The sequence below is a fragment of the Notolepis coatsorum genome (genome assembly GCF_963971535.1).
Source record: "Notolepis coatsorum genome assembly, chromosome: 4".
In the NCBI taxonomy this organism is placed as follows: domain Eukaryota; kingdom Metazoa; phylum Chordata; class Actinopteri; order Aulopiformes; family Paralepididae; genus Notolepis; species Notolepis coatsorum.
Genome location: NC_140168.1, coordinates 181,730,931 through 182,019,288, shown reverse-complemented (window position 1 = coordinate 182,019,288; position 288,358 = coordinate 181,730,931). Strand labels below are relative to the sequence as shown.

The 288,358-nt window shown below is 44.1% G+C and overlaps 3 protein-coding genes across 3 annotated transcripts in view; 1 reads left to right on the top strand and 2 right to left on the bottom strand.

Annotated features, from left to right (window-relative positions):
- Window positions 1-32,375, top strand: part of slc7a7 (solute carrier family 7 member 7) — a 36,776-nt gene extending 4,401 nt beyond the window's left edge. Inside the window, exons 3-10 of the mRNA XM_084312395.1 lie at window positions 6,293-6,418; window positions 8,594-8,738; window positions 13,849-13,972; window positions 18,519-18,622; window positions 20,829-20,925; window positions 24,207-24,356; window positions 30,358-30,541; window positions 31,154-32,375. Coding sequence (XP_084168521.1) covers window positions 6,293-6,418; window positions 8,594-8,738; window positions 13,849-13,972; window positions 18,519-18,622; window positions 20,829-20,925; window positions 24,207-24,356; window positions 30,358-30,541; window positions 31,154-31,239 — 1,016 coding nt within the window. The 3' untranslated portion in view covers window positions 31,240-32,375. The remainder of the gene's footprint in view (window positions 1-6,292; window positions 6,419-8,593; window positions 8,739-13,848; window positions 13,973-18,518; window positions 18,623-20,828; window positions 20,926-24,206; window positions 24,357-30,357; window positions 30,542-31,153) is intronic.
- A 727-nt stretch (window positions 32,376-33,102) lies between these two features.
- On the bottom strand, window positions 33,103-66,904 carry oxa1l (OXA1L mitochondrial inner membrane protein). Its single transcript, XM_084312973.1, has 10 exons — window positions 66,775-66,904; window positions 66,007-66,144; window positions 65,293-65,530; window positions 51,622-51,765; window positions 50,030-50,115; window positions 47,968-48,132; window positions 42,577-42,681; window positions 38,094-38,256; window positions 37,898-37,978; window positions 33,103-33,392 (listed from the first exon to the last, which is right to left on the bottom strand). The coding sequence occupies exons 1-10, from the start codon at window positions 66,886-66,888 to the stop codon at window positions 33,253-33,255; spliced, it is 1,374 nt and encodes a 457-aa protein (XP_084169099.1). The 5' UTR covers window positions 66,889-66,904; the 3' UTR covers window positions 33,103-33,252.
- A 25,283-nt stretch (window positions 66,905-92,187) lies between these two features.
- On the bottom strand, window positions 92,188-195,179 carry LOC311226771 (ubiquitin carboxyl-terminal hydrolase 48-like; the record flags this gene model as incomplete). Its single annotated transcript, XM_084312179.1, has 14 exons — window positions 195,064-195,179; window positions 131,726-131,848; window positions 129,865-129,961; window positions 128,790-128,908; window positions 128,634-128,704; window positions 123,673-123,798; window positions 123,457-123,552; window positions 123,036-123,161; window positions 122,781-122,909; window positions 120,024-120,061; window positions 112,482-112,522; window positions 107,238-107,405; window positions 93,124-93,634; window positions 92,188-92,221 (listed from the first exon to the last, which is right to left on the bottom strand). The coding sequence occupies exons 2-14, from the start codon at window positions 131,838-131,840 to the stop codon at window positions 92,188-92,190; spliced, it is 1,671 nt and encodes a 556-aa protein (XP_084168305.1). The 5' UTR covers window positions 131,841-131,848; window positions 195,064-195,179.
- Between the last annotated feature and the right edge of the window lie 93,179 nt (window positions 195,180-288,358).

Genomic DNA, 288,358 nt, shown 5'->3' with positions numbered 1-288,358 from the left:
AGAGTCTCTGTCTGTCTGTCTCTGTCTCAGGAACCGTTCATCCCATCAACCTCACACTCAGCGGGTGTATTGCTGAGGACCCAAGGGAGAGCAGTGTTGAATTAGGTGCCATTCGGCCAGATGGTGGCACTATAACAAACAAACGTAAATTTTTGGACTGTAACTTTTTAACAGTTTTCTTTCCTTAGTAGAAAGCTAGCCTAGATTAGCACAAATGAATGGAAGCGGATATGGACCACTAGCCTAGCTGTTGTCCAAAAACACCTCTCCTGGAGATTTAAGCTAGGCTAGTGGTCCGTATCCGCTTCCATTAATTTGTGCTAAGCTAGGCTAGCTTTCTACTGAACGCCCAAAAAGGACATTGGTATCTATCTTCTTGTCTGTTCCTTTAAACTCCCAGTCAGCGACATCAAACCAAAAGGAAGGGAATAAGGAAGTGACATTCTGGAACGCAACTCAACCCACAGAGATTCACGAGACAAAACGGTCTCACATCACATCTGGTCCATATTTTAAATCTAGTCAGTCGGTCAGTCAGTCTGCGAAAACCTCCCATACCCGAGCTCAAGATCCAGAGCCTCCCACCGGTCTAGCCTTCCACTGTCAACATGCCACGCCCGGCCTTCTGTGCGGGCAAGGCCCGACTCTCCGTCGCTTATCCCCCCCGCTCGCCTCCGTCCGGACCGCTCCCGACGTGTTGTTGTTCGAAACGGACTTCCCGCGGAGAGCGGACTTGTTATGATCCGCCCTGAGAGCAGAGGGCGCCTGGATGTTATGGTTCCTTACTGAACAGAGGTGTCCTCTGTGTGAGAGGTGATGTTGTGGTGGTCAACGCAGAGGACAGTGATATCATCACTGTTTTGATCCCGCCCCCTAGACGCGTGGCGTCCCACAGAGCAGCGACCATTTAAAAAAAAAAATTGTATTATCTTTTTTCCCCCTCCTTTTTTCCGATTTTTCTCCCATCCCACTGTTAGTCGTTATGCCAATTCCCAACCCCCTTCCTGGTTGTTGCGCACCCCCCCTACTGTTGGTCCGGGAGGCCGGAGACTGTCGCATGCTTTCCTCCGACACATGTGCAGCCAGCCGGCAGCCAGCCTGACAGCGCAGATTCTCACCGGGAGAGTGTAACGTGTGGGAGGCCGCACTACCTCCCTCCAGATCCTACCCTCGCTGTGCAGGCGCCCCGACCGAACTGTAGGGGTCGCTGTCCACAACGCCCAGGACCCACCCACGGCTTCCCTCCCCCTAACTCAGCCAAACGAGTTAGTATAGCGATCAGCCCAAGCCAAGGCAATGCTGACTCTCCGGGAGTCGAGGCCGAACCATTTAAAAAGAAATTGAAACACAATAGGCTGTGGAAACTCCCATTTGATGAGACCTTTGTCTCAGGGATCCCCCATCTGAGAAGATTGTTGTCGTTATGTATGATTCCAGAGTTCAGAGTTCCATAACTGTCTATAGACCAGTTTGCTGTCTACAAACATACTGTGTTCGAGCCAATCAGCAACACCAACTGAGTCATGTGACCAAGTTGCTCCCTTACCTGCGCAAAAAAAATTACTACGGGGCTCTATGGAGAAACCATGGCACTCCCCTGACTAAAAGTTGTTTCAAACTAAAACGTCTGGATGTCATTTAGCCTAATCAGCATGGCTGTGAGTGTGAGTCTTTCACCTTTTACATATCTAGCTTTGGCATGGGTTGATTGTTTAGATCGCTAGCATGGCTAAAAATGCAAATATATATATATTTGTTTATCAACTTTTTCTCCTCCTTTTTCTGTGATTTTTCTCCCCATCCCAATTTACCTCTCGTGCCAATTCTCCCTCCCCTGTCCTGATCGTTGCTCGCATGTGCCCCCCACTGGCCGGTTGTAGGGAGGATAGAAGCCTTGCATCACATGTCCCCTCCGATACATGTGGAGGCCCAAGGACCTCTGGGCATCCCCAGACGCCTCGCTGAGAACCATTGACGTGGAGGTGGGGGGAGGTGACAGTGTCTTTTGCGTAGGGAGGTAATAGCAGTATCTTACCTCAAGTGTGTTTTCAAGTGTGTTTTTTTGGCATAGGAGCACGTACTTGAGGCAGTGATATCATATATAGAGTGTTGATATGGATATATGGAGTGTTGATATGAGGTTAACACTATTCACATACTATCTGCATGTTTGCAGGGGATTTCTTTTAAGTCTGTGTTAGCATGACTGATGGTTAGCATGACTGATGGTTAGCATGACTGATGGTTAGCATGACTGATGAATGATTAGCATGACTGATGGTTAGCATGACTGATGGTTAGCATGACTGATGGTTAGCATGACTGATGGTTAGCTTTTATTTATATATTTTATTTTACCTTTATTTAACCAGGCAGGTCAATTAAGAACAAAATATTATTTACAAGGAGGTTTGGCGAGAGGACAAAAGGACAAAAGTCATGGTTAGCATGACTGATGGTGTAATGGGAAAATATTTATTTTTGTATTTGCCCTTTAATCCTGCTCAGAAAATGTCTACGGTGCATGATAGGTCTACTTTTTTCGTGGATAGTAGTATACATTTCCGTCTTCATATTTGAAAAATAATAATAATTGTGCATTGATTGATTGATTGATTGATTGATTGATTGATTGAAAATGAACAGATTGCAGAATGGGTACAATACAGTACGGCTCAATACACACAATTGTTAAAGGGATGCAGACCAGAGAAAGACTTTCATCTTGTTTACATCAGGGTCCCCCATTTTCAATTCATCATTCATCAATTCATCATATTCATTCATTCAATTCACCAATTCATCATAATTCATCACCATTTGATGCTTATCTTCATTTTTTAATATTGGAATGACCTTTGCCGACTTCATATTATTAGGAAAAACACCTCTTTGAAAAGACTGATTGCATCAAATCCCCATTTCCTCAAATCAATCTAATATGCGTTCCGATGCTGGGATCATCCCTATGTTCCCCGGGTCCTATGTTCCCCGGGTTCTATGTTCCCCGCTTTGATTGATTAATAGATTGAACATTTTATTAATTTTTATTATTTTATTAATTATTAATGTCCGCCTTGTTTCGAACGGTTAAGCTTAGGCCCTCTTTCGAACTGGTTAAGGTTAGAGTTTGGAATCAGGGCTGGTGGTCTAAAATTTTCAATCAATCAATCAATCAAAGTGGGGAACATAGAACCCGGGGAACATAGGACCCGGGAAAACATAGACATGCTCCCCCAATGCTTTGCTAACACATAGCCTAGTAGTTCTTCACTAGTTCAGAAGTACAGGTACTTATAGTTACTTAGTGCTGCTGTAACATGTAACCTGGCCTTGCTCACTTTGATCACCAGTAATATAGAATAGAATAGAAGTACCTTACACACGCCAGTCACACCCATGAAATCTTTGACTGTGTGTGTGTGTGTGTGTGTGTGTGTATTAGCCTACTATCTCCACGTTAATGGACACGGAGGGAACAAACAAGCTGATAAGAGCCCAAAGAGAGATAAGTTGTAGAGTAGAGGGGTCAGCATGAAAACATGATTTCTTAAGACCTCAGATGCAGCTTACAGTATGAAGGACAACAGGGAACCATTGACCGCATTCACCCGGCGGCCATTTTGAGGGTGGAACGGAATCCCAACCTGAGCGTGACACAAGAGCAAAATGGCCACTGTGAATAACATGGTCAACTGGATGGATCAGCGATCTGACTCGTTCAGTCGGTGTGTCGGCGCCACAAACAGGGGTGTAGCTCCAGATTCTGGGCCCCATGAAAGAATGTATTTGTAGGACCCCAGTGAATGCTTGCGCGAGCAGAATTTTTTTGGCAATTTTTTTATTGATGAAAACGCATAATATGGTTTTTACCTATACATTCGGATCAGCAGTTCAGCACCTGCACTGTTGGTGGGTGAGCCTAGTAAAGGATGTCGCATTGCGTTCATCTTCAATGAATGGACCAATGCAATAGTCTACCAAAGCCCCCCCTCTCTCTCTATATATCTCACACACACACACACACACACACACACACACACACATACACACACACACACACACACACACACACACACACACACACACACACACACACACACACACACACACACACACACACTTCAGAAACAAACATAGTATCAATGAGAGCATCAATAATACACCTGAGTGATGTCTAGTAAAAAAAAAGAAAAAAAGAAAAAAAAATGTTGGGGCCCCCCCTCAGTGCTGGGCCCTTGGAATCATCCTAAGCTACCCCCCCCCAGCTACGCCCCTGGCGCCACACTACCGCGTCTGTTCAGTTGTAACCATGAGATTCAGACAAGGGATTTCCTCTAACCTTGATTGAATGAACAAATGAAAGCAACGTGTGAATTTTGGTTTGTATTTCACTAGTCGAATAGGTGGTGGTGATGAAGCAGGTTTACTCATCATAGGCGTAGATTTAGGGAGGGTTGCTTCTCAATATTGAGAAGAGGTACATTTGTGTTCCCCCAAAAAGAAAAAATCTAATATCAAAGACAAAACATTTGAAAACAATACAGAATGCCTGAGAGCCTTACTACATTATATTCTATAATATGAATGTTGTCACTTCCTAAGTAAATAAATAAAGACATTTCCACCATAGATTAGAGAGAGAGATATAGTATACGGCATCTGTCACTCCATATATGGAAAGTTTGATTGATTGATGCCCCGCCTCCTAAACCGGAAGCCCACCTCCTAAACCGGAAGTCCCGCCTCCCCTGAAAGGGGCGGTGCTTAGGGTCATAAAGCATCTCAAAAGGGGCGGGGCATCAATCAATCAAACTTTCCATATATGGAGTGACAGATGCCGTATACTATATCTCTCTCTTGGATTGATGCAGAAAAGGCACAAATCGGTGCATAAAAGTACACCAGAATGCAGGAAATAAAGTGTTTGACGCTCAAAATGTTCAGGGGGAGGAGCCTCAGACCCCCCCCCCCCACGTTGAAACCAAACCTACGTCATACAGATCATAGAAACAGTGCAACCTTGTGTGACCTTGTGTAAACTTGAGTAAGTATGTGGGGCTAGTCTTGTTAATTGAGCAGTGGTGGAAAGTAATTACTCGAGTGTTTTTACTCAAGTGCTGCACTTGTGCCTTACTTGAGTATTTCCATTTCAAAGGAAATATTGTACTCTTCCACGCCGCTACATTTATCCAAACCCATCAGTTACTAGTTACTTTTAAGGAAATTATTTTGTGTACAAAACATGGCGCACATTGATGAGAATGATGTACTTTCATATTTCAAACCGGCCAACTTCAAGAGGACGTGATCAGAGCCAGAATAACTAGACCACATGCCACCTTTATCATAAACATTAGAGGTCAGTGGATCAAGCAATGCTCCCGAGCAATGAACCACAAGAATGTCATATAAAATATGTACTTCTACTTTTGATACTTAAGTACATGAAATCCTTATCTACTTTACTTTCTGTGTGCTGCACCTCTCCTCCTTTTCTCTGACTTCCACACCGTGTGTGTGTGTGTGTGTGTGTGTGTGTGTGTGTGTGTGTGTGTGTGTGTGTGTGTGTGTTTGTGGACTTGTATGCTGCACACTCAGCTGTTTCCCAGTTTGAAAAACAACAGGCCGGTCTGCTTGAGTCAGCAGCACCGTTTCCTTAAACCAGGCAGTCTCACACATGGAAACATGTTGGCACACACATGCACACACACACAACACACACACAATGTACAATAAATTTGGCCTCGCAAGCCACACCAATCACATTGTGAAATCTGAGATTTGTCTGGCTTGCGAGTCTAGTATAAATTTACTGACAAAACAACTGTTCAAGGGAGATATTAGGCTTACTAGGCTTCAGGTCAAGGGAGATATTAGGCTTACTATTCTTCAGGTCAAGGGAGATATTAGGCTTACTAGGCTTCAGGTCAAGTGTGATATTAGGCTTACTAGGCTTTAGGTAAAAGGAGATATTAGGCTTACTAGGCTTCAGGTCAAAGGCGATATTAGGCTTACTAGGCTTCAGGCTGAAGGAGATATTAGGCTTACTAGGCTTCAGGTCAAGCGTGATATTAGGCTTACTAGGCTTCAGGTCAAGCGTGATATTAGGCATACTAGGCTTCAGGCTGAAGGAGATATTAGGCTTCAGGCCAAGCGTGATATTAGGCTTACTAGGTTTCGCCTTCAAGTCAAGTGAGATATTAGGCTTACTAGGCTTCAGGCAGGGGACGACTCCGCTATGTGAATGTGTTTGAGTATGTCTAAGTGTATCCGTCTGTTCCTCTTGTAGGTTTGCTGACCTTCGTGAACTGTGCCTATGTGAAGTGGGGCACCAGAGTCCAGGACTTCTTCACGTACGTCAAGGTCATCGCTCTCATCGCTGTCATCATCACTGGCCTGGTGAAAATCGGACAAGGTACCGGTGCCGCCACGTCCAACACGACACTCGTTTCATCCAATGCTGCTCACAGATAAACTCCCCCTCCCCCCCGAAGATTTTCGATCGCTTGGAGCCAGGGCCAAGTGGGCTTGAACCACACAAACAATTCTGTTGGAATATGCACGTAATTTAGCAGTTGAGTCTACATGGTTTGACACGGCGGTGAGGACCTTGTAGACTCATCCACTAAGTGACATGCTTTATTCCAACAGTGTGAGTTATACATGGTTGACTCTACGCGGTCCACATTTCAAATTACTTAAAATCTCATACGAATTTAATTGTGAGAATTTAACATTCAAATGATTAATTATGATGGCCGCTTATGACGACTAAATGACGTACTTATCCCAACGTAGTTGTGTGTGTGTGTTCTTACACAACGCATCTTTGATTGACATGCCATCTTTGACACTTCGGGTTGGAGGCTCACTGAAAAATAGGGCGGGGTTTGAGATAAGGTCAACTTTGACCCTGATGTGTATGTGTGTAGTTGTGGAACCGGACTCATCGATTATATCGTAGATGGATCTTCTGATCAAATAGGTTTAATAGTCAAAACAATTAATACAAATGACATGTAGGTTAAATGAGCTTTGGCTGAGAGGAGTGCTCTCCTCTGGCCAGCTAGGAGACACTGAAGAAGAGGAGTGCTCTCCTCTGGCCAGCTAGGAGACACTGAAGAAGAGGACTGCTCTCCTCTGGCCAGCTAGGAGACACTAAAGAAGAGGAGTGCTCTCCTCTGGCCAGCTAGGAGACACTAAAGAAGAGGAGTGCTCTCCTCTGGCCAGCTAGGAGACACTGAAAAAGAGGAGTGCTCTCCTCTGGCCAGCTAGGAGACACTGAAGAAGAGGAGTGCTCTCCTCTGGCCAGCTAGGAGACACTGAAGAAGAGGAGTGCTCTCCTCTGGCCAGCTAGGAGACACTGAAGAAGAGGAGTGCTCTCCTCTGGCCAGCTAGGAGACACTGAAGAAGAGGAGTGCTCTCCTCTGGCCAGCTAGGAGACACTGAAGAAGAGGAGTGCTCTCCTCTGGCCAGCTAGGAGACACTGAGGAAGAGGAGTGCTCTCCTCTGGCCAGCTAGGAGACACTGAAGAAGAGGAGTGCTCTCCTCTGGCCAGCTAGGAGACACTGAAGAAGAGGAGTGCTCTCCTCTGGCCAGCTAGGAGACACTGAAGAAGAGGAGTGCTCTCCTCTGGCCAGCTAGGAGACACTGAAGAAGAGGAGTGCTCTCCTCTGGCCAGCTAGGAGACACTGAAGAAGAGGAGTGCTCTCCTCTGGCCAGCTAGGAGACACTGAGGAAGAGGAGTGCTCTCCTCTGGCCAGCTAGGAGACACTGAAGAAGAGGCGTGCTCTCCTCTGGCCAGCTAGGAGACACTGAAGAAGAGGAGTGCTCTCCTCTGGCCAGCTAGGAGACACTGAAGAAGAGGAGTGCTCTCCTCTGGCCAGCTAGGAGACACTGAAGAAGAGGAGTGCTCTCCTCTGGCCAGCTAGGAGACACTGAAGAAGAGGCGGAGACACTTGATCTTAAGTATAGAGAGGGAGTGGCGGTCGGATGGCGTAGCAGAGATTGCGCTCGTCACCAATGCAAGAGGCTGCGGTCTCGACTCCCGGAGTCAGCATTGCCTGCGGCTTGGGCCGGTCGTCATACTAACTCGTTTGGTTGAGTTAGCGGGAGGGAAGTCGAGGGTGGTAATCTGGCGTTGTGGACAGCGACGCCTACAGGTCAGGTCTGGGCGCCTGCTCAGCGAAAGGCAGGAAATGGTGAAGGCAGCGTGACCTCCCATGCGTTGCGCTTCACCAATGAGAGTCCTCACTGCCAGGTGAAAAAATAGCCACTGGCTGTCTCCACATGTGTCGGAGGAAGCGTGTGGTAGGCTTCAGGGTTCCCTTGTACCGACCAGTAGGAGGAACATGCGCACAACAACCAGGTAGGGGAGGGGGGGAATTGGCATAACAACTAAAATTGGGATGGGGAGAAAAATAGAAAAATCAGGCGGAGAAAAAGAGGATAAAAAAAAAAGTATAGAGAGGGGTGGGGGCTGTAGCCTTTGGCCTCTCAGCTAGGTGTGAACTAAGCTATTTGGGATATAAACCAAAAGGGACTCCTCAACAATGTATTAATGTCTCTTCCTCCCCTTGCATGTACTTAGGTTACACCCAAAACTTCGAGGACATGTTCGAGGGCTCGTCCCGGGACCCCGGACACATCGCCCTGGCCCTGTACTCTGCTCTGTTCTCCTACTCCGGGTGGGACACCCTCAACTTCGTCACGGAGGAGATCAAGAACCCAGAGAGGTGAGGAAGAGGAGGCTGTGGATGTCGTGAGAGATCAGGCGATGGGACAGATTCACTCTCAACTCAAATCAATTCTCTTGCAAGCCAAATCATGACTGAACAAGAGAAGACCCGCCTAACAGTGGTGGGGAGCTCCCCATATTATGAGCTGTTCTGGTCGGTCACAACTAGTGCCGTGAACCCCATAACAGGCTACAGTCTCATGTAGGGCTGGGAGGTCTACTGACTATGAAGGTAAATCGTTATGGATCCATGCAAATGTATGGATTTTCACTATACCATCGTCCACAATATATATATTATTGATAACCCCTGGTGATATGCTGGCTCTCGCTGCCTATCTATCTATACGTTTGGGTTGTGGTGGCCATTGGGGGCCATGTGGTAGGGTATGTAGCAATGGCATTGTCAATACCTGGAGCTCACATTTGAACCATTTCCTCCTGCACCCACACCCCTTACCCTAAACCGGGTTCATATCCTACTCCCTACCCCTACACCCCTTACCCTAAACTGGGTTCATATCTTATTCCCTACCCCTACACCCCTTACCCTAAACTGGGTTCATATCCTATTCCCTACCGCTACACCCCTTACCCTAAACCGGGTTCATATCTTATTCCCTACCGCTACACCCCTTACCCTAAACCGGGTTCATATCTTATTCCCTACCGCTACACCCCTTACCCTAAACCGGGTTCATATCCTATTCCCTACCGCTACGCCCCTTACCCTAAACCGGGTTCATATCTTATTCCCTACCGCTACACCCCTTACCCTAAACCGGGTTCATATCTTATTCCCTACCGCTACACCCCTTACCCTAAACCGGGTTCATATCCTATCCCCTACCCCTACACCCCTTACCCTAAACCAGGTTCATATCCTATCCCCTACCCCTACACCCCTACCCCTAAACCAGGTTCATATCCTATCCCCTACCCCTACACCCCTTACCCTAAACCAGGTTCATATCCTATCCCCTACCCCTACACCAGGTTCATATCCTATCCCCTACCCCTACACCAGGTTCATATCCTATCCCCTACCCCTACACCAGGTTCATATCCTATCCCCTACCCCCTAAACCAGGTTCATATCCTACTCCCTACCCCTACACCAGGTTCATATCCTATCCCCTACCCCTACACCAGGTTCATATCCTATCCCCTACCCCTACACCAGGTTCATATCCTATCCCCTACCCCTACACCAGGTTCATATCCTATCCCCTACCCCTACACCAGGTTCATATCCTATCCCCTACCCCTACACCAGGTTCATATCCTATCCCCTACCCCTACACCAGGTTCATATCCTATCCCCTACCCCTACACCAGGTTCATATCCTATCCCCTACCCCTACACCAGGTTCATATCCTATCCCCTACCCCCTACACCAGGTTCATATCCTATCCCCTACCCCTACACCAGGTTCATATCCTATCCCCTACCCCTACACCAGGTTCATATCCTACTCCCTACCCCTACACCCCTTACCCTAAACCTGGTTCATATCCTACTCCCTACCCCTACACCCCTTACCCTAAACCTGGTTCATATCCTACTCCCTACCCCTACACCCCTTACCCTAAACTGGGTTTGTATCCTACTAAAGTTACCCAACGTTAGCTTCTAGAAATGGATTTTCTTTTGTCACCATTTCCTCTCATCTGCCATGTTTACAAAAGGTGCAGTTACCTCTCACAGCCACAGGGTGCCAATCTTCCATAGTGCAGCTCTAAGCACAAAATTGCTGTTTACTTACTGATGATAGAACACCCAGTCTAATTTATTTGTCAATATATATTATAGGTTGGATAGAATAACATTTTCATGGCAATTCTTTTTCTTTGAGTTTGAAAGAAAATCCACTTCCTGAATTGATTAAAGTGAAATTGACCGCGGTGAGAATGGGGTCAATTGAATAGAGTTAAGTTGCCAGCCAGGGCGCTGATATGGGGTCAGTTTCTCCCTCTAATGGATGATTGCTAATAGGATTTTCAAAAGGCTGATCCAAAGCCAACTCCATTCTTGAACTTCCGGGGGTTCATACTGGACAAACAATGAAAAGTATTGGGTAAATATTGAATTGAACCTGGCATCCATTTTCTAGCCTTCCCAAACTATAGTATTAACAGTAGTATCTATGTACTGTAAAAGTGTACTTTAAAAGTGTACTTAAAATGACCACGGGAAGAACCACCCTAAAATAGAATTCATTATTATGTTATTTCTATAATACTATGTACATGAACATAAGTCTCTTCATAAGAGGTAGTGTGTGGTGTCTGCCTGGATTCACACAGCCAAACACTGATCATATGAAGCAAGACTAGACATGTGATTGGATCACAAGCCTCTCCCACAGTTCTCAGGCAGATTATGTGACAAACAACCCCCCCCCCCCCTTTAATTGTGGCGGCACGGTGGTGTAGTGGTTAACACTGTCGCCTCACAGCAAGAAGGTCCAGGGTTCGATTCCCGCTTGGGGACCAGGTTTCCATGATGCCAGGTACCCAGGTGGGTGATCTCCCAGGCCTTTCTGTGTGGAGTTTGCATGTTCTCCCCGTGTTCGCAAGGGTTTCCCCCCCGATAAGATAAACCCAATGGAAAAACATGCACAACAACAGATCGCTAACGCTGTGGCGTCCTTGACGAAGACGGGCAGGAGCAGTTGGATTGGTCCCCGGGGCGCGGCTCACATTGACGCCCTATCTGCTCCCGGCTGCCCATGGGGAGAAGGACGACGGGATGGGTCAAGTGCAGAGACTCAATCGCATCTGCGACTGAGAAAAAGACAATGCATGTGTGTGTGTGTGTGTATATCCCGGTGTGTGTGCCGCTCCAATTGCATGTCCAGTTCGTTGCATGCCGAATAAAGACCCCCTAAAGAGGTCCTGCATTATTATTATTATTATAATTGTGAGAATTTAACATTCAAATGATTCATTATGATGGCCGCTTATGACGACTAAATGACGTACTTATCCCAACGTAGTTGTGTGTGTGTGTTTTTACACAACGCATCTTTGATTGACACGCCATCTTTGACACTCTTCGGGTTGGAGGCTCACTGAAAAATAGGGCGGGTTTGAGATAAGGTCAACTTTGACCCTGATGTGTATGTGTGTAGTTGTGGAACCGGACTCATCGATTATATCGTAGATGGATCTTCTGATCAAATAGGTTTAATAGTCAAAACAATTAATACAATTGACATGTGGGTTAAATGAGCTTTGGCTGAGAGGAGTGCTCTTCTCTGGCCAGCTAGGAGACACTGAAGAAGAGGAGTGCTCTCCTCTGGCCAGCTAGGAGACACTAAAGAAGAGGAGTGCTCTCCTCTGGCCAGCTAGGAGACACTAAAGAAGAGGAGTGCTCTCCTCTGGCCAGCTAGGAGACACTAAAGAAGAGGAGTGCTCTCCTCTGGCCAGCTAGGAGACACTAAAGAAGAGGAGTGCTCTCCTCTGGCCAGCTAGGAGACACTGAAGAAGAGGAGTGCTCTCCTCTGGCCAGCTAGGAGACACTAAAGAAGAGGAGTGCTCTCCTCTGGCCAGCTAGGAGACACTGAAGAAGAGGAGTGCTCTCCTCTGGCCAGCTAGGAGACACTGAAGAAGAGGAGTGCTCTCCTCTGGCCAGCTAGGAGACACTAAAGAAGAGGAGTGCTCTCCTCTGGCCAGCTAGGAGACACTAAAGAAGAGGAGTGCTCTCCTCTGGCCAGCTAGGAGACACTGAAGAAGAGGAGTGCTCTCCTCTGGCCAGCTAGGAGACACTGAAGAAGAGGAGTGCTCTCCTCTGGCCAGCTAGGAGACACTGAAGAAGAGGAGTGCTCTCCTCTGGCCAGCTAGGAGACACTAAAGAAGAGGAGTGCTCTCCTCTGGCCAGCTAGGAGACACTGAAGAAGAGGAGTGCTCTCCTCTGGCCAGCTAGGAGACACTAAAGAAGAGGAGTGCTCTCCTCTGGCCAGCTAGGAGACACTAAAGAAGAGGAGTGCTCTCCTCTGGCCAGCTAGGAGACACTAAAGAAGAGGAGTGCTCTCCTCTGGCCAGCTAGGAGACACTGAAGAAGAGGAGTGCTCTCCTCTGGCCAGCTAGGAGACACTGAAGAAGAGGAGTGCTCTCCTCTGGCCAGCTAGGAGACACTAAAGAAGAGGCGGAGACACTTGATCTTAAGTATAGAGAGGGAGTGGCGGTCGGATGGCGTAGCAGAGATTCCGCTCGTCACCAATGCAAGAGGCTGCGGTCTCGACTCCCGGAGTCAGCATTGCCTGCGGCTTGGGCCGATCGTCATACTAACTCGTTTGGTTGAGTTAGCGGGAGGGAAGTCGAGGGAAATTCGGCACTACAGATCGCTCACAGTAAACAGTTAACATTTAGGTAGTCTAAGAATAAGAATAAGAATAAAATACGGTCCGGGATACACATTTTCTATGTTATGTATATACATTCTAAAATATAAAATATACAGTCAAAATATACAGAAATATACAGTAAGTGTACAGTAAAAAGTGTAAAATTCTACAGTGTCGGTTTAACACTAAAGTAAAAGTCCAGGAAGATTTTATAGTACTGTCACCCTGTGCTCAGTGAGGCAGTGAGGCACAGTGATGCGTTATAGAGTCTGATGGCTGTCGGAATGAAGGACTTCCTGTGCCGTTCAGTGTTACATCTTGGGAGTAACCGAAAGTAACAGAATGTGTAAGAATTACCGTTATTAATCATTAGGTTTGCACTCATTCCACTGTCATCTCACCATCGACACGTCTAATAACAGAAATGTGATACATGCAACAGGGCTCTAGGGCCTAACATGTGGGGCCCCTGGATCTGTGAACCACTGCGGGGCCCCTGGACACATCTGATTCTTACACAGTACTATATATTTGTCTTGTATGTCATAAATGTCTTGATGAGTTGAAAATGGAGGACCCTGATGTAAACAAGACGAAAGTCATTTTCTGGTCTGCATCCTCTTATCAGTTGTTTGTATTGAGCCGTACTGTATTGTACCCATTCTGCAATCTGTTAATAAAGTTTTCAATCAATCAATCAATGCTCTTAAATTAATATCCGTTTTGTCTCCCCCTCCTGTTGGATTGTGTGAACTGCAGGAATCTGCCGCTGGCCATTGCTATTTCCATGCCCGTAGTGACAGTGATCTACATCCTGACCAACGTGGCTTATTACGCCGTCCTGCCCATTCGGGCCATCCTAGAGAGCGACGCCGTGGCCGTGGTGAGTGATTCTCATCTCCTCCTCCTTCTGTACTTATCCCCATAGATTACCCCTTACTTGTTACTTATGCGTAACACAACTCCAGTGGTGGAAAGTAACTAAGTATTTTTTACTCAAGTACATTTACATTTACATTTAGTCATTTAGCTGACGCTTTTATCCAAAGCGACTTACAAGTTCTGTACGACAAGCCATCAGGAAGGTCACAACTCTATCAGCTGAGCAACAATGTTCATCAAAGTGTTGAGTGCTACAGTGTAGGTTAGTTTATTAGGACAAGTGCATGACAGTACGGTTAGTTAGGGTTAGATTTTTTTTTTTATTGTTTTTATTTTTTAAATTCAGATAATGGTTGAAGAAGTGCGTCTTTAGTCGACGGCGAAAGATTGGACGTGATTCGGCTGTCCTAACTGGGGTGGGTAGTTCATTCCACCATTGTGGGGCAAGGACTGAGAATAGGCGACTTCTCTTTGATGACCCTCGCGGAGCTTGGATAGGAGTAGGTCTGAGGCGGCCAGAAGATGCAGAGCGTAGGGGTCTTGAGGGTGTGTAGTTAGAGACCATTGACCGGAGGTAGGCGGGAGCGGTTCCCTTTGCCGCACGGTATGCTAGGTCGAGGGCCTTGAAGCGGATTCGTGCAGCAATGGGGAGCCAGTGCAGGTCCCTAAGAAGTGGGGTGACATGGGCCGACTTCGGTAGGTTTGAGATCAGGCGGGCCGCTGCGTTCTGAATGAGTTGAAGAGGCTTAGTGGCAGTGGCCGGGAGGCCAGCCTCCTCCTGATGAATTGAAAATGGGGGACCCTGATGTAAACAAGACGAAAGTCTTTCTCTGGTCTGCATCCCCTTAACACTTTGGTTGCCTTGGGTTAAATTAATGATATACCATAGATTGCCAGCGCTATTTGTCTATGGAGAAAGTCCCCTTCTTTGCAGGGCTATAACTTTTTAAATTCTATTGCTACATTGCCATTATTAGGGCCCATTCAAAGTCCTATATGTATTGTTCATTGTGTAGCAACGTTAAACTTTTTCATTCACATATTCATAGTAAAGTATGGTCTAATGTATAAGTATGTTTTCATCTCTTTCTGCAACTTTCTCCAGAACGTGATATATAGCCCCAAATGCATTATATTGATGATGAAATACAGTTTGATGGCAATCAGCGCGATATAAAAAATTCCAACTAGACGTACTTCTAGAAGTTACTACACGTCATCTGATGTTGACCGGATGGGCGAGGGGGCGTTTATAATTCCGTGGGCAGCGTTATACCAATCATCTAATGTGGGTCAAATGTTGATAAAAGCAGTTAGTATCGAAGATGGTAACGTTACACGCTGAAACTCACCCCAGTCTCCGCGCGCCGTTGGGCGATCATCGTCGAGTAGAAATTTTATCATTATGGGATATATTATTACCCGGTCCATCTCCAGCTTGTATAATGGTATATACGTCCAAATCATGTTGTTTATCGAGTTATTGGCAATCGATCGCTATGTAGAGTGACGAGCTAGAGTGCCGGAACCTATACCGAGTGGCCGGAAGTAATAGGGCCGACCAGCAAAACCTCTACTGCGCTTCCTGTTAAGCGGTTGCGCCGATCGGCCACCAGATGGCGCTCCTGAACCGCCAGAGAGCTCAGTGGGTCCTGCTGGTGGATATCAGGCCAGCGGAGGGGGAATATGAATCCGATTCCAGATTTTTGAAATATTGATATAAGGACGCTGTACAGCGTCCCCCGGCAACTTTAGCATGGCCAGCAATGACGCTGTAAAGCGTTTTTAGGCAGTCAAAGTGTTAACAATTGTGTGTATTGAGCTGTACTGTATTGTACCCATTCTGCAATCTGTTAATAAAGTTTTCAATCAATCAATCAATCAGTGCATTGCAGTAGTCGAGGCGGGAGATGACTGTACTTAAGTACATTTTGGAGCTACTTGTACTTTATGTGAGTGTTTTAAGTTTTAAGTCAAGAGGACGTAATCAGAGCAGCATAACTGGACCACATACCACTTTAACATAACCTTTAATCAGAGCAGCATAACTGGACCACATACCACTTTAACATAACCTTTAATCAGAGCAGCATAACTGGACCACATACCACTTTAACATCACCTTTAACCAGAGCAGCATAACTGGACCACATACCACTTTAACATAACCTTTAATCAGATCAGCATAACTGGACCACATACCACTTTAACATTACCTTTAATCAGAGCAGCATAACTGGACCACATACCACTTTAACATAACCTTTAATCAGAGCAGCATAACTGGACCACATACCACTTTAACATAACCTTTAAATCAGAGCAGCATAACTGGACCACATACCACTTTAACATAACCTTTAACCAGAGCAGCATAACTGGACCACATACCACTTTAACATAACCTTTAAATCAGAGCAGCATAACTGGACCACATACCACTTTACCATAACCTTTAAATCAGAGCAGCATAACTGGACCACATACCACTTTAACATAACCTTTAAATCAGAGCAGCATAACTGGACCACATACCACTTTAACATAACCTTTAATCAGAGCAGCATAACTGGACCACATACCACTTTAACATAACCTTTAATCAGAGCAGCATAACTGGACCACATACCACTTTAACATAACCTTTAATCAGAGCAGCATAACTGGACCACATACCACTTTAACATAACCTTTAATCAGAGCAGCATGACTGGACCACATACCACTTTAACATAACCTTTAAATCAGAGCAGCATGACTGGACCACATACCACTTTAACATAACCTTTAACCAGAGCAGCATAACTGGACCACATACAACTTTAACATAACCTTTAAATCAGAGCAGCATAACTGGACCACATACCACTTTAACATAACCTTTAACCAGAGCAGCATGACTGGACCACATACCACTTTAACATAACCTTTAAATCAGAGCAGCATGACTGGACCGCATACCACTTTAACATAACCTTTAACCAGAGCAGCATGACTGGACCACATACCACTTTAACATGACCTTTAATCAGAGCAGCATAACTGGACCACATACCACTTTAACATAACCTTTAATCAGAGCAGTATAACTGGACCACATACCACTTTAACATGACCTTTAATCAGAGCAGCATAACTGGACCACATACCACTTTAACATGACCTTTAATCAGAGCAGCATAACTGGACCACATACCACTTTAAAATAACCTTTAATCAGAGCAGCATAACTGGACCACATACCACTTTAACATAACCTTTAATCAGAGCAGCATAACTGGACCACATACCACTTTAACATAACCTTTAATCAGAGCAGCTGGACCACATACTACTTTAACATAACCTATAGAGGTCAATGGATACACAAACGTCATGTAGAATGTGTACTTTTACTTTAGTTACTTTAAGTAAAAGTAGAGAAGTATTTGCTATTGAATGTACTTAACTAGAATTTGAATGGAGGACTTTTACTTTGACCAGAGTACTTGTTTATCTGAGTATTTCTACTTTTACTTAAGTAATGGAACTGTGTACTTCTTCCACCAATGCACAACTCAATGTAACGTAACAGCTTTCATCTAAAAGGCCTTATAGTACCATGAGTGCGTTTCTTTTTATGGGTGGTGCTAGTGGGAATCAAACATTTACATTTAGTCATTTAGTCTACGCTTTTACCGAAAGCGACTTACAAGTTCTGTACAACAAGTCAGCAGGAAGGGTACAATTCAGGCAGCTAAGGAGGCAGCTGTTGCATCTTTTCACCTGAACAGCGCAATCTCTGTGGCGAGGAGTAACGCGTGGGAGGCTCGTGCTGCCCCCGACACCCCCTGATTCTGCTGTACAGGCGCACCAACCGACCTGTAGGAGTCGCTGTCCACAACGTCCAATTCCCACCCACCGGCTTTCCCACCCCTAACACTGCCAATTGTGTTAGTATGAACGACCAGCCAAGCCGGTAGCAACGCAGAGAGCTGGGCTCGAACCCAGCATATCCTGCGTTAGTGGCGAGCGCCTTGCCCACTGCGCCGCCCAGGGCCACAATTCTTACCATCATGTACACGTATTTCACCGGAACTTCATGTACTTCCTGTATTTGACCTATCTCAAACCCCGCCCTCTTGATCCTCCAATCACAACTGTTGCTTGCTGGGTTTGAGATAGGTCAATTACTGGAAGCTGCGACAACCTGGCAAAACTGTCCCAATATATGGAGAAAATAATATAAACTTTATTTGTACAGCACCTTTCCTACAATTGCAGCCCACAGTTCTTCACAGCAGTAAAATAGACCATTAATGGACATAAAATTTGCGCAAAATAGACAGAATAACAGCAATACAGAGTGTAAGAAAAGGGTAAAAGCAATGCAGTAATAACAATACATATCAATGATTTAACAGAATATAATTTCACCTGTGGACTAGATTAGCTTCTTCTTCACACCCAAGCCTGATGTGGAAGAATGAAATACCCGTCTATTTCAGCACAAGATTTGGTAGTTAAGATTATTCATGAGAGATACCCGCCATGTCCTTCCCTACCAGACGTTCGCGGACCAGGTGTTTGGCGTGATGAACTGGACCATCCCTCTGGCCGTGGCCCTGTCCTGCTTCGGGGGCCTCAACTCCTCCATCCTCGCTGCTTCCAGGTCAGTAATACATACAGTACAACACACTTCCAGGTCAGTAATACATACAGTACAACACACTTCCAGGTCAGTAATACATACAGTACAACACACTTCCAGGTCAGTAATACAGTACAACACACTTCCAGGTCAGTAATACATACAGTACCACACACTTCCAGGTCAGTAATACAGTACAACACACTTCCAGGTCAGTAATACAGTACAACACACTTCCAGGTCAGTAATACAGTACAACACACTTCCAGGTCAGTATACAGTACAACACACTTCCAGGTCAGTAATACAGTACAACACACTTCCAGGTCAGTATACAGTACAACACACTTCCAGGTCAGTAATACAGTACAACACACTTCCAGGTCAGTATACAGTACAACACACTTCCAGGTCAGTAATACAGTACAACACACTTCCAGGTCAGTATACAGTACAACACACTTCCAGGTCAGTATACAGTACAACACACTTCCAGGTCAGTAATACAGTACAACACACTTCCAGGTCAGTAATTACCTAATTATTAAAACCTTCGTTTTTAATAATAATAATAATAATAAAAAAAAAAAATTAAATAAATATCCTCAAACTAAATCCTCAATTTGAATAAAGTCATTAATCTGATTAAATGAGTATTTAAAAAAAAAATTAAATCAACTTTCAGTAACACATTCAGTGCCACGCCCCTTTGACCATATTAGGGCTACCGTGCCAATAAGGAAGTCAATGGGAGGTCGGGGAAATTTGCGAAGGCTTAAACTATATCTTAAATTATGGCTATGGGTCTAAAACACCCCTCGCTTATCAATGACTTGCTTGCAGTCAACATGTATGAAACGGATTGTTTTTTCATTGGTACATTTCCGTTTTATACCGTTTTGAATACGAGTATAGTTTTGGAGATTTCTAGTAATTCCAGAGAAATTCCACGATAATAGCTCTTTAGTGGAATACACAAAACACGTAATTTTTCGGCTGATTTATGAATAGTTTTCAAATAAACGCTAGATTATCGATAGTATATGTGTACTTATGCACGCTAGAGAAGCAGGCTGAAAAATCGATTATCCATGCCATGCTTAGCGCTACCGTTACACACACACACACACACACACACACACACACACACACACACACACACACACACACACACACACACACACACACACACACACACACACACACACACACACACACACACACACACACACACACACACACACACACACACACACACACACACACACACACACACACACACACACACACAGACACACACACACCACACACACGTTGTGATCGCTGTGAAAAAAACATCTGATTAACCCAAAACTGGTAACATAGAGTCCTTACCTCACATCAGATGTCCTGCAAAAAGATTAATCCAATTCCTGATCGCCATTCCAAATATTGATCGCGTTTATTGATCCAACGTTATAGTCCAAAACACATAATCGAAAGCTGCTCCGAGCCTCCCCAGTGAATGTGGTAACAGACACTGCTTGCCAGAGAAGGGAAAACCCCGGATCAGACTTTTTTTCTGATGCACAGCCCCACCCAATCCAATCCAATGATGTGCCATACAATCCGGGAGACGATAGGCGGCGGTATTTGCCCGTTTCGAGCTCAGACCCATTCCCAATAATAACGTCAGGCTGGATGGATGAAAAATGAATGGATATTGCTAATAAAAGAAATAACGATTAAAACCTGAGTTTTCTCTGGGTTTCTCTGGCCTTGGCACTCAACGCATGGCGAGTTAACCCGACTAATCTTGTGGTCGGCACTCAATGTGTTAATGAATATAACTCATCAGTTTTAATACTATAATATTAGTGTAGCCTAATCTTTATCTGCAACTGTGAAGAAAAACCCCATTGGTTTAAACAGAATGAATAGACACATAAAAAGTATTTTTTTTATTATTAAAAATAAAAAATTCAAATGTTGATTTAGAATTCGAATGCCAACGTAACGAACGAAGGTCCGAACGTTCGAACGTTTGGGCTCAGCCCTATCAGTAATACAGTACAACCACCTTTTCTTTTTTTACCATCATGTCAGTTAATACTTAATACTTTTTTTGAATTAACATAATTCCACCATCATCACAAATGATACAGATGACTGTGTATTGACGCAGCTGATCTCCTCCATGCGATGGTCATCATGCCATATGAATTCCATATTTCTGTGTCTCCAAAAGGCTGTTCTTCGTGGGGTCCAGAGAGGGCCACCTGCCAGACTACCTGTGCATGATCCACGTGACGCGCTACACCCCCATCCCCGCTCTGCTCTTCAATGTGAGTCCACAGAAAAACCACTGCTTCTCCCCGACAACCGTTTGCCCAAATCAATATGTAGCGAGCCCCCATTTGTGAAAGGAACATGGCAACCTTTGGGGAAATTAGCTTATTTGCCATCTACCCCGGAGTTAGACAAGCAGATACATACCCTTTTCTTCTCTGTGCATGTAGTTGGAGTAGGAAGACCCGTACCGTTAGCCTAGCTTAGCGTCATTAACTGGAAGTAGGTTAGTCCAGCTACAGTAGCCTAGTTCCCAACAGTCACAAAATACACTCCAAATACAACTCCAAAAGTTTCCTTTAAACATGTTGTGACCTGTGTATTTACCACGTGGAGAAATAAATTAGACATTTTCGTTTTCTAAGCAGACACATACTCAGATATCTTTTTTGCCGAACCACTGCTGCCTGGACGCAGTGATTTCACGCATCACCTGAAAAGCTCAGTTTACCAGGAAACATGCTTTCATTGAGTGAAGTGGATACAACAGGGCTTTTCAGGTGATGCGTGAAATCACTGTAAGAAAACGAAAATGTCTAATACATTTTCTTTTCTCCATGTGGTAAATACACAGGTCACAACATGTTTACAGGAAAGTTTTGGAGTTGTATTTGGAGTGTATTTCGTAATACAAATACATTTTGCCACCTTTGTATTTAGGCTTCTGAATGTGCTCTGTATAAAGAATAACACATGACAGTCAGTACATTTTTGTTGACATTGGCGTTTATCAGTTTTGGTAGGCTAAATTAATATATATATATATATATATATATATATATATATATATATATATATTTTTTTTTTGCACCCCAGTACCTGAAGTACCTCCCACACTTTGGGAACCACTGTCCCATAGTGACATGTATAGCACTGTCTGTATAGCACTGTCTCGTAGTTTACATGTATAGCACTGTCTGTATAGCACTGTCTCGTAGTTTACATGTATAGCACTGTCTGTATAGCACTGTCTCGTAGTTTACATGTATAGCACTGTATAGCACTGTCTCGTAGTTTATATAACACTGTCTCATAGTTTACATGTATAGCATTGTCTCATAGTTTACATGTATAGCACTGTCTCGTAGTTTACATGTATAGCACTGTCTCATAGTTTACATGTATAGCACTGTCTCATAGTTTACATGTATAGCACTGTCTCATAGTTTACATGTATAGCACTGTCTCATAGTTTACATGTATAGCACTGTCTCATAGTTTACATGTATAGCACTGTCCCATAGTTACATGTATAGCACTGTCTGTATAGCACTGTCTCGTAGTTTACATGTATAGCACTGTCTGTATAGCACTGTCTCGTAGTTTACATGTATAGCACTGTCTGTATAGCACTGTCTCGTAGTTTACATGTATAGCACTGTATAGCACTGTCTCGTAGTTTATATAACACTGTCTCATAGTTTACATGTATAGCATTGTCTCATAGTTTACATGTATAGCACTGTCTCGTAGTTTACATGTATAGCACTGTCTCATAGTTTACATGTATAGCACTGTCTCATAGTTTACATGTATAGCACTGTCTCATAGTTTACATGTATAGCACTGTCTCATAGTTTACATGTATAGCACTGTCTCATAGTTTACATGTATAGCACTGTCTCATAGTTTACATGTATAGCACTGTCTCATAGTTTACATGTATAGCACTGTCTCATAGTTTACATGTATAGCACTGTCTCATAGTTTACATGTATAGCACTGTCTCATAGTTTACATGTATAGCACTGTCTCATAGTTCACATGTATAGCACTGTCTCATAGTTTACATGTATAGCATTGTCTCATAGTTCACATGTATAGCACTGTCTCATAGTTTACATGTATATCACTGTCTCATAGTTCACATGTATAGCACTGTCTCATAGTTTACATGTATAGCACTGTCTCATAGTTTACATGTATAGCACTGTCTCATAGTTTACATGTATAGCATTGTCTCATAGTTCACATGTATAGCACTGTCTCATAGTTTACATGTATATCACTGTCTCATAGTTCACATGTATAGCACTGTCTCATAGTTCACATGTATATCACTGTCTCATAGTTCACATGTATATCACTGTCTCATAGTTCACATGTATATCACTGTCTCATAGTTTACATGTATATCATTGTCTCATAGTTCACATGTATAGCACTGTCTCATAGTTCACATGTATATCACTGTCTCATAGTTCACATGTATAGCATTGTCTCATAGTTCACATGTATAGCACTGTCTCATAGTTCACATGTATATCACTGTCTCATAGTTCACATGTATATCACTGTCTCATAGTTCACATGTATAGCACTGTCTCATAGTTTACATGTATAGCACTGTCTCATAGTTTACATGTATAGCACTGTCTCATAGTTTACATGTATAGCACTGTCTCATAGTTTACATGTATAGCACTGTCTCATAGTTTACATGTATAGCACTGTCTCATAGTTTACATGTATAGCATTGTCTCATAGTTTACATGTATAGCACTGTCTCATAGTTTACATGTATAGCACAGTCTCATAGTTTACATGTATAGCACTGTCTCATAGTTTACATGTATAGCACTGTCTCATAGTTTACATGTATAGCACTGTCTCATAGTTTACATGTATAGCACTGTCTCATAGTTTACATGTATAGCACTGTCTCATAGTTTACATGTATAGCACTGTCTCATAGTTTACATGTATAGCACTGTCTCATAGTTTACATGTATAGCACTGTCTCATAGTTTACATGTATAGCACTGTCTCATAGTTTACATGTATAGCATTGTCTCATAGTTTACATGTATAGCACTGTCTCATAGTTTACATGTATAGCATTGTCTCATAGTTTACATGTATAGCACTGTCTCATAGTTTACATGTATAGCATTGTCTCATAGTTTACATGTATAGCACTGTCTCATAGTTTACATGTATATCACTGTCTCATAGTTTACATGTATAGCATTGTCTCATAGTTTACATGTATAGCATTGTCTCATAGTTTACATGTATAGCATTGTCTCATAGTTCACATGTATAGCATTGTCTCATAGTTTACATGTATAGCACTGTCTCATAGTTTACATGTATAGCACTGTCTCATAGTTTACATGTATAGCACTGTCTCGTAGTTTACATGTATAGCACTGTCTCATAGTTTACATGTATAGCACTGTCTCATAGTTTACATGTATAGCATTGTCTCATAGTTTACATGTATAGCACTGTCTCGTAGTTTAAACAACACTCCGTGTGCTGCCTCTCCCTGCAGGGCGCCATGGCGCTGGTCTACCTGTGTGTGGAGGACATATTCAGGCTGATCAACTACTACAGCTTCAGCTACTGGTTCTTCGTGGGCCTCTCCATCCTGGGGCAACTGTATCTCCGCTGGAAGGAGCCGGACAGACCGAGGCCGCTGAAGGTAAAGGACCTCCGCCTGTCGTCAGGAAAATGAGAGCGTTAAATTACCCCTTTCACTGCCACACTACCAAAGGGTTAACCCTTTCACTGTGACAATGCAGAAGGTTAACCATTTCACTGCCACACTACCAAATGGTTAACCCTTTCACTGCAGCAAGAGATCGTTAACCCTTTCACTGCCACACAACATTCCATTACATCCGGCTTCGACATGGGTGGTCGCATTTTACCCAGCTCCCGGCTTAACAAACACAACAGAACAACAACAAAGTATTTTGCACATTTTCTACTTTCCCTCCTGTGGATTATGGACTTGTACCTGAATTCACCACTCAAACAACAACTCCAGACAGAAGTTGAGGGTAGCGAAAACGTAAAACAGCAGTCCCATTGTGACTTCTATTGGTGGGAGCATGTCTATGTTCCCCGGGTCCTATGTTCCCCGGGTTCTATGTTCCCCGCTTTGATTGATTGATTGATTGAACATTTTAGACCACCAGCCCTGATTCCAAACTCTAACCTTAACCAGTTCGAAAGAGGGCCTAAGCTTAACCGTTCGAAACAACGCGGACATTAATAATTAATAAAATAATAAAATGTTATAACATTTTCAATCTATTAATCAATCAAAGCGGGGAACATAGAACCCCGGGAACATAGGACCCGGGGAACATAGGGATGATCTCCTATTGGTTAACGGGCACGGAGAGGAAGCATCCAGCCTTCGGAACTGCGGCTATCCACACAGTACTCACAGCGAATCCGGAACGCAAGAAATTACCCCCGACAGGCAAGTTTGATAGGAAATCAATGTTTCTATTATATTTGCTCATGTCGGGTGACATACACCAGAACCCTGGACCCGTAATGACATGGAACCAGAGACGACAGTTAGGTCTGCTGACCCAGGAAGCGCCAGCTAGCACCGCTAGCATCGCTAGCACAACAAGACAACGGCTACCTACACAGACGGCGGCGGCGGCTGGCGACACGATCAACGGCAACATTCCTCCACTACCACCTCTACAAAAGAACCCAGGAGAGGCCACAGCGAGAAGGAATGAACCGGGGTTCACAATCGAGGCGTAAACCAAATAACGAACCCAAATGGACTTCATATATTTCACCTAAACACAAACAGCCTGAGACCTAAACTGGCTGAAATCAGACAATTGTTTTTAAACGGTAAGGCAAACATATTGTGTTTCACAGAAACAAAGCTAGACTCATCTGTACAGGATCCAGAGATTGAAATCGAAAACTATTCAGTAGTCAGGAGGGATAGGAATCAATATGGAGGTGTCTGTGTGTATATTCACAAAGATACCAAATTCATCAACCGTACTGACCTTAATCATGACGAAATTGAAACTGTTTGGATTGAAATCTTATTCGATAGGGCAAAATCAGTACTAGTAGGCACAATCTATAGACCGCCAGAACAGAGTGGCTTCTATGACACACTTGATGGGTGTTTAGCCGGGGTGGAGGGTGTAGAAAAAATTTGTATTGGGGACTGGAACACGGATATCCTGCGTAAAGCAGCACCCGTCTTCAAGGCCTTCAGTAGGTTTTCTGATCTGCACGGTTTCAGCCAGCTAATCACCCTACCCACAAGGGTATGTGATTCAACACAAACCACCATTGACCTCATTTTGACCTCTGACAAGTCCATGATCTCCAATAAAGGGGTGATAGCATGCGGGTTAAGTGATCATTATATGATTTTCTGTACCCGCAAAAAGCTAAAACAGAAGGCCGGCTGTCACAAAACAGTCACATCTAGAGACCTCAAAACCTACTCTAGAGAGGCCTTTAACCAAGAACTGGAGAGCATGGACTGGTCAGATGAACTCAGTGGTACACAGGTTGAAGAAACATGGCTTGGATTCAAAACCAAATTCACAACAATACTCAACAACATGGCACCCCTAAGAACCACCAGGGTTAAAAATCGCGCTGAGCCATGGATGCACACTGAAATACTGGCCGCTATGAAAACCAGAGACAAAAAATGCTCTGAACTTCATAAAAGTCAGACAAAGCTTTCCAAAAGCTCAAACAGTGAACTCCAAGCCCACGTGGTTGAACTAAAAATTCAAAGAAACAGACTAAGAAATGACGTAAACACCATGATCAAAACCGCAAAAAATTACTCATCAATGACAAAACTGAGGAAAACAAAAACAAACCATGTGAACTTTGGAAATTACTCAATAATCAACTAGGCTGCAGTAAAAAACTTAAAACCAGATTCTCAAACATAAACATAAAGACGGACAACACGCTCATCACAGACAAGCTGGATGTAGCCAATTACTTATACATCTTCTTCACAAACATAGCCACAACACTGGTAAACAAACTACCCTCCCACTCAGGGCATTATGGGGTAGAACACATAGTAGCATACTACAAAAACCTAGGGGTCCGCAAAGACGACTTCAAACTAGAAATGGTAACAACCGATGAGGTACTCAAAAAACTGAGCGCCCTCCAACCTAACAAGGCCACTGGCCATGACAACATCCCCTCCAAATTCCTCAGAGACTCAGCAGCCGCCATCACCCCAGTCATCACACACATAATAAACCTCTCCATAAAACAGGGACACGTCCCCAAGGACTTTAAAATTGCAAGAGTGACCCCTCTGCACAAAAAGGGCAGCAAATTAGACCCAGGCAACTACCGCCCTGTTTCTATTCTTACCTCCATCTCGAAAGTCATGGAGAAAATAGTCTACGAACAGGTCGAAAAGTACCTGGCGGAAAAAAATCTAATCTACGAATTCCAATCTGGCTTCAGAACATCCCACTCCACTGACACATGCCTTCTCTATTTGAATGACCACATCAAACAAGAGGTGGACGCGGGCAAATACTGCTGCATGGTCATGCTGGACCTACAAAAGGCCTTTGACACTGTCAATCACTCCATTCTGATTGACAAGCTAAAAGCAATTGGTTTTGATAGTTTATCAGTGAGCTGGATGCAATCCTACCTGGAGGGGAGAGAACAGATGGTGGAGGTAAACGGTACTCTACCCCCCCCCCCCCACACAGTGAGCTGTGGTGTTCCACAAGGAAGCATACTAGGACCGCTACTGTTCCTAATTTATGCAAATGACATGTCGTCAGCTTGTGACTGCAACTTGTTCCTGTTTGCGGACGACTCAGCCCTGCTGGTCTCTGACAAGAACAAGTTGCAGGTTGAAAAAACTCTCAGCTCGGAACTAGGCAAAATCTGCATATGGCTCGCTGATAATTACAAACTATCATTACACATGGGCAAAACAGAGTCCATTCTCTTCGGTTCAAATAACAAACTCAGCAAGACCGACGGCTTCTCAGTTACAGTGGGTGACAATATTGTCACAAGGAAAGATGAAATTACCTACCTGGGTTCCATCCTAGAGGCAAATCTTTCCTGTGACAAAATGGCATCCAATGTAATAAAAAAAGTCAACCAACGAACTAGATTCTTGTACCGGATCTCCTCCCTGGTAAACAAGAATACCCTGAAGACTCTGGCAGGAGCACTCATTCAAGGGTACTACGACTATGCTTGCACCTCATGGTACCAAAGCACCTCAAAGGCGCTAAAAACAAGATTACAAACATCACAAAACAAACTGGTCAGACTTCTACTTGACCTTACCCCTAGAACCCACCTCACCCCTGCCCACTTTGACAACCTAGGATGGCTTAGAGTAGACGACAGAGTACAGCAACTTGCAATGGGCATGGTCTACAAGATACACTATACGACTAAGTTACCCATGTACATGTCAAAATACTTCCCAAAGGTCAGTGAATACCACGATTACAACACCAGAGGAAGCTCCACAAATCATGTTAAACCCAGATTCGGCTCAAACAAGGGACTAAACACGTTTCGCAATTATGCCACATCAGTGGAACGCCCTACCCAAAGCTGTAAAGGAATGTGAATCCCTACCCACATTCAAAACCGCTCTTAAAGAGCACCTACTGCAATTCGAAACTGGCCACCGTAAATGTCCAAACCCCCCACCCCCTCCTAATAGACAGTCTCCTCCCCACCGCATGTATATATTCTCTCCCCGCCGTATGTATATTTCTCTCCCACCCACCCACCCCCTCCAAATGTACAGTTTCCTCCCCACCGTATGTATATTTCTCTCCCACCCACCCACCCCCTCCGAATGTACAGTCCCCTCCCCATCATATGTATATACTCTGTCAGGATCTATGGGTAACAGTACTGTATATTTGAATATCGTATATGTCACAAATGTAACAGTACTAAATACCTGTATGTCCCTATGCCATAAATGTCATGTATGTTGTGTATGTCATAAATGTCAATATGAATTGAAAATGGGATCCCTGATGTAAACAAGACAAACGTCTTTCTCTGGTCTGCATCCCCTTAACAATTGTGTGTATTGAGCCGTACTGTATTGTACCAATTCTGCAATCTGTTAAATAAAGTTTTCATTCATTCATTCAACAAGGGATTAACCATTTCACTACCACACTACAGGTTAACCCTTTCACTACAACACTAGACGGTTAACCATCTGTAGTGTGGTAGTGAAAGGTTAACCTTCTGTAGTGTGGTAGTGAAAGGGGTTAAGTTAAGTTGAACCTTTATTAATCCCTTTGGGGAAATTCGTCCTAACTATTTAGGAGCAATGGGCAGCCACACATACAGTGGTGGAAAGTATTTTTACTCATTTTAGAGAACTTTATACTTTTACTCCACTACATTTCAAGGGAAATGTTGTACTTTTTACTCCACTACATTTATCTGAACCCATCAGTTACTAGTTAGAAAAGGATTTTGCATAGAAAGCTAAATAGAAAAAGTATGAAGATTATATACTTTCACATTTGAAGCCTGTCAACTTCAAGAGGACGTAATCAGAGCAGCATAACTGGACCACATACCACTTTAACATAACTTTTAATCAGAGCAGCATAACTGGACCACATACCACTTTAACATAACCTATAGAGGTCAATGGATACACAAATGTCATGTAGAATGTGTACTTTTACTTTAGATACTTAAGTACATTCAATAGCAAATACTTCTCTACTTTTACTTATGTAGCATTTGAATGGAGGACTTTTACTTTTACCAGAGTACTCATTTATCTGGGTATTTCTACTTTTACTTAAGTAAAGGAACTGTGTACTTCTTCCACCACTGCACATGCATGTACTCCAGTTGCAATGCCAATCAAAGGCAATGGCAGGAAAAGCTAACATGTCCTTTGGTGTGGGAGGAAACTGGAGTACCCGGAGGAAACCTGCACAAACACAGGGAGAACATGCCCACACAGAAAGGCCCCCTGCTGGGGTTTGAACCCAGGACCTTCTCGCTGTGAGGCAACAGTGCTGACATTGTTATCTCCTGGGTATAAACGGCATTACGTGCCAATGGGAACATAAAAAGGAAAAAGATAGATGATTGAAAATATAATATAATAAAATAAAGAAGTTTAGGAATGTTGGTATGGCTGAATTGACACAAAGCAGTCAACTCACAATCCAACACATACCTTTATCTGGGCAATTACCACTAAGGCTGTGGCTACATTGATCCGCTGTGTCTGTCCATCTACGTATGTTTTTAATTCATCGAAGCAAAGCAGGCTATTCTCGGTCCTCGCTCCACAATGGTGGAACGCACTTCCCACCAGTCAGGACAGCTGAAACCCGACCAAATCAACTAAAAACACACTTCAATCAATATTTTTTTTTAAATCTAAAAAACATACACTTTTACTAGTATGCACCTTGCTACTACCGGTAATCTAATCTCGCCTATATTACTACATACTATGCTAATATGTCTATACTACTATGCACTCAAGACTGTAGCACTCAAGTTCAACACTGTTGGACGAACACTCTTACTTACCCTTAGCTGCCAGAGTTGTACCCTTCCTGCTGACTTGTTGTACAGAGCTTCTAAGATACAAGCATCGACTAAATTCTCTCTCTCTCTCTCAGCTCAGTCTGTTCTTCCCCATCGTCTTCTGCATCCTCACCGTCTTCCTGGTGGTGGTGCCTCTCTACAGTGACACCGTCAACTCCCTGATTGGCATCGGCATCGCCCTATCGGGGGTGCCCGTCTACTTCCTCTGCTGCTACACACCAGCCCACAAGAGGCCCATGTGGATACGCAGCTTCCTCGGTAAGGAGAAAGGGCGCAGAGCAGTGCTCACATGTTGGATGGAATTGACAAGTGTTGGGGAAACTAGTTTAGCAAACGACTAGCTACTTCTCAATGGAAAAGTAGTTAAACTACATCTTAACTACATCACAGGAAAAGTGTGCGTTTGATTTAGGAACCGGCAGGCCGGTCCTAATTTCTACTGAGATTTGAATGTAGTTAAACTACCATCAACTACTGCAAATTGTAGTTAAATAATTGAACTACATGTAGTTAGCTACTCCCAAACACTGGTAATTGAGGTATATTTTTGGATATACATTGACATATATGTTATCAGCTGTTTTGACAAAATTAAGTTATATATGGTACAGTTATGTATGTCTGTAGAAATCCCAAACATCAAGAAATAGTTGCATGTTTTTCAATGTTATTTGGCTATCTTGCTAATTGATGCTATCAATGTGATAGTATAGTATATCTCAGCTCCATCCACCTAGATATTGTACAAGTTATTTGACTTGATGGAGCCAATTGGTGAATAAAACATATATATATATTTTTAATCTTTGAATCTGGTCAATGTACAGAACGGCACCGCTTGGCCTAACGTCTCTCTCCTCTCTCTCGCAGCCAAATTCGGCCTACTCATCCAGAAGGTGTGTTTCTCCGTTTTAACCGAGATGGATAACGATGACGACGACGACAAGGCGAAGTAGAGAGGGTTTCGAACCCACACCCTTCCGGAAAAGACCGACGACGCACAAACCGAGAGGCCCAACGACAACAACAACGACCCATAACGATACCCTCCCGCTGGGCCTCGCGACCGGGCTCGGGTTTGGGCTTTACCCCGGGTGGTACCCCGGCCCCTCTGACCGCACAGTCATCACCTGTGATGTTTTTTTTTTAATCTACCTTTTTCTCCCCATTTTCTATTTTTCTCCCTTCCCCAATTTCGTATTGTCCAATTCTACCCTCCCCTGTCTCGAACGTTGTTAGGCCATGCCTCCCACAAGCCGGCTGCAATGTGGACGAAGCCTTGCATCACGTGTCCCCTCCGGTACACGAGGAGGCAGCCGTCGCATCTTTTCACCTGCACAGTGCGATCTCTCAGCGGCGAGGGTCTGCGTGGGAGGGACACGCCTCCCCCGTCGCTTCCTGATTCTACTGCGCAGGCGCACCAACCGACCTGTAGGAGTCGCTGTCCACAACGTCCGATCCCCACCCACCAGCTTCCCACCCCCTAATACTGCCAATTGTATTAGTATGAACGACCAGCCAAGCTGGTAGCAACGCCGAGAGCTGGGCTCGAACCCAGCATCTCCTGCGTTTGTGGCGAGCGCCTTGCCCACTGCGCCACCTAGCCACCCACCTGTGATGTTGATGAACGTACAATGGTGCCAGTCCGGTCCAGGAGGGAAGTCCACATGACTGTGACACCAGAACATTTCACACCGAGAATCAACTTCAACCCACTTCTGTTATACAACCGTGTCTATGAATAGAAGATCATCTAATTTATATACTAGATCAAGACCTGGTTGTCGATGTTTTCAAATTAAATTCCTTTTATAGTATCATAATGAGGGCTGGAAATTATACTTTATAATGTATCCTGAACGGACAGATAATTATTAGGATTCTATTGTTTTCACGAGGAAAAGTAGGACATCTTTGAAAGCACTGGTAACCGTAGAAACGCTCCTTGGCATTGTTTGTAGTCGTAGAAAAAAAAAATACTAGAATATGTGTAATTCGTTCCACGTTTGCTCGTGTGGAAGGGATTGTTCCTTTATATCTGTCCCGTTGCGTGTTTGTACACAGTCGCAAGGTCTAGAGACACAAAGGGCTATTTTTGACACAAATCAACAGAAATTTTATAGTAAAGTAAATAGTAAAAGACTTATGTATTTATAATAAAAAGAAATTACTTGTGGACAATGTGAATGGGTATTTTCTTTCAATACAACTCGATGATTAACGGAACGTAGACCAAATGCATCCACATTTTTATAGGATTCTATTACATTTTCACAACAATAGCGAATATGACCATTTTCATTGAGGTTTCTTACAAATTAACGATGCTTTGTGTTGTCCTTTATATGCCGATTATCATTAAAATCTTAAATTGTACCATATGTCCCCATTTAGACAACACATGTAACGCTACCAGCGCACTTTTGTTAAGATAATTAGTTTACCATTCGCGGTCGCTATACTGCGGTCGCATACCGCTGTTTAGATCACGTCGAAGAATAGACACATCCCAGTGACATGTGACCTGTACTAACGCTCTTGGGAAATGTATTCATGTAGTTTTCAACATTTTCAACTTTTAATTTTAAACCAATGCTGCCATCTACTGACAACAGAAAGTGTTGTCTAATCGTCACCTTGAGAGCCACTTCCGTATACAGCGTAGCCCGAAACCCATTCTAGAGATTCCCACTTTTTGCTGGGAATGGGGCGTGGCCGTATTTGGTCCCAGACAATAAGAGTGGCTGCGATTGGTCACTGTGACGTTACTTTGAAATACAGTGCTTGAAATAACCACATACCACTCGCACACCAGAACAGTCCTTATAAGGCAAATGGGTATTTGCCCTTTAATTAGAATAACATAATACATAATGACAACCCCTCCCACCTCCACCAATCACTTCTCCCTCCAAAAATATGTACACATGATTCATTGGGCGTTCGAGCCGTCCGTCAGTCGTTCTCTCCTATCCGATCGTCTCCTCCCAGGGCCTCTTGCCGCCGGCTGGCTGGGCCGCCGGCTTGCCTTTGGCTGACGACGAGGCGGCGATGGGCGGGTGGGCGGCCTGCTGCAGGGGATTGTGGCTAAATGTCTGCCTCAGGGGACCTGGAGAGATAAGATAAGATGTTCCTTTATTGATCCCCTTGGAGAACTTTGGGCATCATAGCAGCATGGGGGAGGGGGGGGGCGGGTACGGGTATGATAATAGTAGAAGACATAAATATATGCAATAAAACTATAGTAAAGATAAAAATAACCAGTGTAAACTATCATTTGAGGGGAGAGAACACACGGCCCAGCGATGAGCTTTGTGAAAGCAAAGTCCTACTGTATTCCTACTGAATCTGTTCACCGTAGGTAGATTAGAAAGCAAAGTCTTACTGTATTCGTACTGAATCTGTTCACTGTAGGTAAATTAGAAAGCAAAGTCCTACTGTATTCGTACTGAATCTGTTCACTGTAGGTAAATTAGAAAGCAGTAGAACTTTGCTTCCTAATCTACCTACGCTGAATAGATTCAGTAGGAATACAGTAGGATTTTGCTTTCTAATCTACCTATGGTGAATAGATTCAGTAGGAATACAGTAGGACTTTGCTGTATTCATACTGTATTCCTATTTTTATTTTTTTTAAAGATATGTTTTTTTAGGGCATTTGCGCTTTATTGTGGATAGGACAGTTTGGAAATTTGGGAGAGAGAGAGAGATGGGAGAAGACATGCAGCGCAGCGTCCTGGGCCGGATTCGAACCCAGGACACTGCGGTTTACGCTGACCGTATGTACGCCCCATTCATACTGTATTCCTACTGAATCTATTCACCGTAGGTAGATTAGAAAGCAAAGTTCTACTGTATTCATACTGTATTCCTACTGATCAGATCTGTTCAGTAGATAGAGCAGTCAGGGGGGGGGGGGAGAGAGAACAAGCTGGTAGAGAACGGGCAACCCCCTGCTGGAGAGCGAGAGCAGGGGGAGGGATGGCGCACATGGCAGAGGATAGCGAGACTGATGGATGGATAATTTCTTAGCTTTCCTTAGACCTCTAAAGACTTTCAATTCGTTTTGCATTCTGTGTGAGACCTTTGTTTATGGTGAATAAACATCCTTCTGATATGAAATGATTGTCCGAATGCAACCGTGGGAGGAGATAGTGGCGTCTCAGCCAGTAAGCCGTGGGAGGACAGAATTCCACCGAACGATTACCTCTGTGAACTAAATCAACACAAAGCAGACATGGCCAGGAGAGGCGATGAAGGCTGATAACGATCAACGACAGGCTGAAAACACCGTTTTCTAACAGATCCTAGACCAGATCTATTTTCACTCCAGTGTTTACAAACAAAACACCACAAATACAATTAAAAACGAACATGTATCTGTGGTCTAGAGCCCAGTCAATCAACCAGAGAAAATAAAAACATGTCTCCGTTCCTAGATTATATTTTTGGTGGTGGAGCCGCCCATTTGTTGATTGATTGTATCATGGATAGGGCCTTTAACTCGATCAGCGCCAGACCCGAGGATAGTCGGGTTTTCATCTTTTATTCGATATTTCTATTCATTACAGGCACACGGACGTCGGGGTTAACATGGGGAATCATCCTGAGATCGCCAAAGTGCAATACCGGCCGCATCCTCCCAGGTGGTGGTATCGAGCACCCTTTGAAACCTTTTATCTTGGCCTGTGCGTCGATCAAATGTCTCTGGGTAGGCTTTTTTTTTTTGCAGGTGGAGCGGTTGTCCCGATCGGATTGAGAAGCGTCAGATGCTCCCGATGCATGATGTGTGGCGGATTATGTTGGCGACACCAATACTGGGACTCGCGATCAGATAATTGGAATTCTTTTTGGGGTACATCCTAGTGATATCAATCCTGCTGTGATCCAACCATGTCTTCACCTTGATCGCAACATGCGTGTGTAACGTTACTCCACAACGTATGCCGTTGGCGACGATCAAAGCATAAACCCCCCCCCCCCCCCCCCCCCCCCCATGCATTCATGATGAAACATAATATAGATTTGATTTGAAAATGGTAAAGTGTCCAGGCGAGAAACGGCAATGCTTTTAGTGAAATGCATGTATTGCTGCATAGCGTCGTTTTCTGGGATCAGACAGGATCACTCCAAAACTACTCATATTCACTACGGTATACATTTTTTTTTCTTTTTCACATATTGAACGATAGATACCGTACTTTTCGGACTATAAGCCGCGGCTTTTTCCCCCATTTTTCGACCCTGCGGCTTATATAACGGTGCGGCTTATATGTGACTCGACGTGACCAAACCCGAAAATGTAAAAATAAATATTGCTTTTTTGACTGCATTGAAATGTTATTTATCTGTTCCCTTATTTGCTAAACTTAATACAACTTGTAAATGAGTTAATTTTTGTTATTTGTCCAACAGTATTGTGTCCCAATGCTAATTACATAGGTAATTAAACATTAAAACACCTGCGGCTTATAGTCCAGTGCGGCTTATATATGTACACATCGTTCAATTTAGCTGCTGCGGCTTATAGTCAGGTGTGGCTTATAGTGCGAAAAGTACGGTAGTTGATGTCAAATGGGCCATAGTATTGTATCCATAACTATAATATAGAATATAATATAGCCCTGCAAACACCGCCACTTATTCCTATCTCTTAGAGCGTTGGCGTGGTAGGAACCAAAGATGCTCAAGTCCCCGGCGTCCGAAGAGTTAAAGGGTCAAATTAGACTTGGGAAACAAATCTATTGCAATCGCAGTATCTGGTAGAATAACTTCTATCAAAAGCATGCAACCTGACTATTTACTGACGTTTGCATGCATGTGTGTGTGGGGGGGGCAGGAGTTATATCCACATAGCAATAGCTCCACCTAGCCCTCGGAATGTGTAAGCGCGAGGAAATCACATCTCAAGTCCAAAAGGACAAGTCTAGCGACATACAATGGCAGGGCTGTACGCTAAGCTTTTTCACTAGGGGCACACTTGCCCCTAAATGAAAAATTTAGGGGCAAAGAATATTTTTTAGGGGCACATTTTTAAATAACTATTTTACCATTATAGTAGGGCTGGGCGATATGGCCTCTAAATGATATCGCGATATTTTGACATTTCCTCTAAAGCACTTAAAAATGCTTGATTGAACCCTTTGATGCATACAGTCACGCCAATATGATGATTATAATAAGTCCCTGCAACATATGTTTGCATTATTAAACCATGAAGATGCTTTAAAAAATAATTTAATGAAAATGTACTAAGAGTAGTCTACTGACACACTAATAAAAAAAAATTATTTACATCTAAGACAATTTATATAAAAACTCTTGGGTGCCTTTTACACAGTACTGTGTTTTCTATCCACTTTAGCCAAACACACACACACACATATATACACACACACATATATATATATACACACACACACACTACTGTGAGAAAATAATAATCACACAGACTTAATGATTTTAGAATATTTCAGATAATGAAATTAAATGTTTATATCATCAACTATCCAGTTAGTATTTATACTGTGTGTAACATTTGGCTACTTTAAATCATTGAATGTAGAGAGAGAGAGAGAGAGAGAGAGAGAGAGAGAGAGAGAGAGAGAGAGAGAGAGAGAGAGAGAGAGAGAGTCTCTGAGAGAGAGAGAGAGAGAGACCCTTCGGGTTTTGATCGTCTAAGCTGCAGTAGGTGATGACGTCACACTCGAATGTAAACAGGAAGAGATGGAGACACACGGAGATGGGAATTGAATGATATACAGAAACGAATAACCAATAAATATGAAGTTATGTTTAAACTTCTGTTGTCAAGCGTTGTCAATATAACCCACCCCCTTTCCTCACGAATGGAACTAGTCTTGTGGAGTCCGCTTTGACCGTTTTCCAGGGTTAGCAGAGATCGCTAGTTAGCTTAGCATAATCCTAATGGAGACCTTGGTTAGAAGCTACCGTTAGCTCATTGCTCGTGTCAATTAAATTGCATGTTATTAAAGGTCCGCGCTGGTCTGTCTAATGAAATTACAACCGCAACATTATATTGCACTGTACAGCCCTGGTTGTAGGCTAATGTTTTACTACAATTTGTATGGATTAATTTAGGAGTGAAATGCGAATGAAGGGCACCACTCGCAAGCTTGCCCCCAGATATTATTTTAAACTCGCACGGACCAAATTAGGGGGCAATTTGCGATCATATCATCGCAGTGTACAGGCCTGAATGGGTTTGTCTATTAAATTAAATGTCTATTTTCCAAGTATTTTTTATTCAAACTATTCCAGAAATAGAAAAGAAGGGTCTTGTATTCCTCCCAGTACAGACGTTTCTCTCTTGAGGCTGACATTTAGCAGTAGAGTAGATCAGTGGAATGTTGGCACCTTTCCTACTCTTGTTTTCATATCACGGTTCCGTCCCGGCTGAATGATGCTTAATTGACCCATCTCAGCCCCCTCCCTCTTTTCTTGATCCTCCAATCACAACCTGAGGGAAGCAACAGTTGTGATTGGAGGATCAAGACAAGAAAGTGGGGTTTGAGGTCAAGTGGATATACAAAAGAAAACATTAAATATATATACATATATATATACTGTATATATATAACCCTTGTGACTGACCTTTTGCAGCGATGTCCAGGTGGTTTTTGATCCTTCTCTCCCTCTCTTCCAACTGCTGACCCAGCTGAGCGTTCTTCCATCCTACGAAGAGACAGAAAGACATGTTAGAGAGAGAGAGATAGATAGAGACAGAGGAGAGAGAGAAAGAGAGAGACAGAGGAGAGAGAGACAGAGGGCATAGTTCCACAACACCCACCCTTCTTGATGCTCTCGATGAAGCCCTCGCTGGGGGGCATGGCGGAGGCTGGGTGGATGATCCTCTCAGGGATCCTCAGCTTCTGTCTGACCCAGGGGTGTTTGAGCAGGGCCACCTGGCCCAGGGAGATGCAGTTGGACGTCATCCAGTAGGTGAACACCGCCTGCCAGGGGGCGAGAGGCGAGAGAGAGTCTCTTTTATTTATTTATTATTATATTATTTCTTTTTGTATTTTATTTTTTTATTATTTTTTAAACAAACACATAAACAAACATGACAACACAAGATAAGATATACAAGCATTAATTAACAGTGCACATCCAATGAAATCACCATTTAGTTAAATGTCTTATACAAGATATACCCCTAATACCTGCTATCTAATAGCCTACACACATATGCTCTAGCTCGCACCCCCCCCCCCCCCCCCCCCCGGACCCCCCATTGGATAATCCATCCATTATCACTCGCTCCTAACCAGACACTACCATTATATGCTAGCTTTTATTCTCTCCACCACTTCTAACCACATTGTCAGTTTGGATTCATTGAGACCCAAAATTCTTGCTGTAGATATTTCTTGATAAATCACATCGAGATATGTAAGAATCCAGACCTTCCGGCACATTTTTTCCGGTTGAAACCATCGTGATGCTATCAGCTTTTTAGCCACTGTGATACCAGATAAAACCAATCTCTTTAGCTGTATAGATACTGCACACTCAAAAACATCATTCAGCAGTAATACAGAGGGGTGTACAGGTATATTAAGAGTTAAGAGATTTGATAATTGCTGGGTCACTTCTTTCCAGAATATCTTAACTGGTGGGCAGTCCCAGTACATGTGCATAAATGTCCCCTCGTCCCCATTTGTACATAAGGAGTATTTGGAGTCTTGTTTAAGACCCATTCTGTTCAGTCTTATAGGAGTCAAGTATGTCCTGTGAATATAGTTAAGATTGATTTGTTGATGGTCCGGGTTCCTTGATGCAAGTCGAACATTTGCCCAGGCTTCTTGCCAATCAAAATCTTTTTCCAGGTCTGGTATAACCTCCTCCAGACTGAGTCTAGGTGGAGGGTTTCATACGAGGACGTTAGTAATTGATGATAAAAATCTGAAACAAAACCTCTCGATGTCTCTCTTTCATAGAAGAATTTGTGGTATCTGTGGTGTACAATTGGTATCCTTAATGGAACACCGTGAGCCTTCAAACATAACAATAACTGTGCGTAAAAATAATATGTGGAATCGGTGAGATAAAATTTTGTGTGTATTTCATCATAACTACAAAAACCCTGTTTGTTGAAAATATCTCCTAATGTGTGTATGCCTTGCTTTTCCCATCTAGGGAATCTTATAGGTCGTTTTCCAGGAGTGCATTGTTATTGAATAAGGGAGTATGATTATGCCATTTATGTGGGTTAGAAAGAATATTTTTTGTGTTTCACGCCATATCCGGATCGCATGAGTAATTATGGGGCAAAATTTCCGTTCGCATTGCTTAATTGATAATTTGGTGTATACTATGTCCTTCAGTCTATGTGGAGCTACTATATTTTCTTCTAAATTTCTCCAGGATACTGATGCTTGGGGATCAAACCATGTCGTCAGTGGTCTTAAAGTGTACGCCTTAAAATAGTGGAAAAAATCTGGAAATGCCATACCACCATCTGCTTTGTTTCTCTGTGCGGTGGATCTTCTTATACGTGGTGGTTTGTTATTCCAAATAAATTTGTATGCGGAGGAGTGTAATTCTTTCCAGTAACCCTCTGGAGGGGGTAACGGTAGCATTGAGCTGAAGAAGTTGATTCTAGGTAGGACGTCCATCTTGACTATTGATACCCGTGCCTGTACTGAGTTTTTAAGTTTTGACCACCTGTCAAGGTCGTATTTTATTTTATTTTGGATTTTTATGTAATTGTGCTTCACCGTTTGGCTTATGGTAGGGAATACTTCAACTCCCAAACATCTAAAGTGTTTAACCATCGGTATCTCTTCTGGGAGGGTTATATTTTTTTTTGCAGGGGCGTTAAGTGGAAGGAAAGCCGACTTCGGCCAATTTATCTTAAATCCCGATAAATCGCCAAAGTCCTCAATCAACTTGAGAAGATGAGGCAATGCGGTGTTGGGGTTTTGCATGAACAGTATTACGTCGTCCGCATATAAACTAATTTTATGTTGTGTGCCCTTGATTACGATTGGTTCTATGGATTGGGATTGTCTTATATATTGTGCTAAAGGCTCTAATGATAAATCGAATAGTCCGGGACTAAGAGGGCAACCCTGTCTAGAAGAGCGTGATACCGGAAAGATTTCGGAGGTGATTATACCTGTTGTAATCATGGTCTTTGTATAATACTTTAATCATATCAATGAATCCTTTTCCTAACCCCATCCTTTCTAATACTGCCCATAGATACGATCATTCCAACCTGTCAAAAGCTTTCATTGCATCCAGGGTCAGCATCGCCTTAGGTGTGGTGTCGTCCTTGTTAGCATCTAGTACGTGTAGTAATCGTCTTATGTTATCAGTGATCAAGCGGCCTCTTATGAAGCCAGTTTGGTCCGGATGAACTAAAGACGTCATATGCTTTTGAAGTCTGATGGCTAATACCTTAGAGTACAGTTTGATATCGGTTCCGAGGAGGCTTAAGGGTCTATAACTACCGCACTCTGTGGGGTCTTTGTCTTTTTTAAGGAGGACTGTTATGAGTGCAATATTGTCGTTCTTATGGAAGTTCCCCTCCTTGACCGAGTATAAAATCATATTAAGTAATAGGGGTCCAATTATGTCCCAACAAGAGAGGTACATTTCTGGTGGGATACCGTCTCTTCCAGGAGCCTTACCACTTTGCATTTCGGATATGGCCTTCCTGAGTTCCTCTAGTGTGATCGGTGTTTCTAACTGTTTGGCGTCATCCTCTGAAAGTTTAGGGAGGTTAATTTGATTAAGATATGTGTCCATTTTGTTTTGATCGGAGGTCGTTTCTGATTTATACAAGTTGGAGTAGAATTCTTTGAATGTCGCGTTTATTTTTTTAGGGTCTGTAACAAGTCCTTGTTGTGCTTTAATGGTAGTTATATCTGCAAATTTTGCGTTAACTCTTAATCACATAGCTAATAAGTGACTTGGTTTAGAACCTTGAGAGTACTGCTGTTGTCTTGTGCTACGTATTTGTATTTCAGATTGTTGTCTGTATATGGCGTTAATCTCTTTTTTTAATACATTAACTTGAGTTTCCAGTCGAACCGAGTCGTTGTATTGTAAAGAAGTAAATAACGTTGAGTAAAGCGTTTCCAGTTCAGCCAGTTTTGAGCATCGATCCTTGCGTATTTTGGAGGAAAAGCTATCAGTGAAATCCTTGATCATTCCCTTTACCGACATCCATAATATTCTGGGGTCCTGCACCGAATTCGCATTCACCAGTAGGAATACTGAAAGAGCTTCTTTGAATTGTGTAATGAATTCCTTGTTATTAAGCAGCATCGAGTTAAATCGCCATCTTGGGGCTCGGGATGATAGTATACCAAATGTTCCTTTTAGGAGTAAATAACAGTGATCTGATAATGCATTGGGTATCATTTCCACATCATAGTTATCAAATAGTCTCGGGGATGCACCAATTATAAATGAGTATTCGGGATTTTCGCTTAGCAGAGCCACGTCAACCTGTCCGTTTTTCATCAGTGTGAGCACGCTTTTGCGTTTGTGTGGATTATTTATTCCCCCAGTATTCCAAATCATTATATTCAAACTAGCCATAATCTATACATGTTGTTGTGTAGCTGTTGGTAATGCTTCTGAAGTGCGAAGCTACAATAGATATACATCCAACTATTGAGGTCCCGTTGAGAGCCGAGTTTAAAAACATACATACAAATAATAATCCCCTAATTCCCCCTCCCTCCGAGAGTCGTACAGGACTGTGTTCCATAGACACATCCTACGCGTATGACTCCCTCCCTTAAGCCACCGGGTTGCCCAAAATGAGCTTTCTAACCCTAATCTTCCTATGCTAATTGCCATAGGATCTAAAACTTTTATTCTAATTCAATAGAATGTCACTTTTGGTCTTGCGCCTTCCCATTAATGTAATAACAATAGTGTGAAAAATGAAAAATATACCTCCATTGATATATTCATTTGAACCTTCTACTAACTTATGTTGGAACCATCAGAAAAAAGAAAAGAGTGAAGAAAAAAAGAAAAAAAAAGTAAGAATTAAAATAAAACTCAACAGAAAGAGATTTTTAGAGCTTTTTTTTATGTGGTAACAATTTAATTTTTATGTTCCGTTTTATTGTTTTGGTTATTTCCGTTGTCGTTATTGTGGTTGTTGTTACTATGTCCTGCGAAGTCCTGTTTATTGTTATTATTACTGTTTTTGTGTAGTCTTAATTGTTTCATGTAAAACATTTTTTTTTTTTAATAAAGACAATTTTAATCACAAAAAATATTTCTACAAGGAGAAAGATACTGACGGTGGGGAAGTTGATGGTGAGCGGGAGGATGACCAGAGGCATGATTCTGAACACGGTCTTCATGGCTTTCAGGTTGGGGTTGTCCACGCCGGACTCTGCTCCCAACTGAAACAGAGGGAGGGAGAACGAGGTCACTTTTTAAGAAATATAACCTTTATTTAACCAGGCAGGTCAATTAAGAACAAATTCTTATTTTCAGCGACGGCCTGGCGAGAGGACAAAAGGTCCACTCGAAAGGGTAACAGGGAAAGGGAGAAAATAAATGTAATGAAATTAAATAGAAGAGACAGATGGTACAAACATCACAAAGTACTGGAAATAGTTAAAACACACATCAAACAAACAACCAAATTAAATTACATACATGATACATGAAGCAGAACAGTCAAAACACAGTTACGGTAAAAGGCTGGGTGACAGTTGCAGGTGTGTGATATATAGAGAGGGGAAGGGGAATCAACATGTGCAACAGTCAGCTATAGGGACTGTTGCAGTTTCTGCTTAAACACATGAAATGACAGAAGTGATGAAAGTTTAAGGGAGTTTGAGAGCGTTCCAGTCATTTGCTGCAGCAAAATTAAAGGAATTCTGGCCAAAGACAGTGTCACGTTAAGAGTACAATGACATTCTGCAGTTACGGGACACCGGAATCAGGATGGTTTATAGTCACGTCACACAGCACAGCTTTGTAGCATAAGAGAGTGAAATTCTTTTAGTTTCTTTCCTCTCTCTACCTCACAGAAGCGACGATGACAACAGGATAGGATACTGTTCATACTTTTTGCACAATACTGCTCAATTGCACAGCTACATATTATTTCCCACTGTATTTTTATTCTAATTTAGTGTATATACTTATACTCTACTACAGGGCTATTCAACTGGCGGCCCGCGTTCTGACCGGCCCGCCAAAGATTACATGATAATAAAAAAATATATATATATATATTTTTTTTTACTTTTTTCTTTTCATGTCAACGTTAACACGCACAATTGAGCCAAAAGTCACTCAATTAATGACAGATTTCATTGATAAATTGAGGGAAAACTTTGCAAGTCGATTTGATGAATTTGACATGTCCAGAGAATTGATGCATTTTGTGAGCAACCCATTTGCCAATGTAGCTGCTATTTCCACAAAAGGACAAGAGTTCCTTGCATCACTTCACATTGATGAAGGTCTCCTGCAACTTGAAATAATTGACATGCAAGCATCATCTGCTCTGAAGCAGGCACTTGAGAATGAATCCACCACAACATTTTGGATAAAGTGTATTCATGTCAAGACATTCCCCAAAATAAAAACGCTGGCAATATCTGTGCTAACAATGTTTGGCTCAACATACACCTGTGAATCCAGTTTCTCTCACATGAATGCCATTAAAACAAGCAACCGTGCCTCCTTGACAAATGAGCATTTGCATCACTGTTTGCGGGTAGCCCTCACTTCCTATGAACCCTCTTTCTCTGCCATTGCCCAGTCAAAGAAGTGCAATCGCTCTCATTAGATGTGTGTATGTAGGCTAGGCCTGTCTGCCCCCCACCCCCCTGATGTTTGAGAGTTAAGAGTGGACAATAAGTGCTAATAAGATGCTGTGATTTGCTGTTGTTGCACAGACATGAAGCACTTTTTCATAAGCTCAGCTGCACTATAATGTGTTTTTTTGTTCAAGTGTTGATGTTAGAATGTTCAGATGCACATCATGCACTTGTTTCTTTTTTTATTTTATTTTTATATTGAAATGTTGAAGAGGAGATGTTGCAGTTGTTGCACAGTCATAAATGAAGCACTTTTTGAAAACTAGTAAACTTCTGCAATGTAGTTAAATAAAAGTTGTGAAAATGTGGTTGCGTGTTGTGTCAAGTGTACATATATTCATAGCACGGGGAGGCGCCGTGGCAGTCCGGCCCCTGGCCCCTTGGGTTTCTGACAATGTGGCCCCCTGAACAATTTAGTTGAATAGCCCTGCTCTACTACATCCTGCACTATTGTACAGCCCTATCCTATATTCTATTGTACTTTTATTTTGATTTAGTTTATATATTCCATACCTTAATTGTCTGTTAATGTTGCACCAAACGACCAAAACAAATTCCTTGTATGTGCAAACTTACTTGGCAATAAAGACCTTTCTGATTCTGATAAAGTGGATAAAATAGAATAAAGATGAATAAGATAGAATACAAATAGAAAATATAATGGCATGGAATAGCAGCTGGGCACAACGTGTGCATGTAGGCCTAGCCTTGTTGCAGTGTACATGTAGATTGCTTGCATTGTTATGTCAGTGTGGGTGTGTGTGTTTGGGTCACGGCAGACAGGGGACAAGCCGCACATGTTCACGAGTCAGACTGCCTGGTGGAAAACTGTCTGCTGGTCTGGGCCCTGAGGCTACCGTACCGTTTGCCGGACGGCATCAGCTGAAACAGTTTGTGATTGGGATAGATGCATCAAAAGGATCATTCCTGCTATTTCTAAGCTAGACCCTATTTATCATTTATCATCCAAAATCTCATCATATCAGCATTGATATAGTACAGGGGTTCTCAAACTTTTTTATACCACGACCCCACTTTATTTAGGATTTTTTTGGGGACCCCACACTTTTTTTTATCCACTTTTTCTCCCCATTTTCTCCCATCCCAATTTCGTATTTCCAATTCTTCCCTCCCCTGTCTTGAACGTTGCTAGACTGATTGATTGATTGATTGAAAACTTTATTAACAGATTGCAGAATGGGTACAGTACAGTACAGCTCAATACATACAATTGTATGTACAGTTCAATACTCCCACTGGTCGGCTGTAGTAAGGATAGAATCCTTGCATCACGTGTCCCCTCCGGTACACGAGGAGGCAGCCTGTCGCATCTTTTCACCGCAGCAGCTCAAACTCTGTAGCAAGGAGTAACGTGTGGGAGGCTCACGCTGCCCCCGATACTTCCTGTTTCCGCCGCACCGGCGTCACCCAACCGACCTGTAGGAGTCGCTGTCCACAACGTCCAATGCCCACCCACCGGCTTTCCCACCCTCTAACACTGCCAATTGTGTTAGTATGACGGCCGGCCAAGCTGGTAGCAATGCCGAGAGCTGAGCTCGATACCAGCATCTCCTGCATTAGTGGCGAGCGCCTTGCCCACTTGCGCCACTCAGCCGCCTTGGGGATCCCACACTTAACTCATTCTGCACCGGGCCTATATGACCAAATTAGGGCTAGCACGCAGGCGCTTTAATCAATGGGAGGACGGGGAAATTTGCGAGTGCTTAAAATATATCTTAAATTATGGCTATGGGTCTAATACACCCGTCGCTTATCAATGACTTGCTTGCAGTCAACATGTACGAAACGGATTGTTTTCATCGGTACATTTCCGTTTTATACCGTTTTGAATACGAGTATAGTTTGAGATTTCTAGTAATTCTAGAGAAATACGCGATAATAGCCCTTTAGTGGAATACACAAAACACGTTGTCATTTTTCGGCTGATTTATGAATAGTTTTCAAATAAACGCTAGATTATCGATAGTATGTGTCCTTATGCACGATACAAAAGCGGGCTGAAAAACTGCTTATCCGTGCCTTGCTCAGCGCCAACGGCACGCACACACACAGACACGTTGTGATCGCTATGAATAAAACATCTGATTAACCCAAGACTGGTAACATAGAGTCCTTACCTCACATCAGATGTTCTGCAAAAAGATTAATCCAATTCCTGATCGCCATTCCAAATATCGATCGCGTCCATTGATCCAACGTTATAGTCCAAAACACATAATCCACGCTGCTCCCAGTCAACATGGTACAACGATACTGCATGCCCGAGAAGCAAAACCCGGACCGGACTTCTTTTTTTTTTATGCACATCCCCAGCCAATCCAATCCAATGATGTGCAATACCATCCGGGAGACGATAGGCGGCGGTATTTGCCCTTTTGCGAGCTCAGACCCATTCCCAATGATAACATCAGGTTGGATGGATGAAAATTTGTGGATATCGCTAATAAAAGAAATAACGATTAAAACGCGACTATACTCGTGATTGCCGCTCAAGCGATGGCAAGTTAACCCGACTATACTCGTGGTTGGCGTCCAATGAGTTAATGTATCGCGTAATTTCAACGTGGAATTAAGGAATATTAGTAGTAGTAGTTTATTCAGTCATCATCTCACACAATACAATATACACCATCATTTAACAATATTTGATTTTACAGTGACTGAAAAGGTACAGACTGAAGCATAATGCTTATTGTAACGGCAATTTTTCATTTCCAATGTCCTGTTTTCTCTTGCCCGTTACTTCACAGGTATGGTAGGGAGTGATCTTACGCAGTAGACACAGCAATGATGGATGTCCAGTCGTGATTCCAGGTTTAGGGGTGTTTATTGCTGAAGTTGCAGTTGTACATTCAATTTATTGCCAGTGTGGGTTCTGTAGGAATTATATGGTATTCTATATTTATTTGGTATTTCTTTATGCTTCTGGCTGCTGAGCTGCTGAGCTTCTGAGCTTTTGTTACTGAGCTACTGGTAAGAACGGTGTGCTCCTCACTACCTGTGTCCTAGTTGATTACTGCACCTGTGACCCTCTAAATACCTAACCAGTGCTGTCAAACCTAAAACCCGCCACCAGGTGTCCAATAATAATATTACAAATAATATGCCACCATCATAATGGCTCCTACACTTATGCCTGTCCTATCAAAATAAAATCACACGTTGTTGAACTTGATCATGCATATTTATTAGAAAATGTTATTACAGCACTATGTTATCAATACACATTTAAAAACGAGGCACATTTAGCCAAAATATGTTGCCAGAACATAATATATTTCTTTAAATTACTGTCACCTACCCGGCCGTGACCTCACTTTGGGTCGCGACCCGTAGTTTTGAGAACCGCTGATATAGTATAATATACTCATATTATTCAAATTACACTTTAGTTAAGTTGATATAGTATATTCTAATGAAGTTCAATTGATATAGTATATTCTAATGACACTTAAATTAAACTGATAGTATATTCTAATGACACTTAAATTAAACTGATATAGTATATTCTAATGACACTTCAATTCAACTGATTAAATTCAACAAAATTGGGGTGACAGTGGCTCAGGAGGTAGAGCGGTCGTCTGGTAATCAGAAGGTTCCCGGTTGAATTCCGGCTCCTCCCGGGCAGCGGTTGGAAGTGTCTTTGAGCAAGACACTTAACCCCCAACAGCTCCCGTTGTCTGTGTGTGAATGTGTGAGTGAATGGGTGAATGTGAGGCATAAATTGTTAAGCGCTTTGGATAAAAGCGTTATATAAATCAAGCCGATTTACAAAAAAACTGGACTCTTGATCGTCCAGTGTGGTCTGGGCTTTTGACATTCTCTTACCTCCAGGATGAAGAACATGGTGACCGTCACAGCCACCGGAAGTATGTAGTAGGGGTCAGCGGCTGTCAAGTCTAGGAACCAGAGGGCGCCCCCTGTCTGCATACTGGGCACTGGAAGATATGCCATCTTCCTCAGTGCGACGAAGAAGGAGAGGAACACTGGTGCCTGGGGAAAGACGAGAGACTGGTTTTGAAAAACGTCTTTGAGCTGAAAAGAGGGGCGACAGTGGCTCAGGAGGGTAGAGCGGTTGTCTGGTAATCGGAAGGTTCCCGGTTCGATTCCCACTCCTCCCGGGCAGCGTGTCAAAGTGTCCTTGAGCAAGACACTTAACCCCTAATTGCTCCTGTGCATGGTTGCCTCCGACGTCGGTGTGTGAATGTGAGGAACAAAATTGTAAAGCGCTTTGGATAAAGGCTGCTATATAAATGCACCATAGAGAGAATGGCCATAGAGAGAATGGCCTATATGTTAGAGATTTTTACAACAAAAACGTAATGGAACACAGGTCAAGCCTAGGGCTGGATCATGGTAAGGACTGCTCGATTATGGCAAAAATCATGATCACGATTATTTTGATTGATATTGAAATCACGAGTATTAAGCACGATTATTCCTTGATCTGAAAAGATCATATGCATTTATTGAACTTCAACACTGGTGTTTCTTTTTAACGCGGTGACTTTGAACTTTAAATATAATTGAACTAAAAAACAAGAAACGAATAACAAATAAATAAGTGAAAGAAAACAAATAATAATGTATAAAAAAGTATAAATAGAAATAAATATCACCAACTACGCACTCACTGCCACAACCTACTGCAAACCACTAAATAATCATGGGTTTACGGTCCATGATTTTTATAGCCTGTTTGTATATTATAGTTATGGGTTTTAGTATTTAGTCATTATTCCAATTCCCTTCCTGGTCGTTGTGCGCATTGCCCCACTGTCGGCCTGGGGAGGGTGTAGAACTACCACATGCCTCCTCCGATACATGTGGAGTCGCCAGCCGCTTCTTTTCACCTGACAGAGAGGAGTTTCAATGGGGGAATGTAATGCGTGCAGAAGTTCACGCTATTTCCCCCAGATCCCCTCCCTGCTGAACAGGCAGTACGACCAGGATGGGTACCGAATTCGGTACTTTTAAAAGGTACTTACCGAAACACGTCGGTACTACAGAGTATCGATTCACGTGAGATACCGTTTAAAAATATATATATATATATATATTTTTTTTTGTAATTTTATTTTTTCATGTCAACGTTCACACGCACAATATACGCTTACCTAGGATTTGACTTGATTCAACAACAAAGCAGTCGGGGCAATGGCAAGCCGAAAACGGTCGAAAATGTGGTTATTTGAAGTTTGAATTTTTTTCTTTTCACAACTGAGGTAGGTAGATTACATTTTTAGAGACTAAAGTACAGAAAAAAGGTACCGTTGGGTACCGGTATCGATTCACAGGTACCGGTACCGTATCGGTTCAAATGTGAATGGTACCCATCGCGGAGTCACAGTTTACAATGACCAGGACACATACCCCGCCGGCTTCCGCATTTCATTGTATACCTGTATGCCGTGACAATTAAAACTCTTGACTTGACTTGACTTCCCACCCGCTAACACTGCCAATTGTGTTAGTAGGGATGACTGACCAAGCCAGAGGTACAGACCGCCGACAGCTGGATTGGATACCAGAGTCTCTGCGGTGGCACCAGAGGGACCAGGAAGCAGTACTGAGCAGCACCAGAGGGACCAGGAAGCAGTACTACCTGCACCAGAGGGACCAGGAAGCAGTACTGAGCAGCACCAGAGGGACCAGGAAGCAGTACTGAGCAGCACCAGAGGGACCAGGAAGCAGTACTACCTGCACCAGAGGGACCAGGAAGCAGTACTGAGCAGCACCAGAGGGACCAGGAAGCAGTACTGAGCAGCACCAGAGGGACCAGGAAGCAGTACTACCTGCACCAGAGGGACCAGGAAGCAGTACTGAGCAGCACCAGAGGGACCAGGAAGCAGTACTACCTGCACCAGAGGGACCAGGAAGCAGTACTGACCTGCACCAGAGGGACCAGGAAGCCACGCAGAGGGTTCACATCATACTTCTTCTGGAACAGCGACAGGTCGGAGTAGGCCTTGGCAACTAGAGACATAGAAACACCTCATCACAAACCAGTGACAGATCAGAGTAGGCCTTGGTAACTATGAACAATGAAACAACACCTCATCACAAACCAGCAACAGGTCAGAGTAGGCCTTGGCAACTAGAGACATAGAAACACCTCATCACAAACCTACACTGGACACACACCTAGACTGCTTAGGAGACCACTCTAGATTACTGAGATGATCTATCCTCATGGTCCTACAAGGTGGTCCATAGAGGGCGCCGCCCCCCCTGGTGGAGAGAGAAGAAGAAAGAAGAAATAGTGGTTTTGGATTTTAGATTTCGACCCCTAAAAATATAATAAAATGTTTTTAAATAAATAATAATTACTCAGTTTAAGTATGTTTGTGTTTAAAATGCACAATAACGTGTAATATATCAAATATAAATCATTGTTTGTGCGTCCTATTCATCGCCCCTCTCTCTTCTCGGGCACTAGAAATCAGCCAGCGTCAGTGCGCAACTCAGCCAATTGAAACATTCACAGGGCAACATAAATGAACCTAGCAACTAAATTGAATCCAATCAGCGTCTTCAAATATGATGCCTGTGGGCGCTTTTCTCTAGCACCCGAAGTAGAGTCATTATCGAATTGTCTATTCACTATATTGGCTGAGCGTGGCACGTCCACCAGGAAAATCCCATACGCTCCGTTCAGCTACTAGTTGTTGTCATAGATATATGTCTATGGTTGTTGTAACTTGTTGTTGTCGGAAATTGATAATAATCACAAGATACTGTACATTCAGACAGTGTTGGACTTGGATCTAACTAAATGGATTTATATGGACACGTTTATGGAAAGTTCAAGCCGCGACACGGCTTTAAAAAAAAAAAGAAAAGGGGATTAAGGCTTGTGGAAGGCCCCATACACAGCTGAATGTGGACAAGTTGGACAACATCAACAACAAGGCTGTATGCTCGAAGGTAAGCAAGTGATAAATATGCTTCAGTATGCTTCAACATTTGAGTTAAACAGAAGTCATCCCTTGTTATCTTATAGATAGATGGCAACAACTGAGCTAACGTTAGCTAGCTATCTGTTCTGTCCGAAATCCGAATTTCATGGATATATATACATTTACTTTGTAGTGCACTTTACATTTGGAACCAAATCTCAAAGTGCTAAGGTTTGACATCAATACAACGTCAAAACTGTCTGCTTGCTAATGGTAGCTAACTGGAACTGATTTGCAGACAGGAAAACAACCAACAATATTGTCCGTGCGGAAGCCCCATCCCCAACACATAGTTCCGCCCCACCTAGAATCATTTTCACCAGCCGCCAATGGTCTCTCACCGCTAGAACCAAAAGCTGACAGGCGCTGCCCTTAGACTTATTATCTTAGTATCCACCTGACAAGCACTTTGTTACTCACATGTATTGAAAAAAATATTGAAAAGATTCAGTATATTTGTTCATTTCCAATGGATTTTACTACATAAACAAATTGAAAGAGAGAGAGAGAAATGAGAACTTGCAATCGAATTTGTTTCCACTCTGTTTGGCCTCGTTCATCTTGTTGGTGAGTTTTGTCATCTCAGGCATCACGTTGTTCAACTTGGCCGCCTCCCTCTGGCCCTTCACTATTACTGGGAACACCGTCATACGAGCTATTACTGTTCCTGTTGAGGAGAGGGAGGGAGAGGGAGAGAAAGAGAGCATGAGATACAGAGAATAGTGTGTTGCCCTGGTAACTGACCTCTCACCCCAGCCATCCCAACAACAGCTTGTTCTAACTGTTGCCTTTCCGGGAGGCGTTGCCGCAGCCTCAGAGCCAGGTCCAGCAGGCTCAAGGACTCATGCTACCATCAAGCCAACAGATGCATGAACACTATCTAATAATTCCGATTTGATTGTATGTATTTATATTTTAAGTACTTTACGTTGATTTTATTCTACTGTTGCACTTTTTATATTAACCACTCTCAGCACTGTCACTTTTTCATACATCATTATTATGATGTATGAGGTAGTGGAGGAGTTTAATAATTTTTTTGTAAATGTTGGCCCAGATCTTGCCAGGGAGATCAAGCCTCCACAAGGGGGAGCTATTGCAGAACAATACATTGCTAGGCATCCATCCACAATCCTTTTGTATGACGTATCTAGTATGGAAATAATTGATATTGTAAACAATCTCAAGAATAAAACATCTACAGACGTGAATGGGATAGACATGTCTCTTATTAAAAAACGAATCAAAGAAATTGTAGATCCCATTACTTTTATATGTAATCTATCTTTTAAGATGGAGACCTTTCCAACTGAAATGAAAACAGCCAAAGTAATTCCAATACATAAAGCAGGAGAAAGAATTGTATTTACAAATTATAGGCCTGTTTCTTTACTTCCTCAATTTTATAAATTCTGGAAAACTTTTGTTGCACGTCTGGACAGTTTTATTGATAAGAATGAGATATTGATTGATAGCCAGTATGGATTCAGAACTAACAGATCCACATCAATGGCTCTCATGCAGGTAGCAGAAGAGTTAACAAATTCAATCGATAATAAACAGTATGCAGTTGGAGTTTTTATTGATCTGAAAAAAGCTTTCGATACCATTGATCATGACATCTTACTCAGGAAACTTGAAAAGTATGTAATTAGAGGGGTAGGGCTCAGTTGGATAAAAAGTTACAAAATAGGAAACAATGTGTGCAGATGGGGGAGACCAGATCATCATGCAAAGAGATAACATGTGGGGTACCGCAAGGATCCATTTTAGGCCCAAAATTATTCATATTGTATATCAATGATATCAATCAATCAATCAATCAAATTTATTTATATAGCACGTTTAAACATGACGCTAGTCAACCAAAGTGCTTCACATAGCTAAGCTAAGTACAAAGATAAATAAACTGAAAAATAAAATAAAATCAACGGATAGACAAAGGAAAAACAGAACAACACGTCAACAAGTACGGCAAGAGTCAAAGTGAGTCAGGGAAGGCCAGGCGATATAGGTGGGTTTTGAGTTTTGATTTAAAAGACTCAATGGAGGGGGCAGATTTAATGGACATGGGGATGCGGTTCCAGAGGTCAGGGGCTGCGACCGCAAAAGCACGTCCCCCCCTAGACTTGAAGTTAGACCTAGGGGTGGTTAGGAGACCCTTATCAGCCGATCTGAGGGCCCTGGCGTTGGTATAGGGGGCGAGGAGGTCTGCTAGGTAAGCAGGGGCCTTACCATTTAGGGCTTTGTAAACCAATAAAAGGACCTTGAAATCTATTTTAAAGCGCACCGGGAGCCAGTGGAGGGAGGCAAGTACAGGGGTGATGTGAGCTCTCTTCCGGGTACCTGTGAGCAGTCTAGCGGCAGCGTTTTGGGGGAGTTGTAGACGGGCTATGGTGGATTTATTTAGCTCCAGGTACAGGGAGTTACAGTAGTCTAAGCGTGAGGATATGAAGGTGTGAATTACTCTTTCCAGGTCTGAGGGGGAGAGAATGGCCTTGATCTTGGCTATGGACCGGAGCTGGAAAAAGCACCCCTTCACCACAGAGTTTACTGAAGTCTATTGAAGGAAAACTCTGGGTCAAAGAGCACGCCCAGGTTTTTTAACAAAGGGCTTGACTAGGGAAGACAGGTTACCCAGGCTGCTGGCAATGACACTGGTTTGGTTCGGCGGGCCGAAAAGGAGGATTTCACACTTTGACTGATTGAGCTGTAGAAAATTGTGTGCTATCCAGCATTTGATGTCGTCTAGGCAGGAACAAAGACTGTCAAGATTGTTTATATTGTTGGGTTTCATGGGGAGATAGACCCGAGTGTCGTCAGCATAAAAATGGAAAGAGATGTTGTGTTTTTTAATGATCAGACCAAGGGGCAACATGTATAGGGAGAATGGGATAGGGCCATGGATGGAGCCTTGTGGAACCCCGCAAGAGAGAGAGGCAGAGGGGGAGGAGCAGTTTCCGATATTAACGGAGAAGCTTCTATCACTGAGGTAGGAGGTGAACCATGATAGGGCTGTGCCACTGACACCAACTGCCTGGTGAAGACGGTCAATGAGAATAGCATGGTCTATTGCAGTGTTTCTCAATTGGTGGGTTGCAACCCAAAAGTGGGCCGCGGGGCCATTTTGAGTGGGTCGCGGATGTGTGTAAAAAAAATTAAATAAATAAAAATAAGTAAACATTTTATATATATATATATATATATATATATATATATATATATATATATATATATATATATAAACTAAAAGATGAATACCTTCAAGGGAAAGAAGGGACCGCACACTCAACAGTCTATGGATGTATATCTATGCATCAGTCTATGGGTGTATGTCTATGTATCAGTCTATGGAGTTCAATGAATATGAACATCTGATGTCCTCATGGCTCTTCCGCTTCCTGATGAAGTTCAATTTCTGACGTTCTCACGGCTCTCTTTTCTTTTCACCTCTCTTTCCTGTTGAAGGCAAACCTTTTGTCTTTGAGCCGGCACCGCTTCCTCTTCCTTGGACATCTCTTCGTTTTAATTTGGCCCTTATAGCCACGGGGCATTTCAGAAGTAGTGTCATCGTTTGCTTTGTCCCTAGAGTTAGTTGTGTATGAATCTTCAACTGGCCATTTCGATTTTGGACTCGCCAGTGCTTCCTTCTTTGATTCTCTTTTAGCTCTGAATTTCTTTCCTGTATCAATGTTGTCCTTCGATTTTTCCTGGGACACAGGCTTGAAATCCATGTGATGGTCCTCAGAATTGTTGCTTTCAAACTTAATGTTATTGTCTACGTTTCTGTCACGCCGCCTCGCTCTCTTGGAAGCAACAGAATCGTCTGTTCGCTCTTCTTTCTTTTCCAATTTTCGGTTAAAATCCTCTTGTAGCTCTTTCTCTGAAGTGGCAGCTTGTCTGTCCTCTGCTGTGTTTGATTTGTCTCTTGCCAAACTCCCGTTCTTTGGACGATTCTGGTTGTCCAATTTTCTTCCGAGAGGTCCGTTCACAGTCCAACCAAACACAGTTTTGACTCCGTATGGACCCTCGTCCACACTCCGTATAACTCGCCATGGCTCCAATGCCTTGGGAACGTTGGCTCCTATCAACAGGTCAATCCCAGAGTCAATCTCAGAAATGTAAACATGTTCCAAGTGAGGCCATCTTTGAAGGTCTTTCTGTCTCGGAATGTTGCCTCTGTGGACTGGCATGCTTTCCTGTGTGTAAATGTCAGGGAGTTCATAAAACCAGTCACCATCTAACGCAGCCACTTCCAAGTCTGAAATAATGTGGCTTTCAACCACTTTCTCCTGACCCATAGTCCTAAGAAGAATGCTTGTTCTTCTTCCGGTGACGTTCAGCTTGCTCATCAGCCGCTCAGTGCAGAAAGATGCTGAGCTACCGGGATCAAGGAAGACATAGGTAGTCATTGTAACATGTCCTTTTTTAGATTTGACCTGTACTGGTACTATAGAGAGTGTACAGTCCTGCTCACCGGCCCCTGTAAGACCACTGGATTGTACAGAGATCGGAGCACTGCCCACTGCTGTCTCCGATTCTCTTTTGGCTGGCCTTTGATCTGTTCCCTCCTCCTTGTGGTACATGTGAAGTATGCTAGGGTGCCTGAGATTGCATATTTTGCAATAGAGGCGTTGCCTACATTCTTTACTCAAGTGCCCAATGCACAAACAGCCAAAACACTCATTATGATTCTTCAAGAAGCCAATCTTCTCGCTATACACCCTCCTTTCCAATAGAGAGCACGTATCCAATGTGTGTCCACCTCCGCAAAACCAACAAGTCGTTGTACTAGATGAGCTTCTCTCCATCTTTGTTGGTGCTGAATCCGTGGCTGTGCTTGAGTGCACTGTAACGTCCTTTGTCCCTTGACCCCTGTGTGTCTTGACAATTCGGGTTGTGGTTGTAGATTCTGTGGTTGTAGCGGTTTGTGCTTCAGTACTGAGTGTTTGAACATTCCTTTGTCCTCTTCGGAAATAAGAGCTCATGCCATCAGATTCAACAGACATATTAGTTGAAATACGAGATCCTCCAGAGCCTCTTAGCACATTGACTTTAGCTGCTGCTGAAGCTATTTCCATTTCAAGTTCAAGTTGCTCCTTCTTCTTTCTTAGTTCCTCCTTTTTCTTTCTTAGCTGTTCCTCTTGCTCTTCTTCCTTTTTCCTTCTTTGCTCCTTTTGCTTTCTTAGCTGTTCCTAGGACGGTTACGGCGCTGTCCGTGATACGCCTGCTCGGTATGATGGCATCTGCTCATTCCGTGGTCCCTCTTGGCCTCTTCTTCACCCCAGGAGGAGGTTACGGAGGTGGTTTTTTTCCAGTATGGAAATAGACCCGGTGAGAGGGAAGTGGAAGCGGCTAAGGTTCCCGTGTCAGTACTGGGGGACCTCGCCCACTGGGGAGGGCCTGGGGTCCTCACCAGGGGGGTCCCTATGGCTGTCACATGTCATGTTTTTCACCGATGCGGTCCTTTTGGTCCTCAAACGGTGTTTGATCAGGACGGACAATACCGGGCGGCTGACTATGGGCGTTCTCCATCTGCGCAGCCTGAGGGCTCTCCGCATCCCCGGCAGGGTGAATGTGGGTACAGGTGCGATGTCGCGGGGCGGTCCTCACCCTGACGAGTGGGGATTACGTCCGGACATAGTCAGGCAGGTCTGGGACCGATGCTGTGGCCGCCTGGGATTCTTTTCCCCCATACATCTGTTAGGTCAGTTGTTGGGGCGGGTACGTTGAGGAGCGCAGGACCTTGATCCTGATTGCGCCGGACCGGGACGCAGCTGTGTGGTTCCCGGTCCTGATCCAGCTCTTGGTAGCCCATCGTGACCTGTTCCTTGGTCATCGCGGGCCCTCTCTCAAGCGCACGGGTCTCTGTGTTAGTTCCCTGTGCTGGGCCAGCCGCTGATGGTTTGGCTGGTGAGAGGGTGAGTCTGGAGAGGATGGATCCTTCTGTGGTTGACACCATCCGGAACGTGCATGCTCCCTCCACTATCGCGGTTTACGCGGGTAGGTGGCGTATTTTCCAAGAGTGGTGTAAGGTGGGGGGCCGGGACCCGGTGTCCTGCCCTCTGGACGCTGTCCTTTCCTTCCTTCAGTCTATCCTTGATAGACTGTCGGCTTCGACGGTGAGGGTATATGCTGCGGCTATATCCTCTTGTCATGAGGGGTTTGAGGGCGTTGCGTTGTTCAGCCACCCTCTTGTGAAGCGTTTCCTGCTTGGCGCTCGGCGCCTTACCTCATGGACATGACCGGGGGTTCTGTCTCCCAGGCGGTTCTGAGGTCTGGAACCTCTCCTGCTTTCCGCCTTTCGGTGGGGTAGCAGGGGTGTGTGGGTGTGGACCACAAGGTGTTGTGTCACACGTGGTCCCGCCTGTGCTGTGCGTTTGGAGGTTTCTAGTTCCCTCTTTTTCGCACTTGGGTGGAGTTGACTGCCGCCCCCTCTTCACTAGGAAGGAGGGGTGACGGGACTCCCCTCCCCCCTGATGTGGGCTTTCGGGTCCTCAGGGGGTGCATTTGTCGGTCCTCGCGTCTGCTCTGTCCCCATATCTCGATGGTGAAGAGCAAGACGCTCAGCCAGTACGACTATATAACGATAGGTTATGTATATAGAGGGTGAGTCTGGAGAGGATGGATCCTTCTGTGGTTGACACCATCCGGAACGTGCATGCTCCCTCCACTATCGCGGTTTACGCGGGTAGGTGGCGTATTTTCCAAGAGTGGTGTAAGGTGGGGGGCCGGGACCCGGTGTCCTGCCCTCTGGACGCTGTCCTTTCCTTCCTTCAGTCTATCCTTGATAGACTGTCGGCTTCGACGGTGAGGGTATATGCTGCGGCTATATCCTCTTGTCATGAGGGGTTTGAGGGCGTTGCGTTGTTCAGCCACCCTCTTGTGAAGCGTTTCCTGCTTGGCGCTCGGCGCCTTAAGCCAGTGAAACGTTCTCTGGCTCCGAGTTGGGATCTTCAATTGGTCCTCATCGGTTGTCCGAGGCCCCGTTTGAGCCTCTTGAGCAAGCGCTGTTGGAACAGCTGTCGTTCAAGACTGCGTTCTTGCTGGCCATCACCTCCGCTAAACGCGTGGGTGAGCTCTGTGCTCTCTCGGTGCGGCCTGAGTGTCTGTCTATTCGTTTCGATAGCGGTGCCACTCTGAGGCCTAACCCAGTCTTCATGCAAAAAAAAAAAAAAGATATCCGAAGCTCTTTCGCTCCAGGGATATTATGGTTCAGGCGTTTCATCCGCCTCCTCACGCTAGTGAGTTAGAGGCGAGCCTTCACCTGTCATGTCCGGTCCGGGCTTGGGGATTTACCTCAGCCGTACTCAGGGCCTCAGGGCTACCGATCAACTTTTTGTCTGTTGCGGTGGCTCTCGCGCTGGTAAGGCACTGTCGGAACAGCGCCTGTCCCATTGGTTGTGCGAGGGCATTGCCCTTTGCTACACGTTGGCTGGGCTGGCCCCCCTGGGGGTGTCAGGGCGCACTCCACTCGTGGGGTGGCGGCCTCTGCCGCCCTGTTAGGAGGGGCCTCGGTGGAGGACATCTGTGCTGCGGCTTCATGGTCCTCCCCGGGTCCCTTCGTAAGGTTTTACCTCATGGACATGACCGGGGGTTCTGTCTCCCAGGCGGTTCTGAGGTCTGGAACCTCTCCTGCTTTCCGCCTTTCGGTGGGGTAGCAGGGGTGTGTGGGTGTGGACCACAAGGTGTTGTGTCACACGTGGTCCCGCCTGTGCTGTGCGTTTGGAGGTTTCTAGTTCCCTCTTTTTCGCACTTGGGTGGAGTTGACTGCCGCCCCCTCTTCACTAGGAAGGAGGGGTGACGGGACTCCCCTCCCCCCTGATGTGGGCTTTCGGGTCCTCAGGGGGTGCATTTGTCGGTCCTCGCGTCTGCTCTGTCCCCATATCTCGATGGTGAAGAGCAAGACGCTCAGCCAGTACGACTATATAACGATAGGTTATGTATATAACCTAGTTATATGAGTACTGGCTGAGCGTCTTGCTCTTAGCGTGCCCTGAGGTCCCTTGGGAGGGGTTTTCTGATGGAAACTTTTTTCCGAGGAAGGGCGAGTGGTGACCACGCCTGGTGCCTTATAGTACGGCACTGGGGCGGGGCCTGGTCAGATGCTGGGTGCATTTGTTTTCGTTAATGAAGTACAGTAGGTACTGGAGATGAGGTACATCTCGATGGCGAAGAGCAAGACGCTCAGCCAGTACTCATATAACTAGGTTATATACATAACCTATCGTTATCTCCATCCTACAAACACACTGTTTTTTTTAACTAAGGGCATTAAAGTTCCTTGACTTAGTTGACCTTAAAACAGCAGATCGTTTTTAAAGCTAGAAGTTATCAACTGCCAAGTAACTTACAAATTTTGTTTAAAGAACGAGAGGTGAGGTATAATTTAAGAAGAGCACTCAATTTCAAACAACCTAGAGCTCGAACCACACTTAAAAGTATGTCTGTGACAGGACAAAGGAGTGAAACTCTGGAACAATCTACCGGATGAAATAAAAAACAGCAGGAGTATTTTTAAGTTTAAAAAGATGTTTAAAAACAGGGTTCTAGAATCTATAGTCAAATTTGATTTTTTGTTTGTTTTATTTTGCAAACTTACATTTTTTTTAATCCACTTTTTCTCCTCCATTTTTCTCCCATCCCAATTTTTTGCCGTGCCAATTCTCCCCTCCCCTGTCTTGATCGTTGCTCACATGTGCCCCCCACTGGCCGCTCGTAGGGAGGATAGAAGCCCATCACATGTCCCCTCCGATACATGTGGAGGCAGCCAGTCACTTCTTTTCACCTGCCAGCGCGGACTCATTGGCGAGGAGTAACGTGTAGGAGGCTCACACTGCCCCCGCAATTTTCCTGTCTTTGCTGTGCAGGCGCCCTGACCAACCTGTAGGAGTCGCTGTTTACAACGTCCAGATTACCACCCATCGACTCCCCTAACGCTAACTCTGCCAATTGAGTCAGTATGACGGCCGGCTTCGATACCGGTGTCTCTTGCGTTGGTGACAAGCGCAATGTCCGCTGCGCCACCCAGCCGCCCTAAACTTTAACTTTTTTTTGTTCTTTTCAGGATAGTTTAGTTGATTGTTGATTTTTTTGTTTGTTTGTTTTATTTAGCAAACTTAAACTTTTTTTTGTATTTGTTTTTGAATTAGGGGTAGGTTGTTCTATAAGCCTTTTGGCTTCAAACTACGGAAGCCCTAAGAGGCCATACATTCATACATTTAATTTACTCCGTTTTCCCGTGATAACAAGTTAATTTAATTTGTTTTCTCGTGATAACGGGACAATTTTCTTGAGATCGCGAGAAAACGAAACGATAGTCTAGTACAGGGGTTCCCAAACTTTTCAGGCTAGGGCCCAGAAAATAAGGCGTCAGAGAGCCGCGGCCCAGTGCACATCGTCTGGCTTTTTTTTTTTTTGCCAGGTGACCGATTTTTTAAGCCAAATATCACTTCAATCCTATTAAGTTAGTTCAAGTTAGTTATTCATTTATATGTGCTATTTATGAGAGGGCTAACTTGTTGCAAAATAATAATGATAATAATAATAGCCTCATTAAAATACTATTGTTGCTTCGGTTGTTTTCAGCGTTTTATGTGCATAATCTGTTATTTAGTTTGAAATGTTCGTTGAAATAAGTAGATTTTTCGTTTTTGTTTATTTATTAAGTTAATATAAAACCATATAGTCACATTTTAGAATACAATAGAATAGAATTTTAGAATACAACTAGAAACACTGTCCTGGCCTGCTTCTAAGTTCAGTGGCCTGACAAAAAAAATTATAATTTTTTTTTTTTTTTTTTTTTTTTTTTATCATCTCGCGGCCCACCTTTGGGTCGCGACCCCGACTTTGGGAACCACTGGTCTAGTACAGTGGTTCTCAAACTGTGGTACGCGTACCACTAGTGGTACTTGAAAACAATTTAAAAAAATGTATTTTTATTTTTTTAATATTTGTGCAGTCAGGCCACTGAACTTAGAAGCAGTCCAGGCCAGTGTTTCTAGTTGCAGATAGTTAGATAACCTAAGTGGGGAACAACCAGGAGATCACTGTGACAGAGAGTAATGCAGTCTAAACAGTCATAAATATTTTATTCAACTTCAGCCCTGATCATAACTAGGGATGGGTACCGAATTCGGTACTTTTGAGGTACCGAACCGAAACACGTCGGTACTACCGAGTATCGAATCAAGTGAGAAACCGAAAAAAAATAAAAAAATATATATATTTTTTTTAAACTTTTTTCTTTTCATGTCAACGTTCACACGCACAATATATGCTTACCTAGGATTTGACTTGATTCAACAACAAAGCAGTCGGAGCAATGACAAGCCGAAAACTGTCGAAATTGTAGTTATTTGAAGTTTGGATTTTTTTTTTACGACTGAGGTAGGTCAATTAAATTTCTTGAGACTAAAGTACCGAAAAAAGGTACCGTTGGGTACCGGTATCGATTCAAATGTGAAAGGTACCCATCCCTTATTCATAACAATTTTAATTTTTTGATTTTTTGTAATGAAATACTCCCACTTTTCTGAAGAGTTGTTTGGCTTGTTCGAGATGGGATAGGCGGACGCAGATCTGCGCAGGTTTCACTACTGCCTCGCCAAGCGCGTTGCATGACGGTTAGAATGTTGTCCGACTTGCTCTGAAAATCTGACGAGGCGAGGCGTGGAACTCCCGCGGGAGCGAGCCACAAGCAGCCTTCAGAGCGAGGCGCCACAGTACCTCTCACTCGGCTGCTCCCGGCTGGGAAGCGACTTGCTATGGTCGGGCAAAGCGCCTATTGGCTCAGAAAAGTTGTCAGTCACCAGCCACGTGACAGCCAGGGAGTTATGAGACGTTTGATTGATTGATTGAAAACTTTATTATGTTATGCGTTATCATCATGATAAACTTCAAGCTGTCAGACACACACACACACATAAACACATGCGTCGTCTGTTTTGCCTCAATACTGTATATATAATTCTGTTTTGCCTCAATATACACAGTATACATATATATATTGATGCAAAACAGAATTATTCAGCAGTGTGTTGTGTGTGCGTGCGGCCAGGAGCGCGCAACAAGATGGTATACATTATGGTATATGAATAGTATATTCCACTATAGCAGTATATGGTGTGCTGTACATTTGAATCTGATCTAATTCTGCACACGGCCATCGCATTATAATGAGCTGGACAGGTGTGTAATGTGTGTGTGGTGACGTGAAAGCGTATCTGCCATGCGAGACTAGGCGAGAGGCTCTTGTGAAATCGGCAGTGTCCGCCTTTTTAACTCCTCCCCCGGCTTCACTCGGCTACTCTCGTCTACTAGTCGAGGCAAACCGAAATCCATCTCGAACAAGCCTATTGTTACATCTGACATTACAAAAAAATAAATATCCATCAAAATCTGTGTTGTTGCTAATCATTGACACATGCCTAGCCTGTAATAATCCCCCCCAGAAAAATGTACTTTGCATTTTACTTGTGTTTTTTCGAAAATACATTCGAAAATGTATTGAATGTGTTATTTTTTTTTATTTAATTTTTTTACAATAATTTGTGATGCCCATCACAAACACTGGCATTTAAAGGGTAAACATTTTAAAGTTCCTGCACCAGAATGCAGGAAATTAAGTCTTTGTAACAAAATAATTCCTGGTGGGGGACCCCCACTTAGTAAGTGGCCTGACTGGGGCTATATTTCACACTATATTTCCCAGCCTGAATTATTTCCCCAGTCCGGCCCTGCTTATGCGAGTTGTCAATGGACAACAACATGCTGTGTGTCTGTGTGTGTGTGTGTGTGTGTGTGTGTGTGTGTGTGTTAGGGCTGAGCCCAAACGTTCGAACCTTCGTTCGTTAGGCTAGCATTCGAATTCTAAATCAACATTTGAATTTTTAATTTTTAATAAAAAAAAAGACAAATTTAATCAGATTAATCACTTTATTCAAATTGAGGATTTAGTTTGAGGATAGTAAAAAAAGAAAAAAGTATATATATACATTTTTTATTTATTTTTCTTTTTTTAACGAAGGTTCGAACGTTCGTTCGAAAAACCCTGACGAAGTTCGAAAATCCCAAAAACAGGGTTCTGGGACAGCCTTAGTGTGTGTGTGTGTGTGTGTGTGTGTGTGTGTGTGTGTGTGTGTGTGTGTGTGTGTGTGTGTGTGTGTGTGTGTGTGTGTGTGTGTGTGTGTGTGTGTGTGTCTGTGTGTGTGTGTGTGTGTGTGTGTGAGAGAGAGAATGAAGGAAAATTGCTTGCTGTGTGTGTGAGAGAGAGAATTAAGTACATTTGCTGAAATACAGTTGTTCTTAATTTTCTGAGAATGTTAGTTATTATGTTCTCAATGCCCCTTGCATTGTATGAATTGTGTGGAAGAGTTTGCTAGTTCTACCCCTTTGTACATTGTGGCTGTGTCTGACAAAAGTTAACAATAAATAATGGTATTAGGAATACATTTGCCTCCTGCGTGAACTGTGCATAGCTGAATAGACTGTATTTTAACGTCTGTCATATGGTGGTACTTGGAGAGCCAGCTACGTTCTCAGGTGGTACTTGGTGTAAAAAGTTTGAGAACCACTGGTCTAGTATATAAATCACTGCAGGAAACATCATTCAGTGTCGCAATGTCAAGAGGAGCAGGTAGCCCCTTTCGTGACTGTGATGCATCACAGGGCCTAACAAAAATAATAGTTGGTTTCAGGTTGGTTGTCAGTTTGGCCATGGGTAGGTAGGGAATTTATTTTATTTTTTATTTTTTTTTATTCTTTCCCACGGCGACTATGGATAGGGAATTTCTTTATTTAATTAACCCTTTCACTGCCACACGACAGAAGGTTAGCCCTTTACTATCACACAACCGACGGCGATGCTCCATCATTAGCATCATTAGCTCCGCGGATGCGGAGCTAATGATGCTAATGATGGAGCATCGCCGTCGGTTGTGTGATAGTAAAGGGCTAACCTTCTGTATTGTCACAGTGAAAGGGTTAACCGGCTGTCGTGTGGCAGTGAAAGGGTTAAAATGTTCACAACAACATGGATGCATGTACTCTGCCAGCATGTTTAATATCCATAATACTAAATGTTTGACTAAGATTTCTATGAAACTTTATTCTAAAAAAAAAAATAAAAAAAAAAATGATTTTTTTTTTTTAATATATAATTTTTTTTTAAACTCATAAAATATATTGGGTCGCACCTAAATCGGCAGGGTCGGTCGGCAACCTGAAACCAACCATTATTTTTGTTAGGCCCAGTCACGAAAGGGGCACCGCGTCACATATCTCTTCAATCAAGGCCTGACACAGGCTGAAATAGCTTTATGCCTTGCTGTTACAGATAATATACACATTAGTAGTGTGCGTCATCTAAGAAGACGGTTAGCAAAGGCTCTAGCACCTACGGGAGGCTGCAACTCGAAACTGGCCCTGTATGTCCAAACCCCTCCCACCCCCTCCAAATATAGTTTGCTCCCCCTCGTATGTATATATTTTCTGTTAAGATCTCTGTTTAACAGTACTGTATGAAATGAAAAGGTTGTACATTTGTTTGTGAAGCTACCCATCTTCCAACATTTGGATTATAGATTGGACCTTTAACCCTTGTGTGGAGTTCGGGTCTGTTTTAAATTCTTATTAAAAAATTAATTATACAATGAATTATTTGTTTCAACCCATGACTCATTGGCCTTCGCTTACTTTCTGTGAAGGACATATAAAATAACAGGTTTTCAATGAGTGCACACTGTGCACCCCCCCCCCCCATGTATATGGCATAGTGGTGTTCCCCAAAGTGTGGAAATTGTAGGTGATGACAAGCAAACATGGTAAAAATGTGGAACAAAAAAGTTCAAAACCTTGTTTCATTTATATTTGTTGGAGATAAACGTGATTTATTCCATTCATGTCTTGATTATAGTGTCTTTCTTTACAGACATCACATTTGATCACAAGAAATGAACAGCACTTTTAGTGATAAAGATGATCTAGCAGAGGTAAATGGCAAATATTAACCATGTATACCGTCTATTGTTTGTAAATTAAGATAAAGTTGACATCAGTTATCTATTTTTTTACATAAATTGATATGGCTGTATCTTTATAATCCCAATAATGTTGGTCAAACACTGGGTGAATAACAAAAACACGAACAACCACACAAGGGTTAAATGTAACTGAACTGAGCTGTGCTTACCTATGACTATAGCGCCCCACCAGGGAAGGCCTAAATCCACATGCATGAACTCCAGCAGGTTCTGGATCAGCCCTACTGGAGTGTGGCAGCCCAACCCCAGCTCTGCTAGGCTCTGCTCTGCGCCCGCCCCCTGCAGAACCTCCAGAGCGGTGGGCGGAGCCTCAGTCGCCTGCATGATCACAGGGGCGGGGTCGTCGGTAGCTATGGGCATTGCCATGGAAACCGTATCAACCGGGATCTGGGAATAGTGACGAAACATTAGGGCATCGATGATCAATTCAGTCCAAAGTGAATTTCGTGGCCTGACAAGACTGGTTTCTATAAAGCAAAAGCATGTAGGACACTATACCTTTATGAGCAATGTTTTGGATTAAAAAAAAACGTTAAACTTTGTTTACGAGTTCTAACAAAGTATCGCCCTCCTCTAAGGAAGAGGACCTGGATCTACTATGACCTTCAAACTTCAGAGATTCGACACGAGTGGTAACATCAAGAAAATGTGTTCATTAAAAAGTCGTAGCATGGCCTTGCCTTATAACCGTTTTGTGAATAAAACGTAAAGCATAAAGCTTCATAAAGCAAGGCCATGCAAAGATGTTGTCTATGCCCAAATGTCTACATTTGGGCATAAACTACACTACTACACTAAGTTTGGAGCCATAGATGCAATGTAGTAACTCCTGTAGGCACATATTTTGTCATGAACTGACTCACCTGTGAGCTGTTGTGTCTGACTGCCACAGCGCTGACCAACATGAACCTTCCATTGTGTCGTCGGTCCAAGAGAAACTGGGTGGCCGCAGGACTCCTACACTCTACTCCTGTGTGGAGATGCGACCTCTGGAGAAAACACTGTTGATCAAAGAAACATGTGTCAGCCAGGACAGAAAACTCTGGACTCCACGAACGATTATGAATCAACCGGCCACAGTGGATTCATAAATAAAATAACATTAAAACTACCAGCCAAATTAAATCCAAAATAGCACTCGTCCTCTCTACCTACCAACGTGTCTAGCTGAGCAGAATAGACTAACGTGCCAGCCACATACAAAATGAACCACTTTTCGTGTCGGGGCAAAAGTAACGTTTGAGTGATTGATTGATTGAAAACTTTATTAACAGATTGCAGAATGGGTACAATACAGTACAGCTCAATACACACAATTGTTAAGGGGATGCAGACCAGAGAAAGACTTTCGTCTTGTTTACATCAGGGTCCCCCATATATTGTTCGCTAGGAATAAAGTAACATTACATTTCCCTTTCCCCTGTTTTCCCAAAGAAAACAGAAGCTATTGGTTCGGATACATGTGTGTGAACAGCTTGACAGCTTGTGCTGTCAAAGTCACAGAAGGCATGCACACACACATGAATGCTAACGTTAGCCAGTTATCAAGTTAGCTCATGAAAATCGCTGTTTTACTGTTTACTACCAGAAGCACAGATAAAATCGCACACAAACATATTAAATAACCCAACCTGGTTCCACGCATCTGAAAGTGACGAGTTGCCCGTTCTTGATTTCCCAGCCTGTCTCAAGAAGAAACATCTTGCTAGGCGAGCCGGAGTCACCCCGCTCCTGATGGCGGCCATATTGAATGGGCAGGGGGACATACTGTTACGGAAAGCACCAGGGGACAAACGCGTTATTCTTTTCCGTAGCCGCATTTTGCGGAGACGCTCTCTGATTGGCCACTAACGTTTCTGGTGCGCCCAATCGTGTGACGCCTGTTTCTACACCGGTTAAGTTTAGGCACTCTTTCGAAGTTGGTTAAGGAGGTTAGAGTTAAAGGGGAACTCCAGCATTTTGGGAAATTAGCTTATTTAACATCTTCCCTGGAGTTAGACAAGAAGATACATACCTTTTTTGTCTCTGTGCGTGCATTTTAGCTTTGGGAATAGACACTCCGTTAATAATAATAATAATAATAATAGATTGGATTTGTAATGCACTTTTTGTTCGCTGGGATCCCAAAGTGCTAACATGGTTAAAACAGTTAAAAAAAAATAGAATAAAATAGTTATTAGTAAAACAAATAAAATAAAATACAGAATAAAAATAGAACATAGTTAATTAAAAACATAGTATAAACAGACAATTTAAAAACAAAGCGCAATAAAATTTAAATAAAAAGCTAACAGTCAAAGGCCTTTTTAAACAGATAGGTTTTCAGGCCTGCTTTAAAAGAGTCCAGGCTCTGTGGTGCCCTCAGCTGGATGGGGAGGCTGTTCCACAGGCGTGGTGCAGCCGTGCAGAAGGCTCGGTCACCCATGGTGCAGAGCCGGGTATTGGGGACCTGAAGGAGCAGGCTACCTGCGGATCTGAGGGTGCGGGTGAAGGATTGTGGAGTGATGAGTTCCTGAAGGTAGAGGGGTGCGTGTCCGTTTATGCAGTTATGGGTAATCGTAAGGATTTTGTAGTTGATCCGGGATGAGACGGGGAGCCAGTGTAGTGAGTGAAGGATGGGGGTTATGTGATCGTGTTTACGGACTCTCATCAGGATCCTGGCAGCGCTGTTCTGGATGTATTGCAGCTTTTGGATGCTCTTGCCAGGAATCCCGATGAAGAGTCCGTTACAGAGTCCGTAGCTTAGCTTCATCACTGGAAGTGAGGCAGGACAGTAGCCTTACAGTGCCTTACAGTGTATTGCAAGGTCTGACATTGACCAAATTTGATATGCATGACCTTGGTGGGCTCTAGGTCAACTCCTGAAAAGGGGGTCAATGTCAGACCTTGCAATCAAAAGTTAGGGGGCGCACTGAAATTATGGCAAGGGTTATTAGCCCCCTAACTTTTGATTGCAAAGTCTGACATTGACCCCCTTTTCAGGAGTTGACCTAGAGCCCACCAATGTCATGCATATCAAGTTTGGTCAATGTCAGACCTTGCAATACACTGTAAGGCACTGTAAGGCTACTGTCCTGCCTCACTTCCAGTGATGATCAGCTAAGCTATGCTAACGGAGCGTCTATTCCCAAAGCTAAAATGCACGCACAGAGACAAAAAAGGTATGTATCTTCTTGTCTAACTCCAGGGAAGATGTTAAATAAGCTAATTTCCCAAAATGTTGGAGTTCCCCTTTAAGGCCTCTGCATGCTACAGAAACTTCAAAGCAACTGCAACACAACATCGACAAAGCAACGGTGTTTTAGACACTCTGCCTTTATGCTTCTGCAACATCGACGCGCAAAGTTAGTTTAACTAAAGTTAGTTTAGGTTCGTGTTAACGTTAGATAATGTACAAAATAAACGTATTTCCGGTGATTTTAGACGTCGCTCTTTTATTTTGAAATCCCCCGACCGGAAGTGTTATAGTGTCTGTTGCTAGCAGCTTAACTTTCTGTGCTTTTCGAGCTAACGTTACCGTAACATCATTAGTTTCCAATGGAGAGGACATCGGCTCACATGCAGCTCAAACTACCTATTGGAATAAATTAATTGATTGATGTTTAACTTGTCCCTGTGTGTGTCCATTCATTTTTCGACTAGCAAACGTTGTATTTAACGTTAAAGTTACCTCAGGATACCATTGTATTTAGTTGGTTAGCTATGTAGCTAATGTGGATAGCATTTTGTATAGCACCAATGCTAGCTGGCTACAGCTTTATTTACTAAATTATGGAGGCTTTTTAATCGTCAAGGTAAGAGAGGATTTGTCATGATCAACTGAAGGCGTATGCTATGGAACAATATGTGCTTGGGTTTTCAGAAAAAGGCCAGCTATGTGACGCTAATTATTTAGCATCAACGCTGGCTGGCTACAACAATGGCGGATGGTATTCTCTGCGAGACCAATATTATTCTATGACAGCCCCGCCCCCATTCGCTAACCAACCAATCACTGCTACGCAATATCAACGCAACGGTTGTTTAGGTTAGATTTGGGGGACAGTACACAACGTCCAAGCAACACAGTCTACAAGACCCTAAACAACAACTGCGCTGATGTTGTGTTGAAGTTGCTTTGAAGTTGCTGTAGCATGTAGAGGCCTTAACCCTAACCAACTTCGAAAGAGTCGCCTAAGCTTAAAGCCCAACCTCCAGGTTAAACCCTACTGATCAATTATGGGTAGTTTACATCATTGGTATATAATTTCATTATTTATTTTTTTCCATTTGACACCGGAAATGCCACTCTGAAAGAGTTAAAAAGGTCCATGCACGAATAACATGCACGCGCGAATCAAAAAAGCTTATCAAACGCCGACGTCACAACAGGACAACAGGTGCATATTAATGAGCCGAATCTAAAAGCTTATCAGACGCTAGCACCTAGCACGGCCGTGACGTCACTTCAGGAAACGTATGCCTTATGTCCGTCCGGGTCATAGTACTAGATCAATGGTGGCTCACTCGGTGCATCACAGTTAGCCTATATCTCCGCCGTCCCTGCTACACGCAGTCGGGACCACTACACTCACTGACGTTAGCCTATAGCCCGCCGTCCCTGCGGGTGGTTCTCTCCTCTTTGTGTGCCCCCGTCCCCGCGGAGGAGCTTGTGGACTCGACGGCGGCGGGGCGCCGGAGCCCGCAGCGCTAGTTAGCTCATAGCTATCGTGTAACACTAGCCTTTGCGGGCTCGGGCGCCCTGCGGCTGCCGCCGCCGTCGCGTCCATGGGCCCCCCGGCAGGGCACCCGTGGGGACGGGGTGTACAGAGAGGAGAGAACCATTTTGGGTCGGCCGTTCATGCCGGCCAGCGAGCCGGATGTCGGGATATGTTGTTAGCACAATAGCTACCAAGCTAAGCTATGTTATCTACTAACGTTATAAACACAATATGTGTACAACGACACAATGATTTACATTATTACAAATATGGTAACGTGGTTGTGGCTTTTACAAATAGTGGTTAGCTTTAGAGATGGATGGATGGCTATAATCACGGAGCAATAGTGAGGTGAAACAGATACATTTCCATTCGGCTAGTAGTAGCAAGCATATATCTATGGTAGCAAGGCTCTCTGCCTGCCACTAGCTGTGTGACTCTCAGCGCCCCCTGGTGAGCCCCCTGTTGTCCTGCACCTGTTGTGACGATCATTTCGATTACACACGCACGTTATGAACCATTGATTAAAATATGCACGTGCGTGGTGATTGTGTTGGGCAGACAAAATGTTTGATAAAAACACTAAAACTGGGTCAATTTCAATACTTTTTTTTCCCTTCTTCATGAAAGCCACTGTTGGCCTAGTCCACATTGTTTATTGAACAAAAATACAACGTGGAGGTTGACCTTTAACCAGTGATAAACTAGGCGTTAGGTAGTTTTCTGCTGTTCGACGCGGAAATGGGCAAATACAGCTCGTCACGCGATTGGGCGCACATGTCAGTGGCCAATCAGAGAGCGTCTCCGCAAAATGTGGCTACGGAATATCATATCCCCTGTACATTATGCATTTCATCAGGTCAGAGCACTGGGTCACCCACAGCACAGTGTCACTGGAGCAATTTGGGGGTTCAGTGCCTTGCTCAAGTGTGCACCATGTAACACCTGCCACACCTCAGACATCGGCTCACAGCTGGAATACACCCTCCTGTCAGTGCCAGAGATTGAACCAGCAACATTTGAATTTAGCTTTTTGAAGTTATCACCACCTAACAGTATAACACCTATACATTGTCAGGAGGATGGATTAATTGTTTAGATCGCTAGTATGGCTAACAAATACAAATATTGTTGTCTGCCAGGACCAGGATTTACGTTCCTTTTTGCCCCCTTGATGCGCGCCCACACTGAGTCTGACGTGGACGAGAAATACATCTATAAGCCAATTTATGCCCGAGGCCATGAACCATAGGCGGAGTTTGAACTTGACGTCAGGTGGTGCGACTGCTTCGATTTTTTTGACCTTTATTTTATTATTTTAGCGTTTTTACAATGCCCTAACCCCTAATTTTTTATTTTATTTAGGTAGTGCAGCAGCACACACACACACTCACACACAGCACTACGGGGGATCATTTTTAACTGACTTACTCTTAATCATTGACAAAGTGACAAAGATAAAGAAGGAAATACTAAAATAAAAAGACCACAACAAGTATATTGCTGCTCCACTAGACCACTTTACTGTACCAAACATGACATACAAAAATAACAAAATACTGTGCAACACTCTGCCAAGCGCACAGCCGCGCACACGTATGCATACAGTAGGTTGTCAAAGGCTGTACAAACAAAAGTTCACATTTTCTAATAACAGCATTATTAGACATGCCAATCCAACGAAAGATGTGCTGGTCGCGCTGGAGAAAAGAAAAGAAAAAGATGTTGCGTTTGTCTTTTATGTGTTATTTGTTATTCTAAGATGCTAATTCATCTGTATCTGGATAACCAATGAACGGATTCTGTCGGGGCAGGTAGCATTATTTCGGGGAAATTGATATCTATAGTCTGGTATATTTTTCGTCCATGAAAAATGGAGGCTCTAATTATTATTATTCATAGAGACTCTAGAGCAATAATAATTATTACAGCCTCCATTTTTCGTGGACGAAAAATATACCAGACTATAGATATCAATTTTCCCGAAATAACGCTACCTGCCTCGACAAAATCCGTGCATTGGTTATCCAGATACATTAATTATCATCTCAGAATAAGTGGCTTTGTACAAGCGTTACAATGTACTATCGCGGGGGCATTCTGCTGCTGCGAATGGTGGTGCTTGGCCGCGCGTTAACCCTTTCACTGCCACACTACAGAAGGTTCGCCTTATAATGTGACATGATTACTACTATAAAATGAATGTATTGTAAAACAAAACATAATAGAATTCAGATTTGTTTCTCACAATTATTATAATTTTATTAAAATAAAAATAATCATGATAAAAAAAAAAAAAAAAAAAAAAAAGCAATTTCACCCCCGGCCACCAGCACCCCCATAAACTCCGCCCATGCCATGAACCAAGCGAGACAGAACAAAGTTTAGCAATTGGCTAAAATGATTCTAAGTGATTTCCAACCATTCTCAATCGTGGATGACAAGGGGTCAGCTGGTCCAGAGTCAGCACCTCCTGCTCCTTCTTCTTCTTTAGAATTTCCGGCAGTGTAGACACAACATGGCGTATTACTGCCCTCCTCAGTTCTTATACTACACTAGTAGTGATTGATTGATTGAAAAGTTTATTAACAGATTGCAGAATGGGTACAGTACAGCATCGGCGTATTTAGACCACTATCACTAGGGCACGTGCCCTAGTGATGATCATCTGTGCCCCAGTGATGAAAAAAAAAAAAAAAATTTTTTTTTTTTTTTAACAAATGCTTTTTTATTTTCCCTTTTTTAACATGATCAAATGATCATTTAACATGATCAAATAATTATTATAATATTTTTTACTTCGCTTTGAAATATTATAGTGAAATATTTTGCACTGCATTTATCTTGTTGAAATCCTCCAACAGGCTCTTTTTTGTAAGTTGACTGGTTTGCACACCAATAATACAGTGCAATAATAGAATAGTAGAATAGATAGTAAAATTATGCAATAGAATGGCCAGAGTAAAATAGTGCTACAGTACAATCAACAGCGGGGTGTATTAGAAGGCTATGGTGAAGAGGTACGTTTTTAGCTTATTTCTGAAAATATTAAGAGATCTAGCTTCCCTAATGTCCATAGGTAGTGTGTTCCATAACTTTGGTGCATAGTTAGCAAAGGCTGCATCCCTGATTTTCTTTAGACTGTGGCTTGGAACCTTCAATAGACCAGTAGTAGATGATCACAATGTTTATACTTTGTATATAAGGAGGAGGACCTTGAAATCAATTCTAAATGTTACCAGAAGCCAGTGTAGGTTACTTACTTGTAACTTCGGGTTTGATCCAAGGAGTAAGTTGCCCCATATTGCTCTGTAACATTTCTTTTTTTGTTATAGGACCGACTAGTAGGATTTCAGTTTTGCCCTCATTTAATTTTAGGAAGTTGTTCGTCATCCATTTGTTTATTACTAAGAGACAGGCGGAAATGGAGTTTATAGCTGTGTGATCATTTGGTTCAGCGGAGATGTACAATTGTGTGTCATCTGCGTAACTATGGAAACATACATTGTGCTTTCTAATGATGTCTCCTCAATGTTCAATGTTCAATGCAATGTTCAATGCAAGTAAAGCACTTTAAACTTTAAGTATGACTAAATGCTTTATTGACTATATATATAGTAACTGTTCCAAAATGCATAGATTTCTATGTATTTTAGGGGTTTGGGTGGCTAGCTCTTTTTAATATAAATGTCAGATTGTTTTATTTATTTCATAGATTTCTATGCATTTCAGGAGTTTGGGGGGCTGGCTCCCCAAAATAATTAAATAACATAACCCTAAAACCGAAATAAAGTACATTTTACACTGTACATTGGAATACTGACAAAGCCTTACTTGGTCATTTACTGTACAACTAGGTTAGGACATTTGTAGGGGCCAGTTTCGAATTGCAGTCTCACGTAGGTGTTTTTTGAGAGTGTTTTTGAAAGTGGGTAGTGATTCACATTCCTTTACAGCTTTAGGTAGGGCGTTCCACATTGATGTGGCATAATTGCGAAACGTGTTTAGTCCCTTGTTTGAGCCGAATCTGGGTTTTACATGATTTGTGGAGCTCCCTCTGGTGTTGTGATCGTGGTATTCACTGACCTTTGGGAAGTATTTTGACATGTACATGGGTACATTGGTCGCGTAGTGTATCTTGTAGACCAGGCCCATTGCAAGTTGCTGTACTCTGTCGTCTACTCTAAGCCATCCTAGGTTGTCAAAGTGGGCAGGGGTGAGGTGGGTTCTAGGAGTCAGGTCAAGCAGTAGTCTGACTAGCTTGTTTTGAGATGTTTGTAATTTGTTTTTTAGTGCCTTTGAGGTGCTTTGGTACCATGAGGGGCAAGCATAGTCGTAGTACCCTTGAATGAGTGCTCCTGCTAGAGTCTTCAGGGTATTCTTGTTTACCAGAGAGGAGATCCGGTACAAGAATCGCGTTCGTTGGTTGACTTTTTTTATTACATTGGATGCCATTTTGTCACTGGAAAGATTAGCCTCTAGGATGGAACCCAGGTAGGTAATTTCATCTTTCCTTGTGATAATATTATCACCCACTGTAACCGAGAAGCCGTCGGTCTTGCTGAGTTTGTTATTTGAACCGAAGAGAATGGACTCTGTTTTGCCCATGTGTAATGATAGTTTGTTGTCGGCGAGCCATATGCAGATTTTGCCTAGTTCCGAGCTGAGGGCTTTTTCAACCTGTAACTTGTTCTTGTCAGAGACCAGCAGGGCTGAGTCGTCCGCAAACAGGAACAAGTTGCAGTCACAAGCTGACGACATGTCATTTGCATAAATTAGGAATAGTAGCGGTCCTAGTATGCTTCCTTGTGGAACACCACAGCTCACTGTGAGGGGGGGGGATAGGGTACCGTTTACCTCCACCATCTGTTCCCTCCCCTCCAGTAGTATGTAGTATGATTGCAAGTTCTCTTCTTCTTCTTTACCGCCATCTTCTGGAATCCTTTATCCCCTACAGCAGTGGTCACCAACCATTTTAAACCAAAGATCACTTTTTTTTTGGTGAAGGCAAGATCTACCTATTGAAGCGTTGAGAGAAAAAGACAGCCAAGATTGTACTTTAAACTAAATTACTTTTATTTGCCTGTATTCTAATTACATGCAATGCTTTGGTCCAACATTAAAACGTCAAAGTAGAACTGTAATATGTACTTTCTCAAACAGTGCCAAGTGCAGTCATCTTATGCAGCATCACTTTTCACATCAAAACAAAAGTAGAACTGTAATGTGGACTCTCATATTATTAACATTGACAAACATATTTACAATTAGCATTTTATAAAGTAGAACTGTAATGTATACTTTCTCAGTCAGTGCTAAGTGCAGTCATCTTATGCAGCATCACTTTTCACATCAAAACAAAAGTAGAACTGTAATGTGGACTTTCTCATATTATTAACATTGACAAACATATTTACAATTAGCATTTTATAAAGTAGAACTGTAATGTGTACTTTCTCAGTCAGTGCTAAGTACAGTCATCTTATGCAGCATCACTTTTCACATCAAAACAAAAGTAGAACTGTAATGTGGACCTTCTCCTATTAATTAACATTGCCAAACATATTTACAATTAGCATTTTATAAAGTAGAACTGTAATGTGTACTTTCTCAGTCAGTGCTAAGTACAGTCATCTTATGCAGCATCACTTTTCACATCAAAACAAAAGTAGAACTGTAATGTGGACCTTCTCCTATTAATTAACATTGCCAAACATATTTACAATTAGCATTTTATAAAGTAGAACTGTAATATGTACTTTCTCAGTCAGTGCTAAGTGCAGTCCTCTTATGCAGCATCACTTCACATCAAAACAAAAGTAGAACTATAATGTGGACTCTCATATTATTAACATTAGAAAATGCTAATTGTAAATATGTTTGTCAAAGTAGAACTGTAATATGTACTTTCTCAGTCAGTGCTAAGTGCAGTAATCTTATGCAGCATCACTTTTCACATCAAAACAAAAGTAGAACTGTAATGTGGACTTTAAGGGAAAGATAAAAAAAAAATATATATATATATTTTAAAAAAATATCAGGGAAAGATCTACAGGGAAGGTCTCAACGATCGACCAGTCGATCAAGATCGATGGGTTGGTGACCACTGCCTACAGTGTCCATTTCCCCCCTTCCCCACCCTGAAGTGCAGCTACTGCTGCTCCTCCCTGACTGAGCCCCCCTCTGTGAGACTCTCCTTGCCTCCTACAAGCTGACTCTGGACATCTTGGATACTCACAATCCCCTTCTCTAATTCCCTAACCACTTCCTGCCATGTCAGACCCTCCATGCCCAAATGTTGAACTGCCACTCTAACAATGACCTTAATCCTCTCCGTCTTGCCCTTAACCAATGGCGTAGCATTAAAGGCCAACTTGCAGGTTGTATTTTTGTTCAATAAACAATGTGACTAGGGCAACGGTGACTTTCATGAAGAGGGGGGGGGGGGGGGGGGGGGGGAATCGAAATTGACACAGTTTTAGCGTTTTTATCAAACATTTTGTCAACCAAACCACAACCTCCACGCACATGCATATTTTAATCCATGGTTCATAACGTGCGTGTCATCTTAATGATGACGTCACATCAGGTGCAGGGCAGCGAGGGGCTCTGAGAGTCACCGCAGGGGGATCATCCCTATGTTCCCCGGGTCCTATGTTCCCCGGGTTCTATGTTCCCCGCTTTGATTGATTAATAGATTGAACATTTTATACATTTCTATTATTTGATTAATTATTAATGTCTGCCTTGTTTCGAACGGTTAAGCTTAGGCCCTCTTTCGAACTGGTTAAGGTTAGAGTTTGGAATCAGGGCTGGTGGTCTAAAATTTTCAATCAACCAATCAATCAAAGCGGGGAACATAGAACCCGGGGAACATAGGACCCGGGGAACATAGACATGCTCCCACAGCAGGTAGTGGCAGGAAGCAGAGCCTTCTTGTTACTACTAGCCGAGGATCTAGTCTCTGTTTCACCTAACACTATTGCTCCGTGATCATAGCCATTCATCTCTAAAGCTAACCACTATTTGTAAAAGCCACAACCACGTTATCATATTTGTAATAATGTAAATCATTGTGTCGTTGTACATATCGTGTTTATAACGTTAGTAGCTAAGTTAGCTAGCTTGGTAGCCAGCATTCTCAAAACTCCTAACATCACCCGATTTAAAATGGTTCTCTCCTCTTTGTATACCTTTGTCCTCACAAGTATTCTGCCAGGGAACTTATGGACACGACAATAGTAGTAGTTATAAGGTGTTTGAGCTTGTAACGTTAACGTTAGCTAATAGCTATTGTGGTAGCCCCTTTCGTGACTGATGCACCGAGTGCTATCCGAGGGGCTGCTATCGTATCAACATGCCGCAACGTGTAGCTTGCTAGCCGGCATGATGCGTGCAGTGCTTTGCCCCACAGGTCTGAGAAGAGGACCTGCACATTTTACTCGTTCCCCAAACTCTTTTACATGCCCGATTTTAAATGGTTCACGACAGTAGACATAATGCTAATGTTAGCGGGGTAACGTTAGCCAGAGCCATATAGCCAGTAGTACTATGACCCGGACGGGCATAAGGCATAAGTTGCCTGAAGTGACGTCACGGCCCTGCTAGCGTCTGATAAGCTTTTAGATTTGCTCCGTGCATGTTATTCGTGCATGGACCTTTTTAACCCTTTCTGAGTGGCATTTCCGGCGTCAAAAATAAAAAATGAAATTAGATACCAATGATGTAAACTACCCATAATTGCAGAGTAGGGTTTAACCTGCAAGTTGGCCTTTAACAACCCCTGCCACAAAGGCCACAATATTCAATTTATCCTCCCACACCCTCCTTTTAACCTCCTGCACTACCCTCTCTGCCAAATGCCCTTCCCCAACCCCCTGTCCCTTACCTTGATCTCCCTGACCTACCACCCTAGCTGCCTCTGCATACAACATCTTACCTTCCCTTCTCACTCTCTGAACCACTACCTCCCTTTTCATCACTTGACAACCCCTAAACGCTACACTATGCTCCCCACCACAGCTACAACACATCGGCCCCACTCCCTCTCCACACTTCCCATATTCATGTTCCCCGCCACATCTCGCACACCTCAGCTTCCTCCTACACGTAATGGCTATATGGCCAAACTCCTGGCACATATAGCATCTCAGCGGATTCTGAACAAACTCCCTAACCCTGATCGCCATATACCCTACAAACACCTCTTTAGGAACAACCTCACCCTCAAACTGAATAACTACCGTCTCCGACTCTATCCTATCTGCTCCTCTCTTCATCCTTTCTGCACTCTTAACTTTCCCATTACGCCTGTTACTCTTCAAATCCCCTACCAGCTGCTCTATACTAACCTTGATTGGAATCCCAGTAATTACCTCCTTGCAACCACCATCCCTTTTCTCCCCTACTCTCACTACTCTATAGATATTAACTTTGCCAATGCTCCTCATTTCCCTTGCCTTCTCTACCTGCTCTAAACTTACACACCCTATAAACAAGTTCCCATCCCCCAACACCTTTCCGTACCTTACCTCTCCTAACTGCGCTTTAATGAGTTTTGACAGCTGACCCGGCTCTATATTCCTAACTCCCTCTTCTCCCTCAAATCGCACCACTATATTCAACCCTTCTGTAAAACCCTTTCCTCTACCCTCATCCTCAGGCTCTGACGCACTCAAGCTATCTCCCCTCTCTTTCTTCCTCTTACTCCCCTTCCCCTCACTTTCCCTACTCTTCTTCTCCACCTTTTTCCACCCTTCTCCCCCACTCTCCTCCCCACTACACTCCATACTGTCCCCACCCGTCCCCTTCCCTTTGTCATGGCCACTCATCCCTATCGCTGTCATTCTCGCTTAACTCACACCATTTACTTCCATCATGATCCTCCCAATACCCTGGACAACCGCTCACAGGCCGGGGCCACCAATCGCGAGGTCTCCACTGTTCCCAATCTTCCATAACTACACCGGTCGCATCCCACCACTGCTTACTACTCCCCAACCTGTCTTCGATGCACAGTTCCGACGGAGGCAGACGTCGCCACATGGCGCACCTCTTCAAATCCTCCCTCCCACATGAACATGCCATACTTTCCAAACATTCAACCCATAGAAGTCTCGGCTCCTCGAACCTGATCATCTACTGTCTCAAACCGTCCACCCACGACTTGTTCCAGATTCGCCTTCTCTCGTGTCGTCCTCCTCACAGAGTCCTAAGCTTCCCAGTCCTACGTTTTTCAGCACCTCCTTCATGTCTGTTATAGATCGTATAGCTTTACGCTCTGCTCTATTGGAACTATCCCTTTATCCATTCTAACAATGAAAAACCTTCTCCACATGTACACACCTATTTACCTCCGCCTGGCCACACCCACATCCGCTCCTATAAGTGGGGTCGTGGCCACACAATCAGCTCCTTCCCTACATTCACCACCGAAAGTGTCTGTATACACCACTTTAAGTTTAGTGCCAAAGTAGTTTGTTGGAAAAGGAAAAGAAGAGAAAAGGAGCTGCGTTGACATTGTATCTTTGTTTTCTCTCTCACTATTTTTCGAGAAAGTAAAGCGATAATGTCTTCACCACCGGAGAGTCTAGAAGATGATGATCATTCTGACCCCCACCAGTGCTTCGCATTGGGGCGCGCGTCGCTGAGCAATCCCCGCCGGCATTGTCTCCGGCTCTGCAGCTGGATACTATGCCTCGGGAGGCGGTCGGCTGTGTGAGAGCTGACGGTCTCCCTGGGCGGGTAATGTTTTTGCGACGCGGGCCTCAGGTGTGTCAGTTGTGAGGGGACAACTGTGCAGCTTGCGTAAGGTCGGCTCCAGGCTAGAATCCCTTCGTTGCCCCTCATAGCGGCGTGGAGGGGGTTCTAGTTTGATGCCCCACGATAACACAGTGCTCCTCCTCAGTGAAGTCGTAGCTTTGTTTTCCTGGGGCCGTGATTCCGAGTCTGCGGTTCAATTCCCCGGGTCTCTGGGAAACGGATACCCTCTGCCACCGCGCTGGCCCCGTTTTTCAGGACGAAAACACCCGGCACGAGGATGCGAGCTTGGTGTTTCATTATGAGAATATCTCCGAGCTCAAGTCGGCTGCAGCCCGCGTACAACGGGGCTTACTGCCGATGCCGCTGTGTCTGGTAAACACCGTTCTGTGAGAGGGACGTGTGTTGCCTTTTTTCCCTTTTTCTTTTGGATAAAAAGAGGAAAAGACAGCGGCTGTCAGAAGTGTTGGCCTGTATCGCTATTTCTCACGTTATACAGCTTCAGTAGTAGCCGCTTAGCTTGCTACTGCGTTAGCAGGTGTCTAGATAGTCGGTAGAAGCTAACTGTTAGGCTAAGTCGTTAGCAGGCGGCTACGCTCGGCTAGAAACGTTAGCTTAATGTTATCAGTTAGCCTGGAGTTAGTTGTTAGCTTGTGCTACAGCCATTGGCGCTAGCCGTGAGGAGGTAGCGGGCCCTGGCACTCTGACTACGGCGCCATCTCTGGCAGAAGATGTCGTCGGGCCTGCGCCATGACCGGCTGCAGGAGGGGGGCGTCGCGCCGGGGTTGGTGACGAACGCAATCTCCGCTACGCCACCTAACCGCCCTTATACACGGTTATATTATCATACTGGCCAATCGTGTCTCGCTCTTCGCCATTATGAGATATCTCTTATCTCCTAGCACATAATGTGCTCACGAACAAACAAATGCACTCACCAGGCACGTGACCAGGCCCAGGCCACGCCCCCGCGTCCTACTATATGACACCAGACATGGTCACACTCTACCTTCCTCTTTTTTGTTTCCAACACGGAAGTAGCAGTGCACTCCGTGAACTAGCTGTTATGAAACGCAGGGAGAAATTACACAATGTTGGGTTTTTGCCGGAGGTTCACCAGCCCCTGGAATCTTCTCGGCACATCCTAACAGCGCATCGGGCCTGTCCTGGGGTTTCCTCATCTCGTGACAGCGGATCGAGGGATGTCGCGCGACGGTTAGCAGTCGAGCTACGTCGTGCACAGGTAGGGCCTGCGCTAACAGGCATTGATACTAGCATGAGTGATACTGCTCGTTGTCCCGTGAGACAGCCGAGTTATGTATTGGCGCGAGGGGCAGGATATTTGGGTAAACATGGTCATCATGGCTCTGAATTGGATGTTTTCCCAGCTATCCTGGAGCGCGCAGCTAATGCTAATGCTACGATGCTGGGACACTGTTCCTTTGTTCCCCGCCGTGGGCTGTCGCCACTCTTCCCTCCTCTTAACCGTTTCATTGCTGAAGGTCAATCGGTGTCTAATGTGGGGGGTTTTGCTGAGGCTTATTTACCCTTTATACGGGTGGATGGGCTGACAACAGGGCGCAAGGCAGGTGTGCCGTGGCTTGAGGGCCAGGTAGCATCGGTCCTTTGCCCTGGCATGGTTGAACGGTGTCCCACCCGGAAGCCAACGCCAGAGGGCGACCAGTGTCAATGCTCAGTTGACTGCTTTTCTGTCCACAATGGTGTCGGGTAGTGGGGCCTTAGGGCCAGCCGACGTCAAAAACATGTGTTTTTGGGGTTATACAGCTTTTAACTCAGTCGCAAGCTATAACCGCAGGGAGGACTAGGATGCTGTCAACGCTTGTTCACAGACATCTTTGGTTGGAGCAGTCTTCCTTTGAGGAGGAGAAAAGGCTTCTCCTCCTCAGGGCTCCCCTCTCCGCAGAGGGACTCTTTGGTCTTTCCGCAGGAGCGCGGGCAGTATTTGACCTAGGCCCCACACCGCCTCGCACCACGCAGCCAGAGGTGAGGGCGCAGCCTAGCCAGCTACTGTGGCGAGGCCCCCGACCAGCAGCCATGTTTCCCCCGCCTGAGGTACCCTGGACACAAAGAAAACAGGTGATCGCAAGGCTACGGCTACATTAGATGAGCACACCCTAAAAAAACGTCGCCGTCTAGCTGTGTCTAGCTCGCTCTCCGGTCACTCCCGCCCCCCCAACACCAGCGGGATATGGGCTCTGATTTGTCTCCTTTGGCTGCGGGCCGCATGCCTTCAACGAGGCGCAAGCGGCCCCACGTTTCGCTTCTCATGGGGACAGGGGCTGACACCCAGTTGCTGGCTAGGCCTGGGTCTGCCTATGAGAATGCTGTGGTGTCAAGCGGCTCCCACGCCACACGTTCTGCGTCTGTGTTTGGTGAGCCTGGTGTTGTGCCTGTCAACGGTGGTCAGTCAGGCACGCGTGATTTGGGTGGTAGTAATATCACTGCAGGGCTACGGTGTGTAGGAACCCACCCTATCGGGCAGTGTGGGGACCACACGCCTTGCATGTCCAGCTGTAGAACAGTTCCTCAGCAATCCATGCCGGGGAGGTGTTCAGTGGGGGAGCTTTTGTAACCCAAGAAATCGGGAGGTGTCAGACCTATTCTGGATCTGTCTGCGTTCAATCGGCTGATTGTGGCGAGGCGGTTCAGGATGTTGACCGTCAAACACCTGATAAGCTCTGTCAGAGTGGGAGACTGGTTCACCTCCATAGACATGAAGGATGCATACTTTCACAACCCAATCTTCCCTCCTAACAGGAAATTCATTCGCTTCCTTTTTCAGGGTGTAGCGTACGAATACCAGAGGCTGCCGTTCGGCTATTCTCTGGCCCCTCGCACATTCACCAAATGCGTAGAGACCGCGCTGGAGCCTCTACGTCGTCAGGGGATACGAGTTATTTTCTATCTCGACGACATTCTGCTCCTCAGCCGGTCGGAGGTCGCCAGGTCTCATACCAGGCTGGTGGTGGAATTCCTCACCAGTCTGGGTTTAGCTGTGAACTGGAAGAAGAGTACTCCTCTTCCCAGTCAACAGGTGGAGTACTTGGGCTTGGTTCTAAGCTCAAGGCCCATGAGGGCAACCCTCTCAGAGCGACGGCGAGTGGATATTCTCGGCACGCTCAGGGGGCTCCGTCCTGGCAGGACGGTTACAGCGCTGTCCGTGATGCGCCTGCTCGGTATGATGGCATCTGCTCACTATGTGGTCCCTCTTGCCCTCCTATTTATGAGGAGGGTTCAGAGGTGGTTTTCCAGTATGAAAATAGACCTGGTGAGAGGCAAGTGGAAACGACTGAAGGTTCCCGTGTCAATACTGGGGGATCTCGACCACTGGGGGAGGACTGGTAGCCTCACCAGCGGGATCTCCATGGGCTGCAGGCTGTCACACGTCACGGTCTTCACCGACGCCTCCCTCACGGGATGGGGAGGGACGTGTCGGACCAACGCAGTAGGGGGCAGCTGGACGTGCCATGCTACCCGGTCTGCACTGCATATCAATGTGTTGGAATTGAAGGTGGTCATTCTGGTCCTCAAGCAGTTCGGCTACCTGGTGGTGGGCGAGCACGTGTTGATCAGGACGGACAACACGACGACAGCATCGTATATCAACAGACAGGGAGGAGTACGCTCCATCCGTCTGCACCGGGCGGCGGTGGAGCTCTGGCTATGGGCATCTCTCAATCTGCGCAGCCTGAGGGCGCTCCACATCCCTGGCAAGGAGAATGTGGGCGCGGATGTGATGTCGCGGGGCGGTCCTCATCCCGACGAGTGGGGACTACGTCCAGGCATAGTCAGACAGGTCTGGGACCGATTCGGGGAGGCCACGTGGATCTGTTTGCGAGCAGACAGTCTCACCAGTGCCCCTTATGGTTCTCGGTCAGTCGGGGGGACAATCCTCCCCTGGGGGTGGATGCCTTCTCGATGTATCCATGGCCGCCCGGGATTCTGTACGCGTTCCCCCCCATACACCTGATAGCTCAGCTGTTGGGAGCGGATATGACGGGAGCGCAGGACTTTGATCCTGATCGTGCCGGACCGGGGCATGGCTGTGTGGTTCCCGGTCCTGATCCAGCTCTTGGTAGCCCCGCCGTGGCCTGTTCCTTGGTTGCCGCGGGCCCTCTCTCAGGCACACGGATCTCTGTGTCTGTTCCCTGTTCTGGGGCAGCCACTGAAGGTTTGGCTGCTGAGAAGGTGAGTCTGGACGGGATGGGTCTTGACCCTACTGTGGTCGACACCATCCGGAACGCGCTCGCTCCGTCCACTATCGTGGTGGCGTGCTTTTCAAGAGTGGTGTAAGGTTGGGGGCTTGGATCCGGTGTCCTGCCCCCTGGACGCTGTTCTTTCCTTCCTCCAGTCTATCCTGGGTAGACTGTCGGCCTCGACGGTGAGGGTATACGCCGCAGCTATATCCTCGTCATGTGGGTTTTGGGGGTGGTACGTTGTTCAGCCACACTCTTGTGAAACGTTTCCTGCTTGGCGCTCAGCGTCTCAAGCCTGTGGGACGTTCTCTGTCTCCGAGTTGGGACCTCCAACTGGTCCTGGACCGGTTGTCGGAGGCCCCGTTTGAGCCTCTTGAGCAAGCACCATTGGAGCAGCTGTCTTTTAAGACTCCGTTCCTTCTGGCCATCACCTCCGCTAAGCGCGTGGGTGAGCTGTGTGCTCTCTCGGTGCGGCCTGAGTGCCTGTCTATTTGGGCCAATAGCGGTGCGACTCTGAGGCCTAATCCAGTCTTCGTGCCAAAGAATATCCGGAGCTCTTTTCGCTCCAGGGATATTGTGGTTCAGGCGTTTCATCCGCCTCCTCACGCTAGTGGGTTAGAGGCGAGCCTTCATCTGTCGTGTCCTGTCCGTGCACTGGGGGTTTACCTCAGTTGGACGCAGGGTCTCAGGGCTTCCGATCAACTGTTTGTTTGTTACGGTGGCCCTCACGCTGGTAAGGCGTTGTCCAAGCAGCGCCTGTCACATTGGTTGTGCAAGGGCATTGCCCTTTGCTACACGTTGGCTGGACAGGTCCCCCCTGGGGGCGTCAGGGCGCACTCCACTCGTGGAGTGGTGGCCTCTGCCGCCTTGTTAGGGGGGGCCTCGGTGGAGGACATCTGTGTTGCGGCCTCCTGGTCCTCCCCGGGTCCCTTCGTTAAGTTTTACCTTGTGGACATGACTGGGGGTTCTATCTCCCAGGCTGTTCTGAGGTCTGGGACCTCTCCTGCGTCCTGCCATTTGGTGGGCTAGCAGGGGTGTGTGGGTGTGTGCCACAGGGTGCTGTGTCACACGTGGTCCCGCCTGTGCTGTGCGTTTTTCAGGGGTGTCTGGTTCCCCCTTTTTCGCACTTTGGTGGAGTTGACTGCCTCCCCCCCTTCGTTAGGACGGGCGGGTGCACGGGACTCCCCTCCTCCCTGGTTGGGGCTTACGGGCCCTCAGGGGGTACACTTGTCGGGCCACGCGTCTGCTCTGCCCCATATCTCATAATGGCGAAGAGCGAGACGCGATTGGCCAGTATGATAATATAACGAAAGGTTATCCTATAACCTAGTTATATGAATACTGGCTGAGCGTCTCGCTCTTAGCGCCCTGAGGTCCCTTGGTTGGGTTTTCACTGTTGGAAATCTTTCTGAGGAAGGTAGAGTGTGACCATGTCCGGCGTCATATAGTAGGATGCGGGGGCGTGGCCTGGTCACGTGTATGTGAGTGCATTTGTTTGTTCGTGAGCACATTATGTGCTAGGAGATAAGAGATATCTCATAATGGCGAAGAAGAGCGAGACGCTCAGCCAGTATTCATATAACTAGGTTATAGGATAACCTTTCGTTATGTTTCTGAGTTTTCTTTGTGGGTTAAGGGAACAACCGCCTCCTGTTAAACTAAATATAGGGGGGTGGTTGGTTCTCCGGTGTGTTGGTAGCAGAGTCGACTCTCGGGTTGAGGCCGGGTTTGACCCCGTCTGCCCGAGTATGCCCCCGCATCTTTCATGACGTCTGCCAATTGTGTCAGCCTCTTCTTTGAACCTCGACGCCGCTGGATTGGGGGGTCGGGTTTGTGGAGGTTATGACATGGTGCACAGCATACCGAACACCCCTTCCGCCAGGATACTGTTCTTGCAGTAGACCCTTTAGGCACCTGTCTAGTCCGCAGTGCTCCAGGCACAGGTTGAGTAATGCTCTTGGGGCCTGTTGCCTGGATTGAGGGATCAACCTCCTTGGGGGTTGTCTCCCCGGCACGCCGACTGGCCCCACAGTGTTGTGGGGGGGTAGCCTCTTGAGGTGAGTGCTTCAGAGCGGCGTGCCAAGGGGGGAAGGGCCTGCTCTTGATTTGGTCCCTGTCTGATACGCTGGCGATGTGGGGGGCATAGCTGTCAACATTTGGATTTGAGAAAACGTGCACGTTTTAGCCCCGCCCCCTCAGCCCGCCCCCTCCCACCCGGCCCCGCCCCCTCCCAATGGAGCTGCCTCGTCGCTGCCATCTCCTGGTCAAAACCTGTATGTACCCAGCCATTCGTTGTAGGGTAAACTTTTCCTACTTAGTGTAAATGCTATGTAAATTATGGTTTTGTTGAACATTTGTATTTCACAGGAGAGAAACTGTATTCAAAGAAAGCTATTAAAATAGTCTTTGAATCTAAATATACTTTCTTTGTGTTGATTTTACATTAATTCCATGATTTTACTCAAGTAAATATCTATTACAAGCTTCGGTTTTATGTAGAAAAATGCTGTTTTTAATCTAGATTAATCTAGATTGATTACAGAAAATTGTGAGATTGATTAGTTAATTTTTTTTATCTATTGGCGGCGCTGGTGTATATATTATATATATATATATATATATATATATATATATATAGATATGTGTATGTGTATATATGTAATGTGTGTATATATGTCAGAGAATCAGCCCCTTGCGTCCTTAGTGTAAAGCATATGACATGGTGTATGTTTGTTCATTGATGTGACAGTGTCTGGCAACATACTATTGTTCTTTTTATTTCTTTGTGTTTGTGATTTGTCTTGATGTGTTTGTGAAACTATAAAAGCAATCAATCAATGTATTACCATAGTGTCTTTATACCTTCATCACTGTAGGCTACATATTAATACTACAACTCGTTAAAGCTATAAAAAAATACCTATGGTAATTAATTTAGCAGTGGGAATATCATTTTGGAACAGTGTGTGTCTACCAGTAGCGGCCGCTGCTGCTGGTGCCTTGTAGGTCGCAGTTCTCGTTAATAGGTCGAGTTGAAAATGTAATGCTCTGAGATGCTCTGGAGCAATCTCTCTCTGTCTCTCGGATCAATCAAATCAAATAATTAACACATGTATGTTGTCATTTTAAACAACTCACCATTCATTCATTATGCATCAGCAGCAACACAAACACGCACAGCTCTCTCTCTCTCTCGCTCTCTCTCTCTCTCGCTCTCTCACTCTCTCTCAGATGATGTCAGATCCATTCAATAATAAACACATTTGTAAAGCTCGTTATTTTAAACAAGTTACCATTCATTGTCTGAGTGGTTATGTCCCACATGCAGCGAAATTAGAGAGAGAGAGAGCGAGAGAGAGAGAGAGAGCGAGAGAGAGAGCGAGAGAGAGCATTTTACTAGTAAAGTTACATTTTCAACAAGATTGCTGCTATTTAAACACTTGATGGAAACGGGGTAACGTTAACCTTATGTCGACTGTAGTATTGTATGACCTCGACATAACGTTTAAACGTTAACGTTACTCCGTTTCCATGCAGTAATTATAAAAGTGGCCGGCTAACGGAGCTAACAGCTAGCAGTAGCTGTAACGTTATGCGGCATCAGTAGACAATGTATTAAACTAGAGTTAAGATCGCTAATCTACCTTGTTGTTGGCTTGTTGTTGTTGATAAAGTATATCCACTCCATGGCATTGTCCATCCAGCCTGTGTTGATGTCCATCCATTGTCCATACATGTCCCTCCACACTGCATCCATAGCTTGCAAGCTGTGTGAGTGAAGAGCTGTGTCTTTGTCCATTTCCGCCTCGAACAGCCTGCAAACTACCTGGCGTTCTATCGCCATGCTCTAAGACAAACTCTAACCTTAACCAACTTTGAAAGAGTGCCTAAGCTCAGTGTAGTTGCTGTTGTTGTTGACGAGTCGACTGAACTGCTGTTAAGCCAACCCGAGAAATGCGGCTATGGAAAAAAACTGGCATCGCGTCGGCCAATCAGAGAGCGTCTCCACGAAATGCGGCTATGGAAAATTCTTCACGGAAGTTCACTCGGCTGCCTAGACCGCTTCAAATCGCGCTCGGATTCCAACATAATAGTCATATTTCAACGCACAACGCCGTATGCACTGATTGGCTGTGACGGAGACAGCGATCAAACTGTGACGCGCACGCAGAGCGCTATCGCTTCTTGCCCGGGCGAGAAATACGAAAAAATAAATAAAAACGTCACTTCCTGCCCATGAAAACGATGTTTTTTTTATTTAGATAATAACGTTATATTGTGCATTGGAAATACAAACACTTAAAATGAGTAAATATTATTAATTTTAAACATGTTTATATTATTTATAGGGCTATAAAACAAAAAAACTAAAAACTTATTTGTCTTGTTCTCTCATATAACCAGGGTAGGAGCTGAGGGGGGGCGGCAACCAACTGGTGTCTACAGAGAAATGTGAGATAGAAAAAAAGCCAATGCGATTTTGTGTTTTTCCTCTATCTCTGCAATGCCTGCGAGTTACCAGTAACTGTATTTGTCATACCATGACAATTCACGACAACTTTTAAAACGGATCAATTATTATTTATAAATCGCATTCAGGTAATTGGGCGTCAGAGTGAAGGAGGGGGACGCGTGAACCTTACAGGGGAGGCGCAGAGCAAACGGCTGTTCACCAAGACATTTACACATTCCTGCATCACATACACAGTAACTTTGTATTGTTTTATCCACAGAAGATTTGCAAACCCTTTGTTCCGGAGACAAAAGCCACAGAGTGGGCAATCAAGAGACACTGGCTAAGTTGATTTGACACCCTCGGTGCCGCATCAGTCTCTCCCCTGAGCTCTGAGCAAATCCGCTCGCTGTTCTGTTCTTATTCTTCTTCGGCTCGCAACCGTCTCCCGGTCTGACTTCCTGTGATAACGTTCTAATCTACACTGCTGCCACCTGTCGTCACGGAGGAGAATTGCACCCATTTTGTAAAAAAAATAAAATAATAATAAGCACAAAATACGTACCAATCCGTGCGCCGTAAAGAGGCCGTGCAGAGGGTCGAAATACAGGAGAATCCCGGTAAAACCGTGAGTGTTGACAGCTATGGTGTGGGGTGGTGTCACCAGTAGTGTTGTCAAAAATATCGAAGTATCGATACATATCAATACTGAATATTTAAAATGGTTTCGATACTAATTTCCCGAAATACCGATACTTTCTGCAGTATCGGTACCAGCTGGCGAGTGTTCTACCGCAAGTTGTTGACGCGCTGTTCAGAGCACGCTTGCCCCTCCGCCTCCTCTGAGTCCAGCCCTCCCCCTCACAGAGCCGTCTTCAGTTTGTAAACAAACATTTTAGCTGAAGATGGCAAATGCAGAGCCTCCGCAACTTGTGCTTGTGGATAAAGAAAACAGCAGAAGTGCTGTTTGGAGGTACTTCGGGTTTAAAGTAAACAACGAAGGACAAGCTAAAGATGTCCCAATGCTATTTGCAAGCGGTGTTACAGAGCAGTGCCAACGCGGATCTCCATAAAGAAATGAAAGAGGTTCGTGACAGCTGCTCTTTCAACGTCAGTGACTGAAGCATTAAACCATTAACTCTAGTTTAATACATGATACGTTGTCTACTGATGGCGCATAATATCAACAGCTGATTCGTTGTTAGTAACGTTACAGATATCAACTAACGTTAGCTACTGCTAGCTGTTAGCTCCCTTAGCTTAGCTGGCCACCGTTATAATTACTGCATGGAAACGGAGTAACGTTAACGTTTAAACGTTATGTCGAGGTCATACAATACTACAGTCGACATAAGGTTAACGTTACCCCGTTTCCATGAAGTGTTTAAATAGCAGCAATCTTGTTGAAAATGTAACGTTACTAAATGCTCCGAGCATAGCCTCTCTCTCTCTCGTTATCTTTAAATAAAAATCGAAACTGTTACTAACTGTAATACAAACAGTTGTTTGTCAGGTACATGCAACACAGATTACAGTGTTTACATCTGTCTGCTTGAGAAAATACCATGTTCTGCAATAAAAATTATTGAAGTGAGATGAACAGTTATTTTTAAATGTGTGATCTAAAGATAAACAAAGGGTTTTAAAAGTGTTATATTTATCTTCTCGTATAGTACCAGAGAGAAGCTGAGGAGAATCAACCAGCAACAAAAGCTAAATTTGTTTAAAAAAAATATATATATATATATATTATTATTTATTTATTTTTGGTATCGAAATGGTATCGAAGTATCGATACTTTTCAAGGTATCGTATCGAAGTTGAAATTCCAGTATCGTGACAACACTAGTCACCAGTGACCGTCTGGTGGGGTCTTGATGCCGCGGCCTTGTTGGCCTCACCAGGCCCCCTTTTTTCGGGGGGTCCTAGTCCTCAGGTTGTCCTAGGGCTGGGACCTCCTCCGCGCTCCGCTGCTGCAGCCTTGCCACAGGGTTGGGTTCTTGACCTTCGACCCACTGATGTTGGGGGCTGAGTGGTCGCGGGTCCTTCTGAACGAAGGTAAGTCCCACGGTCTGCTCACCCTGTGCGTTTGAGGTGCTAAACCCTCTTCGCACAGTCGGATCCGATCTCCCTCCCGTCCTCCACCGGTTCTGATTAGTGGTCTGCAAGGGCCTTGAAATAAAGCCCGAGCCCTGCCCGAGCCCTTGAACTTCAGGCCCTGCCCGAAAATAAGCCCGACTGTAAATAATATTTTAAGCCCTAGCCCGCATGAAAACCCGAAAAAAATTTATTATTATTAAAATATAATTTTTTTTGTATTTGTTTTAAATATTCGAAACACGGTTTTATATGAACGTAATAAATAAACAAAACGAAGAAGCATTTCGCAATGCCGTCTCTCCCAGTGCTCGCTTATATAGACTGACTCACACATCAGCCTCAAAACGTATTGAAGGCTATAGAATCTTCTTTGACACACACACACGACACACAATAGCCTACTCAGTCAAACAAACAAACAGAAAACAGAAATCAGATTTCAAGCAGAGCAACAAAACAGGTAGCGAGTCGCGACCCAGCAAATAATAAACATATCACTCACCACGACGTCAGCAACGCGTTGAACACCGTTAACAAAACCGGCTACATACAGTACATCCCAAGAACAAATTAAAACGTTCGCCAACTATTCCAATATATATTCCAACACAACCAATCGAGTTGAACTTGTCCCCTGAGTTCTTCTCCCTGCGCGCTGCAGTAATTACATCCAAATGTTTCTCTGGCGCAAAAGAGAAAGCGAATCTTTTTTTTTTTTTTATCCACTTTTTCTCCCATTTTCTATATTTCCCCTGTCACGGACGCTGTTTCTTGCCTCCCACAAGCCGGCTGCAATGTGGACTAAGTCATACATAGCACAAGTCCCCTCCGGTACTTGAGGTAACAGCAGTCGCATCTTTTCACCTGCGCAGCTCGATCTCTCAGTGGCGAGGAGTAACGCGTGGGAGGCTCACGCTGCCCCCGACACTTCCTGATTCTACTGCGCAGGCGCACCAACCGACCTGTAGAAGTCGCTGTCCACAACGCCCGATCCCCACCCATCAGTTTCCCACCCCCTAATACGGCCAATGTGTATTAGTACGGACGACCAGCTAAACTGAAAGCAAATGTGGAGCGCTGGGCTCGAACTGACGAGCCCAGCGTCTCCAGCATTTCATGGCGAGTGCCTTGCCCACTACACCACGTAGCCGCCCTAAGAGAAAGCGAATCTTAAAACGAAGGTTATCATATAACCCTAGTTATATGAAAAGAAAAAAAACGAAAAAAAAAACGAAAAAAAAAAAAAAAAACGGCGGTGCCCGGGCCCGGCCGAGCCTGAATTATTTATTAAAAAAAAAGCCCTACCCAGCCCGAACCCGCCGGGCCCCGTCGGGCCTGGGCAAGGTTGCAGTGCACTAGTTCTGATGGTTGTAGGGGGCCTCAGTGGGTACATCTGTCGAGCTTTTCGCTCTGCTCAGCTCCTGTGTTCCAATAGAGCAGAGCGTAAAGCTATACGATCTATAACGTAAGGTTATCCTATAACCCTAGTTATATGAGTATAGCGAGCGATCTGCTCTGACTCACTGAGGACCCCATGGTCTTTGCCTTCGGTGGTGAAAGACTTGGGAAGGAGCTGATTGTGTGGCCACGACCCCGCTTATATAGGAGCTGATGTGGGTGTGGCCAGGCGGAGGTAAATAGGTGTGTACATGTGGAGAACGTTTTTCATTGTTAGAATGGATAAAGGGATAGTTCCAATAGAGCAGAGCGCACGCTATACTCATATAACTAGGGTTATAGGATAACCTTATGTTACTGTTACATGTCATTGAAAATGATCAAGTTTACCATATTCACACGGTGGCCATTTTGTTCTTATGTCATGCTCAGGGTTGGTTTCCTTTCCAACCTGTTCCAAAGAGCAAAATGGTCACTCTCATTAAAATATAAATATGTTATTTCATTAGCTCAGAAATTCTTTACATTGTCACTTCCCCCAAAACCTGGCAGTAATTCTCAAACATGTGATCTACAATTGATGATTTTCGAGTATTTATTTTCAATATCACACATTCATTACAAGAACACCCCACATTCAGAGGAACACAAAAAGTATAGTCTATGTGATTGAAATTTTTTAATTCGATAATTTTTTTTTAAATTAATTTGATTCATTATAGCACAAGTACAGTACAACAAAAATAAGTTGTCATCTAAGTGCAAGGTAACAGTAAAATGCATAGCAATATACAGTGTAACAAGTGATTAAATGGAATATATAACAAGGCTACTGAGTAAATATGCTAATCTGATGTATGTACACTGTACAGTATTACTATGTACAGTGATACAAGTATAAATAAATACACTAAAGTAGTAAGCCATACTGGCCAGTGGTATAACTAATATCACTGGCCATGGCCAGTATGGCTACCATAGTGTATTTATACTTGTAATATATAAAGCTAATGTTATCCAGTTGCCATTACAGATCATAATAGCTATGATAACATTAACAAAGTGAGAGTAGGGATTAGGGAAACGCTAATGTAGTCATGAGTGTAGCGGGGACGGTAGAGAGAGGCAGCACTTCATTTGCGTGTAACGTTAATCAATAACATTAATAGAGAGCTGCAAATGGAAATTAATGCCCAGTCCTTGAGACACCAAGGTTCCTCGTCTCGTCTCCCCCTACAGCTGCCCCAAGGTTCCTCGTCTCCCCTCCCCCTACAGCTCCAGCAAGGTTCCTCATCTCGTCTCCCCCAGCAGCTGCACCAAGGTTTCTCGTCTCCCCTCCCCCTACAGCTGCACCAAGGTTCCTCGTCTCCTCCTACAGCTCCACCAAGGTTCCTCGTCTCCCCTCCCCCAGTGCCGCCTCCCCCTACAGCTCCACCAAGGTTCCTCGTCTCCCCTCCCCCAGTGCCGCCTCCCCCTACAGCTCCAACAAGGTTCATCATCTCCTCTCCTTCCAGATCATCGCAACGTTCTCCCTCGTATTGACCGGCACAGAGTCGGAGGACATCTTCTCGCCGTTCTGTCTGTGAGGCCTGGTTCCTCTCGTCATCGCGCCGCTCTTCCTCCTCTCTCCGCCTATCATCACCACCGCCATCGACCTCTCTCTGCCCTTTGTCACTCTTCACCACTGCCTCCTCATCACACTCCTCTTCATCACACTCCTTTCCCTCGGGTCCTTCGCTCAAGTTCTCTGTGTCAACATCCGTCATTTCCACTCCATCTTCTCCTTCTAGATCGGCTCCGACCGGATCAGTCTGGGAAGAGGCACCAGCCAGGCCGGGTTCTGGGTGTTCCATCGTCTGAGGATCTGGAGGTGAAGTCACAGAGGTGAAGTCACAGATTCAAATAACCTTTTCATTCAAACCTTTATTTATTCTCGAAAAGGACAATGAGGTCACCCTCATTTTCAATGTCGTCAAGACTTACAGACATTTCAATGCATAGTGCCCCACAGCAAATAGTATAAAATTAACATAGGCATAAAATCCGCATACAGTTGACAGAATAAAAACAATGCACAGAGTGCAGACATAAGAATAGGTATAAAAGACAATAAAAGTAGTGCAACATAAACGTGCAGACATAAGAATAGGTATACAATACGTACAATAAGTACAGTGTTGTTCGAAGGCATGTGAACCCCCACGGAACAGCCACTCCCCCAAACACCCCACACATCAATCCCCACCACATCCCCACCCAAGACACACCCCCTGATAAAGCACGTCATGACCGAAGAAAAACACAAACAGCCCGTGTGCCACTCACACTGCCATGCACAGCGACGGGAATGCCACCCCGCAGGCCTCACCATCTCCCCAACTTAAACTTGCTGAAACCCTTCTATTGATACCCATAACTTCACATTCTACTGCAATTCTTGCCGCCTGTCCTGATTATGTAGCCCCTGCAGAGGTAATATTTTGTGAAATGAAAGCATGTGAGCGGGGAGTGGAGCACCATTAAATTCACCTGAAGGCAGTGTTGTAGGACTCGAGTCCTGGACTTATTTTCAGGACTCGTGACTCGACTTGGACTTGAGCACTGCTGCTTGAGAAATGCGTGTGTTCCAGCTCTGCATCTTTCCATCGTTATTACAATATTAAGATCACGATATAGCCTACATTTGTTAGCTTTTGAAGTTGATAATAAGGCGGCACATTTACATTTACATTAAGTCATTTAGCTGACGCTTTTATCCAAAGCGACTTACAAGTTCTGTACGACAAGTCATCAGGAAGGGCACAACTCTTATCAGCTGACAGCTAACAATGTTCATCAAAGTGTTGAGTGCTACAGTGTAGGTTAGTTTATTAGGACAAGTGCATGACAGTAAGGTTAGTTAGGGTTAGATTATTTTTTAATTAAAATGTTTAAATTTTTTATTTCAGATAATGGTTGAAGAAGTGCGCCTTTAGTCAACGGTGAAAGATTGGACATGTTTCGGCTGTCCTAACTAGGGTGGGTAGTTCATTCCACCATTGTGGGGCAAGGACTGAGAAAAGGCAGGTTCTCCTTGATGACCATCTCGGAGCTCGGATAGGAGTGGGTCTGAGATGGCCAGAAGATGCAGAGCATAGGGGTCTTGAGGGTGTGTAGTTAGAGACCATTGACCGGAGGTAGGCGGGAGCGGTTCCCTTTGCTGCACGGTATGCCAGGTCAAGGGCCTTGAAGCGGATTCGTGCAGCAATGGGGAGCCAGTGCAGGTCCCTAAGAAGTGGGGTGACATGGGCCGACTTCGGTAGGTTTGAGATCAGGTGGGCCACTGCGTTCTGAATGAGTTGAAGAGGCTTGGTGGCAGTGGCCGGGAAACCAGCAAGCAGTGCGTTGCAGTAGTCGAGGCGGGACATGACTGTTGATTGGACGAGGAGTTGGGCGGCTTCTTTTGTCAGGAAGGGGCGGATCCTTCTGATGTTGCTCAGGAGGAATCTGCAGGTTCTGGTAGTCGCTGCGATGTGAGCGTAGAAGTTCAACTGGTCGTCGAGGACAACACCAAGGTTTTTGGCGGTTGGGGACCCGGTCACAGCTGCATTCTCGACTGTGATGGAAAGGTCGGTCAGGGGGGGGGATTTGGCCGGCAGGTGGAGCAATTCTGTTTTGCTTAGGTTCAGTTTGAGGTGGTTGGTCGTCATCCAGGCGGAAATGTCAGACAGACAGGCCGAGATCCGCTCAGAGACGTGGATATCTGAGGGAGGGAAGGAGAGGAAGAGTTGAGTATCATCGGCATAACAATGATACGAGAAGGCATGAGACGTGATGTTACCCAGAGATTTAGTGTAGAGGGAGAAGAGAAGGGGTCCTATGACCGAGCCCTGGGGGACACCCGTCCGCAGGGGGCGGGTGGCCGACAGGGTCCCTCTCCATGACACTTGGTAGGAGCGGTCATTGAGGTATGATGTCAGCCATGTCAGCGCAGAGCCAGCCACTCCCATTCCTGCGAGGGACGAGGTTGACTGTGTCAGTGGTGTAGTGGTTAACACTGTCGCCTAGAACACGCCCTCTTTTTGACAGGTCGGTTTGAGTTTGACAGCGCACGGTAGCTTTGAGTTTGATAGTGAGATAGTTGTTTAAGTAAGTATAGGTGTAAGTATAGAGTAAGTAGTAGAGTGTGATTTTGTTTTTTTGTATAGTGTAGTTTCCCCCAACGGCTTCTAGCTGTTTGGGGGAAATTAACGTACGGTTATATCTACAGTATAACCATAGTTATATGAGTATAGCGGACGCTCTGCGTCTACTGGAATATATCCCTATATCAGTCTAAGCACTGAATAAATCTCCACATACACCTTTACACACCTATTCGCCTGGCCACACCCCCATCCGCTCCTCTACATAAGCAGGGGTGTGGCCATACTAACAGCTCCTTCCCAAGTCTTTCACCACCAAGGCGAAGACCACGGGGTCCTCAGTGAGTCCGACGCAGAGCGTCTGCTATACTCATATAACTATGGTTATAGATATAACCGTACGTTATAGTATCGTATAGCTACCGCTCTGCGTCTACTGGAATACAGGAGCTGAGCAGAGTGGAAGCTCGACAAATGTACCCGCTGAGGCCCCCCTACAACCATCAGAACCGGGGAGGACCCGAGCCCCCGGACCCCCCTAGTGGAGGACGGGAGGGAATCGGATCCGACTGTGCGAAGAGGGGTTTAGCAACTCAAACGCACAGGGTGAGCAGACCGTGGGACTTACCTTCCCACAGAAGAACCCACGACTACACAAACGCGCAACCCACATGCCACTAGGGAACGAACGGGAAGAAATAAAACCCCCGTTACAACCCCTAACATCACAGGGTCAAGGGCAAAAACCCAACCCCGTGGCAAGGCCGTAGCAGCGGAGCGCGAAGGAGGACCCAGCCCCAGGAAGGGACTGGACCCCCCGGAAAAGGGGGCCTGGTGAGGCCAATGACGCCGCAGCATCGAGACCCCACCAGGCGGTCACTAGTGACACCACCCCCCACATCGCCAGCGTATTCGGACAGGGCCCATCCATGAGCAGGCCCTCCCCCTCTACAGCACGCCGCCCTGAAGCACTCAAGAGGCTACAACCACAGCGGGACCGCAGCGCACCGGGGAGACAAACCCCAAAAAGAGGTCGATCCCTCAATCCAGGCAACAGGTCACTCGACCTGAGCCTGGAGCACTGCGGACTAGACAGGCGCCAAAGGGGTCTGCTGAAAACAGCACCCCGGCGGAAGGGGCGTACGGTATGCTGTGCACCATGTCGCAGCCTCCACAAAAAACCTGACCCTCTAGAGGGGCCGAGGCAGAGAAGGCAGACACGATTGGCAGACGTCATGAAAGGTGCGGGGGCACACTCACAGGCAGACAGGGTAAAAACCCGGCCTAACCCGAGAGTCGACTCCGCTACCAACACACCTGGAAACCAACCACCACCTAGGTTCTAACAGGAGGCGGTTGTTCCTATAACCCCCCAAGAAAAAACTCCAAAACACAACTGTGGGTATACACTGGCTATACAGCAGTACAAGTGTTTCAGTTTTCAAGAAGGGGTTAACCCAGGCCAACAGGTCGACGAGAACAAGTTCGGACCTGGGCCCGGCGGACCGGGACATACACAGGGATGCCAGAGGGGTACAAGAAACACCTCGACAGCCCCCTCCCAGCCCCGCCAAGCAGGAGAAGAGAGGGGCGAAAAAATAATGGAGAAGGACCAGGCTCCTTAGCACAGCGCAAGGTATAACACAATATGGACCAAGCAACAGTGAGGGATAACACGCAGTAACATAACCACGAACACCTCCATAACATCAAACCCTGCAACGCCCGGGCCGACCCGGCATTTTCCCCCCGAAAAAGCACAAGTCCCTCAGGGTACCAGAACAGCAGATCTGCGCCCCGGCTTAACGGGTTAACTGACCTGGTCCGGCGCGACCAGAACCAGTCCTGTGTCCTAATCACGCCGCCATCCCCAGTCCCAGGAGGGGGGTAGGTACGCGTGTCGATCCAAAACATCACAGAGGGCGCCACCCAGACGGTCAGAACACAAAGCACCACGCCCGGTGGCCCACCCCAAGGGCGTGAGACCCCTCTACCAATGCTTCGATCTATTCCGTTATCATTAGGGATGGGTACCGAATTCGGTACTTTTGAGGTACCGAACCGAAACACGTCGGTACTACCGTACCGAGTATCGATTCAAGTGAGATAACGATTAAATTTTTTCTTTTTAACTTTTTCTTTTTTTTCTACTTTTTTCTTTTCATGTCAACGTTCACACGCACAATATATGCTTACCTAGGATTTGACTTGATTCAACAACAAAGCAGTCGGAGCAATGGCAAGCCGAAAACGGTCGAAATTGTAGTTATTTGAAGTTTGGATTATTTTTTTCACAACTGACGTAGGTAAATAAAAAATGTTGAGACTAAAGTACAGAAAAAAGGTACCGTTGGGTACCGGTATCAATTCACAGGTACCGTATTGGTTCAAATGTGAAAGGTACCCATCCCTAGTTATCATCCCCCAGAGATGAACGAGAATTCGTTGAGACAAGCCTAGTACACTGGCACTCAGAAGAGACAAACTCCATCCCAGTTGCCCCATAAAAAACGCTGTTTCAATGATGAGCAACCAAGGCGCGCAAGCCTATGCGTGGTTCCGAATCCTATCAGAAGCACCCAGGGCCAGCACTATGTACACGTCGAGACCCAAAACATATCAATGGTAATTCTAACAAGAACCCAGATATCGTTCCTCCAAGCCGCCTGGCAGAACGGCAAGAAGCCGCTTTTCTTACAAAAAATACGGACATGGGTCCCATATGACGCGGCAGAGGGAAAACAACACCCCGTCAACCCGCTCCATAATAGAGGGGACGGGGAACCCCCAGAGAGACTTCCCACGTGAGCAACAAATTGAAACGTTTATGTAACATTGAGCCATGTGACCAAAAGCTCAAGACACATATATACAGAGCGCAGCAGAACTCTTGAGTTCCCATGCACCGCAACACCAACTTGACAACAACAGAGGTCCACATATGGAGCCTGAAAAGAAATCACGGAAGTCGCCAACCAATAGAAACGCGCCCAGTGACGTACTCTATGGCGGGGGGAATCCCATGACTCAACAGACCAAAAGGCGAGGAATCAGGGAACTCCCTACCCCCCCCCTCCCCCGTGCCGCGCTGACCAATCAGTGCGGCAGGGAACCTGAAGGACAGAAGGACCAGGATAAGCTAAACCAATGCACACCAGTCACAGACGACAACTCGTCTGTGAACAGGGTTTATAAACAAGGCCGTAGGCTTATGTGCGAACACGACACCCGTGCTTCATGTTTTAAGAAAAAAACACAGAAGGTTGAGAGAGGGTCTAAGACCTTGGTACAAGCTATACCCACAAGCACTTCTGTAGGCTAACACTCCAAAGTTGTGGACTCAATGCCATCGTTTCCAATGTAACAGAATACACACAACCCCCTCAGACAACGGTAAAAATGTACCACTATAAAAAGAAACATATTTCTTCAGGATGAGGAAAGAAAAGTCTTTCGCCCGAGTGCTAGCCACAGGCCTTGCTAAGCACACATATATATGTAGCGATCAGAACGACTAAAAGTCCTGCTCTCCTAAACAACCCCACAGCTAGGCGAGGGTTCACACATCGTATCCCCAACATATACAGTGAATAAACACACAGTTTGTAACAAAAAATAGTCCCTCACCAGGAGGGACCCTTTATTTAATTTGCAACAAAATCATATGGTTGGGGCGGGGAAGGGAACAGGGGTAAACATGGGAAAAGTCACTAGCGGCGCCTGCTGCGTGCAGCACGGTGCTTGCCCCCACGGGGAGCCGGCCCGGAGGGACGGTTCTGGGGTGCCTGAACACAACGATCCCTACCGTCACCTCCGGGCGTGGGTCGGCTGGCTGCGGCGGACGAGGCACCCTCTCCACTCCTGGCCTTCTTGGGCGAAGGCCCAGTAGCGGCAGCGTTGGTGGCGGTGGCAACGGTCGCGGACCTCCGACGACGTGGCCTCCGTCGAACATCACCGGCGGCATCGGGTGGGGGGAAATGGGGTTGGAGCACAGCGCGCTCCTCCTCCTCCATGTCTCTGCATGCAGCCGTCATCTGCTGCATGGCAGACCCGAAGAGCCCAGCCTCGGAGAGGGGGGCCGTGAGCAGGGGAAGCCTCTTCTGCTCCGGCACCCTCGCTTGCTCCAGCCAAAGGTGGCGCTGGGTCAGAGTGGCCAGGGCGCGTCCCTTCCCGGCGGCTATTCCCTGCAGCTGAGTCAGGTGCAGGATGGCTCCAGCCGCCTGGGCGTGAAGGTACTGATGGTGGTCGTCCAACACCGACCCGCCCGCCATCATCCCCGACATGTAGCGCGCCAGCTGCGCGATGTTGGACGTCGCAGCCAGGCTCTGTGTCGCGGTGATGAATGACTGGTCACTCCAGTTGGCCATCTGCCTAGCCGATTTCCCATGGGGAACCGGCTTCCGCAACGGCTCCCACACCACTTCGGGACAAAGAATAGACGCCATCGGGCTATCAAGCCGAGGCACCCCTTCCTTTAATCCCTGGACCAAACCCGCCACCCGCGTGACTGGCACGTAGGCGGGGGTAAGGCCAGTGATGCGGGAGATTACCTGTCCCTGACGCACGTAGGCCTCCATCGAGGGGAAGAATGGGCAGACAACGCCTGTCTCCCTCACAGGACGACGTTGCCAGAGATGACCTATCAAGTCATCAGGGACAGGTGCAGGCAGAGGCTGCGGCAACACCACGCCATTAGCGACAGCCGCCATGAGCTCGGGGAACAAGGCACGCAACTCCCCTTGCGCACTTCCCTCCACGTAGCCCGCGTCCCTCACGTACGGGAGGCTGCCATGTGTGGCGCCACCATCCGACGTGGTTGATAGCTGGGCATCCCGTCTCCGAGTCGGAGGTTCTAACCCAACATCAGAGGACGAGGGACCCCAAGGAGACATATAACCCCCTGCCACACCCTGAGGGGGAGAGTGATACGTCTCCAACGGGGCGTCAAACAAGAGCGCTCCCGCTCCCTCCATAAAATCCTCCGTTTCCATCGGACAAGGAGACCGAGCAGGAGTACCCTCGTCTGGCTCCAGCAGCTCCCCAAAGCCAGGCCGTTCGCCCCTGCAGCTCACCATCTTACGACGGGAGCGAGCAGAGGCGAAGAGCTTGCGTCTCAAATCCTCCGCCACCAGAGGAGCCGTCAACCTATCGGCCGACCGTCCACTGGTGGGGGAACCAGAGCTGGAACTAGGCCATCTCACGGGAGACGGCCTTGGTTCAACAGCCCCTCGGAGAGGCAGACTCCCCACCGGACGCCGCTCGGGTGCGTCTGACTGCCACGACCGTGGAGTCAGAGCAGCCCCACGACGCACGGCGGAGGCGGCAATAGAAAACCGCTGGTGAAGGGTGACGTTATGAGCGCTCGAACCCTCCGATGAAGACATTATAGCTTAGCCTTTTCTCCTAAACTGTGAGAGAGAGAAAAAAACAAGAAATAATGTCTACGCAGCTCCTCTTCAATTATTTTACACTAAACACAAGTGGTGTGAACAGACACTCGCCGTGGTGAAAATAAGGAAGGAGCTGTTAGTATGGCCACACCCCTGCTTATGTAGAGCAGCGGATGGGGGTGTGGCCAGGCGAATAGGTGTGTAAAGGTGCATGTGGAGATTTATTCAGTGCTTAGACTGATATAGGGATATATTCCAGTAGATGCAGAGCGGTAGCTATACGATACTATAACTTTTGTCTCGAGGCTCGGACGGAACATCATGGCAACAAACAATTCGAACGGTGGGCGGAATACGAGACAGACGGATGAAATGAATGAACGAAAATATGAGTTAAGATTAACAGTTGTACACCTACTGGCAGACCATCTTTGACACCTTCTCTAAGATATTTGGAAAGGAAGTGGAGCCATCACCATATATTGCATTATTTGGATTGGCCCCAGCGGACATCCACTTTAGATGGTGGGAATCTAGATTGCTGGCCTTCTGTTCACTTTTGGCCAGAAGGCTGATACTGTTCAAATGGAAGGACCCAGGTTCACCTGTCTACGGCCACTGGATGAGAGAGGTCATGTATCATATTAAACTGGAGAAGATCAGGTATACTATCAGAGGTTGTACCGAAAAATTCCACAATATTTGGGATCCTTTCCTAACTTTCTTTGAGGGTATGGAAGCGGATAATGTGACAGAGGCGATCTGACTGGCCTTCCTGGTCTCTCAGCTTGTTATTATTTATTTTTTCTATTATGTTCTTACTTTTCTTCTTCTCTATCTGCAGAATGCAAGAGATATGTGACTGCTGTCGGGTGATTTAAAAGCTAAAAGGAAAAACAATGATTAATAAACGATTTAAGATATTTTAGAATGATTTTGTCTGGTATAGGGGTGGGGGGAGGGAGGGAGGGAGGGCCTTATTTTATTTTTATTTTCTTTTGGCCCATGTGGGACCGCCTGTTAAAATGAAATTTTCAAATAAAAAAACCTTGTTCAAAAAAAGATTAACAGTTGAGGTGGAGATCGAAGGCAATGATAGTCACAATGATGGAGCTTTTGAGGGCGATAAAGTCGGAGTGTGGGACCGTCATTGGATGTCAATACAGGACGCCCAAGAAATATGAAATCATGTTGATGGATGAGAAGGTGAAGGAGAAACTGATGGACGGATTTATAATCAAGGATAGTAGGATAATGGCAAGAGAACTGTCGAACGACGAGGTTGTTGTCTCTTTTTTGGCTCTGCCTTTATATATAACAGATGATGACATTCTCGAGAAACTGAAGCAATGGGGAGTGGCGGCGGTAACGCAGATTAAGAGAAGAACGTGGCCTGGAATGGACATTATAGACGGCACAAGGTTCGTAAAAGTGAAGTTCACTGAGTTTGTCAAATCCCTGCCGTATTCTACCCGATTTGAGACCCAACAGGGAATGGAACATTTTAGAGTGATCCATAATAGGCAGGTGAGAGTTTGTAGGCTGTGTCTTCAGCCTGGTCACGTCCTGGATTGCACTGACTTTAAATGTCAATATGTGGCCAGCAAGGGCATTATGCCAGAGAGTGTGACACTGAAGAAAAGTGCAGGGGGTGCGATGAAAGGTACGCGCAGTGTACATGCACGCCCTGGAACGAGGAGCAGGGTACGAGAGGTGAGACCAGTGAGACTGCCAAGAAGGGTGGAAACGACAGAGGAGAAGCTACTGAGACGGAGAAAGCAGGTGGAGAGGATGAGGGCGAGGCAGAAGCAGATGATGAAGAAGGATAGGAAGAAGACGAAGGAGACGATGAAGCGGAGGAGGAGGATGAGGAAGAGGAGACCATGCAGACCCCAGAGGGAGATCAAGTGAAGACAGCGACAGGAGAGAGCGCAGAGCTGAGTGCGCGGCAGAGTGAACAGGAGGGCAAAGAGGCGGCAGATGACGAGGAGAGAGAGCTGACAGCGCAACAGAGAGAGAGAGAGAACACAGCAGACCTAAATGAAAACAGATGTTTTTGATTCAGGACTGCTGAGGTCACTGATGTCCATGGAGAGACAGCTGGGATCGGGAGTATCTACAGGCGAAACAGGAGCTACTGGGTCTGGGCCGTGGACCCGGGGAGGCAGCGCTGGAGGGCCAGGAGGCGGTAGAGCGCATCTAGAGGCGCGCGGCGAAAAAGAATATCTACATGCGCGGAGGAGAGGAAGAAGAGGGACGAGTCTATAGGAAACTCAGAGGGGGTGTCAGGGACTGGGGAAGAGGTGGGGGCTACATCAGAGGACTCTGAGGAGATGGACACCAGCCCATCGGCTATCAACCTACTGAAAAGAAAATCAAGAGAGAATAGAGGTGCTAAGGGGAGGTGTACTAAGAAGGTATGATATATAGGATAATCAATATATTTTTCGTCATGTGTGCTGCCATCACTGTAACATCGCTTAATGTGAACGGACTGAGGAACAAAACTAAAATTGAGCAGGTGATATCAACTTTTAATACGGATATAGTGATGTTGCAGGAAACGTGGTGGACGGAAAATATAATGAGTGATGTGAAAAGAAAATGGACTGATGTATTATATGTAAATCATGGTACAGAGCGATCATGTGGTGTAGCAGTATTATTTAAAAAAGACGTAGTGGAAAATATAAAAGTAGTATATGAGGACACAGAAGGGAGGGTGATTATATTCGAATTTGAACATCAGGGTGTGTTGTTTAGATTACGGAATATATATGCGCCAAATGTGGAGAAAATCAGGACGTTTTTTTTTGAAGGGCTAAAGGTGCACATGAAGGGGAATTGTTTGTTTGTCTGTGACTTTAACACTTTGCGAAGTAGGTTAGATACTACAAGCAAGATTTTCAAGTGTGACACAGCTAGAAATACACTAACAGAAATAATGTCTAGTGTGGATCTAGTGGATATGTGGAGAGAGGAGAACTCTGGGAAAAGAGGGTTTACAAGGAAACAAGTGGTGGCAGGCTGCTTAAGGCAAAGCCGGATTGATCTATGTCTGGTTAAACAGGAAATACGGAATTACATTAACAATATAGAACATAAGTTACATTTTTTGAGTGACCATGCGGCTGTGTGTTTTGATTTAGGAATAGAAAGGGAGAGGTGGGGGTGTGTGGTGTTTAAATACAAGTGTACTGGGTGAGGAGAAATATCAAAAAAAGATATATGGCTATGTGAAAGCTGAAATGGAAAACCCAATGTTTAATGAAAATGTGGGTATGTGGTGGGAACAAGTTAAAATTAACCCATCTCCCGCCAATGACGTGTTACCACGTCATTCCTCGCCATGCGTAATCTGCCAATGACGTTTTACAGCGTCTTTGAGATCAATATTTCAAATTTCTGTCATGGTATTCACATTTCACCCAGGGAGTCTTGACTGGTGCTGTAGATCTCCGCTCAACTCTCCAACGCTTCAATACCGCCACCTGGTGGCCGATCGGCGAGTTGCCAAAACCGGAAGTGGCCGGAAGTGCTTAGTCCGTCCGCGGGACTCTATCCAGACACCGTGCATATCGATCCGTTGCCATAACTCAGTGTTTCTCAGGGGGGGGGGGGGGCGCAGAGGCATGACAGGGGGGGCCTTGAGATTTAAAAAAAAAATTAATAAAAAAAATTTGATTTTCTTTTTTTTTACAGAAAATTATCACTAAAGTGCCATCTGTTGCAGCTGCACTGTTCTCCATGAAAATACCATATTTGGATAAGTTTGAAAATTTCTCAAAATCTGAAAATCATTATTTAATAAAACACAGAAAAGGATCACCAAGTTACTCTGGATAAAAAAAAACTTTACAGACAACATTGAGACAAAGCTTCCTAACACATCTCCATCCAAACTCTTGGAAGAACTAATTGAAATCTCATCTGATACCACCTGGAGAGCTAGTTTCAGAGTGTGGTGCTGAGTACCAAGTATCTCATGATGCAGCAGTTAAGGTGTTGATACCATTCAGCACCACATATCTGTGTGAATCTGGCTTTTCATCCATGACAGCTCTGAAAACAAAATATAGGGCCTAGTTGAGCCTTGAGGATGACATGCGTGTTGCCTTGTCAAAGACTGACAGCAATAAAGATTGTTTGCTTATTTCCTATGTTCGCTTTGTAAATTTCCAGTCACTGAGTGAAGATCTGCTGTTTTGCAAATATGTCAAAAACAGAGCGACAGCTGATGAGCTCTTCAAAATTATTGACAGTTACCTGACAGAACATGGACTGAAATGGGAGAACTGTGTGGGCTTTTGCTCTGACGGTGCGCAGGCCATGGCAGGGAAAAGGAGGGGGCTACAGGCGCTCATCAAGGGGGTCTCGCCAAACGTGCAATGGACGCACTGTAAATTCACAGAGAGGCGCTAGCGTCAACACAGCTTAGCCCTGAGCTGAATGAGGTTTTGACAGAAGTTATAAACGTGGTAAATTCATCAAAACCCGACCCCTGAAAGCGCGCCTGTTCTCTGCGCTGTGAGGAGATGGGAGCTGACCATTCTGCAGTGCTGTTTCACAGCGAGGCAAGGTGGCTCTCGCGAGGGAAGGTGTTGTCAATTTAAAAGGTCACGATATTGGTGTTATTTCAATAAATTTAAACATGGCCCATTTCATGACTATTTTGTTGGGGCAAGGGGGGGGGGGGGCCCAAAATATTTTGGTCCGCCAAAGGGGGGCCTGACAGAAAAAGTTTGAGAAGCACTGCCATAACTCAATAAACAACATGATTGGACGTATATTAGTATTATACAAACCGGAACTGGATCACCTAGATCAACATCCCATAATAGCGATCTTTTTGCTCCAGTATCATCCCCCATCGCTACGAGGAAGCTGCCGTGAGTTTCAGCATTTTTGATTATTATTAACCATACAAACTGCTCTGATCTATATATCACCCATACTACATGAATCATTTAACGTCGGTCATTGCATTAAAACGACCCACCCCCCCCCTCCAGTCACCAGCAGATGACCAGTCATGACGTTTAGGATCATGTACATGTGAAATTTTTAATATAACGTTGATCGGTATCAAACTGCATTTGATCATCTAATATATGCATTTATGGCTATATCTCACATTCTATGAAATACAGCAGAAAACGATAAAAACATATTTATACTCTGGATGGTATTTTAGTATGAATGTGTGAATGAAAAAGTAAAACGTTCCTACATCCGGAACGATAGATAATTGATGTTGAATGGGCCATAGTAATGTCAATTTAGCAATACAATTTAAAAAGTTATAGCCCTGCAAAGAAGGTGAACATCTCCATAGACAAATAGTGCTGGCAGAGAGGCTACAAGGATAAATATAAGCTCCGGCTGAGAATGGGTTAACCCTTTATCTGCCAGGGATTATTCTGATCTTAATCCCCTCTCTGCCACCACTATAAGTCTATACTCGATCATTGTCGCAAAATAATTGACCTTCACTGCATTTAGAACACCTCTGCGCGGTGCCTCAGTGTTCTAAACTCCATGCCGGTCAATTATTTTGCGACAATGACCTCGTAGCTATACATTATCCCTTACTTACATCACTTGAAGTTGTGTGTTATAGGAATTAGATCACGGCTAGGGGGGTCTAACGACCCTCCGCTGCGCGTCGGGCCTAACAACCACCCCTAGGCGTGATCTAATTATTATAACACACTCCGTTGCGTGATGTAATGCTTAATTCAAAGTCCACTTTAATCTTAATCTTAATATCTCAGCAGAAACTATCCATGGTCGCGCACGGATGATCTTTGCACAGTGGTGCCAATTACGCCGGTGCCGTCTCCATTTCCTCACATTCCATCAACTAATAAAGAAACTTGAAACTTGAACATTACCACGGTCTTCCCTATCTGCACTAGCAACACTTCTCTGTCCCCCGTCTCCATTTCCTTACCATCACGTCTCTCTGAAGAAATGTCCCCTACAGTGTTGTTCAATACGTCCTTCTTCTCCCCGCCATTCAGACCATCATCACGCTTCTCTTCAGGTTGACTGGTAGCAACTTGACTGGTAGCAACTTGTTGCTCTGAAGAATCTTGGTTGACTTCCTGGATCCATGGATCTGGAGGATGCACAAGGTTTAAGCAAAATAGAGGCAAAGTGAATAGACGTGTCTTACTGTGAGGATTGGTCCAATACCGCACGCTTCCAGGTACCAATTGCCCTCACGCACCTGAAGTGAGTTTCAAATCAGCTCGGTGGAGCCCTTATATACTCTGGGGTTCTGTACGTTCTGTGTCGAGTCGTTTTGCTTACCACTACCTGCTGCTTGTTCCTCCCGTGTGTTTCTCTGTCGTTTCTCCAGAACGTCTTTGGAAGTCGCCGCTCTTGCTCCTCTCTGCCATCCGTGGATCTGTGCCTCGTAGATCGCTTTGCGCAATTGCGCCTTGGTGAGTTTTTGGAAACATACTTTTTTGGATGCTCTGTTTTTTCCTCGCATTTTCCTGGACTCGGGACCTTTCTGTTTTTGTGTGTTTTGGTAAACACTGAAGATGTGTCGCTTGTGTTAGTACTGGACTCAGCTAATAATACTGGACTGCCTCGTATTCCATACGCTCGTTTGTTGACATTCTCTCTCTCTCTGTTCCTCCCCGAGTGGATCTGTTCCTCCCCGAGTGGATGTCCAAGTAGCTGCAGAGCCGCAGAGTCAGAGGCGCAACGCCACAGTGCCGTCTCTGCTCTGAGCCGAGCTGCAGAGCCGCAGAGCCTACTCTGCCCAAGGACATTCTCCCCTTATGCTTTTGGTTGTTTTTGCTCTTCTCTGTTTTGGAAATAAATACGCCCTGGTTTTTGGCTAACTCTGAACTACCTGTCTGTGCCGTGCTGTTGGGGTTGTTTACAAACCATAACACTTACAAAGAATCAACGGCTTCATATCTGATGTGCCTTATGATTTGTATGTGATTTTCATTTATTAAGTAATTACAAGACAACAGTAGAGCTGTCAGGAGTAGGGATGGGAATTGATAGGATTTTATCGATACGATTCCATAATCGATTCTGCTTATCGATCCGATTCTTTATCGATTCCCTTATTGATTCCTGATAAACTTATAATTTAAATAAATAAATTGGAAATACAACAGAACTAAGCTGGTTAGAATAACAACATGCAACTTGACATTTCTGATAGTCATTTATTGTTGAGCCCCCATGTCAGAAAAATACAAAAACTGTAAAAAATTAAACATTAACTATAGCCTACACTTAAATACAATAATGTATTTGAGATTCTCTTAAAATGTATTTTTTTTTATTCTTAAACTAATTTAATCTATTGAATAACGACCTGTTGAATGTAACTACAGTTCAATATCTTAAACTAATTTAATCTATTGAACCGTAGTTGCATTCAACAGGTCGTTATTCCTCTGACTTCTCTGTCTCACTCTCTCACACACACACACACACACACACACACACACACACACACACACACACACACACACACACACACACACACACACACACACACACACACACACACACACACACACACACACACACACACACACACACACACACACACACACACACACACACACACACACACACACACACACACACACACACACCTCCCTCCCTCCCTCCCCGGGCCCCTGTCCTGTAAGCTATGGGCTCGTGTTGCTACACGGACCTGTTTGTATGTTGCACGGTACCTACTAGTAAACACAGTCAACCCTCCGTCTCTTATTATATGTGAACTAAAGAGTACAAGGTTTACACAACAGCCCCCACCCCTTGTTTTATTGTATTTGTACTACCTGCTGTCAGCTGTTTATCTCTCTCTGTGAGCTTGATTAGCTAACGTTAGCTCACGTTAGCTAGCGCTAGCTCCGTGGCTAATCTTAGGTTATCCTGAACTAAATCAATGACTAGGTTCTAAAGCATTCGAGTATTTTCTTTTTTTAAAACTTCATTTTTTAGCGTTTATCGCTTTTCTGGTCAAGCATGACAGACAGATGCAGGGTGAACCGGGAGGTAGAACAGGGGAAGACATTCGGCAAATGACGGCGGCAGGGGCGGGGCTAGGGGGTGGCTACTTGGGCTCAAGCCCCGAATGTTTTCTGAAAAGCCCCGAATCTATTTAAAAAAAAAAAAAAAAAATTATATATATATATATATTTTTTGACAATTCATCATTGTTACATGAAAATATGTTTGCACCAGATTTAGCAGAAGCTAATTTCCATCTGTGGTCTATCCAGCTGCTAACTGTATTTGAGTGAGTTAAGTCTTGGTGTTATGGTAGACTCAGACCTAAGCTTTAAATCACAATCAACAAGTTGACAAAAACTTAATTCTTCCACCTTAGAAACATAGCTAAAGTACGGCCATTTATAAATCAAAAGGACGCTGAAAACCAGATCCATGCCTTTATCTCAAGCCAACTCGACTACTGTAATGCACTCCTTACCGGCCTCCCGAAAAAATACGATGATAACTATTTTATTGCAATGCACTATTGCATTATTTTATTCTATTTTACTAACTATTTTATTGCACTGCACTATTTTACTTTGTATCAGTGAATCATAGACGCCTGGCCATAAGAGCATTCGGAGCATCTCTGCTCTCCCACTATTGAACTTGGGGGAGCAAAGGTATGCTCTTGCTACTGGAGCTCCCCTCGAGTAGTTTTCACTGCACATAAAAGCAACCAAACAGCGGGAGCATTTCGGGAGCATATGACCAAAACCCAGGCAATTTCGAGCCCTTGGCTTAAGGAATCAAATACTATAGTCTGCCATGGCTACATGCTAACGCTAACGTTATTGTTTTGAAATGCGCAACGGTCGGGAAAACCTGGCAGCGATAAGGGAATCGAAAGTCACGAGAGGCACGCGATTCCAGGCATCGGAACCGGTTTTCGATTCCCATCCCTAGTCAGGAGGTAGAGCGGTTGTCTGGTAATCAGAAGATTCCTGGTTTGATTCCCACTCCTCCCGGCAGTGTGTCGAAATGTCCTTGAGCAAGATACTTAACCCCTAATTGCTCCCGATGAGCAGGTTGGCATCTGACCTTGCATGGTTGCCTCCACCGTCAGTGTGTGCAGGGGCGGACCTAGCACATTTGGCGCCCTAGGCGAGCTTCACCACTGCCCCCCCCCCCTCCCCCCCAAATCAAAACATCTTAACCCTTTCACTGCCACACTACCAAACGGTTAACCCTTTTCACTGCAACAATACACAGAAGGTTAACCCTTTCACGATTGTCGGTTGTGTGATAGTAAAGGGTTAACCCTCTGTCGTGTGGCAGTGAAAGAGTTAAGAGTTATACAGTAAAGTACTGCACCTTTATTTCTTACAAGCAAGAACAAGAGCTAAGAATAAATGTAAAGTGCACACTAAAGAATTAAAACAAATAAACAACTTAGCTAACTAATAACAATAACAAACAATAAAAGAATGTGCAAATTTGCTTTCAAAGAAAATTAAGAAGAAATGTAAAGTGCACACTAAAGAATTAAAACAAACAACTTAGCTAACAATCAATCATAATAATAACAATAACAAACAATAACATTTAATTATGTATTGTAAAATATGTTACACGTATATAATCAAAATATAATATGCTAAATAAACAAACAAATTACAAATTCACTTTGTCTAAAGAACTATTTACATTCCACTCCCTATCATCACACTTCAAGGTTAGCCTGTAGCTCCTACTGGTTTCCATTTACAGTGCAATGCTTCTGGCCTTCCTCGCTGCAAAGTCATCAATCACATCATCATATGAAATCTGACCACCAACCTCATGGTTAATACTGATTACAGCCAGACCACTGAGGCGTTCTTGAGCCATGGTTGACCTCAGGTATGTTTTCAAGAGTTTTAATTTGCAGCCGGGTAGCGCAGCGGACTAAGCGTCTGTCTACCACCGCAGAGACACTGATATCGAATCCAGCTGTCAGCGGTGCCTCCGGCTTGGCTGGTCGTCATACTGACACAATTGGCAGTGTGAGCGGGAGGGAAGCCGGTGGGTGGTAATCTGGTCGTTGTAAACAGCGACTCCTACAGGTCGGTCAGGGCGCCTGCACAGCGAGGAAGGGATCTGGGTGAGGTAGTGTGCCCTCCCACGCGTTACACTCACCCAATGAGAGTCCTCGCTGCCAGGTGAAAAGAGGCTGCTGGCTGTCTCCTATGTATCGGAGGAAGCATGTGATAGACTTCAGTGCTCCCTAGACCGGCAAGTAGGGGGCAAATGTGCGCAACAACCAGGAAGGGGAGGGGGGAATTGGCATAACGACTAAATTGGGATGGCAGGAAAATACAAGAAAAATAGGAGGAGAAAAAGTGGGATTTTTTTTTTTTTTTTTTTTTAAACTCTCGGCTGAAGCTACTGTTACTGGTAGCGTTGCACTGATGTGCAGAGCAATACACAAGTTGGGATATATTTCTGTGAGCTGCTTTGTGTGTATGAATTTCAACAACTCAAGAGTTGTCATGCTCTTTGATGGCAAGTCAGGTACATTTTCCAACTCCTGAGCCAGCTCCTTCCCATCCAAATCAGATTGCCCTCCATGGTTTAAGGTGTGTACAAGTGCCTCTGCTTGCTTCATCAGCTCTTGGTGTGGCAGGTCATGGAAGTTGTACAAAATTGCATACCTTTTACCTTGGCATGTTTATCTTCTTCTTCTTTTCTTCTCTTTTTATACTGCGACCCGGATGGCTTTTGTCTCTTCATAGTTCTCTAACATTAGTCTTTCTTTCCTCGACGCTCAATTCTATAAACACTTGACCGATACCCATCAATGCACAGCACTCTAGCCTAGCATGTTCTGACTGTGAACACCTAAAGCTGAGGCTCAGACCGACTGACCGTTTTAGATTTTTGGCTCATTTTCCCTTATGTTAGAATTTTTTTTATGTAAAAATAATGGTTGCAGATATAGAGGGGGGCGCCAAAACGGTGCCAAAAAAATTTAAAAAATTTAATTAAAAAAATATATAGGCAACCGCCTATATCGCCTGTAGGAAGCTCCGCCCCTGAGTGTGTGAATGTGTGAGTGAATGGATGAATGAATGTGAGAGGCATAAGTTGTAAAGCACTTTGTATAAAAGCTGCTATTTAAAAGCAGTCCAAGTAATTGCAAGATGTGTAAGAATAAGTAGCGTAATTGTGAACTTACTTCTAATTTTCCTGTAGAAGAGAAGATAGGCACTGCGAGATCTAGTGGAGGACCAATTACCAATTTACAGATCAAAAACATCAACGCATAACATTTAGCTAAATACAATACAACTGTAGATACAATATAGAGGGAGATAAAGCTACACATTAGGGCCGGGCGATATGACGATATTATATAAATATCGGGTACAGTTCATTAACGATACACTTTTTCAACGTATCGTGGATATCGTGATGTTTTGCCCAAGAGGATTGTGTCGCGTCAATCTGTCCACACGTTACTCGTTCATATCTCAGCCCGTGCTGAGATATGCCCATTCCGCGGTCTGTTAATAAAGTTTTCAATCAGACAGATGTATGGAAAGGCTTTTATTATAACATTCGTTGTAGTAAAATCATTATGCCTCATTTAGTCATCCTGTTGAGCACTGGTCTCCTACTCGACGGCCGCGGGGCGCTAACGTTAGTAGCTTTGTTGACGTTGTTCAGCCACAGGACATTCAGGAAGTAAAAAAACTAGGAGCTTGCCGATTGGTGCTAAGAACAGCAGGGCGGGTGCAAGCGCTGTGACGTAATTGGCAGACTCGACTGTCAATCAAAATTATATGTTTCCGTCAGAATGAATGAGTGAAGACTTTGTTAAAGGGTTGCAGAATGGGTACAATACAGTACAGGAGGATGAAGACCAGAAAAAGACTTTCGACTTTTTTACATAAGGGTCCTCCATTTTCAATTCATCAAAACATTTAGAGACATACATATATACAGTAGTTTCATTAAAATGCTATTGATTGATTGATTGATTGATTGATTGATTGATTTAAAACTTTATTAACATATTGCAGAATGGGTACAGTACAGCTCAATACATACAATTGTTAAGGGGATGCAGACCAGAGAAAGACTTTAGTCTTGTTTACATCAGGGTCCCCCATTTTCAATTCATCATATTTCATATCTAAATCATATAATATCTCATTGCTAAATATATGCAATATATAATCTAATAATCTAAATCTAATATATAATATAAAAATGCTAAATGCATGGGTATTTTATTTTGTCTTTAATGTTAGCTTGCAAAATCAAATACTGTCTTGGTAAGCCTCAATGAATTGTTTGGGGTAAAAAAGAAAAACATCGTGATGTGTATCGTGTATCGCCGAAAGGTCAGAAAATATCGTGATATCATATTTAGGCCATATCGCCCAGCCCTACTACACATCTGTCCTATACTATCATGCACTCCTCCTACTATACTAATATGTCTCTACTACTATGCACTCAACACTGCAGCACCCAAGTTTCAACACTGTTTGATGAACACTGTTACTCAGCTGTAAGAGTTGTACCCTTCCTGCTGACCTGTCGTACAGAACTTGTAAATCGCTTTGGATAAAAGCGTCAGCTAAATGACACATGTACAATACATAAGTGACATAAATTACCAGGTTAACATTAACCCTTTCTTTCACACTACAAAGGGTTAACACTTTCACTACCACACTGCAGAAGGTTAACCCTTTCACTACCACACTACAAAGGGTTAATGCTTTCACTAACCATCTGTAGTGTGGTAGTGAAAGGGTTAACCTTCTGTGGCTTAAGAGCGGGACGCGATGCAAGTACGCTATATAACGACAGGTTATGTATATAACCTAGTTATATGAGTACTGGCTAAGCGTCCCGCTCTTAAGCCATACCGAGATATACCTCATCTCATGTACCTATTGTACTCCATCAAAAAAACAAATACACCCACCACCTGCCAGGCCCCGCCCCTATAGTGGCGTACTATAAAGTACTAGGCGTGGTCACCACTCACTCTTCCTCGGAAAAAAAAACGTTTCCAGGAAAAGATTCCCCAAGGGAACTCAGGGCACGCTAAGAGCGGGACGCTTAGCCAGTACTCATATAACTAGGTTATATACATAACCTGTCGTTATATAGCGTACTTGCATCGCGTCCCGCTCTTAAGCCATACCGAGATATGGGGTAGAGCGGACGCGAGGCCCGACAGATGCACCCCCTGAGGACCCGTAAGCCCACATCAAGGGGAAAGGGGAGTCCCGTCACCCCATCCTTCCTAACGAAGAGGGGGCGCAGTCAACTCCACCGAGTGCGAACAAGAGGGAACTAGAACCCCTTGAACACACAGCACAGGCGGAACCACGTGTGACCCAACACACTGTGGCCCATACCCACACACCCCTGCTACCCCACCAAAGGACGGGAAGCAGGAGAGGCCACAGACCCCAGAACCGCCTGGGAGACAAAACCCCCGGTCATGTCCATGAGGTAAAACCTTATGAAGGGACCCGGGGAGGACCATGAAGCTGCAGCACAGATGTCCTCCACCGAGGCCCCACCCAGCAGAGCGGCAGAGGCCGCCACCCCATGAGTGGAGTGCGCCCTGACGCCCCCAGGGGGATCCAGCCCGGCCAACGTGTAGCAGAGGGCAATGCCCTCGCACAACCAATGGGACAGGCGCTGTTTCGATAGTGCCTTACCGGCATGAGAACCACCGTGACAGACAAAAAGCTGATCGGTAGCCCTGAGGCCCTGAGTACGGCTGAGGTAAATCCCCAAAGCACGGACCGGACATGACAGGTGAAGGCCCGCCTCCAACTCACTAGCGTGAGGAGGCGGATGAAACGCCTGAACCACAAAATCCCTGGAGCGGAAGGAAATCCGGATATTTTTAGGCACGAAGGCAGGATTAGGCCGCAGAGTGGCACCGCAATCGGAATGAAAAGACAGGCACTCTGGTCGTACCGAAAGAGCACAGAGCTCACCCACGCGTTTAGCGGAGGTGACGGCCAGCAAGAACGCGGCCTTGAACGACAGCTGTCCCAACGGCGCTTGCTCAAGAGGCTCAAACGGGGCCAAGGACAACCGACCGAGGACCAATTGAAGATCCCAACTCTGAGCCAAAGAGCGTTGTACCGGCTTAATGCGTCGAGCGCCAAGCAGGAAACGCTTCACAAGAGGGTGGCTGAACAAAACATCACCCTCAAATCCCTCATGATAGGAGGATATAGCTGCTGCATATACCCTCACCGTCGAAGCCGACAGTCTATCAAGGAGAGACTGGAGGTAAACAAGGACAGCATCCAGGGGGCAGGAGACTGGGTCCCGGCCCCCGCCTTACACCACTCTTGGAACATACGCCATCTGCCCGCATAAAGCGCGACAGTGGAGGGAGCATGCGCATTCCGGATGGTATCAACCACAGAAGGGTCCATCCTCTCCAGACTCACCCTCTCACCAGCCACACCATCAGACGTTGGCCAAACACCGGGTACTGAAACAGCGACCCGTGTGCTTGAGAGAGGGCCGTCGCCAACCAAGGAATAACCCATGGCGGAGCGACCAGTAGCTGGATCAAGACCGGGAACCACACTGCCTTGCCCCGGTCCGGCGCGACCAGGATCACCGTCCTGCGCTCCCTCCGTATCCGCTCCAACAGCTGACTCAACAGCTGTAGAGGAGGAAAGGCATACAGAAGGCCGGGCGGCCATGGAAAGATCGAGAAGGCATCCACCCCCAAGGGGGGATGATCTGCCCGACTGACCGAGAACCACAAGGGGCACTTGTGAGAGCGTCGGCTCGCAAACAGATCCACTGAAGCCTCCCCGAAGCGATCCCAGATCTGCCTGACTATATCGTGGCGCAGTTCCCACTCGTCGTGACGAGGACCACCCAGAGACATCACATCTGCGCCCACATTCTCCATACCAGGGATGTGGAGCGCCCTCAGACTGCGCAGCCTGCGAGATGCCCATAGCCAGAGTTCGACCGCCGCCCGGTGCAGGCGGATAGATCGAGTCCCACCCTGCCTGTTCATATACGCCGCTGCCGTCATACTGTCCGTTCTGACCAGAACGTGCTCGCCTACCACCAGGTGGTCGAACCGTTTGAGGACCAGGAGGACCGCCTTCAATTCCAACACGATGTGCAGGGTAGACGGGCCAGCATGGACCTTCGTCCAGCTGCCCCCCACTGCGTTGGTCCGACACGTTTCTCCCCAACCCGTGAGAGAAGCGTCGGTGAAGACCGTGACGTGAACGCCCGCTGCCCATGGGGACCCCAATGGTGAGGATACCCAGCCTCCTCCAATGGGCGAGATCTCCCCATATCGACAAAGGAACTGTCAACCATTTCCATTTGTCCCTCACCGGATCTATTCCCATACTGAAGAACCACCTCTGTATCCTCCTCATGAAGAGGAGGCCAAGAGGAACCACCGTGTGAGCAGATGCCATCATACCGAGCAGGCGCATCACTTGCAGAGCCGTGACCGTCCCTCCCAGACGGAAACCCCCGAGCGTGTGTAGGATAGACACCCTCCGTTGCTCCGAGAGGGTTACAATCATGGGCCTTGACCTCAACGTCAAGCCCAAGTACTCCACCTGTTGACTGGGAAGAGGCGTACTCTTCTTCCAGTTCACAGCAAAACCCAGCCTGGTGAGGAATTCCACCACCAGCCTGGTATGAGACCTGGCAACCTCCTCCGACCGGCTGAGGAGTAGAATGTCGTCGAGATAGAATAGAACCCGTATTCCCCGACGACGTAGAGGCTCCAGCGTAGTCGCTACGCACTTGGTGAATGTGCGGGGAGCCAGAGAATAGCCGAACAGCAACCTCTGGTACTCGTACGCTACGCCCTGAAACAGGAACCGTTGGAACTTCCTGTGAGGAGGGAAAATCGGGATGTGAAAATATGCATCCTTCAGGTCTATGGAGGTGAACCAGTCTCCCCTTCTGACAGCAAGCAGCAGGAGTTTGACGGTCAACATTCTGAATGGTCTCGCTACAATCAGACGATTGAACGCGGACAGATCCAGTATAGGTCTGACCCCTCTGTTTTTTTGGGCACCAGAAAATAACGGGAGTAGACGCCTGACATTGCGTCCTCTCTCGGGACCATGACTATAGCCTGCTTCGCCAACAGAGATCGAATCTCGTCGGCCAGGGCTGTCACTGCTTCTGACCCTGACAATAGGGTCTGCACCAAACCTGAAAACGGAGGGTGGGGTTGTGCGAACTGCAAAACAAGCCCCTCCCTCAACGTTCTCTCTATCCACCCCTCCAAACGGCATTCTTGTCGCCATATGTGAAAATAATCCCACAGCGCACCCGCCGTCAACTGACGCTGGGCCGCAAGGAACAGTAGATAGGTGGCCCGGTCCCTCCCGCTGTGCGACGCACTCAAGGGGGGACCCCGACAGAAAGGGCCGGTTTGATACGGGAGAAGCTGCCATCAAACTGGTTGACACACACCCCCCCCCTGAAAACCCCTCTAGCGCATGCTGAGGAGTTGTTCTACAGCTAGACATGCAAGGCGTGAGGACCCCATGGGCTCCTACACGCCATAGCCCTGCAGTGATATTGCTATCACCCAAATCACGCTCGCCTCTTCTTTGCAGACCACTGCCGCTCTCACGGGAGTGGGAGGCATCAGCGTGATACCCCGCCTGGCGAAGGCGAGGCTGGGGTAACCCTTGCTGAGCATTCAACCGAAGAGGCCTCGAGTCCCCCTGCTGACCACTGTAAATAGTGGCAGCCGTAACACCAGGCTCACCCATCACACAACGTGTGGTGCAGGAGCCACGTGACAGCACAACATTCTCACGGACAGACCCAGGCTCAGCCATCAACTGGGTGTCAGCCCCTGTCCCCATGAGAAGCGAAAAGTGGGGCTGCATGCGCTTCAAAGAAGGTTCGCAACCCGCAGCCAAAGGAAAACGATCAGAGCCCCGCTTCCGTGGGTAACGGAGAGAGGGTTGAACGGGGAGCGGGCTGCTCGCGGCAGAATGACGACGGCTTGTTTGTTCCAAGCCGAATATACCCAAAATGGCCGATCCCTCGGCCGCCAAGGCTGTCGGCCTTGTGGATCCCTGTTGACTCTCCGCCCAGGGTACCACTGGCGGGGGAAACATGGCCGCCTGTCGAGGGCCTCGCCACAATCGTTGACGAGGCCGTGCTCCAACCTCTGGCTGCATAGCGTGAGGCGGTGTGGGACCCAGATCAACAACCGCCTGCGCCTCCACAGAACGACCAAAAAGTCCTTCTGTGGAAAAAGGAGTCGTGAGGAGAGAAAATCTATCTTCTTCCCCAAGAGGAGAGTGCTCAAACCAGATATGCCTATTAACAAACGTTGATAGCATCCTAATCCTCCCCGCAGCTATAGCTTGCGACTGAGTCAAGATCTCTATAACACCACAAACATGCAACATGTTTACAGTGTCGGCTGGTCCCGTAGCCCCACTACCGACGCCAATGTGGACAGGAAAATAGTCAGCTGAGCCATAACACTGGCCGCTGCTAAATACCATCCTGCAGCAGTATAACACTCATCCGTCCATACTGCCACCCTCCGAGCCGATTCGCTCTCAAGCATCGGCCGGGTGGGACATCGTTCATCCCCGCCGGGGCACAGGATCAAAGCTACCTGGCTACTTAGCCACGGTACACCCGGCCTGCACCCTGTTGTCAACCCTTTTACCCGTAAAAAGGGTAAATAGGACTCAGCAAAACCCCCCACATTAGCTACCGACTGACCTTCATTAATGAACCGGGCAAGAGGAGGGAAAAGCGGCAACATCCCACGGCAGGGAATATTAGAACAACGACCCATTTCAGCATTAGCATTAGCATTAGCAGTAGCATTAGTGTTAGCAGCATGCTCCAGGATCGCCCGGAAACCGTCCACTTCAGGGGAACGTTCACCAAGCCATCCCGCCCCTGGCGCCGACACACACTTCACAGCATTACTAACACCAACATCAATGCCTGATGACACAGGGCCTACCTGTGTACAAGCCGGCTCGATAGCCAAACCTTGCACGCCGCGCCTCGATCTGCTGCCACAAGACGAGGAAACATCAGAATAGGCCCGACGTGTCGCTGAAACATGCCGCGAAGATTCCAGGGGTAAGCAAACCTCCGGTAAGCATTCAACATTACGCAATTTCTCTAATCTTTTCATAGCACTAGTTACATAGGGCGACTTGCAGCCGCTATGATGGAAACGAAAATAGAGGAAGAGTGAGTGGTGACCACGCCTAGTACTTTATAGTACGCCACTATAGGGGCGGGGCCTGGCAGGTGGTGGGTGTATTTGTTTTTTTCGTTGATGGAGTACAATAGGTACATGAGATGAGGTATATCTCAGTATGGCTTAAGAGCGGGACGCAATGCAAGTACGCTATATAACCCTTTGTAGTGTGGTAGTGAAAGCGTTAACCCTTTGTAGTGTGGTAGTGAAAGGGTTAATGGGAGTCACATGGTTTGTAAAGTCAGTAGTCTAGTTAGGTATGTGGGAGAGTTTAGCTAGTGACGTGTTTTTGTGAGGAGGTCAAATGTTTGACAGCTGCGAGTTATTCTTACTCCAGTCGTTTTGAGGGTAGCCAGGCCACAAACAGGTTTTTGACAAATGAAAGACGGATCTGCTCACATGATTACATTCTTCTTCCACAGGCAAAACATACTGAAGATCAAGGGACAAATGAGGGACGAGAGAATAACTGACATTCACCTTTTATGGTCGGATGCTTGGAATGGCTGTGGCTCCAACTATTAGAGAGGAATGACATTAAATGCATGTATTATTAAGATTAAACTGGACTGGGCGGCCGGGTGGCGCAGCGGACTAAGCGTCTGCCCACCACCACAGAGACAGTGGGATCGAATCCAGCTGTGGTGCTTCCGGGTTGGCCGACCGTCCATACTAACACAATTGGCAGTGTGAGAGGGTGGGAAACCCGGCGAGGGTGGGTCATGGTCATTGTAAACAGCGACTCCTACAGTTCGGTCGGGGCGCCTGCACAGTGAGGGAAAGACCTGGGGGAGGTAGTGTGATCCTTCCACACGTTACACTCTCCCAGTGAGAGTCCGCGCTGCCAGGTGAAAAGAAGCGGTTGATTGGCTACACATGTGTCGGAGGAAGCATGTGATAGCCTCCACTCTCCCAGACTGACTGTAGGGGGTAGGTGCGCAACGACCAGGAAGGGGATTGGGAATTGGCATAACGACTAACATTGGGATGGGAGAAAAACGGAAAAAAGAAGAGGGGAAAAGATCAAAAAAAAAAAAAGAGTAAACTGGACTTTGAAGAGGTATTTATTCATTGCAAACATTGCAACATAGTGTTGTGGCTGAGTAGTTGTTAACACAGCAGGAGACGAGATTTCCAATTTCAACAGGCAATTTATTTAATGAAAGAAAGTTTAACAGCAGAGCTATGGATCTAGCAGACGGTCACCACAGCTGAACAAAAACACTCTAACCTCCCAACCCCTGTGCTTGTCAGATAATACCTTCCCAGCCCTGCCCCCACATGACAGATATGATGACGTGACATATTATATCAGATATGACATGACGTACATTAAGATGACACATAGATTTAACATCGAAGAGAGATAAAGACATTAAGATGACACATAGATTTAACATCGAAGAGAGATAAAACATTAAGATGACACATAGATTTAACATCGAAGAGAGATAAAGCTGGAGTCTGGAGTCAAGATTCAAATGAGTGTGTGTGTATGTGAGTGAGTGAGATGTGTGTGTGTATATGTGTGTGTGTGAAAGAGAGAACAAGATGTTACAAGATTAAAAGAACAAGATGTGATGTACTGAAATGTCTATCTGTCCCTATCTGTCATGTACTTAAAGTTGTTTTAAGAACATCAGCCGGACTGTCGCCCTAGTGTCTTTCAGCACTTCTAGTTGACCTATATTAAACTAGTCCCCCCTATATACACATTTTCCACAACAATAGTCATGCAGCGACACACATACATGCGCTGGGAAACGCACACAGGAAACACACACATGCTTTTCTTTTTTGGGATCACCGATGAAATTTTTTCTCCGCGCTTGACCCAACCCATCCTTCCCCCCAAGGGCAGCCGGGACACGGGTTACGATCTGTTCTGTGTGTTTTTCCATTGGGTTTATCTTTTTTCCTGGGGGGGGGGGACCCTTGCGAGCACGGGGGGAGAACATGCAAACTCCACACAGAAAGGCCCGGGAGATACACCAGCTGGGTACCCGGCAACCCGGCAACCTGGTCCCCAAGCGGGAGTAGAACCCAGGACCTTCTTGCTGTGTGGCGACAGTGTTAACCACTACACCACCACCATTCACCATTAACATGTAGAATTTCACAAGAATGCAAAAAGTAGAGTAGAACTGTGCCCGATGCCTACAGTATGTAATCTATTTTTTAAATAATATAACCAGTGCCCCTTGTGGGCCCTGCACCAATGCCTTTCGCCTGGCTTTTTAGAAACACCTTTCCCTTCACCTGCACGCACTACACAAAATGATGCACCACGTATCTCCAATTTTTTAACAATGGACTGCAATGTGGTGAGTGCAAAACATAACCCTTTGTGTCCTCTTTGTTATATCAGAGAGCAAGCCTCGCTCCGTTTACCACCAAAGCATCTGTCCTTTTACGACAACGTTCCGCTTTATGTTCTTTTGAAAATCTACCTGGAAATCATATAACCACATAAGAATACAGAAGTGCAGACCCTCATCTGCACCTTTGTTTACACTGTTTATTTTGATTATATTGTTTACACTGCTTATTTCTTCATCTAATTTGATTGCGTATATTTATGTCTTTCTACTATTACCTGCCCATACATGTAGCCCCCTCCCCCCTCCCCCATGCTGCTATGACTAGGGTTGGGTACCGTTCACATTTGAACCGGTACTGGTACCTGTGAATCGATACCGGTACCCAACGGTACCTTTTTTCTGTACTTTAGTCTCTAAACATTTTATCTACCTGCCTCAGTTGTAAAAAATGTGTCCAAACTTTAAATGTTTTATTATCATTATTATTTATTTAGAACAATTTGTTAATATATATATACTGTATAATATATAATATTGCAGCGAGCGTTTTTCGGCTTGCCATTGCCCTGACTGCTTTGTTGTTGAATCAAGTCAAATCCTAGGTAAGCGTGTAGTGTGCGCCTGAACGTTGACGTGAACATGAACATGCAGTACACTTCATAGGTTTAGTTTCGTGATAAACTAAACGTTGACATCATCGGAAAAAATTATTTGCATTACCGAAATGTGGCACCGGTGGATCTCACGTAAATCGGTATTCGGTAGTACCGACGTGATTCGGTCGATACCCTTAAAGGTACTGGTACCCATCCCTAGCTATGATGCCCGAATTTCCCCAAGAGATCATTAAAGTAATATCTTATCTTATCTTGCTTTTGAGACAACCCTCAACCACTGTGCAGGTGACCCGTCTTACCGGTGTAACGTAGGAATCGTCAAAGAGGTACCATCTTGCATCATCCTGGGACTTGATTGTAGCAGTGTAATGTCCACCCCTCAGGTTCCCAAAATGGTCCACAACCGCATAGAGTTCATATATGGGAGTCTGACATTGAAAAAATAAAAAAATAACACCAAGTGGAGAAAAGGAAAAAAAGATTTGAAGTACAGTGACAGACGTGCACCAACATTAAAATATTTTTGTCTTATGAGAAAGTAAAATCATAGCTACCAATGGTAGGGTCAGAGGCACATCCACACTGCAGGCGATTTTGACGTAGTCCATGGAGTAGTAGTCAAACTCAAACCTCTTGAGCAGCAGTGTCAGAACCTCCGGTTTATGTTTCATCTGACATTCCTGGTTGACACATATAATAGTGACACATATAATAGTGACACATATAATAGTGACGCATAATCATAGTGATACATATCAGAGTGACATATATCAGAGTGACGCATATCAGAGTGATTCATATCAGAGTGACACATATCAGAGTGACGCATATCAGAGTGACGCATATCAGAGTGACACATATCAGAGTGACACATATAATAGTGACACATATCAGAGTGACGCATATCAGAGTGACACATATCATATCACTAAGTCTCTATGTAAATAACTTGTTTACAAGCTTGTCTCTTCTTACAATAGTCGCATCTGCTTTGGCGTCGCATTCCTCACAATACATCTGGTTGTCTCCATCGACTTTGGAAGACCTGAAAAACGCCTCAATGCCGTCTAACTGGAAAAACACACGAGTATCAATTATCTCTGAAATAAACATCCTTTGATAAAATGGGATGATAAAATGATCCGTTTTAACTACAATCTTTCCTTATGACAAGGGATTTGTCATCATTACCACATTGTACAGTTTATTAGAGGAGTCCTTGATGTCAAGAGGCAGAGTCCAGAATGGACTGTTTGCATCATTGTATTTCTGACATCCATCACACGTGGTCCTGTGTGTCAGCTGCCCGTGGAATATCTGAAAACAATAGTGAGGCAATAACATCATTCACCTGGACTCACAGATGTGAACATTAGATTAGATCCAAATGTATTGTCATCATACAGCACAAGTACAGTACTACGAAAAGAAGTTTAGCATCCAACCAGAGTGCAAAGGCAAAAACAGTGCAAAACAGTAAAGTGCAATAGTAATATACAATGTACAGGTGATTAAACTGGGTATAAAATATATAAATTAGTACTACTGAGACTAGTGCCAATCAGATGTATGTACAGAGTTGTAAATCTAAATATGTACAGTTATACAGGTATAAAGACAATATGGTAGTAGTCATACTGGCCAGCAGCATAACTAGTAAGAGTAGGTAAGGAATATGTACAGATATAGTTATATTATCATACTGGCCAATCGCGTCTCGCTCTTCAGCATAATGAGATATCTCCTAGCACCTACTGTGCTCACGAACAAACAATTGCACTCACATGCACGTGACCAGGCCACGCCCCCGTGTCCTACTATATGACGCCGGACATGGTCACACTCTACCTTCCTCTTTTTTTGTTTCCAACATGGACGCTGCAGTGCACTCCATGAACTAGTTGTTATGAAATGCAGAGAGAAATTACACAATGTTGGGGTTTCGCCGGAGATTCGCCAGCCCCTGGAATCTTCTCGGCACATCCTACCAGCGCATCGGGCCTGGCCTGGGGTTTCCTCGTCTCGTGACAGCGGATCGAGGGACGTCGCGCGGCGGCTAGCTGTCGGGCTAGGTCGCGCACAGGTAGGGCCTGCGCTGCCAGGCATCAATGCTAGTGTTTGTGATACTGCTCGTTGTCCCGTGAGACAACCGAGTTGTGTATTGGCGCAAGGGGCAGGATATCTGGGTAAACGTTGTCGTCATGACTCTGAGTTGGATGTTTTCCCAGCTATCCTGGAGCGCGCGGCTAATGCTAATGCTACGATGCTGGGTCACTGTTCCTTTGTTCCCCGCCGTGGGCTGTCACCTCTTTTCCCTCCTCTTAACCGGTTCATTGCTGAAGGTCAATCGGTATCTAATGTGGGGGGTTTTGCTGAGGCTTATTTACCCCTTTTATGGGTGAATGGGCTGACAACAGGGCGCAGGGCAGGTGTGTCCTGGCTTGAGAGCCAGGTAACATCGATCCTTTGCCCTGGCATGGTTGAACGGTGTCCCACCCGGAAGCCGACGCCTGAGGGCGAGTCGGTCCGACAGGTGGCGGTATGGGCTGATGAAGTTTATACCGCCACAGGATGGAATTTAGCAGCGACCAGTGTCATTGCTCAGTTGACTGTTTTTCTGTCCACATTGATGTCGGGTAGTGGGGCTGTAGGGCCAGCCGACGCCGAAAACATCGCACGTGTTTTTGGGGTTATAGAACTTTTAACTCAGTCGCAGGCTAGAACCGCAGGGAGGATCAGGATGCTATCAACTCTTATTCACAGGAATCTCTGGTTGGAGCAGTCTTCCCTTGAGGAGAAAAGGTTTCTCCTCCTTAGGGCTCCCCTTTCCACAGAGGGACTCTTTGGTCTTTCCGTGGAAACACGGGCGGTATTTGACCTGGGCCCCACACCGCCTCGCACCACGCAGCCAGAGGTGAGAGCGCGGCCTCGTCAACGACTGTGGCGAGGCCCTCAACCAGCGGCCATGTTTCCCCCGCCTGAGGTACCCTGGACACAGCGAAAACAGGTGATCGCAAGGCCGACAGCCTTGGCAGCCGAAGGATCGGCTACATTAGATGAGCACGCCCTAAAAAACCATCACCGTCTAGCTGTGTCTAGCTCGCTCTCGGGTCACTCCCCCCCCAACACATGCGGGATAAGGGCTCTGATTTGTTTCCTTTGGTTGCGGGCCGCGTGCCTTCAATGAAGCCCAAGCGGCCCCACGTTTCGCTTCTGATGGGGACAGGGGCTGACACCCAGTTGATGGCTAGGCCTAGGTCTGTCCGTGAGAATGTTGTGCTGTCAAGCGGCTCCCACGGCACACGTTCTGCATCTGTGTTTGGTGAGCCTGGTGTTATGTCTGTCAACAACAAAGGTTGTCAGTGGGGGAGCTCAAGGCCTCTTGGGGCAAAGCGTGGGTTCCCCCAACCCCGCCTTCGCTAGGCCGGGTATCACGTTAGTGCCTCCCACGGCCGGATGACCGGCAGTGGTCAGGCAGGCGCGCGTGATTTGGGTGGTAGTAATATCACTGCAGGGCTACGGTGTGTAAGAACTAGGAACCCACCCTATCGGGCAGTGTGGGGTCCTCGCACCTCGCATGTCCAGCTGTAGAACAGTTCCTCAGCGATCCATGCTGGGGAGGTGTTCAGTGGGGGAGCTTTTGTCACCCAGTGTGATGTCAGCTTTCCCTGTATCAAACCGGCCCTTTCTGTCGGGGTCCCCCCTTGGGTGCGATTGCCTCGTTAGTAGTGTCAGGGTCCGATATCCCGACTCCACGAGACACCCTGCTCGCACGGTTGGCGGGTCCAGGGTTGGCAACGCACAGCGGGTGGGACCGGGCCACCTATCTACGGTTCCTGGCGGACCAGCGGCAAGTGGCGGCGGGTGCGCTTTTGGATTATCATCACATATGGCTACAGCAGTGCCATATGTCGAGGTGGATGGAGAGAACGCTGAGGCGGGGGCTTGTGTTGCAGTTTGCGCTACCCCACCCTCCTTTTTCAGGTTTGGTGCAGACCTTGTTGTCAGGGTCAGCAGCAGTCACAGCTCTGGCCGACGAGATCCAATCTCTGTTAGCGAAGCAAGCCATCGTCGTGGTCCCAAGGGAGGACACGATGTGTGGCGTTTACTCCCGGTATTTTCTGGTGCCCAAGAAATCGGGAAGTGTCAGACCTATTCTGGATCTGTCTGCGTTCAATCGGCTGATTGTGACGAGGCGGTTCAGGATGTTGACCGTCAAACACCTGATAAGCTCCGTCATAGTGGGAGACTGGTTCACCTCCATAGACCTGAAGGATGCGTACTTTCACATCCCGATCTTCCCTCCTCACAGGAAATTCCTTCGCTTCCTCTTTCAGGGTGTAGCGTACGAATACCAGAGGCTGCCGTTCGGCTATTCTCTGGCCCCCCGCACATTCACCAAGTGCGTAGAGACCGCGCTGGAGCCTCTATGTCGTCAGGGGATACAAGTTATTTTCGATCTCGACGACATTCTCCTCCTCAGCCGGTCGGAAGAGGTCGCCAGGTCTCATACCAGGCTGGTGGTGGAATTCCTCACCAGTCTGGGTTTTGCTGTGAACTGGGAGAAGAGTACTCCTCTTCCCAGTCAACAGGTAGAGTACTTGGGCTTGGTTCTAAGCTCAAGGCCCATGAGGGCAACCCTCTCGGAGTGGCGGCGAGTAGCTATTCTCGACGCGCTCAGGGGGCTCCGTCCTGGCAGGACGGTTACGGCGCTGTCCGTGATGCGCCTACTCGGTATGATGGCATCTGCTCACTCTGTGGTTCCTCTTGGCCTCCTCTTCATGAGGATACAGAGGTGGTTTTCCAGTATGAAAATAGACCTGGTGAGAGGCAAGTGGAAACGACTGAAGGTTCCCATGTCAATACTGGGCGATCTCGACCACTGGGGGAGGACTGGTACCCTCACCAGCGGGATCTCCATGGGCAGCAGGCTATCACACGTCACGGTCTTCACCGACGCCTCCCTCACGGGATGGGGGGGGACGTGTCGGACCAACGCAGTAGGGGGCAGCTGGACGTGCCATGCTACCCGGTCTGCACTGCATATCAATGTGTTGGAATTGAAGGCGGTCCTTCTGGACCTCAAGCGGCTCGGCCACCTGGTGGTGGGTGAGCACGTGTTGGTCAGGACGGACAACACAACGACAGCATCGTATATCAACAGACAGGGTGGAGTACGCTCCATCCGTCTGCACCGGGCGGCGGTGGAGCTCTGGCTATGGGCGCTCTACATCCCTGAGGTCCCTTGGTTGGGTTTTCAGTGTTGGAAACTTTTTCTGAGGAAGGTAGAGTGTGACCATGTCCGGCGTCATATAGTAGGACGCGGGGGCGTGGCCTGGTCACGTGCATGTGAGTGCAATTGTTTGTTCGTGTGCACAGTAGGTGCTAGGAGATAAGAGATATCTCATTATGGCGAAGAGCGAGACGCTCAGCCAGTATTCATATAACTAGGTTATAGGATAACCTTTCGATATAGTATCTACGGATATGTAAAAACTTAAAAGGATTAAATGCAGGTATGTACAGACAGATAGATGTATAGATCTACCGGTATATGATATGCATGCAGTGATATACCTGAATGAGTTCATGAACTTGTTAATATTTTGGGCAAACGTGAACTGAACGTACTGTATTTCCGCTAGGTGAACGTAATTGTGAACACGTTCATTCTCGGCGCTCTATCACAGTATAACTTTGTTCAAAAGTGTGCCCGATTTCTCTCACACACACACACACACACACACACACACACACACACCCCCCCCCCCCCCCCCCCCCCACCCACCCACCTTTCGGTGTGTGCGTGTGTGCGCGTGGAGAGAGATTGTTACACGCGACGCGGGCTGCCCCTTCAAGACAATGGTAGGGGAAACAATGATGGAAATGCCAGTATTCTGATTGCTGTCTGTGCTTCTATATGGGTTATGCCAATAATTTTGACAAATACAGTAATAGCTCGCAGGAACGTATTGAAAAAAGAACTATAAACTAGTTCATTTTTAAAACCATGAACTTTAGTTAAACATTTAGAATTATGAACTATGAACTGAACTAGTTCATTTAAAAATGTGTGAACTGAACTAGTTTATGTAGAAAGTGAACTTTCCCAACACTGTATGCATGTGATTAATATTAGAGACATACTGTACCTGTGAGGCCTGTGGACCGGTCATACTTAAGATCTTCTCATAATATTCAGCAGCATCCTGCTGTTTGTAGACTGATGGAAAGGATGAATAAACATGTTAAAAGTCTACACTCTCAGCTAATGTGTATTTGAGATGATACATTATTTTTGCCCAGACCTTTCTCGATCCCCAGTTTCCGTCCGACGGCGTATGTGTCCACTGCCTCTCTTTCTATTAAACCAGCAAACAATTCTCGAAGCTGGGGATCAATAGTCGCTTGATCTTCAGAGCAATGGCTATGGGAAAGCAAACCGGCTATAAGTGTACTGGTTTTAACACTTTCACTACCACATTACAGATGGTTAACCTTTTCACTACCACACTACCGACGGTTAACCCTTTCACTACCACACTACCGTCTGTAGTGTGGTGGTGAAAGGGTTAACCTTCTGTATTGTCGCAAGGAAAGGGTTAACCCTTTGGTAGTGAGGCAGTGAAAGGGTTAAAATGCTGCACTATGTTCATATGCAGTGGTGTAGTCTAGCTCTTTATCACATGCTTCCTCCGACACATGTGTACCCAGCCCACCGATTCTTTTCACCTGGCAGCGCGGACTCTCACTGGGAGAGTGTAACGCGTGGAAGGTCACACTACCTCTCCTAGATCCTTCCCTTGCTGTGCAGGCGCCCCGACCGAACTGTAGGAGTCGCTGTTTATAACAACCAGGACCCACCCTCGCCGGGTTTCCCACCCGCTAACACTGCCAATTGTGTCAGTATGGACGGTCGGCCAACCCGGAAGCACCACAGCTGGATTCGATCCCACTGTCTCTGTGGTGGTAGACAGACGCTTAGTCCGCTGCACTACCCGGCCGCGCTTGGGCGGCACTATTTCTGACAGAAAGCCAGGGAGACTTATCCCTTGTATCTAATAATAATAATAATAATAATAATAATAATAATAATAATAATAATAATAGATATATAATAATACATGCATCCACACATAACTGAGAGCAATCAGTAATGAGTATATGAAAGACAATTAGATGTACAGCTCTTACAGCTGGGGAGGTTTAAATGCTTTGGACTGATTTAAAAGCTTTTGCAGAGGATACACTATCATTTTCTCAAATGTGCAGGCAGTACACTCAGTGTACCCAGTGTACCCCTTGACTACACTACTGTTCATATGGACATATTTCATTGATTTCATTATTCATGTTCATTCTGAAGAATCCCAAGTGACAGACCTTTCCACAGCCTCCCTGAAGTCCTTAGTCATGAAGAGGACCTGAAGCACACTGTTCAAGTAACACGTTGATCCTTGATTTCTCAAGCCCTTGTAGGCTGTAAGGAGATAAGTATTATTATCATCATCATCATCGTTATTATTAACTAGTATTGACAAAACATCTCGCGATCTGCCTTTAACTCATGGGCGACAGTGGCTCAGGAGGTAGAGAGATCTGGTAATCTGGAGGTTTTGTGGTTCGATTCCCGCTCCTTCTGGGCAGCGTGTCCTTGAGCAAGACACTTAAACCCCTAATTGCTCCCGGTGTGCAGGTTGGCACCTTGCATGGTCGCCTCCGCCGTCGGTGTGTGAGTGAATGGGTCAAATGTGCCATTTACCATTTTATGATAACTTTCCCTCTCTGATTCATGCTAGCTTGTCCTGCCATTGCAAAGTACTCCAAAGAAGTGACCACGGCTGTTCCTGTTGGCCACAGTCAACAGCCCTGTTCCTTCTGGTTGTCGCTTCATTCATTCATTTCATTTGGTTTTGTCTCAATATTGAAGTATAAATAAACTATTGCTGTGGAGATTTTAATAAAACAAACAATTGTTAATAAAAAAAGAACGAAGTCTTTGTATCAGACCACGTGAGCGGATCGGCGCGGCCGAGAAATCCGCTCTTCGCTCTTTAAAGCTTGGTCCGCTCTGCTAATCACTCATGTTGACCCCGCCCCCAAGTCGCTCTCCGCTCGCTCCCCGCTCACCTTGAATCGAGCGCTCCCCGCGCCAGATCGCTCGGCAGTTTTTTTTCTTCTTTTTTTGGAGCATGGTGTAAATGAGCTCAAACTACAACAGTCTACACCCCCTGGGCCCCTTAACAATTGTTTGTATTGAGCCGCATTGTAATTGTAGCCATTCTGCAATGTTAAATAACGTTGTTTATCCATTCACTATCTCTATTAAGCGATGATAGGCTAGCCGAGCCACAATGCTATGGTCGCTGCCATTAACGTTAGCATGTAAGCTAACGTCAACAACAATGGCGTCGATATACTTTTTCTAACTAGAGTGAGTGTGGGCGTCTCTACAGTGACAAAGCCTGAACGAACAGCCTATCACAGGTTCACCCTTCTCATTGGTTGAAAATGGCCTTCATGTTTGTACATCGCCATCTGTTGCTTTGGCATTGTACTGCATGTATATATTACATCAGTGTTAAACCACTGTGAGCGGCCTGGAGTGGATTGGAGCGGAGGAGAACTCTCGCTCCGGACGTCGCGCCGACTCATTTTAAAACCCACTCCTCGCTCACGTCAAAACCGGCCGCTCCGCGCCCCGCGCCGCTCGCGCTCCGATCCGCTCACATGCACTGCTTTGTATTCATGATCTACCTTGCCTGTGGGGCTCAGTTCATGTAGTTACCATATGTTCCTCTTTCTGCTTATCAACATTATTCAGTCGTGATATACTTTTTCTCCAAAATAGGGCATTTGTGTGGTGGTAGGTGAGAGTTGGGACCTCTGTCACCTCTCCACTTCTGTGGAGCTTCATTCATGTAGAGTAGACAGACAAATGACTATCTTTACTGTCATTATTATTCTTTGTTTTGGTGTTGTTGCTTGTACAATGTGCATGGAAGTATTGTTTTATTCTGAGTGTACAATGACTTTATGTTTGATTAAGGCTGTCAAAGCAAATTTGAAATGCATGAGGGTCATCCTTTTGTGTTAAATGGCTGCATAAAGCAAGCATTTGTTGACTCTCATGTTGATAAGAGCATTAAAACTTGAAAAAGATCCGTTTAAGGTACATCCTCCTTCTCATCTTCATTATCGTGTCCCTCAAGTCCTTTGCTCAAGTTCTCATCATCAACATTACCGTGACGATCCTGACGATGATGATGGCTTTGTCTTCCTTCACCTTTCATTTCTGCTCCACCTTTTCTATCGGCTGTAACCCCCTGGGATGAGGCGCTGGTCTGGTCTTCCATCATCTGTGAACCTGGAGATGGATATATATATATATCAAGTTTCTTTAATAGTTGTCATACAGAAGTACAGAATACTTTCATACAAAATGCTTCTTACTGTTACGCTCCAGAGACTGTGCTAGACAAGATAGTATCAAATAACATAGTATAGCATGTAAATTAGAAGTAGAAAATGAGGTCAGTGTTCAGTATAGACATATGTACAATGTTCGATGCAGAATAGACGTAACTGAGTTACCATATAATATACAATACTATGCAGTGTACTAATGTACAATACTATATAGTGCAAAGCAGAAATGGGATGAGGTACAATTTAGGTACAATTTACAGTAAGGTGTACGAGTTGTAGTGCAATCCTTCATCAATAAATATAAAGTGTGGGGAGTGGGTGCTACAGTGTGTTTGTTTAAAGTGAGTGTGTGCTATAAAGTGTGGGGAGTGGGTGCTACAGTGTGTTTGTTTAAAGTGAGTGTGTGCGTGTGGATGTGTGTGCTATGTGCGTTTGATGGTTGTTGTTGTGTAGTATTCATTGTTCGTTGAGCAGCCTGATGGCCTGGGGATAGAAGCTTCTTCTGAGTCTTTCTGTGCTCGCCTTGAGACTCCGGTATCGCTTGCCTGACCGCAGCAGTTCAAAGAGGCAGTTGTTCGGGTGACTGGAGTCTTTAATGATTCTCTTAGCCTTGCCCCTGCACCGCTTGTTGTAAATGTTCTGGAGGGTGGGGAGCCCCCCTCCAATTGTGCGTTCGGCTGAACGTGTCACTCTTTGTAGTCTGCTTCGGTCTTGTGCAGTGCTATTCCCAAACCAGGAGGTGATGTTGCCAGTCAGGATGCTCTCTATTGTACATGAGTAGAAGTTATTAAGGATCTTCTGACTGACTTGGAACTTCCTTAGGAAGTAGAGGCGTTGTCGTGCCTTCTTCACAACACTGTCAATGTGTGTGGTCCATGTCAAGTCCTCGGATATGTAGGCTCCGAGGTACTTAAAGCTGTTGACTCTCTCAACCGGTGCCCCATCGATGCTGAGGGGGCTGTAGTCCTTGACCCCCGACCTCCTGAAGTCCACAATCATCTCCTTTGTTTTGCTGACGTTCAGGGAGAGGCTGTTTTCCTGGCACCATCCCGCCAGGACCTTGACCTCTTCCAGGTAGGCCCTCTCGTCGTTGGCAGAGATCAGGCCCACCACCACTGTGTCGTCAGCAAATTTGATGATTGTGTTGCTACTCCGCTGAGCCACACAGTCGTGTGTGTACAGGGAGTAGAGGAGGGGACTCAGAACACAGCCCTGGGGGGCCCCTATGTTGAGGGTGATGGATGAGGAGGTGCAGTTGCCTGCTCTCACCACCTGGGGTCTGCCCTTCAGGAAGTCCAAGACCCACTGGCAGAGGTCATAGTTCAAGCCCAGGTCCCTGAGCTTGGCTATGAGTATGGAGGGGACTATGGTATTGAATGCCGAGCTGTAGTCGATGAATAGCATTCTCACATAGTTCCCCTTCCTCTTGTCCAGGTGTGATGCTGCTGTGTGCAGCACATGGGCTATGGCCCCCTCCGTGGACCTGTTGGGGCGGTATGCAAATTGCAGGGGGTCCATGTTGATGGGGAGGGAGGAGCAGATGTAGCCCTTTACTAGCTTCTCAAAGCACTTCATGGCTATGGAGGTGAGAGCTACAGGGCGGTAGTCGTTGAGGCAAGCAGGCTTGGATTTTTTGGGTACAGGGATAATAGTGGACTTCTTCAGGCAGGTGGGGATGACAGCCTGTTCTAAGGACAGGTTAAATATGTCAGTGAATACCGGGGCCAGTTGGTCGGCACAGACTTTTAGGACGCGGCCGGGGATGCCGTCCGGTCCTGCTGCCTTCCTGATATTCACTTTTTTAAAGGTCCGCCTCACCTCATGCTCTGTTACCCTGAACACTGAGTCTCCATCAGCAGCAGACCCCCCCCCCCATTGCCGTGGCTTGTGGGCTGGTGTTGTTATTACCAGCATCAAACCTCGCATAGAAGGTATTGAGGTCATTTGCTAAGGAGATGTCACTGTTCAGTTTGAGGGAGGTGCCTTTGTAGTCTGTCATCGTTTTGAGCCCCTGCCACATAGCTCTGGAGTCAGCCTGTTCAAACTGGAGTTCAATTTTATCCCTGTAGCGCCGTTTGGCCTCTGTCACTGTCCTCCTTACGTTGTATCGCGCCACCTTGTGGTCATTCATGTTGCCTGCCACCAGGCCGTCGTTGTATGCTTTGGTGCGTGCTTTCAGAGCTTCACGGACGGATTTGTCTACCCAGGGTTTTTGATTTGGGTAAACTCTAATTGTGGTAGTGGGGATTGTTTCTTCCACCAAAGTACGAACATAGTCCAGCACTGTCTCCGTGTAGACATTAATGTTATCGGTGTCGCGGAACACGCTCCAGTCTGTGCACTCAAACGCAGCCTGGAGCGTCCCCCCCGACTCCACATCCCATTTCTGCACCTCTCGCGAGACTACAGGAGTGCTCTTGATTCTTTGTTTATATTTTGGTGAAAGAAAAATGGCCGCGTGATCAGACTTACCAAAGCCACTAGCAGAATGAGCCTTGTAGCCACCCTTGAATTGCGTGTAACAGTGGTCTAAGATGTTACCGCCTCTGGTGTTACAAGTCACATGCTGATAGAAGTCAGGCAAAACCTTTCTCAGATTGGCGCTATTGAAATCACCCACTACTACAATGGCGGCGTTAACGTTCGCTGCTTGGATTCTATTTACCTCATCGTGGAGTCTGGAGAGCGCGACACTATTGCTGGCTTGCGGTGGAATATACACTCCGACCAGGACGATCGCCGTTAACTCCCTCGGGAGGAAGAAAGGACGACACTTGATGGTTATATATTCCAGGTCTGGGCAGCAGTGGTTCGATAATTCCTTCACGTTGGCTGGATCGCTCCAATTGTTGTTAAACATGAAGGCGATACCTCCTCCACGCTGTTTGCCGGACTCTGCTGTTCTATCCTTGCGGTGGATGAAGAAGTGATCGGCCGGTTGGATGGCGTGATCTGGGGTTCCTGGCGACAGCCACGTTTCAATGAAGCATTGCAGTCTCTAACGTCTCTCTGGAATTGAATCCTTGCTCGGATGTCGTCCAGTTTATTGTCAATTGATTGTACATTGGCTAGCAATATACTGGGTAGTGGCGTTCGGTGTCGTCTGGTTCTCAGTCTATTACGGATCCCAGCTCTCTTCCCTCTCCGCCTGATGATTCCTTTGTTCCTGGGGTCGGAATCTGGTCCCATTGTCCTCAAGATCTCCACAGGCCATTGCTGCGGTTCAGAAAGCTGATCCAGGGAGTAATCTAGTCGGTAAGTTTCCCGTAATCCGATGTCTATAAGTGACTGACGGTCATACACATTAAATGCACCTACTGTTGGTACAGACAAAACTCTTAAAACTATAAATATTAACAAAAGTAAGCACAATCTCGACGGAGCGCACAGACAGGCAGCCGGACATAACGGCGCCATCTTGCCAGATATATAATAGAGAGTAAAATTATGCAGTACTACAGTGCAATAAAATGGTTCAATAAAGTAAAATAAAAATAGCCCTCACTTACAATACAATAATCTGTAAGTGAGGGCTATTTTTATTTTACCTTATTGAACCATTTTATTGCACTGTAGTACTGCATAATTTTACTCTCTATTCTATTTTATTAACTATTTTTACTGCACTTTTGTACTACGTCTATTCTATTTTTATTATTTGTATTACTGCCTATTTTAAAACTTAATCAACCCGTAAACAGAGAGGCCTACTTGGATGTTAGATCCTAATATGAAAAACTGTGATTTTCCTTACTTTGCTGCTATCATTTTATGCTCGTTTTATATGTTTTTATATCATTTTAAAACTGTAATTTTCCTTACCTTGCTGCTATCTTTCTTATGCTTGTTTTATATTATTTTATGTGTCATTTTATGCCATAGAATCAAACCATAAACAATGTGGCCTATTGGGATGCTGTGAAAAACTGTGATTTTATATGTCTGCACTTTATATGCTCATTCCTGTCTTTCTTCTGCTGTAAATCACTTTGAGCTGCAATTCTTGTATGAAAGGTGCTATACAAATAAAATTATTCCTGTATTATTATTAATATTAGACATACCTGTGACGCCTAAGGGCTGGTCAGTGGTCATACTTAAGATCTTCTCACAATATTTTTTTATAATCTTGTGTCCTGTGCTGGCACAAGCACTAACATAGCATTGGAGTGGAGAGATAAGTAAGGGATAATGTATAGCTACGAGGTCATTGTCGCAAAATAATTGACCGACACAGAGTTTAAAATACCGAGGCGCAGCGCCGAGGTGTTTTAAACGTCAGTGAAGGTCAATTATTTTGCTACAATGATCGAGTATAGCTATACATTATCCCGCTTATTACATGGCTAACTTACTAACAAATATACCTAATTCATTGTACACCATCGACAAGACGAGATCAAATGCAAACGCAGTTGTTCTGTGGCTCTGTCAGCCCAAATAAAGTGATTATTATTATCGGCAGTCGGCAGGTCTGTGGTCTGATTGCACTGATGACTGAGTGCAGCTGTGCATATGCTGAGCAGCACTGATACAGTGTTGTAGTGGGCTTGATTGCGAACAGCTGCGCACAGCGGTCATTATTGCTTGGCAGAGGTCCGTTATTGTGTGATAACGGACCTCTGACGCGCGATATTGACCAATCACAAGCAAGCATTTCGGCGATTGTGAAAACGCCATGTAATAACACATAATAACATAGAGATATACTAAAAAGCTATTTATAATTTTGTCCGGTAAGTAGTGGCTGGTATTTTTTTTTAAATCCATAGCCAAAAAGCTACATTTTGTTCCCTGTTTTTCAGCATTTAGCTACAGGCATAGATAGATTGTATGTAATGGGCTGTCTTAAATACTTCGAAGCTTCGTTCGATGGCACAAGCTTCAAACAAAACAAAAAAACGAAGTTTAAAAATATATATATATATATATATATATTCATTTCTTTTAATAATATTTTTGTTTTGTTTTGTTTTGCCTCCAAAATCTTGCGAAAGTAAGCGGCGCCTCGACTCCACCTCTCTACAACAAGCATGTGGAGATTATCTGTGTTGAAAACAACAAGGACATGTGCAGCAGACATGTCGACGAAGAAGCGAAGCAATGCCGTTTGTTATTTAAGACTATGTCGGACAGATTTGTGTTCAATTCATTGTGCTGCTTTTTTAACACTATGATCGCCGATGACGAGTTTACACGTCATTCCTAGCCATGCTCATTCTGCCAAAGACGCCGTAACTCGTCTTTGATGTCAATAATTCAAAAATCTGTGATCGAAATCATATTTCTCCTCCGGAGCCATGAGATGTACTGGTGAGCTCCACTCAACTGTCTAACGGTTCGAGAGCGCCATCTGGTGGCCGATCGGCAGATCGGCCAAGAGGGAGGGGCGCGCCAAACAGGAAGTGCTCATCCATATGTGGTCCGGGCGCCTATAGCTTATTCCCAGCGGAAGAGTGCTGCAGAGTGCTTCCGCGTTTTCCTTGATTGGCTGCGACACGCCCCGCGGCGGAGCGGCAGAGCTTGCGGCATTATGTAGCCGTAATCCCAGATGTTTTTCATTCGACGCTTAGCTCAACTGGCAGCGCTGCCGTGCTGTGGATCCTGCGGTCCCTTGGTAACAAGTTCGATTCCCTTAAAAAAATAAAAAAAAAATCTTTTTAACGTGCATTCTTTCGCCGGTTAAGTTTAGGCATGTTAACTTTAAGCATTGTTTCGGAGTTGGTTATGGTTAAGGTTAGGCATTGTTTCGGAGTTGGTTAAGGTTAGAAGGGTTAAGTTTAGGCGCTGTTAAGGAGCTGGTTAAGGTTAGAGTTTGTCTTAGAGCAGGGGTTCCCAAACTTTTCAGGCCGGGGCCCAGAAAATAAGGCGTCAGAGAGCCGCGGCCCAATGCACATCGTCTGGCTTTTTTTTTTTTTTTTTTTGCCAGGCGACCGATTTTTTAAGCCAAATATCACTTCAATCCTATTAAGTTAGTTCAAGTTAGTTATTCATTTATATGTGCTATTTATGAGAGGGCTAACTTGTTGCAAAATAATAATGATAATAATAATAGCCTCATTAAAATACTATTGTTGCTTCGGTTGTTTTCAGCATTTTATGTGCATAATCTGTTATTTAGTTTGAAATGTTCGTTGAAATAAGTAGATTTTTCGTTTTTGTTTATTTATTAAGTTAATATAAAACCATATAGTCACATTTTAGAATACAATAGAATAGAATTTTAGAATACAACTAGAAACACTGTCCTGGCATGCTTCTAAGTTCAGTGGCCTGACCAAAAAAATTGAAATAAAAAAATTAAAAATTAAATTTTATTTTTATTTTTATTTTTTGTAATCATCTCGCGGCCCACCCGTGGCTGCTCGCGGCCCACCTTTGGGTCGCGACCCCGACTTTGGGAACCACTGTCTTAGAGAATGGCAATATTCTTTCGGAGTTGGTTATGGTTAAGGTTAAGGTTAGGCATGGTTAAGGTTAAGGTTAGGCATTGTTTCGGAGTTGGTTAAGGTTAGAAGGGTTAAGTTTAGGCGCTGTTAAGGAGCTGGTTAAGGTTAGAGTTTGTCTTAGAGAATGGCAATATTCTTTCGGAGTTGGTTATGGTTAAGGTTAAGGTTAGGCATGGTTAAGGTTAAGGTTAGGCATTGTTTCGGAGTTGGTTAAGGTTAGAAGGGTTAAGTTTAGGCGCTGTTAAGGAGCTGGTTAAGGTTAGAGTTTGTCTTAGAGAATGGCAATAGACAGCCTATTTCCGCGCTGCAGCGCGAGGCAATAGACAGCCTATTTCCGCGCTGCAGCTCTCTCGCGCTGCCGCGGTCACATGGGCGTCATGGCCAATCAGAGAAAACGCGGAAGCACGCGACGCACTCTTCCACTGGGAATAAGCTACGCGTGGTCCGGGCACTCGCGATCGGTAGCCGGACTCCATCTCAACACACTGGGTGATCAATCGCTCGCCCTAACTCAATAAACAACGTTATTTGGACGTATATAGTATTATACAACCTGGAAATGGTTCATTAGGATCAACATCCCATAATCGAAAACGGTCTACTCCACGCTGATCGTCCAACGGCGCGAGGAACATACGGTAAGATCCAGCGTTATTTTCTAACGTATTCCATATAAACTGCTATGATGAACATATGACCCACTCTGGATGAATCATCTAACGCTGCCCACGGAATTATAAACGATCCCCCGCCCATCCGGTCATCATCAGATCATACGTAGATCATTCTAGAAGTACGTCCAGTTGAAATTTTTTCTCTCGCACCGATTGCTATCAAACTGTATTTCATCATCAATATAATGCATTTGGAGCTATAAATCAAGTTCTGGAGAAAGCTGCAGAAAACGATAAAAACATACTTATACTTTAGACCATATTTTGAATATGGATATGAATATGTGAATGAAAAAGTTTAACGTTGCTACACCCTGAACAATACATATAGGACATTGAATGGGCCATAATAATGGCAATTTAGCAATAAAATTTAAAAAGTTATAGCCCTGCAAAGAAGGGGAACTTCTCCATAGACAAATAGAGCTGGCAAGGGATGGTAAATTATGAATTTAACCCATGGCGATCAAAGTGTTAAAGTGTCCCGACCCATATAAAAATATGTCTTAATAAAACGTGCTTAATTAAGTCGAATTCTGCCTCTTTTTTTTTTTAAACTTTGACCAGTCAGCTGGTTCTTTTCGCGTTTATCGCTTTTTCTGGTCAAGTATGACCGACAGAAACAGGTTGAATGGGGTATAGATGGGGGGAAAGACACTCTGAGAAAATATGGCGAGTCCGGGAGTCGAACTCGTGTACCCCAGATCCGTGACGCGCACGGTTGTCCCCGACGCCGAAATAGCGTTCGAGGTACGCGGTGAGCTACTGGAGCTCCCCCGAATTCTGCCTTTGTCTCTATCAACTACATATAAAGATTTATATAATTGTTTGCTTGATAGACGAAGGTTGCAACATAATTATGTAATGTCATGTCGTTGGCTGTGAGAGCAGCCCCACTGCACCCAGGCAGGGCGCGTGTATCGCGGACTCGCTCGCTTCCTCAATTTATACGCATGGAAGTATTGACTGACTGACTGACTGACTGACTGACTGACTGAATGAATGAAAACTTTATTTAACAGATTGCAGAATGGGTACAATACAGTACGGCTCAATACACAATTGTTAAGGGGATGCAGACATGAGAAAGACGTTTGTCTTGTTTACATCAGGGTCCCCCATTTTCAATTCATATAGAACGACGCAATATTTTATTTGTTTGTCATGACAAACCAATTACATAATCCAACATATGTGTAAAGGCACAACATATTCCAGTTAACGGTATCTTTTTTTAATGATTTGTTACGGCGCAATCAATACTTCCATGCATTCGGGACCTCCATGTTTGGGGGTATTCATCAGACAAATCGGATGCGGGGATTCGGCTCCCATCAGGCGGGCAAGAACTGCAGGTTTTCAGCCTCTCCACGCTCTCCTGGAGCTTAAGGGGGAGCTTAGTATTCCTGCCGCGGAGGAGGTGGCTACAACATCAACACACAGTGACTACAGGCAGTCACTGTGTGTTGTTTTATTTGTTTGTCATGACAAACCAATTACATAATCCAACATATGTGTAAAGGCACAACATATTCCAGTTAACGGTATATTTTTTTAATGATTTGTTACGGCGTAGTCGTTCTATATGAATTGAAAATGGGGGACCCTGATGTAAACAAGACAAACGTCTTTCTCAGGTCTGCATCCCCTTAACAATTGTGTGTATTGAGCCGTACTGTATTGTACCCAGGGGGCGAAATAAACTTTTTGACTCACCGGCCAGTGGCGGGTAGATGGGAAGAATCTACCCGCCAAGCATATTTCTTACCTGCCAACTTTTTTTTGATTAAAAAAATAATAATAATTATTTTATATAAAGAATCTTTTTTAAAATAAAATATATATATTATATAATCATACTTGTAGTTGTATTATCTGCGAGACATCGCCACCTCGCTGTCTGCAAACAGCTCCACCGTCTGTGTGTATACTCGAGTGGCCTCCAGCTCCAGCAAGGATTCTCCGGCGCTGCAGCTGGACCCTAAACTCTACATTCAGCATGAAAGGATTCTCTTGCGCTGCACCTGGACCTATTCAGCAGCCCTCATGCGATGTAAGCCAGGGGCTCGAATACACATGTTGTAGGACATTGATGTCAGGAGCTATCTGTAGCTACTGCTGGATGGCGTTGGGACAACGCCTCTGAACTATTTAGTTTACTGGGACATTTCGTAGTGACTAGTGAGCTAACGTGGGCTAACATGAGCTACCTAGCCAACGGAGGTATTATGCACTGGACACTTGCTGGAGCAGTTGTTGATGTCGGGAGCTATCAGTAGCTAGCCGGCTGGATAACGTTACACAATGCCTCATGTATTAAACTAAAAGTGAATAGTTGACTGGGTCATTTTGTAACAGTAGCTAACATTATCTCACGGAGGTCCCTCTGACTAGACTAACGTCACGGTGACTGTCCTCTGTTTACATGCAGCATACAGAAACAGGTGCGGGAGGGGTAGGAGGAGCAGTGCGCGGTGCGCTGCATGTCTGTGCTGAGACAGCGAGTGAGAACTCCGCTCAGAATTGGATCATGATTTTCGGTTTTCACATGACTATTTGATTGCCCGCCACACGGCGGGCAGACCTCTCAGTGGGAGGCGCCAAACGTAAAAACTGAGCGCCAATGGCGGGTGGCGGGCTCTAGTTTCACCCCCTGATTGTACCCATTCTGCAATCTGTTAAATAAAGTTTTCATTCATTCATTCAGTCAATACTTCCATGCGTATAAATTGAGGAAGCGAGCGAGTCCGCGGCGCTCTCTGCCGCGCGCGGCAGCGGCAGAGCGGTGGATAGGGGGGCGGGTCACGTGGGGGTCGCGGCCAATCAGAGGAACCAGGAAACCGAATTCCGTTGCGGAAGCGATACACGCAGGCAGGGCAGCCGAGTGAAACCTTGTTGGCTGCGTCACAGTCACGAAAGGGGCTACTTAATCATTTCTTTTTTTGAACAAATGTTTTTTATTTTCCCTTTTTTAACATGAAACAAGACAAACAATACAGTAATAATCAATGATAAATCACAGGACAATAACAGAAATAATAATAACAATAATGACAGTCCAGTCATTAAATCAGAATGAATGTAGATTAAAAGACGTAAAAATAATAAATACAATACATAGGCTCTTGCTCGCTCTCCCCCCCCCCCCCCCCCCACCCCCCCCCCCCCCCTCAGGACCCCCACTTGGACTATACATCCACTATTTCATTTAACATCAGAAAATTACAAATTTATATGGGTTCCTTTATCTTCTCCACCACAGCTACCCAGACTGCTATGCCTAAAATTCGTGCAGTGAATATCTCTAGATAAATCACATTGAGATAGGTAAGAACCCATACCTTCCGGCACATTTTATCCGGTTGAATCCAGCGTGACGCTATCAACTTTTTGGCAGCCGTAAGACCCGCCAAAATGAGTCTCTTTACATGTACAGACGTCGATAACTGAGAAACATCATTCAACAACAATACAGAAGGCAGTGTAGATATGGTCAGAGACAAAAATTCTGATAATTGAGTGGTGACATTTTCCCAGAAAGTCTTGACAGGAGGACAATCCCAATACATATGCATATATGTACCAATGGCATCGTTTGAACACAAGGAGCATCGAGAGTCCGGTCTGAGACCCATTAGGTGCAATCGTCTAGGGGTCAGGTAAGTCCTATGAACACAATTAAGATTAATCTGTTGGTGATCTGGGTTGCGTGATGATAGCCGAACATTTTCCCAGACTGCATCCCAATCAAAATCTACTTCCAGGTTTGGGATATCCTTCCTCCAAACCGAGTCTAGGGGAAGGATCTTATATGAGGACGTAAGTAAGTGGCGATAAAAGTCAGAGACGAAGCCTCTCGACGTCTCCTTGTCATAAAAGAATTTGTGAAATCTGTGGTGCGCAAGTGGAATATCTAATGGGACTCCGTGAGCTGCTCTTATTTGTAGATAGAAGAGATAAGTGGAACTGGTGAGGTTAAATTTGTTGAATATATCTCAATAACTGCGGAGACCATGGTCATCGAAGATATCCCCCAATGTGTGTATGCCTTTCTTTTCCCATCCAGGATATCTGATAGGTTGTTGTGCAATAAGGATTAAATTGTTATTAAATAGGGGAGAATGCCTGTGCCATTTATGGTGGTTAGTACACTTTTTCTGTGTGTCACGCCATATCCGGATCATAAAAGGGCCAAATCTCAAGTTGCATTGTTTAATTGATAAGTTGGTGTACACTATATCTTGCAGTCTATGTGGTGCCACTATGTTCTCCTCTAATGGTCTCCAGGATACCGATGCTTGAGAATCAAACCAGGTGATCAGTGGTCTTAAAGAGAAGTAATAGTTGAAGTCTGGAAAGGCTAAACCCCCGTCGGTTTTATTTCTCTGTGCGGTGGATCTTTTTAATCGTGGACGTTTGTTGTTCCAAATAAATTTATATGCAGCGGAGTGTAGTTTTTGCCAGTAACCAACGGGGGGGGGGGGGGGGGGGGGGGGGTAACGGCAACATCGAGCTGATGAAGTTAATTCTGGGCAAAACATTCATCTTAACTATTGACGCTCGGGCCTGTAATGAGTTTTTTCATTTTGACCACCTGCCGAAGTCATTTGTGATCCTGTCTAGCAATCCGGAGTAATTATACTTCACCGTTTGGCTTATAGTAGGGAATATTTCAACTTCAAGACATCTAAAGTGTTCTACCATGGGTATATTTGCTGGGAGGGTGGTAGCCTTCGCAGTCACATTGAGTGGAAGGATTTGGCCAGTTTATCTTAAATCCCGATAGATTGCCAAAATCATCTATTACTTTGAGAAGATGAGGTAGGGAGGTGGCAGGGTTTTGCATGAACAAGATTACATCGTCTGCATATAAGCTAATGTGATGCTGTGTGCCCTTAATTGAGATCGGTGCTATGGACTGGGATTGTCTTATGTACTGTGCTAAAGGTTCTAGGGATAGAGCAAATAGTCCGGGACTAAGAGGACAACCCTGTCTGAACGAGCGCGACACAGGGAAGAGTGGAGAGCAGAATTTACCTGTTAAAATCATGGCCGATGGATCTGTATAGTACTTTGATCATATGAATGAACCCATCACCTAACCCCATCCTTCTAAGTACTGCCCATAAATAAGACCATTCCAACCTGTCAAAGGCTTTCATCGCGTCTAAGGATAATACAGCCGTAGGAGGCGCGGCATCCTTGCTGGCATCTATCACATGCAGTAACCATCTAATATTATCCATGATCAGGCGGCCTCTTATGAAGCCTGTCTGATCAGGGTGAACTAAAGATGTCATATGATTTTGAAGTCGGATGGCTAGTACCTTAGTGTACAGCTTGAGATTGGTTCCAAGGAGGCTTAAGGGTCTATAACTGCCGCATTCAGTGGGGTCCTTATCTTTCTTAAGTAGGACAGATATGAGTGCCATATTGACATCCCTGGAGAAGTTTCCCTCTTTGACTGAGTGTAAAATCATATCAAGTAATAGGGGTCCAATTACATCCCAGCATGAGAGGTACAGTTCGGGTGGAATGCCGTCCCAGCCAGGGGCTTTACCACTTTGCAAGTCAGAAATAGCCTCCCTAAGTTCCTCTAGTGTAATAGGTGCATCTAACCGTTTAGCGTCTACCTCTGAGAGTTGAGGTACGTTTATTTTATCAAGGAATTTCTCCAGTTTATTATGATCGAAGATCACTTCTGACTCGTACAGGTTAGAGTAAAACGTACGAAAAGTCTCGTTGATTTTTTTGGGGTCGGTGGTAACCATTCCCTGTTGGTCCTTGATGGCAGGGATATCCGCAAATTGTTCACTGGATCGTATCTTCATAGCTAGTAGGTGACTAGGTTTAGAGCCATGGAAGTAATAATGTTGTCTTGTTCTGTGTATTTGAAATTCAGATTGTTGTCTTAAGATGGAGTTAATCTCCTTTTTCAACATTTTAATTTGAGACTCCAGTCGACACGAGTAGTTGCGTTGTAAAGAGGAGAACAACTAAGAGTGAAGCACTTCCAGTTCTACCAATTTGGAGAGACGTTTCTTGCGGAGGTTGGAGGCAAAGATAGTAGTGTTATTCCTGATAAAACCCTTTACCGAGTTCCATAAAGTTCTGGGGTCTTGTACCGAAACCGCATTAAACTGCAGGTGTTCAATGAGTTTATCTTTAAATTGCAGGTTGAATTCATTGTTTTTCAACAGTGTCGAGTTAAAGCGCCATCTTGGGGCTCGGGATGTCATTCTACTGAATGAGCCCTTTAGGACTAAATAATTGTGGTCTGACAGTGCAATGGGCCCCAATTCAACGTCAAAGCTATCAAATAGTCTAGGGGATGCAAAAACATAATCTATTCTAGAAAATGTCCTGTGTCTTGCTGAGAAAAAGGAAAACTCCGTTGGACTTGCGCCGTTGGATTGAGCGATCGCCACAAATCATTTACTCCTGTGTCCTTGGACCAGGCCTGTAGTGCCGTAGAGGCCTGTCTCTGGTCATAGGTTGTGGTGAGACTAGATTTATCAATCAAGGGATCCCAGATGGCATTAAAATCCGCACCAATTATAAATGAATATTCAGGGAGATCTAGCATCGCTCTAGTGAGTGAAGCATAGAAGTTAGCGTCATAAACATTAGGGGCATAAGCCGCTACCAAAGCAATTTTCCTGTTAAAGTAATCTATCTTGGCAAGAGTTACTCGACCATCTGCATCAGACCACACGTCCAACAATTTAATTCATTTTAATTCAATTTAATTTCACTACTATAGCTACACCACAGGATTTGGTGCCAAAGGAGGAGTAGCTTATGTTTTGATATACTTTATCCGCCAGCTTTACATTGTCAGCCAATAAAAGATGCGTTTCACTTAAAATAGCCACATCAACCTGTTGTCTTTTCATCCATGTTAAAACGCTTGTGCATTAATGGTGAATATTAAGACCCCCAGTATTCCAAATCAAGATATTTAAATTATCCATAGTCTAAACAGATTGCAGTATACCTGAGTGTAATTCGTCTGGAGTAGCATTTCATAATAGATATATATCCAACTGTTAAGGTCCTGTTGAGATCCGAGCTTGAGCATAAAAACAAACATATAAAACAAAACAAAATATAATCCCCTATTCCCACCCCCCCCCCACCCTTTAAAATACTTATCCAGTATCCCCATATCGAGCATATCAACCATAACAACCCTATGCAAATTGCCATAGGGTCTAAACCTCTCAAATCTACCATAAGTAGATTATTCTCTGTGGCTGCTGGCCACACTCTCTTAAAATAAAATAAAAAATAAAAAGATGTAAAATGCCTCAAAAAGTAGAGTACATTCACTTAAACCTTATATGAACATAGCTAAGTTTAAACAAGAAGAAGAAAGAGTAAAAAGAAAAAAGCCTAGAATAGGAATTATTGCAAAAGAAAGGGGTGGGGGTGGTTATAATACGTGTGCAGTGCGTCCACCAGGCCAGGGGAGGGCGATGTTCAGCTGTGAAGTCTGTTGTTTCCTATGATTCATAGAGTAGAGGTTACAAAATATTCCAGAATATTCCAGCATTGTCATAGTGTAATTAGACCGCTGTGTCAGAAGAGGCGCTGTGCAACAGTTCGTCTTATTATTTTTTTATCGACTAGTAGGTCAACAGCATATGAACCAGATGATGACATTATGCCGTATGTGTGGTTAGCAGAATGTATCTAGAGGTCACAGAACATTCCAGCTTAGTAAAAGTGCAATTAGACCATCGTGTCAGGAGAGGGCGCTGTGCAACAGTTTCTCTGACATTTTAGCATCTTCTCTGTGTAGTTCCAATTTTAGTATATGTCTAGCCGGAGTTTCTAGTTAATCTAGTATGTCCACAACAAGTGAATAGTAGATGATGAGGCTGGTGGTGGACGCCACTATATTCCGAGTGAGTGGCTGGTGGAACGTGTCTGAAACGTTAATGGATCTTGAAGTCCAATAAAAATATGTACACACACAAAGAATACATAAAAAAAAAAAAAAAAAAAAACCTTCACGGACCCACGGAGGTATTAAGCCAAGTCATGGCTCGACGTAAATGACATGCATAAAAGTCATAGATCATTTAAACAGAGCTAACGTGAACTTCCGGACTTGCCCCACCATGGAGTGGTCGCATGTGACAATAGCTGCTCACCGTTTTTTTTATTTTAGCTTTAAAAACATATTTATATACCACCAATGCGTTTAAACCTTGACACATATATCAACTGAGATTATCAACTAACTATATTGACTGAAAGAATCGAGATGCCACCAAAGAAAGAGAGAACGGCCGCAAAACCAAGTTCAGAGGACCCGGGTTTCGTGCGTAGGACAGCAGAGGAAATTGACGAGATTGCCTCCTCCTCAACCGCTACAACCACCTCCGCAGATACAGAATATATCGTCCGGGAAACCACTAAACTAGTAAAATCGATGGAGAAGACAATAACCGACATGGAGAAGACAATAACCGAAAGTAGATGCTATCAAAGAATCGATCGAATCCAATATCGAAGCGCTAAGGGTAGCTGCTGATGCACATATCGAACGCACCGTAGCAGTGGAAACTTGTTTGGAAGAACACCAACGTAAATTCGAATTGATCTACGGAGACATAGCTGATATCAACGATAAGCTAACGGTTAAGATAAAGGAAAACAACGAAGAACATAAGCAGGGACTCGAAATGATGGACGTATCCATAACGGATCTCAACGATAAGCTAATGGCTGAGCTTAAGCGAAACAACAAGGAACAAAAGGCTAAAATATTCTAACTGGAATATCAATCTCGTAAGCTAAATATCCGTATAGTTGGGCTGGACGAGTCGGTGAGCTGCACACATCCCGAAGCGTTTGCGACAGTATTACATAAAATCCTGGGAACAGCTATCCTTCCTATGGTACCTGAAGTGGATCAATGCTACAGATTGGGGACCCGACAAAACGACAACAACGCCAGACCGAGAGTGATTATGGCTGTCCTACGTCAGGTCAGAATAAAATAATTGATCATTCGGGAGACGCGCAGGGTGAAAGGCAGCCTGAAATACAAGGATGTACCAATATACTTCTTTGAAGATTATTGTCGGGATGTGGTGCTCTTGCGGGGCCCGGTACAAGACGGTGATGTCTCAACTTTTTGTGGGAAAATACAATCCCACACTGTTGTACCCTGCAAGGCTCCCCATCATTGATAAACATGGAGACAGGGTTTTCCTCAACTCGCCTGATGAAGCCGTCAAATACATGGCAGCACAACGTGCAGGATAGTTTATATACGGCATTTTAATCTTTGTTAAGCATGGACACCATATCGTATAACTTTAATGATTCGCTGATTTGGGACAGATAGACCTACGAGTTCTGAGTCATTGAATGTTTTCCCCGTTGGACTTTTATTATTGCTGACATATTGGAATAGTCTGGATCTCTAACAACATTCTGGAACATATTGGAACATTCTGGTACTTTAAAAACGACATATTGGAATAGTCTGGAACATTAAAAACGTTCTGTGATATATAGAACATTCCGGGTCTTAACAACAATCTATGGCCATACACACAGCCAGAAGACCTCCGGAGGAACAACATTCTTCACAACGGAACATCGCCCACCCCTGGCTAGGGGAAGAACTGCATATACGTATTTAAAAACTTCTTTTTATTAATTGGAAATAGTTCCACTACTTTTCCACTTTATAATCTAGGTGTTTAAGCATAGCAAAGCTCTTTCAAGATCTAAGTAAATGTTCTCTTTCTTTGAGGTTCTCTATTCAGTTCAATACCTCTCTATTATTCTTGGGTTGTTTTAACTTACACAAGTTCGTATAAAATGTAAGTGATTATAGTATGATATTTGAAGCATGGTTTTATTTTTATTTTATTTTCATTTTTCCTTTTTATTTAGCGGGAGTGGCCAAGCCACAGTTGACATTCTACTTATGGTAGAATTTAGAATGTTAGATCCTATGGCATACATAGGAAAGTTAAGGATGAATCGCTCGGTCTGGGCAGACTGGCCGTGTAAGGGGGGGAGGGACGAAATCCTATGGGGTTTTAGGGGGATAAGGGATTATATGTATGGGTGTTTTTTATCATGCTCAAGCTCTGCTCTCAACAGGACCTCAATAATTGGATATATATCTATTGTGAATCGCTTCTCCAGACGACTTGCACACAAGAACAGGGCTGGGCGATAAAACGATAACGATAACTATCGCGATAAATTATTTCCTCGAAATAAACATGAAACGTGGTCGCAAAGTTTCGATATATCGATTTTCCAAGCTTGGATATGAGCACACGCACTAAAAACCAATCAGTGAAGGAGATGGCCGACAGCAGAAGGAGACCCGGAGGTAGGACTCAACAACAAGGCTGGCTAGGCTAATTAGCTTGCACGGCACTATTTTATATATTTACGTGCTGAGTATGTGTGTGGCGTGAATTCTGATGCCACGGTTATAGTAGTGTGTGGTATACGGTGGACGTCGTTGCAATGTATTGGGGCGGAACAGAGTATTTTAGGGATATTTAGTACTTTGGCAATATGGCTCGCTAGGATAATTAGCTTGCACGGCGCAATTGTATCGTTTGGCTCGCTAGGATAATTAGCTTGCACGGCGCTATTTTATATATTTACGTGCCGAGTATGTGTGTGGCGTGAATTCTGATGCCACGGTTATAGTAGTGTGTGGTATACGGTGGACGTCGTTGCAATGTATTGGGGCGGAACAGAGTATTTTAGGGATATTTAGTACTTTGTCATGGGATAAACTGCTAGCTCTGGCTAACTGCTAACGTGCGCGGACTGATGACGACATCAACTCGAGACATTCGCAGCAGAAAAACAAGTCTATTAATAGCCCGTCCATCGGCGCTGGGCATAATAAGTTAATTAAACTTGACAGACATTATATCGACGATAATTATCGATATCGAGTTATATGAAAATAATTTTATAATTTTATCGCGATAACGTTTTTGGCCATATCGCCCAGCCCTACAAGAATACAGCAACATGTTTAGATTATGGCTAGTCTGAATATAATGATTTGGAATACTAGGGGACTAAACAAACATAAACGCAAAAGCGTGCTTACATTGATGAAAAGCAAACAGGTTGATGTGGCTCTTTTAAGCGAAACGCACCTTTTAGAGGCTGAAAATGTAAAGCTGGTGGACAAAATATATCATAACATTAGCTACTCATCTTTTGGAACTAGATCCCGTGGGGTAGCTATAGTCGTGAAACGGAACTTGAATATTAAATTGTTGGACGTATGGTCTGATACAGACGGCAGAGTAACTATTGCTAAGATAGAATACAGTAACAGGAAAATCGCGTTGGTAGCGGCTTATGCCCCTAATCTTCACAACGCCAACTTCTACGCAACACTCACTAATGCAATGTTGGAGTACTCATTTATAATTGGTGCGGATTTTAATGCCATCTGGGATCCCTTGATTGATAAATCTAATACCACCACTACCAATGATCAGAAACAGGCATCTAATGCACTAAAGGATTGGGCCAAGAATACAGGTGTAAATGATCTATGGCAATTACTCAACCCAATGGCCAGAGAGTATTCTTTTTTCTCAGCAAGACACAAGTCATTCTCCAGAATAGATTATGTTTTTGCATCCCCTAGACTATTTGATAGATTTGATATGGAATTGGAACCCAGTACTCTATCAGATCACAGCTACTTACTCCTGAAGGGCTCATTTGGTAGACTGACATCCCGAGCCCCAAGATGGCGCTTTAACTCGACACTGTTGAAAAACACTGATTACATTCTACAACTCAAAGATAAACTAGATAAATTCCTGGAGACTAATGCGGATTCGGTACAGGACCCCAGAATGTTATGGATGTCGGTAAAGGGTTTTATCAAGGATAACACTACGGCCTTTGCCTCCAACCTCCGTAAAAATCGGCACTCCAAATTGGTAAAGTTGGAAATGCTTCACTCGTCGTTATTCTCTTCTTTACAACGCAACTACTCGGGTCAATTGGAATCTTGAATTAATGTGTTAAAAAAAGAGATTAACTCCATTTTAAGACAATCTGAATTTCAAATGCGCAGTACAAGACAACATTATTACTTTCATGGCTCTAAACCAAGTCACCTACTAGCTATGAAGATACGATCCAATGCACAATTTGCTGATATCCCTACTATTAAGGACCAACAAGGGCTTGTTACATACCCCAAAAAAAACAACGAGACTTTCAAAGAGTATTACTCCAACTTGTACAAATCAGAAGTGGTTTTCGATCATAATAAAATGGAAACATTTCTCGATCAAATTAAATTAGGTTTCATTAAAATGATAAAAGTACTATACTCAGAGCCGTCGGCCATGATAATAACAGCTAAATTCACCTCCCCTCTCTTTCCTGTTTCGCGCTCGTCTAGACAGGGCTGTCCTCTTAGTCCCAGACTATTTGCTCTATCCTTAGAACCTTTGGCACAGCATATAAAACAATCCCAATCCATAGAGCCGATCTCAATTAGGGGCACACAGCATCATATTAGTTTATATGCGGACGATGTAATATTGTTCATGCAAAACACTACCACTTCACCGCCTCATCTTCTCAAGCTGATAGATGATTTTGGCAATCTATCAGGATTTAGGATAGACTGGCCAAAATCGGCCTTCCTTCCACTTAATGTCACTGCGAAGGCTACCCTCCTGCGAGGAAATATACAAATGGTAGAACACCTTAGATGTCTTGGAGTTGAAATATTCCCCACTATATGCCAAACGGTGAAGTATAATTATACAGGAATCCAAGATATGATCACAAATGACTTTGTCAGGTGGTCAAAACTTAAAAACTCAGTACAGGCCTGAGCATCAATAGTTAAGATGGACGTTTTACCTAGAATCAACTTCTTCAGCAACAACAAATCTCCACGAATAAAAAGATCCACCGCACAGAGAAATAAAGCCGACGGAGGTTTAGCATTTCCAGACTTCTACTACTACTTTTTTTTTTTTTTTTTTTTATCTTTCTTCCCCTCCTTTTTCCCGATTTTTCTCCCATCCCACCCTTCCTGGTTGTTGCGTACTTTCCCCTACTGTTGGTCCGGGAGACCGGAGACTGTCACATGCTTTCCTCCGACGCATGTGCAGGCTGGGGCAGGCCAACCTGGCCGCGCAGGTTCTCACCGGGGAGAGTGTAGCGTGTGGGAGGCCACACTATCTCTCCTCAGTTCCAACCCTCGCTGAGCAGGCGCCCCGACCGAACTGTAGGGGTCGCTGTCCACAACGCCCAGGACCCACCCTTCAGCTTTCCCACCCCCCGATACAGCCAATTGTATCAGTGTGAGAGGCCAGCCAAGCTGATAGCAACGCCGGGAGCTGGATTCGAACAGGATCTACTACTACTTTAAAGCGTACTCTTTAAGACCACTGATCACCTGGTTTGATTCTCAAGCATCCGTATCCTCGAGAACATTAGAAGAAAACATAGTGGCACCACATAGGTTGGTGTCTATCAATTAAGCAATGCAACGTGAAATTTGGCCCTCTTATTACACATATGATCCGGATATGGCGTGAAACACAAAAAATATTTACTAACCAACATAAATGGCATAGACACTCTCCCATATTTATTTAATAACAATGCACTCCTTATTGCACAACGACCTATCAGATTTCCCAAATGGGAAAAGAATGGCATACATACATTTGGAGATATCTTCAACAACCGGGGTTCTATATCATACTAGCTTCCGCTCAGCGTCATCTGCACATATCTCACTTTGTGCATATGCACTGAATAAAAACTCACAATGTACCTTTACATACCAACATTCGTTTGGCCACACCCCTATCCGCTACCTTCATAAGCAGGTGTGTGGCCCCACACTCGCCTCCTTCTTCACTTTCACCACAAGAAAGTGCCTGTATACCAATCACTTGACAAGGGTATTAAGCTGAAGAAAGTTGAGTTACGTGTTTACATTGTTTCTTGCTTTTTTCTTTCTCTCATACTTTTACAAAGAAAAAAGCTAAGTCATAATGTTCACCTCGGAGGGTCGCGCTAGCAACGTTACCCTTCACCAGCGGTTCTTCATTTCCTCCTCTGCCGTACGTGTTGGAGCGGGGTTGACGCCACTGTCGTGGACGGCAGCCGCGCCCGGTAGGCGTCCGGTGGGTAGTTTGCCTCTCCAAGGAGCTGGTGCACCAGCGCCGTCTCCTGTGAGATGGCCTGGTTCCTGCTCTGGTTCATTTGCCGCCGGAGAGTCGTCCGCTGTTGGGCGGCCGGCTCCTCTGGTGGCGGAGGATTTGAGACGCAAGCTTTTTGCGTCTGCTCGCTCCCGTCGTAAGATGGTGGCTTGTAGACGCGAACGGCCTGGTTTTGGGGAGTTGCTGGAGCCGGATGAGGATGCGTCTGCTTCTCCGTGGCCGATGGAAACTGAGGACTACATGGTAGAGGCAGACGGGTTCTTGTTTGACGCCCTGGTGGATACGTGTCCGCCTCCCGTCCAGGTTACACTGGCGGGGGGGTGATAGGTCTCCTTGGGGTCCCTCGTACGCTGATGTTGGGTTAGAACCTCCGACTCAGCGGCGGGATGCCCTGCTATCAGCCACATCGGAATGTGGCTCTGCGATGTCCAGTAGTCTGCCGCATGTGAGGGACGCGAGCTCGGTGGGGGAAAGTGTGCAGGGGGAAAGGTGCTTTGTTCCCCGAGCTCATGGCGGCGGCGGCAGTCGCAAACGGCGTGCCGCTGCCACTGCCTGTTCCTGTCCCTGATGATCTCATAGGTCATCTATGGCAACGTCGTCCTGTGAGAGAGACAGGCGTTGTCTGCCCATTTTTCCCCTCGATGGAGGCCTACGTCCGTCAGGGACAGGTGGTCTCCCACATCACAGGCTTCACCCCCGCCTACGTGCGAGTCACGAGGGTGGTGGGTTTGGTAGAAGGTATGAAGGAGGGAGTGCCTCGGCTTGATAGGCCGATGGCAGCTCTCCTTTGTCCTGAGGTGGTGTGGGAACCTTTACGGAAGCCGGTTCCCCACGGGAAATCGGCGAGGCGGTTGGCTTACTGGAGTGACCAGTCATTCATCTCCGCAACTCAATCTCTGGCTGCCACGTCTAACATCGCGCAGCTGGCGAGATTAATGTCCGGGATAATGACGGGCGGTACGGAGCTGACCGAAGTGCAACGTGATCAGCTCGCCCAGGCGGCAGGAGCCATCCTGCATCTGATCCAGCTGCAGGCCGTCGCCGCTGGGAAAGTACGCGCCCTGGCCACTCTAGCCCAGCGCCACCTTTGGCTGGAGCAGGCGTGTGTGCCGGAGAGGAAGAGGACTCCACTTCTGACGGCACCCCTCTCCGATGTTGGGCTCTTCGGGTCGGCGTTGCAGCTGATGACCTCAACCTGCAGGGAAATGCAGGAGGAGCGTTCCGTGCTCCAGCCTCATTTCCCCCCACCCGATGTTGCCGGTGGAGTCAGACTGAAGGCTCGTCGTCGAGGTTCCGCCGACGAAGCCGCCACTGCTACCACCGCCACTGCTACCACCGCCACTGCTGGTCCTTCAGCGAAGAAGGCCAGGAGGAGAGAGGGCGCCTCGGCCACTGCAGCCGGCCCATCCACGCTCGGAGGTGACGGTAGGGATCGTCGAGACCAGCCTCCAGTCCTTTACCGTCCCTCCGGGGCTCCCCGGGGTGGCAAACCCCGAGCGGCTCGTGGCAGGCGTCGCTAGTGATTTTTTCCCTCTATTGGTTCCCCCTGTTCCCTTCCCGGCCCAACATATGATTTTTGTCTAAAATAAAAGGTCCCTCCTAGGCTAGACTTATAGTCTTGTTGGTCGCTACATTTCATGTTATAGAGCTTAAGCAAGGCCTGCAGCTTACACTCGGTTGAAAAAGGTTTTTTCTGCCTCGACCTGAAGATTAGGTTTTTCACATAAAGGTAGAGGTTAGTTGTGTGCTCCGTTGCTTAAACAGTGATATTGAGCCGCAACACTGTTGTGTTGGTCTGCAGTAATGCTTGTGTGTGTAAAGGTAACGCGGTCTTTCAGGCCGCTCTCTCTCTCTATCAAATCTTCTGTGTCTTGCAACATAAACACGGGTGTCGGGTTCACACATATAAAACTTTGGCCTAGTTATAAACCCTGTTCACAGACTTGTCTGTGGCTAGCGTGCATTGAGTTAGGTTTGCGCTGTTCATTAGCATACTGGCTACTTAAGGTATCATATGGCTATTTGTTGTTGTCATATTCGAGAGTTGGGCTTGTGAGGGGGTACCGGATAAACCCCTCCTTCCCTCTTCTGATTGGTCGTTCTTTTTTTGACCCTCTTTTTCATTCGGTCCGGCCAAACTGTTAGGCAGCTTGGCACGGGGGGGGGGGGTTCCCTGACTCCGCACCTATCACGGGCAGTTAAGTCATGGGATTCCCCCCGTCATAGAATACGTCACTGGGCACGTTTCTATTGGACGACGGCTTTCGTGAGTTTTTTCAGACCCATGTATGGTTCTGTTATTGTCAAGTTGTCGGGGCAGAGCGTAGGAACTTGGTGTTCTGCTACGCTCGATATGTGTAACTTGAGTCTGTTGGTCACATGGCTCAATGTTACCATGACTTTTCAATTCATGGCTCACGTGGGAAGTCTCTCTGAGGATTCTCGTCTCCTCCCTGTGGTGAGGGTGGCGGGATGTAAAAATGAATTTTTTTTACCCTCAGCCTAGGGTGACCAGGTCAAAATTGTTCAGTCGCAGGACAGCAGCACTGCTTTTACGGGACAATGCGGGACACTTAGGTGAGGGGGAAAAAACTATGATTTAAATATTTTTTTTATGGCTAATTAAAATGAAAGAAATGTATTTATTATTTAAATGCCTTTATTTCATATTCGACGCCGACGGTAGGCTATATAGTATAATATAGCCGATTTTGTTATTAATCTGAGAGAATTAGTCTATTATTAATCTAATCAGAACACACAGCCTGCGTTTAACTTTTTTTTCTTCTTTCCCCTCACGCATTAAACGTGCCCTGGCTGGCTGGCTCGGCGAGGCTCTCTCTCTCCACTCTGTAGCCTAGACCGGCTCTACCGACCCGGTGTCTATGGGGGCAGTGGCGGGCGAGGTTTTACTCGCGGTTTTCTGGACAGCTTCGGTCCCTCGCTGGCTCACGGTGGCGGCTCATCATCATCCCCCGTGCAAGGTCCGCGTCTCGCCGGAGTCATGGAGTATTATTAGCAGTGTAAAGACAGCGCAACTGTCTTTCCGGTATGTCAAGTATTTGAGCCGTGCCGTTTATTAAATTCGACGCGTAAATACGGCAATTTGGGGGTAGAGGTGCGTGTTCACCGGCAGAGGGGTTGGCGGACAGGCAGCAGGCTTTTGCCCCGAGCGGGACTCAAGCCGTCAACACGGAGCTGCACGAGAAAGCAGTTCAGCACCTTGGACAGCGTGACAAATGCACCCATTTCATTGGCTGTCACTCTGTTAGACATACACGGCTGGCTCCGCAGGGGTAGAGGTGCGTGTTTCTTCTGACTCACTCGAGTGACACTGACACACTTAATTGGAGCGAGGCATTAAATTAACAACATTTAAAAAATAAATTTTTATAATAATTATTATTATTGTTTTTACCATAATCTTTGAATTGCGGGACATTGTTCTGTTGGAGCGGGACGCGGGACAAGTGGGCACCCTACCTCAGCCGCGTCACGTGGGATTCATGTCAGTCTGTGTTTTCTTTCTTTTTTAATAAAAAGAGGAAAGAACATGAAGCACGACGGCTCCTTGTCGTTCTCCCAGGCGACTTGGAGGAACAATGTCTGGTGTCTTGTTAGACTATCCATTGATGTGTTTGGGTCTCGACGCGTACATAGTGCTGGCTCGGGGTGTTTCTGATAAGAATCACGCATGAGGCTGGTACGCCTTGGTTGCTCGTTATTAAAACGGCGTTTTTATAGGGCAACTGGGATGGAGGTTTTCTCTTCCGAGCGCCTGTTACTAGGTCTCGACGAATTCTCGTTCATATCTGGGGGATGTTAACGGAATAGATCAAAACATAGGTAGAGGGGTCTCACGCCCTTGGGGTGGGCCACTGAGCGCGGTACGAATGGGACCGTCTGGGTGGCGCCCTCTTTAATGTTTTAGACCGACACGCGTACCTACCCCCTCTCTTGGAGTGGGGATGTCGGCGTGATTAGGGCACGGGACTGGTTCTGGTCACGCTGGTCCAAGTCAGTTAACCCGTTGTCCGCCGGGGACGCAGATCTTCTGTTCTGGTACCCTGAGGGACTTGTGCTTTTTTCAGGGGGAAAAATGCCGGGTTGGCCCGGGTGTCACAGGGTTGGGCGTTATGGAGACCCTTTGTTGGGTACATGTTGTACCCTGTGCTATCATAAAGGGGCTGGTTCTCCATTCTTTTCGCCCCTCTCTTACACATGGCGAAGAGGGGGCTGTTGGGGTGGTCTTATGGACCTCCTCTGGCATCCCTGTGTGCTTCCCGGTCCGCCGGGCCCGGTCCGAAGTTGTGTTTCGTCGACCCGTAGGCCTGGGATGAAAACTGAAACACTTGTACTGCGGTATAGCCAGTGTATTTCTTGAGGGGTTATAGGAACAACCACCGCATATGGTACCTAGAGGGTGGTTGATTCCCTGGTGTGTTGGAGCGGAGTCAACTCCCGGGTTACCCGGTTGAGTGTGCCCCTGCACGTTCATGACGTCTGCCAATCGTGTCAGCCTTCTCTGCCTCGACCCCTCTGGGTTGGGTTTTTTTTGGTGGAGGCTTTGTCATGGTGCGCAACAATGCCAGCATACGCCCCTTCCGCCGGGGTGCTGTTTTCAGTTGACCCCTTTGGCGCCTGTCTCGTCCGCAGTGCTCCAGGCTCGGGTCAAGTGCCTGCTGCCTGGATTGAGGGATCGACCTTTTCTGGAGGTCGTCTCCCCGGTGCGCTGCCTGCTCCCGCTGTAGTGTAGCCTCTTGAGTGCTTCGAGTTACAGCCATGCTGACTGCCTGAGTATGCCAGGGTCAGTGTGCCAGGCGGCGTGCTAGTGGGGGGAAGGGCCCGCTCTTGGATGGGCCCTGTCCGAATACGCTGGCGATGTGGGGGGCGGTGTCAATAGTGACCGCCTGGTGAGGTCTTGATGCTGTGGCGTCGTTGACCTCTCCGGGCCCCCTTTTTCCGGGGGATCCAGTCCCTTCAGTGGGTCTGGGTCTTCCTTCGCGCTCCTCTGCTACGGCCTTGCCACAGGGTTGAGTTTGCTCTTGACCCCGTGATTTTGGGGGCGGTAACGAGGTTTGTTCCTTCCGTTCGTTCCCTGGTGGCATGCGGGTTGTGCGTGTGCGTAGTCGTGGGGTCAAGCATTGAAGCATTGAGTTGCTTGAGTTCCTCTTCGCACGGTCGGATCCGTCTCCCTCCCGTCCTCCAATAGGGAGGGTATCCTCCATTAGGGAGGGTCGGGGGGCTCAGTCCTCCCCGGTTCTGATGGTTGTGGGGGGCCTCAGTGGGGTACATTTGTCGAGCTTCAAGCTCCCGCTCAGCTCCCGTTGTGCAGATGACGCTGAGCGGAAACTAGTATGATATAGAACGATAGGTTATGAATATAACCGTAGTTCTATGAATACTAGTGACACTCAGCGTCTAGACGCCACTGCAGCCTTTGATCTTGCCTTGTGGTGAAAGATTGGGAAGGAGGCGAGTGTGGGGCCACACACCTGCTTATGAAGGTAGCGGATAGGGGTGTGGCCAGACGAATGTTGGTATGTAAAGGTACATTGTGAGTTTTTATTCAGTGCATATGCACGCAGTGAGATATGTGCAGATGACGCTGAGCGTAGGCCTGCCGCGATAAGCAATAAATCGATTAATTGCAGCGCTAATTAAAATTAATGCAATGATTTTGACGGGCGCGATTAATTGCTATTTGCGCGTTTGTTTTAATGAGGCGGAACCAGTGCCCCTTGTCAGTCACTGTCCGTGTGGGGGGCCGCTGGCCTTACTACAGAGCACAGCACGGGAGCTCCGTGGGGCAGTAGCAACGCCACATATAGCTTAACTACATTTCTCAATGGTGTTGCTCCTTTTAACCAAGTAGCGTTCTTTATAGTGTAACGTTAGCTATTTTTAGACCCAAGTAGTTACTCGCTACTGCCCGGAGAAACTGGACTGCTAAATAAAGATGAAAGATCGAGTGTTGATTCTCATTCAATGCTAACAACATTAGCTAAATAGCTAACAAACGAAATACAACGTATAGCATAGCTACAACACAGAATAACGTTAATACAATTACATGCATCATTGTTTACAATGAACGGGTGGGGCTAGTCAAAGGACTGGACACGGGGACAAGTTAAACATGAATTCATTTATTATAACGTAGTAGGTACTGTAGTTTCGAGTCGTGCTGCAGTGCCTACGCACCACAGCTATTCTATTATATACTGCTTTGACGCTTCCTCCTCATCGTTGATTGCCTGTAGTAGCTGCATCTAACGTTAGTAGCTAAAACTAACCTAAAGTTAGTTGTTCACCAACAATCTCAATATTTGTTTTATCATTAGCTCAAAAACACAGAACCGGACGAGAGAAGTTGGCCGCTCATAGGTGCCGGTCGGTGGGCTTCAAAATAAAAGTCTAAAACACCGGAAAAGACGGAGCGGTGGGCTTCAAAATAAAAGTTTTGGGAAATAAATTTCTCAAAAAAAAATTCTCTAACCGGTCGCAATAATATCGCTTATCGCGATATTTTCGGGGGCAATTAATCGCCCAGCAAAATGTGTTATCGTGGCAGGCCTAGCTGAGCGTCACTAGTATTCATAGAACTACGGTTATATTCATAACCTATCGTTTCTGTAGCTATCAAGATATACATAACAAATTTAACCTCACCAGTTCCACATATTATTTCTATAGACAGTTATTAGCATGTTTGAAGGCTCATGGAGTCCCATTAAAGGTACCACTTGAGCACCACAGATATCACAAATTATTTTATGAAAGGGACTTAAGGGAGACATCGAGAGGATTTGTCTCTGACTTTTACCGTCACTTACTTACGTCTTCGTATGAAGTCCTTCCCCTAGACTCAGTTTGGAGGAAGGATATACCAGACTTGGAAGTAGATTTTGATTGGGCTGAAGTCTGGGCAAACGTTCGGCTATCATCACGTAACCCGGATCATCAACAGATTAATCTTAATTTTATTCATAGGACTTACCTAACTCCTATTCGACTGAACCGTATGGGGCTTAAACAAGACTCTCGATGTTCCTTATGTAGAAACGGTGATAGTGGTACATTTATGCATATGTATTGGGAATGCCCACCTGTTAAGATATTTTGGGAAGAAATAACCACACTATTATCAGGATTTTTATTTTTGACAATACCTGTAATGCCTTCTGTATTGTTGCTGAATGATGTCTCTCAGTTATCACACTCTGTACATGTAAAGAGGCTAATCTTGTCCGGTTTTACGGCTGCCAAAAAGCTAATAGCATCACGCTGGATTCAACCTGATAAAATGTGCCGGAGGGTATGGATTCTTACCTATCTTGATGTGATTTATCTAGAGATATCTACCGCACGAATTCTAGGTGTTAATGAAGCCAGCATAGCAATCTGGTCAGAAGTGGTGGAGAGGATAAAGCATTATATGAACTTTTAATCCTTGGTATCAAACGGAATAATGGATGTATCCAAGGGGGGTCCGGTGGGGGGGTAGAACGAGCAAGAGCATTTATGTGTTGTATTGTATTGTAATTAATCTGTGTATATCTTTAATCTTTAATCTACATCTATTTTAATTTTAAAAACCGGGCTGTCATTATTGTTAGTATTATGTTGGTAATAGCCCTGTGATTTATAGTGGATTTCTACTGTAAATGTTTGTATGTCATGTCAAAAATAAGAATAAAAAAAACATTTGTTAAAAAAAAATAACATGACACATGTAAGACACAACAAACAACCACAGGATCAAGGATATGGAGGGAGTTTGGGTGGACAAATATAATTAGATACTTTATAACACCAGAAATACAGGGCAACTACACACCAGCAAAGAAAACATGTTGGAGGGAGTGTGGACAGGAAGGGGATGAACCATACACACATATTCTGGGGATGTCAGAAGATAAGGCACTACTGGGAAGAGATAGGAGGGATAATAAATGAAATAATAGGATACGAAATACCCCAGGGAGGCCAAGTGTTGTATTTGGGGAATCTGTCACAAGAAGGAATCCAAGGGGAAGACAAATACTTGATTAAGATATTGATAGTGGCAGCCAAGAAAGCTCTAACTAAACTGTGGTACAAGGTAGAAGTGCCGACAAAGGATCAATGGATAGAGTTGGTAGAGGGGATACAGGAAATGGAGAGAATCACACATCTGCTGAGGCTGCAAGAAGAAAAGTTTGAATGGAAATGGGGAAAATGGGAAGAATACAGGAGGGGAAGTAACAACATCACAGAGGTTTGAAAAGGATACAAGGAAATGAATAAAAATGTAAATAAATAATGCAAATGTAGAATGGACCGAAGGACCCATGCCACACTTTTTCTTTACTAATTTTTTGTCTATTTGTTTTATATTTATGTACTGTGTATTGTCTATGAATGTTGTCTATGTATGTTGTTGAACAAATGAAAATAAAAACTTAAGTTAAAAAAAAAATTAAAAAAATAACAGAGCTAACGTTTATCTCCCCAGCCTTAGTGGACGTTCAATGGTTATCAAAATAAAACTGACCAAACCTCCCTTATATCAGATGTAGCGAAACATTTAAATAGCGTATCTAGGCGATATCCAGCGTCACATAGTTAACCTATTTATAAAAAACAAAGTTATCGAAATTATATGACGCCGCTTGGCGTTTAAGCCATAACGAAGTGCTAACTGCACAAAAACAGTATACTGTAGCCTATAACGTGGTGTCCTCTTGGTTCTTCAAGAAGGTTGTGGCTTCCTTAGGCGAGGGAATATGTATCCTCGCTCCGTCTTTGGTAATGAACAGCTTCGCAGGGTACTGGAGAGACAGTTTGAAACCTAGATTGTAGAGTGAGGCCATGACGGCCTTGTAGCGGGAACGCTGCTCCACGACTTCGGGGCAGTAATCTTCATAGATTTGGACTGTGTTCCCTCCATATACCAGTTTACCCCTCCTCTTCCGTGCCTCTCGAACAATTATTTCTTTTATTCCAATTTGACGTAAGCTAGCAATAACTACTCTAGGCTAGGCCTGCCGCGATAAGCAATAAATCGATTAATTGCCGCGATAATTAAAATGAATGCAATGATTTTGACGGGCGCGATTAATTGCTATTTGCGCGTTTGTTTTAATGAGGCGGACCCAGTGCCCCTTGTCAGTCACTGTCCGTGTTGGGAGGCGGGCCGCTGGCTTTACTACAGAGCATAGCACAGGAGCTCCGTGGGGCTAACGTTACCCCTCATTGTGTCTATTCTACTAGCATTAACGTTACTCATACAAACAGAGTAAACACAGTTTTCAATCAATCAATAACAACATTAACGAGACCCTCGTTGTGTCTATTCTGCTAACGCTAACGTTACCTCTCATTGTGTCTATTCTACAAGCGTTAACGTTAGCTAGGCTGTCTATGCTAACGTTGGCTAACAAGCTGTAACGTTACCAGTCGCGTCTATTTGCTAACGTTAGCATTAGGTAATAACCGGTTTAAAATGGATGGTGATTACCTCACGTTGTGTCTATTCTACTAGCATTAACGTTACTCATACAAACAATCAATAGCGAGTTATATTGATCACGCTATGTACGATAGCCATGCTAAAACGCTAGCACAACATTAGCACCTAACCTAACAACAAGCCTTAACAAGTCAGCGATCTTTTTGCGAGACTAAACTCTCCGCTCGGTGGCAAATTGTGTTGATGTCGGTTTTGTTTAATCAATAAATGAGGCAGAATACACAGTGACTGTATCCTTTGTTTATTGCACTTGTGCCTGCTGCAAACATAATGATTATGAAATCCTAGAGACGCGTCCCTATTCTGACCAATCAGTGGTCTGCAGTGTTTCACGTGACTTTTCTGGTACCCAAAGTACCTGATAATCACAGCAATACTTCCGGTCCGGTCGGTGGGCTTCAAAATAAAAGTCTAAAACACCGGAAAAGACGGAGCGGTGGGCTTCAAAATAAAAGTTTTGGGAAATAAATTTCTCCAAAAAAAAAATTCTCTAACCGGTCGCAATAATATCGCTTATCGCGATATTTTCGGGGGCAATTAATCGCCCAGCAAAATGTGTTATCGTGGCAGGCCTACTCTAGGCCTGAAGTTATTTGCAGCTTTGGCCCCGATTCTGTAACACTGATCCAATTCGGGTGTCGTAGGGAGGATCCCCACCCCCAGAATTTCAACCAGTACCTTTGCAAACAAGACATTGGGTTGGTCGCAACTCACGGACTCATCCAGTCCTATTATGCGAATATTAGGTCGACGGAGTCGGTATTCGACGTCGGTTAGCTTAGCCATTAGCTTATCGTTGATACCTTCTAGATCAGGGGTGGCCAACCCGCGGCTTGCGAGCCGCATGCGGCTCTTTGCCCGTCAATGTGCGGCTCTTCCATCCATTACATTTTTTTTTTTTTTTTTTTTACTTTATTTTTTGTATGTCACTCATTCCATAAGGACGTAGAATAAACATTTACAATTTTTTTTTAAATGGTCCATTTGCATGTTCTTGGTATCTGAATCTAGGGACATATATGGATCAGTGTCAGAAATAGTGTGTCTGTTACTAGGCTTGAGTAAATTGTAATGAACCAAAGGAGAATATCAATTCTATTTAAAAAAAATTTTTTATCTTTGACTGTGAATAACACCATGCTAAAATTGACCAGACCTGAAAAATCTAAGCAAATGAATAATAATGAATTCTGCCATCTTTTTTATAATGTAAATTTCTCCACAATTTTTCATCATATCGCAACACCGTTTTTTGCAAGACGTTCACAGAAAGGTAGAGAAACTAACTGCGTTCTGTTTTATGGCAATAACGTTCAGGTTTGTGGCAGATAATCCCAAAAAATAAGAGAAATAAAAAAGTAAATCCAGAAGTCAGATGATTGACTGGTGTGAGCTGGGTAGGGTAGTTTTTCTAAATTTGAAAGCCCTGAGTCTCTTCCTTCAAAAGACTACACTCACTTTTGGATGTGCCACTTCCTCCTGTCAATATGTGCTGGTTTCCGACTCAATGCCCTGAGATTTCTATAATCTTATATTTCACTAATAACAGTTAAAATAATTGGTAAACAAACGTAATGCTGAAAATATACACTTTTACTGTATATCTCGGGCTTAAGAGGTTAACCCTGTGAGGCCCAAATTAAAAAGACATTAGCAACTTCAGAGGCCAGAGGGTGGGACATATAAACACATTTACTATCAAATAGCATTGTGAGGCTGAACAACAGGACCAATTGACTATACATGTGCTTAAAGGGGAACTATCTTATAAATGGCCTTTTTCAGTGTTTACCATTGTTTCTTAGCTATGTGGACTTATATTAATAGGATCTATGTCTCTAATTCTCATATTGGCGCATTCTTCCAATTCTCCTCTCACAATATTCACCCTCACTAAACTGAGTCATCTGAAAATGTGCATATCTGTGATGTCAGAGATTTCTCAGCTGCATAATAATGTGGCAGTTGATGTGGCAGTTGGCACCAGGCCACACAGTGGTTGGAGCCCAGCCTCAAAACGGCTTAAGATATTGAGGTAGAAAAATGCGGTTTTTGAGTACTTGATTAGAAATACAAAACAATGCATTTTTTTATTTTATTTTTTAAGCTAGGTGTTCCATAGACTCACAGGAATTGTGTAAAAGTGCCCAAATAGTGAAAGAAATAGTAAAATAGTTCCCCTTTAAAATTCTTTAACACTTTGGCTGCCATGGGTTAAATTCATGATATACCATAGATTGCCAGCTCTATTTGTCTATGGAGAAAGTCCCCTTCTTTGCAGGGCTATAACTTTTTTAATTCTATTGCTACATTGCCATTATTAGGGCCCATTCAAAGTCCTATATGTATTGTTCATTGTGTAGCAACGTTAAACTTTTTCATTCACATATTCATAGTAAAGTATGGTCTAATGTATAAGTATGTTTTCATCTCTTTCTGCAGCTTTCTCCAGAACGTGATATATAGCCCCAAATGCATTATATTGATGATGAAATACAGTTTGATGGCAATCAGCGCGATATAAAAAATTCCAACTAGACGTACTTCTAGAAGTTACTACACGTCATCTGATGTTGACCGGATGGGCGAGGGGGCGTTTATAATTCCGTGGGCAGCGTTATACCAATCATCTAATGTGGGTCAAATGTTGATAATAGCAGTTAGTATCGAAGACGGTAACGTTACACGCTAAAACTCACCCCAGTCTCCGCGCGCCGTTGGGCGATCATCGTAGAGTAGAAATTGTATCATTATGGGATGGCGATTTACCCGGTCCATCTCCAGCTTGTATAATGATATATACGTCCAAATCATGTTGTTTATCGAGTTATTGGCAATCGATCGCCATGTAGTGTGACGAGCCAGAGTCCCGGGACATGTACCGAGTGCCCGGAAGTAATACGGCCGTCCAGCAAAACCTCTACTGCGCTTCCTGTTAAGCGATTGCGCCGATCGGCCACCAGATGGCGCTCCTGAACCGCCAGAGAGCTCAGTGGGTCCTCCTGGTGGATCTCAGGCCAGCGGAGGGGAAATATTAATCCGATTCCAGATTTTTGAAATATTGATATTAAAGACGCTGTAAAGCGTCCTCGGCAACTTGAGCATGGCCGGGAATGACGCTTTAACACGGCTCCTGGCAGCCAAAGTGTTAAATAAACATTCTTTTTTTAAATGGCTAAAAGTGATTTTGTAATTTTGCAACCGTGGGTCTCACAGGGTACTTTTAACCCTGTGAGGCCCAAATAAAAAAGACATTAGCAACTTCAGAGGCCAGAGGGTGAGACCTATAAACACATGAAGGGTGCCGTGACTGAAAAAAAAGTTGAGAAACGCTGGTGTGGCTCTTTGTGGTACCACAGTAATTTTTGTGGCTCTTAGTCTCTGACTGGTTGGCCACCCCTGTTCTAGATCTCCACATCTAGCATCTATCACTTCCACCTTGTCAGCACAAGTACTCAAGCCGGTTTCCATATCGTTTAGACGAGAGGTCTGTACACCAACCGTTTCCCAGAGGTTGTCGATTTTGGATTCGATAGATTCTTTGTTAGAGGCAGCCTGGTTGGTTAGGGAGTGTAAACCGTCCGTTAGGGTGCGCTCGAGCTTGAGCTGGGATTGCCTGAGCTTGATCTGGGATTGCGTGAGCTCTTCGATTAGCTTAGCAATGGATTCCATATCGGTGGAAGCGTCATCTTTCTTTGTTTCGCTTGTTTTCTTCTGTGCCATTGTGGTTCTTTCAGTCAATATAGTTAGTTGGAAACCTAAGGTGATGTATACATACAGGTTTAACCGAGTTGAGAGTATAAAAAGAGGCTTTTAAAGTAAAATATAAAAAAAGGGAGTAGCGAAGGACTTCCGGTTCCGGGTCGAGTATGTAGGTCGCACTCTGTAAAGCTGCTACTCCCGTTTTTTATATTTTGACTTTAAAAGCCTCTTTTTATACCCCCAATTCGGTTAAACCTGTATGTATATATCACCTTAGGTTTCCAACTAACTATATTGACTGAAAGAACCACAATGGCACCGAAGAAAGCAAGCGAGACAAAGAAAGATGACGCTTCAACCGATATGGATTCCATTACTAAGCTAATCGAGATCAGAGCAATCCCAGATAAAGCTCACGCATTCCCATCTTAAGCTCGAACGCACCATAACGATAATAGAGAGCACCATAACGGAAGGTTTACGACGCTCCCTAACCAACCAGGTTGCCTCTAGCAAAGAATCTATCGAATCCAAAATCGAAAAGCTATGGGCAACGGTTGGTGCACAGACCGATCGTCTAGATGAAATGGAAACCGGCTTGAGTACTTGCACTGCTAGATGCGAGGATATAGAAGGAATCAACGATAAGCTATTGGCTAAGATAGCCGACTTCGAATACCGACTCCGCCGACCTAATATTCGCATAATAGGACTGGATGAATCCGTGAGTTGCGACCAACCCAATGTCTTGTTTGCAAAAGTACTGGTTGAAATTCTGGGACCGGAGATCCTCACTACGACACCCGAAGTGGATCAGTGTTACAGAATTGGTGCTAAAGCTGTAAATAACTCCAAGCCTAGAGTAGTTATTGCTAGCTTGCGTCAAATTGGAATAAAAGAAAGAATTGTTCGAGAGGCACGGAAGAGGAGTGGTAAACTGGCATACGGAGGGCACACAGTCTATTTCTATGAAGATTACTGTCCCGAAGTTGTGGAGCAGCGTTCCCGTTACAAGACCGTCATGCCCTTACTTTACGGTCAATCTTTCAGACCGTCCCTCCGGTACCCTGCGAGGCTGTTCATCATCACCAAAGACGGATTGAGGACGCATGTTTCCTCGCCTGAGGAAGCCAAAACCTTCTTGAAGAGCCAGGAGGACACCACATCATAGGCTACAGTATACTGTTTTTGTGCAGAGCACTTCGTTATGGCTTAAACGCCAAATGGCGTCATATAAATTTTGATAACTTTGTTTTTATAAATAGGTTAACTATGTGACGCTGGATATCGTCTAGATACTTTATTTTAATGTTTCGCTACATCTGATATAAGGGGGGTTTGGTCGGTTTTATTTTGATAACCATTGAACGTCCACTAAGGCTGGGGAGATTAACGTTAGCTCTGTTTAAATTATCTATGATTTTTATGCAAGTCATCGTGTCGAGCCATGACTTGGCTTAATACCTCCGGGGGTCCGTGAAGGTTTTTTTTCTTCTTCTTTCTTTTTTTATTGATGTTTTCTCCGTGTGTACATGTTTGTATTGGACTTCGAGATCCATTGACGTTTCAGACACGTTCTGCCGGCCACTCACTCGACATATAGTGATTTCCACCGTCAGCTTCATCATTTGCTGTTGCTGTTGTTGACATATTGGAGGCTTCGGCCAGACATAATGGAACAATACAGAAGATGCTAGAATGTCAGATGAGCTGTTGCACAGCGCCCTCTCCTAACACGATGGACTAAGTGCACATTTACTAAAATGAAATGGAATGTTCTGTAACTTTTACATACGTTCTGTTAACCACACACACGGCATAGGTCACCATCTGAGGAAACAACAGTCTTCACAGCGGAATATCGCCCTCCCCCTGGTGGACGTACTGCATACACGTATTATAACCCCTCCTTATTTTCTTTTGCAATAATTCCAATGCCTTTTCTTTCTATTTCTTCTGCTTGTTTAAACTTAGCCAAGTTCTTATAAGGTTTAAAGTGGAGATGAAGCAGTGAGCAATGTGATCCTAGTTTGTTTGTTGTGTACCTTGTGTAAGACAGGGTTCTATAATCAAATGTGAAATCTATCTTATTTGTCTGAAAAATCAAATATAATATCCCTGTTTTCAACATGGGCGCCGCCATTTTGTTGCTGACGTCATGGCTGACGTCATGCCACTGGTTGGGTTTATACACTGCTGGTTAGCTGCCTATAGTGAATGGGTCAGTCAGTAAATAAAATGTTGCCTACAAAACAACGGGACCGCGGTGGTTCTGTTTGTATTGCTCCTGGCTGTTCAAACTAATTTTACCATGTGAGAGAGAGGAAAGTTGGTTAATTTCCACAAACTACCAGTGAAAAAAACAGTGTTGTTGGCATGTTGGCTCAGTTTGGCTGCACTCAGGCGGCGCGACCAGCCTGTTGGACAGGGAATGAGGATCTGCAGAGAACACTTCATTGCCTCGGATTATGTTGTTGGGGGTGGAAGGTTTGTCCAGAAGACCACTAATCAGCTGAAGCCTGATGCGGTTCCCTCGGTCTTCGACAGACAGACCGGCGTTAGCTCTCGGGACTCGGGAGCGATCGCTAGCTAGTTAGCACCAGCCGGGGCCGGCGTTAGCAACCGGGAGCGTCGCGGAACATTCAGCCTGCTGGCTACCTAGATCCATTTCAACCAGCCGAGCGTCGGGAGCTCCAGCAGCTTGTCGATGTGCTAATAGCCTGGAGCCAGCTACCGTTAGCTTGCAGAGGCTCCAGCACACCGACAAGCTGTGTAGCCAGCTACCGTTAGCTTGCAGAGGCTATTAGCACACCGACAAGCTGTGTAGCCAGCTACCGTTAGCTTGCAGAGGCTCCAGCACACCGACAAGCTGTGTAGCCAGCTACCGTTAGCTTGCAAAGGCTCCAGCACACCGACAAGCTGTGTAGCCAGCTACCGTTAGCTTGCCGAGGCTCCAGCACACCGACAAGCTGTGTAGCCAGCTACCGTTAGCTTGCAGAGGCTATTAGCACACCGACAAGCTGTGTAGCCAGCAGGCTGAATGCTCCGCGACGCTGGTTGAAGTGGATCTAGGTAGCCAGCAGGCTGAATGCTCCGCGACGCTCCCGGTTGCTAACGCCGGCCCCGGCTGGTGCTAACTAGCTAGCGATCGCTCCCGAGTCCCGAGAGCTAACGCCGGTCTGTCTGTCGAAGACCGAGGGAACCGCATCAGGCTTTAGCTGATTAGTGGTCTTCTGGACAAACCTTCCACCCCCAACAACATAATCCGAGGCAATGAAGTGTTCTCTGCAGATCCTCATTCCCTGTCCAACAGGCTGGTCGCGCCGCCTGAGTGCAGCCAAACTGAGCCAACATGCCAACAACACTGTTTTTTTCACTGGTAGTTTGTGGAAATTAACCAACTTTCCTCTCTCTCACATGGTAAAATTAGTTTGAACAGCCAGGAGCAATACAAACAGAACCACCGCGGTCCCGTTGTTTTGTAGGCAACATTTTATTTACTGACTGACCCATTCACTATAGGCAGCTAACCAGCAGTGTATAAACCCAACCAGTGGTATGACGTCAGCAACAAAATGGCCGCGCCCATAATGCTAAATGCTTCAGAAATGCACACAACAAATCGTTTTTTCTTAGAAACTGCTTATTTTTATAACGTGATTTCTTCTGTGGCTTATCTAAATACTAATGTGATGCTATGAATATGTATTTATCGCACTGCTTCATCTCCACTTTAAGTGAATGTACTCTACTTTTTGAGGTATCTTTTATTTTGTATCTCCTTTTTATTTTTAACGGGAGAGTGGCTAGCAGCCACTGAGAGAATAATCTACTAATGGTAGATTTGATCGTTTTAGACCCTATGGCAATTTGCATAGGGGAGTTATGGTTGATTTGCTCAATATGGGGATACTGGTTAAGTATTTTAAAGGGTGGGAGGGGGGCGGGAATAGGGGATTATATGTCTTTTTATTTTATGTTTGTTTTTATGCTCAAGCTCGGATCTCAACAGGACCTTAACAGTTGGATATATATCTATTATGAAATGCTACTCCAGACGAATTACACACAGGAATACTGCAACCTGTTTAGACTATGGCTAATTTAAATATCGTGATTTGGAATACAGGGGGTCTTAATATGCATCATAAACGCACAAGCGTGTTTACATGGATGAAAAGACAACAGGTTGATGTGGCTCTTTTAAGTGAAACGCATCTTTTATTGGCTGACAATGTAAAGCTGGCGGATAAAGTATATCAAAACATAAGCTACTCCTCCTTTGGCACTAAATCCTGTGGTGTAGCTATAGTAGTGAAACGGAAGTTGAATATTAAATGGTTGGACATATGGTCTGATGCAGATGGTCGAGTAACTATTGCTAAAATAGATTACTGTAACAGGAAAATTGCTTTGTGATAAGAGCCTACAGGTGTCTCTATCTATCTCAATCACCTACTCGAGATAGAACCCTGAGGCCGCCCGATATCCCCCAGCGAGGTGCTAAACTCGCCAAGTTCTCGGGTCAATTACTAATCCTAATCACGCTTATTTCATGGTCACTAGTTAGTTATATCCAGTTCATATGACATATAAGCGTAGAAGAGTTGTTAACCTCTTCTTTGTTTGTAATAAACCGAATGTATGTCTGGGAAAACTCCTTTCCTATAATAATGATTATATATCATCATTATCATCACCATCATCATCATTTTAGGAAAAGCCTATAATGCTAATCATTTGTAAGCCTGATGATATTACTACTCTTTAATAAGTATTACTACTGCTAATAGTGTAATATTAGCGCAATAATAGCAATAATCATTTGCAAGCCCCAGAACCTCCGATCAGTTTGATAGACCCATAACTCCGTGGAGCGATCGTCCGGCCCTGCAGTGGCCAGACTCTCAAATCCCCACAAAACCCAATAGGCCTGTCACATCTAGAGATACTGGTGCTTGCAAGCAACAAATAGTGATATATATATATATATTATATCCTTTATATAACTTTAGCTAAAAGCAGTAACCAGCAATTGATTTAATCTGTATGGCTTCCAGAATATAAGTATACCGTGTTACCTCAGATGAACGCAGGGCGCGGCCAGCGTCGTGACACATCGTGATAGAACAGCACAAATGAAAGCAGTCCACGAATTGGTAAAAGTATTTTAACAAAGTTGGTTTAATTAGAAAAAGTAAGTTACAAAGATTCTGTCTGGGAAATGTCCAATCCAGTGATAATAATATAAAACAAAACATCTCTCTCAAGCATAGCATAGCATAGCTTTTTGCATCTAAAAAACAAAGTATTGACATAGGGACTCCACTTTGAAAAATAAACAGACTAGGTTCCAGTACATCGCTCAACCTTGTCTGCTGCTATAAAAATGGCAATCAAAAATCTCAAATCTGACCCGAAGAGACTGGAGCAGTAACTTATATACACAGGTCCGTAGCGTCATATAGTAAGCACAGAAAAACACTCCTCCTTCCAACTTGTATCTTTGCCATTGGCTCCTGTCTACTCCACTGGGTTGTAACTTAAAAAAATAATTGTAACAGTTTTACTGGAACAGAGTACGATATTGTGGAAAATCCCTAGGTCTCCTATCTGTTTCTAGCAGGCTAGTAGAGGCCCACAAGGTCATACACAGGGAGCACATTCCTACCTCCTCTATTCATTCTGACTGTGCAGCCTGCCCCAGACACAGACACACATCATATATATGTCTATATCTAGTGCAAAGCGCACAGTATATATATACATATACACATATATATATATGTTTTTTTTTTATCCACTTTTTCTCCCATTTTCTATATTTTCTCCCATCCCAATTTCGTATCATCCAATTCAACCCTCCCCTGTCACAAACGCTGTTTCTTGCCTCCCACAAGCCGGCTGCAATGTGGACTAAGTCATACATAGCACAAGTCCCCTCCGGTACTTGAGGTAACAGCAGTCGCATCTTTTCACCTGCGCAGCTCGATCTCTCAGTGGCGAGGAGTAACGCGTGGGAGGCTCACGCTGCCCCCGACACTTCCTGATTCTACTGCGCAGGCGCACCAACCGACCTGTAGGAGTCGCTGTCCACAACGCCCGATCCCCACCCATCAGTTTCCCACCCCCTAATACGGCCAATGTGTATTAGTACGGACGACCAGCTAAACTGAAAGCAAATGTGGAGCGCTGGGCTCGAACAGGCAAGCCCAGCGTCTCCAGATTTCGTGGCGAGCGCCTTGCCCACTACACCACATAGCCGCCCACCACATATATATATATATGTATACATATCACATATAGACACATACAGTGTGCTTAATCATTTACATCATAATCCTAATTATAATAGTACATCATACAAGTGACATAAGGCAGAGAGGTAACAGGATGTCAATATAAAAAGTGTCACTAGTTGTTTGTGGGACTTCAACACTTTGGTAGCGGCTTATGCCCCTAATGTTTATGACGCTAACTTCTACGCTTCACTCACTAGAGCGATGTTAGATCTCCCTGAGTATTCATTTATAATTGGTGCGGATTTTAATGCCATCTGGGATCCTTCGATTGATAAATCTAGTCTCACCACATCCTATGACCAGAGACATCACGCAACCCAGATCACCAACAGATTCATCTTAATTTTGTTCATAGGATTTACCTGACTCCTAGACGTTTGCACCTAATGGGTCTCAGACAAGACTCTCGATGCTCCTTGTGTTCAAACGGTGCTATTGGTACATATATGCATATGTATTGGGAATGCCCTCCTATTAAGATTTTCTGGGAAAAAGTAACCACTCAATTATCAGAATTTGTATCTCTGACCATACCTACACTGCCTTCTGTATTGTTGTCGAATGATGTTTCTCAGTTATCGACCTCTGTACATGTAAAGAGACTAATTTTGGCTGGACTTACGGCTGCCAAAAAGTTGATAGCGTCACGCTGGATTCAACCGGATAAAATGTGCCGGAAGGTATGGGTTCTTACCTATCTCGATGTGATTTATCTAGAGATATCCACTGCACAAATTTGAGGTGTTAATGAAGCCAGCATAGCAGTCTGGGTAGCTGTGGTGGAGAAGATAAAGGGAAGCATATTAACTTGTAATTTTCTGATGTTAAATGAAATAGTGGATGTATAGTCCAAGTGGGGGTCCTGAGGGGGGGGGGGGGGGGGGGGGGGGGGAGGGGAAGGAAAGAGCGAGGAAGAGCGAGCAAGAGCACATGTATTGTATTTATTATTTTTATGTCTTTTAATCTACATTCATTTTTATTTAATTACTGGACTGTCAATTATAACATTATCATTGTTATTATTATTTCTGTTATTGTCCTGTGATTTATCATTGATTATTACTGTTACTGTATTGTTTGTCTAGTTTCATGTTAAAAAAGGGAAAATAAAAAACATTTGTTAAAAAAAAGGGAGTAGCAGCTTAGCAGAATGCAACCTCACATCCTCGACCCGGAACCGCAATTCTCCGGCTACTTAATTAATTAATCCAATCCACTTTATTTATAGAGCACATTTAAAAACAACAAAGTTTACCAAAGTGCTGTACAAGTCCCACAACATAAGATACATTTTTTTTTCTCTCTCGAAGCTTCGAATTAAAATCGAAGCTCGGCCCCGAAGCTTCAATTGCCAAAAAAAGCTTCGAAGGTCAGCCCTATAAACAATGTCATAGTAACGGGCTGGTGTTATATTATTTCAAGATAATAAAGTAGCTATAATGAGTCAATAGATAAAAAGCAGTAATGGCATGTAGGTTATATACCATACTGGCCAATCGCGTCTCGCTCTGCCTACTGAGATATTACATTATCTCCAGTACCTACTGTACTCTGGGAAACAAAATCTGTAAATGACCACCAAGGGTCAAGATGCCTATCATCTTTATTATCAGTAAGCTTTCATTTACATCGGTCTAGATGATCAACATTTTCTTTATTGGTTTAGAACACTCTTCTATGAAGCTACAGCTATTGTAAACAGCCGACCACTGACAGTAGATGGTATCAACAACCCCATGGCACTAGAACCCTTAACACCAAACCACCTTGTCATGATGAAGTCTAAAGTCGCTCTTCCACCCCCTGGGAGATTTGTGAAAGAGGACATGTACGCAACCAGGAGATGGCGCAGAGTCCAGTACCTAATCGAACAATTCTGGAGCCGCTGGAAGAAGGAATACCTCCTGAACATTTTCACACGTCAGAAGTGGCACGTACCCCGGCGCAACCTCAAGGTGAACGACATAGTCATCCTCAAGGACAGCAACCTTCCAAGAAGCCAGTGGCAACTAGGTCGAGTCGTCGAAGCCACTCAAGAGAGCGACGGTCTAGTACGTCGAGTAAAAATACAGACTGGGGAGCGAAAAGATCGCTCTACCAGACCTTCAGTCCTCGAGCGACCGATCCAGAAATTGGTACTCCTCCTCGAGAGTAATTAGTACAGAGACACTTGAATTGTACTATTTGATTTGTTATTACGCATACGCTAAGTGATCTGGAGGACATCTGTGCTGCGGCCTCCTGGTCCTCCACGAGTCCTTTTGTTAGGTTTTACCTCATGGACATGACTGTCTCCCAGGCAGTCCTGAGGTCCGGGGCCACTCCTGCATCCCGCCATCAGGTGGGCTAGCGGGAGTGTGTGGGTGTGGACTGCGGGGTGCTGTGTCACACGTGGTCCCGCTTGCGCTGTGCATTCCCCCTTTTTCGCACTTTGGTTGTAGTTGACTGCCTCCCCCCCTTCGTTAGGACGGGCGGGTGGACGGGACTCCCCTCCTCCCTGGCAGGGGCTTACGGGCCCTCAGGGGTGCATTTGACGTGGCCATGCGTCCGCTCTGCCCCTCGGCACGACCTGTCTATGACAGTCTACTGCCGCAACAGTTATCCTATAACCCTAATTATATTAATACTGGCTGAGCGTCTCGCTCTTCAGCGCCCTGAGGTCCCTTGGATGTTTTCCGCGTATGGAATTCGAACTTGGAAGGATGAGGCGTGACCACTTCCGGCGTAATATAGAGTCATGCATGGGAGTGGCGTAGTCATGTGCAAGTGGGTGCATTTGATTTTGTTTCCCAGAGTACAGTAGGTACTGGAGATAATGTAATATCTCAGTAGGCAGAGCGAGACGCTCAGCCAGTATTAATATAACTAGGGTTATAGGATAACCTTATGTTACTCACCCTACTCATGTACAGTAGACATTACACAGTATTTACAGACATAAATAAACGTCATCATGGCTCATCAGCCTCATCTCCTATACTCTGGGTATTCAGTGTGGTGTCAGAGAGGCAACCCATACCCATATGACCTAAGGATTAGTAGTGCCGCACTTAATTTAGAAATGTTCAATTGCAAATTGAATTAATTGTTGTTGTTTTTTCTGGTAAATTTAGATGAACCGATAACAAAATAATCGTTAGTTGCAGCTAGGGCTGACCTTCGAAGCTTTTTTTGGCAATCGAAGCTTCGGGGCCGAGCTTCGATTTTAATTCGAAGCTTCGAATTTTTTATTTTTATTTTTTTTTATCTTATGTTGTGGGACTTGTACAGCACTTTCGTAAACGTTGTTGTTTTTAAATGTGCTATATAAATAAAGTGGGTTGGATTAATTAATTAAGTAGCCCCTTTCGTGACTGACGCATCCAACAAGGTTTCACTCGGCTGTGTGATTTAATTCAAGGTGGATCGCTGTTGTCGTTTGAACAACTTCAGATTTCATGGGAACTACCAATCCCCCAAATCAAGAATGTTTAAGATGAATGAAGTAAGGCCTGTGTAGTAGGGCTGGGCGATATGGCCTAAATATGATATCACGATATTTTCTGACCTTTCGGCGATACACGATACGCATCACGATGTTTTTCTTTTTTTCCCCAAACAATTCATTATGAGGCTTACCAAGACAGTATTTGAGTTTGCAAGCTAACATTAAAGACAAAATAAAATACCCATGCATTTAGCATTTTTATATTATATATTAGATTTAGATTATTGGATTATTAGATTATATATTGCATATATTTAGCAATGAGATATTATATGATTTAGATATGAAATATGATGAATTGAAAATGGGGGACCCTGATGTAAACAAGACGAAAGTCTTTCTCTGGTCTGCATCCTCCAGTCCACTGTTGACTGTTGTTGTATTGAGCTGTACTGTATTGTACCTATGCTGCAATCTGTTAATAACGTTTATATTCATTCAGTCGGCAAACAGAATCATTTTGATTGACAGTCGCGTCTGCCAATTACGTCACATCGCTTGCACCCGCCCTGCTGTTCTTAGCACCAATCGACTTCCGCCATTGGAGAGCTCAATGAAAACAACAATGGCAGCGGTAGCTCGCCGCGGCCGACCGTAGCTTTTAGCTCTGCAGAATGACTAAACGACTGGAGGCATAATGATTTTACTGCAACGCATGTTATAATAAAAGCCTTTCCATACATCTGTCTGATTGAAAACGTTATTAACAGACCGCAGAATGGGCACAACGGAGTCAGCACGGGCTGAGATATGAACGGCTAATGCTTGCTATATCTAGGTCGACCTCGGTCGTTGCTATGTAAATACGCTGATGTTATTGAAAGTGTAACTATATAACGTCAATGCCACAAAACGAATGCCTTTGTTATCATAAGTAGTAACTTTTGATGCAGTAGTGTGTGCACTGTGTGTGTGGGGCGGCGCTGTTCAAAAGTGTCAACGTGTGGACCAGATTGACGCAACACAAGCCTCTTGGGCAAAACATCACGATATCCACGATACGTTTAAAAAGTGTATCGTTAATGAACTGTACCCGATATTTATATAATATCGTCATATCGCCCAGCCCTACTGTGTAGACTAAACTATGCACAGAATTATGTCAGTCTACAAGGTCCGGATTCTACATGGTCCGGCAATGTAGACCTTGTAGACTCCACTACAGACCAATTATCAGTGAATGTTCATGCATTTTTAAGAAGGGCAACTTCCACAAAAAAACAAAGAACTCACCAAAACATCTCAGTAGCACCTTATCTAAATGTTATATTTCATATATGGAGATTCATATTTATTTATGTATTGCATGCATTTCTACATTTTATTTCCTATTTTGTTTATTCATCCCAGTATCTTTCTTTCTTATGTGTAGAATTCTACAAGGTGCGCGCACACACACACACACACACACACACACACACACCTACACACACACACACACACACACATTTAGTCATTTAGCTGACGCTTTTATCCAAAGCGACTTACAAGTTCTGTACGACAAGACAGCAAGAAGGGTACAACTCTATCAGCTGAGTAACAATGTTCATCAAAGTGTTGCGTGTTACAGTGTAGGTTAGTTTATTAGGACAAGTGCATGACAGTAAGGTTAGTCACGGTTAGATTTTTTTTTTTTTTTTTTTTTATCATTTCAGATAATGGTTGAAGAAGTGAGTCTTTAGTCGACGGCGAAAGATTGGACGGGATTCGGCTGTCCTAACTGGGATGGGTAGTTCTCACACACACACACACACACACACACACACACACACACACACACACACACACACACACACACACACACACACACACACACACACACACACACACACACACACACACACACACACACACACACACACACACACACACACACACACACACACACACACACACACACACACACACACACACACATCGAAGTAAAAAAAAATATTTTAATTTTTTTTTTGAAAATAAAAAATTATATATATTTTTTTAAACTTCGATTTTTTTTTTTATGTTCGAAGCTTGTGCCATCGAATCGAACGTTCGAAGCTTCGAAGCATTTAAGACAGCCCTAGTTGCAGCCCTAGTTGCCATACTATTTTCCTCTTTCTGCATTATTCACTCATTTCTGCATTATGTCATTATTCCCCATTTATCCATCTTCATTATCAAGTTTTGTTTTACTTGTCAGTGTCACATATAAGGTACACGTTTAATCAATCAATCTAGTATCTCACAAGATATGTGCACGTGGAATAGACTCTGAGGCCACACCTCTGTCCTTTGAATCATCAGTTACTCTTGGTAAATGGCTGCATAAATTATGTCAATACTGCTACACCGACGGCGGGGGAAACCATGCAAGGTGCCAACCTGCTCGCGTGTATCCCTTCCACAACGGAATTCGGTTTCCGGGTTCCCCTGATTGGCCGCAACGGCCACGTGACCCGCGTGGCCTGCCCCCGCATCCAGCGCTCTGCCGCTGCGCGCTGCTGTGTTGACGCGCGCACGCGGGCGGCGTGGACTTGAGTCAAGAAACCGCGAGCGTGGAGTTGACTTTCACTATCACTTTTCTGGTAACAGTCTCTGGAGCGCAACAGTAAGACGCATTTGCACTGCAACTCGTACACCTTACTGTAAATTGTACCGCATCCCATTTCTGCTTTGCACTATAGCGTATTGTATATTAGTACATTGCATAGTATATTGTATGGTAACAGTCTCTGGAGCGCAACAGTAAGAAGCATTTGCACTGCAACTCGTACACCTTACTGTAAATTGTACCTCATCCCATTTCTGCTTTGCACTATAGCGTATTGTATATTAGTACATTGCATAGTATATTGTATATTGCAGTGGAGGCTGCTGACCAAATTTTTAGATGAAGCACAAATTATTATATATTAAATTATATTTTTTAAACATCCCCAACGCTGCAACACCCCCATTCCTCCCATATACGCAGGGCAGACCACTCCCATAAATCAAACCAAGCAGACCATGTACAGTATACAGTGGCTCGGTGGCCCCTGATCAAACCAAGCAGACCATGTACAGTATGGCTCGGGCCCATCAAAAAATAACACAGTATGCTTTTTTTTTTATCCACTTTTTCTCCCATTTTCTATATTTTCTCCTATCCCAATTTCGTATCATCCAATTCAACCCTCCCCTGTCACGAACGCTGTTTCTTGCCTCCCACAAGCCGGCTGCAATGTGGACTAAGTCATACATAGCACAAGTCCCCTCCGGTAATTGAGGTAACAGCAGTCGCATCTTTTCACCTGCGCAGCTCGATCTCTCAGTGGCGAGGAGTAACGCGTGGGAGGCTCACGCTGCAGGGCTGTACGCTAAGCTTTTTCACTAGGGGCACACTTGCCCCTAAATGAGAAATTTAGGGGCAAAAAATATTTTTTAGGGGCAAATTTTTAAATAACAATTTTACCATTATTTATATCGATTGTTTTTGATTTAAAAAAAAAATAAAAAAAATAATTTTATATATTTTTTTTTAATAAAATATATATATTATATAATCATACTTGTAGTTGTATTATCTGCGAGACATCGCCACCACGCAACAAGTCAAAATGCTCGCTATATTCAACCAGCTCCACTGTCTGTGTGTACTCGAGTAGCCTCCAGCTACGGCCAGGATTCTCCGGAGCTGCAGCTGGACCCTATACTGTAGTCTCCAGCTACGGCCAGGATTCTCCGGCGCTGCAGCTGGACCCTATTGACTATATTCAGCGTGCCCTCAGCTCGAATACGCATCGACTCAGTGTTATAAGACATTGATATCAGGAGCTATCTGAACTATTTAGTTTAATGGGACGTTTCGTTTTGAACAGTTAGGGTTGGGTACCGTTCACATTTGAACCAGTACCTGGGGATCGATAATGGTATACGACGACAGGGCTTGAGACTAACACCGTCCCGTCGTCCCGGGGGAAATAAAATATGTATTTGGGATGAAGAAAAATCCTCCACGGGGCCGGGACACAGTCGGGACGAAGAGGATTTATTTTCCCCCACTTGGAAAATGTCAACTGCGCCGACTGTCAGTGCGCATATCACTGTCAAACGGTGCGTGTCTTCCGAGTGCTCGCTTTAGTTGACAGTGGCACGAGACCACTGCACGAGACCCGCGGAAATATCAGAATGTTTAATAGAATGTTTAATAAAAGTTCTCGTGGTTCCGGCCATCCTCTAGCCATCCTCTCAGTCAGTCAAGGGAGCACTCTCAAACATGCTGCACTATTTGAAGTGTATAACGTTAAACAGAGCAGAATAAGATGGAATAACAGACACAGACTGACCAACTAGGGCTGGGCGATATGGAAAAAAATCATATCGCAATAACGATATGATAATTTTATTTTATTTCTCGATATCGATAATTATCGAATTGTTATAATTGTTTTTTTTTTTTTTTTAACAACAGATGTATGTTTATTTTGCAGCAATTCTTTGTCATTGCCGCCATCTTTAGTGTTACATCCCCTCACACTCCAGTTCTCAGGCTGCAGCTGGTTTAAAAGCTAAAGTAAACCGGCTTCTCTGCTGGCTGTGGCTCCAGAGGAGTTGAACAGTTCTGGCTCTGCTAGTTTATTTTCGATCTTTTGGCGCTTTTTTGGTGGACAAACCACCGCACATGTGCACTGTGACTCGTGACTGGAGTCTAGTTCTGCTAGCACACATAGCCTACTGTGTACAGACGGTTTCAAAATGTATTTTAAATTAGAAAGCAAACAAAATAAATGGACAAGAGAAAAAGAAATCTGAATTTGGTCAGTATTGTCATTTGGACAAGCAAAGCCATTACTTTAAGTTGCAGGCAAGAAAGACAAGTCTGTCCACTGTCTCTGGTTTTAAAACTGCCCTGTTGCAGGTAAAAAAAAAAAAAAAAAAAAACGATTTTTCGATTTTTTTTTTATTTCGATATTCGATATCGATTATTAAAATATATCGCGATATTTATCGTTATCGTTATATCGCCCAGCCCTATGACCAACAGGGAACTGCATCCAACCCTAGTACAAAGGCAGGTCTGCGGTGGTGGCTACTGCCACTGCTGGCTCAATGTTCTCGACGGTCACATTTTCATTCGACGGCTCACTAGGAGGTGGAACGCGTCGAAAATATGAAGCAATACTAACTTTTGAAGAAGCATTTGCACTGCAACTCGTACACCTTACTGTAAATTGTACCTCATCCCATTTCTGCTTTGCACTATAGCGTATTGTATATTAGTACATTGCATAGTATATTGTATATTGCAGTGGAGGCTGCTGACCAAATTTTTAGATGAAGCACAAATTATTATATATTAAATTATATTTTTTAAACATCCCCAACGCTGCAACACCCCCATTCCTCCCATATACGCAGGGCAGACCACTCCCATAAATCAAACCAAGCAGACCATGTACAGTATACAGTGGCTCGGTGGCCCCTGATCAAACCAAGCAGACCATGTACAGTATGGCTCGGGCCCATCAAAAAATAACACAGTATGCTTTTTTTTTTATCCACTTTTTCTCCCATTTTCTATATTTTCTCCTATCCCAATTTCGTATCATCCAATTCAACCCTCCCCTGTCACGAACGCTGTTTCTTGCCTCCCACAAGCCGGCTGCAATGTGGACTAAGTCATACATAGCACAAGTCCCCTCCGGTAATTGAGGTAACAGCAGTCGCATCTTTTCACCTGCGCAGCTCGATCTCTCAGTGGCGAGGAGTAACGCGTGGGAGGCTCACGCTGCAGGGCTGTACGCTAAGCTTTTTCACTAGGGGCACACTTGCCCCTAAATGAGAAATTTAGGGGCAAAAAATATTTTTTAGGGGCAAATTTTTAAATAACAATTTTACCATTATTTATATCGATTGTTTTTGATTTAAAAAAAAAATAAAAAAAATAATTTTATATATTTTTTTTTAATAAAATATATATATTATATAATCATACTTGTAGTTGTATTATCTGCGAGACATCGCCACCACGCAACAAGTCAAAATGCTCGCTATATTCAACCAGCTCCACTGTCTGTGTGTACTCGAGTAGCCTCCAGCTACGGCCAGGATTCTCCGGAGCTGCAGCTGGACCCTATACTGTAGTCTCCAGCTACGGCCAGGATTCTCCGGCGCTGCAGCTGGACCCTATTGACTATATTCAGCGTGCCCTCAGCTCGAATACGCATCGACTCAGTGTTATAAGACATTGATATCAGGAGCTATCTGAACTATTTAGTTTAATGGGACGTTTCGTTTTGAACAGTTAGGGTTGGGTACCGTTCACATTTGAACCAGTACCTGGGGATCGATAATGGTATACGACGACAGGGCTTGAGACTAACACCGTCCCGTCGTCCCGGGGGAAATAAAATATGTATTTGGGATGAAGAAAAATCCTCCACGGGGCCGGGACACAGTCGGGACGAAGAGGATTTATTTTCCCCCACTTGGAAAATGTCAACTGCGCCGACTGTCAGTGCGCATATCACTGTCAAACGGTGCGTGTCTTCCGAGTGCTCGCTTTAGTTGACAGTGGCACGAGACCACTGCACGAGACCCGCGGAAATATCAGAATGTTTAATAGAATGTTTAATAAAAGTTCTCGTGGTTCCGGCCATCCTCTAGCCATCCTCTCAGTCAAGGGAGCACTCTCAAACATGCTGCACTATTTGAAGTGTATAACGTTAAACAGAGCAGAATAAGATGGAATAACAGACACAGACTGACCAACTAGGGCTGGGCGATATGGAAAAAAATCATATCGCAATAACGATATGATAATTTTATTTTATTTCTCGATATCGATAATTATCGAATTGTTATAATTGTTTTTTTTTTTTTTTTAACAACAGATGTATGTTTATTTTGCAGCAATTCTTTGTCATTGCCGCCATCTTTAGTGTTACATCCCCTCACACTCCAGTTCTCAGGCTGCAGCTGGTTTAAAAGCTAAAGTAAACCGGCTTCTCTGCTGGCTGTGGCTCCAGAGGAGTTGAACAGTTCTGGCTCTGCTAGTTTATTTTCGATCTTTTGGCGCTTTTTTGGTGGACAAACCACCGCACATGTGCACTGTGACTCGTGACTGGAGTCTAGTTCTGCTAGCACACATAGCCTACTGTGTACAGACGGTTTCAAAATGTATTTTAAATTAGAAAGCAAACAAAATAAATGGACAAGAGAAAAAGAAATCTGAATTTGGTCAGTATTGTCATTTGGACAAGCAAAGCCATTACTTTAAGTTGCAGGCAAGAAAGACAAGTCTGTCCACTGTCTCTGGTTTTAAAACTGCCCTGTTGCAGGTAAAAAAAAAAAAAAAAAAAACGATTTTTCGATTTTTTTTTATTTCGATATTCGATATCGATTATTAAAATATATCGCGATATTTATCGTTATCGTTATATCGCCCAGCCCTATGACCAACAGGGAACTGCATCCAACCCTAGTACAAAGGCAGGTCTGCGGTGGTGGCTACTGCCACTGCTGGCTCAATGTTCTCGACGGTCACATTTTCATTCGACGGCTCACTAGGAGGTGGAACGCGTCGAAAATATGAAGCAATACTAACTTTTGAAGAAGCATTTGCACTGCAACTCGTACACCTTACTGTAAATTGTACCTCATCCCATTTCTGCTTTGCACTATAGCGTATTGTATATTAGTACATTGCATAGTATATTGTATATTGCAGTGGAGGCTGCTGACCAAATTTTTAGATGAAGCACAAATTATTATATATTAAATTATATTTTTTAAACATCCCCAACGCTGCAACACCCCCATTCCTCCCATATACGCAGGGCAGACCACTCCCATAAATCAAACCAAGCAGACCATGTACAGTATACAGTGGCTCGGTGGCCCCTGATCAAACCAAGCAGACCATGTACAGTATGGCTCGGGCCCATCAAAAAATAACACAGTATGCTTTTTTTTTTATCCACTTTTTCTCCCATTTTCTATATTTTCTCCTATCCCAATTTCGTATCATCCAATTCAACCCTCCCCTGTCACGAACGCTGTTTCTTGCCTCCCACAAGCCGGCTGCAATGTGGACTAAGTCATACATAGCACAAGTCCCCTCCGGTAATTGAGGTAACAGCAGTCGCATCTTTTCACCTGCGCAGCTCGATCTCTCAGTGGCGAGGAGTAACGCGTGGGAGGCTCACGCTGCAGGGCTGTACGCTAAGCTTTTTCACTAGGGGCACACTTGCCCCTAAATGAGAAATTTAGGGGCAAAAAATATTTTTTAGGGGCAAATTTTTAAATAACAATTTTACCATTATTTATATCGATTGTTTTTGATTTAAAAAAAAAATAAAAAAAATAATTTTATATATTTTTTTTTAATAAAATATATATATTATATAATCATACTTGTAGTTGTATTATCTGCGAGACATCGCCACCACGCAACAAGTCAAAATGCTCGCTATATTCAACCAGCTCCACTGTCTGTGTGTACTCGAGTAGCCTCCAGCTACGGCCAGGATTCTCCGGAGCTGCAGCTGGACCCTATACTGTAGTCTCCAGCTACGGCCAGGATTCTCCGGCGCTGCAGCTGGACCCTATTGACTATATTCAGCGTGCCCTCAGCTCGAATACGCATCGACTCAGTGTTATAAGACATTGATATCAGGAGCTATCTGAACTATTTAGTTTAATGGGACGTTTCGTTTTGAACAGTTAGGGTTGGGTACCGTTCACATTTGAACCAGTACCTGGGGATCGATAATGGTATACGACGACAGGGCTTGAGACTAACACCGTCCCGTCGTCCCGGGGGAAATAAAATATGTATTTGGGATGAAGAAAAATCCTCCACGGGGCCGGGACACAGTCGGGACGAAGAGGATTTATTTTCCCCCACTTGGAAAATGTCAACTGCGCCGACTGTCAGTGCGCATATCACTGTCAAACGGTGCGTGTCTTCCGAGTGCTCGCTTTAGTTGACAGTGGCACGAGACCACTGCACGAGACCCGCGGAAATATCAGAATGTTTAATAGAATGTTTAATAAAAGTTCTCGTGGTTCCGGCCATCCTCTAGCCATCCTCTCAGTCAAGGGAGCACTCTCAAACATGCTGCACTATTTGAAGTGTATAACGTTAAACAGAGCAGAATAAGATGGAATAACAGACACAGACTGACCAACTAGGGCTGGGCGATATGGAAAAAAATCATATCGCAATAACGATATGATAATTTTATTTTATTTCTCGATATCGATAATTATCGAATTGTTATAATTGTTTTTTTTTTTTTTTTAACAACAGATGTATGTTTATTTTGCAGCAATTCTTTGTCATTGCCGCCATCTTTAGTGTTACATCCCCTCACACTCCAGTTCTCAGGCTGCAGCTGGTTTAAAAGCTAAAGTAAACCGGCTTCTCTGCTGGCTGTGGCTCCAGAGGAGTTGAACAGTTCTGGCTCTGCTAGTTTATTTTCGATCTTTTGGCGCTTTTTTGGTGGACAAACCACCGCACATGTGCACTGTGACTCGTGACTGGAGTCTAGTTCTGCTAGCACACATAGCCTACTGTGTACAGACGGTTTCAAAATGTATTTTAAATTAGAAAGCAAACAAAATAAATGGACAAGAGAAAAAGAAATCTGAATTTGGTCAGTATTGTCATTTGGACAAGCAAAGCCATTACTTTAAGTTGCAGGCAAGAAAGACAAGTCTGTCCACTGTCTCTGGTTTTAAAACTGCCCTGTTGCAGGTAAAAAAAAAAAAAAAAAAAACGATTTTTCGATTTTTTTTTTATTTCGATATTCGATATCGATTATTAAAATATATCGCGATATTTATCGTTATCGTTATATCGCCCAGCCCTATGACCAACAGGGAACTGCATCCAACCCTAGTACAAAGGCAGGTCTGCGGTGGTGGCTACTGCCACTGCTGGCTCAATGTTCTCGACGGTCACATTTTCATTCGACGGCTCACTAGGAGGTGGAACGCGTCGAAAATATGAAGCAATACTAACTTTACTTTTCTTCATAGGCATAGCTAAATCAGACAGTCAGCCAGTCTATCAGAGTGCTCAATCGATTTTCCCCACTCTCATACCTGAGTGCTCAGCTCGCGTGAGTGGCGTCATCACACGGCTTGGATAATTTAGGAGTGAAATGCGAATGCAAGGCTTGAAATCCCTACTCGCAAGCTCGCCCCCAAATATTATTTACCAATCGCAACGGCCAATTAAAGGGGCAATTTGCGACGAGCTCGTCGCACTGTACAGCCCTGCGCTGCCCCCGACACTTCCTGATTCTACTGCGCAGGCGCACCAACCAACCTGTAGGAGTCGCTGTCCACAACGCCCGATCCCCACCCATCAGTTTCCCACCCCCTAATACGGCCAATGTGTATTAGTACGGACGACCAGCTAAACTGAAAGCAAATGTGGAGCGCTGGGCTCGAACAGGCAAGCCCAGCGTCTCCAGATTTCGTGGCGAGCGCCTTGCCCACTACGCCACGTAGCCGCCCTAAAATAACATAGTATGCTATGACTGGCCCCTGTAAATGTCCTAACACAACCCCCTCAATGTACAGTAAATGACCAAGTATGGTTGTCAATATTCCAATGTACAGTTTTGTTTGTACAGTTGTACAGTGTATGTCCCCCACCCCCACCTCCAATGTACAGTCCCCCCCCCTACCCAACCTCCTCCAATGTACAGTCCCCAATCTGTTAATAAAGTTTTACAATTCAATTCAATTAAATAAATTCACGGCAGAATGTGTAGACAATAGACAGAAGAAGCATTTTGTATAAAAGTATTCTGTACTTCTGTATGACAACTATTAAAGAAACTTGAAACTTGACAGTGAAAACAAAGTTCTCCTCCAAGTCCTGTGGGTATTGTCTCCTCAACGTTTCTGCAGCTGAGCGAATTGCAGTTCTGCTCAATGAATGAATCCGAGAGGAATCCGAATTTCCCCTCTAACTAGTGCTATATGCTTCATTGCGTCATTAATAAAGTTTTCAATCAATCAATCAAACAATGCCGTTTGTTTAGACATTCACAAGACTTGCATAACGTTACAACTGCACAGCGGCAGTTTCAACAACATTATTATTGTCCCTTACCTTAGATGCGCCGCGCCTGCTGCATCCATCCCACAACGTCATCTTTTCCATTCATTCATTCCAGATAGGGCCATGGAGAGGCATTGTTGTTATTGATATCATCTTCATCAATGCCATCAGCCCTGTTTAGACATTCACAAGACTTGCGTAACGTTAGCTAGCAAGCAAGCTAGTCGACAATATCTCCTTCCTCCATTGCAACGCTATCTACAGTACTAGAGAATTCAAAGTGCCCGCGAGGCAAAACACTCCACCCTGGGCCTGATAGCTGCGGTGGTAGCCCTTTAGCTACGTTAGCTCCAACAAGTTATCTTCTTAAACTGAGATAAAATTATTTTGAAAACAAGGTCGCTGCAGAGCCGCAGTACGGCACAAGAGAAACCATTATCTGATTGGGCCACAAGGCTGTCAATCATGCTAGCTGCAGAGCCGCAGAGCGGCAAAAGAGAAACCATTAGCTGATTGGTGGATTGAATGATTGACAGCCTTGTTATCCATTCAATGGCAAGAGTTTAACTGCACAGACCGTGCTTAGATGAAGTTAATAGCCTATTTTGATTCGCTATTATTTATTATTTATTTAATCCTGGTCAACCTGTGCAGATATTCTGCACGAATAATTACTGCAGTGCAGGCCTGATCAGAGCGGTCAATTTTGGCCATTTTTTAAAGAAAAAAATAAATTCACTGGCATTTTTTTTTACAGAGGAAAACATTTATAATAAAAAAAATAATAATAATTAAAAAAAAAATATATATATATATATAGGTATATAAATTAATAATAATTATGAATTATGAGTTAATTTGTATTTCACGTGTTGTCATAGAGAAACCTCCACTGGTATATTGTATGGTAACAGTCTCTGGAGCGCAACAGTAAGTGGCGTTGAAGTGGGAAAGCGGCAGTGAAGTCCATGCCGCGCGCGCGTCAACACACAGGCAGCGGCAGAGGCAGAGGGGCGGATGCGTGTATCCCTTCCGCAACGGAATTCGGTTTCCGGGTTCGCCTGATTGGCCGCGACCGCCACGTGACCCACGCCGCTATCCGCCCCTCTGCCTCTGCCGCTGCCTGTGTGTGTGTTGACGCGCGCGCGGCATGGACTTCACTGCCGCTTTCCCACTTCAACGCCAGAGCGCTCTTGTTTAATAATATTGTCGCGTCATCTTCTGAGTGCAGAAACGCTGCTGTTTAATGCTGCTGTCGCTTTTCACATAGTCATCTTGAGTCAAGAACCACTTTTCCCACTTCAATGACAGAGCTGCTGTTTAATGCTATTGTCGCTTTTCACATAGTCATCTTGAGTCAAGAATCACTTTTCCCACTTCAATGACAGAGCTGCTGTTTAATAATATTGTCGCGCCATCTTCTGAGTGCAGAAACGCTGCTGTTTAATGCTATTGCCGCTTTTCACATAGTCATCTTGATTCAAGAATCACTTTTCCCACTTCAATGACAGTCACAGAGCTCTCTTGTTTAATAATATTGTCGCGTTGTGGAAAGCAGGATGAGAGTGTAGATTTCAGTGTGTATCATTTAATCATTTATCATTTAACATTTGAAAGGCATACATTGTTGTCATACAGAAGTACAGAATACTTTTATCCAAAATGCTTCTTACTGTTACTGTTAGAGACTGTGCTAGACAAGATAAGTATGAAATAAAATAGTATAGCATGTAAAATAGAAGTAAAAATAGAGGTCACAGTGTTCAGTATAGACATATGTACAATGTTCGATGCAGAATAGAAGTAACTGAGTTACCATACAATATACAATATACTATGCAATGTACTAATATACAATACGCTATAGTGCAAAGCAGAAATGGGATGAGGTACAATTTACAGTAAGGTGTACGAGTTGCAGTGCAAATGCTTCTTACTGGCGCGCTCCAGAGACTCATACAATATACAATATACCAGGGCTATTCAACTGGCGGCCCGCGGGCCAAATCCGGCCCACGGGATGATTCTGACCGGCCCGCCAAAGATTACATGATAATAAAAAAAAATTCAAAAAAATAAAAATATAAATATTTTTTTTAAATATTTTTTATTATTATTTTTTTAACTTTTTTTTTTCATGTCAACGTTAACACGCACAATTGAGCCAAAAGTCACTCAATTAATGACAGATTTCATTGATAAATTGAGGGAAAACTTTGCAAGTTGATTTGATGAATTTGACATGTCCAGATAATTGATGCATTTTGTGAGCAACCCATTTGCCAATGTAGCTGCTATTTCCACAAAAGGACAAGAGTTCCTTGCATCACTTCACATTGATGAAGGTCTCCTGCAACTTGAAATAATTGACATGCAAGCATCATCTGCTCTGAAGCAGGCACTTGAGAATGAATCCACCACAACATTTTGGATAAAGTGTATTCATGTCAAGACATTCCCCAAAATAAAAACGCTGGCAATATCTGTGCTAACAATGTTTGGCTCAACATACACCTGTGAATCCAGTTTCTCTCACATGAATGCCATTAAAACAAGCAACCATGCCTCCTTGACAAATGAGCATCTGCATCACTGTTTGCGGGTAGCCCTCACTTCGTATGAACCCTCTTTCTCTGCCATTGCCCAGTCAAAGAAGTGCAATCGCTCTCATTAGATGTGTGTATGTAGGCTAGGCCTGTCTGCCCCCCACCCCCCTGATGTTTGAGAGTTAAGAGTCGACAATAAGTGCTAATAAGATGCTGTGATTTGCTGTTGTTGCACAGACATGAAGCACTTTTTCATAAGCTCAGCTGCACTATAAATGTGTTTTTTTGTTCAAGTGTTGATGTTAGAATGTTCATATGCACATCATGCACTTGTTTGTTTTTTATTTTATTTTTATATTGAAATGTTGAAGAGGAGAAGTTGCAGTTGTTGCACATAAATGAAGCACTTGTTTTGAAAAGTATACTACTTTTGCAATGTAGTTAAAGGGGATCTTATAAATGGCCTTTTTCAGTGTTTAGCATTGTTTCCTAGCTATGTGGACTTATATTAATATGATCGGTCTTTAATTCTCATATTGGCGCATTCTTCCAATTCTCCTCTCACAATATTCACCCTCACTGAACTGAGTCATCTGAAAATGTGCTGATTTGTGATGTCAGAGAGACACTGCTGCATGATAATCAGCTGAGTTTCCACACAGTTCCCACAGTGGTTGGAGCCCAGGCTCAAAACATGTTTCTGAGTACTTGATTAGAAATACAAAACAATGAATTAAAAAAAAAAAAATTACAGAGGTGTTCCATAAACCCACAGGAATTGTGTAAAAGTGCCCAAATAGTGAAAGAAATAGTAAAATAGTTCCCCTTTAAATAAAAGTTGTGAAAATGTGGTTGCGTGTTGTGTCAAGTGTACATATATTCATAGCACGGGGAGGCGCCGTGGCAGTCCGGCCCCTGGCCCCTTGGGTTTCTGACAATGTGGCCCCCTGAACAATTTAGTTGAATAGCCCTGCAATATACTATGCAATGTACTAATAATACGCTATAGTGCAAAGCAGAAATGGGATGAGGTACAATTTACAGTAAGGTGTACGAGTTGCAGTGCAAATGCTTCTTACTGGCGCGCTCCAGAGACTGTTACCATACATTAGGACTGACCTTCGAAGCTTTTTTTGGCAATCGAAGCTTCGGGGCCGAGCTTCGATTTTAATTCGAAGCTTCGAGAAAAAAAAAAAAAAAAAAAAAAAAAAAAAAAAAAAAATTTAATTTTTATCTTATGTTGTGGGACTTGTACAGCACTTTCGTAAACGTTGTTGTTTTTAAATGTGCTCTATAAATAAAGTGGGTTGGATTAATTAATTAATTAAGTAGCCCCTTTCGTGACTGTGACGCAGCCAACAAGGTTTCACTCGGCTGTGTGATTTAATTCAAGGTGGATCGCTGTTGTCGTTTGAACAACTTCAGATTTCATGGGAACTACCAATCCCTCAAATCAAGAATGTTTAAGATGAATGAAGTAAGATTTTGATTATTTGAAATATGGCCTGTGTAGACTAAACTATGCACAGAATTATGTCAGTCTACAAGGTCCGGATTCTACATGGTCCGGCAATGTAGACCTTGTAGACTCCACTACAGACCAATTATCAGTGAATGTTCATGCATTTTTAAGAAGGGCAACTTCCACAAAAAAACAAAGAACTCACCAAAACATCTCAGTAGCACCTTATCTAAATGTTATATTTCATATATGGAGATTCATATTTATTTATGTATTGCATAGGGGTGGGAATCACCAGTTTCATCATGATACGATACGATATAGATTCTTTGGACAACGATACGATATTTGCCGATATCACAAAGTCTCTCACGATACAATACGATACGATTAGATTCAGGTGCCTGCGATCGATATGAGATGATATCATATGCCCATTTAACACAATCAGTAACATTTAGATCAACAAAAAAAAGGTAATGAAAATATCATTTGACATTTGTATTTTTGAGCTCTTCCAGACATTTAAAGGAAAATCAATCTATTGTTTTTAATACAAATAGACCTCCTGTTCACTGTAAAGTGCCACGTTTTTATATATTGAGCTTTAAACTTTAAGCTACATTTTTTGGAACTCAAAACTCACAACCTCCCTCTCCCAAACCGTTCCTACAACAATTTGTTGATGTTGCATGATCATGTATAGGCCTACATTTATTATGTATTATATTGTTTATGTTTAAATAACATTTAAACATCAAACTCCTCTGACCTCATCTGGTCTTTCCAAAGACGCGCGCACACACACACACACAGAAAGGGAGAATGCTATGCTGTAACATCTACACACACGGAGCTACTGCTGTTGTTCTTGGGCGGATATGAGACTCGCCACAGGATTTTCAAAATAAGAGTATCGATATGAATCGATCTTATTACATCGCATCGATCCGATTCGATTGTTGATAATTACATCGATGTATCGATCTGGATCGATGTATCGTCCCACCCCTACTATTGCATGCATTTCTACTTTTATTTCCTATTTTGTTTATTCATCCCAGTATCTTTCTCTTTCTTATCTTATGTGTGGAATTCTACAAGGCACGCGCACACACACACACACACACACACACACACACACACACACCTACACACACACACACACACACACTTACATTTAGTCATTTAGCTGACGCTTTTATCCAAAGCGACTTACAAGTTCTGTACGACAAGACAGCAAGAAGGGTACAACTCTATCAGCTGAGTAACAATGTTCATCAAAGTGTTGCGTGTTACAGTGTAGGTTAGTTTATTAGGACAAGTGCATGATAGTAAGGTTAGTCACGGTTAGAAGTGAGTCTTTAGTCGACGGCGAAAGATTGGATGGGATTCGGCTGTCCTAACTGGGATGGGTAGTTCACACGCACACACACACACACACACACACACACACACACACAAATCGAAGCAAAAAAAACTTATTTTTTTTTAACTTCGATTTTTTTTTTAATGTTCGAAGCTTGTGCCATCGAACGAAGCTTCGAAGCTTCGAAGTATTTAAGACAGCCCTACCATACATACAATATACTATGCAATGTACTAATATACAATATGCTATAGTGCAAAGCAGAAATGGGATGAGGTACAATTTACAGTAAGGTGTACGAGTTGCAGTGCAAATGCTTCTTACTGTTGCGCTCCAGAGACTGTTACCAGAAAAGTGATAGTGAAAGTCAACTCCACGCTCTTGACTCAAGTCCACGCAGCCGCGCGCGCGTCAACACACAGGCGAGCGTCAACACAGCAGCGCATAGCGGCAGCGGAAGAGCGCTGGATGCGTGGGCGGGCCACGCGGGTCACGTGGCCGTCGCGGCCAATCAGGGGAACCCGGAAACCAAATTCCGTTGCGGAAGGGATACACGCGGGGCGTGTAGCGCCGTGGGTCACGTGGCGGTCGCGGCCAATCAGGCGAACCCGGAAACCGAATTCCGTTGCGGAAGGGATACACGCAACCTGCGCATCGGGAGCAATTAGGGCTTAAGTGCCTTGCTCAAGGACACTTTGACACACTGCCTAGAGGAGCGGGAATCGAACCAGGAATCGAACCGATTACCAGTCGACCGCTCTATCTCCTGAACCACTGTGAGGCAGCGGGCCAAAATGCATCCATAAGCAAATTCAGTCGGTTTTGATTGATTGATTGAAAAGTTTATTAACAGATTGCAGAATGGGTACAGGAGTACAGTACAGCTCAATACATACAATTGTTAAGGGGATGCAGACCAGAGAAAGACTTTCGTCTTGTTTACATCAGGGTCCCCCATTTTCAATTCATCATAACATATATGACATACATGACATACAGATAGACAGTACTGCTACATCTATACATTTATGACATATCAGATTTGCAAATACAGTACTGTTTGTGATACAAAAAGTGTCCAGAAAAAGAGTGTATATACATTTGACGTAGAAACTGTACATTGGAGGAGGTTGGGTGGGTGGGGTGGGGTTGGTGGGTGGGGGCTGTACATTGGAGGGGGGGGGGGGACACTGTACTCTGTACATTGGAATACTGACAAAGCCATACTTGGTAATTTACTGTACAACTGGGTTAAGACATTTGTAGGGGCCAGTTTCGAATTGCAGTCTCTGTAGGTGTTCTTTGAGAGTGTTTTTGAAAGTGGGTAGTGATTCACATTCCTTTACAGCTTTGGGTAGGGCGTTCCACATTGATGTGGCATAATTGCGAAACGTGTTTAGTCCCTTGTTTGAGCCGAATCTGGGTTTAACATGATTTGTGGATCTCCCTCTGGTGTTGTGATCGTGGTATTCACTGACCTTTGGGAAGTATTTTGACATGTACATGGGTACCTTGGTCGCGTAGTCAGTGTATCTTGTAGACCAGGCCCATTGCAAGTTGCTGTACTCTGTCGTCTACTCTAAGCCATCCTAGGTTGTCAAAGTGGGCCGGGGTGAGGTGGGTTCTAGGAGTCAGGTCAAGCAGTAGTCTGACTAGCTTGTTTTGAGATGTTTGTAATTTGTTTTTTAGTGCCTTTGAGGTGCTTTGGTACCATGAGGTGCAAGCATAGTCATAGTACCCTTGAATGAGTGCTCCTGCCAGAGTCTTCAGGGTATTCTTGTTTACCAGAGAGGAGATCCGGTACAAGAATCGAGTTCGTTGGTTGACTTTTTTTTATTACATTGGATGCCATTTTGTCACAGGAAAGATTAGCCTCTAGGATGGAACCTAGGTAGGTAATTTCATCTTTCCTTGTGACAATATTGTCACCCACTGTAACCGAGAAGCCGTCGGTCTTGCTGAGTTTGTTATTTGAACCGAAGAGTATGGACTCTGTTTTGCCCATGTGTAATGATAGTTTGTTGTCGGCGAGCCATATGCAGATTTTGCCTAGTTCCGAGCTGAGGGTTTTTTCAACCTGTAACTTGTTCTTGTCAGAGACCAGCAGGGCTGAGTCGTCCCGTCAGCTTGTGACTGCAACTTGTTCCTGTTTGCGGACGAACAGGAACAAGTTGCAGTCACAAGCTGACGACATGTAATTTGCGGTGAAGGATGAAAATAATAGTTTGACACATGTGATATATAGAGTAGGCCCCGCCTATGGATCACCAGAAGATGGTTAATTTGAGTTAAATACCAGTAGGCTATGTTACTACAAAACAGGGAACAACACAGCAACAAGAACATTTCAAATTAGCGGAATTGGTTCCTTGGAAAGCATCTTACCGTACGTGGTTGTCAGTCTGACTGCTAGGCTACCTTCGATTCGAAATTACACCACCACCGCTACACATGACTAGGACTAGGAGTGAAAATGAAAGTGTCCTCAAACTGAAACTGTCCTAGCTTCTCTGAGGTGAAGGAGCTGATCAGAGGCCAGCAGAGGGCAGTGGTGAGTCGCACTGAAGGGCTCCTACCGCAGAGGTGCAATAGTATCCAGCTGCAGCCGAACAGACCGCAGCGCTTACAAGCACCGCACATACAAGCCCCGCACATAGCAACCCCTCGCTTCCATTGGCTGATTTTGGTCACGTGATTTTGGGTCACGTTGCACTGCGGGATTGATTGATTGATTGATTGAAAACTTTATTAACAGATTGCCGTATGATTTGGGTCACGTTGCACTGCGGGATTGATTGATTGATTGATTGATTCATTGATTGATTCATTGATTCATTGATTCATTGATTGAAAACTTTATTAACAGATTGCCGAATGGGTACATGTGACCACAGGCCCTGATTGATTGATTGAAAACTTTATTAACAGATTGTAGAATGGGTACACGTGACCTGACCGATTGATTGATTGATTGATTGATTGATTGATTGATTGATTGAAAACTTTATTAACAGATTGCAGAATGGGTACAGTGACCGATTGATTTATTGATTGATTTATTGATTTATTGAAAACTTTATTAACAGATTGTATAATGGGTACAGTGACCGATTGATTGATTGATTGATTGATTTATTGATTGATTGATTGAAAACTTTATTAACAGATTGCCGAATGGGTACACGTGACCACCACAGGCCCTGATTGATTGATTGAAAACTTTATTAACAGATTGTAGAATGGGTACACGTGACCTGACCGATTGATTGATTGATTGATTGATTGATTGAAAACTTTATTAACAGATTGTAGAATGGGTACACGTGACCTGACCGATTGATTGATTGATTGATTGATTGATTGATTGATTGATTGAAAACTTTATTAACAGATTGCAGAATGGGTACAGTGACCGATTGATTGATTGATTGATTGATTGATTGATTGATTGATTTATTGAAAACTTTATTAACAGATTGTATAATGGGTACAGTGACCGATTGATTGATTGATTGATTGATTGATTGATTTATTGATTTATTGATTGATTGATTGATTGATTGAAAACTTTATTAACAGATTGCAGAATGCAGTACAGCTCAATACACACAATTGTTAAGGGGATGCAGACCATGCAGTACTGTTACATTTGTGACATACAGTAAATATATACAAGGGGGAGGGAACTGTACATTTATGATGAATTGAAAATGGAAGTCTTTCTCTGGTCTGCATCCCCTTAACAATTGTGTGTATTGAGCTGTACTGCAGATATATTTCAATTGCCTTACTTATTTACATAAGTATTATAGGCCTACAGCAGTATTGTACAGACAGTCTGTGTGAAGTCTGTGTGGTTATCCAGCTGCACAAAGGCAGAGCAAGAGGCTCTACAGAGGGTGGTGAAGGCGGCAGGCAGGATTGTCGGGACTCCTCTATCAAACATCACCTCCGTCTTCACCTCCCGCTGCCTCCACCGCTCCAAGTGTATCATCAAGGACCAGTCTCACCCAGCACATCACCTCTTTCAGCTCCTTCCCTCAGGGAGGAGATACCGGTCCATACATGCCAAGAGTTAAATATTTAAGAACAGCTTTTTCCCCCAAGCAGTCAGACTGTTAAACGCTCATTGACTGTCCCCTCACGTGCACCATGCACTTACCTGGACTTGATAATCACTGTTACCACTCATCATGCACTTTATTTAAAATATTCTGTTATGTACAGTGTATATGTGTTTCATGTATGTATATATTGTACTACGGTCTGTGGGAGCTCCCCTGAAATTTCACTCACGGTCATATAAGAGTTTTAATGTAGAAGGTTTTATTAATGAAATGTTGGGTATAAACTGGGAGGAGGTATGTTGTGAGGATGACCCAGAGGTTGCACTGGACTTATTTATGTCAGAAACAAATCAGCCCCATGGATAGATAGTAGCTTTTAATGAATTTTAATGAATGAGAGAGACATACTGTAGCCAAAAAAGCATCAGTGTGTTCCAGTTCTGCAGATGACAGACAAAAGTACCGTTCCTTACGTAATCAAGTCACAAAGTTAAATAAGGTGAGAAAAAGGGAATATTTTAAACCATGGTTATATGATGTGAGAAATGATGGTAAAAATCTATGGAATGTTTTAAATCAAATTATGGGTAGAAAATCCAATGTCTGTACACCTTTTGTTGAGTCATATGGAATTGTCCTAACCAAACCATGTGATATTGCCAACCATTTTAATGATTTTTATGCAAGTAAGATATCTCAGCTCAGGCAGGGAATGCACATCTCAAACAATACAAAATCAAATGACATAATTAAGAATATCATAATGAAAGATAAAGGGTGTACATTTGATTTTCAACAGGTTGAGGTTAGTGATATTGAAAGGTTACTCCAGGCTCTACCTGACAGCAAGTTAGCTGGCACAGACAACTTGGATAGTAAATTATTGAGAATTACTGCTACGATCATAGCAAGTCCAGTGTCATATTATTAATAGATGTATACAAGTGGGACTATGTCCAAAGAGATGGAAGGAGGCTAAGGTTACTCCTTTACCCAAAGACTCCAAATCAGTTTTTAATGAGGGCAACTCCAGACCTAATATAGAAAAGATAGAAAGGCTGACAAAGAGAAGAAGAGTGGAGCAGAAGCTGGAGAAAGAAAAAGATGGAAATATTTGAGCATTCTCAGTTTTTTAGAGCCACACTTGCAAGACAGGGAGACCAGCAGCTATTTCAGGGAGATGGAGAGCCAGCAGACTGTGGACTCCTTGCTTGCCTCCATCATATATGTCAGAGGTAATAATTGACTTTAGGGCCTGATCACTTCAGTGCAAGCAGGGAGTAGGAGATGAAGGTTGTTGTGGAATATTCCAATGAGCCAAACAGTGAAGCTGTAGGAATTCAGATCGAGTCAATTTGTATAAAAATATAGAACAGTTTATTTCTGTTTCCATGCCCACAGAAAAGTGCTCAGTTCATCATCAGAGACCAGAATGTCATATCTCCTTCCTCAACCTTGGCTGTTGTTTATAAGAAGGCCGTCAGACTGTAACCTAGTGTCTTTGCCTAGTATACTAGTTGATCATATATTAACTAGTCAAAAGCTGTACAGAGATTTAACACAGATGGACATAGATAACATTTCCAGTCACAAGGTTTTTATTGTTAAACATTCACAGAATGTGTGTGAGATACCACTGATGTAATCAGGTTTGTTTACATAAATGGCAAACTATATATATATATATAGCTTTGGCATTTTGTGGAAAACTGGAAAAAGTGGAAACTTAATTTAATTATTCTAGTTTTATCTCCAAAACTGAAATATTCTGTCGTCTGTCACCCAGACGACCCAAGGTTTGAGCAGTGAGGAGGAGGGCCCTGGTCCATCCACAACACTGCCCCGCTCTGCACCACCAGCGGAGATAGCTGCTCCACCACCTGCTGCACAGAGGGAGGTCCCTGGCACCTCCATCGTCCGTCGGGGACATAACAGCTCTGCACCACCAGCGGAGATAGCTGCTCCACCACCTGCTCCACAGAGGGAGGTCCCTGGCACCTCCATCGTCCGTCGGGGACATAACAGCTCTGCACCACCAGCGGAGATAGCTGCTCCACCACCTGCTCCACAGAGGGAGGTCCCTGGCACCTCCATCGTCCGTCGGGGACATAACAGCTCTGCACCACCAGCGGAGATAGCTGCTCCACCACCTGCTGCACACGGGGACATAACCGCAGGGCAGGGCTCCTCCTCCACCACCACCACCCGCCTGACTACCTACCAGCAGGAAACAGCAATGAACATTTTTTATTGAGCCTGCTGCCAGCTTTGGACACACTTGATGGTGAAAATAATTCACTTTTAGTAGAAAAAGGGGGTAACCACTGCGCTCAGACAGGTGCGTAGTCCAACATTAATTAAGTTGCAAAAAAGGAGGTAGGGACCGCACTCAGAATATCGTTGTTTTTATTTTCAAGTTGTTATAGCGCACAAAACGTTTTCAGCCATCCGGCCTTCATCAGTGTGCACAGCAGTGCGCTATAACAACTTGAAAATAAAAACAACGATATTCTGAGTGCGGTCCCTACCTCCTTTTTTGAAAAGAATTCACTTGTCAGAATGAAAATCCAGCAGGTTTTGCATGAGGCTCAGTTTCCAGTTGAGTTGTAGGTTCTTTGTTTTATTGTAATCAGTTCAATTGTTTTTAGGTTTACTTGTTTTTAATGATTTAATTTAATTGTAATCAGTTTAATTTACCTGTGCCTTTGATGATCTGTAAATAAAATAAATATGCACTGTTCTAATAATCAATTCAATGTCTAAATGTATCTGTGCCCATAATTGTAATATGTATATATGCATTGGTCAAAGTTTAATCTTGATTTGCATCGTAATAGCCAAAACATTATGCTAGTTATGAATAACATTTATACAAAATTGTTGGTAATAAATAGTTATTGTACAAGGACAATCTTGGTTGAGCATGGGAACAACTCTCTCAACACAAAGTAGGTGGCTCTGAAAAGAGCCTTTGGGTGGCTCTGAAAAGAGCCTTTGGGTGAATACGGGAGGTAGGAGTAGGAGGTCCTCAGATGATCCCATTCTGCCATGGCACCTATCCTGCAGCTGAGCAGCTGAGAAGTACCCAGTGAAGGTTTCCCTGACAGTAATGGCCTCTCTGGTGGCGTTGTTGCTTCCCATCCTTCTGAGGGCCTGGGCACCAAGGAGTGGCTCTGCTGGCACCACAGGCACTGGCACAGATCCATCGTCCCACCTGATTGATTGATTGATTGATTGAAAACATTATTAATTGCAGAATGGGTACAATACAGTACAGCTCAATACAAACAACTGTTAAGGGGATGAAAGACTTTCATCTTGTTTACATCAGGGTCCCCCATTTTCAATTCATCATATGACATACATGACATACAGATAGACAGTACTGCTACATCTATACATTTATGACATACCAGATCTACAAATACAGTACTGTTTGTGATACAAAAAGGGTCTAAAAAAGAGAGTATACATTTGAGGGGGAAGAAACTGTACATTGGAGGAGGTTGGGTAGGTGGGATGGGGAAACTGTACATTGGAGGATGAATGAATGAATGAATGAAAACTTTATTTAACAGATTGCAGAATGGGTACAATACAGTACGGCTCAATACATACAATTGTTAAGGGGATGCAGACCTGAGAAAGACGTTTGTCTTGTTTCCATCAGGGTCCCCCATTTTCAGATGCAGACCTGAGAAAGACGTTTGTCTTGTTTCCATCAGGGTCCCCCATTTTCAATTCATATAGACATTTATGACATACACAACATACATGACATTTATGGCATAGGGACATATAGGTATTTAGTACTGATACATTTGTGACATAACGGTATTCAAATATACAGTACTGTTACCCCTAGATCCTGACAGAGTGGGGGGGCATGTGGTAAACATGTTTATCTTTTAATTTAGTTTTGAATGACCAATTGAAGCTCTGACATACCTGCGGTGCAGCAAGGGGCGAGGGCGAGGGATCCAGATGCGGACGGCCGTGTTACTATTGTCTCAAAGGGAAGCGTCTTGTACTCTGTGTGGCACTGCCACTCGGGACAATAATACGGTCCGGTCGTGGAGTCACTCCACAAGTCTCCAATACAGTGCTTGCAGAACCGATGGTCGCACTTCAATGTGATCGGGTCGCGATATGAAGACTTACACAAAGGACACGCCGCCGCAGGGGTGTTGAAAGATGCGCCCATTTTGTTTATAAACTTTATATCTGTTAGTGTTCTTCTTCACTTAGTTTCACGTAATGTTTTGGTTGCACAAATCACGTGACCCACCCAAATCAGCCAATGGAAGCGAGGGGTATCTAAGCGCGGAAGACCTCAGCCATTGGGTGGGACCCAAATCACGTGACCAAAATCAGCCAATGGAAGCGAGGGGTTGCTATGTGCGGGGCTTGTATGTGCGGGGCTTGTAAGCGCTGCGGTCTGTTCGGCTGCAGCTGGAAGCATCTCCAGAGGTGGGCAACAATGTCTTTTAAATCTACCAGTCCATCAACTGTTTTCAAAGGTGGGGCGGACACATTTGGGGCGTGGTCCGGCTAAATGTTGAACATTTAGAATTTGAAATGCATCAATCTAGTGCACTTTTGAGGGTCAAGTAGACAACATACTGTATAAAACAACAGCCTAGAGGCTTTATACAACGAGGTCATAGACAGATATTTCACAGACACCAATCACTTTTAATCAAATTGAATAATTACAGGTACAAAACGTTAATATAACTCAAACTCTTATGCACTGGTACATAAGTTATATAACAAACACGTTTAATAAAACTCTAACTCATGTCTGCATCGATTGTGCAATAATACAATAATAAAATAGACATGTAAAAAAAACAGGTAAGACATAAGATGTGCATGATAAAATAGACATGTATGCTAAATACTTGAGAGGGCACTGGTTCCTATACTATACATAATACAATATACAATTTTAACTCTGTCATTAGTATACTTAATGTATCTAAACTATATTATACAAGAGCCACATCTGTTCTTTCCTTAAAGTGACTTTTTATATACCTCATTCCCAGTGGCGGCTACTGATTTTTTGGTGAAGCACAAATAATTATATTATATTATATATTAAATTATATTTTTAAAACATCCCCAAGGCTGCAACACAGCCATTCCTACCAGGTGTCAGGCTCCTCATTCGCTTCCATTAATTTATTTTGGGGACCATGTTTAAATATCATAGTTCTGAACTATAAACAAACTACTGCTGTGACGATTTCAATAAAACAGACCGTTGTGAGTCAATGGTACATGCTTTTTTTTGGCATTTGCATTTGCCCTGCGTGGAATGTTTATGGAGTGGTTACCATGGTTACCTGCTGTCTTGCTGGAAGAAAGATTCTAAACATTCTGTGAGAAGTTGACAGTTGGTAACATACAAAACCATTCAAACAGTTCTTATTCTTATTCCTGATGTTGATTGATTGATTGAAAACTTTATTAACAGATTGCAGAATGGGTACAGTACAGTACAGCTCAATACATACAATTGTTAAGGGGATGCAGACCAGAGAAAGACTTTCGTCTTGTTTACATCAGGGTCCCCCATTTTCAATTCATCGTAACATATATGACATACATGACATACAGATAGACAGTACTGCTACATCTATACATTTATGACATACCAGATTTGCAATTACAGTACTGTTTGTGATACAAAAAGAGTCCAGAAAAAAAAGAGTATATACATTTGACGTAGAAACTGTACATTGGATTGGGTAGGTGGGGGTGGGGGGGGACTGTACATTGGAGGTGGGGGGGGGGGGGGGGGTTGGGTAGGAGTGGGGGGGGGGGGGTAGGAGGGGTGGGTGGGGGACACTGTACAACTGTACAAACAAAACTGTACATTGGATTATTGACAAGACCATACTTGGTAATTTACTGTGCATTGGAGGGGGTTGTGTTCGGACATTTACAGGGGCCAGTTTCGAGTTGCAGTCTCCCTTAGGTGTTTTTTGAGAGTGTTTTTGAAAGTGGGTAGTGATTCACATTCCTTTACAGCTTTGGGTAGGGCGTTCCACATTGATGTGGCATAATTGTGAAACGTGTTTAGTCCCTTGTTTGAGCCGAATCTGGGTTTAACATCATTTGTGGAGCTCCCTCTGGTGTTGTGATCGTGGTATTCACTGACCTTTGGGAAGTATTTTGTCATGTACATGGGTACCTTGGTCGTGTAGTGTATCTTGTAGACCAGGCCCATTGCAAGTTGCTGTACTCTGTCGTCTACTCTAAGCCATCCTAGGTTGTCAAAGTGGGCAGGGGTGAGGTGGGTTCTAGGAGTAAGGTCAAGCAGTAGTCTGACCAGTTTGTTTTGAGATGTTTGTAATTTTGTTTTTAGCGCCTTTGAGGTGCTTTGGTACCATGAGGTGCAAGCATAGTCGTAGTACCCTTGAATGAGTGCTCCTACTAGAGTCTTCAGGGTATTCTTGTTTACCAGTGAGGAGATCCGGTACAAGAATCGAGTTCGTTGGTTGACTTTTTTTATTACATTGGATGCCATTTTGTCACAGGAAAGATTTGCCTCTAGGATGGAACCCAGGTAGGTAATATCTTCTTTCCTTGTGACAATATTGTCACCCACTGTAACTGAGAAGTCGTCGGTCTTGCTGAGTTTGTTATTTGAACCGAAGAGAATGGACTCTGTTTTGCCCATGTGTAATGATAGTTTGTTATCAGCGAGCCATATGCAGATTTTGCCTAGTTCTGAGCTGAGGGTTTTTTCAACCTGTAACTTGTTCTTGTCAGAGACCAGCAGGGCTGAGTCGTCCGCAAATAGGAACAAGTTGCAGTCACAAGCTGACGACATGTCATTTGCATAAATTAGGAACAGTAGCGGACCTAGTATGCTTCCTTGTGGAACACCACAGCTTACTGTGAGGGGGGGGGGGACAGGGTACCGTTTACCTCCACCATCTGCTCTCTCCCCTCCAGGTAGGATTGCATCCAGCTCACTGATAGACTATCAAAACCAATTGCTTTTAGCTTGTCAATCAGAATGGTGTGATTGACAGTGTCGAAGGCCTTTTGTAGGTCCAGCATGACCATGCCGCAGTATTTGCCCGCGTCCACCTCTTGTTTGATGTGGTCGTTTAAATAGAGAAGGCATGTGTCAGTGGAGTGGGATGTTCTGAAGCCAGATTGGAATTCGTAGATTAGATTTTTTTCCGCAAGGTATTTTTCAACCTGTTCGTATACAATTTTTTCCATGACTTTCGAGATGGATGTAAGGATAGAAACAGGGCGGTAGTTGCCTGGGTCTAATTTACTGCCTTTTTTGTGCAGAGGGGTCACTCTCACAATTTTGAAGTCCTTGGGGACGTTTCCCTGTTTTATGGAGAGGTTTATTATGTGTGTGATGACTGGGGTGATGGCGGCTGCTGAGTCTCTGAGGAATTTGGAGGGGATGTTGTCATGGCCAGTGGCCTTGTTGGGTTGGAGGGCGCTCAGTTTTTTGAGTACCTCATCTGTTGTTACCATTTCCAGTTTGAAGTCGTCTTTGTGGACCCCTAGGTTCTTGTAGTATGCTACTATGTGTTCTACCCCATAATGCCCTGAGTGGGAGGGTAGTTTGTTTACCAGTGTTGTGGCTATGTTTGTGAAGAAACTATTTAAGTAATTGGCTACATCCAGCTTTTCTGTGATGAGCGTGTTGTCCGTCTTTATGTTTATGTTTGAGAATCTGGTTTTAAGTTTTTTACTGCAGCCTAGTTGGTTATTGAGTAATTTCCAAAGTTCACGTGGTTTGTTTTTGTTTTCCTCGGTTTTGTCATTGATGATTTTTTTTTTTTGCTGTTTTGATCATGGAGTTTACATATGTCTGGAAGAATATGTGAGTGTCTTGTGAGAAATGCTTCCAAACCCCATTGAACTGTATTACAGTTGCAAACTAATTCTACAGGTTGGTGTTCATTTCTCAAAAACAACAAATAATCTGAATGCCATAGGAAAGGGCTTGATTAGTCAGATCACTAGGACGCTCTCCTGACCCTTCCCAGAAGTAGCTTTGTAATCAAAAGGCCTCACACAGACTGAACTGTTGTTTCTGTGAGTGGAGGCAACTTTCTCTGAGAAAACAGGAAAGCAGCTCAGCGTTGAGGGAAACGTGAACAAGAGTAACACTTAAAAGGACAATTACGTGGGTAATTCGAAAGTAAACGCATGCATTTCAGCCACCGACACACACACACACACACACACACACACACTGGACGCAGCGGTCCAGAAGAAATCGCTCGTTAGCCACAGAGTAAAATACAGCCAAATAATTGATAATCAACACAGACCCACACAGCTACTAAAATATATATATATATTTTAAATCCACTCACCATTGACGTTACTTCTTTATGAGGAAATAGTGTCCTAGTCCCTTGATCACTTGTAAATAAAATCCATCCTTCGATATTTCGTTCAATGTTGCAAATCCAGAATTGCAAACAACAGTCTTTTGTGAAATGTTCCATTTTTGGGACTGTCCAACTAGGTGGTCACCCAAGCGATTCAAGTCAACACAACAGCCAAAGCAGTGAGAAAGCACTCACTCGACCGATCTCATCTTCCGTTGAATAGTGCAGCTTCTCCATCGTGACAAGTCCGACTCGAGACACGTTCTTTTATCCCATGGAAAGTGTAAACAATATGTAGCAGGGTGGATTATCCCTGCTTCGTGGGAACTGTGGGGTGCGGTCAATAGGTAGCGAGACACAGTAGCACCCTGGCCAGCTGCACCTCCGTCTTTGGGGTCCGGAGCGCCAACTGGAGGCTGGTAGTGGGGGTGAATGAGGCCCAGGGTTTACAAACCTGGTCCGGTACTCTGGTCTTCCTCCCTCTCTCTGGAGTAGTCCGCAGTACTCCCCAACACACCCTCACCCTCCACAGTTGCCCCTTTTTCCCTCCCACACCTACTGACCGGATGGTAGAGAAATAACTGGGTTCCCCCCGCAAGCAGTACCCTCCCTTAGTGAGACGACCAGAACCCTTACAATGGAAATGGAAAAGGTAGAATAGCAAGGGGTTACGATTACATATATTACCCGTAGCAAAGGGTTAGGGTTAGGGTTAGAAATAATGAAAGACACACACACAAGACTCCCATCTACATCCTTTACTGTTATTTAAAGACTGGTCATCTACAAATATTTAATAGCAATGGGTCAAACGGAAGGTAGTTCTACTATTACTCAAGCTGTAATTCAATACCTTGCAAACACTTATATTGTACACCCACACAGTATACTCAGGTATTGCAGACCTCTCTGTTAATAGACCCAGATATTGTAGACTTCAATATACTTGACTCCTTACCCACGTCTGGGCTAGTACCAATAATAATACCTCTTCTTAGGCTTTACTTATATGGCAGCGTTACGTTTACCCCCAAGAGGGGAAGGGTTAAATAGATGGGAAAGTAATATTACACACACATTGTATCACGCTCAAAGAAAAGGAAATAAAACCAAAGTGTGGGCCCACAATTACCAAAACAAAAGCCCTATGCTAATGCCGGCATGTACTGTTTATGGGGTACCCCTATGCACTGTGGTTAGCAAGCACCAGCTTCGCCCGTAGGCTGCGACACACTGTGTAATGTACGATAGGATCCTGGGCGCCGAAGCCCTAATGTTTACTCTACCAAAATGGCGGCCGCGCCGCTCCACCACCGTCCTGGTGGCAAGATGGCGTCGAACACTCGCGCCGCAGGTGCTAGCAGGCGGAGCTATAGCAGAGAGGCAGTGCTGGCTGAGCTGGTGCTGGGCGAACTCTGCTGGTGGTAAAGAACTCCCCGTGTCCTGCAGGCAGCCTGGAGCAGGTGTGCTGCTGCTCTCCGGTGCAGACAGCTGTTGACGCCCGGGCAGACTGCTTGGATGTCCCGTACGTCTCTGGCACGCAGACTATACCGTCACTGTAACTAGGTATAACACGAGCAATGCTACTGTGATCCTTAGCCGCACGCTACCTATACCGCTCACTGTAACTAGGTATAACTCGACTCTTAGTGCCTGACTCTGCACTTAATGTTCATAATATCATAACACTGGTACTGCTAGGATATCGTATCCACTAGCCAGTACTTCCTATCACCAGTCACTGTTCCACGGGGCACTCCGGCATAAAGTCAGCAACGGGGCTATCCAGAGCCCCCCCGTTAGACGTGACTTCTCGTTGTCAAGTTCACTGCCGAAGAGAGCGACTTCCGCTCGGCTCCTCCCTTTATCATCTCTCAGCTCTCTCCGCCACTCTCTGCCTGCTACTGCCCCCTGCTGGTCCCGCCTGCCAGTCACAAGGGGGACGTACTGTAAAATATGAATCAATACTGTCATTTATGATCCGTATTCACATGCTCTTTGGACGGGGCGTTTGTGTCATTGTTCGTGTGAATCAATGACACTAGTTAGAATGTCTTTGTGTACAAAAAGGGATATAAACACAGTCAGCAGTTCTGAATAATATACCATATTTTCCAGACTGCTACAAATAGGCCATGTTGCCTTAACACTCGGAGCAGGACGAGGAAGCTAACTAAGCTAGGTAGTAGCTACTACCAGAGCCTACCATAGCCTTCTCTGGCTACAACTAGCGTTAGCGACCACGCTACGGTCAACTACACTATAAAAAAAATATATAAAAAAAACGATGCACAATACAGTTGAACAATAAAGATCAAAAGATTAATTAATTATTATATTAGGATGATCTCTTTTTTCTTTTCTCAAATTTCACCGCAGTTCTCACTGTTACTACAGCAGCCGGAGATCACTGGTGATGACATCATCACAGTCACGCAGGTCTTCTCTGATTGAGTGTCAGAACGTTGAGGGCTGTCAATCATTCAACCCGCGTTCGTGAGTGGCGCGCGCAAAACTGCACAGGCCGGGCTTAGATGACGTTTTTGAAGCTCAAATAGCCTATTTTGATTGGATAATTATATTCCTAAAATCAACCCGTGCAGTTTATTTGCACTGAGTGATTGACAGCTTGCCATTACTGCAGTTATGTGAGCAGGCCTGATCAGAGAGCTCAGAGCTGTCACTTGGCCATTTTTGAAGAAAAAAATAATTCACTGACATTTCTTTTACAGAGGAAAAATTTCTAATAAAAAAAAATTATAATAATAATAATTAAAAAGAAATATATATATATATATATATTATGTAAATTAATAATAATTATGGGTGAAGTTCTGCCTCACGTGTTGTCATGGAATAACCTCCACTGCTCATTCCTTTAAAGTGACTTTTCCATTATTTACAGTGACATTTTGACATTTAAACTCATCCAATGCTTCCAAACACATGTTGTCTCCGATCATGAGCATGAATTTTCTCATGTCAAAGGCATCAATCATCATTGTTATGCAAAGACAATTAGCCAGGTGGGTACTTGGCGCATGACGAGTCACATTTTTGTGTGCACCTGCCAAGTACCAATATAACAGCATAACCAGCATAACAATAGCTCAGGTCGTCAGGTGTGTTCAAATAGGAGAGGGAACTAGCAGCCGTTTTCCGTGTGGTCCTAGTGCTTGTCATGTTTCCATTTATTATCCGTTTATTATCGTGTAACATTGTTTTGGACGGTAAAAAAGTGCGGGGGACAATAACTGCATTCTGAAAACGTGCAGAGGACTGTGTTAATTACGCCCCTGAGTCGATCTCATAGGGCTGGAAAACCCCAGAAAAAGTCATCTATCATTTTTGTCAGTCATCCAATCACACTAAGAATTGCTGTTTTAGGACGTTCTTGTGAACAGCCACATGAAAGAGCTCCCGGTCATTGAATATCAAAAAAGGAAGTAAAACAATTCAAAGCGAAATAAAAGGTGACAATTCAAAGATATAAGAGAGGAGTAAGTAAGTAAGTAAGTAAGTAAGTATTTATAAAGCACCTTTCATACATGTCATGTAGCTCAAAGTGCTGTACACAAACATAGGCATATATAACGATAAAAGCAATAAAGTCACAGTGATCAGTTAAGATCAATGTTAAAAAAAAAAAAAAAAAAAAAAAAAAAATAATAATAATAATAATAATAATAATAATAATAATAATAATAATAATAATAATAATAATAATAATAATAATAATAATAATAATAATAATAATAATAATAATAATAATAATAATAATAATAATAACGTAAAAATGAAAATAACGTAAAAATGAAAACATGAAAACAGTCATTTGCTTAGCAGTTTGGGAGAACAGGTCCGCACAAACATGTCCGCTCAGTAGCAACCGGAAGTAGGAAATGCACTAAACCAATGCACTTCTACGGTAGGTAGCAATGTTAGCTCTTATAACGCTAGTGTAGTTACGTTTTTATTAGTGGTCAGAGTTGGGTCCATAAGACTTATCCAAGCCCCATGGATCCATCAGTGGTCGCGTATTGTGTGCGTATGTACCCGTTCCCTCATCTAAAGAGTTGGGTCCATAAGGCTTATCCAAGCCTTACGGATCCATCAGTGGTCGTGTATTGTGTGCGTATGTACCCGTTCCCTCATCTAAAAGAGTTGGGTCCACAAGGCTTATCCTAGCCTCATGGATCCATCAGGTTTTTCCAAGCCATAACTATTTGTAAGCTAGGAAGGAGGAACACGAGAAAAGGCGAGAGAAAAGCGACCCCCAGAATAAATGCAAATAAGGGCGCAGGAGAGGATTCAGGCTGCCATAACGCAGTGGGCAGCGAGCATGCAGGCTAACATGGCGCAGTTGGAAGCTAACATGCAGGCTAACATGGAGAAGTGGGCAGCTAGCTTGCAGGCTAACATGGCGGAGTGGGAAGCTAGCATGCGGGCTAACACGGCGCAGTGGGAAGCTAGCATGCAGGCTAACACGGCGCAGTGGGCAGCTAAAATGCGGGCTGGCACCCAAGCTGAAATGCAGATGGTCCAGGACATACAAGCTAGCACACGGGATATGGAGTTAACTAACCAGGCTATCCAGGCTGGCACGCAGAACATCCAGAGCGACATCGATGGACTCGGGGCTAACGTGGAGTTGGACCGCGGCAAGGCCTGGCCGGAGAAGGAGCTGCAAGCTAACATGGAAGCTAACACGAGGAATATGACGCAGCAAGCGATACAAGCTAGCGTGATGATGGGCCGCAGCGAGGCCTGGCTTCAGAGGGAGCTGCAAGCTAACATGGCCAACACACGGAATGGACTCGATGCAAAGCGGGGTGTTCGGAGGAGCATGGAGGCTGGATCGGGAGGTGAAACGGACGGCCCCCGGGGGAGGGACAGGGAGACGCTGGATACAATCAGACCAACCAGGACTCGGGCACCGAGGTAGGCCGGACCATCCGCACACACGATGCAGACGCGGAGGCCGCCCGGGCAGGCCAAGATACGAACACGGAGGCCACACACACCAACCGGGACCCGAACACCGAGATCAACCGGACCAGCCAGAACTCTAATAACGAAGTCTCACACACCAAGCAGGACTCGAGCACTGAGGACATACACACCGACCAAGATTCAATGTCACATATGCATATAATTAGATAGGGAATGGAGGTTACACACTGCAGACAACACAGAGACCACTGGAAATATGGGGAAATTGGGACTTGATTCGGGACATATAATACAAATAACATGTACTAGACTAAACTGTAGAAACTAACACACATGACGCACAACTACGCATATTATTTGATAGTGAATGGAAGTTATGGTTCGAGACACAATGCAGATAACACACAGACCGCTGCGCTGGGAATACAGACAATGTAAACGCATTCGTTGGGGAGGTTGGGACTTGATTCGGGACATATAGTACAAATAACACGTACTAGACTAAGCTGTAGACACTAGCACACATGACACACAAATAGGATGACAGGGAACATGGGGAATCACATTCGGAGACCGGACCGGGAGCTCTGGAAATGTACTAACATAAATGAAAGATAAAAATTCAAATGTTGGACAATAATAGGGACATTGGAGAATCCCCATTGGGGATATCTACATCGTTATAGGAGGGGCCCTCTCCAGGAGAGCCTTACCCCTCCAACCCGCCAACGGGGGTTAAACAGGGTTAAAAGAATTACCTGGGAAGTGCCAATTGTCATTAGTCTTCTTTTATATTATTTTCTTCTGAGTTATGTTAGAATAGCAGTTGCTTTAAATGTGCACATGGACAAATATGAAGGACAAGAATTCAAAATGTTGGACATGAAGAGAGGCTTGGAGAATCTCCTTTGGGGGATATCTCCGTCTCTGGGGGAGGGGGGGGGGGGGGCTTCTCCAGTGGGAGGGCTGATCCCCCCCCCAAACCGCCAATCGGGGGAAAGAGTGCTAACCATATAACCATTTATGTTCACTTCATTTTTTCTTATTGTGTTGTTAGTTAAATTTTTCATTAATATATGCCGTGATGTCGGTGACATGGGAGGTACAGAGGTGGGCAGGCTGGGTTCAGTGGGGGGGGGGGGGGGGGGGTGTCGGGGGGAGGGACCATCGTTCCGGCGGTTCGACCTGGGTGAGGGGGGGCCTTGCGTGTTGTGGGATTGGTGTGGGGGGGGGGGGGGGGGGGGGGTTCGTGGCCTGGGCGGTCTGGTCACTGGGCCGGGTGGGCACCGGGCTTGGGGGGTCGGGGGATCATTGAGGCGTGGTGCTTTGGCCTTCTGCGGGTCTGGGCTTGGGGTCCTCGTGGGCCAGGGGCCTGGCGGTCTGGCGGGGGCGGGTGGGAGCTCTAGGTGCTCGGCTCTGCGCATGGTGGACCAGGATATGGGGGTGTTCTGTTTCTCTGGGAGGGCGGGAGGGAGGGGTTTCTCTCAGGGGGATCAGAGCGGCTGGGCTTTGCCCGGCGGGGTCCTGTGTGTTGGGGGGTCGGTGGGCGTGGGGTGGGGCTCTCGGTGACATGGGAAATGGCGGGCTTGGCTCGGTGGGGGGGAGTCCCCTATCCTTTCCTCTACTGGGCTGGCCCAATTGATTCAAGGGACCCGTGTCGCCGGGGGCCCGGCGGCGCACGCATCGGCCTGGGATATGGGGGGCTCCTATGGGCTTAACTCAGGGGGGGGATGTAGGGGGAGGGGGACCATCATTTCCGCGGTTTGGCCCGGGAGAGTGGGGTCTTGGATGTTGTGGGGTCGTCGGCCGTGGGGTGGGGTGCTGGATGGCATGGGAGGTAGTGGGCTTGGCTCGGTGGGGGGGGGAGTACCACCCCCAAATTCAAATTCAAGGTACCCGTGTCGCTGAATACTCTGCCACGCGTGAGACGGCCCTGGGATGTGGAGGAGCCCTGTTTCTGGGGGTAGATCAGGCCCGGACTGGCCATCGGGACGTTCGGGACGAATCCCGATGGGCCGGAAGTAAAGTGAAATTGACACAGAAAGATGCTTAAAAATAGCCTACTAGCTCTTGCAGTGATTTCAGTCATCTCCCAGGCTACATGGTCTGTACGGCGGGCCGGTGTGGGCCAGTGTGAGTCGGTGTGTGGGCCACTAATGTGGGCCGGTATGTGGGCCGGTGTGTGGGGCGGTGTGTGGGCCAGTGTGTGAGTCGGTGTGTGGGCCACTAATGTGGGCCGGTGTGTGGGCTGGTGTGTGGGCCAGTGTGTGGGCCAGTGTGTGAGTCGGTGTGTGGGCCACTAATGTGGGCCGGTGTGTGGGCCGGTGTGTGGGCCAGTGTGTGAGTCGGTGTGTGGGCCACTAATGTGGGCCAGTGTGTGGGCCGGTGTGTGGGCCGGTGTGTGGGCCAGTGTGTGGGCCAGTGTGTGAGTCGGTGTGTGGGCCACTAATGTGGGCCGGTGTGTGAGTCGGTGTGTGGGCCAGTGTGTGAGTCGGTGTGTGGGCCACTAATGTGGGCCGGTGTGTGGGCCAGTGTGTGAGTCGGTGTGTGGGCCACTAATGTGGGCCGGTATGTGGCCCAGTATGTGGGCCGGTGTGTGGGTCGGTGTGTGGGCCGGCAGTGGCGCCGGCAGGATTAAATTCCATAGTATGCATGCTTGCTCGCACAGAAACAGTCCATCCAGATGATGTAGCCTACACAGCGCTCTACTACAGATACACTACCCAGAGCGCAACGACACACAGGTGACAATAGTGTGTGTGCGCGCAGGCCGGAGTGACTCTGAACGTCTCAGGCTGAATTTGTCAACTTTCCAGCCCCCTGTCAACTGTCAAATGATGTCAACTGTCAACCTGAATTAACATTCAGTATTCAATATGGTCTGATATTAACATTCAGTATTCAATATTGTCTGATTCAATATTAACATTCAGTATTCAAGTAGAACAGCTAGCTAGCCGTTGTGGACACTCACCTTTCCACAGCAAAAGGGTAGGCAAGGCACCTTGGTTGAGAAATGCAGGCTTCAATCTATGTTGTTTAGTCTATCTGTTCAGTACTGTTCAAAGATGCACAATAAGATCTTCTTCTTCTTCTTCTTCTTCTTTAGAATTTCCGGCCGTGTAGACGCATCGTGGCGTATTACTGCCCTCCGCAATTCTTTTGATGAGCTCTTCTTCTTCTTCTTCTTTCTTCTTTTGAATTTCCCGCAGGCGTATTACTGCCCTCCTCAGTTCTTATACTACGCTAGTGGTGTGCCATAGTTAGGCCTCTGGTAAACCAACTTTTGATTGTTTACCCTTTTCTTCTTCTCATCTTCAAAACACACTTTCTCCTTCTTCTCTGCTCCTCTTGCCTGTCCAATACTAATAACTACAATAAAGCTATATCCTCTGGTACAACTCTGAAGCATGCAGAAATGTCAGCACTGCCTCTGTGATCAGCTGGTGGTTCTCATTATCCATGCCAAAGAAAGATTTAAGAGAGAAGGAAGAGAGTAGAATTGTTGAATATATATAGAACACAAATGTTCTAGAATGTTTGATTATGACATCATACTGTGCCATCACAAATGTTCTAGAATGTTTGATAATGACATCATACTGTGACATCACAAATGTTCTAGAATGTTCTATTATTATTATTATTAGAATTTTTTGTATCTCTCTTTCCGGTTTTTCTCTGTTTTCTCCCTGTCCCAATTTAGTCGTTGTGCCAATCCCCCCCCCCCCCCCCCCCCTACCTGGTTGTTGTGCGCATGTTCTCCTACTGGTCGGTACAAGGGAACCCTGAAGTATCCAAGTTCCTCCGACACGTGCGGCGACAGCCGGTGGCTCTCTTCTCACCTGGCAGGGAGGGCTCTCATTGGTGAAGTGTAACGCGTGGGAGGTCACGCTGCCTTCCTCAAGTCCTGCCTCCGCTGAGCAAGCGCCCAGACCTGACCTGTAGGCGTCGCTGTCCACAACAGCAGTTTCCCACCCACGGCTTCCCTCCCCCTAACCCAGCCAAACGAGTTAGTATAGCGATCAGCCCAAGCCAAGGCAATGCTGACTCCGGGAGTCGAGACCGCAGCCTCTTGCATTGGTGACGAGCACAATCTCCACTATATCGTCACCTGATCGCTATAGAATGTTCTATTATGACATCATACTGTGACATCACAAATGTTCTAGAATGTTTGTTTATGACATCATACTGTGACATCACAACGGAACATGTTTGAGAGACATTTGAATAATATAAATAATGTTTGGTAAGGCTGTCCCCGAAGCCTGTTTTTGGGATTCAAACTTCGTCAGGGTTCTTCGAACGGACATTCGAACCTTCGTTTTTAATTAAAAAAGTAAAATAAAAATAAAATGAAAGTATACTTTTTTTTTATATATATATCCTCAAACTAAATCCTCAATTTGAATAAAGTGATTCAAACTTCGTCAGGGTTTTTCGAACGGACGTTCGAACCTTCGTTTTTAATGAAAAAATTAAACCACTTGTAGGGCTGGGCGTGGGCGATATGACCAAAAATGATATTGCGATAACGATATCGATAACAATATCATATCACGCAATATCCATAATTATCGATTATATATATTTTTTTTTCTTTTTTAAACAACAGATGTATGTTTATTTTGCAGCAATTCTTTGTCGTTGCCGCCATCTTTAGTGTTACAGCCCCTCACACTCCAGTTCTCAGGCTGCAGCTGGTTTGAAAGCTAAAGTAAACAGGCTTCTCTGCTGGCTGTGGCACCAGGGGAGTTGAACAGTTCTGGCTCTGCTAGTTTCTTTTCTATCTTTTGGCGCTTTTTTGGTGGACAAACCACTGCACATGTGCACCGTGACTCGTGACTGGAGACTAGCTCTGCTAGCACACATAGCCTACTGTGTACAGACGGTTTCAAACTGTATTTTACATTATAAAGCAAACAAGAGAAAAATAAATCTCAATTTGGTCAGTATTGTCATTTGGACAAGCAAAGCCATTACTTACTTAAGTTGCAGGCAAGAAAGACAAGTCTGTCCACTGTCTCTGGGTTTGTATATATATACCATCTTATATATCTTTACATATTGTTTTGGTCTCATGAGTGTTTTACAAAGGTGTGAGAGAGAGAGAGAGAGAGAGAGAGAGAGAGAGAGAGAGAGAGAGAGAGAGAGAGAGAGAGAGAGAGAGAGAGAGAGACAAACAGACAGACACGATATAGACAGACAAATTATCTATATCCTTTGCTATTTTAAGCTTGTTCTGGAAGAAATTACTGTGAGTGTCAACCTTTAGTAAAGTCCTGTCTTTAGTTATCCTAAATAAATCTTATACAATTGATATCTTAATTATAACTTATTAACCTTAGTTGGTTGTATAGTGCATAATGAAACGTTTGTCAATCTGTATTGTTCTAGAGAAAGAATGGGCATTCATTCAAGTCAAAGTTAATTTATCATGGATGATTCCATCATTCCAAGCTGTGAGAAAGAGAGAGAGAGAGAGAGAGAGAGAGAGAGAGAGAGAGAGAGAGAGAGAGAGAGAGACAGACACACACACACACAGACAGATAGGGAGAGACACACAGACAGAGAGAGAGAGACCTGGAAAGCGAACAGGCTCTTGGAATGGGTGTCTGGGAGGAAGTGGGGGGTCTTTCGATGTTGATTAAACGGCAAGCAACTAATTGTCATGGTTTTTGCCTTATTTCACCTTTCTGTGAGGGACAGCTGTCTATTTTTGCTTTATTTCACCTTTCTGTGAGGGATAGCTGGCAATCCCTGTTCCCTGTGGTTAATTGCCTCATGGGTCGGCAGGTGTGTGGGCTTGATTGCACCTGATGCAGTACAGCTGTGCCTATGGCCATGTGGAGTTTATTTAAGTTTGGAGATTGCAGTGTCAACTGCTTTTTCATTTTCCTTGTGCTGGCTATACGTTTGGTCAGGCTCATTATATTTAAGTGTAGTGCTGCCCTATTCAGCATTTAGCCTTCTTTTGTAGCCATCTTGTTTTCGGCTACTGGCTTAGTTTACACTTTACTTTATAGAGGCTGAGTCCTTTATGGTAGTGTTTTCTTTTGTTCTTTTGGAACTGTCCATTGCACATAAACTCCCTTGGTGGAGGTTTATTGTTTTATGTTTTCAATATAAACTCTGGTTTTAGGAGTTGCCTTTGTGGCTTATTTATTCTTTCTACAATACCCCTTTAATGAGTGTCGTCCTGTTTTTTTGGACTTTACTTATTTTCTTAAATACTCACTTTGAGGCTTTCACCTGTAAAGGTTGTTTTGTGTTGTTTATTTTCCCCCTTCTCCTAAAACGTCTGCGTAAGCAGTTTTGTGGTTATTCGTTTGACGTATAACTTTAAGATTCCCTATTATCTGCTCATAACCCACACACACACACACACAGCCCTCACACTAATGTCATGAGTGCAAAATTAAAGGACAATAAATCTAATCTAACTGAAATTGTGTAGCACAGACCTTTCTATGGATCAAAACCTCAATATTATTATGGTGTAGTTAATACTTCATGTATCCTTAATCCCTAGGCTAATGAGGCACTAAGATATAGTAAAAAAAAAAAAAGAATGTATGCCAATGACGGGAAGTAATGGTATATGTGTGTGTGTGTGTGTGTGTGTGTGTGTGTGTGTGTGTGTGTGTGTGTGTGTGTGTGTGTGTGTGTGTGTGTGTGTGTGTGTGTGTGTGTGTGTGTGTGTGTGTGTGTGTGTGTGTGTGTGTGTGTGTGTGCGTGCACTGTGCACAAGTGCACATCTAGGGGCGGGGTATAGATTTTGGTCTCCCTGATGTTGACTCCTTAGCCACAGCCTTGGGTTGTTTAATACTGGACGAGTGTTTCATAACGGCCGGTGCGTGGGCCGGTGCGTGGGCTGGTGCGTCTGAATGTCCCGGGCTGAATTTGTGTCCCAGTCCGCTCCTGGGGTAGATGGCGGGAGGGGGGGGACCCCTCTCATGGAGGTCTGGGAGGCTGAGCGCGGCCGAATTCAAGGGGCCCAAGTGGATGTACTGTTGTGTTGTTGATGTCATTGTAGGTATGCTGTAAGTGTTGTTTGTCTATAAATGTTAACACTTTGAGCGCCACGCCTGGTTTTCCTTTTTACCGGCTGAATGCCACCATCGGCGCCAATGTTAACGTTAATATCGCCTAATCTATGTTTTAAATTATGGCTATGTGTCTAATCTGCCCATCGCATTATCAAAGACTATTTTCCAGTCAGTGCTGTCAAGGCAGATTGTTTTTTTATCGCGTCGTTTCCGTTTCAGAGCATTTAGAAAAGCACCCGTTTTCAGATAAAAAACAGCCCATTCTAGAGCGTTCTATGAAAATCGTCTTTTACTGGAATATTCCACAACGTTGATATTCGTCGGCCTTTTTATGAATCGTTTTCAAATAAACGCTAGATGATCAATATTATACGTGCACGCAAGCACATTACGGCCGCGCACGGATAATCGCCCCGTTCATTTCCTCTCTGACTTTTACAGTGAAACCGAAAGAAGACATTTCACAAAACGGCTTATAACTTCATCAAACTTACTCTGATTATCCTAACACTGATAACATAGAGTCCTTACCTGACATCAGATGGTATCCAACTGGTATATTCCAATTCCTGATCACCATTCGAAAAAATCGATACGTGTATGGATCCAACGCGATACAGTAGTACTCCATGATCCGCGGGTCTCAGAGGATCCAGAATGAACTGTGGTAACCCCGGCTGCATCAGTGGACTGGAAAATGTGGAGTACCGGATTTTTTTCCCCTTCATTTTCATTGAGTCCATTCCAAAATCACTTATGTCATCTGGGAGACGACAGGGGGCGCTTTTTTCCACAATGATCGCCGGCGCTGCTCGGCTATACTCGGGTAGGCTCGGGTGATGCAATATGATTTCAGATCGCTAAAAAAAATAAATAATAATAATTCAGAGAAATCTCGTGAGTGGCTTTCAACCACCTATAAATAAACCCGAGTATTCTCGTGTGTGGCAGGCAAAGTGTTGTAAGTAAAAATGTAAGTAAAAAAAAAATGAAATAAAAGAATTGCTGTTTTAAACTTGGATTTGAGCGAATCCCTGTCCTCCTGTGTGGCTCTTTGGTCCGCCTTCTTTTTGTACATGCTTTCACTGTGTTCCCCGTTTTGTATTTGCATGTTAAAAATGGCGTCACGAATAGGCCTGGGACTCTATGCAGGTCTCAGCCAGGTGTGTACCTTCTTACAAAGGCAAATGACCAGACTGTGAAACCATAATTAAGGATGGCTGGGCTATAGAGCGAAACACCAAGGGATAGCGACCCAATAAAGATATTGAACACGAAGGAGGTGGTATCCATTCATGCACAAAGTACAGAGGAGGCTGCCTGTGTTTGGAGGAGAGGGAAGGTTGCCAGCCGTCCTGTATATTAAGCAACATGTTGTTTCCTTTTTGAGTCAATATTTTTTTTTGATCCACTTTTTCTCCCATTTTTCTATATTTTCTCCCATCCCAATTTCGTATCATCCAATTCAACCCTCCCCTGTCACGAACGCTGTTTCTTGCCTCCCACAAGCCGGCTGCAATGTGGACTAAGTCATACATAGCACAAGTCCCCTCCGGTACTTGAGGTAACAGCAGTCGCATCTTTTCACCTGCGCAACTCGATCTCTCAGTGTCGAGGAGTAACGCGTGGGAGGCTCACGCTGCCCCCGACACTTCCTGATTCTACTGCGCAGGCGCACCAACCGACTTGTAGGAGTCGCTTGTTCACAACGTTCGATCCCCACCCTTCAGTTTTCCCTCCCCGTAATACGGCCAATGTGTATTACTGCGGACGACCAGCTAAACTGAAAACAATGTGGAGAGCTGGATTCGAACACGCGAATCCTAGCGTCTCCACACTGGTGGCGAGTGCCTTGCCCACTACACCACCTAGCTGCCCCCTTTTTGAGTCAATATTATGCACCAGTTGTTCTGTATTACTTGAGTGAGAATAACAGTATTAGGCTGCGTACAGGTACAGATGAGGCATCTTGATAACATGGAGTTCTTAATCTTGTTGTACACTGTACAATGACAATAAAGACTATTCTTCTTCTATTCTTACATGCTTTCTGATTTACTTTAGTCTCGATTAAGCTTGACATTTCATCATAGCACAGTGATAAATGGGTCACCTGAAAACCCCCCAGTGGTTTTAAATAATGATTATGTTAATGTATTTGAATTTGTTATTATGTAGGCCTGCTCAGCCAACCTTTTCTTTATTATTATTATTTTTTATTTTTTTTGTCTACGAGCGGTTTGTTTTCAAACTTCCCAAGTTGGGTTGTTTTCAACTCAGCATGTTCTTGTATGGGCACAGCAAATAGTTCTATAGTGTGCAGAGTTGTATAATAGTGTGTAGTCTGAAAATCACGTGGCTTCTCAGAAGCGCTGTATCCTGTGCACAGTCATACAATGAAACAAACAAGGCATTCTACATGCTTCCTGTTTCACTTTTGTCTCGATTAAGTTTGGAATTTCATAACACAGCGAATGAGCATGAATTGGGTCACCTGAAAACGCCCCTCATCTATTTATCCTTCTTTAGATTCATACTGCTGTCTTGTCTATAATGCTTAAGTCATTGCTGGCAGCCTGGCAATGAAATATTTAACCTTCATCTTCAACTTTTTAAAATGTGATGTCTGTTTCAGCACCAAGTGTGAATAGAAATACCTTTATATAGATGTTTGTTAGTGTTTACATTTTATGGCAAAGTGGATCTATATTAAGTCAAGGCTGTACAGAGAATATGTATTTAACAGAGAACACATGACATTTTCTATTGTAATAATTGTAATAGGATGAAACATAATATTTTCCATAAGAGGAGGGAAGGTTGCCAGCCGTCCTGTAAAATAAGCAACATGTTGTTTCCTTTTTGAGTCAATATTAAGCACCAGTTGTTCTGTATTACTTGAGTGAGAATAACAGTATTAGGCTGTGTACAGATGAGGCATCTTGATAACATGGGGAGAAATCTAGTCGAGCGCAGGCGCTCACCCATCTCTCAGTTGAATCCTACCATCGTCTCTGAAGCCCTATTGCTGCCTTATGCAGGAATGTGACGGATACGTCTGTGCACCGCACCCGCACATGTTGACTTGTTCCCTCACCGTATTGTTTAGTTAGTTAATGTTTGTACACGTTTACATTCATGATGCACATACACAATTTCTATTTCACATAATCATACACGACACATAGACTTGCGTACTGATATCATATCCATTCTTTATTATTTGACTTACATGGTTAAGTGCATGCATGTCGTTCATTGTTTGTTTTCTCCAACTCTGCAGCCAGCCGTCCTTGCTGAGCAAACAGAGCAGCTGCGACTGGTCCACTCTAAATAGCCGGATGGGGGTGGTGGACGGAACCATGTCGCGGGAGATGTTGGGGGGGGGGGGGGATTTATTGTATTGTAATTTAGTTTCCTTATATGTATTTCCTTATTGATTAAGATTATTAGTTGTTCAGTTTGGTAGTTGTGTTGTGTGTTGTGTGTTTATTGTTTATTAGATTAATTAGAATTGTAGGATATTATTTGGTAAAATATTAATGATCAATTAGCCCACTTAGATTAATGTATCTGGCCAGGGCCTATATATAGTTTTGAGTTCTCAGTTGTCATTGTCTTCTGTTCCGTTCAGGTCTGTTTTTACTCCTGCCTTTTATTATTTGGACCACTTATGTTATGTTTCTAAATTATGTATTTTATATGGGTAAATAAGACCCTTATTGTTTTGGCTGTATTTTCATGGGTAAATAAAACCCTTATTTTTGCCTACACCACTGTGTCCTCCTCGTCTGGCTGCTTGGTCCCTTACAAATGGTGACAGCGGTGGGATCAGCACGCCGAGGACAGTGTTTTTTTTTTGGAAATTCTATTTTTATTTTTTTTCTCCTCCCTTGCTTCCCTGAAGAAAATGCAGGGAGGAAGAGTGTGGAGGGGGCGAGGAAGAGGGGAAGCAAACCCCGGGCAGCAGTCGGCGGTACCAGAAGACGATGATGGGGAAGAACCACCAGAAGACAATGATGGGAAAGAACCTGGAGCACCTGGAGGTGTCAGTAGAGAACCCACCCTAACAGACCTATCCAACATCCTCCGAGCCTTTATGGGCCAGCAACAGGTCAGGGAGACCCGAATGGAGGAAGAAGCGGCAAGGGCAGAGGGTTAAAGACATCCAGCACCAGTTCTCTCTACTTCAGTTGGAAGTCACAACATGTACCTTCCCAGCCACGTTACCACCCCCAGAGGTGAGTCCTCTGAGGGAGGGGCCTACAGGCGTGGAACCACAGCGTGACTCCTCACAGGCAGAGTTACTGTTTGGAGCCAGCCAACACACTGGCAGCCTCTCTGGTCAGTATAGAGTTCCCCAGGAACCCAGACTGGAAAAATTTACTGATTCAGATGATATTGAACATTTTCTAGTAACTTTTGAGCGCATTGCAGGGGCCTGTAGGTGGCATAAAGCAGATTGGGCCTTTCGACTGGTTCCTCTACTCACTGGTAAGGCCAGAAGTGCCTATGTAAACATGGATGCTGATGACTCACTTGATTATGACCAAATCAAAACAGCCATTCTCCAGAAGTATGATATTAACCCAGAGACATACAGACAGAGGTTTCGATCATGGGAGGTGCAGTCCAACGAGACCCCTAAAGAGCTTTATGTAAGGCTAAAAGAACTGTATGACAAATGGGTCCAGCCTAAAGGCAAAACTGTGAAGGACATTGGAGAAACCATGATATTGGAACAGTTTCTGAGAATGTTGTCCCCTGAGCTACAGGTGTGGATCCGGGAACATGACCCTGGCACGGCAGCAGAAGCAGCTTGTCTGGCTGACATCTTTGTGGCCGCCAGACGGAAAAACCAACCGTGGACCAATGCTGCATGGAAGGTAGCCAAGGAGCCGTGGCGACAGGGTTCATTCCCGCAGGCCACTCGCCAAGCATCCACCGATGTGGGTAAGTTTCCCCAAGGGGAAAACCCGCCAATGACTGTCAGATACTCCCAGCCAAAAGGGCCTGTTTGTTATCTGTGTGGGCAGGGGGGGCACACCAAGCCCATGTGCCCTAAAAACCCTGTCAAGCTGACCCAGTTATGCTATGCTCCACGATACAGGACTGAGCCCGAGTGGAAGTATGAGCAGCCCACAAGGGAGATCACGGTGGAAATCAATGGCCAGGAGCTCAGGGCTTTGATCGACACGGGTAGTGCACAAACTCTGGTTCATCAGCAGTATGTACCACTCCATCAAGTGCGCACCTCGGAAACAGTTCCCATATGTTGTGTGCACGGGGATGAAAAGCCGTAACCCCACTGCTGATCTGTATATTAAAGGTGACATGTACTATAAATGTCATTTTTCAGTCTCTAGCATTGTATTATAGTAATAGGAGTTCGTATCAATGTGTTTTAGTGTCTAAATACCATATTGGCGGATTGCTCTGATTCAGCTCAGCCCCTTTCCTCCTCCAGTAAATCAGGCAATTTTTTTTTTTTTTTTTAATCTTTTTCCCCCTCCATTTTCCTCCGATTTTCTCCCATCCCAATGTTAGTCGTATGCCAATTCCGAATCCCCTTCCTGGTCGCTGCGCACTTACCCCCCACAGTCAGATCATCTGGGAGAGTGGAGGCTATCACGTGCTTCCTCCGACACACGTCCAGCCAATCAACCGCTTCTTTTCACCTGCCAGCACGGATCCTCCCTGAGAAGGCGGAGCGTGTGGAAGGATCACACTATCCCACTCAGGTCCTATCCGCGCTTAGCAGGCGCCCCGACCGAACTGTAGGAGTCGCTGTGTGGTAGAATTCTCGGATCAAACTTTCATACACTCTGCCAGTGCACACACTTTAGATAGATTCATTCTGTTATGGTTCTACTAGTCCACCAACGAGTATTCTAGCAGGTCTGAGAAGAGTGATTCAATCCCTCCCACGTCCTTTGGCCCCTGTCATGGTACACATAATTTAGGTCTGGAGACAAAGTGATTTAGCATTATAGTGGTAACCGTAAACACAGACTTTGTCTCCTTCCCCCACGTTGGAATTTAGAAACAAAGGACTGAGCGGCTAGTTGGATAAAAGTTAGCATCTGAATAGAATGGTCTGTTGATCAAGCCCAAGTGGAACAAAGAGATGGCCCGTAGGCACTCACCACTGATACCGTAAACAGGACACCCCCGAAATGCAGCTGTCCTGCAGACAATAATCTTTTTCTCACCCTCCTGGCAAACGGGGGGAGGGAGATAGGGATTTTAAACTATGCATTTTAGTTTAAAACTAGCAATAAACCAATACAGGAAATAGCCATAAAAGTAAAGTTGGTTAGCTTAAAAACCCTATGTAGGACTTGTTTGGAAATATAGTTAATATAGTTAATGTGTGAGGACATTACAAAAACCTAGTTGGATTAAAGAAAAACGTTGCAAGTAGACTTAAAATACTTAGAGAATAATAAAATAGCCTTTTACTCCCTTGCTCTTGTTAAAAAGAACAAAGAAAGCTAAATACAGGTCTAAACATCTAAAAATACCAGGAAAAGACTTACAGTCATTGTATAAGCCTTGTCACAACTGATCTTTAACCTATTAGTCAGTAAAATGGAATGCAACATGCTTTAAAAACGTTAAAACCGAATATTACGTTGGTACTTTAAAATAGTCTAGAATTCAAAGGTCTCCCTAGTTGGTGACACAAAATGGCCGACTATGCGCCTTAGCCAATCAGAATGAAGAGGTCCTCCCCTCTGACGTAAGTTCTAGCACATCCCAAAGGGGAGGAGAAAAGGCTTTAAGACTAGCATGTCAGGTAGAGCGAACGGAACACAGACACACTTTACAGGCTCAAGGGGGGCGGGCCAACAGATGGACTGTCGGAGAAAAGAGCCATGGAGGTAATGGCAGAGAGCAAGGACAGACTCTGGGGCCGACGAACTGGCCATCCGATTACGGGCGGGGGGTCCACAGGGCCCCACAATCGAGGGGACGGGGACAGGTTTGCTGGTCCTGTGGACTGAAAGGTCATTTTCAAAGGTCATGTCTGCAGAGGCCATCGGCAGAATAGAAAAATATAGATAGGTATTAAAGGATAAAAAATTAATTGAATAAAAAAAAAATAAAAAAACTACTGATTAGAATAAAAATAGAACAGAAGATATGTAGATAGGTTAGGGGATTAGGTTATGTGTGCAAGTTACTAAAATGGATGTGTGACTTAACTGACAGTTGCATGGCTAATCGTACTAACAACAAAATGGTAGTTAAACAGATTTTTGGAACATTTAATATTAGAAAGAGTAATGATATGGTACTGCTTCAGTTAGTGGTCAGTAGTAATTATCCATGCTTGAGCAATAATCAGATTGGTCAAAGGGTGGACTGCAGGATTAAGAAATTAAGAAGATGATATTGATAGACGGACATTAAGAATCATGAATAATAGCCTCAGGCCGGAAGTTTTCATTTTGTTTCTTAGGTTATACGGGGGTGGTTATGCCCCTGGATGATAGGTTGATTTTGTTTCTAGGAGTGGGTTGAAAAAGAGACACTCACAAATTTTGTTTATTGTTTTCAATTGTTGTTTTGGCATGTGTTTCTTTGTTTTTTGTTTCTTTTCTCTATTTTTTCTTAGGAACCTGACTGGCTGGGAGTGATCTCTCACCGGTCAGGATAGGAGGATGGTGACGACACAGCAGGACTGGTAGTATATGTCTATATAGTGGACTGAGAACAAAGTGGATGGACTAGAGCTGGTTCATGATTTTGTTCTCCGCCCATTGAGAATCCAGATGTAGGATCTGGGAGGTTGTGTCGCAGTTTTGTGGGGAGTGTTGGAAAGACATGATTCTCTGTACATAAGCTCTGTAGATTTTGGTCGCCATTGGCCAAATAGCTTGTGGCTTGTGGCTTGGCTTGTGGGGGACTCTGATGGCTTGTTAGGGACTGACAGAGCGTGTGAGAGATGTGTGTTTAAAGGCGACTGTGGTTTGTTGCCATGCGTATAGGGTCTGCTGGAGGAGGGGTCTCGTCAGTACTGGCTGTCCGAGCCCCGAGGAGGCTGTCCAGAAACGGAGGTATGATTTTGAAAATGATATTCCACAGTCATAGGGTGGTGGGGTACTGTGTTGAACTTGAGACATTGGTCTAGTAATATAGTACAGCACAAAGTAAAGAGAGCCATGTGAATTTTTTGAATATTAACGATAAAGAGCCATGAAATATATAGATAACTAATTTGGAGAAAAATGTATTGTCAATACAGAACAGTAAAGATGAGCGAAAATGTGATATTCCAATCAAATTGTCTGTTGTACATAACAAATCCAAATAGCAATAACAGGACAGAGGGAGAATTATTTTCCTTCTGTGAAGACTGGAGCAGTACCAAGACTGCCCACAACCGGAAGGAGCAGTGATTAGCACACGTCCAGAAAGATGTCCTCGACCACAAAGAGTTATCAAGAAACCGCAGGAGGTTGATGAGGGATAACTGGCAGGATGAAAGCTAATGCTAATTGGGATCTCAGTGATCCATGGAGGGAGCAGAATAGTATATATTTTTTGATTTTTATGCTCCCTCGTTTCTAAGAAATGTTTAAATCTTTTTGTGCGATGTAATAATCCTTTTCTTTCAGAGTCAGACACACAAAATAGACATGTTTGGTTAAAATTACACGATAAGTATTGTAACTGAGGGGTACTGACTGTATTGAGAGTATGGTATTATTAAACCACTACTTAGTTATGTACTTTAATTACTGGCCATACAGTACACGGTATATCTGGTGAACACCCACACAAGAATACAACAATGACACTAAAGTTATATTTGGAGGGATTTATTATTATAGTAGCAATAGGTTACAAATTGAGAATTATGAATTGCGCTTATATGGCGAAGAATACTTAAGTAGGTCAAGAGCGTAAGTCCATGAGCATATTAAGATGGGTATAATTGACACCACCTGTAGCATAAGAATTACATAAGGCACACTCGTAGTCAGCTGGAGACACTAAGGGGGTTCCCTCCGGTTGTAAGCCAGCAGGGGAGAGGAATGTTTGAATGCAAAGTATGGGTCAACAAGGAATAAATAAGCTCCAGCTACGGGAGGCGGTACATATACTCCCCTCGATCGGCAGACAAAAGCAGCAGCTATAATCCAGTATGCGCGACAGCATAGATGAAAGCCAGCCAGCCTCTTCCTAGAGACGGGCTCGAGTGATGCTCCTCACGGGTAGATCCCACACAGCAGTGGGGTAGACGGTTCTCTGCTCCAGCAGCCACAGTACCGAAAGCAATATAATCCAGCCGGAAAAGGCTCTGCATTCGCCGGTGTAGATTCTCCGTGGTGCACTATACTTCACATTTAACTAGGTCGAACTTGACGTTATTTCACTAAACTCTGACACTGGTACTATCCTATTCGCACATGTTATAAGTGCTCTATTTAGACGCAAAGTTGCTCACTTCACTTGGTCGTTGACTCGTGGTGAAGCTTCAACGTTAGGATAAGACGATACGTTACTTTGAACGAATGATGAACTGAATGAACTGAACTGAACGAAGTGCTGCTGTATCCACCTGCGCCGTATTTATACGTAAGGTGAATTATCTAGTGCCAACCTCAGTTCTGTCTCGTATTACTGCGCAAACCTGGACATGTTGAGACAAGCCTTGGCGGTGGCTTTGAACTCGCCATTGGGGGTATGGTCGTTGGCGCCTAGGGGTCGCTGTCCAATAGGAGAACGAATATTATGGTCTGGCTTGTACCTAGGTAAAGGGATATTCCGTGTATATGTACAAAGAATATACAAGGGATATCAAACGATATACAAATATTATACAAGGGATATCAAGCAATAAATATATATATTCGGTTTAATCTGACCCTTTGTAACAAGTATAGTGAAATAAACAAAAAAGCTGATAAATGGGACGATGTTCTCTTTGTATAGAGAAACGGACCTAGACTGGATGTCAACTTCTAATAACTGATAACTGTGTGTGAAAGTGAATAACGAGGGTGATGAAAGAATCTGGTACTGTACAGAAATGAACTGTGTTTTAGAAATTCTTTAAGTTTTTTTGTTTTTTTGCGTAGTTTTGCTAAAGGTTAGAAAGTTAGGGTATCTGTACGGTGCACGACCAGTTTGATTGAGAAGTTAATAGCAGGTATACGTGGGTATATAAACCCACGACGGGGGAATGTGGTAGAATTCTCGGATCAAACTTGTTATAAAATAAGGGTGGGAAAATATGATGAAGTCTGCATTTTCCCAAGATAGGTCAACAGGCTACTGGACGAAGCTGATGATTGTAAGGCCAGTGCACACACTTTAGATAGATTCATTCTGTTATGGTTCTACTAGTCCACCAAAGAGTATTCTAGCAGGTCTGAGAAGAGTGATTCAATCCCTCCCACGTCCTTTGGCCCCTGTCATGGTATTTAGCATTATAGTGGTAACCGTAAACACAGACTTTGTCTCCTTCCCCCATGTTGTAACTTAGAAACAAAGGACTGAGCGGCTAGTTGGATAAAAGTTAGCATCTGAATAGAATGGTCTGTTGATCAAGCCCAAGTGGAACAAAGAGATGGCCCGTAGGCACTCACCACTGATACCGTAAACAGGACACCCCCGAAATGCAGCTGTCCTGCAGACAAGAATCTTTTTCTCACCCTCCTGGCAAACGGGGGGAGGGAGATAGGGATTTTAAACTATGCATTTTAGTTTAAAACTAGCAATAAACCAATACAGGAAATAGCCATAAAAGTAAAGTTGGTTAGCTTAAAAACCCTATGTAGGACTTGTTTGGAAATATAGTTAATATAGTTAATGTGTGAGGACATTACAAAAACCTAGTTGGATTAAAGAAAAACGTTGCAAGTAGACTTAAAATACTTAGAGAATAATAAAATAGCCTTTTACCTCCTTGCTCTTGTTAAAAAGAACAAAGAAGGCTAAATACAGTTCTAAACATCTAAAAATACCAGGAAAAGACTTACAGTCATTGTATAAGCCTTGTCACAACTGATCTTTAACCTATTAGTCAGTAAAATGGAATGCAACATGCTTTAAAAACGTTAAAACAGAATATTACGTTGGTACTTTAAAAATAGTCAAGACTGCCCCTAGAATTCAAAGGTCTCCCTAGTTGGTGACACAAAATGGCCGACTATGCGCCTTAGCCAATCAGAATGAAGAGGTCCTCCCCTCTGACGTAAGTTCTAGCACATCCCAAAGGGGAGGAGAAAAGGCTTTAAGACTAGCATGTCAGGTAGAGCGAACGGAACACAGACACACTTTACACAGAGATGCTTTTTTGACCCACCCCCACTGGAAGCAGACAGCGACGAGCTGAGAACGAGAACAGGCTCTCTTTGTTCTTAGGAAGAAGAGACGACCATCCGAGGAACCAGAAGACCATTCTTTAATTGTATTCTTTAGTCTGAAACGAATAGCTGATGGCATAGTATCGGGTATATTTGAATCAGTGCACACAAGTTCTTGTTATTTGACTTCTTGACTGCTGAAATAAAAGAGGATTTTTACAGTAGCTCAACTCTCTTCTCTTCATTTTATGCTTCTATTCTCGCCGCCGTTATATCAAGGCCGTGATGGTCTTTATCAGTAAGAGGGTTTTAACAACGGACAAAACACAACGCAGAGTAGCTAGGATATCTGGTTTTAATAGATAAAACCACAGAACCCTTTTTACGATAGCTGTTTACAACGACCCGGACCCACCCCGCCAGCTTCTCCCACCCTCTAATACAGCCAATTGTATTAGTGTGAACGGCCAGCCAAGCTGGTGACAACCCCGGAGCTGTGAGCTGGATTCGAACAGGCGAATCCAGCTCACAGCTCCGGGGTTGGTGACGAACGCAATCTCTGCTATGCCACCTAACCGCCCTAAATCAGTCCATTTTGATTTGAACGGCTGAGTCACGTCATTCGGACGCTGGGTAGCAGACAGTGATGTGATTGGCTCTGTGGTTGTAGCTAATGCCCGCCCACATTCTACCTAGACTGACTGTACACAGCGAGTGGAAACCACTTCCTCATACTCTGCATGGGGAGAGAGAGAGAGAGAGAGATAGAGAGCACTTGGGGGGGGGGGGGGGGGGACCTGCCTCGCGCCACACACCCGCAAACGGGAGATTGAAAGAAAGAAAAGAAAAAAACCCACAAGCTGCCGCGCGGACTCTCATCACCGAGAGGGAGAGAAAGGAAGAGAGAGGGAGGGAGGGAGAGAGGGGGCCTTGTCAATAACGGCCTGTCTTTTTTTCTCTCTCTCTCCCACCCCCTCCCTCTCTCTCTCTCTCTCTCTCTCTCTCTCTCTCTCTCTCTCTCTCTCTCTCTCTCTATCTCTCTCTCTCTCTCTCTCTCTCTGTCTACCAGTGCAGACTGTGTGGACTGACTGTCACTCAAAGTGCTTATGGGCGGAGCCAGGCCATAACAGCCTGAAATCTTGAGGCTGAAAAATGATGGTTTTGAGTACTTGATTAGAAATATAAAACAATGTATTTTTTTTTTAAAAACGTACACATGTCTTCAATAGACTAACAGGAATTGTGTAAAGTTGCCCAAATAGTGCTAGGAATAGCAGTACATAGCCCCTTTAATGTACAGGGACACGCTTACCTGCTCACTGTTGGCATTTCCAATAACCTGCCCTTTCCTGTCATATTAGGAAACGACTTGCCGGTGCTGTTTGATTTGCTGTAGTCTCGTTAGACCTGCAATGCTGCCCTCACCCGAGCTCAGGCTAAGCAGACGACCGAACCTGATCAGACACTTGCTATGCTGCCATTCTATGATGTAGAGGTGGAAGCAGAACCAGGTAAACCACGGAAACCCCGCAAGCAAAGGAAAGGAGAGAAGTTTCAAGCAGTGGCGGCTGGCCGATTGTGGGCGCTAGAGCGCCGCCCTTCCTGGTTAAAAGAAGAAGAAAGAATTATTTGCATGAGGAGGAAGCCTATTCATCCCCCAGCCGAGCTCTGGCTCTACAGATGCTATTCGAGAGGCTACTAGGAAATAGTTGTCGGAAATTGATAATAATCACAAGATAATGTACATTCAGACAGTGTTGGATCTAACTAAATAGATTTATATGGACACTTTTATGGAAAGTTCAAGCCTGGAGTCTGGACCACAAAGCTTCTCGAACTAGGGTAGGCTATACTCTGTCTTAGCTGGTTCGACAACAAACAACAACACGCTATAATGGCTAGCTGGATGCAGTGTGGACAGTGGATATATACATCAACAGTCTGGACCAGGGGTCAGCAACCTTTTTGACATGGAGTGCCTGTTTGAAATATAGTTGTAACTAGTGTGCCTCAACAATATGCCATGCATCGTAATTTTTTTTTCTCATAATCAGGTATTTTTTATGATAATTTTTACATTATTACATCATTATTGTTATTGTTATTATTAACTATTATTATGATGGTTGTATCAACCCTACATCTGAGTTGGGGGGGGAATGCAATGCAGACAAACAGCTGCATACAGTGCAACCATTTCACTCACATTTGCCCATTCATTTTTGGACACATCACACACCATCGGTGTGTGTACTGTACGTGTGCTGTCATATCTCCACCTACAGGCCTAATGGAGAACACCAGGATGTGAATGGAGGGTGAATGTGAGGTATATCGTGTAAATAAGTTTTGATTGATTGCAAGACTACACTATAAAAAAAATTATAATAATAAGTTACCAGAACTTAAAAATATTGAGTTCAGTTACTGTGCATTAAGGTTTTCAGTTTTCAATCCATAATAAATTAACAGAAAAATAAGTACACAACCACATTATTTCAACCTAATAAAACTATGTTTATTGTCATTGTTTTAAGAACACAAGTTGACTTGGTAATACTCACATTTTGAGTAAAAAAAAATGCTTTTAACATGTGCAATGTTCAATGAAATAGAAAAATAAATAATAAAATGTGTTGATTAATCCCACTGGTCACAATGATGACCGTAATAATGTTTTTGTTATAAGGCTCTGCAAATGTTACTGAATGATGTAGCAATGTATTTCCAGCTAAATTGAAATAATAAACAAATAAAGGGTCTCAATTAAATATGTGGTAGTAAAAAGAACCTGTGGGAGGATTTCAACAAGATAAATGCGACAACAGTGCAAAATATTTCACTATAATATTTCAAAGCAAAAAAAAAAAAAAAATATAATATTTTTTTTATTTTTATTTTTATTTTTTTAAATGCTGCCCCCTGTGCCTATGAAAATGCCCCTGCGTGCCTATGCAGGCGACCGCGTGCCACTATGCAGGCACGCATGCCTAGGGTTGCCTACCCCTGGTCTGGACAGTGGACATACATCAACAGCCTGGACATATCAAGCCCTCCTGGACCGCGTTTAAACTAAACAAAGTGAGTTGCGGTCTCTCTCTCTCTCTCTCTCTCTCTCTCTCTCTCTCTCTCTCTCTCTCTCTCTCTCTCTCTCGCTTTCTCTATGCTGTGTTATTGTTGAACTAACTCATTAATTTCGTCGCGGGTGGATCATAATCAACCAGACAATGAATGGTAACTTGTTTAAAATGACAAGATATATGTGTTCATTATTGTATTGATCAGAGAGAGAGTGGAGTTTCTTTTGGATTTAAAATAAGTGGATTATGGCTTGTTCAATATCGTCTATGTTTGAATGAATGAATGAATGAAAACTTTATTTAACAGATTGCAGAATGGGTACAATAACAATACAGTACGGCTCAATACATACAATTGTTAAGGGGATACAGACCAGAGAAAGACTTTTGTCTTGTTTACATCAGGGTCCCCCATTTTCGATTCATATCGATAGTTTAATAGCTAGCCTTGGCTCGTTTAACAATATGCAAAATATGTGTACAGCCCTGTACTCATACTGGTTATTCTTGGTATATACTACTATATACTAGGTCTGATTGTGTAACGAATCGATTCCACGTCGCGCTGTGTGTGAGTGAGAGAGAAAGAGAGAGGAGAGATAGAGGGGGATACTAATTAATTCCGCCCCCCCGTGAAGAATTCACCAGCCGCCACTGGTTTCAAGGTACTGTTGTCCATCCCCAAGGTGAACCAAACCCAGAGCTTCCCCTAGGCTTTAGAATACCGACCAACATTATTGACATGCAATAAGCAGACCCCAGCCTAGTTGGCTGTTTATCCAACGCTAAAGGGAGAGGGAAAGTTGATGCTCGACTTGAGAGTGGCCCTGATAACACATTTTTACAGCAAGGTATCCTTTATCGCCAGACTAAGTCCACTGAGCAGATGGTGGTTCCAAAAGCAACCCGGGAAGTAATACTTAATCTGGGACATTCCATCCCCTGGGCTGGCCAACTAGGAAAGCATAGAACCACTGTCCGCATACAGAGAATTTTTTTTTGGCCTGGCCTACGTAGAGATGTAGCTGCCTACTGTCGGAGCTGCCCTCAATGCCAGCTGACCTCAAAGCGGGACTATGCCAAAGCGCCTCTCCAGCCATTACCAGTTATTGGCACTCCATTCGAACGACTAGGTATGGATGTGGTCGGTCCACTAGAAAAGAGCAAGTCTGGTAACCGGTTTCTGCTAGTCATTACAGATTATGCCACAAAATAGTGTTCCCCCTCAAGTCAGTCAAAGCTAAGAGTGTTGCATTCTGTCTGGTGCAGTTCTTCTCCAGGGTAGGGTTCCCCCGTGAAATACTTACGGATCAGGGCACAAATTTCATGTCTAAGCTCCTGAAGGATGTATACCAGCTGTTGGGCATCAGAGGCTTAAGAACAACACCATATCATCCACAGACCGATGGTCTAACCGAGCGTTTCAATCAAACCTTAAAGCAGATGCTCCGCAAGTTTGTCAGTGACTCTGGTTCTGATTGGGACCAGTGGCTCCCATATCTGATGTTTGCTTACAGAGAAGTACCACAGGCCTCTACCGGCTATTCACTTTTTGAGTTGATGTATGGACATGAGGTATGGGGGCCTCTTTCACTCCTGAAGGATGTCTGGCAGAGGGACCAGGAGGTAAACGAACCCTGTGATGTTGTCTCTTATGTGATTCAGATGCGAGAGAAGCTGACAAGGATGTCTGCTCTGGCCCAGGAGAATATGGTGGTGGCCCAGCGACGGCAAAATACCTGGTATGATCGGTCTGCCGGGGAGAGGAGCTTTGAACCAGGCCAGGAAGTGCTGGTCATGCTACCTACTGAAGAAAACAAGCTGCTGGCAAAATGGCAAGGGCCCTTCAAGGTAATCAAAAAACTTGGTTCCACCACTTACTAAATCTCCACCCCAGGTCATGGCCGTTCTACCAAGAACCTACATGTCAACCTACTGAGAGAGTGGGTCCCCCGACCAAAGCCACCAGACAGTCTACCAGTGCTGCTGGTCCGGAGGGTGGAGGAGGATGATGCTGGAGAGCAGTACTTACCGGAGCCTACCTCTCCTGTCCTGGATCTACACCATCTGTCGCCAGAACGACAGGCTCAGGTGCGAGCTGTATGTGATCCAGAGGTGGTCCAGGAGAACCCTGGCCGTACACAGGTAGTAGAACATGATATTGTGCTGAAGGACAATGCTGCTGTTAAACGCATGAGTTATCGCATTCCTGAACGCTTGTGTGGTAACATTGACTGTGTATTTCATAACTAATATGTGTGTATAAATTAGAAAACCAAAATGCAAGAAATCTGGGGTGCCGTTTGGAACAAACAGTATCAGGTTTCAGTGTTGTGTGACATTCTGGGGAGAGCCTTCAGGCCAACCCCCACACAAACAGATTACTCAACTGTTAGCAGATTTCAGAGACAGTCAACCAAACCCCCGCTCGTGTGACTGTATGGTAATGGGGCCACAGCAGACCAGCCCAAACTAGATAACAAGAAGAATGTGCTTACAGAATGTTAAGACTGAAACTAATTAAACCATATTAGATAAAAGGTATTTGAATGCCATTTAGAAATGTCAAACTAATTATGAAGATAATAGTGGCATTTCACTCCTGGTGTAAACCATATAGAAAATAAGGCTTAATTACCAAAGCTTAGTCTGGTAAAATACGTATCAAGTTATCTATTAATCAACTGTTTAGTATCAAAATGTAAGCAAAAGAATAAAACTGTGATAATACTGGAAGAGTGTAATTCATAATACACTAGAGATACTTGGTAAAATGTTTAAATAGGAGATGCCTCTGTGGAAGAATGCTATAGCAGCAAAGGAGGGGGCCAAAACAGACCCCTTTCTGTTTGCTGCAGGAACCAGCCCATACACGACGAGGAGATCTTTGGGGCAGACAGCCCCCACAGAAGAACCTCCTGTTTTTAGAAATCAAGAAACCTAATTGGAACAACTCCATATTTAGAGCTAATTGTGATTGGTTAGAAGGCCGTCTAAAAATGATGTCATATAGCCTATAAATATTGGATCAGTAAGGTTAGTTGACAGGCCAGAACCCCCACCAGGGGGTTCTGCGTCTCTCACCACCGCCCATCCAGAGACTACTGTGAGCTGTTTACATGTGAGTAAATCATGGGAAAAACCATTGTTGTTTAGGTTAGAGTAATGTACAGATCCCTTATCTGAAACCAGGTTTACTCATGTGTAATGCTCAGTAAGATTCTCTATTTCATTTGATAACCATGACTACTGTTTATGTACATACTAGGTTTGATGTGCAAACCTTATTAAGCCTATGTACAAACATGTTTGATGTACTATGAAATAATCCTTGTATGTAAACAACAACCTTCTAATTCACTCTGAGCCCTTTGGCAAAATAAATCATGAGTTTTAAACTATAGCGCTGTTGTCTGGCTGCACAAGCTTATTTCTCTACTGGCTATATTTGAAGTCAGATGAGGAGACCATTCTATCATTATGATCTTTCTTCTCCTTCCAGTTAGCAACCTCATTGTACTGTAATAATCCTTGGGTATGTGCTTAGAATATACCACAGAATGGTGCGTTGTGACCCGTTCCAGTGGCGGCCGGTGGGTACTTCGCCACTAGGGGCGCTATACCAAACATTTTGCAAACATGTACAGTACAGTACCACGCAACAGACTCATGGCAAGACGTGAGCGATTCGACTCACGCTCACGGCAATGAATCGGCTCTTATGAACGAGTCGCTCAGCTGTTACTACAACAACACACAACCAGTCAAATAAAGTATAGTATAAAAAAATTAAATACAAAAAAATAAAGTATAGTCTAGACTCTAATTCACAACTTGAAACACAATATATAAATAGAAAAGTTAGAAACAAAACTCGCCCTGTCTCCAAACACAGGCAGATCTCTCCCTCTCTCCTTCTCTCTCTCACACACAGCGCGACGTGAAATCGATTCGTTACACAATCAGACCTATTATATACCAAGAATAACTTCAGTATGAGTACAGGGCTGTACACATATTTTGCATATTGTTAAACGAGCCAAGGCTAGCTATTAAACTATCGATATGAATCGAAAATCTGGGACCCTGATGTAAACAAGACAAACGTCTTTCTCTGGTCTGCATCCCCTTAACAATTGTGTGTATTGAGCCGTACTGTATTGTACCCATTCTGCAATCTGTTAATAAAGTTCTCATTCATTCATTCATTCAAACATAGACGATATTGAACAAGCCATAATCCACGTATTTTCAATCCGAGAGAGCTGCAGTAGTTAAATCAATGAGCCATCGACATAGTCAGTGTGGTAACGTTATTATTGCATCCAAGATTGATACACGGCTGGCTAGGCAGTTGGTAGTCATAGTCTTGTGTTATAAAATAAATAAACAATCAGCAATGTCTCGCTTCATGAATGGCCAGCAGTAGCCTAACAGTACTGCTCCTAAAAAAAACTATTTACAAACGTTAACGTTAACCACAGAGAGAGAGAGAGAGAGAGAGAGAGAGAGAGAGAGAGAGAGAGAGAGAGAGAGAGAGAGAGAGAGAGAGAGAGAGAGAGAGACTCACTGTTTAGTTGAAACGTCCAGGGCAGGAGAGCTTGATAAACGTGTATAATCCACTGATGATGTATTCCAGACCACTGTCCACTGTAGTCTGTCTCCAGACTGCATCCGCCATATAGCTTGTTAGCCAAGTGTTAGCTCGTTAGCACAACACAAGTACATTCCTTTGTCCATTTCCGCTCGAACAGACTGCAAACTACCTGGCGTTCTATCGCCATGCTCTAAGACAAACTCTAACCTTAACCAACTTTGAAAGAGTGCCTAAGCTTAACAGTCTAAAGAACTTGCAGTCACGGCACGCTCGTCTAAGACAAACAGCTGCCTGCATCATTCTCACAACAACACAACTATCTCCACCGACCAACCTAGGAATAACCTAGAATTGGAACATTCGAAATTGGATTCGGCCAATCAGAGATCGTCTCTGTGAAATTCTGCTACGGAAAAAAATACTGGCGTCGGCCAATCAGAGAGCGTCTCCGCGAAATGCGGCTACAGATATTCTTGACGCTACTGGCTAGACCGCTTCAAATCGCGCCCGGATTCCAACATAATAGTCATATTTCAACGCACAACGCGTTATGCACTGATTGGCTGTGACGGATACAGCGATCAAACTGTGACGCGCACTCAGAGCGCTATCGCGTATAGCCCGGGCCGAGAAATACGAAAAAATAAAAAAAAATAAAAAAAACGTGATGTCACTTCCTGCTCTGGAAAACGAGTGTTTTTTAATTGCGATAATAACGTTATATTGTGCATTGGAAATACAAACATTAAAATGAGTAAATATTATTCATTTTAAACATGTTTATATTATTTATAGGGCTATAAAACAAAAAACAAAAAGATACTTTTTCTTGTTCTACTCTCATATAACCAGGCAGGGCCTGAAGGGGGGGCGGCGCCCTTGCGCCCCTAGTGGCAGAGCCGCCACTGACCCGTTCTATGATGTCCCACGTAGAAGATGTGTAGTTAGTGGGTTTGGGGTGGCTAGCTGCTCAGCGCTGCACGGCCCGTACGCGTTTGGGGCATGGAGAAATAAAGCCGGGGTTGGGGTATAGTCATTATAAGGTGTTACAGTTGCAGGATTTTGCTGTCTGGAAGGGGAGAATGGGAGAATTTGTCGTGTGGCCACTAGTTGGGGCCCGGGGTGGGTGTTGTTTTTTGCGTACAGAGATGGTGGAGCGGTGGTTAGGTAGACTGTCCAAGATAAAGGGGGCGCGCTTGTTGCCCAGTAAATGCGCAGCTGGGAGCTTAATTGGCTGTGTGATTATTCAGAGGCAGGAGGCCGCTTTCGGCCCGCTTGCTTGGGGTTTAGGGTAGTAAATACGGGCAGCGTGTTTAATGCCAAGCCTACGTGAGCGGGGGGATAGAACTTTTACATTTTTGTTGTTGTTGTTTAAGTGTGGCGGCCCGACGATTAGTTATTAGTCATATTTAGGGACAGTCTAGGGCTGATGTTAGGGGCGCTAAGAGAATATATGGAGTGACGGGAGATCACAGTTAGGAGGTTGTGTCGGATTACGAAGACCTAAGATAAGGGACAGTACGGCGGATTTGTATGAGTGACTGGTGAATGTAATAGCTGAGGTGATCCAAGCACATAATTTAGGGACAGGTAAATTACTTGAGATAGAAGAGGCGTGGAGCGGTAGAACGTAGATAAGAGGGGACTCTGGGGAAATAAGAATTGGGCTATTTTGATTCGTTTAGTTCTAGTGCTAGATATATGCGGGAATTCGGACCGAGAGGAACTAGGACGGCGAGATGATTAGCTTGAAGAATGTTGTCAGGGTCTGAAAGCTTTGATAGTCACAAAAAGGCAGGCAGATTGGGACTGTGAGGTGCTATGGACAGTGGTGGTAAATGCAGAGTAGTCAAAAATCTTAAGAGGGAAGATTAGGGTTAGGTAAAGAGTATGATGAGTGTGAAAGTGGGATACTATACCCTGCTAGTGGGTCTCGATTTATTATTTAGATATATGACTGGGTCTGCCGCAATGAGAACTGTGTATGACGCGGTAGTTTAGGAGAGATAAGAGTGATTTTGGCTTGTGGACACCAGAGGATGTTCAGGATATAAATTTGGGATGTTGGCTGGTTCTATATCTCCACGGTAGGCGACGGCCTATTGTGGGGAAGGGCGAGTCAGTATGCATTTAGGAAGTCGGCTTGCACAGGGTCTTGCACAGGGTACGTTATAAGTGTTAGCGCCATATGTAATTGTAATTGTTTGTATACATGTATGTATTTGTATAAATGTGTGTGATCATAGCGAGCTTGGCCGGTTTGTTATGTTGTTAAACGTGGATCAGAACGGTATACGAGTCTGTGGCGAATCATATTGGAAGTTGGGGCTAGCTGGTTAGCTGTGGAGGTAGCCACGGTAAACTATGGACGTTACGGCAGCGATGTTGAAGATTTGACGAAAGGTGATCTGAGGTATGGGTGTCGAGAGGCGAGTCGAGTGGTACGCTGATGTAATTGTGGCCGTATTAATGTGTATATTTAGTGCGGTGATAATTGTGTACAGTGTTGTTGTGGAAACGGGTGTTGCCGGTTGATGACGTGGTTGTGTTGAGAGGAGTGTTTGAACATCCTGGCACTATGGGGCCAGGCGGAGAACTCTGACGTCATATTGTGGGAGCTCGGAAGGGGGGAACCACGGTGCATCTCTGGGAGGAAAGTAGGGCTGGCTAGGCTATTAGCTTGCATGCGGCTGTTCTGTGAAATTGCGGGCAGCATGTGTGTGTGGCGGAGTTTTGGAAGTAACGATTAGGAGGGGTTAGAGTGGGCGGTGGACGTCGTGGCAATGTATTAGGACCAAACGGAGTATTTTTTGGTGTAAGTAGTAATTTGTTGCGATACACATCGTTTGCTCTGGCGTTTGCTCTGATGCGCATGCGCGTTGGTACGGGAGGTATTCTGGGGTCGCGGGGCGATGTTTCATTCACTCGCTCAGGGGACAATGGTGAGTTATATTTTTGCTGTGTTATATATGTATTCTGGAAGTGGGTCCGTTTGTGTTTACTACAGGTTGTGTTACTACAAGTTTTGTGTAAACAGGGGGAGGAGATGTAACATGTGTGATGTTGTAGATTATGGGGGATAGTTATTGGGGAGAAAATGTATGGAAACATTGCAGTGAGTGTATCAGTAGAGAATGAATACATTGCTTGTATCTAGTTAAACTCACAATTTAGCTACTATGGGTAAATGTATCATTAATAATGGGAACAATATATATACATTAAGTCTGTTGGGGAAGCAAGGTGTTGTTTTACTCAAGTATGCCCGTACCAAGGGGGGTAGTTTGGGAGTGGATAGACTTAATACAACTGCAGTAGGATCAAATATCACATGTGTACAGAGTATCATTTCCGGGCAGACCTGGCTTAAAACAATTGAGGCTTGGCACATTTGAAACCACTTCTGGGAGTTTGTATGGAAAATAATGTTTTATTTCTTAAACGAGTGGCCGTTGATGAAATGTTTGTTTGTAAAACTACTTGAATAATGTTGTGTTAAATAGTTTTGAAAAATGTTTAGAGAAGTGATGTGGTGTTTATGCTTGTTTAAATTGTTAAATCTTTAATACATAGGCTGATGTTTTAAGATTAGTTGCAAGTCCTTGGATCACAAAATGATAATTTGAATGATGAAGACTTGGGTATATTGGGATAACAGGTTTATTGTAATACAAGGATGTTTTTTTTGATAATGATAATGTAGGCCTGTTAATATGTGCTATGACTTGTATGTGAAATATATTTAGGAACAGGCAAATGTGTGTTACTTTTAACTCTGGGGGACAGCTGCCCCTGGAGGGAAAAAAGCGTGTGTAATTAACCCGATGTTGTTTACAGGAAGATCAACAGGAGGGTTGCTTTAGAATTAGGTCACAAAGTGCTGAAGGGGATGGGGTCCATCTGTTGGTTTATAGATAGCAATTTGGGTAAACATGTTGTTTATGGTATGCAACTGGTGGTTGTAGTGGCTATTTAAGTCACAGCCACGGGGGATGGTAAAACCTGTTGTTAGATGGTTACAGTTAAACAGCTAGATAGGGGAAGTAGGGGTCAAAGGTGAAGATTGGGAGGACAGTTGGTGAAAGATAACAGTAGAGGTATTTTTACAACAGGGAGACGAGACGTGAGCATGCTGGACATAGAGGGTGACAGGAAGGTGAGACAGGAGGGGGCTAATTCAGGACACAGTGGAGTGTGAGCGAGATAATTCGATAGGGAGTCAGTTCAGATGCAGTTATTACGTTGAATATGGCTGATTATTTGATTGAAGAAATAGCCTGAGGTTATCGCGGTTCTAGCAGGCCGGGGTGACTTCGGGTTGAGGAGGGTTGCTAGGCCTTTCTTAGAATGAGAGTAGGGGAGCAGAGAATGAGAGTAGATTGTGTTAGCCTGAAGTTGAGAGCAGGAAAGTTGAGAGCAGGAGAGGAAGAGAACGACTAACAAATTGTTTGTGAATTTGAATGATGATTAATGAGTTATGTTATGTTGTGGTTGAGTGATGTATGTTGAATGACTTGAGTTTTGAATGTTTCACTAAAGTAAATCTGTGAATGATTGAGTTGTTGTCTGTTCTTGTCTATGTCTTTTGATTTCAGTGAGTGATTGAGGCTGTTGATAGCAGGTCGTAAATAAACAAAGCATTAGGTAATATGTAGTAGGACTGTGGCCAGAAAACCGGCAGGTCGTAACATGATTCTGTTATCTGGTGAAGGCCTAACAGTAGACAGGATGTTAGATCTTGTGTCAGGATAAAATGTAAGCTGGGTGAGCCAGCAGACCACTTTTAGTATAAGCCATATCTAGGTAAAATAAAACAATAACGACGTTAATGAGTAGTAAGGCTGTTATCTTGTCTATCAGAATAAGAAGGATATCAAAACACTTGGTTTATATTACAAATAGAACTGGAATTATTATCGCTTATCATTTGGTATCAATGGTTTGAATGACTGAGTTATGTTGTTGTTTTGACAAGTAAGGATCAAAAAGAAAAGAAATAAAAAGAGTTTTGACTCAATATGTTTGAATGGAGCCTGTAGCGGTGACTGTGCTGACAGCGGAGGTGTCAGGTCGCGATGGCATGACTGCTTTGTTCAGTGAGGATGGAGTGTGAGATGAGTGCATGTGATGTTTGGAGCTTGTTCTTTTTATTCCTTTAATGTTTTTAAATATGCGTGGATATTTCACAAGTGGGGATGCCAAACAACAGGTGTGTGTTTATTGAGATGTATGACTTTGTTTAATTTTTTTTCTTTTGTGTTTAATCTATCTTTTCATGATCTGGGTGAGAGGGGAGAGTGCCATGAGGGCAGAAGCTGTGGGACGTCGAGGACAGGATGTCCAGAGAGCTAAGTAGTTCAGTCACATTTGTGTGGATTTGTCAAAATGGCTTCTCTTGCAAATTGTTATATTGATGTGTAAATCAGAATTTGCATATGTGCTTTTGTCTCCTCACAGCTCGGTAAGGGAGGGAATGCAGTACAGCCCAGAGGACACATGATCAATACATTACATTAGAAATATGCGGCACGGTAAAGTGGGACTTCAGTTCGTTTCCTGTTTCTCTTCAGTCCAAGGGTGGTTAATTACCAAATTGTGGTGAGAGGGTTCTTGTATATATTTGCCCCCGTCTCTACAAAACCCCTGAAGGGGGGCCAGGTTGAATTTATGTGAACAAATGTGGTACGCAAGTTTTGGAAAAATGTCCAGGCTAATGAGAACCGTCTGCGACAGGTTGTCATGGGATAAAAGATGACTAGACCTGAGGCATGTAACCTGGCGTGAAACATGGCTGCAGCTGTTAGCTGCCAAGCTAAGGAGGGAAGCGGAGCCGGTCTGAGGGCTGAGCAGGATACGTGTGAGCAAGATCCTCTGAGAATTGTGAGATTGGGCTGTAGGGAACAGGGAAGATGACTGAACAGATACTGATGATCTTTGTTTTGTGCAAATTTGATTTGGTAGAAAGCACAAACGAAGGGCGGATAGACTGAGACACAATGCAGGGATAGGTAAGGACATACACATAGATTAGGGAGTTAGACGCTAGAATGGATAGTGAAAAAAAAATTCTCCAATTTTTTTTTCTCCTTGGGTGTTTGTGCCTTCCCTGCCCGACGGAAGCTGTGGAGACCAAGGTGGTGAGATTGTATGACCAGGGATGGTCATAAGGGGGGAGGATAGATGAGAAGCGCAATTGATGAATTATGCAATGTGATTGTACTATTTTAAGAAAAATTTTCAAGAAAATATTATTTCAGAGAACAAAAATAAAGTGAATATTGTGATACTAATGTATGTTTTCTCTCAACCAGATCATCTAAGGTGTTGGAACAAACTTTTCTGTAGATTAAGAATACTGGGTATTAAATTTGTGATGTTTAGATTAAATACATTTTTAATTGGTTTCAACATATTAAAAGTTTTTGTTTAAAAAATAGTAGGCCTCTGGCTATGAGCCCTGAGGAGCAAAAGCTCATTGATGATATGTACCAAAGAATAATGAGAAAAAGAGAAAATTGAGAAAAATGGGAACAATTTATGATTTTATTTTTAATGTGAAAAATGGTTAATGGTTTAATGGTTAGCCTGTATGAAATCAAGTCAATATACTGGTTTATGACAATATTAATTGCCAACGGGAGGAATGTGGTAACATTGACTGTGTATTTCATAACTAATATGTGTGTATAAATTAGAAAACCAAAATGCAAGAAATCTGGGGTGCCGTTTGGAACAAACAGTATCAGGTTTCAGTGTTCAGATTACTCAACTGTTAGCAGATTTCAGAGACAGTCAACCAAACCCCCGCTGTTGTTGAACTGTATTTAGGAGACATGTTTAGGAGATATTTAGGAGTCATTTCAAACCCCCACTCGTGTGACTGCGGCGTGGCTCAGGGGTAGAGTGGGGCGTCCAATGATCGAAGGGTTGGTGGTTCGAATCCCGCTCAAGCCCATGTCCATCCCATTGCCGTTGTGTCCTTGGGCAAGACACTTAACCTACTTGCCTCGTATGAATGAATGTTGGTGGTGGTCGGAGGGGCCGTAGGCGTTGATTATTCGCCACGCTTCCGTGAGTCTGCCTCAGGGCAGCTCTGGCTGCAATTGTAGCTTACCACCACCGGTATGACTGTGTATGAACGAATAATGGACTCTGTGAAGCGCTCTGAGTCAGAGCAACAGTCAGTCAGAGAAGAGCGCTATATAAATCCAATCCATTATTATTATTATTATTGACTGTATGGTAATGGGGACACAGCAGACCAGCCCAAACTAGATAACAAGAAGAATGTGCTTACAGAATCTTAAGACTGAAACTAATTAAACCATATTAGATAAAAGGTATTTGAATGCCATTTAGAAATGTCAAACTAATTATGAAGATAATAGTGGCATTTCACTCCTGGTGTAAACCATATATATAGAAAATAAGGCTTAATTACCAAAGCTTAGTCTGGTAAAATTCGTATCAAGTTATCTATTAATCAACTGTTTAGTATCAAAATGTAAGCAAAAGAGTAAAACTGTGATAATACTGGAAGAGTGTAATTCATAATACACTAGAGATACTTGGTAAAATGTTTAAATAGGAGATGCCTCTGTGGAAGAATGCTATAGCAGCAAAGGAGGGGGCCAAAACAGACCCCTTTCTGTCTGCTGCAGGAACCAGCCCATATACGACGAGGAGATCTTTGGGGCAGACAGCCCCCACAGAAGAACCTCCTGTTTTTAGAAATCAAGAAACCTAATTGGAACAACTCCATATTTAGAGCTAATTGTGATTGGTTAGAAAGCCGTCTAAAAATGATGTCATATAGCCTATAAATATTGGATCAGTAAGGTTCAGGGGGGGTCTGCGTCTCTACCACCCACCCACAGACTGTACTGCTCTTGCCACAACGTAAGTAAACCAGATAGTCACTGTTGGTGATGTTTAGTTTAAAGCGAAGGTCCCTAGTTTGGACCAGGTTTAACTATGTGATGGCAAAAGGTACTCTCTATTTCATTTGATAAACATGATTACTGTTTTATGTACATACTGGGTTTGATATGCAAACCTTATTAATCCTTTGTACAACATGTTTTGATGTAATATGAAATGATCCTTGTATGTAAACAACAACCTTCTAATTCACTCTGAGCCCTTTGGCAAAATAAATCAAATGAGTTTTAAACTATATCTCTGTTGTCTGGCTGCACAAGCTTATTTCTCTACTGGCTATATTTGAAGTCAGATAAGGAGACCATTCTATTATTATGATCTTTCTTCCTTTTCAGATAGCAACCTCATTGTACTGTAATAATCCTTGGGTATGTGCTTAGAATATACCACACTTGCTAGAGTCACTCAAGAAGGAGATTGACCTCATGCTGTCCCTTGGCATCATCGAGCAGTCCCGAAGTGAGTGGTGCAATCCCATTGTTCTTGTTCCAAAAAAGGATGCATCAAATCAGGTTCTGTATTGACTTTTGTTATTTAAATTCAGTGTCAAAGTTTGATTCCTACCCAACACCCCATATCGATGACCTGATTGACCGTCTGGGTCAAGCCAAATATTTGACCACCATTGATCTATGTAAAGGATATTGGCAGGTTCCCCTTTCCCACAAGTCACGTGAGCTTACTGCTTTCCGGACACTGTGGGGCCTGTTCCACTTTACAGTGATGCCCTTTGGATTGCATGGTGCGCCGGCCACCTTCCAGCGGCTCATGGATGGGGTAATCAGTGGATTGTCAGAGTTTGCCTCAGCCTATCTGGATGACATTGTTGTTTATAGCAACACCTGGACAGATCACCTGGGACACCTGAAGTCTTTCAGTGTCTCAAGGAGGCTGGCCTCACCATCAACCCCTCCAAATGTACATTCGCCAGAGTCGAGACTGAGTACCTGGGATATGTCATCGGGAACGGGGTCTGCCGGCCTCAGGTCCACAAGGTCCAAGCCATTCAGCAGTGTCCCCTGCCACAAACCAGGAAGCAGTTGAGGTCGTTTTTGGGCATGTCAGGTTGGTACCATAGATTTGTGCCCAACTACTCTGCCAGGGCTGCCCTCCTCACTGACATGCTCAGCCAGAACTGTCCCAACCTGTTGAGGTGGACAGAAGAGGCTGTTTTGGCCTTTAAAGACCTTCAGCAAGCTCTAAGGAGTGACCCTGTATTGTGTTGCCCAGATTTCACTAAGACTTTCTTTCTACAGACTGATGCCTCAGATCTGCAGGGCCCACCTGATGACCGACACCCCATGGTTTTCATCAGCAGGAAGCTGTTTCCCAGAGAGACGAGGTACTCCACCATCGAGAAGGAGTGTCTGGCAGTCAAATAGGCCATTTCCTCTCTGAAGTACTATCTTCTGGGACGCGAGTTCATTCTGGAGACGGACCACAAGGCGCTGACATGGATGGAGAGGATGAGAGATTCCAATGGCCGGATCACTCGCTGGTATCTTGACCTGCAGCCCTACAGATTCCGCGTCCTCCACATCCCGGGCAAGGACAATGTGACTGCTGACTACCTGTCCTTCCAGAGGAGGGGGAGTATGTGACGGATACGTCTGTGCACCGCACCCGCACATGTTGACTTGTTCCCTCACCGTATTATTTAGTTAGTTAATGTTTGTACACGTTTACATTCATGATGCACATACACAATTTCTATTTCACATAATGACACACGACACATAGACTTGCGTACTGATATCATATCCATTCTTTATTATTTGACTTACATGGTTAAGTGCATGCATGTCGTTCATTGTTTGTTTTCTCCAACTCTGCAGCCAGCCGTCCTCGTGCTGAGCAAACAGAGCAGCTGCGACTGGTCCACTCTAAATAGCCGGATGGGGGTGGTGGACCGAACCATGTCGCGGGAGATGTTGGGGGGGGATTTATTGTATTGTAATTTAGTTTCCTTATATGTATTTCCTTATTGATTAAGATTATTAGTTGTTCAGTTTGGTAGTTGTGTTGTGTGTTGTTTATTAGATTAATTAGAATTGTAGGATATTATTTGGTAAAATATTAATGATCAATTAGCCCACTTAGATTAATGTATCTGGCCAGGGCCTATATATAGTTTTGAGTTCTCAGTTGTCATTGTCTTCTGTTCCGTTCAGGTCTGTTTTTACTCCTGCCTTTTATTATTAGGACCATTTAAGTTGTTTCTAAATTATGTATTTTGTATGGGTAAATAAGACCCTTATTGTTTTGGCTGTATTTTCATGGGTAAATAAAACCCTTTTTGCCTACACCACTGTGTCCTCCTCGTCTGGCTGCTTGGTCCCTTACAAGGAATTGTGGTGACATTGACTCTGGATTTCATAATCCATATGTCTATAATTAGAGAAACCATATGCAATACACTGGGGTGTTCTAAGGAACTGTTTTGAACCCAGATGAAACCCCAGCGGTTGTTGAAACTGTATTTAGATAAGCCATTCTCAACCCCCACTCTAACAGATGTAATCAGTGGAGAACAAAGACTGTATGTAAATATAAGTCACACCCCACAGATGGAACGGTCACTCACCCTACTAACAGAGATCAGAGACAGCTGGTCTAGCAGAGACCAGCACAAACTGGCTAAGGAAAATATAATTACATTATATTAGATAAGAATGAAAAACAATATTGGAATAATAACAAGATCATAGTAACCTATCTGAGGTATTAGAGCAAAGAAGATTTGAATACCATTTTAGGAATGTCAAACTGGTTAAGTAATAAAGCTATTTCACTCTGGTTGTAAAGCTTGCTAGAATCTAAAACCAAGGAACTATTAATTCAGTATACTTTATATAGGAAATCTGGTATTAAAATATGGACAACTCCACATTGGGTAAATGCTGAAAATATATGTAACTTATTACATTAACTATACAAATATAGAAAAGGTTTTAGAGTTAAGACTCTGTGCGCTTCAAGAAAACCACAGCCCACACGATGAGGACACAGGGGGGCGGACCGCCACCACCGGAAGACCGCCCCAACAGAGGAGAACGCCATGTATGGAATCAAGAAACCTAATTGGACCAACGTATTATTAGAATGGGCTAGGATTGGTGGAAAATCAGAGTATTTAAGAGAGAGCGCTGTGTTTGAGAGGGAGGCCAGACAGATATACCCACCCATCCCCAGGGGGTCTGCTGGTCTCCACCGCTGCCACAGAGAATGTTTTCTGCCGTTTCATGTGAGTAAAATCATGGACCCATTATTGTTGGTTAGAGTAACATGTACAGATTCCGATCTGTCGACCAGGTTTACTCATGTGAAATGTGCAGACTATTCTCTATTCCATTGATAAACATGACTACTTGTATGTGCAAACCTGTCTTGATGTGAAGAGCCACCGTGAATGGGCTATATGATTATGTAAACCTCATCAATCCTTTTGTACAATCATGTCTTATGAAAAATGATGAATAATCCCTGTATGTAACTGATGCATTTTCACCTTTTGGCCTTTCGGCAATAAATACATGAGTTTGAATTCGAACTCTGTGGTCTGGACTGCACGTTTATTCCTTGCTGGCTATATTGGAAGTCAGATGAGGAGACCAAATTCTATCACTTATGATATTTTCCTCCTTCCAGATAACAACCTCATTGTACTGTGATTAATCTAATGTATTGATTTAAGAATATACCACAGAATCATAACTGATTTAATCATGAATTGAGAGGCATCTCTCTCCCTTTGTGTCTGGCATCGCTGTGTGTTGTGTAGGTCTTTTAAAGTCTGTGGCTTGACAGTATGACAGATCACACCCTGGCTTCCACCTGTTGCCATCTAGCAGGCATTACAGGTGCATCAGAGCCAGAATATTCTTTCCCCAGAGCCATAACCACCCTGAACTCTAACATGCACTGATACACATCACCCCTGCTACTCTTCCCCCACTACTGTGTAATATATTTATATTCCTCTATTTACAAAGTGCAATAGATCCATACCTATACATCATATCGATATCCTGACTGATAGCTACTTTCTTTTGTTGCTGTTACTGTGAACCTTTTGTTATTATAGTCTTATAACTGTGTACTTGTGTGATATATTGTGTAGCACCTTACGTTTGTTATTTTGATAACTGTACTTGAGTTCTTAATCTTGTTGTACACAGTACAATGACAATAAAGACTTCTTCTTCTATTCTTACATGCTTTCTGTTTTTTTTTTATCACATTTTTTTTTATTATTAATTACATGAAACAAGACAACACAATAACCACAATAACCACAATAACCAATAGCAAAAATGTCTTCAAACATGCCAATCTTCCCCCACCTTTACAAAGTGGAGTGACTGAAAAGATTGTTTACGAGAGTGTTGCCGCAGATTTACTGTAGATAGCCTAGGTCCCTTACACATATTCAAGATTGCTAAACTCGCAGAAGGTAAAGTGTAAGAAGAAAGAGGATCTTCCTCCAAGTTGGTTGACAGGTCAATCAGTCTGCCAATATTAGTCCCTTGGGGAGATGGCATGTGAATTGACAAATAGCGCAGAATAGCTAAATATCAACCCCCCCCTAAAATCCCCCCAGTCAAAGATAAGAAGGACAAGACAAAAAACAAGACAGACAAGACATTTCCTCCATCCCCTCCCATGAGACCGCCGGACCCCCCCCGATCAAGCACCCCAACCCCGCTCAGCCGCACACGGCGGTCCTTACCTTCTCAGCTGCTGCGAACCACAGGTCAATGCCAGCCTGTCCTACCCCAATCACCCGCGCCGTGAATATCTCAAGATAAATCACATCCAACAATGTTAGGGACCAATTAATCACTGTAAGCTTCTCAGGCTCCTTCCATCTCATTGCTATTAGCTTCTTCGCTGCTGTGACGCCCGCTAGGACAACCCTTTTCAGTTATACGGACGCGGGTAGTGTCGTTATATCGTTCAGGAGTAGCGTAACAGCTGTGAATGGGATAGTTTCGTTATTGACCTCCAGAAACGGGCCACTGGTGGGCAATCCCAATACATATGCATATAAGTGCCAGTGGCCTTTTGAGAGCACAAAGTGCACCGAGAGTCGGCTATCAGTCCCATAGCAAATAACTTCCTAGGTGTAAGATAGGTCCTATGAATATAATTAAAATTAATCTGCTGGTGATTGGGGTTGCGGGAAGACAATGCCACATTTGCCCAATCAAACTCGGGGTCCAACTCGCCAGATTGTATCCAATGATAAGTTTTTATACGTGGATTGAATTAAGAGCGTATAAAAGTCTGAGACAAACCCTCTGGAGGTCGTCCTGTCCACTATGAGCCTGAGAAAGGGGTGTGGTTGCAGAGCTTGAGCCCACGGCACGCCATGCGCCCTCAGCGCTGACCTTAGTTGAAGGTAAAGAAAGAAGGACTCGCCGGGAAGATCATAAAATTCTCTTAAGTCCTGAAACGCACGGAGGCCGTTCTTATCATAAATATCCTCCAGAGTATGAACTCCCCTCCTTTGCCATTGAGGAATATTAACCGGCTTGTGCCCAATAAGTAATTGCAGGTTATTAAAAATTGGAGAGTCCAGGTGCCATGGGCATTTAACCCCACACGACTTCTGTACATTACGCCACGTCTGGATCACGTGAGTTATGATCGGTCCATACCTCAGTCGGCATTTCGAAATAGGGACAGTGGAGTACACCACATCCTGCAATCTTAGCGGTGAGACCGCCGCCGCTTCTAAGGAGCGCCAAGATACAGCATCTACAGGGTCTAGCCAGCACATCAGAGGTCTCAGTGAAAAGGACCAGAAATAAAGCTTAAAATCAGGGATTGCGAGGCCCCCATCTTGTTTCCTACGTTGAGTAGTAGCTCTTTTGATTCTCGGGCGTTTGTTATTCCAGATAAACTTAGATACCATCGATTGTACCTTGCGCCAGTGGTCTATTGGAGGGGGCAGGGGGAGCATTGAGCTAACAAAATGTATCCTAGGCAGGACGTTCATTTTGATTATGGAAGCCCGGGCTTGTAAAGAGTTAGGAAGGGACGACCACCTGTCTAGATCCTGGCGTATTTTATCATAAGTACCCGTGAAGTTGTACTTAGTAGTTTGATTCAGCGTGGGGAATATCTCTATGCCCAAGTATTTAAAATGTTCTACTATGGGGATATCAGCTGGTAATCGTACCGTATTGGCCAGCTCATTAAGAGGTAGGCAGGCTGATTTGTTCCAGTTAATCTTAAAGCCTGACATTTTACCAAAGTCGTCGATTATTCCCAATAATTTTGCGGCCGACCGGGAGGGGTCGTCCATGAAAATCAGCAGGTCATCCGCATAGAGAGCAATTTTGTGTGGAGTATTATTGACCATTATGGGGACGATGTCCTCCGATTGCCTAATAAATTGGGCCAATGGTTCGAGGGAAAGCGCGAACAGTCCTGGGCTCAGAGGACAACCTTGTCTAGAAGATCTGGAGACTGGAAAAAGTGTGGAACAGTTTTTGCCTGTCAGTATCATCGCAGACGGCGAGGCATACAGGACTTTAATCATATGAATAAAACTCTTTCCAAGACCCATAATCTCAAGTACCTTCCACAGGTATGACCACTCAAGTCTGTCAAACGCCTTCATGGCATCCAAAGACAGAACTGTGGACGGAGCTGTATTGTCTTTACTGTTATCGATTACATGCAACAGCCTCCTAAGATTATCTGCAGCCAGGCGCCCCGGGATAAAACCAGTTTGATCGCAGTGTACCAATACAGTCATAAATCTCTGCAGGCGACGGGCCAGCACCTTGGCAAACACTTTTTAATCGGCCCCGAGAAGACTCAAGGGTCTATAGCTACCACAATCATTGGGATCTTTGTCCTTCTTGAGAAGTAAAGAAATCAACGCCATATTGACATCTCTTGAGAACTCCCCTTGTTCGATAGCGTAATTGATCATATCGAGCATCAATGGACCCAGTTGGTCCCAGAAAGCTAAATACACTTCGGGTGGAATACCATCCCAGCCTGGTGCCTTACCCCTCTGCATTTCAGCAATCGTCTCCCTCAATTCCACAAGAGTGATCGGTTTCCCCAGTTCCTTGGCCTCTTCCTCAGAAATGTGGGGTATCTCAAGCCCGCCAATGAACGATTCAAATTTAGAGTCATCAAGATTAACCTCTGAGCTATATAACTGTGAGTAAAACTCTTTAAAAGTGTCATTGATCTTTTTTGAATCAGTAGTGACTGCACCCTGGCTCGTCTTGATCGAGGGGATATCCGAGAAATGATCATTCAAGCGTATTTTCATTGCCAATAGATGGCTAGGCCTGGAGCCGTGAAAGTAGTAATTTTGTCTTGTCCTATGTATCAAGAACTCAGACTGTTGTTTAAGTATGGAGTTTATTTCTTTCTTGACTATCTTACGTTGTGTATTTAGTCGTACACTATAGTTAGTTTGCAAGGATGCGTATAGGTCCGCATATGTTTCCAGTCCTTCTAGCTTTTTTGACCGGGATTTCCGCAAATTGGAGGCGAAAAGTGTGACATGACCCCTGATAAATCCTTTCAATGCGTTCCACAGGACCCTAGGGTCTTCGACTGTGCCAACGTTTATCTGCAAGAATTCAGCTAGTTTACTCCTGAAATCAGAACAGAAATCATCGTTCTTTAGCAAGGTTGAATTAAAACGCCATCTGGGAGCTCTCACGGAGAGCCTGCCAAAGGTTGCCGTAAGGAAAATCCCCTTGTGGTCTGAGAGAGCCAAGGGAACCAATGAGACATCGAAACTATCAAACATATTAGGGGACGCGAATGCATAGTCTATTCGAGAGAAGGTTTTGTGTCTGGCTGACAGGTGAGAGTAATCCTTGAGGGTGGGATTGGATAAGCGCCATAGGTCTGCGAGCCCCGTGTCCTGGGCCCACATCCTGAGGGCCTTAGAGGACCGTTTTTGGTCGCTCGTTTCAGAGGACCCGGACCTATCCATCTCCGCATCCCAGCACGCATTAAAATCGCCACCCACAATGAGAGCGTATCCATTAAGTTCCAACATATTCTTCGTGATTGTATTATAGAACGCTGAATCAAATGTGTTAGGAGCATACAATGCTATTATTGCCATCTTCCTATGAGAGAACTCAACTTTTGCTATAGTAATCCTTCCCTCCGTGTCCGACCACACGTCCAGGACTTTGATATCAAGGTTACGTCTTTAACTATGACGACTCCTTTCGTCTTATCATCAGCTGAGGATGAGGAGATAATGTGATATTGTCGATTTGCCAGCCTTGACACATCACCTACCAATAAATGCGTCTCACTAAGGAGAGCAATGTCAATATTTCTTCTCTTCAATAACCAAAGGACACTGGCACGCTTGTGTGGGGCATTAAGACCTCCTGCGTTCCAAATTAAAATATTCAATTTAGCCATGGTCGAGTTTGTCTAAATGCGTAGAGAACATACCAGTGCATCCAGGCTGAGTACAGAGGCGCTGATCCAGGCGGGCCCAGACGGTCAATCTCAGGAGTTCAGAGGAGGAACAATCACACACATATAAGACAACAGTACATAAAACACAGAACAATACCACCCCAGTTACAACCCCCCCTCCTTCTACTCTAAACTCTAACCCACCCGTCCTATTATTAATACCCCTATACCCACTCTCCAATCCCCTCCCTATGCCCCATCCATTAAGGATGGTCATCTTCCTCTCATTACCCACTGGAGTCATGGATTCAATAAGACGTTCTCCACTCCGACCCCCCTCTAGATAAACCCATAATTAAACCCCCACTAGTCCAATAAACACAAATTAAAATTAAAATTAAATTCAATAAAGATATCGGTCGAAAACCACCGTGAGCCTTGGCCCTAACATGAGGCAACTATAATGGAAGAAATAGCCATTATTATATAATAACTCAACATCAACCCTGTAACCATCCTCTTCCGAGTCTGTGTATCAATGTTGCAACGTTATAGCATAAATGGATAAAGGAAAATTCAAAACAAAATCAAAGCATATCAGCAGTTAGTCTAAGGTAGTATCGGATCACAGTTAAATTGCTCATTCAAATGCCATTAAAACAGCGACAATAAGAGGAAAAGGAAAAAGAGGGTTATGGCTAAAGTGCAAGCAAAGCTAAACCTGAACCAGCCTGTTATCACATATTTTATGTATATTCGGTCGAGCGCCAACGTGAGCCTTGGCCCTAACATGACAACTATAATGGAAAAATAGCCATTATTATATAATTACTCAACATCAACCCTGTAACCATCAACCTCGGAGTCTGCATATTAATGTTGCAACGTTATAGCATAAATGGATAAAGGAAAATTCAAAACAAAATTAAGGCATATCAGCAGTTAGTCTAAGGTAGGATCGGATCAGTTAAATTGCGCATACAGATGCCATTAAAACAGCGATAATAAGAAGAAAAGGAAAAGAGGGTTACGGCCAGAGTGCAAGCAAAGCCACACCCGACCCAACCTGTCATCATATATTGTATATGTATATTCAATCGACCTTCTACTACTGGAGCCCAAAGCTCAAAGCATCCTGGATATAAAAATAAAAGCATACAAGAAGTTAGTTAAGGACCCGATCACCATTAAACTGTGCAAACCTATGTCACTTGAACAGCAACAACAACCAAAATACATAAACATTATCGGGTCTCGAATGTATCGACGCGGGTGATAGCCACAGCCCGTTAGCCAGCCCGAGGCCAGCGCGTAAGCTAGTGGTGAATCCGGCTAGCACGCTAGAGTCTGTTATGTACAATGTTCAGATAGCTCATTAGCCTCCAAAGAGCTCGGATGGGCAGCGGATAGTTAGCCTGTCTGGGCCTGACATGAATAGTCCGCAAATAAATATATCAATGTATTTAGGTCCACAACGCCAAGCCACTCACCCGACAAAGCTATCAAGCCACCGTCTCGGGCAACCCCCCGAGATATTCCTCGGCTTTGGCCAACGACCAAAATGAGCGAAGGTCATCGCCCTTACATAGCACAGACAATCTTGCGGGGGCGAATAGCGTAGGCCTCAAGCCCAGTTTCCATAGCTTGGCCATGACCAGTTTGTATACGCCCCTCTGTGCCTGAACCTCCGGCGTGAAGTCCTCGAAAATGGCCACTTTGTGATTGTCGAGACCCAGATCCCCCCTTCTGGCCCGGGCCGACCGCATGATGAGTTCTCTCTGCTGTAGCCTGTTTAGCTTGACGATGATGGGCCTCGGCTCCTTGCCCACACCAGGACTGGTCTTGCCCGCTCTGTAGGCCGACTCACACAAGGGCGGATCGGGAAAGACATCCTTCCCCAGTATCCTCTGCAGCAGCTCCGGCATGTTCTCCGAGAGACGTCCTCCCTCACTGCCCTCCGGTACACCGACAATCCTGATGTTGTATCGTCTCTCCCTGGACTGCAACTCCATCTTTTCTTTCAACGGGCCCACCGCCAGTCCGATCTCCTCCGACATTGCCCGACGAAAGGTATCAAAAAGCTCCGCCTGCGCTTTCAATTGTGCATCGGCGAAGCATGCCTCAAAGTCCGCATGGAGTTTGGTCACGACCGAGAGAATTTCGCTTATCTCAGGCGAAAGCGAGGACGGGCCCGGCGCCATTTTGTCGGCTGAAGTGTTGTTGGCTCTGGTTCCCGGCTTAGACATCACGAAAAGTCGAAAAAAGGTCGATGAAAGTGGTAGATGCTCGACCACTCAACAAAAAGATCAATAAGAAATACAAATAAAATAAAGACTAGTGGGGTGACAGTGTTTTCCGCACAATAATAGGGAGCTCCCGTGAAACACGTCTCACCCCATGAACGCCTGGCTCCGCCCCCCTAGAACAATCACCTCTTACATGCTTTCTGTTTGACTTTAGTCTCGATTAAGCTTGACATTTCATCATAGCACAGTGAATGTCAAGTTAGACCGCGCTCTCAAGATACGACACTGCACTGTAAAAAGTAACCAGCATTTCACAACATTTAACAGTATTATCTTACAGTAACATATTGTAATTAAGGCCTCCTGTAATATCCCAACAAATACATGTAAAAAAGACAGTATCTTTTGATTTCACATTATATTATTCTTATTTCACAATAAAATACCGCAATCAAAATCCTCTGTAATATCACATCAGATGTTGTAATCTCACAATAGCATACCAACATATCACATTATATTATTCTTATTTCACAATAAGATACCGCAATCAAAATCCTCTGTAATATCACATCAGATGTTGTAATATCACAGTAGCATATGAATATTTCACATAATTTATTTATTATTTCACAATAAAATATTGCAATCAAAATCCTCTGTAATATCACATCAGATGTTGTAATCTCACAGTAGCATATCAACATATCACATTATATTATTCTTATTTCACAATAAGATATTGCAATTTTATACAAAACAAGACGAAAGTGTTTCTCTGTAATATCACATCAGATGTTGTAATCTCACAATAGCATATCAATTTATCACATTATATTATTCTTATTTCACAATCAAATATTGTAATTTTATACAAAACAAGACGAAAGTCTTTCTCTGTAATATCACATCAGATGTTGTAATCTCACAATAGCATATCAACATATCACATTATATTATTCTTATTTCACAATAAGATACCGCAATCAAAATCCTCTGTAATATCACATCAGATGTTGTAATCTCACAGTAGCATATGAATATTTCACATAATTTATTTATTATTTCACAATAAAATATTGCAATCAAAATCCTCTGTAATATCACATCAGATGTTGTAATCTCACAGTAGCATATCAACATATCACATTATATTATTCTTATTTCACAATAAGATATTGTAATTTCATACAAAACAAGACGAAAGTGTTTCTCTGTAATATCACATCAGATGTTGTAATCTCACAATAGCATATCAATTTATCACATTATATTATTCTTATTTCACAATAAAATATTGTAATTTTATACAAAACAAGATGAAAGTCTTTCTCTGTAATATCACATCAGATGTTGTAATCTCACAATAGCATATCAATTTATCACATTATATTATTCTTATTTCACAATAAAATATTGTAATTTTATACAAAACAAGATGAAAGTGTTTCTCTGTAATATCACATCAGATGTTGTAATCTCACAATAGCATATCAATTTATCACATTATATTATTCTTATTTCACAATCAAATATTGTAATTTTATACAAAACAAGACGAAAGTCTTTCTCTGTAATATCACATCAGATGTTGTAATCTCACAATAGCATATCAACATATCACATTATATTATTCTTATTTCACAATAAGATACCGCAATCAAAATCCTCTGTAATATCACATCAGATGTTGTAATCTCACAGTAGCATATGAATATTTCACATAATTTATTTATTATTTCACAATAAAATATTGCAATCAAAATCCTCTGTAATATCACATCAGATGTTGTAATCTCACAGTAGCATATCAACATATCACATTATATTATTCTTATTTCACAATAAGATATTGTAATTTTATACAAAACAAGACGAAAGTGTTTCTCTGTAATATCACATCAGATGTTGTAATCTCACAGTAGCATATCAACATATCACATTATATTATTCTTATTTCACAATAGAATATTGTAATTTTATACAAAACAAGACAAAAGTCTTTCTCTGTAATATCACATCAGATGTTGTAATCTCACAATAGCATATCAACATATCACATTATATTATTCTTATTTCACAATAAGATACCGCAATCAAAATCCTCTGTAATATCACATCAGATGTTGTAATCTCACAGTAGCATATGAATATTTCACATAATTTATTTATTATTTCACAATAAAATATTGCAATCAAAATCCTCTGTAATATCACATCACATTTTTTTATCTCACAGTAGCATATGAATATTTCACATAATTTATTTATTATTTCACAATAATATATTGTAATTTTATTAAAAAAAACAAGACAAAAGTCTTTCTCTGTCATATCACATCAGATGTTGTAATCTCACAATAGCATATCAACATATCACATTATATTATTCTTATTTCACAATAAGGTGTTATAAGTGGTTGCTAGGGTGTTTCTAGGTGGTTGCTGTTATGGGTGGTTGCTAGGGTGTTTCTAGGTGGTTGCTAGGGTGTTATAAGTGGTTGCTAGGGTGTTTCTATGGTTGCTAGGGTGTTATAAGTGGTTGCTAGGGTGTTTCTAGGTGGTTGCTAGGGTGTTATAGCTGGTTGCTAGGGTGTTTCTAGGTGGTTGCTAGGGTGTTTCTATGGTTGCTAAGGTGTTATAAGTGGTTGCTAGGGTGTTTCTAGGTGGTTGCTAGGGTGTTTCTAGGTGGTTGCTAGGGTGTTATGGGTGGTTGCTAGGGTGTTTCTAGGTGGTTGCTAGGGTGTTATAAGTGGTTGCTAGGGTGTTTCTAGGTGGTTGCTAGGGTGTTTCTAGGTGGTTGCTAGGGTGTTATGGGTGGTTGCTAGGGTGTTTCTAGGTGGTTGCTAGGGTGTTATAAGTGGTTGCTAGGGTGTTTCTATGGTTGCTAGGGTGTTATAAGTGGTTGCTAGGGTGTTTCTAGGTGGTTGCTAGGGTGTTATAGCTGGTTGCTAGGGTGTTTCTAGGTGGTTGCTAGGGTGTTTCTATGGTTGCTAGGGTGTTATAAGTGGTTGCTAGGGTGTTTCTAGGTGGTTGCTAGGGTGTTTCTAGGTGGTTGCTAGGGTGTTATGGGTGGTTGCTAGGGTGTTTCTAGGTGGTTGCTAGGGTGTTATAAGTGGTTGCTAGGGTGTTTCTAGGTGGTTGCTAGGGTGTTTCTAGGTGGTTGCTAGGGTGTTATGGGTGGTTGCTAGGGTGTTTCTAGGTGGTTGCTAGGGTGTTATAAGTGGTTGCTAGGGTGTTTCTAGGTGGTTGCTAGGGTGTTATAAGTGGTTGCTAGGGTGTTTCTAGGTGGTTGCTAGGGTGTTATATATGGTTGCTAGGGTGTTTCTAGGTGGTTGCTAGGGTGTTATAAGTGGTTGCTAGGGTGTTTCTAGGTGGTTGCTAGGGTGTTATAAGTGGTTGCTAGGGTGTTTCTAGGTGGTTGCTAGGGTGTTATATATGGTTGCTAGGTTGTTTCTAGGTGGTTGCTAGGGTGTTATAAGTGGTTGCTAGGGTGTTTCTATGGTTGCTAGGGTGTTATAAGTGGTTGCTAGGGTGTTTCTAGGTGGTTGCTAGGGTGTTATGGGTGGTTGCTAGGGTGTTTCTAGGTGGTTGCTAGGGTGTTATAAGTGGTTGCTAGGGTGTTTCTAGGTGGTTGCTAGGGTGTTTCTAGGTGGTTGCTAGGGTGTTTTTTTTTTTTTAATTTTTTTTATTATTGCAAAACAAAACTTATTAAAAGTCAGTACTCAACACACAATGTATAATGAAACTTTCAGTAAAGGTGGTTAAAATATATGCAAGTACAGAAACAGGATAAAACAAAAATAGTCAATAATAACATTTTAACCGTATACAGTGTATATCCAGCGAAGTTACAATTATATAAATGTTAGTATATAATATACCCCTAATACCTATTTTCTAAAACCCTACACACATATGCTCCAGCTCAAACCCCCCCCTCCCGGACCCCCTCTTGGATAGTACCTCCATTATCCCTCACTCCTAACCAGACACCACCATTATAGGCTAGCTTTTATTCTCTCCACCACTTCTAACCACATTGACATTTTGGATTCATTGAGCCCCAGAATTCTTGCTGTAGATATTTCTTGATATATCACATCGAGATATGTAAGAAACCACACTTTCCGGCACATTTTTTCCGGTTGAAACCAACGTGATGCGATCAGTTTTTTAGCTACTGTGATACCCGATAAAACCAATCTTTTTAGTTGTGGATTCACTGCAAACTCAAAAACATCATTCAATAGCAATACCGCGGGGTGTACAGGTATATTCCAAAATACGAGTATTGATAATTGTTGGGACACATCTTTCCAGAATGCCTTAACTGGTGGGCAGTCCCAATACATGTGCATAAATGTTCCTTCGTCCCCATTTGTACATTGGGAGCATTTGGAGTCTTGTATAAGCCCCATTTTGCACAGCCTTATAGGAGTCAAGTATGTCCTGTGAATATAGTTCAGATTGATTTGTTGATGATCCGGGTTCCTTGATGTAAGTCTGACATTTGCCCAGGCTCCTTGCCAATCAAAGTCATTTTCCAGGTCTGGTATATCCCTCCTCCAGACATTGTCTAGTTGAAGGGTTTCATACGAGGACGTTAGTAATTGATAATAAAAACCTGATACAAAACCTCCCAATGTATCTCTTTCATAGAAACATTTGTGGTATCTGTGGTGTTCAATTGGTATGTGTAATGGAACACCGTGAGATCTCATACAAAGTCGTAACTGTATGTAAAAAAGCCATGTGGACTCGGTGAGGTTAAACTTTATGCATATTTCGACATAACTACAGAGGCCCTTGTTATTAAAAATATCCCCTAATGAGTGTATGCCTCTTTCTTCCCATATAGGGAATCTTATAGGTCGTTTTCCCATTAAGAGAGCGTTGTTATTGAATATGGGAGTGTGATTATGCCATACTTGAGGGTTAGGAAATGTCCTTTGTGTTTCCCGCCATGTCCTGATTGCATGGGTTATTATTGGGCCAAATTCTCGCTCACAATGCTTGATTGAAAGTTTAGTGTATGCTATGTCTTTCAATCTCTGTGGGGCTACTATGTTTTCTTCTAATTTTCTCCAAGATACCAAAGCCTCGGGGTCAAACCATATCTTCTTCAATGGTCTTAATGTGAAGGCATTAAAATATTGTAAAAAATCTGGGACTGCCATGCCACCGTCTGCTTTATTTCTCTGTGCGGTGGATCTTTTTATGCGAGGTGGTTTGTTATTCCAAATAAATTTGTATGTGGAGGTTGGTTGCTAGGGTGTTATGGGTGGTTGCTAGGGTGTTTCTAGGTGGTTGCTAGGGTGTTATGGGTGGTTGCTAGGGTGTTTCTAGGTGGTTGCTAGGGTGTTATAAGTGGTTGCTAGGGTGTTTCTAGGTGGTTGCTAGGGTGTTTCTAGGTGGTTGCTAGGGTGTTATGGGTGGTTGCTAGGGTGTTTCTAGGTGGTTGCTAGGGTGTTATAAGTGGTTGCTAGGGTGTTTCTAGGTGGTTGCTAGGGTGTTATAAGTGGTTGCTAGGGTGTTTCTAGGTGGTTGCTATGGTGTTATAAGTGGTTGCTAGGGTGTTTCTAGGTGGTTGCTAGGGTGTTATAAGTGGTTGCTAGGGTGTTTCTAGGTGGTTGCTAGGGTGTTATATATGGTTGCTAGGTTGTTTCTAGGTGGTTGCTAGGGTGTTATATGTGGTTGCTAGGGTGTTTCTAGGTGGTTGCTAGGGTGTTATAAGTGGTTGCTAGGGTGTTTCTAGGTGGTTGCTAGGGTGTTATATGTGGTTGCTAGGGTGTTTCTAGGTGGTTGCTAGGGTGTTATAAGTGGTTGCTAGGGTGTTTCTAGGTGGTTGCTAGGGTGTTATATGTGGTTGCTAGGGTGTTTCTAGGTGGTTGCTAGGGTGAAAAGCATGGTGAAGAGGTCGTGACCCGGGTGGGCGGGGTCTGCCATGATCTTCCTCGCCCTCCTCAAGGCCCTGGAGGAATGTAGGGACTTGAGGGAGGGAAGGGGGCAGCCGATCACACTCTCCGCTGATCGTATCACCCGCTGCAGCCTTGTCCCTGACCGTGGCTGCAGGGAACCAGGTGATGATGGAGAGGGTGAGGATGGACTGGATGATGGCAGTGTAGAACTGGACCATCATAGTCCTCTGCAGCCTAAACTTCCCTAACAGGGGAGCCTATATCATTGGGACAGGTCTCTGCTCATCAGCAAGGAAAGGTACTGCTTTGGGGAGAAAGTATATCATCTATCACTACTGCCACCAGGTGTGGGAGGGTGCGGGTAGTATTAGGAGAAGTGTGGGTGTGTGGGGAATTACTGCGAGTCGCCCTGGAGGGCAAGAAGGACCAGCTCACTACCCCTAGGTTAGTAAATCCTATAGGCCCCATCCACCACTCTGCTAAAGCTCCACTCTACTCCTGCACTAAAGTCAGGGATTCAGTTGGACTCAGATCTGCATGCTGCGTTCCCCCTACCTGGTGAACGTTCATAGGGATAATCCACCCTGCTACACAAACATCTCAAAACAAACTGGTCAGACTACATGCTTGACCTTACTCCTAGAACCCACCTTACCCCTGCCCACTTTGACAACCTAGGATGGCTTAGAGACGACAGAGTACATCAACATGCAATGGGCCTGGTACCCAGATTCGGCTCAATCAGGGACTAAACATGTTTCGCAATTATGCCAGATCAATGTGGAACGCCCTACCCAAAGCTGTAAAGGAATGTGAATCACTACCCACTTTCAAAACCACTCTCAAAGAACACCTATACGGGAGACTGCAATTCGAAACTGGCCCCTGTAAATGTCCTAACCCAACCCCCTCCAATGTACAGTAAATTACCAAACATGGTTTTGTCAATATTCCAATGTGCTTGTATACAGTTGTACAGTGTCCACCCACCCCTCCTATACCCAACCTACCCAACCCCCCCACCCCACCCACCCAACCATCTCCAATGTACAGCCCCCCCCCACCCCACCCCACCTAATGTACGGTTTCATAAATGTATAGATGTAGCAGTACTGTCTGTATGTCATGTATGTGTGTGTGTGTGTGTGTGTAAATGAATGAACCGAAATATGTAGTTTGCTGATAGATACACAAAATGGGTTTATTTATGTTGATTTAATTTGGTTGTGTTGATGTTTCCATTTTTGCAAAATGCATATTCTGTTTGTTTTACACAATAAGTCTATTGGTGTGTTGTGTGTGTGTAAGGGCAGGTGTAGAAGATTTTTTCTTCTTCCTGTTCCTTTCGGCCATGGTATTTGGTGAATTATATGTACTGTTGGACTGTGGTAATTCCATGTACGAATAAATAAATGATGATGACGATGTATGTCCTGATGAATTGAAAGGTTATGGGGGACCCTGATGTAAACAAGACGAAAGTCTTTCTCTGGTCTGCATCCCCTTAACAATTGTGTGTATTGAGCTGTACTGTATTGTACCCATTCTGCAATCTGTTAATAAAGTTTTCAATCAATCAATCAATCAATCAATCAATCAATCAATCAATCAATCAATCAATCAATCAATCAGTACCCGTTCTGCACCTGCGTATTGGGGGCCACTATATAATGCATGATTAGGAGACATGTTGAGACTTGTCTAGGCTGCCTGCACACACACCAGCTTCCTGGGCGGGCGCCTCCCAGAATGCACTACACCTGTACCTTGCCTCCCAGAATACCTGCACCTTCCTCCATTGTTGTATCAGCGTGTGCTGTATCTCTGCATCGTTAATCGACAATAAAACGTGAGTATATAGTGCATGATAAAGTCGATGGTGGATATTATTCTGTATCTATGATTTCGATTGCAAACGCCAGCGGAGTAGTGCTGTGTTCGTTTTTTACATGGTTATGCGTTTTTACACGTTATGTGTGCCTGCTGCTAATGTTAGCTGTTAGCTATGTCTGACCTCTGTTGGGTAATGCAACGTTGCCTACCAAACAACGGGACCACTGTGTTTTTTTTTTATATTGCTCCTGGCTGTTCAAACTAATTTTACCGTGTGAAAGAGGGGAAAGTTGGTTCATTTCCACAAACTACCAGTGAAAAAGTGTTGTTCTGAACTGGAGCTATAGTATAGCCAGCCATTTAGCTACCTGGCTACCTATATAGCTTCAGTTCAGCTAACTAGCTACATGCAGCATTTAGCCAGTGATGGGCAAGCTACTTGGAAAATGTAGTAAGCTACACTAGTTACTCTCGATTAAATATAGCTCAACTACAATGGAAGCTATCCCCAGATAAATGTAGCAAGCTACACTACAAAAATAGCACACTACTTTTTTTTTTTTTTTTTTTTACTTTACTTTATGATCAGGTTTCCACCAAACAAATACAGTAGGCAGGCAAAAGAAAGTTCAGTTTGTTTATGAAACAAGCCCTCGGTCTGGCTTTTTGTGTCATCATTTTAACATGAACTTGTATTATGTACAAAATGTTAATAAAGTATGAGGAAATAACTGTGGAAACGTAATAAATAAAAGGCCAAATCAATCAAATAAACACTAAAATATATACTCTCTCTATTGGAATGGAGACTTTTCAGCACAGGATAAACTGCCCACTTTATCAACCAAAACTTCTTCAATATCAGAATTTTAACTAATAATAACTGTCTTACTGAATTTTACTATTATGCTACCATGTCTATACTACCACCAACTATGCTGTCTATACTACAGTATGTACTCGGAGTATAACACTCAAGCTCGACACTGCTAGACAAACAATACTAATTTATAGACTATTTGTTTCCTGTGCAGTACACCTGAGATTAATCACCTCATGCAGTACTGTTTGACATGAATTTATGGTCGTGTTTTTTTTCTGTCCTAGGGCCTGCCTACTGATTGCCTATGCCTGAATCTTTCCGGCCGACAAGGCGTACAGGACAGTAATCTGCACTGACGTCTCCCCAGATCCATGCACGGATTGCTTCTTGGTTGTATAGGTAGGCCTATATGCAACACAGATCGTAGTTTATAGACTATATTTGTTTCCTGTGCAGTACACCTGAGATTAATCACCTCATGCAGTACTGTTTGACATGAATTTATGCGTCGTTCCCTGTGTTTTTTTTCTGTCCTAGGGCCTGCCTACTGATTGCCTATGCCTGAATCTTTCCGGCCGACAAGGCGTACAGGACAGTAATCTGCACTGACGTCTCCCCAGATCCATGCACGGATTGCTTCTTGGTTGTATAGGTAGGCCTATATGCAACACAGATCGTAGTTTATAGACTATATTTGTTTCCTGTGCAGTACACCTGAGATTAATCACCTCATGCAGTACTGTTTGACATGAATTTATGCGTCGTTCCCTGTGTTTTTTTTCTGTCCTAGGGCCTGCCTACTGATTGCCTATGCCTGAATCTTTCCGGCCGACAAGGCGTACAGGACAGTAATCTGCACTGACGTCTCCCCAGATCCATGCACGGATTGCTTCTTGGTTGTATAGGTAGGCCTATATGCAACACAGATCGTAGTTTATAGACTATATTTGTTTCCTGTGCAGTACACCTGAGATTAATCACCTCATGCAGTACTGTTTGACATGAATTTATGCGTCGTTCCCTGTGTTTTTTTTCTTTCCTCTTGCCTCCCTCCCTTGTCCTAGGGCCTGCCAACTGATTGCCTGCCTGAATCGTTCCGGCCGACAAGGCGTACAGGACAGTAATCTGCACTGACGTCTCCCCAGATCCATGCACGGATTGCTTCTTGGTTGTATAGGTAGGCCTATATGCAACACAGATCGTAGTTTCTAGACTATTTGTTTCCTGTGCAGTACACCTGAGATTAGCCTATAGTATACGTTCATAATCCGCATGCAAACTGTAATCTCTCCTTTCTCTGGTTTCCTTTTTTCTAGGTCATCAGAGAGGTCTTTAACATACAGTATCCTGTTCAGTGGCATCTTGTTCAGTGAGGCAGCCAGGCTAACCAGTGTTCAGTGTGAGGCAGATGTAATGATTGGGTAGGTAACTATAGCACGCACAACAATGTTCCACTGTAAATATATTCGATGTCAGCATGTGTCTGAGAGTGTGCATACCTTTGTCCAGCACGCGCAGCTCCACAGTAACGCCCCCAATTATCTTTATCAGTGCGGGATACCTGACTGCTCACAGAGGTTCAGAAAACACGCAGCACTGAGATCTCATATATATAGGCTGCATAGGTGCTACCTGCAAGCTGGTCAGCCGCCTAGACCTCCTAGATCAGCTCTACCACCTGACACATCCTTGAAATGTGTGCTTGAGGCTTGTGCATTTAAGTGTGACACTTTAGCCTCTCTTATCAAGCATTTGAAGACACACATAAAGGGAGGAATGGAATCGCCATGTCCATTTAGAGGTTGTGATTGCAGGTTCACAAACGTAATGACTTTTGCTTCACATATTTCCAGGAAACACAAGGATTCAGTTTTAGATGACTTGGTACTAGACAAGTCTACAGAGTCATTGCCAGAACCCAGTCAGACGTATTCAGAAGCTGCTGGTGAACATGATGAACCAGAAGTGCCATTAGCTGTGGACGAAACCCTTTTTTTACATAACCTTACACTTTTCTATTTGAAATTGCAATCTAAGCTACTCTTACCGGCAAGCACCATACAAACCATTATTGAGGACTTTCAAATTGCTCATGAACTTGGCCTGTCTCATACACTTAACGTTCTGAGTGAGAAATTGAAGAAACTTGGAATCCCTCAGGCCACTATAAGCAGCATGGTTGATGAAGTGAACAGAGATGATCTACTCACACTTTTTAACAAGGGAAGACTCAGTACAGATACAAAGAGGAAGTCTGCTTTTAAAGAGTGTTTCAACCATGTTCATCCCGTGCCTTTGCTCTTGGGCAATGATGAAAATGACAAAGAATGCTTTGCTCAGTATGTACCTATACATGAGACATTGGTGACACTGTTCAAAAACGAGTCTCTACGAGAACAGTATAACATGACACGTTTGCAGCAATCTACTGATGCTGTCTATCAGGATGTCAAGGATGGAGAAGGATTTCAAAGTAATCCAATGTTGAAAGCTGACCCTTCCTCACTTGGTTTGATACTGTACCAAGATGCCTTCGAGGTTGTTAATCCACTGGGCTCAGGGAAGAAAAAGCACAAGGTCTTAGCTGTTTACCTAACCCTGACTGACATCTTGCCTCACAATAGATCTTCTATAGATCAAATGCAACTTGTTCTCTTATGTAGGGAGCAGGACTTTAAGTATTTTGGGCTAAAAAAGGTTTTTGCACATCTGATTGAGGACCTCAAAATCCTGGAGGAGAGAGGTGTAATCATATCTGATGGCACTGTACTAAAGGGCTCTTTGGTTGCCATTGCAGGAGACAACTTAGGATCCCATTCTATTGGGGGATTTTTAGAAAACTTCAGTCGATCTAAATATTTTTGTCGCTACTGTCAGGTACAGAGAGAGGATTTTGTGAAGAATCCAGTGTTGTGTGGTGCCACAAGAACGGTCCAATCATACACAAGTAATTTGCAAGACCTGGAAACTAGTACCACAGACTCTGTATGCGGTATCAAGTTTGACTCTCCTTTCAACCAGCTTTCTCATTTCCATGTTTGCCAGCCTGGCCTCCCACCATGTCTAGGCCATGATTTATTTGAGGGAGTCATGGCTTATGACCTTCCTTTATATATTCGCCATTTAGTCCAGGAGAATCATTTTACTTACCTGCAGTTAAATCGGTGCAAAAACAAGTTCCGATATGAAGGGAACGATGGTAGGGACAAACCAGCAGACCTCTCTCCCAGCAGTGACAAACTAAGTGGGCATGCAGTTCAAAACTGGTGTTTCCTTAGATTACTCCCTCTCTTGGTGGGTGGCAGGATTAAAGATCCCTGTGACAATGAGGTGTGGCAGCTCATTTTGCAGCTGAGAGAGATGGTTGAGCTTATCTGTGCACCAGTCATTACAGAAGGCCAGGTAGCATATCTGAAAGTCATCACAGAGGAGTACATATGCAACAGGAAAAGGCTCTTCCCCAATGCCCCCCTGAGGCCAAAGCATCACTATATTGGCCATTATCCAGATCTAATCATCCACTTTGGCCCACTTATTCGCCTGTGGACTCTGCGGTTTGAAAGCAAACACACTTTTTTCAAACAGTGTGCCAGAAAATTGCACAATTTCAAAAATCTGTGCAAAACACTAGCAGAGAGACACCAACTCCTCCAGGCCTACCTGAGTGCGGGAAACTTGTTTCCTCCTGTTATACAGGTAGAGAAGGGGACTGCCTTTTATTTGGATGATTACAACAACAAGATCAGGGCATCTGTAGCCAGTTGTCAATTTGAGTCTCAGTCTGCAGTGGCTTGTAACAATGTTACAGTCAAAGGCACAGACTACAGAAAGGGGATGTTCATCTTGTTTGGGAACAGTGATGAAGGACTTCACATGGGGAAGATTATGCTGGTCATTGTTGCCCAAAACTCTGTCCACTTTGTCTCAGAGAAACACATTTGTGTGAAGTTGATTGACATGGGTGTGTACTGTGACTTAGGAGTGGCCCAAGAGGATTACGTGTGCATTAAGCACAAAGATTTACTGGACTACTATCCTCTTCCAGCATACAACGTGCACGATCAGATGCTTATTGCGCTCCACCATTCTTTTCCAGGAGCAGTTTAAACAGGAAAGGGAGGATATGACAGACGTGAGGACAGACGTAAGTGGAGCAGGATATCAAGTAACCTTAAGATAGTTGATTTTGTATTGTTGATTGTATAGCGAGCACATGTTGGCAGTTAACCGCATATAGTGCACTGCAAACAGACAAGTAGGGAATATGCACAAACTGATTCATGATTGACCCTAATCAATGAGACTAGGTAATGGAAGATATAAAGGAAGCAGTTTGGTCATATTTACCGGGCCTCCCTGATGACTTACTGACCACCCTACTTGAGGATCTTGGAGTGGAGAGTGTCGAAGATCTGGCCTTAATGGAGAGGGTGGATCTGGTCCGACACCTCAAACCAATCCAGTGTCGGAAGCTGATGGATGGTTTTAAGAAAGGTAAATTCATATTTAGACTTGCGTGACACTTGGAACTATGCCCTTGGAACATTGGCATAACTGTTTTTGTCCCTTCTAGGGTTAGTAACCCTTAATATGGAGGTGCTCCCTCCCCATCCAATTGCTTCAAGTTCCCCAACACATCCAATAGCTTCAAGTTCCCCAACAACGAGCTCTGTGAACACTCTGTCCTCTCCGAACACCTCTATGCAATCTCTGTTGTGCAGCCCCCCAAGCACTCCAAACTCTTCACAGCCTGGCAGCGCATGGCATGTAGACTTTTGTGTCAACTGGAACCGGATGTCAACAGCCATTCAACGTGCAGTGGAAAAAGAACAGAGACCAAAGCCAGATGAGAGAAGGGCCTTTGTGAACGCTTTGGTGGATCAGATGATGGAGCACGAGCACAACCCAACCAGAACCACGTGCCTCAGTATCGTCCGAACAATTGTCAGGAGCCATCCTGACACCTTTGCTGACATTAGCAGGCGAGGTGAAATGGTTGGAGACGGATGCCACTCTCTTCTCCAACAAGTAAAAACAAGAGTGGAGTATAAAAGCAGGAACAACACTCTGGCTAGACGCCGCAGAGGCAGAGAGGAAAGACGGCCCACTGGCGTGGCAGGAGAGTCCAGGCTGACGAGAGGTCCTGTTGACCAATACGGGTAGGGGTGGCAAAACAAACGGCACCAGTGTCCTCTCCATTCACGCTCGCAGCAATTAGGGGTTAAAGTGGCACTGCCAATGCTCGACTAACTTAGGTTATTTGGATTGAATGTTTAAATTATGTGTAGATTTTTTTTTAATATAATTTCTAGGGCTGTCCCTGACTAAGGATTTGGATAGTCGACTATGATTGGCCAAAATGTGCAGTTAGTCGACAAAAATAAAATAAAAAGTAGAATATATATATATATTTATATATATATTTTTTTTATCATTCCATTTGGGCTGTGGGGGGTGCTTAATGTCTGAAGGCTTCTTGTCCTCTGCAAAAGCATGCAATTGGTCCACTGATGGATACATCTTGATATTTGTCTAGTCTAGTGTGTTCATTAGATGGGTGAAATCCTCTTTCAGTGCTTCTGTGCCTGTTTTCGTAGGCAGTTAGCCTCTGGTATGCGTGCCATTAGCGTTAGAGGCCTTTTTTCTTTTGGAAAGAATGATAAAAAAATATATATATTATAATTTTTCTTTTTTTATGTATTCCACTAAGAGGTTGCCTATGATTCCTTCCTATCCCTAGGTGTGTGAGGTGGGGCCCAGCAAGCTTACCGGACGGGGAGACAGAGGAAACCATGGCGGCTTTGAAAAGGGATCTGCGGAACATCTACTCAGGCATGCAATCTACTTTACTTTTGGTGAATTGACACCATGAATAAATATCCCACATTAAGCAAAAAGGCCACTTTAATATTCAGAATGAGTAATACAATTAAAGGTTTGCCACTCAATTTCCCAGATGTGGCAACATCAAATCTAATTGTTGTTACTTGGTTTGTATGTCTGTACACAGAGGAAGGGATGGGTGGGACAGCGAGAGCAGAACTTCTGATGGAGAGGACCTACGTCATCCTGCAGCGTTACTTGAATAAAATGCCTCCACCAACGATGGTGGCGGTCAAAGAAGAATGGCCTTTTCTCTTCTCTCAGACGGGGCTTTTCTCCCACTTTGGCCTCCTGACAGACACCGATGTCCTTCAAAAGATCAAAGATGCCCTGTGTCATCGAGGACGGACCATCCTGCAGTTCTGCCAGAAACTGGACAACCCGAAGATCAGGGATGTTCTGGCCAGATATCATCCAGAGGTTTCGGAGATCAGTGCCTGCATCGTCCTGCTCCTTATGGTGTACTTCAAGGAGCCTACGGAGAAACTACTGCTCGAAGTTGATGTACGTTTATTTAAATATTAAAATATTTGAAATGCGAGTGATTACATTAGGGGCGACTGAAGCTCAGTTGGTAGAGATGGTCGTTCATCGACCGTAGGGTTGGTGGTTCGAATCCTGGCTCTGACTGTCCGCATGTCGGAAGTGTCCTTGAGCAAGACACTTAACCCCCAAGTTGCTCCAAATGGGCCGAGCTGATGTGTGGTGAGCTGTAGTGCGTGGATTAGCTTATCTTCATCCTTTCATAATGTTAAATCTGCTATTGTGTGTTACTTTGTTGCAGACCTGTGCCACTGTTGCTGATGTGAATACTGCAGCACTCCCAAGCACCCCCTGTTTGATAATTCAAGGTAATAATGTTCAGGGATGAGCTTGTGTTCCTTTGCATCGAGGGGGAAAATCTGACCGAAGGCAGTTTGTGATACGGCACACATATGACGCTTATAAATAATATCCTGAGCTGGCATGTCTCATGTTCAACTTTGTCAGTGCTGTAAAGTTGAAACCTTTTTAAATCTTAGACAAACAAAACACTTTGCTTTCATGAAATATTGTAAGCCGTCATTTGAGGCTTTATAAAAGCAGCACAATGAACACAAATCTGTCAGTGCGACCTCATCTTAAATAAGAGACAGCATTGCTTGTTGTAAGAGAGGCAGAGTTGATTTGGCAAAAATATATATATATATATGCATTTTTCTTTTTCTTTTTAATAATCGAATTTTATTTTCATATTCAAATCCCATGCCCATCGAACGAAGCTTTGAAGTATTTAAGACAGCCTTAGTTCTGTGTCATGTCCTTGCAGGAATGTATACCTATCCACAACAACGCATGACGGGGTATCTGTTCATTTCAGGTGACGCAATGCAGCCTTCTGGATGGATGCTATCCATCGAGGGAGAAGTTGTGATGGGCCCACACCCATTATTTTTGCATGGGGTAGCTGCTTTATTCACCAGCTACTATGTCTTCAACCTGGAGTATCCTTCCGTTGGATCATCCACACTTGAGTTCATCCAAAGGTATTTTAACACTCTGAACACATGATCAATGTCATCAGTAAGACTTATCATGCAAAGACTATCTGGCTATTAAGTCCATGCCTTTCTACAGAGGCCATAAAGTAGATTAAATGCTTTGAGTATGAAGCCTGGAACCAACTATGTGAATTGGGACCACACCATCACTTGATGTTGCTGCTATCTTGTTAAGAAATTGACATAATGGTTTAATTCACATTATAGTATGGCTTCAAAATTCGGATGAGTAAACATTATGTTAGAGGTACCATGAAAAAACACAGGTGAGCACCTTGATAAATGCTGAGTCTATTTAAAACTGAAACGTATCTTTGCTTATTAACAGGTTCTTCTTGGGCATCAACCCGGAGAAAGGCTCCAGGGCAAAGAAGCGAAGCGCCATCAACCCTCAAGTGACCACCCTTTTTCGTAAGCTCATAGACTTTGAATGGTCTGCATCTGCATAGACAATCGTCCTTCTCCTGTCGTCCCCTGACGTGAACACCCTTCTTCGTAAGTAAGCTCATAAACTTTGGTCTGCAAAGACAATTGTCCTTCTCCTGTCGTCCCCTGACGTGAACACCCTTCTTCGGAAGCTCATAGACTTTGAATGGTTTGCAAAGACAATTGTCCTTCTCCTGTCGTCCCCTGACGTGAACACCCTTCTTCGGAAGCTCATAGACTTTGAATGGTCTGCATCTGTATAGACAATCGTCCTTCTCCTGTCGTCCCCTGACGTGAACACCCTTCTTCGGAAGCTCATAGACTTTGAATGGTTTGCAAAGACAATTGTCATGCTCCTGTCGTCCCTGCGCCTCTTTTGTTATTTTGAGTGCCTCTTTTGTTCTTTTGAGTGAGTGCATAAAGTGTATTCATTAGTTCCATTTTCTGGTAAGACCTGGAAGTACTAGTTTCATGGCGACAGTGGCTCGGGAGGTAGAGCAGTCGTCTGGCAATCCGGAGATTCCCGCTCCTCCCCGGGCAGCGTGTCGATGTGTCCTTGAGCAAGACACTTAACCCCTACATGCTCCCGTCGGTGTGTGAATGGGTAAAATGTGCACAAATTGTAAAAAAAAGAAAAAAAACAGCCATTTACCATTTTACTTACGAATATTATTACTTTGTCTTAGTTTTGCCGTTTTGAGCAGTGTTGACCAGCAGTTTATAAAATAATATTTAAAATGTTTATTAGCAACGCCGAGCTTTCAAACCATTGCGTTTCTCTGTACGAAACTCTCGTGCAACTGTGTACCTTTGAATTTTCTCTGTGATACTTGTACAACGAGCGTTTCGCAGAGGACCAGTTCTTCAGAGTTAATATGGGATTTTCCTATGGGTCAAATGTGCACAAATTGTAAAAAAGAAAACAGCATTTACCATTTCAAGAATAAGAATATAATTCTTTGTAATATAATTCTTTGTAATAATTCTGTCTTTTGACAATAAAATCCCATAATTAACTCTGAAGAACTGGCGAAACGCTCGTCATACAAGGTGCATCAGTCAGCTAAAGCCGTTTTGAGCAGTGTTGACCAGAAGTTTATAAAATAATATTTAAAATGTTTATTAGCAATGCCGAGCTTTCAAACCATTGCGTTTCTCTGTCTGAAACCCTCATGCAACTGTGAGTACCTTTGAATTTTCTCTGCGATACTTGTACAACGAGCGGGATTTTCCTATGGGTAAAATGTGCACAAATTGTAAAAAAGAAAACAGCCATTTACCATTTCAAGAATAAGAATATAATTCTTTGTAATAATTCTGTCTTTTGACAATAAAATCCCATAATTAACTCTGAAGAACTGGCGAAACGCTCGTCGTACAAGGTGCATCAGTCAGCTAAAGCCGTTTTGAGCAGTGTTGACCAGAAGTTTATAAAATAATATTTAAAATGTTTATTAGCAATGCCGAGCTTTCAAACCATTGCGTTTCTCTGTCTGAAACCCTCATGCAACTGTGAGTACCTTTGAATTTTCTCTGCGATACTTGTACAACGAGCGGGATTTTCCTATGGGTAAAATGTGCACAAATTGTAAAAAAGAAAACAGCCATTTACCATTTCAAGAATAAGAATATAATTCTTTGTAATAATTCTGTCTTTTGACAATAAAATCCCATAATTAACTCTGAAGAACTGGCGAAACGCTCGTCGTACAAGGTGCATCAGTCAGCTAAAGCCGTTTTGAGCAGTGTTGACCAGAAGTTTATAAAATAATATTTAAAATGTTTATTAGCAATGCCGAGCTTTCAAACCATTGCGTTTCTCTGTCTGAAACCCTCATGCAACTGTGAGTACCTTTGAATTTTCTCTGCGATACTTGTACAACGAGCGGGATTTTCCTATGGGTAAAATGTGCACAAATTGTAAAAAAGAAAACAGCCATTTACCATTTCAAGAATAAGAATATAATTCTTTGTAATAATTCTGTCTTTTGACAATAAAATCCCATAATTAACTCTGAAGAACTGGCGAAATGCTCGTCGTACAAGGTGCATCAGTCAGCTAAAGCCGTTTTGAGCAGTGTTGACCAGAAGTTTATAAAATAATATTTAAAATGTTTATTAGCAATGCCGAGCTTTCAAACCATTGCGTTTCTCTGTCCGAAACCCTCATGCAACTGTGAGTACCTTTGAATTTTCTCTGCAATACTTGTACAACAAGCGTTTCGCAGAGGACCAGTTCTTCACAGTTAATATGGGATTTTCCTATGGGTAAAATGTGCACAAATATGTAAAAAAAGAAGAAAAAAAAGCAGCCATTTACCATTTTACTTACGAATATGATTACTTTGTCTTAGTTTTGCCGTTTTGAGCAGTGTTGACCAGCAGTTTATAAAATAATATTTAAAATGTTTATTAGCAACGCCGAGCTTTCAAACCATTGCATTTCTCTGTTCGAAACTCTCGTGCAACTGTGAGTACCTTTGAATTTTCTCTGCGATACTTGTACAACGAGCGTTTCGCAGAGGACCAGTTCTTCAGAGTTAATATGGGATTTTCCTATGGGTAAAATGTGCACAAATTGTATATAAAAGAAGAAAGAAAACAGCCATTTAACATTTCAAGAATAAGAATATAATTCTTTGTAATATAATTCTGTCTTTTGACAATAAAATCCCATAATTAACTCTGAAGAACTGGCGAAACGCTCGATGTGCAAGGCGCATCAGTCAGCTAAAGCCGTTTTGAGCAGTGTTGACCAACAGTTTATAAAATAATATTTAAAATGTTTATTAGCAACGCCGAGCTTTCAAACCATTGCGTTTCTCTGTCCGAAACTCTTGTGCAACTGAGTACCTTTGAATTTTCTCTGCGATACTTGTACAACGAGCAGGATTTTCCTATGGGTAAAATGTGCACAAATTGTAAAAAAGAAAACAGCCATTTACCATTTCAAGAATAAGAATATAATTCTTTGTATATAATTACTTGTAATAATTCTGTCTTTTGACAATAAATGCCGGCTTACCTCGTGTAATTATTTGTAATAATTCTGTCTTTTGACAATAAATGCTGGCTTACCTCATGTAATTATTTGTAATAATTCTGTCTTTTGACAATAAATGCCGGCTTACCTCGTGTAATTATTTGTAATAATTCTATGTCTTTTGACAATAAATGCTGGCTTACCTCATTTGTGCGTTTGGACTGTTGTTTTTAATGTACAATAGCCTACGTGCATTTTTGAAGTCCAGCGCAGTATACTTCCTGGCAGAAGCTCACACTTTGGTTTTCTGTCATGATTAATCACGTCATCCAATAGTATTTGACAGGAAACTATTGTATGAGCTTCCTCCAGAAGTATACTGGAGCTGGGGACTATACAGTTATGCATACCATTGTAAATTGACTGTTATTTTGCCAAATTATATAATATAATAATTATTATTATTCAATTATTTTGTTGGCAAGTCTGAAAAGTAATGCAAAAGACTTGCCAACAAAATAATTGAAAAATAATAATTATTATATTATATAATTTGGCAAAATAACAGTCAATTTACAATGATAGACATGCATAACTCTATAGTCCCCAGCTCCAGTATACTTCTGGAGGAAGCTCATACAATAGTTTCATGTCAAGATACAATAGGATGACGTGATTAAACACAACAGGAAACCAAAGTGTGACCTTCAGGAAGTGTACTGGAGCTGGACTACAAAAATACATGTAGGCTATTGTAAATACACAATACATTGTTGTAATATATATACAACAAAATAATGTGATATTACAGTAATTTCTTACAATTTGATGTTGTGAAGTCACAATACATTGTTGTAATATATATACAACAAAATAATGTGATATTACAGTAATTTCTTACAATTTGATGTTGTGAAGTCACAATACATTGTTGTAATATATATACAACAAAATAATGTGATATTACAGTAATTTCTTACAATTTGATGTTGTGAAGTCACAATACATTGTTGTAATATATATACAACAAAATAATGTGATATTACAGTAATTTCTTACAATTTGATGTTGTGAAGTCACAATACATTGTTGTAATATATATACAACAGAATAATGTGATATCACAGTAATTTCTTACTGTTAGAAGTTGTGAAATTACAACAATGTATTGTACTACCATTACTGTGAAATTACAACACATTGCTGTGAAGCCATTCACAGTAAATTATTGTGAATCTTACTGTAAAAGTCATGCAAAATATTGCCAGTAATTTATTGTAATATCACAGTAATTTCTTACAGTATGAAGTTGTGAAATTACAACAATGTATTGTACTACCATTACTGTGAAATTACAACACATTGCTGTGAAGCCATTCACAGTAAATTATTGTGAATCTTACTGTAAAAGTCATGCAAAATATTGCCAGTAATTTATTGTAATATCACAGTAATTTCTTACAGTATGAAGTTGTGAAATTACAACAATGTATTGTACTACCATTACTGTGAAAGTACAACACATTGCTGTGAAGCCATTCACAGTAAATTATTGTGAATCTTACTGTAAAAGTCATGCAAAATATTGCCAGTAATTTATTGTAACTTTAGGGTGAAAAATTTTACAGTGTGGGTGCTGAAATCCCATTAAGTATTATATAAAAGAAGCAGTGAAGCCAGACCAGCACTCTCATAGCACAGTGATAAATGGGTCACCTGAAAACCCCCCAGTGGTTTTAAATAGTTCTATGGGTGGGAGAGAGATTATGAGACAAGAAAAAGGGCAAATCCACTCAAAAGGACATATCGTTGTAACCTATGTAAGTTTGAAATGATTATGTTAATGTATTTGAATTTGTTATTATGTAGGCCTGCTCAGCCAACCTTTTCTTTATTATTATTATTTCTTTTTACGAGCGGTTTGTTTTCAAACTTCCCAAGTTGGGTTGTTTTCAACTCAGCATGTTCTTGTATGTGCACAGCAAATAGTTCTATAGTGTGCAGAGTTGTATAATAGTGTGCAGTCTGAAAATCACGTGGCTTCTCAGAAGCGCTGTATCCTGTGCACAGTCATACAATGAAACAAACAGTGGTTCGGGAGGTAGAGCAGTTGTCTGGTCATCCGGAGGTTCCCGGTTAGATTCCCGCTCCTCCCGGGCAACATGTCAAAGTGTCCTTGAGCAAAACACTTAACTCTTAATTGCTCCTGATGAGCAGGTTGGCACCTTGCATGGTTGCCTCCGCCGTGAATGTGTGAGTGAAATGGTAAAATGTGAGGAACAAATTGTAAAGCACTTTGGATCAAATTAAAGGATTTATTGCCACAGTGCACAAAGTAACAGAACAATCATCTGTGAGAGCAGGACAAACATGTAAACACTGTCTCCATAAATAATTGAAGCAGACAGGCAACATTAACAGAACCTTTTTTCAACAGTTATTTGTTGGCCGTGTGATCTGGAACCAAGTCCAAAACCAGGATAAAATAGGGTATCAGTATCGGAGAATTTACACAATACTAAAATCAGATAGGTAGCCGGGTAGCGCAGCGGACTAAGCGTCTGTTTACCACCGCAGAGACACTGGTATCGAATCCGGCTGTCGGCGCTGCCTCCGGCTTGGCCGGTCGTCATACTGACACAATTGGCGGTGTCAGCGGGTGGGAAGCCGGTGGGTGGTATCCTGGTCGTTGTAAACAGCGACTCCTACAGGTCGGTCAGGGCGCCTGCACAGCAAGGGAAGGAACTGGTGAAGGTAGTGTGATCCTCCCACGCGTTACACTTCACCAATGAGAGTCCGCGCTGTCAGGTGAAAAGAAGCGGCTGGCTGTCTCCACATGTGTCGGAGGAAGCATGTGATAGACTTCAGGGCTCCCTAGACCGGCAAGTAGGGGGCAAATGCGCGCAACGACCAGGAAGGGGAGGGGGGAATTGGCATAACGACTAAATTGGGATAGGAGAAAAATACAGAAAAATAGGAGGAGAAAAAGTAGATAAAAAAAAGGAATACTAAAATCAGATATCAAGAAATGTGCAACATGCTATAGAACTCAAAGCACTGATTTGCTGCGTGCTTAATACGTAGAAGCATGTAAGAGATTCTTCTAGATGGAGACAACTTGATTATATATATATATCTCAGTAATTCTTGTCCAATGACCCCAAACTGATTGTGTAAGTCTGTTCAGTAAAAGCGATGGACTGGATCTGTATTTGGTATCTGTCTATATACTGAGAATTTAGTATGCAGAATCGTATCGGCAAGTAAAAAAAAAAATTCATAATTTTTTATTTAAATAAAAGGGTTGTATGTCTGCGTCTCAAACTCTCAGTCCTCCTGGCATTCTCATCACCAGCTGGATGATGGACTGGTGCTGGACTCCATAGGAAGAGAGCAAGGTTGAGTCTCCTTCCAGCTGCTTGTCAGCAAAGATCAGCCTCAAGGTCTCCACACCGTCCCCTGCACATACAGTACACATACATACAAACACACACACATGCATACACACATACACATGGAAGTGCATGCATACATGCATGTACATACACATACACATACACGCACACACACAAAACGAATTAGTTTCAGGCATCGATACACCGCCTTTTGGGCAAATCTGCCTTAGCATTGTTGTTTATGGACGTAGCTTGTGTCAAGGGAACATATGAATAGATTTGTAACCCTGTGTCTCATTCTTACTTAAAAAAAAATTGTTTTACTATAGTGTTGCCCCTCTGCATTGGCCCCAAAACATTTGCCTATCAATTCAACACCCTTACAATATGGAACCTGAATGTCCAGAAATTACTCCAATTATCCAATTATGAATGCACACACGGAGCAGGCCCGGACTGGCCATCGGGAGCACCAGGACTTTTCCCGGTGGCCTGGCCTGTGTAATTTTTTTTATAATTTTTAATTTTTTTTGCAGTCAGGCCACATAACTTAGAAGCAGGCCAGGCCAGTGTTTCTAGTTGCGGCGACGCGATAGTTAGATAACTTATGTGGGGAACAACCATGAGATCACTGTGACAATCAATCAATCAATCTAATTTAATTGTATAGCACATTTAGACATGACACTTGTCAACAGGGGTGCGTTGCTCATTTACATTTACATTTACATTTAGTCATTTAGCTGACGCTTTTATCCAAAGCGACTTACAAGTTCTGTACGACAAGCCATCAGGAAGGGCACAACTCTATCAGCTGAGCAACAATGTTCATCAAAGTGTTGAGTGCTACAGTGTAGGTTAGTTTATTAGGACAAGTGCATGACAGTACGGTTAGTTAGGGTTAGATATTTTTTTTTGTAGTTTTTTTTTTTAATTCAGATAATGGTTGAAGAAGTGTGTCTTTAGTCGACGGCGAAAGATTGGACGTGATTCGGCTGTCCTAACTGGGGTGGGTAGTTCATTCCACCATTGTGGGGCAAGGACTGAGAATAGGCGACTTCTCTTTGATGACCCTCCCGGAGCTTGGATAGGAGTAGGTCTGAGGCGGCCAGAAGATGCAGAGCGTAGGGGTCTTGAGGGTGTGTAGTTAGAGACCATTGACCGGAGGTAGGCGGGAGCGGTTCCCTTTGCCGCCCGGTATGCTAGGTCGAGGGCCTTGAAGCGGATTCGTGCAGCAATGGGGAGCCAGTGCAGGTCCCTAAGAAGTGGGGTGACATGGGCCGACTTCGGTAGGTTTGAGATCAGGCGGGCCGCTGCGTTCTGAATGAGTTGAAGAGGCTTAGTGGCAGTGGCCGGGAGGCCAGCGAGCAGTGCATTGCAGTAGTCGAGGCGGGAGATGACTGTTGATTGGACGAGGAGTTGGGTGGCTTCTTTTGTCAGGAAGGGGCGGATCCTTCTGACGTTGCTCAGGAGGAATCGGCAGGTTCTGGTCGTCGCTGCGATGTGAGCAGAGAAGTTCAACTGGTCGTCGAGGACAACACCAAGGTTCTTGGCGGTCGGGGACGCAGTCACAGCTGCATTCTCGACTGTGATTGAAAGGTCGGTTAGGGGGGAGGATTTGGCCGGCAGGTGGAGCAATTCTGTTTTGCTTAGGTTCAGTTTGAGGTGGTTGGACGTCATCCAGGCGGAGATGTCGGACAGACAGGCCGAGATCCGCTCAGAGACGTGGATATCTGAGGGAGGGAAGGAGAGGAAGAGTTGAGTATTGTCGGCATAACAATGGTAGGAGAAGCCATGAGACGTGATAATGTTACCCAGTGATTTAGTGTAGAGGGAGAAGAGAAGGGGTCCTAAAACCGAGCCCTGGGGGACACCCGTCCGCAGGGGGCGGGTGGCCGACAGGGTCCCTCTCCATGACACTTGGTAGGAGCGGTCATTGAGGTATGATGACAGCCATGTCAGCGCAGAGCCAGCCACTCCCATTCCTGCGAGGGCCGCAAGGAGGATCTGGTGGTTGACTCATGGCTCATGGGACGGGGTTGCACGCCGAGCAACCGGCTCTGTGAGCAGAAGCACGTGCATGCACATGCATGGATGTGCACACACGTGCACACAGGAATGCGCTGCACTCGACTGATGCACCAAGTACCCACCTGGCTACTTTGCATAACAATAGCACAGGTCATCAGGTGTGATTGATTGATTGAACATTTTATTAACAGATTGCAGAATGGGTACAATACAGTACAGCTCAATACACACAATTGTTAAGGGGATGCAGACCAGAGAAAGACTTTCGTCTTGTTTACATCAGGGTCCCCCATTTTCAATTCATCATAACATATATGACATACAGATAGACAGTACTGCTACATCTATACATTTATGACATACCAGATTTACAAATACAGTACTGTTTGTGATACAAAAAGAGTCTAAAAAAGAGAGTATACATTTGACAAAGAAACTGTACATTGGGGGAAGTTGGGTAGGTGGGGTCGAGGGGGGGTTGGGTAGGTGTGGTGGGGTGGGGGGGGACTGTACATTGGAGGTGGTTGGGTGGGTGTGGGTGGGTTGGGTAGGCGGGGTGGGGGGGGGGGTAACTGTACATTGGATTATCGACGAAAACCTTACTTGGTCCCAAGAAGAGGGTCTTGTGTATTATTGGGTTAGGACATTTACTGTACATTGGAGGGGGTTGGGTTAGGACATTTACAGGGGCCAGTTTCGAATTGCAGTCTCCTGTAGGTGCTCTTTGAGAGTGGTTTTGAAAGTGGGTAGTGATTCACATTCCTTTACAGCTGTGGGTAGGGCGTTCCACATTGATGTGGCATAATTGCGAAACGTGTTTTGTCCCTTGTTTGAGCCGAATCTGGGTTTCACATGATTTGTGGAGCTCCCTCTGGTGTTGTGGTCGTGGTATTCACTGACCTTTGGGAAGTAATTTGACATGTACATGGTACCTTAGTCATGTAGTGGATCTTGTAGACCAGGCCCATTGCAAGTTGCTGTACTCTGTCATCTACTCTAAGCCATCCTAGGTTGTCAAAGTGGGCAGGGGTGAGGTGGGTTCTAGGAGTAAGGTCAAGCAGTAGTCTGACCAGTTTGTTTTGTGATGTTTGTAATTTAGTTTTTAGCGCCTTTGAGGTGCTTTGGTACCATGAGGTGCAAGCATAGTCGTAGTACCCTTGTTCTGAAGGTCCAGATTAATACCTAAAGTCCACGTTTATTATTTTCTATATATATATATATTGTTTTATTTATATAAGATATATATTTACTGTAGACCTGAGTGTTTTATTGTTTTATTGTTTGCCTGTATATGCTCCTTGTATCGCGCGCTGCATACAGCGCGCACCCATTGGAACAGAGAAAGTTACCGTTAGTTATGTATATACAGCGCGAGCCACTCACCACATATTGAACGGAGAAAAGGATACTGTTAGTGGGAGAATAAAGTGAGGAGAGAGAGGTGTTTTGTGATGTGGTAGTAACGTTAGTGCCGTTATTAGTTAGAAACGGTGTTGTGGTGCCGCCAAAGAAGAAGTGGAGTGCCATACTCCGACGGCGACGGGCAGACGATAACAGAGAAAGAGGACGTTTAGACTGAGTTCGGTTGAGGCTGAACTCAGATAGCATTAGCAACCAACGGACTGTTTGCTAGTTAGCCCCAGTATAAAGGGCTAACGAACTCTCCCCGTCTCCGCCCTCATCATTCTCCGCCCTCATCATTCTCCTCAGGCCAATTCACCATCCACCTCCATTCAGAGCTCCAACGGCCTGGTAGCGTGAATACTTTCGGCAAGCAACAAGCCGTTCCGCGTTGCTCTGATTGGCCAAGCGCGCGCATGAGCCGCGACAAGCCCCTCAGCCAGGCAGCAATACTAAGCTCCAGTTAACCTAATTTATACCGTAACGAATCATTAAAAAACTATACCGTTAACTGGAATATGTTGTTTCTTTACACATATGTTGGATTATGTAATTGGTTTGTCATGACAAACCAATAAAAAATGCAGAGAAGCAGTAACACAACAGTGAACACATAGTTAAGTACGACTGACAGATGCATTGCAACTATGTGTTCACTGTTGTGTTACTGCTTCTCGGCATAAGCCCCATAATAAGACCGTCTCTGGCTTCGTCCAGCGGACACCATGATGAGCTCAGCGATGCCGCTCACGGCAGCATACTCTCCCCGCTGTTGAAAGCCTTATCGGAGCACGGAGGGTCGTTGATGAGCTCAGCGATGCCGCTCACGGCAACATACTCTCCCCGCTGTTGAAAGCCTTATCGGAGCACGGAGGGTCGTTGATGAGCTCAGCGATGCCGCTCACGGCAACATACTCTCCCCGCTGTTGAAAGCCTTATCGGAGCCGGAGGGTCGTTGATGAGCTCAGCGATGCCGCTCACGGCAGCATACTCTCCCCGCTGTTGAAAACCTTATCGGAGCACGGAGGGTCGTTGATGAGCTCAGCGATGCCGCTCATGGCAGCATACTCTCCCCGCTGTTGAAAGCCTTATCGGAGCACGGAGGGTCGTGGACCCGCAACGCAGCCGCGAAGCCGAGGATGAAGCCCGAGTCGCGCGATTTTTTATTGGTTTGTCATGACAAACCAATTACATAATCCAACATATGTGTACAACATATTCCAGTTGTACATATACAATACAGTTCTGTGTATTTGTATATCCTATTGTGTGTTGTCATGTTTGTTTATGTGTTTGTTTAAAAAATAATAAAAAAATAAAATACAAAAAAAAACATATTCCAGTTAACGGTATATTTTTGTAATGATTCGTTACGGTATAAATTAGGTTAACTGGAGCTTAGTATTGCTGCCTGGCTGAGGGGGCTTGTCGTGGCTCATGCGCATGCGCGCGCTCGGCCAATCAGAGCAACGCGGAAAGGGCTTGTTGCTTGCTGAAAGTATTCACGCGGCCTGGTACCATTAATTTAGGAATCACAATTCATTCGGACATTGTTATATATAAATATAAATTGTATAATAATTATTAATAAGAAAATTGTATTAACCCCATTATATTTGTTGTTGTTTATATTTATTTACATTTGTTTATGTTACACATTAAATATGATTATTCAACCTGGTACCCCTGTCCCCTCCCATTTAACACATTGGATGCCAACAACGTCATAATTCGTTATTGCCCGCCATGCGTTGAACGCCAACAACGTGATAATTCGTTGTTGGGATCAATATTTAATTTTGTCGCCATGGCATTCATAATTCATCCAGCCTCCCTGCGGGACTGCAGCTGCACCCTGTCTGATATTGCAACGCCTCAATACCGCCGCCTGGTGGATGATCGGGTGAGTTACACTCCACGCCAAACCGGAAGTGGCGCTGGTGCATCGAGGAAATCCCTCCGGCAGTAATATCTTGTTACGTGGGTCCAGACAAACACTTGAGTGCATCGGATCGCTTTCGAAACGCAATAATCTATATGATTTCGGCGTTTATTGTGTCATACAAACGGGAAATGGATCTAGCAGATTGACGTCAAATAATTGGAATATTTTTCCTCCAGTCTCATCGGCGAACGGTAAGAGGAATATAACGTTATTTTCAGCCCGATTGTTTATTCATTTCACGGCAATCCAGGTATTGTATAGTTTAGATACATTAAGAGTTACAATTGTATTGTAGTGTACATAGGAACCAGTTTTTCAGGAACTTGGCATGTCTTTTTTTATCATGCATATCTTGTGTTACCTATTCTTTTTTCTATGCCTATTTTTATTGTATTTTGCACAATCAATCCGCATTTCACTGTATGTATGTGACAAATAAACCTCTTGATTCTTCTTGAGTTGTAGTATTAATATGTACAGTGATGACGGTATAAAGACACTATGGTGTATTATGGTAGCCTACAGTGATGAAGGTATAAAGACACTATGGTAATACATTGAGTGATTGCTAACTTTAACAGATTGCAGAATGGGTACAATACAGTATGGCGCAATACACAATTGTTAAGGGGATGCAGACCAGAGAAGGACTTCTTCCCCCATTTTCAATTCATCATAACATTTATGTATGCATTGTAAGATTTCAATAAATATGAACATGTTAATGCTATACTACTACATAAAGTGAATTTATACTGAATTTGTATTACACTTCCATTCATTTAATGGAGGGATGTTCACAGCGTTTCACTTTCAACCAGGTATCTGATTAATTTAATTTAACGAGGGGGAGGAGACTACATTGAGAGGGGGTGGGGCCGGGGGGAGGGGGTGGGGCGAAATTTCCAGTTTTTTCAAATGCCAATGTTGACAGCTATGGAACTAGTCCATACAGATCTGTGCGGCCCGATCGAGCCTGCTGATAAATATGGTTATAAATACACCATAGCTTTCACAGATGACTATAGCACTGCAGTATGACATGGACATATTTCATGAGGTCAAAGAGTGATACAGCTCTGGCCGAGGATTGCCAGATAATGTTGAACAAATATTAACAAATAATAATACGTAATAAATGTATACACGACCAATCAACGTTAAATTACAATAAAGTACTTAATTACAATACTTGCGTCAAACAGCTTACCAGCGCTCCCAGGCAATCTCTCAGCGACCATCTTTTTCAGCTGCAGTACTCTCATGCTTTTCATCTGCTCTTCTGTGTTGCACAAATCAATGACCATCTTCTCACCCCTGAATCCGTGCACGGTGACCTGGTAGATTTTACCCATTTTGATATCTGCACCCACAAGCAACAGAGCTCAGTGTCTTTGTGTCCGTCTGTGGGATTCAGAGTGAAGCGTACACGTGCTTAGGATTCAGGAACACTTTCACTTTCACCTTTGGAACCGACGTCTTTTACTGCATACAATATCGAAAACGCTTTTCCAAAAGTACCCTAACAACTAACAAGCACTTAAACGTTTGAAGTTAAGTAAAATTGTGTGACATACAGAGTTTGTTTACACCGATAGCTATAGTATGCTTTTGTGAAACAAAGTCAAAATACAGATTAGATTAAAATGCATTGTCATCATACAGCACAAGTACAGTACAACGAAAAGAAGTTTGGCATTCAACCAGAGTGCAAATGTAACAGTAAAGTGCAATAGTAATATACAATGTACAGGTGATTAAACTGGGTATAAGACAGGCCCGGACTGGCCATCGGGACGTTCGGGACAAATCCCGATGGGCCAGAAGTAAAGTGGGCTGGCCCAAAAAAAAATTAAAATTTGTTTATTTTTTTTGTAATATATTTTTTTTGATGGGGGGGTTCGACTGGCCCATTCAGTCCACTCCGATCGGCCCACTTTGGTAGGGTAGGGATGAAAAAGTTAGATGTAAAAATGAAAATTGACACAGAAAGATGCTTAAAAATAGCCTACTAGCTCTTGCAGTGATTTCAGTCATCTCCCAGGCTACATGGTCTGTACGGCGGGCCGGTGTGGGCCAGTGTGAGTCGGTGTGTGGGCCACTAATGTGGGCCGGTATGTGGGCCGGTGTGTGGGGCGGTGTGTGGGCCAGTGTGTGAGTCGGTGTGTGGGCCACTAATGTGGGCCGGTATGTAGTGGCCCACACGCGTCTACCTTAATGATAAGCAAGCAGTGCAAAAATGCGGAAGCATTCGTCACCGCACGCCACTACGGTAAAGCGCCTTTCTTTTCAGGCCCGCTTTGGGAGCTGTCGCGCGGAAATAGGCTGTCTATTGCCATTCTCTTTGACAAACTCTAACCTTAACCAGCTCCTTAACAGCGCCTAAACTTAACCGTTCTAACCTTAACCAACTCCGAAACAATGCCTAACCTTAACCTTAACCTTAACCATGCCTAACCTTAACCATAGAAATTATATTGCCATTCTCTTTGACAAACTCTAACCTTAACCAGCTCCTTAACAGCGCCTAAACTTAACCGTTCTAACCTTAACCAACTCCGAAACAATGCCTAACCTTAACCTTAACCTTAACCATGCCTAACCTTAACCGGCGAAAGAATACACGTTAAAAAAAAAAAATCACGTTAAAAAAAAAATATTCGATGGGATTCGAACTCGCCAGCAAACGAGCCATAGGATCCACAGCCATGTAGTCTTGCCAATTGAGCTATTTCTAGATACTGAATAAGGGGCGGTGACTTATATATATTGAGCTCCGCTCGTGTCGAACCAAGGCGGGATCTCATGCGCATGCGCGGGCACGCCGGCGCACGCACGCACCTGAGCGAGCACGCCGCCGCCGGTGCACGCACGGGCGCTGGGCGGCGGAAAATGAAAGGCGCATTACCGCACGCCACTACGGTAGAATGCTTCCGCATTCTTGCACTGCTTGCTTATCATTAAGGAAAACGCGGCCCACACACCGACTCACACACTGGCCCAGCCGGTGTGTGGGCCAGTGTGTGGGCCAGTGTGTGGGCCAGTGTGTGAGTTGGTGTGTGCGTCGGTGTGTGGGCCACTAATGTTGGCCGGTGTGTGAGTCGGTGTGTGGGCCAGTGTTTGAGTCGGTGTGTGGGCCACTAATGTGGGCTGGTGTGTGGGCCAGTGTGTGGGCCAGTGTGTGAGTCGGTGTGTGAGTCGGTGTGTGGGCCACTAATGTTGGCCGGTGTGTGAGTCGGTATGTGGGCCAGTGTGTGAGTCGGTGTGTGGGCCACTAATGTGGGCCGGTGTGTGGGCCAGTGTGTGAGTCGGTGTGTGGGCCACTAATGTGGGCCGGTGTGTGGGCCAGTGTGTGAGTCGGTGTGTGGGCCACTAATGTGGGCCGGTATGTGGCCCAGTATGTGGGCCGGTGTGTGGGCCGGCAGTGGCGCAGACAGGATTACATTCCATAGTATGCATGCTTGCTCGCACAGAAACAGTCCATCCAGATGATGTAGCCTACACAGCGCTCTACTACAGATACACTACCCAGAGCGCAACGACACACAGGTGACAATTTATAATGCATGTCCCCTTTAGATCAACTTTCCATCCCCCTGTCAACTGTCAAATGATGTCAACTGTCAACCTGAATTAACATTCAGTATTCAGTATGGTCTGATATTAACATTCAGTATTCAATATTGTCTGATTCAATATTAACATTCAGTATTCAAGTAGAACAGCTAGCTATCCGTTGTGGACACTCACCTTTCCACAGCAAACCGGTAGGCAAGGCACCTTGGTTGAGAAATGCAGGCGTCAATCTATGTTGTTTAGTCTATCTGTTCAGTAATGTTCAAAGATGCACAATGAGATCTTCTTCTTTATATATTTTTTTTGAGAATTGTTGAATAACACAAATGTTCTAGAATGTTTGATTATGACATCATACTGTGACATCGCAAACACTACTATCACCAACATCTAAGAAGGGAGATCCCCCCTTGAATGGCCCTTCTAAGGTTTCTCTCCTCCACACTGCCTGTGGAGCTTTTTTCCCTATTGTTAGGTTTTAGTGAGTTTTTCCTTACCTTCGCGTGGGGTATGTCTGGGAGTGCTTGCATTCTTTAATTTTTTATTTTAATTTTTTGCATTCATCTAAAAAATGTTGGACCTTATGGTGTTCTTGTTCTGTTCTTGACTTATTGTTATGTTTTCTTCTTGACTTGTTTAAAGAAGACCTGTAAGGCCCATGGGGACATTAACGTGTGTTGTCGGGCCTTATAAATAAATTTGATTTGATTTGATTTGATTATGACATCATACTGTGACATCACAAATGTTCTAGAATGTTCTATTATTATTAGGGACGTCCGATATTATCGGCCTACCGATATTGGCATTAAAATGTGATATCAACTTTCCAGCCCCCTGTCAACTAACTGTCAAATGATGTCAACTGTCAACCTGAATTAACATTCAGTATTCAATATTGTCTGATTCAATATTAACATTCAGTATTCAAGTAGAACAGCTAGCTAGCCGTTGTGGACACTCACCTTTCCACAGCAAAACGGTAGGCAAGGCACCTTGGTTGAGAAATGCAGGCTTCAATCTATGTTGTTTAGTCTATCTGTTCAGTACTGTTTCAAGATGCACAATGAGATCTTTCTTCTTCTTCTTCTTATTTGAATTTCCGGCAGTGTAGACGCATCGTGGCGTATTACTGCCCTCCGCAATTCTTTTTATGGGCTCTTCTTCTTTTCCTTCTTCTCCTTCTTCTCCTTCTTCACCGTCTTTGTTGAATATATATAGAACACAAATGTTCTAGAATGTTTGATTATGACATCATACTGTGACATCACAAATGTTCTGGAATGTTTGATTATGATATCATACTGTGACATCACAAATGTTCTAGAATGTCTATTATGACAGCATACTGTGACATCACAAATGTTCTAGAATGTTTGATTATGACATCATACTGTGACATCACAAATGTTCTAGAATGTTCTATTATTATTAGGGACGTACCGATATTGGCATTAAAATGTGATATCGGAAAATATCTGTATCGGTATTTTACATTTCTATAACCTTTATTTACCCAGGCAAGCAAGTAAGAACAAATTCTGATTTTATTTATTGTCAAAAGTATGCATAATGTTATGTTAATTCCACAACAAGACATGTAATGTTAATTACCTGAAATTATTCAGTTTTTTGGGGGGGGGGGACCCTGCATATATCGGTATCGGTTGATATCAGTATCGTAAATTAAGAGTTGGACAATATCGGTATATCGGTATCGATAAAAAAAGCCAATATCGAGCATCCCTAATTATTATTATTATTATTTGTATCTCTCTTTCTCAGATTTGTCTCTGTTTTCTCCCCATCCCAATTTAGTCGTTGTGCCAATTCCCCCCCTCCCCTACCTGGTTGTTGTGC

Coding starts and splice junctions, on each gene's coding strand:
- oxa1l (XM_084312973.1), bottom strand. CDS start 66,888: ATGGCCGCCATCAGGAGCGGGGTGACTCCGGCTCGCCTAGCAAGATGT. Junction 42,682..47,967: donor CCATGTTCTTCATCCTGGAG/GTAAGAGAATGT, acceptor CCTCTGTTTCAG/TTGGGAGCAGAGTCCGGCGT. Junction 37,979..38,093: donor CATCGAGAGCATCAAGAAGG/GTGGGTGTTGTG, acceptor GTCTCTTCGTAG/GATGGAAGAACGCTCAGCTG.